The 250939-nt window shown below is 38.9% G+C and overlaps 12 protein-coding genes across 31 annotated transcripts; 6 read left to right on the top strand and 6 right to left on the bottom strand.

The window, feature by feature from the left end:
* Positions 1-17058: 17058 nt before the first annotated feature.
* Positions 17059-20347, top strand: LOC130914898 (transmembrane protein 158). Its single transcript, XM_057834479.1, has one exon. The coding sequence runs from the start codon at positions 17250-17252 to the stop codon at positions 17949-17951; it is 702 nt and encodes a 233-aa protein (XP_057690462.1). The 5' UTR covers positions 17059-17249; the 3' UTR covers positions 17952-20347.
* Positions 20348-25350: 5003 nt separating this feature from the next.
* LOC130915156 (CUB domain-containing protein 1-like) lies at positions 25351-46797 on the top strand. Its single transcript, XM_057834965.1, has 9 exons — positions 25351-25585; positions 28588-28794; positions 32046-32408; positions 32475-32843; positions 35593-35790; positions 37422-37790; positions 37870-38217; positions 38300-38387; positions 44692-46797. The coding sequence occupies exons 1-9, from the start codon at positions 25525-25527 to the stop codon at positions 45119-45121; spliced, it is 2433 nt and encodes an 810-aa protein (XP_057690948.1). The 5' UTR covers positions 25351-25524; the 3' UTR covers positions 45122-46797.
* Positions 46798-47717: 920 nt separating this feature from the next.
* On the bottom strand, positions 47718-52625 carry clec3ba (C-type lectin domain family 3, member Ba). Its single transcript, XM_057834966.1, has 3 exons — positions 51975-52625; positions 51805-51900; positions 47718-50336 (listed from the first exon to the last, which is right to left on the bottom strand). Exons 1-3 carry the CDS (start codon positions 52072-52074, stop codon positions 49936-49938), a joined length of 597 nt encoding a protein of 198 aa, XP_057690949.1. The 5' UTR covers positions 52075-52625; the 3' UTR covers positions 47718-49935.
* Positions 52626-55628: 3003 nt separating this feature from the next.
* fez2a (fasciculation and elongation protein zeta 2a) lies at positions 55629-75364 on the bottom strand. 2 transcript variants are annotated; one of them, XM_057835131.1, is made up of 10 exons: positions 74672-75364; positions 71702-71810; positions 71432-71551; positions 71162-71294; positions 68998-69260; positions 68779-68859; positions 67213-67288; positions 67070-67135; positions 65219-65244; positions 55629-56922 (listed from the first exon to the last, which is right to left on the bottom strand). In XM_057835131.1, the coding sequence occupies exons 1-9, from the start codon at positions 74983-74985 to the stop codon at positions 65234-65236; spliced, it is 1173 nt and encodes a 390-aa protein (XP_057691114.1). In that variant the 5' UTR covers positions 74986-75364; the 3' UTR covers positions 55629-56922; positions 65219-65233. The 2 variants fall into 2 exon arrangements, with proteins under 2 accessions (XP_057691114.1, XP_057691113.1); XM_057835130.1 differs by lacking the exon at positions 65219-65244 and having other exon boundaries at positions 55630-56922.
* A 1507-nt stretch (positions 75365-76871) lies between these two features.
* Positions 76872-89915, bottom strand: mrs2 (magnesium transporter MRS2). Its single transcript, XM_057835553.1, has 12 exons — positions 89120-89915; positions 88796-88860; positions 88597-88633; positions 83847-83959; positions 80698-80859; positions 80492-80622; positions 79060-79176; positions 77992-78061; positions 77812-77894; positions 77619-77736; positions 77440-77553; positions 76872-77354 (listed from the first exon to the last, which is right to left on the bottom strand). Exons 1-12 carry the CDS (start codon positions 89412-89414, stop codon positions 77295-77297), a joined length of 1365 nt encoding a protein of 454 aa, XP_057691536.1. The 5' UTR covers positions 89415-89915; the 3' UTR covers positions 76872-77294.
* On the top strand, positions 80442-84340 carry LOC130915478 (integrin beta-1-like). Of its 3 annotated transcripts, XM_057835552.1 has the most exons (7): positions 80449-81257; positions 81578-81835; positions 81946-82150; positions 82486-82615; positions 82688-82994; positions 83064-83342; positions 83423-84305. In XM_057835552.1, exons 2-7 carry the CDS (start codon positions 81579-81581, stop codon positions 83592-83594), a joined length of 1350 nt encoding a protein of 449 aa, XP_057691535.1. In that variant the 5' UTR covers positions 80449-81257; position 81578; the 3' UTR covers positions 83595-84305. The 3 variants fall into 3 exon arrangements, with proteins under 3 accessions (XP_057691533.1, XP_057691535.1, XP_057691534.1); XM_057835550.1 differs by having other exon boundaries at positions 80442-81257; positions 82688-83342; positions 83423-84338; XM_057835551.1 differs by having other exon boundaries at positions 81200-81835; positions 82688-83342; positions 83423-84340.
* LOC130915477 (lipid scramblase CLPTM1L-like) lies at positions 89313-116004 on the top strand. Of its 8 annotated transcripts, none has more exons than XM_057835546.1 (19): positions 89313-89600; positions 89779-89842; positions 90109-90473; positions 90543-90634; positions 93665-93842; positions 95836-95942; positions 96016-96094; positions 96413-96530; positions 96638-96732; positions 99647-99731; positions 99817-99917; positions 99991-100044; positions 100131-100181; positions 100258-100340; positions 102348-102382; positions 102762-102817; positions 102925-102969; positions 103058-103191; positions 103393-104743. In XM_057835546.1, exons 3-19 carry the CDS (start codon positions 90273-90275, stop codon positions 103457-103459), a joined length of 1581 nt encoding a protein of 526 aa, XP_057691529.1. In that variant the 5' UTR covers positions 89313-89600; positions 89779-89842; positions 90109-90272; the 3' UTR covers positions 103460-104743. The 8 variants fall into 8 exon arrangements, 7 of the variants coding, with proteins under 7 accessions (XP_057691529.1, XP_057691525.1, XP_057691528.1 ...); XM_057835542.1 differs by having other exon boundaries at positions 95821-95942; XM_057835545.1 differs by having other exon boundaries at positions 89779-90006; positions 95821-95942.
* On the bottom strand, positions 107530-182408 carry LOC130915476 (focal adhesion kinase 1-like). 7 transcript variants are annotated; one of them, XM_057835540.1, is made up of 35 exons: positions 181817-182408; positions 177564-177590; positions 160281-160567; positions 160038-160204; positions 155531-155618; positions 155256-155335; positions 155111-155173; positions 154974-155028; positions 154426-154566; positions 152960-153037; positions 152564-152671; positions 152033-152150; positions 151759-151789; positions 150650-150720; positions 150238-150255; positions 149750-149806; positions 145791-145811; positions 144930-145027; positions 143988-144072; positions 142962-143062; positions 142753-142868; positions 142319-142419; positions 142147-142236; positions 141810-142014; positions 132159-132270; positions 126033-126110; positions 125723-125911; positions 124544-124669; positions 121469-121531; positions 117357-117396; positions 116925-117028; positions 115510-115665; positions 112202-112282; positions 112019-112104; positions 107530-108790 (listed from the first exon to the last, which is right to left on the bottom strand). In XM_057835540.1, the coding sequence occupies exons 3-35, from the start codon at positions 160521-160523 to the stop codon at positions 108664-108666; spliced, it is 3297 nt and encodes a 1098-aa protein (XP_057691523.1). In that variant the 5' UTR covers positions 160524-160567; positions 177564-177590; positions 181817-182408; the 3' UTR covers positions 107530-108663. The 7 variants fall into 7 exon arrangements, with proteins under 7 accessions (XP_057691523.1, XP_057691524.1, XP_057691518.1 ...); XM_057835541.1 differs by lacking the exon at positions 177564-177590; XM_057835535.1 differs by lacking the exons at positions 177564-177590; positions 181817-182408 and adding an exon at positions 171113-175098.
* A 6961-nt stretch (positions 182409-189369) lies between these two features.
* LOC130914282 (zymogen granule membrane protein 16-like) lies at positions 189370-192471 on the bottom strand. The gene is made up of 6 exons (XM_057833317.1): positions 192445-192471; positions 192206-192281; positions 191174-191300; positions 190912-191017; positions 190670-190762; positions 189370-190597 (listed from the first exon to the last, which is right to left on the bottom strand). Exons 2-6 carry the CDS (start codon positions 192255-192257, stop codon positions 190469-190471), a joined length of 507 nt encoding a protein of 168 aa, XP_057689300.1. The 5' UTR covers positions 192258-192281; positions 192445-192471; the 3' UTR covers positions 189370-190468.
* Positions 192472-217728: 25257 nt separating this feature from the next.
* Positions 217729-222586, top strand: LOC130915003 (nuclear receptor coactivator 7). 2 transcript variants are annotated; one of them, XM_057834632.1, is made up of 7 exons: positions 217729-217855; positions 219192-219357; positions 220091-220240; positions 220372-220524; positions 220617-220712; positions 220809-220882; positions 221526-222584. In XM_057834632.1, the coding sequence occupies exons 1-7, from the start codon at positions 217830-217832 to the stop codon at positions 221662-221664; spliced, it is 804 nt and encodes a 267-aa protein (XP_057690615.1). In that variant the 5' UTR covers positions 217729-217829; the 3' UTR covers positions 221665-222584. The 2 variants fall into 2 exon arrangements, with proteins under 2 accessions (XP_057690615.1, XP_057690616.1); XM_057834633.1 differs by lacking the exons at positions 217729-217855; positions 219192-219357 and adding an exon at positions 219580-219783 and having other exon boundaries at positions 221526-222586.
* A 2778-nt stretch (positions 222587-225364) lies between these two features.
* On the top strand, positions 225365-245518 carry trmt11 (tRNA methyltransferase 11 homolog). 3 transcript variants are annotated; one of them, XM_057835418.1, is made up of 16 exons: positions 225365-225543; positions 225895-226012; positions 226583-226652; positions 227143-227269; positions 232789-232854; positions 234787-234860; positions 235034-235115; positions 235205-235297; positions 235620-235754; positions 238309-238465; positions 238651-238731; positions 238845-239009; positions 239232-239304; positions 239387-239521; positions 241548-241668; positions 244877-245518. In XM_057835418.1, exons 1-16 carry the CDS (start codon positions 225394-225396, stop codon positions 245039-245041), a joined length of 1812 nt encoding a protein of 603 aa, XP_057691401.1. In that variant the 5' UTR covers positions 225365-225393; the 3' UTR covers positions 245042-245518. The 3 variants fall into 3 exon arrangements, with proteins under 3 accessions (XP_057691401.1, XP_057691403.1, XP_057691402.1); XM_057835419.1 differs by lacking the exons at positions 225365-225543; positions 225895-226012; positions 226583-226652; positions 227143-227269 and adding an exon at positions 231273-231424; XM_057835420.1 differs by lacking the exons at positions 232789-232854; positions 234787-234860; positions 235034-235115; ... (7 more) ...; positions 241548-241668; positions 244877-245518 and adding an exon at positions 227587-229608 and having other exon boundaries at positions 225367-225543.
* On the bottom strand, positions 228670-231808 carry si:dkey-29b11.3 (actin-binding Rho-activating protein-like). The gene is made up of 3 exons (XM_057835421.1): positions 231766-231808; positions 230698-230949; positions 228670-230521 (listed from the first exon to the last, which is right to left on the bottom strand). The coding sequence occupies exon 3, from the start codon at positions 230483-230485 to the stop codon at positions 230003-230005; it is 483 nt and encodes a 160-aa protein (XP_057691404.1). The 5' UTR covers positions 230486-230521; positions 230698-230949; positions 231766-231808; the 3' UTR covers positions 228670-230002.
* Positions 245519-250939: the final 5421 nt, after the last annotated feature.

Genomic DNA, 250939 nt, shown 5'->3' with positions numbered 1-250939 from the left:
AACAAGTACTGCTTAAAATGCAATTTTTCACTTTTTATATGTTTTAACATCCCACTCATCATATTTTAAATAATCCACATTCAGAACAAAAAAACCTGCAGTTTCTGAATAAATGTACTTCTCTGGAGACCAAATCTCCATATCTAAAAATAAAACAATGATAATAAAGAGAATGATTGAAAATAGTTTTAACGATCCCAAAAAAGTACCTCTAAAATGCAATTTTTCTTTTTTTTTTTTTTTCCTTTTTTTCCTTTTTTTTTTTTTTTACTTCCTAACCGTCAAATTTGAACTAATTCACATACAAAACATTGAAACATGCTGCTTGCCAGTAGAATTACTTGCCTTGAGACCAAATCTAAAAAAAATTAAATGTATTTAAAAAAAAAAAAAGAAAAGTGATTTCATCATCATCGGCAGTCACTCATGGTCGAGTAAGACTGTCCTCCTTCTTGGTCCATGTGGGTCTTCAGGTGGGCATAGAGGCCAATTCTGGACCAAAACATTCTGCTGTAGTGTGGGCAGTGGAAAGTAGTTGTGGTGAGATTGGGTTGGTCCTGTTTTGAGGTCGCTCTCTCCTTCCTGAGTCTGCGTTTGTCTTGTTCAGCACCGTGGAGGTCAGCGTTATACTGTGCAGCACCCTCACGGACGATGTTTCTCCAGGATGACCTGTTGACTGCCATGTCTTCCCAGCCTTTTAAGTCAATGTTGCAGTTCTTTAGGTTCATTTTTGTGGTGTCCTTAAACCTCTTCTTCTGCCTCCAGGAGCCCGCTTCCCTTCAGCAAGTTGTGAGAAGAGGACTTGTTTTGGGAGATGAGAGTCAGGCATTCGGACAACATGGCCAGTCCAGCTCAGCAGGTTTTGGGCAATAATGGCAGTGATGGTGGAAATATTTGCTTGCTCCAAGACACTGATGTTGGTGCATCTGTCCACCCAGCTGATCTTAAGGATTTTCTTAAGGCATCTTTGATGGTGTGCCTCAAGTGCCTTTAAATGCCCTGCTGTACGCGGTCTAGGTCTCTGATCCATATAAGAGAGCTGGGAGCACCACTGCTTTGTAGACCAGGATTTTTCTTTGTTGCCTGAATATCGCGGTTCTCAAAGACTCTCCTCCTTAGCCTTGAGAAAGCCCCACTGGCACTACTGAGGCAACGGTGTATTTCATCGTGGATGATAGCTTTTGACGAGAGAAGGCTGCCAAGGTATGGGAAGTGGTCCACATTTTCAAGTCGGATGTTGTCAATGGAGATGTTTGGGGGCATGGCAACTGTACTGCAGTTTGGTAGTGGTAGGTGGAGCAGACCAAGCTGCTTGTATGCTTTAACAAAGGCAGACAGGATGCACTAAAGGTCCTCTCCTGAGAGGGCTACAAGGGCATTGTCATCTGCATTCTGCAGCTCTGTGATTCATATGGTGGTGGTTTTCCCTTTGGCTCCAAATCGGTTGATGTTGAGAAGCTGACCGTCGGTTCTGTACATGATTTTGACTCCCTGGGGCAGAAGTTGACCGTCGGTTCTGTACATGATTTTGACTCCCTGGGGCAGGTGATGGTTTAAAAGATGGAGGATAACAGCAACATACTGTAGATGGAGACTAGTGTTGGGGTGATTACACATCCCTGTTTGACTCCTGCATCAACCCTGAAGGGTTCTGTTTCGTCTCCACTGCCACTGAGTACTGTAGCCATAGGCGGATCTACTATTCAGGCAAAGTAGACCCTTAGGCCCCCAACCAGTAGGGGGCCCCCAACCAGCTGCCCTTGCCCCAACGAGCAACGGCTTGGGCCACCGGAGCCAGCAGCACCCCCATCTATTCGTCATGTATAATTATGTCAGCATACCAAACAAACAAATAACAAAACAAAAAAGAAAGCCATTTGAATGCTGCATTTATATTACCCCCCCCCCCACACACACACACACACACACACACGCACTACATTGGACTGTTCCACGACGACGGACTGAGTATCAGTCGATTAGCTTCATTCAGCGCCATTTAGCATGGCGTAGCTCCGCTTAGCTTTTGGTTAGTTTCACTTAGCTCTCCCGCAGTTTTCACACCACTAAGCTCGCTATTTTTACAGCTCACTTGCTACTTTGCACGTCTGCTATCGTTTATTTTGAACACATGAGCGAACGTGCTCTCCATGAGAGCCATAGTGCAGTGAGGGAGAAGTTGAGAACAGGCCTCTAATGCAGATATGGCCAAAGTCCGGCCCGGGGGCCAAATGCGGCCCTTGGTCAAATTTCATCCGGCCCCCAGCCTCTGTCATAAAATCAATAACGTCTGGCCCACACACACACTTAATAAATTGGTCAGCAGTACTGCTACCAGCATATGAAGTATCTTACTAAATGCTGCAACTCATTTACCCACTAAAAGGCAGCAGCACTCTAAGCAACATTACCCCATGTGACTCTTTACTCCCAATTTTCTAAAATGGCGACAATCAACAAAAAAAAAGTTGACTGCGATGGCCGACGCTTCAAGGATAGGTGGAAATTGGACTATTTCTTCACTAAAATACGCAACAACTGTGTCTGCCTCATTTGCAAAGAGACAGTCACTATTTTTAAAGAGTTCAATTTGAGGCGATATTACCAAACAAAACACACTGACATGTACGACAAGATTACAGGGAAGATACGTATCGAGAAATTGAAGCAACTTCAAGCTAGTTTAATTTTACAGCACCAGTATTTCACAAGAGTCCGAGAGTCGAAAGAGAACGCCACAAAGGCTAGTTGCGAGATTGTTGAAATTATTAATAAAAAAAAAAATTAATAAAGCAAATGTGACATAAGGAATGGCTCGCTAAAATTTGCTTAAATATATTGTTCTACGTAAAGAACGTAGGCTGACGTCGGCTCCCCACATTTTTACCACACCAAATCTGGCCCCCTTTGCAAAAAGTTTGGACACCCCTGCTAATGCCTCTTTAAACTTTCTTCATCTTCTTCACGCCGAACATAAAATACACGACAGCACACCCTGTGGCGAAACAATGTAGTACAGTTCAATCAGTCATACAATAACACTCAACAGCTGGTAAACAGCAAAAGCACGTCATGTTCGTCATATAAATAATGATTTCTGGAGTTAATCCCACATACTTCAGAATTAATATTATAATATGTTGAGTAAATACTACATAATACAGATTCTACACTAAGAATAGCTTTCAAATGACACTCTTTATGACAAATATGATTGGCAATGAATAATTATTATAATTATTATACTACTTTTATATATAGTAGTATACTATAATAATATTGCTGGAATTTTTATAAGAATTGTTTTTAATAATGTTGGAAAGGCAAAGTCAGTGTACTGAATCTGTTTACGTTCCGTTCTTTTGCACTAGTAAATGCTATCAGCATTTAACCTCATTATTTATTTGTGATCAATTACATGTACTTCAATAAATAATTTAAGTGTTCCAAAATAGTTTTGTGAATTAATAAGCGTCAACAAAAATTTCATTGCTAAATTAGTACAAAAAAGAAAATTATTACATTAGTCGATTAATCGTAAAACTAGTCAGCTGACTAATCAGGAGAAAATTTGTTGTTTAGAACAGCCCTAGTGTACCAGAACATATTTCCTCCACACCCTTCTTACCTTTTTAACCCCTGACCCATGAAGAGGGCCCCTGGATATGTTCGCCTTAGGCCCCAAAATTGCCAAGTCCGCCACTCACTGTAGCCAACATATTGTCATGCAGCAGTCTCGGTACCCTTGTGTATTTTTCTGGGCAGCCAATCTTTGCTAGCACCAGCCAAAGGACCTGACGATTCACCGAGTCAAAGGTTTTGGTGAGGTCTATAAAGGCCAAGTATAACGGTAGATTTTTTTCTCCCGACACTTTTGCTGCAGTTGGCGAGCAATGACGATCATGTCCGTAGTGCCTCTGTTTGGGCGAATACCACTCTGGGACTCGGGAAGAATGCTCTCTGACAGGAGGTCGAGTCTATTGACCAGGACCCGAGTAAGGGCTTTCCCAATGGTGGACAGGAGAGAAATGCAACGGTAATTCCTGCGGTCTGCCTTATCTCCATTTTTAAAGATGGGGATAATCAAGGCATCACAAAGCTGTGCAGGGATTTCCTCTTCTTTTTATATTTTCAGGAGCAAAGCATGGATGTGCTTCAGATGATCAGGACCGCCACTTTTCAGGACTTCTGCTGGGATACCATCAGGTCCAGCAGCCTTGTTTTTTTCTCATCTTCCTGACATAAAAGGTGTCCTATAGTTCATTCAGGCTTGGTGGTTCTCCCATGCTGTCCTTTATGGGCTGTTGAGGGAGTTGGTCACGAGCCTCCAATTTAGGAGTGGTGTCCCTGTTTAAGAGGTCCTTGTAGTGGTCTTTCCACCTGTTGGCAGTTGCCTCCCTGTCCTTCAGAAGCAGTAGCCAATCTTTAGAGCGAAGGGGGGTTAGGCAGCGGTGACTCTTGTGGCATCAAAGAAACATCAAAGAAACCTCTTGTGTCTCCAGAGTCGGCAAGCCGCTGGATCTCCAGAGCCTTTTGTGTCCACCACTGGTTCTTCAGTTTCCTAACGAGTGTTTGTACAGCTGCCTTATTTTGGCATGTGTTGCACTTTTAACCTTACAGTGGATGTTATTTTGCCATGTGATAAAAGTTTGCCGTCTGATGTTGATAAGCTGTTGGATCTCACTGTCATTCTCGTCAAACCAGTTTTGATGTCGCCGCTTTTTGTGACCGAGGATGCTTTTGCAGGTGTCCATGATGGCAGTGGAAAGTATACGCCAATGTTTTTCAGCATCGTCTGGGTACTGTTTGGGCAAGGTTGCCCTGAGATTATCCTGCAGCTGTTGTTGGTATTTGATGTCATCCAACAGCTAAACTGTTAAACTTTGGCCGGCTCTGTCCTTTCTGCAACCTTCATTTCTGCATTAAGCGGATAGACATGATGGAGCAAATGAGGCGGTGGTCAGTCCGGCAGTCTTCTGCGCTGGTCATTGCTGGTGTTAAGGACATCACGGCGGTCTTTAGAGTGGACTATGATGTAGTCAATGAGATGCCACAGTTTGGAGTGGGGATGCATCCATGATTTTTTTAAAACTTGGTTTTCTGACGAAATAGTGTACTAATGACCAGGTTGTGTGCTCTGAGCACTTGGTTAGCAGTAGTATGCAGTTGGAGTTTGTGTTTCCAACAGCTTCTCTACCCAGCCTGCCGCTCCGTAGGTGGTGGTTTCGTCCCACACTGGCGTTAAAGTCAGATAGTAGTTTGTCCAGGGCTGCATAAAAGGCCTCCTTTGCTTCATCTGTGCATCAAGCATTGGGGCATAGGCACTAATGACGGTGGCCATCTGACTGCTGGCAAGTATCAGACGAATGGTCATTAGGTGCTCGTTGATTCCCACAGTGAGTTCTTGAAGGTGGTTGGTGAGGCAGTTCCTAATAGCAAAACCCACGCCATGGATTTGTGGCTCATTTGCAAGCTTTCCCTTCCAAAAGAAAATATACCCACCTTTTTTCCTCCTTCAGCTGCCCTGCATCAGCCAGTCGGATCTCGGAGAGTGCTGCGATATCGACCCGGAACTTCCTTAGCTCTCTGGAGATGATGGCAGTTCGCTTTTCAGGTCAATCGCTGGCTTGGTTGTCTGTGAGGGTTCTCATATTCCAGGTTCCAAAATGTAATTTTTGTATGTTTCTGACCACGTGGTGGTGATCCCTCTGGATGCGGTATTCCAAACAGGATTTTGTGAGGCAGGCTATGTTTGAGGTTCCTTTTCTAACCCCTTCGCCTACTTGGGTGAGCAGAGTCGATCCTGAATAGGGCCATTCAGTCATGGATGCAGCTGCTGGGAAGCTCTTTCTGCCTCAGTCCAAGAGCTTGACGACTGTATCAAACATCCATCGCCTGTGTGCCAGGTCGTGGCTAAGAACTCCCAGACTTCACTGTCCTGTCCCCGTTACCACTTCCTGATCGCCACAGGGCTTTGTCTTTTCCAGGATGTAAAATGGATCAGTTTCCTTTCGGGAGGACGGCTGCGCGTGACGTCTATTTATCGTAGGGAGACTTATGCGCCTGCAGCCAACAACCGGTCCTTGGCAGAGAGGGATCTAGGTCCAGTGGCAAGGACTCCATTACGACTGGAGACCACTCTCTGTTGCAGCCTTCATCCGCCTTCAGTGATGTTGTGACACATAGTGTCATCCTCCGCCACACCCACCGTTAAGGTCTTTGGATCACTCTTAGTCTGGGACCTTCCCCTCAATCTTACCAACCATGGGTGAACCTACCAGGAGCCAAAAAGGCCCCTGACGGCATTGCTCTAGGGATCATTGGAACACGCAAGGTTTTCCACCGTGACAAGGTGGCAATCCACGGAGTACAAATTTACAGAATTACTTGCCTTGAGACCAAAATCTAAAAAAAAAAAAATGTTTAAAAGAAAACTAAGAGAAAAGTGATTTAAAATCATTTAACAATGACAAGTATGTACTCCTTAAAATGTTATTTCCTCTTGTTTCACACCCACCCAATGGCCAAATTGAACATTAACATTAAACTGGTAAAATTACATTTGAATTTCATTTTATTTTATTATTTGCTTCATTGCTGTCTCCTGTGGGAACATTCATTTTAATAAAAATACTAAATCAATTATTTATCAGTCGGGGAATGTGTGTCCCACAACATTTACGCAGCTCTGTCGTTACCATTTTTTTAACATGGTAAAAGAAAAAAAAACATGAATCACGCTGAACTTGAAATCATTAGTTTTCCAAAAGAGTTCATAGAGCAATGACATGTCCTCGCTTATAATATTTTTGAAATATTTTAATAACATGCTATTGTTGGCCTTGATTGAAGGTCTTATTCTTTGCTTCTTTTACTTATTTAGTTTGCCCTCTTGGACAGCATTGACATCTAGCAAAACAGACACTTCTACTCCTGAGTTTATATGAGTTTACATTTATGCGTATTTGCTGTGCTTCTGTCACCCAGAAGAGCAACCTGTATAAATTATAAAAGTATTGTAAATGGTGTAGTTACATTTGGGGAGGGGGGGCTGTATCTGCCAATGCTTTTCTTGCCAATTTGTGTTTGAATGACCTTGGTAAATGAGGTTATAGCTACAATCTGATATATTCATAAAATACGAATGAAATGGCTCATTTACAGCCGCCATTGGGAAGTACTGTCTCTGGAGGGTTTCCTTGTGAGTGGAACGTTTCTTTGATGCCGGTGTGGAGCGACTGCTTCCTGAGAGAGCACCTCGACTTGTGCTGCTCCTTAAGGCAATCTTTGAACTAAAATGCAGAAGAAGGTAGCGAAGAGTCCGAACTGATGCGAGGGAATGCGAAGCGTATTGGTGGTCTGATATCTGGAATCTCTATAAACATGAGGTATCACTATAGAGCAGACGTCGTCAATCATATACAGTAAGTGGGAACCCGGTAAATCTCAATCTTCCCCCTTTTTTAGTATCTGACTGATTGGTGGCTGAGTGGTTAGCATGGTGCCTAAAGGATTCAATCGCGAACTTCAACCTTCCTTTATGGAGTTAGCATTTTCTTCCTATGCCTACATGGACTTTTTTTTTTACGGTTCCTGGTTTCTTCCCATATCACAAAAACATGCAGGCTAGGCTGAGTGAACATTCCAAATTGTCCATAGATGTGAATGTTAGCAGGATTATTAGTGCAATAACTATTACTATTATTATTTTGTCTCTTTGTGCCCCCGCAATGAGCTCGCAACTATTTCTGGGTACAAAACACTTCTGTCCATAGCAGTACAGAAGATGAGTGAATGATTGAGAACAGGACCAGCTGTTGAATTATGCTTATCATTTAATCCATCAAACATCCTGAAACGGAAATGCTGGAATAATTTGTATCGTATGATGACATACATTCTAGTCAGAAGCACATAATGCCAGTGGCAGTCTACTAAGTAATGCATAGGACCATGGAGGATTATGTTTTTGGCTTACTAACTCAGTTTTATAAGCCGACGGGATCAATTAACATCAAGCAAAAGAGGAAGACATTATGAAAATCATCTCTTTAATGGTCTTTAATATTGTGAGAATATTTAAGCTACACCCTCACAGATTCCATTTACGCATCACACATATATTTGCCTAATGCATTAGCGTAAGTATTCTCTCACCCATTTACATCTCCAAGCGACTGTTTGGCAACACCTACTCAATCAAATAAAACCTGTATAATACGAGCATATTTTGGTTAGCTACAAAATATGAGAACCTTCATTCAAAATATCATTCGTATACAAACAACGTACGACTCGGTTACTGCAAATGTTATGGCCAGTGAATGTGGAGACTCCAGTTACTGTGACCTTCTGGTGTCTAGTGGAAGAGAACTTGATTGATTGCTGTTATGTCTGTTTAACCTATAAAAAAGTTTTCAGATGGGAAACATAGAAAATGTTAAAAAAAAAAAAAAAAGCTGATTTTTACTGGCACGTATGATGCTGCAAATCTGTTTTGCAACAGCTCATTAAAAACAAAAACTAAGCATGGAATTACTTCTGAGAAAAGTATCATCCTCTTTCAATGGTCGATCCATGTCTCAGCGGTACACTTACTTCCATTTTTCCTCTAATGAGAAGCCCAAAAATAGCTGGTTATAATTCTACAAAATTAAAAGTCTTTCCATCGAATCCTTTTTTTAGGCTGTACTCAAGCTGAGCATTTGCGAATTGCTGTGTTGCCTCTGGGTCTCAGCAGATTGTTGGTTGTTTTTTAAACAAATCTCTTTTGAAAGGACCCAATCATCCTACTCTACCCACATCCGCCTCCCTGTTCCCACCATGACAAAAACTGGTAATCATCCTGGCGGTTCTCTCTGCCTGTTCCTGGGGACGATTACGTTTCACAAGCAGAGAACCACAAGACAAATGACCACACAGAGCTGCTGGAGCAGCAATGCGTTATGTTGAAAAGTGATCAGTGAATGCATTTGAGGGAGGGGGCTTGCCTTTACCTGTACAAGGTGACCTTCCAAGGACTACAGTGCACTTCCCATTCTATGAGAGATGCAATCTCACACCATTTCAGCTCCCTAAGAACAGCAAGAAGCAGCCTGACTGTCACTCTCGAAGCGGAATAAGTGCGATGTTATTTCTCGGGTGAGACATTCTGTTCACATAGAGGAGAGACACATAGCCAGATACATGGTATATCAGTTAGAAGGTCTTGAAGGCTCAGCAGTATCAATCACTCTGGTCTCACGTGCTTTGCTACAAAAAACAATTGAAGTATCGTCGCTTGCCAATGCAAGAGTAGCTCTTAGCCAATACCACCAAGTAAGTAGACATGTGCCGACGACCGGTGTCAAGGTATACAGTGGTAGGAAAATGTCAAGGTTTCAAAACCACAAAAATTTTCAGTCATACCACCCCTAAGGTATTAGTCTATTTTTTATGTTACAAAAATGCAGGGAGAAATCCGTCACTTGCAGCAGCAAGGCTCAAACCTTCCCCACAGGTTGTTGCTCAGTGTCAGTAGTCAGCTGTGCTCCACGATGGCTGGAGGAGGTGAAACTCCTGAACTTTTCACCACCCAACAAACAAAACGAAATCACTGTTATGGGAATACTTCGGCTACAGAAAAGTTGCAGACGGCCGCGGCTTAAAGGAGGAGGCCCAAACGACATGTAAAACATATTTGCGGAGGGTGGCTGCCGAGGAGGCAATACCTCCAATATGATTTTGCATTTATACAAAATTAAAGGTTAGTAAATACTGTCATGAACGCTTCCCACAAGCTATGAGAGTTAACTCCAACGTGTTTAGTGTGTCTTGCGGTGGTAAACGTGGTGTGCTTTTTTCTCTATGACAACTGTCTGTGTTGAGAGAGTGTGTGTATTTTGTAAACATGATACGTGTCATACACACCTGCTTTTTATGGAAAATAATTCAATATTTTTGTTCTGATGGTAAAAATGTTGAGCTGTGGCTGTGGGTTTATGCTTACCTTAAGGACCGCATTTATTTAAATTTTATTTAGAATATTTCAGTTATCTTTTTTTTTCTTTCTTTTTTTATTTTTTATTATTTTAACTTAATATTATACTTATGTTCCAATTTGCTAACATGTTTTGAAAAATAAAAATCCTATAGTTGAATTTTTCTTTTATCCCAGACAATAGTTATAGCTTGTTTTAATTACCTGACATGTTTCAGCGAACACTTCCGCCTTCATCAGAGAGTCACTGGTGTTGGTGTGACACGTCTTTATCAGCTGATGGATGAAGGCGTGACTCACCTTTCAGATTGACAGGCGAGTCACGCCCTCTGCTGCCAATTTACTGCTCCAGGATGCTGGTCCAGGTAGTATGTAGAGAGCATGTAAGCCGCCTTGTCCCTGTTGATGGTCCTCGGGCCCTGCTTGCAGATCTCATTGGCCTCCCTGATCCAGCACTGATATTCGTTTTCTTCAGTGCAGATGACTCTGGCCTTTTCCCATTTCAAATTGTAGTTTTCTCTTTTGCAGTGATCGGCGATGGCTGACTTGTGATGTTCCTGTTGTGCCAGTGCAGATGACTCTGGCCTTTTCCCAGTCCAAATTGTAGTTTTCTCTTTTGCAGTGATCGGCGATGGCTGACTTGTGATGTTCCTGTTGTGCTTGTTCTTTCATTTTCCTTGTATGTCTTATTGTTGTCTTCTTATCACACGCCTTCTTGTGTTCCGTTTTTCTTGTAATAAAGCTCCTCCTTGTCTGATGATGACGAAAGTGTTCGCCAAAACATATCAGGTAATTAAAACAACCTATAACTATTGTCAGGGATAAAAGAAAAATTCAACTAATCTATAAGTGTACACAAAATGAACTCAATACAACAAATAAAAATTCTGTTCAATGGATTTTTTTTTCTTTTCTAAGTAACACATTTTGGAAATGTAATTGCAATACCGTGATACCTTAAAACTGTGATATTTTGGCTGCAGGTTATCATATCATCAGAATCTCATATTAGCACATGCCTACCACCAAATTGTCCTTTCTTTTGATCTATTAACTAATATTATTTAGAATAATGTAGATTTATGAAGCAGTAGCAAATAGGAATGAAACAGTTAATCTGTGATTATCCAGATCAATATATTGATTTGATAACTCAAACATGTCCAAAGAGCGGCCCGGGGGCCAAATGCGGCCCGTGGTCAAATTTCATCCGGCCCCCAGCCTCTTTCATAAGATCAATAATGTCTGGCCTGCACACAGATTTAATAAATTGGTCAGCAGTACTGCTTACACATTAAATGCTTCTCCTCATTTACCCACTAAAAGGCAGCAGCCCTCTAAGCAACATTACCCTGTGTGACCATTGACTTCCAATTTTCTAAAATGGCAACAATCAACAACAAAAAACAAAATTGACTGCGACGGCAGGCGCTTCAAGGATAGGTGGAAATTGGACTATTTCTTCACTAAAATACGCAACAACTGTGTCTGCCTCATTTGCAAAGAGACAGTCGCTGTTTTTAAAGAGTTCAATGTGAGGCGATATTACCAAACAAGACACACTGACTTGCATGACAAGATTACAGGTAAGATACGCAGCGAGAAATTGAAGCAACTTGAAGCTAGTTTAATTTCACAGCAGCAGTATTTCGCAAGATCCCGAGAGTCGAAAGAGAACGCCACAAAGGCTAGTTGCGAGATTGTCGAAATTATTAATTAAAATAAATAAATAAATAAATAAATAAATGAATAAATAAAGCAAATGTGACACACAGAATGGCTTGCTAAAATTTGCTTAAATATATCGTCTACGTAAAGGACGTCAGCTAAGGTCGGCCCCCCACATTTTTACCACACCAAATCTGGCCCCCTCTGCAAAAAGTTTGGACACCCCTGTATTAACTCATTGGCTGCCATTGATTTTGATAGACAGACCAGAGTCGCTTTAAAAAATGAACCGTTTTTGTATTGAACACACTGTAACTTTGGCATATTACCACTTACAATAGTCAAACTAAGGAAGCAGATCAACTTTTGACTGGTGTAACGTCATAAATGTTATCTCATAAATTAAGCACAATTGAATCCAAATCAATCAAAACACAAAAATGATTAATGTTGTCATCATTTCGATATGCCGTTTCGTTAAAAAGTATGGTTTTCATTAAAATGTCTGAAATGTTTCAGCAACAATCTTGTCCAACAAATCATAATTGCTTTATTTTTTGTTATATGTCTTTAAGTGAAACGCAACTGATTTTGTTGAATATGTACAAAATGTTGTATTACATTTATCGGAGGCCTTTGTATCGAATCAAATCGAGACTTTGTAATCGGCAAATATTGTATCATCATGAAACTGGTGATTTTCTCATAAATTCACAGTTTCTGTCATTTCTACCACAAATTTCTATGACACCATTGTTTAAAACCTGGCCTTAAACGGTGACAGTGAATTATAGGACTGTCCTCCTCCATTGAACATGCCATATTGTTTCTCATCAGTGGACTCCCCTGTTCTTGCACCTCCTGGGAGAGCGCCGTTTTGTTGCCGTGGTGATGAGTCCTGGCCGTGATTGGTGGTATGACAGGCCCAATAAAAACAAATCGGGGTTTCACTACACTCTCATGTGAGAGTAAAGGAGGATGCAAAGGGCCTAATTCTTGGCTTCTAATTAAGTCAGAGTCTATGTTTCAGACTAATGGTGTCTGATCCAGCACAGATTGGTTGTCGGCCAGCCACATGCCACAAATGCTTCCTCATTTTGGCTTCCTGTGGAAAGAGCCACACTTTGAGTCGATGAATCTTTTATGCATTCTCCTTTGGCACACTAGACTTTATCTTAGTCCCATTTGAATTTTTGTCACCAAACCAATTTACATTTTTATAGCATAATTAATGAACAAGAAAGCCATTTGCATTTTTCTCGGTTCACAATGGGATATCTGAGACAGAGGGACCTGTGTTTAGAAAGAGTGAAATGTCTGTGTGTGCAAAACCATAACTAAACAATTGTCTGCAAGCAGAAAAGGTTGACTCTCCGATACAATGTGCTGTCATAATTAAAACATAGCAAAAAGACAAGTGCTTTCAAGTGCAAATTAGGACCAAAGTGTCCTTCACCTCAGATGACCATCACATCAAATACACAAAGCCAGGACGTCCACAGCAAAGTATACCATTGAAAAAGCTTAGAGGTAAACCGTTCCATCACGTGATGTTTGTTGGCTTCATCAGCTGCCAAGAAAACAGCGCATCAGAGAATAATCAATCTCTTTGTTATTCTTGCATGACAATCCAGTTCTCCCAATAGCTCTTTGTCTTTTGTGAAACATTTGACATAATTATGAACATAATTCTGTCATTATTACTCCCCCACTCCCCGGCTTTTCCACCGAGGTAATGTGTAAGAACAATTAGTGTATTGTATGAGAGATGTGTTGTCCTTTTTTGTGTGAGAAATGTTAATAACACACAACAAACATTAAAGACTTAACTGGTTGTTTGCCTTTAAAACAAAGACAACAGTTCACTGGTTGGCAGTTAGTTGGTTTGTGCAACAAATAGTCAGTATAGTAGTTTCAAAATATTGCACATCAACAAAATATTACAGCACTCTAGATTTGCACAATCAAATGAGATGTACTGTAAGATGCGGAGTTCTTTTAATGTTTTTACAAAGATAACCCTCGCTTAGATGAACATTGTAAGTGAATTAATAATTTACTTTGCTTTTAGATTAGACTGCAGTGATATAGGAATGTAACATATCAAAAACAGTTCATTAATATTTTGCCCTTTTAAATTGAATGACCAACCTTCATATATAGAAGAGAAGGGTTGCCAGATTTGCCACATAGTAGGGTTGCCTTCTAAGGGTAAATGCAGTAAATGCCAAAAACTACTGTTCTGCAGATACTTTGTAGCAGTTACATAAGAGGAAAAATGTAAAAAAAAAAAAAAAAACTGTCAACAGGAACAGATGTGACAGCATTAGAAATAAAGTTCAACATCAATGGTGGAACTGAAATATAAAACTGTTTAACTGTTTTGACTTTCATTTTCCTCACACAGTTGTTTGCACAATGGTAAACAACATTATGGGATTGTCCTTTATATCCAACCAGTTTCCATGTACGCAACCTGCGAGATGCTCTAAACATGATTTTTAAGTATTCCACAATCTTTGTTCCCCACATGTTGTCATGTGTAATGTTGAAACTGGAAAGTATACATTACCGTTCCAGTTAAGATGTGCACATAATTATCAAAATAAAATGATAAACATTTGGCTGTTTTTTGGTCTGTCAACATCAGAGGAGTAATATGTATACAACACATTGTAGATATACGGTGGTATGAAAAAGTATCTGAACCTTTTGGAATTTCTCACATTTCTGCATAAAAACACCATCAAAGGTGAGCTGATCTTTGTCCAAATCACACTGATGAAAAAACAGTGTCTGCTTTAACTAAAACAACCCAAACATTTATAGATTTTCATATTTTAATGAGGATAGTATGGAAATTATGACAGAAGGGGGAAAAATAAGTAAATGAACCATCACATTTAATATTTGGTGACCCCTTTCCCAGCAATAACTTCAACCAGACGCTTCTTGTAGCTGCAGATCAGTCCGGCACTTCGATCAGGACTAATCTTGGCTCATTCTTCTCTACAAAACTGCTGTAGTTCAGTCAGATTCCTGGGATGTCTGGCATGAATCGCTGTCTTTGGATCATGCCATAAACGCTCAATGGGGTTCAAGTCTGGACTTTGACTTGGCCTCTCCAGAATGTGTATTTTGTTCTTCTGAAACCATTCTGAAGTTGATTTACTTCTGTGTTTTGGATCATTGTCTTGTTGCGGCATCTATCCTCTTTTTAACTTCAACTGTCTGACAGACGGGCTCAGGTTTTCCCGCAAAACATTCTGATAAACCTTTGAATTCATTCTTCCATGAGCAAAACAGCCCCAAATCATGATGCTCCTTCTACAATGCTTCACGGTGGGGATGAGGTATTGATATTGCTGAGCCGTTCAATTTTTCCTCAACACATGACGTTGTGTGTTACTCCCAAACAATTCAACTTTGGTTTCATCAGCCCACAAAATATTTTGCAGAGTGTCCAAGTGCCTTTTCGCAAACATTAAACAAGCAACGATGTTTTTTTTTCAAACAGCAGTTGCTTTCTCCGTGGAGTCCTCCCATGAACGCCATTCTTGGCCATTGTTTTACGTATAGTTGATAAGATATTGGACTGTGCCAGTGATTTCTGTAAGTCTTTAGCAGACACTATAGGGTTCTTTTTTACCTCTCTGACTATTCTGCGCTGAACTATTGGTGTCATCTTTGGTGGATAAACAACAGTGCCAAACTCTCTCCATTTGTAGACAACTTCTCTGACTGTCGATTGATGAACATCCAGACTTTTACGGATGGTTTTGTATCCTTTTCCAACTTTATACAAATCAACAATCCTTGATCGCAGGTCTTCAGATAGCTCTCTTGACCGAGCCAAGATGCACATCAGATATTGCTTCTCAACAAGACAATTCTTATAGGTGTGTGTTTTATAGTGGGCAGGGCAGCTTTAAACCCCTCATCAATGACTGGGCACATACCTGACTTAAATTGTTTGGTAAAAATTTGTTTCAACTGCTCTTTAAGGCAGAGGGTTCACTGACTTATTTCCCCCCCTTATGTCATTGTTTGCATGCTATCCTCATTTAAATATGAAAACCTATAAATGTTTGGGTGGTTTCAGTTAAAGCAGACACTGTTTTTTCATCTGTGTGGTTTTGACAAAGATCAGATCACATTTGATGGTTTTTTTTCCCCGAAATGTGAGAAATTCCAAAAGGTTCAGATATTTCTTTCATATCTATCTATCTGTCTGTCTGTCTGTCTGTCTGTCTGTCTGTCTGTCTGTCTGTCTGTCTGTCTGTGTGTGTGTGTGTGTGTGTGTGTGTGTGTGTGTGTGTGTGTGTGTGTGTGTGTATATATATATATATATATATATATGTTTCCATTTATTCACCTGAATATGTATCTGTTCACATCGTTGCACATAATAATTCTTTGTTCTCATAACTGTGTTTATACTGTGATGACATTTTAGGGTTTTTGGAGACTTCTTTTACCATCTTGCGGTCTGCTCTCGGGGTGAACTTGCTTGGACGGCCAGACCGGGGCATGTTGGCAGTTGTTTTGAATGTCCTCCACTTGTAGACTATTTTCCGGACAGTGGAATGGCTGATTTTATATTCTTTTGAGATCTTTTGAAATCTTTTACCAGACTCATGAGTGTCTACAATCTTCTTTCTGAAGGCCTCAGACAGCTCCTTTGATCTCACCATGGTGTTTTCTATTACGTCAACAGTCAGGGGCACACCAAACTAAATATGAGGTTTAAATAATGCAAGCCTCCTTCAAAACACTGGGTAATGATTTTCTAATCATGTGCACCTGATGTGTTACCTCTGTGTGTGATTTTAGCCATTTTAAGTGGGATTGAATGTAGGGGTGCCCTAATTTATTCCTCAACAGAAATTGCATTTATTTAAAATTACATTTTACAGAAAGTTATAAAAATAAAAAATTCCCTGTTTTTGTTTAATTCTATTACTTAAAGCTCTCAATATTGTTCAAATTGATATTAAATATCCATATGACCAAATATGTTAGAAAAGACAGGCTTCCATAGGGTATCCTATTTTTGCACATGACTGTAAATACATTAAGTGACTATTGCTTTCTTTTTGTTCCTGAAATGTGTGTCGTCAAGTGTGTGTGTGTCCTGAATAAAAGAGAATAAAAGAACCTGTACAAAGGGGGTGGGGGGGGTTCTTCAAGATGTACTTGCAAAAGAAAAAATTTGTTGTGCGTAATAACACCTTCGTTACATAATGACATTAATTCTGACCACTGTTCAATATAGAAATGAAAGTTCTGCTACAGAACAGGGGGGAAATGTTAGAAAAGAAACATTTTGTATGCTTCCTGTCCATTTTTGTTTTATTTCGCTGAATGGCAGCTGAGCAGAAAATATGTGAAAGGAGCACACGGTGCCACATAGGCGCGAACAGGACACAGTTGGATGAGGAGACTATCCAAAGGGAGGGTGCGCGCATGTGACAGGCATTGGACGTTCCCATTCGCAGAAGTCGGGCAGCGAGGAGAATCTCTCCATCCGGATCGGCGTGGTTAAAAATCGCCAGCGGTTCTGCCCACGCACCATGCGAGTTGGAGAGACGCGCCCCGGGCCATGCTGAACAAGTGTCCGACCCTGCTGTTGGCTCTGATCGCGGTGGCCGGACTTGTCAAGCGATGCCGGGGCTGGAGCGACGAAGACATGCTGTTGCCGCCCGTCAACTCCTCCAACAGCTTCTTGGCCGAAATGGGGCTGGACGTGCGTCTGTCCAAGAGGTCGGCAGAAGAGAACGAAGCTTCCCCGGACGCGTCGTCCCTGCAGACGCCGTCCCAGTGCAACGTGAGCGTCCAAAGACTCCTGCCAGCCTCGTTGGTGGCTCGCTGGGACAGCAGCTTCGGCTTCCAATGCGACGTGCTCATATACACTACCAACAACCACGGACGGGCTTTTTTCTCCGCCTCATTCAACCGGGCCATCTCGCCCGTCATCATCGAGCACCTGGGGACCACCGGGGGTCAGCAGGATTTGAGGCTGTGCGTGGGCTGTGGGATGTCCCGCTACAGGAGACTCAGTCCCGGCAGGGCGAGAGGGCAACAGAACGCCGAGCAGGTCACCTTCTGCTGCGTGGATTTCAGCCTCGACGAGCTGAAGGGTGACAAAAGTTGGAGGCTGAACAGAAAGCCCATCGAATCAACACTTGTGGCTTGTTTCATGACTCTGGTCATCATCGTATGGAGTGTTGCTGCTCTCATATGGCCGGTTCCTATAATTGCAGGCTACCTGCCTAACGGAATGGAGCAGAGAAGACCCAGATGACTGACCTAATCGATGACGAGCTCGTACTGCCTATACCTATTAATTATTGTAGCCATTATACTCTTTGCCATTGGGAATGGACGACTGTTTACTGAAATTGGGGTCACTCGAAACTAAAGGCGTAGGTTTGCATTGAGACAGTAGGGACATAACACTACCAACTTTTCAGGGTGCTCAAATTGTCCCCACCAACTTTTAAGCAACCTCATTTGCATTATATAAAGAGGTCAGTTATATAGGTAATTTATATTGTCTACCCCAGGGGTGTCCAAACTTTTTGCAAAGGGGGCCAGATTTGGTGTGGTAAAAATGTCGGGGGCCAGCCAACCTTGGCTGACGTCCTTTACGTAGAACAATATATTTAAGCAAATTTTAGCAAGCCAAGTACATGTCAGCATGTCTTGTTTGGTAATATCGCCTCACATTGAACTCTTTAAAAACAGCTACTGTCTCTTTGCAAATGAGGCAGACACAGCTGTTGCGCATTTTAGTGAAGAAATAATCAAATTTCCACCTATCCTTGAAGCATCAGCCGTCGCAGTCAACATTTTTTTGTTGTTGATTGCCGCCATTTTAGAAAATTGGAAGTAAAAGTCACATGGGTAATGTTGCTTAGAGTGCTGCTGCCTTTTAGTGGGTAAATGAGGAGCAGCATTTAGTGTGTAAGCTACTTCATATGCTGGTAGCAGTACTGCTCAAATTTATTACGTCTGTCTGCGGGCCAGACGTTACTGATTTCATGACAGAGGCTGGGGGCCGGATGAAATTCGACCACGGGCCGCATTTGGCCCCCGGGCCGAACTTTGGGCATGTCTGGTCTACCCATATGCTGTAATGATAGAATAGACCCTACCATTATTAGGTGAATTATTTTCATTATGTTCAGACTTACATTTATCCCATTTCACTTGATGAATGTACTGGTTCCTTTTCCCTCCTTCAAACAAACGTTTGACTGGCTGATGACTTGAAGTCCTCCGTCCCACCACAAAGACACATACACAAACTCACACATCCCGACAAATTCATGTCGACAACATGCCGCCTCCTCCGCCCCCTTCCGAGAAGAAGGATATTAGAAGGGTTTTTTTTTTCGGCCAGCAGCAACAACTGTAAGTCATGTAAAAAGTAGGGCTGTCAAAAGATTAAAAAATTTAATCGAGTTATTACAGCTTAAAAATTATTTAATCGTAATTAATCGCAATTCAAACCATCTATAAAGTATGCCATATTTTTCTGTAAATTATTGTTGCAATGGAAAGATAAGATACAAGACGGATATATACATTCAACATATGGTACATAAGTACTGTATTTGTTTATTATAACAATAAATCAACAAGATGGCTTTAACATTATTCACATTCTGTTAAAGCAATCCATGGATAAAAAGACTTGTAGTTCTTAAAAGATAAATGTTTGTACAAGTTATAGAAATTTTATATTAAAACCTCTCTTAATGCTTCCGTTTTAATAAAATTTGTAAAATTTTCAATCAAAAAATAAACTACTAGCTCGCCATTGTTGACATCAATAATTACACAATGCTCATGGTGCTGAAACCCATAAAATCAGTCGCACCCAAGCGCCAGCAGAGGGTGACAAAACACCAAAAAACACAAGTAACAAGTGAACATTACACCGTGCTGTCATTTTAATCTGCATGTGTGTTAAATGCGTCAAATATTTTAACGTGGTTAATTTAAAAAATTAATTACCGCCCGTTAACGCGATAATTTTGACAGTCCTAGTAAAAAGACATTAATGTTGTGGCAGTGGGGGAAACACCACTAATTTTGCTACTGAAAGTCCAACCTGCATTAGATTTAGCATAACATTAAACTTGCTAACCTGCAAAACTACTCCAGTCAGGCCAGCCTCCACAAGGAACAACAAAGTCAAGCTAGCTGTCTCTTATTTGGATCATTGTTTGCATTATGTGCATTACGGTAATATCGTCCCTACCAATGTTGAGACCAAACCTACGCCCTAGCTTGAAACCTCAATTCTCTACTGGGACCAATGTGTTTTTGTAAACTTGTAAGCCCATATAGCCTAGAATGTGTCACCGTAAAATGTGCACAATTTTCTCTTTAAACCGTCTTTGTAGTTTTGAACGTTTTTAGAATGTTTGCCTTATTCCCCGTGTAGAACTTTTGCACTGCAAATTTACCTATATAACCTACATGTACGCCATTTCTGGCAAAGGACTTGTTTAAGATGGTTTCAGTGTTTATAATGCTAGATTTGTAATATCGAGCTCAATATACAGTATGTGCTTTATTTGTATCAGTCAAACTATAAACAGTATATACATGACAATAAAATATTATATGGCATATTTAGAGCAATATATTGTTTATTCCGTTAAATAAACAAATATTTTGGCTTCCTGATTGTGCCTGAACAAATCTTGATGAAAATATAAATGACAAATTATGTGTGAAATCATATCATATATGGTATCATCATAAAATAGTTTTCTGTATATGTTAGTCCTTAGTCACTGATCTTGGTTTAGGATTTTAATTCCAAACTTGGACCAAAATACAATCAAGTCCGAATTAATACAATTGTTGCTTGTAATAATATTTGTCATTACATCCTATATTGTTTTGTTTTGCTTAATCCTTTAAATGTCACAAGAAAACAACACCAACTGATGACTCCTAGCAATGTGCTGGTGTTGTTTTGCCAAGTTAACACTGTTTTTGACCCTAAAGTTCAGCAGGCCAAAACAAGCCTCAACAGCCTCTAGTTTTTCTCTACAGACATATCAAATTTCATCAATATAAAATAAGTATTGGCTCCAGCATCCCGCGACCCACGTGAGGATAAGCGGCACGAAAAATGAATGAATGATTGAATAAAATAAGTGCCAATGTTTGGACATTGTCTGACTTGACAGCGATGGATGTCTAATCTATTTGAACTGGCAGTGATTGACAACTCCTCCTATAGTTCAAATGGAATGGACATCTATCAACATCAATGGCAGTGAATGACTGATCACCTCTTTAGAGCAGAGGTTGCGCTAGACTTTTTCGTTGTCTGTCATTTTGACTGACAGGGTCATAAAAATCCGGTCATAATCTATTTTTACCCGTCACTTATATTTTTAAAATGATGATAATGACATTGTGGTGACCCTTTGTTTGGCATAATTCACCTTCCGTACTTGTGTTTCCATTTGGCCGAGCGCGTTACCGGCTACGACAGTCACGTGACAGAGACACTTAAGGCTCAAACACACCAGCAACGTGAACGTCGCGTCAACGATCCCGCCGCGATAATGCACCAGTGACGCTCGGCGTCAATTTCCGTAGGACGTGTTTCACGAGCAGCGCGTCTGTGGAGCGGCTCGATCGGTTCACGCGAGGATTGCAAGATTGCGCGAGAATAGCGGGTATTTAAATGTAATAAAACAACAACACTTTGCCTATCAGACCCCGGCCAGCTTTCTTTTTGAAACAAGAAAAAAGAAGGCATGTGCTAATGCAAAAAGCAATCCCAATGACAAAGATTTTAACATTTTTTTTCTTATGAACATTTTTCTAAGCTTTATTGATGTTTTTTCTCAAGTTAAAGTACCACGCAGGAATTAATTTAATTGTGTAGCAGGATTTGTGCATTATTCGTATTAATTGCAGGTGTTTTAGCTCATTTCAGTTTATTTTATTTATATATTGAGTTACGATTGCATATTATTTTGAAAATCGACCGGATCCACCGTATTTTTACACGAGTGACTTCCGGCCTGCCCGAGCCTACCTAGTAGTATTGACGCAGGGGGGGCCGCGTCTCGCGTCAAAAAACAAACTGCTGTTCTTTTCGCGTGCGTCGCGTTTAGCGCTTCTGGGACGCGTCTAACACGTGGACGCACTGCGACTGGTGTGCATTGACTGATTGACTTTAACGGCCGCGTTTCGAAGCATAATAGCGGCGAGATCGTTGACGCGACGTTCACGTTGCTGGTGTGTTTGAGCCTTTTAGAGCCGCGCGCGGTCCCCTCACAATCCACTCGCTCTCGCTATATGATTGGCCGAAGAGTCGAAATGCTCTCCCGTGAAATGCCTGTTTAAAAATGTTCCCGTTGTTACTTCTTGCATTCGCTTATAAGCGCCCATTTAAAAAGGAAAAGCGATGGATGATACTACACACAGAGCGTATTATTAACAAATGTTAAAGTTGTATAATCATATAGCGAGAATAAGGAACGTCCCTGACAAGCGCAGGCCCCCGCGAGTGGATAGTGAGGGAAATTAATATTCTGTCCGAACAAGCTTAACAGAGAATCCACACCGTGCCATCACACATCAAGCAGACGAATATGTAACTTTTTCTCCGCAGTGACAAAAACAGCTGACTGTGGCCCCGGTATTAGGTAGCCTACCATATGTAGCATATGGAACAATGAAATTAACAGTTCACCTGCTGTGGCCTGAACGTAGTCTCACACTTTCCTCCTGATGCGGATGGGCTTGAATTGCGTGCCCGCTTGTGCAGTCCCTGTTTTTTCACCTCTTTTATCAACACCATCGTCGTTTTGGGGCTTTTTGAAGAAACTTCGGACACTCAGTTGCCTTGACATTTTTCAGAGTAAGGCCAACGACGTCATGCATCAAGAGAGACAATAGCTAATTAATATGCTCACTCGCAACCCTGTGGTCTGGGGTGTGAATTGCAACCGGTCAAAATGACGGATGGACTTCAGTTTTTTCCGTCACCGTTTTAAAAAATCGGTCAACGACGGAAAATATTCGGTTAACGCGACCCCTGCTTTAGAGCATCATCCCCTGGTTTCTTCGTATTCTGCGATACCAGTGGTGACATTTTAGCGCTGTATCAGATTGATTTACATGTGTGGATTTATAACGTGGGGAAAAAAGGTCCAGCAGGACGTATGCCTACATGGAATACTGCAGTAAATTCAGAAAAGTAGATAAAAGATATACCCATCTGTGGTTATATTTAGTAGGATTACGTTGTTGTATGTCATTAACTTGAAAAATGAATTTAGGTGAATACCTTGGGTATTTTTCCAGCCATAAAAGAAACTATAGTGATCCCTCGCTACTTCACGCTTCAAACTCCGCGCCCTCAGTCCATCGCGGATTTATTTCAATTAAAAAATAAATACAGTACTTTATTTGAAAATGTTATATGATCAAGTTATATGCATATATATATACAGTATGTACAAATCATCGTTTTCGTTTATGCATATATGAACTGACTGTGCCATGGGAGGAACGCATGGACGAGGCAAATTAGAGGTAGCGTACCAAGTACCAGGTGCTGGCGAAAGAGAGCAGGAGGGAAGGCTGGAAGACAATCTGTGAGCCTCTGGAGGTGGGCTGCCGGGTATTTGCAGGGCGGTCACTCTGCAGAGTGTTCGCCCGGCTAGGACTTGTCGGGAAGGCAAAGCGGAAGGCTGTCAGAGCCGCAACTGAAGCCGCAGAGAAAGCCACAAGATGGCTTTAGATTAAGAGGGCAGAGCTGTGGGCAAACGCTGCTAGGACACAGGCCGGGGATTGATCACACCGGTCGGGTCACCTAGGCTGAGGGGGTCTGATGTTTAGAGACCCGAAACCCCTGATGACGCTAGGAAACATCACTGATGATGTGTCCCAGTGCATCTGCAAGATGTATCTTTCACCATTTATATCATAAATATTACATTTGCAGTTCTTAACAAACCATTTATGGAACAATATATATGTAGGGTTTTTTTTGTTTGTTTTTGTTTCGTTTGTTTTTAGTTTTTTTAATTATACTTCGGGGAAAAAGGGAAAAGAACATGTCGTGTTTGTATCTCTTTCTAATGCTGTTAAATCTGAATAAATTCATTGAACACACCCCCCCCAAAAAAAAAATTAAAAAAAATATATATATATATATATATATATATATATATATATATATATATATATATATATATATATATATATATATATATATATATATACAAGTATATATGGCGGAAAACACTCAGGTGACTTAAAGTTCCGCTCCGAGACCCCCAATTTGGTCAAATTTCTAAATTGTCCGAAAAGCATGTGTGATACATCATTGGAAAGCTTAAAATCTTAATGTTCTTGGGGGGGAAAATTTTGAGGCGAGAGCATGCGAGAGCAGAATTACAGACGCCATGACTATAACAAGATATTATCGCGTACTTACCTTGTTTCGATCCAAAAACTCCATGTAGCATGTATCACCGAGTGTCAAGACACAGCTGTGAATGGCCACAGCTGGATTTTTAGGGCATTTTATGGGTGAAACATGGTAATATAATATATAAGGGTCGCGACGCAGAAATCGCAGACATCATAGAGTGGTCGAGATTTTCTTTTTTATATACTTACCCTTTTAGACGTCTTTTTTCAAATTTTCTTTGTTCGGTTCGATTAGTTATCATCTAAAATATTGGGGAAAATACAACAGCAACGAAAAAAATACAATCAAGCAATAGTTATAAGGTAGATATCCGTGACTTTTTTACAGATGCTTTTTTTTCATTGTGACGTAATTTGTTTAAAAGTTCAAAATATGCCAGTGAATAATTTTTTTTAAGTTTTTTTTTTTTTTTTTTCAAACGAAATATTAGATAACAATTAATGATTGTAAGCTGAAATGACAGACATTTCGAATAATAAATACGATTACGTACCTTCTTTTTATGGCTAGGTTGAAACAAAAGCGGTTGCGCGACATCTGTAAAACGGGGGTTTCCAGGGTAAAACGGACTAATTAAAAATAATTCAGGGACTTAATGCGCCATGAATCTGCTGCCATAGCAGGTTCATAGACATAGACATATGTAGTAATATGTAGTAATATGTAATAATAGGTAATAATATGTAATATTATAATATAATATGTAATAATATGTAATAATATGTAATAATATAATATAATATAATATAATATAATATAATATAATATAATATAATATAATATAATATAATATAATATAATATAATATAATATAATATAATATAATGTTCCATCAAACACAACAGTTCTTTTGGCTTAAAATACAGCAGTTTATTTTAAAGAGGGATGCAAGAGCAGAAACTGCTTTTTCAGCCTTGTCTGTCTTTTCCGCCGTATACATTATTTTAATGTAAATAAGCTCCGCGGATTTTTGATTTTCGCGGTGGGGATCCCCCTTTAAACGCGAAAAACGAGGGTTCACTGTACGTATTCGATTTCAAAATTTCTCAATTGAATTGGTTTATGACCAATTTCTTCCACATTGACAGTGTTGAATACATTTGTATTTTAAGTTAATTAAGACGTCCTACTTTTATCAGTCTTTTTCCCCAAACACATCTGCACTTCCAAATTAGCACGTCGGGCAAGAAGCAATCCCTCCCTCGTTTACCTGTAGTTTACCACGCCCGGCGTACTCACGTACACTTCCAGGAAGTGGATCTGATCAACGAAATGAAGTTGCCCAACACTTCTTTCCCTAACGACGACAGTACGAGTTAGTTCACCATGCTCAAAGGTCCAGTGATTTCAATCGGGAACAAAGTCGTACTGTACATGTGAATTGTTCGGCAGCATGCCGCTTTACAGACTAACATGGTGTTTATTACTTTGCTGTTTCGTCTTCGCCACATCAGGTAAGTCTAGAGCCTAAAATATTAACCGATAAAACGCGCATCGGGAAAGTACTTTTGGTTGGTAACTACATCAGCATTTGTTTTTTACGGCTATACAATGTTACCTGCTTTAAGAACAATTGCTGTGACTTTAGGGAGTGTACTGGTTGTTTCTACAAACCGAAAGAAACTAAGCAGGACCATGAATTAAAATGAGTCTCATTATGAAATGTTATTGTTGGTATTGGCGTGGCCTTTTTTTTAACATCTGCCAAGGAAAACTGGGTTTCTGGGGCCTACAGTATTTTATAGAGAATTACCAACTGTCTTATTTAGTTTTTGATTAATGATAATGATGATGGGTGGGTTTATTTATTTAGGATGGGTTTATAAAGTTGGAAAAGCAACGCATGATCTCACCCAAATATGATCTCCACGGGCACCGAATAGGGGTGAAAAGTGATAGTGATTCTAAGGGCCCATGCCCTGATGGGGCCCACAAAGAAAATTAGAACATTAAGTATCGTTTCCAAATTTAAATATTAATCATTATATTTTTAATAGGAATAAATCGAAAGGTTTCGTTTTCTTGTTTTGTTTTTGGCAAAAAGTAAACACCCAGAGAGCATATGTATTGCCACTCCTCAAACCCCGTATTTTCATTAAATGGTTTGGTCTGCCCTTCCCTAGATCAGACCGGGAGCAGCGGTGCGCATTTACACCAGTCAATGACTCGGAGCGCGCGGTGTTGCAGAAATGTTTTCAAAACAATAATTGTGTTATCAAAAGAGGAAAGAAAAGAAAGCAAAACAGGAGAGGGGTAGAAAAGGCCAACAGGATGTAACAAAGTACTTCACAAAGGAAGGTTGGTGTCTTGTGTCAGTGTAGTGCTGAAAATTAACCTGTTATCTTAGCCCACTCCAGCCCCATCTGGAACCTCGCGATGTCTATTATAAAGCTCCGAAGCGAGGTCCCACCTCACTCCGTAAGAAATATGGGATTTTCCCGGCCTCAATGAGCGACATACACCTATTCAAAAACATGAATTCCAAATAATAACTGCATTTTTTGGTATCCTACAGATGTTGAAAGTTGGTGTGGAAATTTTCTTTTTAAAAATCAGCTTGAATCCAGTTTGTAAAGAATTTATTGAATTTCGTTTGTCATCAATTTAATTTAGTTTGTTAACAAGGGACCTCGCTTTGGAGCTGTAGCCTATAGTGGAGATCGCGAGTTTCCAGATGGGGCTAAGCCTACTCCGTAATGGAATACTGTACATGTTTGCTAGCTAGTGTTTGCTCCACTTTTAGCTTACATTTAATCAGTACAGCAGGCAAACCCTTTGCACGCTCTTCATACTAAAACAGTTGTATACTGTATACTGTAATGTATACTGTAGTATAGTTAAGTTAAAACAAAACATTTATTCTAAGTCATTCATTATGGTATTTGCTTTGAGAATATTTCTAATAAAAATATATTTAGATTGTAAAAGATGGCCTTCAGTACATTTCTTATAGATGATATCAGTCAATTCATTATTGCTCTATACGTTGTATGTTTACATAAATATATTTTCATCTTAAATTAATGCAGAAAATGCACAAATTAGTGTGTAAAGATTCACCAGAGTGCAGGCAATTATGTTGTTGATACTCTAAATGTGTGTGTGTGTCCCCGCACTGGTGGTGGGGCCCAAAGTGATATCTTTTCATGGGGCCAAAAATCCCTGGCAGCGCCCCTGATGATCTCTAATGAATAATGATAAAACTTCAAAACATAAGCATGAATATTTAACAATCGCATATCTGACCGGTTGGAATCAAATTAAAGTGTGTGAAATAGACATGTGCCGATTACCGGTTTCAAGGTATACCGTGGTATGAAAATATCAAGGTTTCAAAACCGCAATTTTTTTTCCTCATACCATCCCTATGGTATTAGCTATTTTTTATATCGCAACAATACAGGGAGAAATCCCTCGCTTGCAGCTGCAAGGCTCAAACCCCCCCACCACTGGTTCATTGTCAGTGAGTCAGCTGTGCTACACGATGGCTGGAGGAGGTGAAACTCCTGAACTTTTTTCCCCCATCGAAGAAAACGAAATCGCTGGTATGGGAATACTTCGGCTACAGAAAAGATACAAATGGCTGCGGCTTAGAGGAGGAGGGCCAACTGACATGTAAAACATGTTTGCGGAGGCTGGCTGCCGAGGAGGCAATACCTCCAATATGATTTCGCATTTGTACAAAATTAAAGGTTAGTAAACACTGTCATGAACGTTTCCCACCAGCTACAATAGTTAACTCCAGTGTTTAGTGTGTCTACCAGTGGCAAAACGGGGTGTTTTTTTTCTCTCTGGTAACTGTCTGCGTTGAAAAAGAAAGTGTGTGTATAATGTAAACATGATACGAGTCATACACACGCGCTTTTTATGGTAAATAATTCAATTATTTTTGTTCTGATGGTAATAATGTTGAGCTGTGGCTGTGGGCTTAGGCTCACCTAAAGGACTGCATTTATTAAAATCTAAAATAACATCATTGGTATAGGTGATTACTAAGAAATAAGGTGCCGATTCTGTGCAATGTGCACTTTTCAAGATATAGTTTTAAACCGCTGGGCGCCCTACCCAAGATGGCCATCAGCTTCACACGCTGCCATTAAAAAGGAGTGCCTTTCGCCTTTCCCAAGATGATGATAGATCTGTTGCATCCAATCATCCTTCTGCTGTTAATTTAAATTATTAATTATAATTTATATTATTATATAATGATATTACTAGTAGACGTCCAATCCATTTGAAGTTGGAGGGATGGCACCCTCCCGCCTCAAATGAATTGGACGTTTACTACTGATAAACTAATTGTTAGGAGGGTGCATCTTGGCCAGAGGTAGAACCATGACTGAAAAGCTTTCCAATTTGAATGGAATGTTTTACAAAGTATTGTAAATGAGATAGAAAGTCAAAGAATACAGTCGGATGAAATGGTATTGAGATGCAAACCTTCATTTATTTCCAGGCTTCCAGACGCTGAGACTGACGCCAGACCGAGGCACCGTTGTCAACATCAGCAATACGGCCAAAGGGTCATTATGCAAAGTGTGCTCCGGGGCGGGGCGCAAGTGTGACAACTCACTATTGTTAAAAAGCGGCACCTCTGTATCAGTGGAGTTCAATTGCCCCCAACCTGAACGTGTATTCATGGTGGAGATCACACGAAACATAGGTAACATTTACAATATAACAATGTGGTGTGAGTGTTCTCTTATAAAGAAACTAAACGTTAGACTACCGTTGTCACGATATTCGAATTTTCAACTCGATATTGATACAAAAAACAACAACTCAATACCATTTTTAATACGACATAAATTTTAAAAAAATTAAATGTTTTTTTATTTTTTTTTTTAAATAATGAAAATGCAAAAATATCCTCCATTACCATTACTACTACGAGTACTAATAACAAATTTCTAGTGACCTGTGTTAGTGCAAAAACAAATTTCAATGAATAAAACAAATTTCAACATATAAAACAATTAGGGATAATACTGCAACACACTCAAATGTTGGCTGGATGTTTAAAAAAAAAAAAAAAAAAAAGAAAAAAAAAGAAAAAAAACAACAACAGTAGTTCCTTTTTTGTATCTGTGTTGAAACTACATGACAATAAATAAACTACCAATTAATTAAGGCACGATGGCCAGATGAGCTGAGTACTTGGACTGCAGCTATCGATTATTTTAGTAATCGATTAATCCATTAACTAGTTAGTTCGAATATTTGAGTAATCGGATTAGGAACATTTAATGTGTTGGAGAATACATTTTCAGAGATGTAAAACAACGGCTTGCTTAGATTGCACTTTGAAAAGAGCATTAAATGCGATTACAAAATAAAATTCCCACCCCAAGTGTTCCTTCAACCTATGCAGAATTGCACTTTCATTTAAAAATAAAAAAGAAATACCTTAGCTTAGCCTCAAACGATATTAAAAAAAAATCAATAAACGAGGATCCAAGTACTACAATTGGCTAACTTGCATCGCAAAAGTCCGCTCGGTGAAATGCTATAAAATGCTAACATTTTTTTTTTTTTTACAATTCTCTTCGTTCAAACACATATTCTCACAAAATGCTAAATATACTTCTAAACTAAATAATGAATGCAAAAACAAACATATTATCTAAAACAAAAACATACCGTAGGTTTGCCTTAACAGGGAGCAGCTGGATTCCGCCATGTTAAATGAGTTATGTCATATTCACTGTTGCCACTAGAGGGCAGTGTATCCATCCAAATCAATACAACTAAATGCAAACATTTTCAAAACCATCACAACGCCACTCCAATTAAAGGAATCCTCAAAGCAGCAAAACTTGCTTTGAAGCTTTTCTCTAATCGAATTACTTACTATTAATAGATTAACCCTATAATGCAGCGCTACAGAGTATCAATATTTTGCAATCAAATATCGTATCCGGATACCTGTCAATCTCTATAGACCCTACCCACCGACGTCATAAAACCACGTGCTCGCTGTATGGTTCCGCCCACTTGTCCGTCATTTTGTCTCTGTATTAGCATTGGTTTCAATTGATCGAGGAATTTAAAATGCATTTCATGGAAGACCCGGTGCTTTCTGATGCCGTAAACTCACTGGATGTGTTGCATAAAAGGCGTTATGTGGAAAAGCTTCGTTCTATACAGTCGCCAGATCCATATTTGATGCCCAAATCGATGTTTTTCGACCCACTGTCTTCGCCCTGTCTGCCTGACATCTGCTACGCTGATATTTACAATTATCTTGTCCACACAAAATCAGCCTATTCTCACGAAAATTTGAAAAACACTTTAAGAGCTTGGAGGCTTATAAATACTTCGTTGCTGGCTGGGTGAAACATGTCCTCGTCCACGAAAATTCGGCAGGAATCTATCTTGTGCTTGGAAAGGTGAGTTACGAAATTTTCAATTCAAAATCTTTTGTTATTGCTAACATCCACTGTCAAGTCTAATGTATTTCATGTCGTTTGTCAATGGAGTTAAGGCTTTTAATGTTTATATGGTTTAGCGATAGCACTCTCACTACATACATACGTGTATGTTGTCGGCGATTAGCCTAGCAATGATCTTAATTGTGGTTATTTGTCAGCCCCGTAGACGAGGCCAGTTTCTTTCACTTGGTACCAGCTAAATATTATTCAAAAAATAACGATGGTGGAAGAAAGGGAAGTCACAAACATCTTGAATTTGAAACTATGTCGTACTACATCGTATGTTGTCGGCGATTAGCCTCGCAATGATCTTAATTGTGGTTATTTGTCAGCCCCGTAGACGAGGCCAGTTTCTTTCACTTGGTACCAGCTAAATATTATTCAAAAAATAACGATGGTGGAAGAAAGGGAAGTCACAAACATCTTGAATTTGAAACTATGTCGTACTACGTCGTATGTTGTCGGCGATTAGCCTCGCAATGATCTTAATTGTGGTTATTTGTCAGCCCAAAACCCTCTAAGTATATGTTAAATGCATCTTACCGGATATAAAATGACTACTACATAGTCTGTGGTGATTTTTTGGTGCCCAGTTTTCACGTCGAATTGCAGCCGTCCATTTTGCTCTCCTCTTTGGATCCCTCGGAATACGGTAAAACTTCAAGTCTCTCCTTCCATCTTCTCTGTTAGTGCAACCAACAGCCACACACGCCTTCACCATTTTGAATATTAATGTTAAGGAGCAGAAAAACACGCCGTAAATAGGAGAAATGTACGTAGCCGTAACAGGTTAACACTATGTTTTGACGGACAAGTGGGCGGTACCATTCAGGAGAGTGGAGTTGTGACGTCACGTGGGTAGGGTCTATACCAGGGTTCAGCAAATCTGGACCTCGATGCTATCTATCCTGTCGTGTTTTCCACGTCTCTCTCCCCTAACACACCTGAATCAAATGATTATGTCATCAGCAACCTCTCCAGAAGCCTGATAATGATCCTTATTTGATTCAGGTGTGTTGAAGGAGGGAGACATGGAAAACACGACAGGAAAAGTGGCTCCGAGGTCCGGATTTAGTGAACCCTGCTCTATACTTTTCAATACTTTTGATAGCCTTTGTTAGACAATGGAGTACTCAGTTGTTGTTGTTTTAATCTGGCCCACTAAAAATTCACATTTTTGAGAGTAATGTAACATTTGTTGCATTAACTCGCTAGCTGCTGTTGACCGCGACAGACGTAAAATCCAATTGAGCAGGGACCTCCTTAGTTTAAATGGATTGGACACCTGAATGAATTATTCTATTTGTGAAAGAAACACATTTTTCACATTTTACATACACCTTGCTACAATTTAAGACCATATCCATTTTAGAACAATTTTAAAATCCTGTAAAAACCCTTGAGCAAAGTTGACAAATTTTGTCCATCCCTTAGCTAGCTTTGCTTCTCACTATTCTATATATATATATATATCTCTATTTAGAATGCACCACTAAGTCATGCAATGATGACATCAGTCATGGTGGTTCGAACTTGGATCCATGGTTGGAGTTTCACCGCAGGTTCACCTGGAACCTAAGATCTTCAGGACCAAAGTCGGTCCAAATAGACTTCACCAAGATGAGCTTGAGACAGATTCCTCCATCTGAAAACTGTCCAGATAAGCATACCTACACCTTCAAGGTCTTTCAGGCAACAGGGACTGTGGCCATTGGCACATATTGTAAGACAGGCCCAATAAGCAGCGCACAGATTCTAAGACAGGGCAGCTTCTCTCTGGATGTCCCACCAGAACTAGAGGTCCGAAGAGACCAATTTGCCGTGTCTGTAGGAGAGGAAATCAAATGTAAGTTAACTTCTTCATAAATTAGTCTTAGACTTATCTTGAGTCTAAATGTTTTCTTTTTTCCAGCTCTCGCCAAAATCACAGTATCTTTGCCACAATCAACATCTTCCTTGGCGTTGTTGTCTCCTAACTTCCCTGAGAGTTTTCCCGACGATGACGTAATGGAATGGTACTTCGAGATCTCGAATAAACAACGGGCAGCAATTGAATTCCTTGACCTCACAGAGCCACGGTGTTTGAAGAAGGAAACTGCGGCCGAGTATCACAGCAAAGGCAGGCGGGCGCTGGTAATGGCCTTGGCGGACACCCAGCCAGTCCAGAATCAAGGAGACTTTTCTCTGATTCTGAGGAACTGTGAAATGGACAGAAGACGAGCTGGTTCTCCTGGACTGTCCCTGAAACTTAAGGTGTCAACTTCAAGGGTGAACGCACCAGGTATGTAAACAGCATTAACCATTTTAAATTACATTTCACATTTAACAACCAATAAACACCGACATACAGTGAAGAAAATAAGTATTTGAACAGCCTGCTATTTTGCAAGTTCTCCCACTAAGAAATCACGGAGGGGTCTGAAATTTTCATTGTAGGTGCATGTCCACTGTGAGAGAGGTAATCTAAAAAGAAAAATCCGGAAATCACAATGCATGATTTTTTTTACTATTTGTGTGATACAGCTTCAAAAATGTGTTTGAACACCTGCCATTAGCTAGAATTCTGACACTGAAAGACCTGTTAGTCCACCTATTAAAAGTCCACCTCCACTCCATGTATTATCTTGAATCAGATGCACTTGTTTGAGGTCGATAGTAGCACAAAGACACCTGTACACCCCACACAATCAGTAACACTCAAACTTCTAACATGGTCAAGACCAAAGAGTTGTCCAAAGACACGAAAGACAAAATTGTTCCCCTCCACAAGACTGGAAATGGCTACAGAGCAATTGCCATGCATCTAGGTGAAAAAAAGATCCACTGTTGGAGCAATCATTAGAAAATGGAAGACGCTAAACATGACGGTCAATTTCAACAGGAGTGGAGCCCATCCATCCATCCATCCATTATCTTCCGCTTATTCCGGGGTCGGGTCGCGGGGGCAGCAGCTTCAGCAGGGAAGCCCAAACTTCCCTCTCCCCAGCCACTTCAGCCAGCTCCTCCGGCGGGATTCCAAGACGTTCCCAGGCCAGCCGAGAAACATAGTCTCTCCAGCGTGTCCTGGGTCGACCCCGGGGCCTCCCGCCAGTGGGACATGCCCGGAACACCTCTCCAGGGAGGCGTCCAGGAGGCATCCGAACCAGATGCCCGAGCCACCTCAACTGGCTCCTCTCAACGCGGAGGAGTAGCGGCTCGACACCAAGCCCCTCCCGGATGACCGAGCTTCTCACCCGATCTCTAAGGGAGAGCCCGGACACCCTGCGGAGGGAACTCATTTCGGCCGCTTGTATCCGGGATCTTGTTCTTTCGGTCACGACCCACAGCTCGTGACCATAGGTGAGGGTAGGAACGTAGATCGACCTGTAAATCGAGAGCTTCGCCTTTTGGCTCAGGAGTGGAGCCCTATGTAAGATATCACCTCGTAGGGTCTCAATGATCCTAAGAAAGGTGAGGAATCAGCCCAGAACTTCATGACATGAGTTGGTCAATGAATTGAAAAGCGCTGGGACCACCGTTTTCAAGGTTACTGTTGGTAATACACTAACACGTCATGGTTTGAAATCATTCATGGCACGGAAGGTTCCCCTGCTTAAACCAGTACATGTCAAGGCCAGTCTTAAGTTTGCCTATGACCATTTGGATGATGCAGAGGAGTCATGGGAGCAGGTTTTGTGGTAAGATGAGAGTAAAATAGAACTTTTTTTGTCATAATTCCACTAACCGTGTTTGGAGAAAGAAGAATGATGAGTACTATCTCAAGAATACCATCCCTACTGTGAAGCATGGGGGTGGTATCATCATTGGGGGTGTTTTTCTGAGCATGGGACAGGACGAGTGCACTGTATTAAAGAGAGGATGTCTGGGGCCCTGTATTGTGAGATTTTGGAGAACAACCTCCTTCCTTCAGTCAGAGCATTGAAGATGCGTAGTACCTGATTCTTCCAACATGACAATGACCCAACACACACAGGAAAAACCAAGGTGTGGCTCCGTAAGAAGCATAACAAGTTTCTAGCATGGCCTAGCTGCTCCCCAGACCTAAACCTAATAGAACATCTTTGGAGGGAGCTCAAACCCCTTGTTTCTCAGCGACAGCCGAGAAGCCCCCCTGCAGTTTGTGCAAACCTGGTGACAAACTACAGAAAATGTTTGACCTCTGTAATTGCAAACAACGGCTACTGTACCAAATATTAACATTCGTTTTCTCAGGTGTTGAAATATTTATTTGCAGCTGTATCGCACAAGTTAACTTTAAAAATTATACATTGTGGATTTTTCTTTTTAGATTATCTCTCACAGTAGACGTGCACCTACGAGGAAAATTTCAGACTCCTCCATGATTTCTAGGAGGGAGAACTTGCAAAATAACAGGGTGTTCAAATACTTATTTTCTTCATTGTACGTATGTTCTTCTAGACAAATTAAGATGAAATTCAAGTACTGTTTTATTCATTTACAAGGCAATCCTAAACTAATAACCGTGTGAAAGTCCATTTTTTCCTGGCAGTAACAAGCATAACAAGAATAATGAAATTATTAGTCATTCTAATTAGGTGCAATAGAGTTTCCTGCTATTGCTCAAGTTAAACAGGAGTTCTACAGAGTAATTATTTCACATTGTGTACACATTGGCTGCTTTACTATATCAAACGATCAATACGGTAAATTATAACATTTTTTTTAAAACAAGAGGAGCCTTTTTAGTTTTACTACAACTTTAATAAACAGTTTGGAAGAGTGATTGATACGTGACATGTTGCAACAGGTAGAGGTAGTTCGGTACATGATTTGCACTACTTTTTTTTTTTAAAACCGTCTTTTTATGTCAACTAACAGTTTAAAAAAAAATTGTATGACGTAGAATGTGTGATTCGTAGAGCCCCAGGTTTGCAGGTTGGGAAGCTCTGATGTTGCTTCACCCTTTAGTCATACGTGACAGCAATTTGGCCGGAAACTCAAATTTTCTTTCTGCTTTCGAAATAAGTGTGGGGAGAAAGAGACCTAAACTTTTGAACTCTTACCTGCAGTGTTGTGTAACGTGGACTTGAGGAAAATCAAGGGATTTTCTCTTCATGTGGAGAGGGTGAAGTCAGCTTCTGAATGCGAGATGAAGATGAATTCTGTGACAGTGGAGAAGATCACGGTCCCATCCGGAACAGTTTCTCAGCTGTCTTTCCAGGACTGTCTTCCTCTGCACATCAACGCCACAACTAGTGGAGTCATTGGTAAAACCACGTTTGACTCACGCCTGCTTTAGTTGAATGGCTTTTATTCATGGCCATCATTCATTTTCTGGTTCCAGTATAGTCAATGTTTTTTCCCTTTTGAATTTTTATCTTCGGAGCTGCAGAATCTAGATATTTTTCCCTTTAAGCTTTTATTTACAGTTTATCTGGAAAGTATTCACAGTGCTTCTTTTTTTCTCTAGTGTTTTTTTCCCCTTATAATCCTACATTAAACAACCTAAAAATACCTTTACATAAATATTCACAGCTTTCTTAAATTACATGTTTTTTTTTAAAATGCTGTTCTGATTGGTGTGACTAGAATCTTGAGGGGAAAAAAAGTTTTTCTTTTCCAGGTTTGGAATAAAGCGTGATCGGCATGTTCGTTTTTTAAAGATTACCGGATAAAAGTAGCACTAATTACGTTTTGTCTATGCGAGGGCGGGTCTATAATGTCCCACTTCGGCTTTACTTCCGCTTTACGATGCGACGTCACGGTCTAAAAATAGCCTGCGTGCGGTACGCCATTACACATGGTGCTTAAACCCATAAAATCAGTCGCACCAAAGCGTCAGCAGAGGGAGACAAAAAAACACAAGTAACAGGTGGACATGACACTGGGCTGTCATTTTAATCTGTTTGAGCGGGGCATGTGCATTAATTGCGTCAAATATTTTAACGTGATTAATTTAAAAAAATAATTACCGCCCGTTAATGCGATAATTTTGACAGCCCTAGTCGAATGATATGCTGCTAGTCTCTAAGCCACTGTGGCACAGCCTTATCACAACAAAGAGCTTTTCACTTTGAAACTTTTGGGAATAAATGCTTAAATCCGTAAATTCTTTATAGATATGGATGTAAAACAGTCTCGATTCTTGGTTAAAAGCAAAAAAAAAAAAAAAAAAAAAAAAAAGGGCAGTTAGTATTTATTTTACGTAAATATTGCAAACTATGCTGCTAGTCAGTAAGCAAATTAGCGGCCGCCATATGTAAACAAAGAACTTTTTGGGAATAAATGCTTAAATCCCAGAGTTCTTTATAGATATGGACGTAAAACAGTCTCGATTCTTGGTTAAAAGCAAAAAAAAATTATGAAAATTTATGATGCCAATGCCGTCGCGGTTAATTTCTCCCAATGATTTTTTTCACAAAGTTTCAAAATGCATGCATGGTACCAAAATTATAATAATTTCCTTGAATCCTCGAACAAATCACTCCTTAGACAATCTTTCCTGTTTGTATGCGGTACAGCTTTCGTACTTTTTCGACCTAAATCCGGCGTTGGATCGCTGCATGTGTTGAATAATTGCGACCGACTGAAGCGGTCCCCTGCTTGAAGGCATGGCGCAGTGTCTGGCGAATGTGATGCCTCAATATCCTTATGAAGTCTATGACTACTCTTAGAAGTACATTTTTCTCAAAAATTACTCAAGTAAATGAAACTGAGTACATGTCACGCGTTACTACCCACCTCTGAGTACATACTATACAGTACATATGCACAGAATGTGTGAAGGGTAAAGCATTCTGAATACCTTCTTCCTTATAGTGAATTCAGAAATCTAATGTGTGCCCTCTTTATTATAAAATCCTTCATTTAAGTAAGTATAATTGACATTTTTACCCAGGTTGCAATCAACTTAAAGACTGCCCAAAGTACCCAGTGCCTCTCGTGGTGCCTTCCCTGCCAAGCTGCTTTCCGTTTCCTCTGAGTGCCGTGACATGGACGCTCCGTCCCCCTCCACATGGCACCGTGGAGTTGAGCTCTTCAGTCGGACCTCTTAAGCAGTCCCTGCCGGGTCAACCGTGCAACGACAGCATCATTGCCCTGACGGAGGATGACGGCACTACCCTAGGTCGATTCTGTCCGGAGGGGGCCATTCAAAAGATGCAAATCCACACCAACGTATCGGTCACCGTGACCAGAGTGGGGGGGCAAGCACTGAGAGCTTCTGTCAAGCCTGTGTTGACTGCTAGCTTGAAAGGAGAGATAGCGGGTAACAAACAGACAGTTTGAGTTTATTTTAAGGAAGGTTTAAAAACCGTATTGATCTTACTGTCTTCCCTTCAACACAGAAAGGTACATATTCACAGTATCCCCCAAAAGAGACAAGCCCCTCTTTTTGGCGACCCCCGGGTGGCCAGTGGGGATGGAATCGTACGCTACCGTCTCCTGGATCGTTTCTCTCCCTTCAAAGATGGAGGCTCACTTGAAGTTCGTCAACCTCAGCCAGCCCAAGTGCGCCAACCGCCACACCAACATCCGGGTGCAGAGGTTCAACAGTCCAGAGGAGGACTACAGTCGCAGGGAAGACGAGGCGGCGGATGAAATCAGCGTCTCTGAAAACTTTTACCTTAACATGTCCAACTGCATGCCTGAAAGGGGAGACTTCAAGGTCATCACGGAGATAACAGTCCAGAAAAGTACCTATCTGACCCTTCTATTAAGAGAATGATTTTGTTTACACATTGATAACATTAAAGTCTAATGTTTTGTCTCATTCAGACCAGCTGTTGATTATCATAGTGAGCGTGGTCGCTGCCCTGGTGGTCCTTTTTATCGCCGTGCTGTTGGTGGTGTGTTTTGTAATTAAGTAAGTGCTCTCCATTTATTTTCTGACCATTCTTAAGTGGGCTGCCAGCCTGCCACAAACAAATATATTGATAGTTGATTAATCACTGATTATTTTTGCGACAAGTTGATTTATCAGTTCTAAATCACCTTTGTATTGTTATGGCCTTAATATTTTAGTTATAAATAGTTTGGAACAACAACAAAAAAAACTACACTGACGAAAATTGGATTATTTGAATACTGAATAGTACGCATACAGAAGTCTCACTATCTTATTATATTTATTATCTCTTACAGTTATCAAATAAAATGTAAACAGATACTTAGAATATTTAGTTTTTTTTCCCGCTTTTTTAAAAACTGTTTTCTTTATAAATTAATAGAAAAGAGAATGTTTTCATTTTTTTATTGAATAAAAATGCATTTAAAACATTTTTTAAATGAATACTGAAAATATTTTCTCAACCATTGATTATTGGAATCAGTCTGTTTGAGGTGTACATCCTTGTCAAAATGAGTCAAAGATTTGATACTAGAAGAAAATACAGTGATCCCTCGCTATTTCGCGCTTCAAACTTTGCGTCCTCAGTCCATCAAATTTTTTTTTTTCAATTAAAAAAAAAAAAAGAAAAATACAGATGAGCTGTCCCAATCTGATCACATAGTCTCATTCTCCCACCTGCTCCTTTTCTTGGTCAGGCAGTGCACTGGAGTTGCTTGTAACGTCCCAAATCAAAAGCTCGCTAAGGACATAAAACGAACCACGAGTTCATAAGTGGATGCAATTTATTTACACAACTCCAATTCACAGTGAATACAAAATATGGAAGCTTGCTTTCAGGGTAAGCCCAGGCCAAAACAACAAAGAAAATGAATCTACTCTTAAACCCCCACCCGCTAATTAAACCCTAATCATTTAAAGAAAAAAAAAAAAAGAACAAAAAGAAACAGGAGAAAACGGGTTGAACAAAAATGTCAGCTTACCCCTACTGCTTCGGTGCTCTTATTTACTGTGGTGAACAAAAACGATCCAATAATGGCAAAACACAAAAGACCTCACCGTAAAAACGGGAGGTTAACGAAAAGCGATCGAAAACGAAAGCGAATGGATGGCGAGCAAACAGCTAGCAAGGAGGTACGCGACGCAAGTGCTGTCAAATACGACCTCGTCCGTCCATTGACAGCGGCTGACTTTTGAAGCTTGGCGCCCTTCCTTCGTGGCCAATCAGCGGCACCAAAATCGTCTGCCCGTCCGGCGTCGATCAGCTTACGTCACAAATGGGAGGGGAAACAGCCAGGTGGCGGACGCGAGGATCAGCTGAGTGTTGATGTCTCAAGAAAAAAAATGAAACGGCCAGGGCCTCAGTCCATCATGTTTTTTTTTCAATTGAAATAAATACAGATGAGCTGTCCCGATCCGATCACGTAGTCTCTCCCTGCTCCTTTTCTTGGTCAGGCAGTGCACTGGAGTTGCTTATTAAAGTTAGCGATGATTGACAGACCTTAAGGTTTGATCTTGCCAGAGATACCGGGAAGCCAAAACTTCAAAGCGCCGAATGCGTCAGTCATCGTTTAACTTGTTGAACAGTTGCTGTGGCAACTCAATTTTTGTAAGTGAGCAGCTTGAGCGGATTTGAGTGGACTCACTCAATAAAGCATTTAATAAAGACAAGCATTTTTCTACTTTATTCTTGTTTGAAATAATTCAGTGGGACATTAACATGTTTAGAACTTATCATAATGACAGTAATACATTTGATTTGCTAAAAAATCATTTAATAAAAATATAAACATAAGTTTTTTTTAAATGTATATATATATATATATATATATATATATATATATATATATATACAGTGCCTTGCAAAAGTATTCGGCCCCCTTGAATCTTGCAACCTTTCGCCACATTTCAGGCTTCAAACACAAAGATATGAAATTTAATTTTTTTGTCAAGAATCAACAACAAGTGGGACACAATCGTGAAGTGGAACAACATTTATTGGATAATTTAAACTTTTTTAACAAATAAAAAACTGAAAAGTGGGGCGTGCAATATTATTCGGCCCCTTTACTTTCAGTGCAGCAAACTCACTCCAGAAGTTCAGTGAGGATCTCTGAATGAATCAATGTTGTCCTAAATGACCGATGATGATAAATAGAATCCACCATTCCACAATGGAATGGTTCAAAAATAAACGTATCCAGGTGTTAGAATGGCCAAGTCAAAGTCCAGACCTGAATCCAATCGAGAATCTGTGGAAAGAGCTGAAGACTGCTGTTCACAAACACTCTCCATCCAACCTCACTGAGCTCGAGCTGTTTTGCAAGGAAGAATGGGCAAGAATGTCAGTCTCTCGATGTGCAAAACTGATAGAAACATACCCCAAGCGACTTGCAGCTGTAATTGGAGCAAAAGGTGGCGCTACAAAGTATTAACGCAAGGGGGCCGAATAATATTGCACGCCCCACTTTTCAGTTTTTTATTTGTTAAAAAAGTTTAAATTATCCAATAAATTTTGTTCCACTTCACGATTGTGTCCCACTTGTTGTTGATTCTTGACAAAAAAATTAAAATTTTATATCTTTATGTTTGAAGCCTGAAATGTGGCGAAAGGTTGCAAGGTTCAAGGGGGCCGAATACTTTTGCAAGGCACTGTATATTAGGGCTGTCAAACGATTAAAATTTTTAATTGAGTTAATTACAGCTTAAAAATTAATTAATTGTAATTAATCACAATTAATCGCAATTCAAACCATCTCTAAAATATGCCATATTTTTCTGTAAATTATTGTTGTAATGGAAAGATAAGACACACGATGGATATATACATACAACATAATGGGTTTTCCCATTGGCAGTGTATCAAATACTTGTTCTCCCCACTGTTTGTTTGTTGTGAAGGAGCTGCCAATAAACGGCGCGGCCCAAAGAACGCCTGTGTCCACTCGCCTTTACTGTATAACATATATCTGTACCAGGGGTCGCGTTAACCGAATATTTTCCGTCGTTGACCGGTTTTTTAAAACGGTGACGGAAAAAACTGAAGTCCATCCGTCATTTTGACAGGTTGCAATTCACACCCCAGACCACAGGGTGGCAAGTGAGCATATTAATTAGCTATTGTCTCTCTTGATGCATGACGTCGTTGGCCTTACTCAGAAAATGTCAAGGCAGCTGAGTGTTTGCCTGGCATGGCCAGACTGTTCTCCCTGTATTTTTCAAACACTGAGAGAAAAGTCTGGGACACAGAGTGGGTACAAAATCAATCGACAAATCAGATTTGTTTATTTGCGTGACGTGTTCTTCACGAGCAACGTCACTCTTGCGCGCCGAAAGTCGTCTCTACAACAACACGGATGGTGGGAGAGCCGAGAATATGTTCCAATCCGCGGTAAATTCAGTTTTAAATGAGCTAAAACACATCGACACGAGACATTGACAACAGTCTGTCTCGCGCTCGCCATGTTGAATAAACTCCGTTCTCCTCGTATGTTTACTTCCGCGCGCAAGTCCCTCGTCCTGCCCTCGTCGCTTTGCTAACGGCACGTCTGCCCGTCGCTGATTGGTGCACTCCGCTGTCTGTTTGCCTCTTGTTAAGCTTGTTCGGACAGAATATTAATTAAAAATGAATGAAAACTAAATACTATTGAATATGTCATTATTATCATTTTAAAAATGTAAGTGACGGGTAAAAATAGATTATGACCGGATTTTTATGACACTGTCAGTCAAAATGACAGACAACGAAAAAGTCTAGCGCAACCTCTGATCTGTACATATCTTACCCAAAATACAACAAGAGACACATAATTGCCACTAAAAGAAAGAAAACTCACCGAAATATGTGTGGAGCACAAATAGCAATTTGCATTGCATTGTGAATACAGCATAAACGTCTCACAACTACTAATTCTCCCACGTTTATAAGAAATAACATGAGTATGGAACGGCGCTGCCCCCAAGCGGCCGGTGGCATTCTCTTCACTCTTAATGTCCATAAACGGCCTCATTGTAATCTGTTTGAGGCAATATGCGAGATGGTCATTCACCCAAGCGCCAGCAGAGGGCGGCAAAACTCCATAACAACAAGTGAGCGTTTCACTGTACTGTCATTTAAATCTGTCTGAGCGGGACATCTGCGTTAATTGCGTCAAATATTTTAACGTGATTAATTAAAAAAATTAATTAACGCCCGTTAACGCGATAATTTTGACAGCCCTAATATATATATATATATATATATGTATATATATATATATATATATATATATATATATATATACATACACAGGGGTGCACATATTATTTTTGCCCAGGTTCTCAGAGGAGGACCTGGAGATGTGACTTGGTCCTCATTGAGCTTGAGAGCCGACCCGCCTGTTGTGATAAAATTATGACAAGCTTTACTTAGAGCCAATTACCTTTAATTAATTATATAAACAATTAACGCTTGATTAAACTTAAACTGGCACAACAAAATTGCCATTATTTCGAAGTGAAATGTAAAGAAATAAACATAAAAGCACAAATTCAAAATAAAGGGCATTCATATGCGGCTCCCACATCAACTCCAAGCCTTTGTAAAAGTAGGATGTCCTCCTCATAAGAGCTCATTGAACGTGCATGTTTAGCTTTGTGAAAAGCGAGCAAAAAAACGTTTGTCAGTGCATGGCGCTGTTCTTCAATAACTTTTTTCCGCCACTTGTCCAAAGGGCAAGTGGGGTCTTGTCTGACATCGATAGTTTGCTTAATTGCCACATGCTCTGTTATTTTCATGCTTTTCGAAGTTTGGATGGCTAAAATACTTTGACCCTACATAAAATGCGCTGCTCTTATTAACGACATTGGGATTCTCACGGGAAAAGTTGCACCACATTTCCGTGCGAGCATCATTTGCTTCTAGCCATGGTACCTCCTGCAGCCACTTTTCAGCAAAAGTCCTTTTTTACGGTAGCTCTGGTGACGTCTCTGTCGTCTGTCTGTCTTTTGACGTGGGCTGGGGAACACGGAAATAATTACAGTCAGTGGGGCCTGCCTCTTTGACATTTTGAGAAGTGATTTTCTCGTGTCTACCGCAAATACAGTGGTCAGCCATCGGTACGCAAAAGCATATGGAAGCCATTGAGGGCCAGCGCGTTTGTCTACGTACAGTCCGCATGCGTGCATGCGGACCACTTATGTGCACCCCTGTATATATATATATATATATATATATTAGGGCTGTTAAACGATTAAAATTTTTAATCGAGTTAATTACAGCTTAAAAATTAATTAATCGTAATTAATCGCAATTCTAACCATTTAGAAAATATGCCATATTTTTCTGTAAATTATATATATATTCTGTAAAATAAATTGTTGGAATGGAAAGATAATACACAAGATGGATATATACATTCAACATACGGTACACAAGGACTGTAGTGGGCATTTCACTCTACTGTCATTTAAATCTGTCTATGCTGTCCTCACTCCGAAGCGTCTACTTTTTCCAAAGCTAGACAGCTAGTGAACGACGCCATAATAATCAGACTTCTTTCTTTTTCATCTGATTTATTAATAAAATGGCCTCAAAACATTGTCCTCTTTAGACCGTCGTAAAACTACAAAAAAAAAGTACACAAGCATTGCATTAGCAACAACGTTAGCTGAGCACGCTATACAGGTTCACAAAACATAAACAAAAAGCGTCTCATACAAAAAATATAACATTTCCCTTACTAACATAATATGTGCATTATTTACAACAACCATACTTACGGACAAATCTTGTCCAAGGATCATATAAGCACAACATTACAACGTAGGCGTCAGCCCGAGACGTCCTGCAGCCATATTGAACTGGCAAGACAACAATAAACCATGTCGCAAAGCGACCACAAAAGTTCGCTGTTAGACAGCACAAAAAGCCTTGCTGTAAAACTTACCAAAAGGCAGAATACTGTCTGAGCGTGACATGTGCGTTAATTGTGTCAAATATTTTAACGTAATTAATTTAAAAAATTAATTACCGCGCGTTAACGCGACAATTTTGACAGCCCTAATATATATATATATATATTTTTTTTTTAAATTAAACACGTCTTATATGTATCTCTTTCCAATGCTAAATCTAAAAAAAAATACATTGACACACACACAAAAACTACTTTGTGGTTTTTCACTTATTGCAGCGGGTTATGGTCCCCATTAACCAAGAAAAACGAGGGATCACTGTACTCTATACTGGAAAATAATTGCTACCCAAATTATACCTGAACTGACTTTTAAAACAGAAGAATTTTGAGTCCTTGTCTTGCTCTAATCGTCTGCTACAAAACAGGAAGAAGAAAAAGAAGCTTGAGCATGAGGTGTCCGTCTACAATCCCAATGGCACCAGTTTCCAGCCGGGGCACAATGTCTTCCCGAAATCACGCGAAGACAACGAGTCCCATGTGTACGCCTCCATTGAGGACTCGCTTGTCTACACGCACCTGCTGAGAAAAGGGGCCGAGATGGGCATCTACACGGAATCGGACACATACCAGTCCTTTATGGGCCACACGGACACTCAAGTGTCAAAAGATGCCGGCGACGTTGAAACGGGAGTTTATCAAGAGTATCCAGTGTCATCTCAGGCGCCCCCGCTTCCAAACAGGCCCCCGAGCCACAGCCACACACTCGTGGACAATGTGATCTACCAGACCCAGCCTCCCTTGGACGAGCAGTCGGCAAAGATGGGGCCGAGGCTGGAGCCGGAGGGAGGCAACTGATTAGCAGTGGGATTTACACTTGACTTTGGAGATCTTCATTTCGGGTAGCTGTGCGACTAACAAGCTCAGCCTCATGAGACAGTGATTTTGCTGCACGTGGTGTTGCACCCAATTCACAAACTAGACGTGTTCACACTTGCCTGGTTGCTGCTGCCTGCTTTGTTACAGGAGTGGCAGAGCTTCTCTTGTGAAATCAGAACTGAAACTTACTACTTTTAAGAAATGGAACAAGTGTTTCTAAAAAAAAAAAGGGCCAGCTTTCATGTTATTTAAATGTCTTTTAGCAATTTTTAATAATGGTAATAAAGTGTGAAAAGATGCTTCCTTTGTTGTCCATGTGCATTAAAACTTGGACCCAACTTTTGAAACTTCCCATACATACAGTATGAGAAGAATCAGTGAAGTAAATATTCCAAAATATATATTTCATGTCACTAGAAATATAAAATCTATGTGTCAATATTTCTATGCTGCCTATCAACATTCAGCACAGCTACTGTAGGAGCTCAACATGCATTGCTATAACAATATATTTTTTTTTAACTTTGTTTTTGCATCATTTTTGGGCTTTTGATTTTTTTAATGATAGATTTATCTGTATTTAAAATGGTTTTATCTGATTTCTCGAATCTGATGAAGCTGGGGGTCAGACTGCCAAGGCCCCTGCCTTTGGCTGTCGCCGAACTCCCTAGACACTTGACCCGTTTGGCCCCTCCCACAGGTGGTGAGCCCATTGGAAGGGGGCCCCACATTGCCTTTTTGGGGTGTGGGCGGCCGGCCCCCATGGATACAGGCCCGGCCACCATACACTTGCCTTCGAGCCCCACCTCCTGGCCTGGCTCTAGATGGGGGCCCTGGTAACCCGCATCCGGGCAAGGGAAAACTAAATCCGTCTCATCTTGGGGTCTTGTTCACGAGTTAGGGTAGGAGGGAGCTGGAGATCAACAGACAGATAGGTGCAGCGTCTGCAGTGATGTGGACTCTGTGTCGGTCCATTGTGTTGACGAGGGAGCTAAGCCGAAAGGCGAAGCTCTCGATTTACCAGTTGATCTACATTCCTACCCTCACCTATGGTCACGAGCTGTGATCAAAAGAACAACATCCCGGATAAAAGCAGACGAAATTAGTTTTCTCCACATGGTGTTCGGGCTCTCCCTTAGAGATAGGGTGAGAAGCTCGGTCATCTGGGAGGGACTCCGCGTTGAGAGGAGCCATCTGAGGTGGCTCGGGCATCTGGTTCGGATGCCTCCTAGACACTTCCCTGGAGAGGTATTCCGGGCATGTCCCACTGGCAGGAGAACCCGGGGTCGACCCAGGACACGCTGGAGAGACTGTATCTTTAATGAAACAAAAAAACGACTCCGCAGGGCAACATCCAAAAAAACGTAAACAAAAGAGCAAACTGAAAGAATACAAAATTATCGAGAGAAGTCAAAAAACTGTGTGGCTCTCTTGCTTCTTAGCGCACAGCTCCTTCCGTATATATCATCAAATGTAACGGTACAAGTTTGTTTTTATGAAATCAAATAAATAACTATGAAAATGAATATTCAACTCAACCATTATTTAGACTCCTACAGCACTGGTCCACAAAAAATTATTGGATTGATTCAAACCCTTTTTCTTTTGTAATTCTGGGCTGATTAATCCAAATCTGCCTTTTTTTTGTGTGTGTAAAATCTTGCAAATCGATATTATTTAGTCCAACGCAAATTATTTTTAACAAAGTGGATCTATGCAGGCACTTAAATAGCCCAAAAGCATTGCGACAACACATAGCAAAATAATACTAGTACATGTTATGCAATGTTTTGGCAAATGCAGACACAGGAGCCCCAGCAATAGGGCTAATGTGACATGTGCTGAACTGTACTGCTGCCAAATTGTTTCAATATTTAAAAAACAGTCAACTGTGACAAACTAATGTCAGATAAATGTACATACCTAACTAAAGGACTGAAATATTAAAATTAATTGGGTGAAAATATATAAAGAATCCGTATAAAAACAACTAATGTGAGAATATAAAAAATGCTGATTGCATGAAAACCAAAGCACCCAGAAAAAAATAATGGCAGATTTGCAGTCAGCAACCAAAAATTGCATAGAATCAGTGGAGGAAAAACACAAATGCAACAGAAAAAGAAATTCGTTAATCCAGTGTAATAATAGATTTAATAACTGATGAGCTGTTGATTAAATGTTGCACCTCTAGTCATTTCCATATTAAAAATATTGATTTGAATTTAAATTTAAGTTCACTAATTTGTGAAAATATTTAAATAAACACTGCTATAGTGACGGTCTTTGAATCCAAAAAGAAAAGTTGAAAGTCATAATAAAAAACCCCTCTTCTGAGTGAAGAAACTATTATGAGATCATTTTATTTGGAGGGTGGAAGCATTTGCGCAATACCCCTTCGCACGTCTTCTGCTCAGATGGCTCAGAATCTTGACTCTGTGATGTATCACAGCAAATGTCGCCCCCAGCAGAGTTTAAGTGAAGGTCTTCGCTCAAACCTGACCTCAACTTCCCCTGCTTACCTGCTCTACAGGAATATTTTGTTTGAAACTTCCGTCTACGAGGTAGTCTGTAGAGGAATGTGAACAAGAGTAAATATGATCTGACCTCTTACTGATTTCTCTTCTTCTTTTTCTTATATCCCTTCCTCCTTGAATGTTTAACCTCTGAGCTGACAGACCTTGGCCAAAAGTTGGGTTAAAATCATGAATAAGAGCTTGTTGACCTCATACTCATCTTTCAGGAGATGACTCACTCTGCTCTGGAGAGCAAACGCTTTATTTGTTCTGCTCAGTTTTGCACAGAAATGCCATGGAGGAGCATTTGCAGGAAAATACTGTAAATGTGTTTAGGCTGGTTATAGAAAAAAATTCAGGGTCCATACATTACATTATATATACATACAGTGGTATGAAAAAGTATCTGAACCTTTTGGAATTTCTCACATTTCAGCATAAAATCATCATCAAATGTGATTTGATCTTGGTCAAAATCACACAGATGACAAAACTGTCTGTTTAAACTAAAACCACCCAAACATTTATAGGTTTTCATATTTTAATGAGGATAGTATGCAAACTATGACAGAAGGGGGGGGGGGGGGGGGGATAAGTAAGTGAACCATCACATTTAATATTTTCTGGCCCTTCCTTTGGCAGCAATAACTTCAACCAGACACTTCCTGCAGCTGCAAATCAGTCTAATCGTATGACTAATCTTGGCCCATTCTTCTGTACAAAACTGCTGTAGTTCAAGCAGATTCCTGGGATGTCTGGCATGAATCGCTGTGTTTAGGTCATGCCCCAGCATCTCAATGGGGTTCAAGTCTGAACTTTGACTTGGCCACTCCAGAACGTGTATTTTGTTCTTCTGAAACCGCTCTGAAGTTGATTTACTTCTGTGTTTTGGATCATTGTCTTGTTGCAACATCCGTCCTCTTTTTAACTTCAACTGTCTGACAGCCGGCCTCAGGTTTTCCCGCAAAACATACTGATAAACTTTTGAATTCATTCTTCCATTAATGATTGCAAGTTGTCCAGGCCCTGAGGTAGCAAACAGCCCCAAATCACAGCAGTGGCTTCCTCCATGGAGTCCTTCCATGAATACCATTCTTGGCCATAGTTTTACATGTAGTTTAGACCCTTCTAGTGAGTGAATGAGTTTGTTTAACCCTTTAATGCCAGCAATATGAACCAATTATCAGACAATCCCAACATTTGAAAAATAAGGTCCTAATGAAACCTTTTCTTTTTTCAAATTTGTAAAACGAAAAGTCAAAATGAATATGTGTAATAAGCGCTCAGATATCTATAACCTTGCTAAATCCTGTTTTTTTTTTTCTCATGGAACCTGCAGATGCATGTGTTGACTTGCATCCATCTTTTTTTTCAAAAAGAAATGTCAAAATTCTGAATTAGTCTCAAAATCATGAAATTTTAGGTGTATCAAATGTGATACATTTGGCAATATAGGGTTAAATCATAAGAGATATTGGACTGTGCCAGTGATTTCTGTAAGTCTTTAGCAGACACTGTAGGGTTCTTTTTTATCTGAGTATTATGCGCTGAACTCTTGGCGTCATCTTTGGTGGACGGCCACTCTTTGCGAGAGAAGCAACAGTGCCAAACTCTCTCCATTTGTAGACAACTTCTCTGACTTTTGATTGATGAACATCCAGACTTTTAGAGATGGTTTTGTATCCTTTCCCAGCTTTATACAAATCAACAATCCTTGATCACAGGTCTTCAGACAGTTCTTTTGACCGAGCCATGATTCACATCAGACAATGCTTCTCATCAAGACAATACTTACCAGTCGTATACTTTATAGTGGTTAGGGCAGCTTTAAACCACTCATCATTGATTGGGCACACACATGACTTAAATAGTTTGGTAAAAATTGGTTTCAATTGCTCTTTAAATCTCCTTAGGCAGAAGGTTCACTTACTCATATTTCCCTTCTGTCATTGTTTGCATGCTATCTTCATTAAAATATGAAAACCTTGGGTGGTTTTATTTAAAGCGCTGTATTTACATCTGTGTGGTTTTGACAAGGATCAGATCACATTTGGTGATTTTTTGCAGAAATGTGAGAAATTCCAAAAGGTTCAGATACTTTTTCATACCACTGTATATATACTATATATAATTATTTATTCATACATACATTATTCCTTGTCAACAAATCACGAAAGGAGGCAACATTGTTTTTCTGCTTGCTGATAAAATGTTACTGAAAAACAAACCTGGTACAGTAATGGTCTACATGGCAACATCCTGGAAGTAATTTTAAAGTCAGACGATGTTAAACTCACACACAGAAGCCTTTTCAGCCCGACAGCTTTCGTCAAACCATTTCCCGTTGGCTGTCATAGACAAGACACCACAGTTCTGGATACGCCCGCCGTCCGGCTGTGTGGTGATCTCTGTCTCCCAGTTCTTGAAGCGTAAATTGGACCCCGACTGGTCCAACCACAGGCCTTCGGTCACCATGTCGTTGACGCCCAGCCAGATGGGCTCCTCTGGGCCGATGCTCTGCCGCACGTAAATGAACAACTGGTCGTTTTCATCCCCTGACACAGGCGTGCTCAGGCTTCCCCCCTTGGCCACGCAGTCGTCACTGGCTGCGTGGAAATTCTTCTTGACCGGATCGGCGAGGAAACACTTGCCCAGGACCTTCGTTCCACGCAGACACACTGACGTTGGATTACGGATTGACAGAAAAGATTAGACTGTGCATGATGTATTATGCTTTGAATTTAGAAGTATTCATTCCTATTGACAAACAAAGATTAGAACTGGTATGTTTTGGATTAACAGATGCTCCTATTTATATTATGTTGAGAAGAAAAGGACAAGCAATTGGCTGAAAGCAATCAATCGAGGAACAGTAAAAGAAGACGGTTCCGTGGACCAGGCACATTTATGTTTGCAGCCGACATTTTATTACTGGTGAGTAAACTTTAATTGTTTTTTTTGCCCCAATTAGCTGCTAGGATTCAATAGACTCGGCAGTGGTTGTTATTATTACCGTAACCGACAATTCGCAAAGTGTTATTTTTCTTTTGCCGTGAACTGCTCTGATCGGTCAATCGGTATATTATTGCCCTGGTGGGAATTGGTTATTTTGCCGTGACGTGTTCATGGCTAAATAACGCTTGGAGGCGAATTACTGGTTACGGCAGAAATAATCACTCCGTAAATATTACCAGTTTTCTTAGTTCCACACAGTACATATTCCACGTAATTGATCAAGGTCAACTTACTGGGTGACTTTATGAGGTAGTTGTAGATGTTTCCGACTCCACTGCAGGCAATTCCTTTGGATTGTTTATGCAGCTATCAGCTGCGACTTTGTATGGGCAGATTTGCAGGCCAATACACGCTAATTTTAAGTTGTATCGCCTCCTCGCGTTTGTCGGTAGTGACTCCGGATAATAATAAGTCATGTTTAAGATGTTTTTATGAAAAAAAGACGCAAAGCACAGCTGAAATATATGAATTTCAGACGTTTGTCTACGGATGTTTACCTGTGCGTGCCCCCATCTCAAAATGGCGACACATTGCTATGCGAGATGACGTCATCGTGAAATCACGCCGACTGCGAGAATAAGTAGATAGATAAAAGAAATAAATAAATAAATAAACACCCCAAAAACTAAAGCAGCCTCAATGGGACACAAGCCAGTGTCCTACTTGTGCCGGTCCCAAGCCCGGAGAAATGCAGAGGGTAAAAAAAAAACTGCATTGGGGGTGCCCCCTCAAGATTTCTTAGTGCCCACTCTGGTGGGTAAACCTAGATCCGGGCCTGAGTTTCCCCCTTTTTAATAATAATAAAAGAAAGAATATTTGCTATTAAGAGGCTCAAAAAAGAGGAATTAGACCATGTTGGGGACAACATTGCCGCTAAACGATTTGCCAACTATCAGAAGAGTTGCCAATTAGTTAATTTAGCTTGGCAGCCCTAGTTGGCAGACATAATGGCCTTTCGAATGAGACCCTTACTAAAGTATATGATGTGCATCACAACAAAAATGAGTTGGACACCCCTGCTTTACAGTAGATTATGGCCTGTAACTTTCCACAGATCAGCAGTCATACAGTATGTAGCCTATAATAATACTTTGTGCATAGAGTCAGTTAGTAATTCTGAAACAAACTTACTTGATTGCAGAGATTGTTGCTCTTTCAACAAGTTCAAGTCATAAACAATGTCTTCAATTTGTTTCTTTAGTTCCTCAATTGCAGCATTTGTTGATTCTGCCATAATGTAAAAAAACATTGACCAACAGTTAGCATCACACCCCAAGGTCAAATGTTAAGACTGACCTTACCTTTCTTTGTGCTTCTCTTCTTTTCTGATGTCTGCTGGCATGTGCATTGGCTAAGCAGCAGAAGGCACAACACCAGGCAAATACTTTGCATTCGTTTCATGATAACACTTTGGAAATGTATAACTCCTACGGCTTAGCGTGTCTGTTTGACCCACACTGTTGGGCGTTCTGCGTTTTGACCAAGACCCCTTATATCACCGCACAAATGTTTTGCAGATGTTCGACAGACTTTTGTGTTGTTTTTTTCAAGCACGAGTGGAGGCGGACACAGAATTGTGCTAGTTTTGGCAGTACTAAGACAAGGCCATTTGGTTTCGAAATTTCGTCAGCCTGCTCACAATGCGGTCCCTCGGGCTAATTTCTTTTTAGAGCTATAAAATACTAGTCAACCGGTGGGGGAGCACCACTTAGTTGTGGAATATTCGTCCCCCAACCTAGAGGTTCCCACACCCTGGTGTCTATGTCGAAGTGTCCTTGAGCAAGATAATTTACCACATTGTGCCTGATAGTGTATCATTAGTAGGTGAATTAGGAAATGCGTCTCAAAGTGATTTGAGTGCCCTGAAGGTAGAAAAGTGCTAAAATGTAAGCCCACTCTACCAAACGGCAAAATTTATAGATTCTTGTATGAAATGTAAAAGACTGATACTTTTATATGTGCTGTTTTCAAACAATATTTGATGTGTGGAATCACAGGTCCAAGCTTTTTGTTTATTTTCAGAGCCAATCACCATTTCATTCAAATTTCATGATTGCTTCGCCCAGGGGTGCCCAAGTATGGTCCTCGAGACCCCATATTCAGCTTGTTTTCCATGTCTCCCTCCTTGAACACACCTCAATCAAATGATCAGCTCATCAGCAAGCTCTGCAGGACCCTGATAATGATCCTGATTATTTGAGTCAGGTGTGTTGGAGGAGGGAGAAATGGAAAACAAGCTGGATAGGGGCTCTCGAGGACTGGACTTGAGCACCCCTGGCTTAGCCTATCACAATCTTTGGACTAGGCTTAATTTTGGGATGAATTCAAACATTGTTTCAATTAAATACTGTATCTTATAAAACTCTTTCCTCACCCTCGCCCCCATCTGCCCTGGTAGGGTGAGTGGCTGTTCATCCCAAGCGCGGGTCCTCTACCAGAGGCCTGGGAGCTTGAGTATCTTTGCTGTTCCTAGGACTGCGCTCTTCTGGATGGAGATGTTCTTCCAGGTATCTGCTAGAGTCACTTCTCCAGTCCGGGGGACACGGCCCCCAGTGCTCCTATGACCACGGGAACCACTGTTGCTTTCACATTCCATGGTCTCTCCAGCTCTTCCTTGAGCCCTCGGTATTTCTCTAATTTCTCGTGTTCCTTTTTCCTGATATTGCCATCGTTGGGATCATGACGTCCAGTTGGTTGGCCACAACCATCTTAACAGTCTGCAAGTCTGTACCTAGAAGTTCCACAGGATCTTAGCCCTCTCATTTTCCACCATCTTGTGAGGTGTTCCTCATAACAATCTAGGGGTCTCCAGTCCATACTCTGCATATATGTTTCTGTACACTATACCAGCTACTTGGTTATGGCGTTCCGTGTTTTCTTATTCTGCCAGTATCTTGCACCCTGCTGTAATGTGCTGGACTGTTTCCTGCCTGCTGTGGTATATCTGGGCCTCTATTATTGTGGTCAAGGCCTGCTCCTGTGCTTTCATGATGAGTGCCTCTGGGCCGTCTTTCAGTCCAGTCCTCTCTAACCATCGGTAGGACTTCCTCACCAACCCTCGGCCTCCCTCTTTGCGCTTAGCGTATAGCCTCTGGATACTATCTATATATGGTGGAAAACACTCAGGTGACGAAGTTCCGCTCTGGCCAAATTTCAAAATTGTCCTGTATGCATGTGTGATACATCATTGGAAAGCTTAAAATCTCAATTTTCTAGGGGGGAGAAAATTTTTGAACAGGAGGGCATTAAAAAAAAACAACAACAAACAAACAAAAAAAATTAACCCCTAACTCGAGGTGAGAGCATGAGAGCATAATTAAAGACGCCATGATTTTAACGAGATATTATCGCATGCTTACGTTGTTTAGATCCAAAAACTCCATGTAGCATGTACCAGCGAGTGTCAAGACAAAGTTGTGAATGGCCACAGCCAGATTTTGGGGTGATTTTATGGGTGAAACATGGTGTAAAGCGCTTTGAGCGCCTTGAAAGGTGGAAAAGCGCTATTTAAGTATAACACCATTTACCATTTAATATAACAAGGGTCGCGATGCAGAAATCGCAGACATCAAGGAGTGGTAAAGATTTTCTTTTTCATATATTTACCCTTTTAAACTTTTTTTTTTTTGGATCGATTATTTATCATCTAAATATCGAGAAAAATGCGACAGTAACAAAAAAATGCAATTACGCGATAGTTATGAGGTAGAAATCCATTACTTATTTACAGACACTATTTATTTCATTGTGACATAATTTGTTTAAAAGTTTAAAATTTGCGAGTGAATAATTTTTATGTCATTTTTTAAAACTAAATATTAGACATAAATTAATGATTCCAAGCTAAAAATGACAGACATTAAAAAAAAAGAAAAAAAAGAAAAATTAGTTTCTTTTTATGGCTGGGTTGAAACAAAAGCAGTTGCACGGTGTCTGTTAACAAGGGTCTTCAGGGTAAAATGGACAAATTAAAAATAGTTCGGGGGCTTAATACGCCATGAAACTGCTATGGCAGCATATAGACACATTGTTCTATCAAACACAACAGTTCTTTTGGCCTAAAATACAGAAGTTTATTTTAAAGAGGGGTGCAAGAGCAGAAACTGCTTTTTCAGCCTTGTCTGTGTTTTCCGCCATATACTGTATATATCTGTAGAAATATTATATCTTCAGTGTGAAGCTACAGTATATGTCTATATACATTTTAGTTTAAAATGTAAACCATTCAGCCATTACCTTTTCCACAATGCTGTACGATTTCTAATGCAAGAGCGACATACAGTGGGGCAAATAAGTATTTAGTCAACCACTAATTGTGCAAGTTCTCCCACTTGAAAATATTAGAGAGGCCTGTAATTGTCAACATGGGTAAACCTCAACCATGAGAGACAGAATGTGGGGGGGGGACCCCAGAAAATCTGTAATTGTCAACATGGGTAAACCTCAACCATGAGAGACAGAATGTGGGGAAAAAACAGAAAATCACATTGTTTGATTTTTAAGGAATTTATTTGCAAATCATGGTGGAAAATAGGTATTTGCCAACAGGGTACATAACAAAGTATTGAGATGAACTTTTGGTATTGGCCAAATACTTATTTTCCACAATGATTTGAAAATAATTCTTTAAAAATCAAACAATGTGATTTTCTGTCCCCCCCCACACATCCTGTCTTTCATGGTTGAGGTTTACCCATGTTGACAATTACAGGCATCTCTAATCTTTTCAAGTAGGAGAACTTGCACAATTGGTGGTTGACTAAATACTTATTTGCCCTACTGTATTGTTCTATCAAACACAGAAGTTCTTTCGGGCTAAAATAGAGCAGTTTATTTTAAAGCGGGGTGTAAGAGCGGAAAATGCTTTTTCAGCCTTGTCTGTGTTTTCCATCACATATACTGTATATCTGTATATACATATTATATCCTCAGTGTGAAGCTACTGTATACGTCTATATACTTTTTATTTTGAGATGTATACCATTCAGCCATTACCTTTTGCACAATGCTGTACGATTTCTAATGCAAAAGCGACATCAAATATAACACCTTCACAGAGTTACTGGTGTTCAGTGGTCAGTAGCTGTAATTTGCCTTGCATTGATAGCAGTTAAATAGTTCCATTATCTCGAATAGTTGCAAGACAGTAAAAAATATGCCCAAAAGACGAGCTTACTGCTCCCAGGGAGAATCAAAATTTAAAATGTTTAGAAAATTTTTTATCAATAAATTTGACTTTATAAATTGATGTGAAGCCAATTTCATTCTTTTCCAGACCTAAATAATTATTCAATTTGTGAAAAAACTAAACTTTCTTTTACCACACTCACACAAATTCACAAAGACAAAACAATGTGCTCTTATAAATATATTTAAAATGGAACATTTGTCAAATAAATGAGCAATGAAGCAAATACCACATAGTCTAGTAACAAAACATTCATTGAAAATACATCCTTTACCTTTATGTACAAAAGTTAAAAAGGCAGCATGTACACAATACATCCATAATGAGAAGTCCAGCAGTGTTTACTGCTTGGTGCACAGCAGGCACATTTGACACTCACGCGTCTGGTACAGTACACTGAAGTCGTGACAGTTCTTGAGTCAACAGTATTCCTTATCACTCAAATGCATAGTCAGTCAATTAAGTTAATTTAAGTCAGTGCAAACTTTCACAGTGGCTGTAATCTCTAGTCAAATGAATACTGATTGATAACACTTTTTAAATATATGAAGCTTGGCTAAATTAGTTATAATGTGTTATGATCCCTGATGTTTTGCTGCTGATGCATGAACATCTTTCACCTATTTCTTGCAGTCTCAGTGCTGTTTAATAGGTAGCAGCAGCTGTGTCTCTAATACGACTTGACCTCTGTGTAGATTAGCCCGGAAGCCCCGTTGTGCTTTGTGCACATATGATCATTGCTCAGCAGGTCGTAAGCACTTTGGATTAATGCAAAGCCCTTTGCATCGCACAAACAGAGCAGCTACCAAGCTGGCATTGCGACTCGGGCAGATTTCTTTGACAGAAAATGAATCGAAGAAGTTAAAAATCCAAACTTATACAGTCAGAAAATTACAAGAAACACAAGTGAACAAATTACATGACAAATCTTAAAGAAACAACATGCAGAAATGAAGCAATCAATTAATAAATGTGCTTTAGGTTTGGGGAAAAACAAATCTTCATATGAATCCTCTCCAAAGTGTCAAGCTCAATTCCTCACAGCTACGTTGGGCAAAGCACTGAAACAACACATACATAAACATTACAAAAGAGAAATGTGTTAGAGGCTGCAGATCAGTGATGGTTATAATCACCAAATGGGAAATAAAGCCACGGGGAAAAATAGGACGAAGATTTGAACTCAACCAATTACAATACACATTCATCAACCACAACATTAAGAACATACATATCTGATATCAGGGGCGGACTGGTAATCTGTGGGTTCTGGAGGATCACAGAACGGCCGGTGCCCTGGACGGCCGGCGGCCGCCATTCATTATACATCACTGTTTTTATCCCCTCTAGCCTCTCATTATCTACAGTTCGCATCCAATCCGACAGGTGGCAGCAATGCGCTAGGCTGTTCATCGCCAGTCTGATAGAAGAACGAAGAAAACACAAAGTACCCTTCATTGGTTCTTTGTGGAAGCAAACTAGCGATGAGCATTAATGCACAATATGGATGGTGGTGGCAAAAAAAAGGGTGGCGCGGAGAAGGTTAGGGAGAAAAAAAATTAAAGAAACAGGAGAGCAAAGCATTAAAATGTCTTAAGTTGAGAAATATTTTCGCAAGCAGCAGTCTGGCTGCAACGGCCACGTCGGGTAACAGCAGCCTAGCCCCCGGCAATGGTGAGAGGGGTAGCGGGAGCCGCTCTGACGTGCAGCCGGTGCAGGGAGAGAGAAAACAAGAGGAAGGGTGTAATGATAAGCTGGTGGAAGTTCCCCAGACAAGCGCAGGGCAAGTAAAAAGGGATGAAGAGGGTCACTTGCTCGGTATACTGGCAATTGTTATCCACCAGGTAGCTACATTTTAAATGACAATCAAAGGGTTAGTGCCAGCTAGTCCTTTTGCAATCGTGTCAAGTTACAGTATGCTAGTCCTCCTATCACTCTCCTAAAGAAAAATATTTTAGCTGTAAAACAATGTATGCACACGCAGCAGCAATATTAATTCATAAGAAATATAACAAAATATTAATAAAATGAATGGTTTTACTTTTAAAGTTTAGTAAGATAAATTGATATATTTTTTTAATCATGTATATATCGTTTTGTTTTCTGGTTAATACTTTCCAATGAAGGTTATGTATCCAGGATTTGTCTTGAAATGTTTATTGGTATTTTCATTGAAATTTATTATTTGTATGGCAAGATTAATTATGGCAGGGGTCTCCAAACCGGTCCTCAAGGGCCGCTGTGGGGCCTGGTTTTTGTTTCAACCGATCGAGTACCGATAGTTTAACCAATGAAGTTTCTGCTAAAACAAGAAGCACCTGACTGCACTTGTAAAACACCAGATTGGTGCATAGGTGTTGTCTTGTTTTGTTGGAATGAAATCCTGCGGCCCTATGTGGAATAGTTTAGAGACCACTGAATTAAGGCATTAACAATGAAATCATTTTATAGACATAGATATATAGAGATATATTATAATAAATTAGATACATAAAACTTGCTTTGAAAAATAAATTCTTTCATTTGTTTTTTCAGGTTGATCATAGAGCTAGTACAGAAAATGAACCCAACTCCAGTTCAGCCTTGCAGTACTTTGAGTGCCCCAAGTCAGACAGTCACAGTCTAGACACATTTTCTTCATTTTCTCTCAAAGTGCACGAAATTGATACATTTTACAGTAAAATGTAAAAAAAAAAAAAAAAAAAAAAGTCTTCCCGGGGGTGGGGTGGGTGTGTGGGGGGGGAATGCCCCCCATACCCCCGGACCCCTAGGGGGTCTGTGTTTCCCTTCGTATAGCGATTCTTGTGGGCTGGGCTGAGTCAAAGTCCAGGGCTGCTTTTTAGTCCCAGTCCGCCCCTGTCTGATATTAGAGCTAACAAGAGTATTCAGTATATGGCAGAAAACACTCAGGTGACTTGAAGTTCCGCTACACCCGCAATTTGGCCAGATTTCAAAATTGTCCGATATGTACGTGTGATACATCATTGGAAAGCTTAAAAACTCAATTTAAAAAATTTTAAACAGGAGGGCATTTAAAAAAAAAAAGTTAAACAGCAAAATCCTAACTGGAGGCGAGAGCAGAATTAAAGACACCAGGATTTTAACGAGATATTATCGCGTACATACCATGTTTTGATCCAAAAACTCCATGTAGCATTTATCACCGAGTGTCAAGACACAGATGTGAATGGCCACAGCTGGATTTTTGGGGGATTTTATGGGTAAAACATGGTAATATAACAAGGGTCTCGATGCAGAAATCGCAGACATCAAGGAGCGGTCGAGATTTTCTTTTTCATATATTTACTAAGGCTGTCAAACAATTAGAATTTTTAATCGAGTTCATTACAGCTTAAAAATTAATTAATCGTAATTAATCCCAATTCAAACCATCTATAAAATATGCCATATTTTTCTGTAAATTATTGTTGGAATGGAAAGATAAGACACAAGATGGATATATATATTCAACATGCAGTACATAAGGACTGTATTTGTTTATTATAACAAATCAACAAGATGGCATTAATATTATTAACATTCTGTTAAAGCGATCCATGGATAGAAAGACTTGTAGTTCTTAAAAGATAAATGTTAGTACAAGTTATAGAAATGTTATATTAAAACCCCTGTTAATGTTTTTGTTTTAATAAAATTTGTAAAATTTTCAATCAAAATATAAACTAGTAGCCCGCCATTGTTGATGTCAATAATTACTGACACAATGCTCATGGGTGCTGAAGCCTATAAAATCAGTCGCATCCAAGCGCCAGCAGAGGGCAGCAAAACTCGACAAAAAACAATTAACAAGTGGGCATTTCACTGTACTGTCATTTAAATCTGTCTGAGCAGCGCATGTTCGTTAATTGCGTCAAATATTTTAACGTGATGCATTACCACCCGTTAACGCGATAATTTTGACAGCCCTAATATTTACCCTTTTAAACTTTTTTTCCCCAATTTTTCTTTTTTGGATCGATTATTTATCATCTAACATATCGGAGAAAAGGCGACAGTAATAAAAAAATACAATTAAGCGATAGTTATCAGGTAGATATCCGTGTCTTTTTTACAGACGCCATTTTTTTCATTGTGACATAATTTGTTTAAAAGTTTGAAATATGTGAGTGAATAATTTTTTTAAGTCGTTTTTTTTTTTAAACAAAAAATGAGACATCAATTAATGATTCTAAAATAAAAACGACAGACATTTTTAACAATAAATACAATTAATTACCTTTGTTTTATGGCTGGGTTGAAACAAATGTGGTTGCGCAACGTCTGTAAATGGGAGTTTCCAGGGTAAAACGGACAAATTAAAAATAGTTCGGGGGCTTAATGCGCCATGTATCTGCTATTGCAGCTTATAGACATATTGTTCAATCAAACACAACAGTTGGCTACCACAGACTGCTGTCCTCTCATTTGACACCGCCTGTCGGCTTTTCTCCTTTTCAAAGATTGTTGCTGATATTGCCTATTGGAACTTTTATCCTAGCCTCCGCTTTTCTCTCTACCCGCGATAAAAAAAAGAACGTGGACTCAAACACCACCGCAACTGCCAAACCGCTAGAGCTAGCTAGCCAGGAGCTGGGCTAACTAGCTCTTAAACAACGTAAAAATGGCTCCACTGACCTCGCCTGGCTGTGATAGTTGCCATCGACTCAGCCAAAAGATTACAGAGTTGGAGGGAAGAATCTCCTTGCTCCACCTTCTGAGGGAAGACGAGCAACTTCTTGATTCGATGGTCGTCGCTCTAGGCCCCGCAAAAAATTCATCGCCCACTGCAGAACTCGACTCAACTGTTCCAATCACCTCACCGAAAAGTCCGTCCACTGCAGCAGCTGCTCACTGGTCCCACCTTGGCGCAAAGCCAAAAACACTGGCCAGCTTCACTCCTGCTTCCGGATACAGGCGAAACGAATCGGAACATACTCACCATAAAAATACACCTCCACCTCGTCATAAAAGTACTCCGCTACCCACCGCAATCACACTATATAATAGATTCTCGATTCTCGACGAGGATAACGGCGCTGCGTTTCAAAATGGCTGCCCGCCCCCTACGTCAAAGCCGAAGCTACCCACTCATCCTCCCTCCCAGAAACACCTGAGAACACCTCCGCTTCGCCTCTCTACAACAACCCCCTGCCTACAGTCGACGGCAGGGAAGCCTATCCACGTCACGGAACCCCCCCCCACCACCATCACGTCTTCTCCTCACAACGCCAACTCAGCCGCCTCCAAAATGACCCACGTGCAATCTCCCCCTCGTCCCCTTTTCACCCCGAACACCTTAATAGTGGGAGATTCAATAATCCGAAATGTACGGTTTTACAATTCAATCACAAAATGTTATCCTGGCGCCACAGTCCCTGAACTACTAAATAAACTCCCGCCACTGTTATGCTCTCTCCCATCCACTGTCAACAGGATTGTTGTTCACATTGGCTCAAATGATACTTCCCACAAAAATTCAGAAATGACAAAACAACACTTTTTAGCCCTTTTTGACTATTTAACTAACTGTGGGAAACTCGTTTTTATCTCTGGCCCGATTCCTACCATGTCACGTGGTGTAGAGCGCTTCAGCAGAATTCTCAGTCTTCACACCTGGCTCCAGTCAACCTGTATCAGCCGCAATATTAACTTCATAGATAACTTCAATCTCTTCTGGAACCGCACTTCCCTCTTCAATCGGGATCGTATCCACCCAAATAGGATGGGATCGGAAATGCTCACAGGAAATCTCCATTACGCTATCCAAACATCCACACGTGTTCTCACAGCATGACTGTTAAACTCCTGCGACCCCTCCCATCACATAAATCCGACGACATCACAGTACCGGTTTCCGTCCATCAGCGCCCCTGTTTGGCCCCCTCTGTCGCTACAATCTCTACCTGTAAATCAAATTAAAACCGTCATCACCCACAGGCGGCGCCATGTAGTCAAATCAAGACAGATCAATTCAGCCAACCTCTGTCCAATTCCCATATCACCACTACCCCTTATAAAACAAAACATCCTGAAATTGGCGTTATTGAACTCCCGATCATTCAATAACAAAACAATGATTCTCAATGAATTCATAACAGATAGGAACCTAGACTTCCTCTGCCTTACTGAAACATGGCAAAAACCGTTAGAATATCTTTCTCTGAATCAAATCACTCCCACTGGATTCACATACTTGGACAAACCCCGCTCTGTTGGCCGAGGTGGAGGCATTGCTGTCATATACCGGAAGACTATCAAGACAACTGCCATCTCTATTCCATCCGTCCCCTCATTTGAACACCTGATCTTCAAACTCTCCGGCCCTAGTCCCCTGGTTGCTGCCACCATTTACCGTCCCCCCAAACCACACCCCTCCTTTATCTCTGACCTTACTGATCTACTAACCCAGTTGTTTGCCATTTCTCCCTCAATTCTTCTCCTTGGTGATTTTAATCTGCACATTGGCAGCACTAACAATAAACTGGCCACTGAATTTCTTGATCTACTACAATGCCTGAATTTCACTCAGCATATTAATTTCCCCACACACAGTCATGGTCACATACTCGATTTAGTCTGCTCCACTAATCTTAATATCCAGCACTTAAACAGCTATAACCTTCACATCTCTGATCACCTAGCTATCACTATGGACATAGACACTCCTATTCCCATTACCAAACAAAACCGCACGATAATTTTCAGGAATCTTAAATCCATCTCTCCCACAGCTTTAACAGCCTCACTCACCAACTATCTATCCACCTCGCCCCCCCCGTCAACTAATGACCCCACTATCCTGGTAAAATATTATGACACCATACTCTCTTCCTGCTTAAATCAGCTTGCCCCCCTTAAAACAAAAACAGTCTCCTTTACTCACTCTGCCCCTTGGTATACACCCACTCTCCGCCTGATGAAGACCAGGAAAAGACAACTCGAAAGACTCCATAAGAAAACCGGCTTAACAGTTCATCTACTAGCATACAAAGACCACTTACTGCAATACAAAGAAGCAATCAACACTGCCCGAACCACCCACTACGCCAACATTATTCGTTCTGCCTCCAACAATTCTAAGGCTCTCTTTTCCACCATCAACTCATTGCTCAAACCGCATGACAACACCTCTACTTCATTCACTCCTGAAAAGTGTTTATTATTTCTCTCATCTTTCCAAACAAAAATAGACAACATTTACAGTAACCTAAACACCTCCAGGATCCAGTCTACTGCTCCACCTTCCCCTCCATCTTTTTTACCATCTGCCTCTACGCCCACAACTATCCAGGAACTCACTGAGCTTTCTCCAATAACATCCACTCAACTTACAACCGTTATGTCTGGAATGAAAACTGCCACCTGCACCCTAGATCCCATTCCCTCTGTTCTAATGAAAGACTGTCTTCCCGTCATCTCCTCACTTATTACTGATATCATTAACACCTCCCTACGCTCTGGCTCTGTCCCCAAACTTCTCAAACTGGCTGCCATCACGCCGATCATAAAGAAAACTGGTTTAGACCCCGACATCCCGACCAACTACCGGCCCATTTCAAATCTGCCTTTTCTATCAAAAATACTGGAAAGGGCAGTTGCGTCACAACTCCGAACCCACCTTACCGACAATAAGCTATTTGAACTTTTCCAATCTGGCTTCCGCTCACAACATAGCACCGAAACAGCACTTCTCAAAGTAACCAACGACATCCTCCTCTCCTCGGACTCCGGACAACTCACCATCCTCATCCTCCTGGACCTCACTGCTGCTTTTGACACAATCAACCACACCATCCTGCTCTCCCGACTAGAATCACTACATATCACTGGCACTGCACTTTCCTGGTTCCACTCCTACCTCACTGGCCGACAACAATTCATCAGCATTAACAACTGCACGTCCCCTGCTGCTTCCCTACCACAAGGTGTCCCCCAAGGTTCCGTTCTTGGCCCCCTCCTCTTCATTCTTTACATCCTCCCCCTTGGTCAGATCATCCGCAAATTTGGACTGCAATTTCACTGCTACGCCGATGACATCCAAATATACATCTCCACTAAAACCATCTCACACAGCACTAAAACTACACTCCACAACTGCTTCAGCGAAATCAAATCCTGGATGCAACTTAACTACCTTCAACTCAACAGCAACAAATCTGACATAATCATCATAGACCCTACAGCTCACATCAAAAACAGTCAATTCTCCCTTACCATCGACAACTGCACCCTCCCTATCTCAACACACTCCCGCAACTTAGGTATCATCTTCGACAATAAACTAAGATTCGATCAGCACATCAACCACATCACCAGAACCGCCTTCTTCCACCTTAAGAACATAGCCCGCCTCCGCCCCTCCCTCACCTACTCTGCTGCAGAAACCCTCATACATGCATTCGTCACCTCCAGACTCGATTATTGTAACAGCATTCTTTTCGGATCTCCAGCCAAACTCCTCAATAAACTACAATATATCCAGAACTCCGCTGCACGCCTTCTCACCCGTACCCCCTACAGGAATCACATTACCCCCGTCCTTCACAAACTGCACTGGCTTCCCATCTCACACAGGATAAATTTCAAAATCATCCTTCTCACATACAAAGCACTCAATAACTTGGCTCCTCCTTACCTCACGGACCTTCTCTGTCCCCACACCCCCTCCCGTCACCTCCGTTCATCTAATGGAAACATTCTCGCACTGCCCCCACAAATAACACACCGTACTTGGGGGGACAGAGCCTTCTCCATTGCTGCCCCCTCACTTTGGAACGCACTCCCTAAAACCATCCGCACCTGTTCTGATCTTCCCACATTCAAAAAATTGTTAAAAACTCACCTTTTTAAACTAGCTTTTAATGTGTAATTCTTTCCTCTATTGTTTTGTACTGCTCACGTTGTGTGAGTTTTATTTATTTTTTTCCCTCAACTGTAAAGCGCCTTTGAGCACCGGTAAAAGCGCTCTATAAATAAAATGTATTATTTCTTTTGGCTTAAAATAGAGCAGATTATTTTGAAGAGGGGTGCAAGAGCAGAAACTTGTCTGTGTTTTCCACCATATATTGTTAAATCAGTACTGAGCCTAAGTTGAAAATGCTACAATTGAGCTCTTATTGTAAAATGTAGGTAATGTTGTGGCATGTGTGTTTATGCACACTTATTTTTTGCCGTAGGTTGTAAAAAAAACTAGACACCCAATCATTAAATGACAAATAAAGTGCACAGGTACAGTTTGGTTAGTGAAGCCAGGGGTGACAACTGGGGTCAAAGTGCACCACAGTTACAGTGTTGAAAGGGTGGCACAGAGAGTAACAACACCACAATAGTGCAGGTCACATTAAGAATGCCACAAACCTCCCCGGCTGTCGCTCACACCAAAGCTAGCAAATGAAAGGCAGTGTTAGAACATAATTTAGAGTAGTTCACAAAGGTTGGGGAAAAGTAGAGACAGTGTAACCCAACAGGACACATTCCATAAAAAAGGAATGTTTGTAAACCTGAATAGATATCCCAGCTACACCGCTGGCTAAAAGTATTGCCACCCCTGCAATTCTGTCAGATAATGCTCAATTTCTCCCAGAAAATGAGATGCAATTACATCATATGCTTTGGTAGTAAGATATCTTCATTTATTTTGCTTGCAATGAAAAAACACAAAAGAGAATGGGGGGGGGGGGGGGGGTTGGGGGGGGATCATTATCATTTTACACAAACTCCAAAAATGGGCCAGACAAAAGTATTTGCACCCTTTGAAAAATCATGTTATGCTTCTCCAATTTGAGTAATTAACAGTACCTGTTACTTACCTGTGGCACATAACAGGTGGTGACAATAAGTAAATCACATTTGCAGCCAGTTAAAATGGATTAAAGTTGACTCAACCTATGTCCTGTGTCCTTGTGTGTACCACATTGAGCATGTAGAAAAAAAAAGACCAAAGAACTGTCTGAGGACTTGAGAAGAAAAATTGTGAGGAAGCATGGGCAATCTCAAGGCTATAAGTACATTTCCAAAGACGTGAATGTTCCTGTTTACCGTGCACATTGTCATCAATAGGGGTAAAGCCCATAGCACTGTGGCTAACCTCCCTAGATGTGGATGGAAAAGAAAAATTGACGAGAGATTTCAATAAAAGATTGTATGGATGGTGGATAAAGAACCTCGACTAACATACTAACTGGTTCAAGCTGTCCTGCAGTCCGAGGGTACAACAGTGTCAACCCGTACTATCCGTTGGCGTCTGAATGAAAAGGGACTCTACGGTAGGATACCCAGAAAGACCCGACTTCTGACCTATAGACATAAAAAAGCCCGGCTGGAGTTTGCCAAAACTTACCTGAGAAAGCCGAAAACATTTTAGTTCTCTGGTCAGATGAGACAAAAGTAGAGCTTTTTGGGAAAAGGCATCAACATAGAGTTTGCAGGGAAAAAAATAAGGCCTTTAAAGAAAAGAACACGGTCCCCAAAGTCAAACACGGCGGAGGTTCCCTGATGTTTTGGGGTTGCTTTGCTGCCTCTGGCACTGGACTGCTACACCCTGTGCATGGCATTATATAGCCTGAAGACTACCAACAAATTTTGCAGCATTATGTGAGAAAGCTTGGTCTCCCTTAGAGGTCAGCGGTTTTCCAGCAGGACAATGACCCAAAACACACTTCAAAAAGAACTACAAAATGGTTTGAGAGAAAGCACTGGAGACTTCTAAAGTGGCCAGCAATGAGTCCAGACCTGAATCCCATAGAACACCTATGGAGAGATCTGAAAATGGCAGTTTGGAGAAGGCACGCTTCAAATCTCAGAGACCTGGAGCAGTTGGCCAAAGAAGAATGGTCTTAAATTCCAACAGAGCATTGTAAGAAACTCACTGATGGATATCGGCAGCGGTTGTTCAGTTATTTTGTCTAAAAGTTGTGTTACTAAGTATTAAGCTGAGGGTGCCAATAGTTTTGTTCGGCCCAGTTCTGAAGTTTTGTGTATAATGATAATGATTTAATTTTTTTCCCATTCCCTTTTGTGTTTTTTCATTGCAAGCTAAATAAATGAAGATATTATTACCAAAGCATTTTTAATTGCAATCGTTTTCAGGGAGAAATTGTGCATTGTCTAAAAGAATCGCAGTTGTGCCAATACTTTTGGCCAGCAGTGTAAATGAGTACTTCCTGCCAAATTTGTACGTATAATTAATCAACTTGTTGAAGTGCCTACCTTTGAGAATGTAATCTGTTAGGAGTGCTGGGACCTTGTCGCTGTCGTCTCTCATCGCATGCAAGACTGAAATGTAGCAGATCAATCACTTATTGATGATACTGTGGAGTCAAACGTAATGATGCAGAAGTAAAGAAATGTACTTTTGATCAGGATCTGGAGGTCCTCAATGGAAGGAGGGATTCCTTTTTTCTCATAGGGTATGATGGTGGTCAAATACTTTCATGACATGAGAAATGAAAATAATAAATTATTACTGAGTTCATTCGGAACCTCATCAAATCAAGACTCATACAACATAGACTGTTTATTGCTTGGTCTAAAACTACACTCACTAAAATATAGTATGTACAGTGGGGCAAATAAGTATTTAGTCAATCACTAATTGTGCAAGTTCACCCACTTGAAAATATTGAGAGGCCTGTAATTGTCATCATGGGTAAACCTCAACCATGAGAGACAGAATGTGGAGAAAAAAAACAGAAAATCACATTGTTTGATTTTTAAATAATTTATTTGCAAATCATAATGGAAAATAAGTATTTGGTGAATACCAATCTCAATACTTTGTCATGTACCCTTTGTTGCCAATAACGGAACCGCCAACAACTTTACACTCCGCAAAAAGCAGTTTTCGTCATTGCTTGTGGCGTCACTAATAGATTTAGTTTTTCATTTTTTCGCCTGCAAATGCTATTAACCAGCGATTTTTCATGTTTGAAGTGTCACCTTTTAACTGCAAGTTTGCGTTTTAGAGAAGACTGACAATGTTTTATAGCAGTCAGCAAGTATGTTGTCTTTTTTCCCCATTAGTCTCAATGTAGCAACGCTAATGTTTACAGTGTTTAATACAGATGTGTTTCCTTATTTTGTATGTGTGAACTGTAATTCTAGGGCGTGTTGATGACCAATAAACATCTGCACAACAACTGGAGTCTCATATGTCATCTACACGCACGCACAAATGTATGCACGCACGCACGCGGTGATAAAACGTAGCCGTGAAAATGAATGCCCTCATGTTTATTTACCTTGCGATAAATGGACTCATTGCATATCGCGACAGGCTTAGCAACTTCAATAAAACATGTCGTCAGTTAGTTAGTTAGATGGACTTACGACCCCCCCCCCCCCCGAAAAAAAATCTACGCAATTCACGTAGGTCACCCTTTTTGACTTCAAAACGATGAATTTCGCCGAAAGGTGAGTGATTTTCATGCTTGTAAGTATCATTGCGCAACACAGAAACCCAGTTTGCTCCTGGTGCTGCGCCACCAGTAAAAGATGAGTATTTAGTGTAAAAGTGCTTTGAGTGCCTTCGAAAGGCGCATTACAAGTGTAACTCCATTTACCATCTAACACCAATGCTCAGGCTACAGTATCGCAGGGAGACAAAAACGTTCATTCGCCCTTCTCAATCAAAATAGATTGGATGTCCAGCGCTGTCAATCGCAGCCAATAAATGAACCCCTAGTATATAGTATTACTCACAAAAGGTTCGGAATAATATGCTTTCGTGCGTTATTTCAATATGAATGATAACATTTATATATATGCGATAATTTTTTAGGCTTCAAGTGTGTTAAGTCATTCATTGATCAAACCTGTTGTGAAGTCTGATATCCAATCGGCAAATTGTGCAAAAAGTGATAAACTGGACATGTGCAATTAAATTAAATTCAATACAAGAATAAAGAATAGAAATGAACCTGTCTTTCACTGCATCCAGTCCCGAATGTTTGTCGAAAACCGTTTTGGATCACAGAGGAGAGCCCCTCCATGCTGAAACGCTGAGGATTAAGAACAGCAGAAAAATATAAGAGGCAGAAGAAAAAAGAAAAAAAGAGAACTAAAGGAATGTACACACTTTGTTGACATGTCAAAAAAACAGCAATAATCAGCAGGTTGCTCTCAAAGGAAAAACTCACAGATCCAAGTGACTTCTCCGCTTGGCTCTGCGACATCGCCGCTGCTTTAAGCTTTTTTTTCTTCTTTAGTGCCTCGCGGTGCTCCTTCTGTCGGTTTTGCACATCGATGAGCGCCGAGATGAACGTGTTCTTCACCTCCTTCTCAAAGCCCAGCTCATCCCTGAGAGCTAGGTGCTGCACCAGCTCTTCTGAGAGCCGCTTGACAGCGCCATCTGCCTCCTCTAGATGCTCGTTCAGCTCCACCACGTTTAATTTGTGCAATCCTGTATACACAAAATACTCACTTTTTATTGTGACGCAGTTAGTAACATATACATTCAATTATAATTAACCCCAAATAAATAAAATTAGTGCAACGTAACTGAATGAATAGTTGGTTTTATTTTGTTAAAAAAAAAAAAAAAAAAAAAAATATATATATATATATATATATATATATATATATATATATATATATATATATATATATATATATATAATAATTATCCTCTCAGTTTTATTTTCATTCACCAGGGAATTAGAAAAAAACAATACATTCCATACCCTTAATAATAACAATAATAATAATAATAATACATTTTATTTCTAGCGCGCTTTTCAAGCCACACAAAGACGCTTCACAAGACAGATGAAATCACAATACCAACAAAACAATCATAAAAAGATTAATAGCACAATAAAAAGACGTAAATATAAAACAGCGCTAGGGATAATGGTGGTTAAGAAAGGGTGAAAAGGTGTGTTTTGAGTCTGGATTTGAAGAGTGAAAAGGTAGATATACTGCGAAAATCAGGGGGTAGGAAGTTCCAGAGCTGAGGGGCACAGTGACTAAAAGCTCTGGAGCCAAAGGTGGAGAGGCGGACACGGGGGACAGAAAGGTGGAGGATAGTGGAAGAGCGAAGTGGACAGGGTGGATCTTTTAAACCGAGTACAAAACAAAGGTAGGGAGGGGCCAAGCCATGTAGTGCGTTGAAAGTAATGATGAGGATCTTGTAATTGATTCTTTGTTTGACTGGAAGCCAGTGAAGTTGACAGAGGATGGGGGTGATGTGGTGTGTGGCGGGGGTCCGAGTGATGAGGCGTGCTGCTAAGTTCTGGAGGAGCTGCAGTTTTTGGAAGGAATTGTTTGGGAGACCAAAAAGCAGTGAGTTAATGTAATCGAGCCGGGAGGTTATTACACTACAGACCAGGGTGGAAGAAGTATGGCGGGTGAGGGAAGGGAGGAGATGAGAAATATTGCGAAGGTGGAAGTAGGTGGATCTGGCGATGCCGATGATATTTGAGCAGAAGGAGAGCGTGCTGACGAGAATGACACCCAGACTCTTAACCTGAGTAGAAAGAGAGATCGGTACATTGTTGATGGTAATACAGAACTTACGGATGGAACTGAGGGGAAGAATGGAAATGATAAAGAGGAGCGGCCCCAGGACAGAACCCTGGGGCACGCCAGTGGAGACAGGGAGGGAATTGGATTCATGGGGGCCAAATTTGACGAATTCTGTGCGGTCGGACAGGTAGGAAGTGAACCAGGAAAGGGGTGTGTGGGTGATACCAAGGGAGGAGAGTCGGTCGAAAAGGATTGTGTGGGAAATGGTGTCGAAGGCGGCAGTGAGATTGAGGAGGACAAGGATTGATAATAGACTATAGTAGCATTCTATGAGGAGGTTGTTTTTAATTACTAAAAACAGAACATTGTTTTAACATTATTAGAATTTAGGGTGAACACATTTTCTTAAAGATGAACAGATTTGCAGTTGTTCTCAGTTCAATTGAAAATCAATTAGTTGTCAATCGATTAATTGTTGCATCTCATCAATATGTACCGTTTCATGAGATGGATAGACAAAATACGGAAAGGAAAATTAAAATACATTTTCATTCATTCATTTTAGGAAAAAACTGCCAAATTACATCACCGTTCTGGACTGTTGTTGAATTTATCGGTGGGCAAGATTAAAAACTAAGCGACAACTGGAATCAATCTTCTTGATAGTAGAAGAGTCTACCTACAATATATCTTTGGTGGGTGTGTCATCTGTGAGAAGCCATGAGCGGTTTGTTATTTGGATTAAAGGTAAAATGTCTTCAACACTCAAAAATTGCCCCAATTGAGTCTTTGCAGAATACCAAGACCTCGATGAATCAGAAACATATCCACACTCACGTTCTTCGTAGCTGGGACTTCTTGTGGGACGCTGAACATCCACAGAGAGCATGGACAGGTCAGCCTGTGAAGGATTGTGCTGTGCTTCAAAGTCAGACGAGTCCTGCATCATCTCCTCAATCTCTTCAATCACCTACACACCCCGTAACCACACACATCAGGCCTGCAATTAACCCAGTAGGATTCACCTCTAAATCCTTCCATGGCTTGCTTTAAACTGCTGCATCATCTACATTTAAAATAAAATAAAAACTCTAAAGCGTCACTCACCTGCTCAGCTGTGAAGAGCGGTTCCTCGCCGAGACATGAGACGATGATGGAGTGCATGTCCAGCTGTTCCCGCAGCTCCTCGACTTCAGACACATCCGCAGCGACCTCCTTCGACTGACTCTAAGTAGATGCCACAACAGGGGAGGCGGGATTAAAACATCACCGGCTCAAAGGATGTCTGAGATTTTTCAGATGAATGGAAGATTTAGCGGGTAGTAAAAGTGGGACACTCAGGGAGGGAGGGAGATATGGAGGGGTGGAATCACTAACCATGTTCTCTTCCGGGTTGAATGCAGGCCTGAGTAGGGAGCGTGCTCTTGAATGCTTCCAATCCATCTCCGTCATCTGCCCATTGCTTTTGGTTAAAGCATTCCAGATCCTGTGGGCACATGAGGGAAAATTCAGACACTTCTGCAAGCTCCTGATTATTAAAGGTTTTTATCAGTATGTTAATATGGAACCCTAAATGGGCACTTTATTAGAAATGATGTTTTATTCAAATTTTCAATTGTAATAAGGGTCCCTTAAAAATTTCACGAACATGTTAAGTCGAAAACTAAATTGTCCACAGCGGTTGATGAATGTGAATGGTTGGTTTGTCCCACAATAATTGATTGGCGACAAAGGCGTAGGCTTGCATAGGGACAGTAGGGACAAAACACTACCAACTTATCAGGATGCTCAAATTGTCCCCACCAACTTTTGGGCAACCTTATATTCATTATAAAATGAGTTGTTATGTAGGTAATTTAAATTGTCTTCCCATATGTTGTGAGGATAGAATAGACCCTACCATTATTAAGTGAATTATTTTCATTATGTTCAGATTTACATTGACCCCTTTTCACTTGCTGAATATGCCAGTCCTCTTTTTCCCCTCAAAAGCATGTTTGATTGGCTGATGATTTGACCCACCCCCTAAATACAATAATTAAGTTACTATGATTTGTGTTCAAATATTGCCATTTAAATTTGCAAATACAATCCAGACATTTATTATTTAAGTTTTGATAATGTTTCTTTTGTAGTTTTTGAAAACGAAGGTTTGAACTGAATGGTGTATCAACTGAACCAATACATATGCACTGCAAAAAACACCTCCTTAAAACTGAGGGGGAAAAAATACAACAACTTAAATTCCTTTGTTTTCAGTGTGAATCTACTAAAAATAAGTTAAAATTACCTTCCAGTGCTTCAAGTAAATTTTACTCAGTTTTCTTGAAATAAGAAAAATAGCTAGCTGGAAATAACATTAACTGACGTATTTTAAGCAAAAAGTTTGTGTATTTAATGTAAAAAAAAAAATGCTTGTCAGAAATGTTCTTAATTCAAGAATAGCTATTCTTCAAAACATTATTTGAAATCATTTTTTTTCTAGATTTAGGTGAAAAATGACCAACTTTTAAAAATAGGGTCTTAATAAGAACATAAAATATTTGCTTAAAGTGGAATATTCTGACGCATTTATCTGTTAACTGGCTTTTAACACTCAAAACAAGATGGAGAAAATTATTCGACTAGATTTAAGAAAAATGATCACATTATGACGTTATAAATTTGCAGTGTAAAGTTAGTATAAATCAATAGATTTATTTGGCATTAATCATTCAGCCTATCAATTAATTAAGTTCATATTGGTGAGAAAAGTAGCCCTGACCCCCGTTCACCCAATCTGTTTGGTCTTATTAATGTCCCGTCCCCAGCAAAACCTGAACATGCAGGTTATGCTGTTATATCGTCCCTACCAATATCGAGACCAAACTTATGCCCTTGATTGGCGACTATGGTGTAGCCTATCCTATATCCATAGGCGGAGTTTGACATTTGGGGCAGGGGGGGCACAGCACGTTGATGACCCCAAAACGCAGTGTCAGCAATGAAATTAACTTACAAGAATATTTATAATAATATGTTGAAAATGAGCGTTTTTTGTTTCCCATCATTCGTGAGGGGAATTCTAAAACAGGCTGCTTAGGACAGCTATACTTTTCGTCAAAATCAACATCCATTGAATATGGTACGCCCGCCAGTGTCATGCCAAAGTAGTTACCCCATTCAAAAATTGCATCCCTTGGGCAGAGCCATATGGAGGTAGATTTGTCTTCATTATTCGATCCAAAAAAAAAAAAGTTTGCTTCAATCAAAGAAAAAAAAAATGTCTTCAATCAAAACATATATTTCCAATAAAAAAGTCACTTCAATCAAAAAACGTGTTTGAATGCAAAAATAAATTTGAAACTCCAAAAAACGCATTTGAAAGCTATTTTTCTTGGATTTTTTTTTTTTTTTGATTGAAGTCATTCTCTTTTTTTGGTTGAAGTAATGTTTAGCGTTTGGGCCACATTTTGGCTAATCAAAAAATAAGTTGCTTCAAAAAAAAAAAAAAAAAAAAAAAAAAAAAAAAAATCAAAAGAAAAATCACTTAAATCAAAAAAAGAAAAATTCCAGTTTTTGAATGCGAAAAAATATTTGAGACTCAAATATTTGCACTTGAACATTTAATTTTTCATGAAAAAAAGTTTTGATTTTAGCAATCCTTTTTGTGTGATATTTATATCTAAATCGTTCAATCCCCTCCAAAAGTTGCTTCAATCAAAAAAAATATTTCAAACGTAAAAAAAAAAAAAAAAATTGAAAAATAAAATTGCCCTCCCCTATTTTTTTTTTTTAATAATATGCAAAGCAAATGACCATCTAAGGAGCTCCTCACACGATCTGTTTGAAAAACAATTTTGACCCATCATCAAAATATCTTTTTTTGTTCATTTCATTCATTTTTGTTGTTTTATTGATTTACAACTTTTATGTATATAGGAAAGTCAATTACAAGCAATGACACTTTTCGACCACCGGGGGGTGACCCCCTTAAACTCCGTTTATGCTTATATCCTCTCCTCCAGCCATCAGCTTTACATCTATGTTCAATGTTAAATTTCTTTTTGTGTGCACCAATACTATTAAAAATGACTCATATGTTTTGCAGTAAATATAAGATTAAAAACAAAATAAGACTGCTTAGGACGGCTCCGACATACGAACTATTATGGCTTGACGATTGTATAGTCATCGCCGCAAATCGCCTAAAAATATAAATACCGGGATGTTACAGATATTTAAATACCACTCCAAAGCAAAGACATCTCTTATCGCATGAAACATGCTATGCACTTAGAAATGATGCCAGATGACATAGTACAGGCCAACAACAACAGCGACCACAAAAACAACAACACTACTCACTCATCCGTCTGTAGTAGCGTGTCCTCGGTGATCATCGTTAGAGCTTCGCTGTTGGCCGCCGTGGGACTCCATACCCCAAAGCACAAAGACAAAGTCCTTTCGAAATCTCCCATCAGGTTCTCGGCGGGCGCTGGAGCGACGGTTCTTCTGGGTAGATCCCGAGGTACCCCATCATCTTCATCATCATCGTCATCCCCACCGTCGAGAACGTTTAGGAGAAGCTTCTCTGCGGCGGCGGGCACGGCTCCTTTCAGCGACCGATCTGCACACGTATTAGGCCAGCCGTCGTCCAATGGAGCGGTGGGCGCCGCCATCGCCCACCGAGGGCAGCCTACCCGCCCTGCCTGGATGGAGATGGATGTAGGGGGCTGACAAGCCGACGCATACCCCTTCCTCTTCTTCTTCACAATCTAGTGATGCGGCTTGACAGCCTTCCTGCAGCGGTGGCTCAGGCTGGACGTTGCCGACTAGTGGCTGCTTCAAACCACTCATTTGAACTATTTCAGGGGTAGTGTCACTAGCGATTCAAACGTTGACAATGATGACCTTGTAACCCTTTATAGAGCCAGTGACTAATAACGATCATTAAAATATCTTTAAATTCATAATATTTTTTCATATAGTTACAAATAAATGTTTAAATTAATACAATGCTATAAAGCGAACTCAAAGTAATTTTTCCATTGTATTTCACAGATTGCATGCCATTGAGGGCAACATTATGAAAGTAGTTTTGTCTTCATTATTCGAAAAAAAAAAAAAAGTTGCTTCAATAATATATATATATATATATATATATAAAGTCACTTCAATCAAAAACAAACAAAAAAGCATTTAAAAAGTTTTGCTTGATTTTTAAATTTTTTTTTTTATTGAAACTTTTTTGATTGAAGTAATGTTTTGCGTTTGGGCCATATTTTGGCTAGGACATTTGTGTCTTTATCATTCAATTAAAAATAAGATGCTTCAAAAAAAATATTTTCAAAAGAAAAATCACTTCAATCAAAAAAACACATTTTTTTTCAATCATTGAAAAAAGTGAATGGGAAAAAATATTTGAGACTTATAAATTTGCATTAGAACATTACATTTTCATTGAAATTGTTTTCTTTGAAGGAATCCTTTTGTGTTTGGGCATTTTATGGGTAGGAAATTTGTGTCTAAAGTTTATAAATGTTCAAGTGAACGATCAATCCAAAAATACTTGAAAAATTAATACATTTTATTCTGAGATATTTTGTGTATTGAGTCTCAAATTCCTGTACAGGTAATACTAATAAACATTCAAGAGATTGAGTAAATCCCTTACGAAAAGTCACAAGTAATTGAAAACCCCACAAAAGATTCATTATATCCCATGTTGCCACAAGAAGGAAACAAAACTCCACATGAAATACTTTGTCCACTTCAACATTTTTTTTAAACCACCATTAAGTCATAACATGGCCCAAAGCACTTCTTGGATTTGCTTTGGCCTAAGCACCAAAACAGCATATCCCGTGACCATTAGGGAGGAAAGGTGGAAAGGAAATAGGTGGTCAGTCCAGCACAGGGTACATACATCTGAACCATTAACAACAGAGTGAAAGTTTAGTTTCAATTTAATCTAAAATGTTTTTATTGCAGAAAGAACTTGCCGCAGGGTAGATTTTCTATTAACTCATTCACCAAGAAACATCATTTCACAAGCAATCCCCTTCTTTCAAGCATCACAGAATACAGTGTATTCGCATCTTTCATCATAAAAAAAAGTTTTCTCTTCTTCATTCTTTCGTTATGAGCAGTTGGACATCATAAACCACATTTTTATACTGCCTGTCTTTGATCGTGAAAGACTGAAATTAGAATTTTCATCTAATTTAAACTCATAAAATAGAAACTATAAAAAATGCCTTTGGCTATACATAGCTGTATAGATCAATATATATCTGCCAAACTTAGTTCATATCATTTAGGACATTTGGGGAAAAAAAACTAGAAAAAAGGCTGTACCAACCAATATTGCTAATACTGTTTTGGAATTCAACTTTAAAAATGTGTTACTATAAACGATAAGTGGCAGGGAGCATTAGAATTTCTTCATATTTAGCGATAATATTAATTATATCCAGAGTAAACACTTGACGAATGATTTTCAATGGATATATATATATATATATATATATATATATATATATATATATATATATATATATATGTATATATATATATATAAACTGGAGACAAATGATTAAAATGTGCTTAGTATCTTAAATAGCTGAGCAAAAAAAAAACCATTTTTCCTATGTCAAAAACAACACACATATGACATACAGTATACAGTACACGATTAAGATGCATTTTAGGATCATATAAAATTTGGAAATGGCACACGACATCATACAGACACACAATTTCCATTTCTAGGTGATATCACACTGAACTGGCGTTTGCACCAATGGACCAATAGATGTGAAGTATCCCACTTTGAAGACACACCGCATGCTCAAAAAAATAAAACCAAAAAAAAAAAAAAAACAAGTTCAACAGGATCCTGATGGGCAAAGACTCACTTGTGTCTTCTTTATAAAAAATGTGAGGTCAGTCTAGCAGGCTGCGCAGGGGTTGTATAAAGTTGGGAGCATCATCTCACTCCAGCCTTTATGTCTGATACTTTCAGATTTCTCTTCCAAACCGGAGAAATCTAACAAAACAAAAATGGAATCAATTCTACCAAGTGTTTGTGAGCCAAACCATACGTATGGGTGAAACGTGCGCAAGAATATTACTGGTGGTAGTAATGCTGGCTCTAGGTGTCGTCCCAAAAATGAAAGCAGTCGCCTCCAAATCAAGCCGCTTCCAAGGAACATGAATCCTGTAACTAGCCAAAAAACACGAGGGTCCTGGAAATACACAAGAACATGTCAATATATATATATATTTTTTTTGCTAGACCTGGCAATCTCACCTCTTCAAAAGACGATTCCAAATTCATCCCGAAAGCCACCCCGATCAGACCGAATAAGGAGAGTGAGAAGGTACCCATGGTCAGTTGCAGGTTCAAACGCATCATCACATTTCGATGGCTAGAACAGACAACAATTGCCTTTTGTGTCATTTGGACCAGATTCTGTTGCAGATACTTTAAAAGTAATACAAACCTGTCCAGATTGATAAAGATGACACTCTCTGAATCATCTATCAGGCCTTTCAGCTCCCTGGCTTTGTTTCCCAACTCTTCAGCCTAAATGGACCAATATAACGAAACAGACAAACGTGTAAATTCGTATCTGTTAAGCTATGACTTTAACTTTATGGTTGCTTCAGATAAACACTATTACCTGCATGTAGTAATTATCCAATAAAAGTTCCATCTCCTCCGCATGGTCAATCCCTAAACTGCTCTCTTCACTAAAAAGACAAACATTTACTGTAAAGAAAAAATCTTATGTAAGAATAAAAAAGAACAGGAATTCAACAACATAATGTAATATGCACAAGTTGGGCAGGAAATCATTCATATCCCTGATAAAATTTAGAAAAGATTATCTGTTGTATCATTCTAAACCAGGGGTGTCCAAACTTTTTGCAAAGGGGGCCAGATTTGGTGTGGCAAAAATTTGGGGGGCCGACCTTGGCCGACGTCCTTTATGTCGAACAATATATTTAAGCAAATTTTAGCAATCCATTGTGTGTCACATTTGCTTTATTATTTTTTTTAATTAATAATTTCAACAATCTCGCAACTAACTTTTGTGGCGTTCTCTTTCGACTCTCGGGCTCTTGCGAAATACTGCCACTGTGAAATTAAACTAGCTTCAAGTTGCTTCAATTTCTCGCTACGGATCTTCCCTGTAATCTTGTCGTACATGTCAGCGTATCTTGTTTGGTAATATCGCCTCACATTGAACTCTTTAAAAACGGCAACTGTCTTTTTGTAAATGAGGCAGACAGTTGTTGCGTATTTTAGTGAAGAAACAGTCCAATTTCCACCTATCCTTGAAGCGTCGGCCGTCGCAGTCAACGTTCTTTTTTTTTTTTGTTGATTGTCGCCATTTTAAAAAATTTGGAGTAATGGCTACAAGGGGTAATGTTGCTTAAAGTGCTGCTGCCTTTTCGTGGGTAAATGAGGAGCAGCATTTAGTGTGTAAGATATTTCATATGCTGGTAGCAGTACTGCTGACCAATTTTATTAAGTCTGTGTGTGGGCCAGACTTTATTGATTTTGTGACAGATGCTGGGGGCCGGATGAAATTTGTCCACGGGCCGCATTTGGCCCCCGGGCCGGACTTTGGACATGTCTGTTCTAAACAATACAATTTCTGCATAATAGCATGACAGGAAAAAAGAAAAATTCTGTGGAATGTACCCTACTAATTAACAAGTATACATGCACTGGAAGAACTCACAAAACTCTTGGGTCTGTCCACTTTGTGAGACAAAGCTCTTCAATGATTTCGTCCTCATCCAAAATTTTCAGCAGCGAATCCTTAAAAACTTTAATGTCCGTTTCCAACTCTGATAAACTGTTATGATTTTGAGAGGAAAAAAAAAAAATCATTAGATCTACTGTAATTTGTGAAAAACACAGTGGGGCAAATAAGTATTTAGTCAACCACCAATTGTGCAAGTTCTCCTACTTGAAAAGATTAGAGAGGCCTGTAATTGTCAACATAGGTACATAATCTCCCTCAATCTGGGGCTCCATGCAAGATCTCACCCCGTGGCATCAAAATGATAACAAGAACGGTGAGCAAAAATCCCAGAACCGCACGGGGGGACCTAGTGAATGACCTACAGAGAGCTGGGACCATAGTAACAAACGCTACTATCAGTAACACAATGCGCCACCAGGGACTCAAATCCTGCACTGCCAGACGTGTCCCCCTGCTGAAGAAAATACAAGTCCAGGCCCGTCCGCAGTTCGCTAGAGAGCATTTGGATGATCCAGAAGAGGACTGGGAGAATGTTTTATGGTCAGATGAAACCAAAATAGAACTTTTTGGTAGAAACATAGGTTCTCGTGTTTGGAGGAGAAAGAATACTGAATTGCATCCGAAGAACACCATACCCACTGTGAAGCATGTGGGTGAGAACTTCATGTTTTGGGGCTGTTTTTCTGCAAAGGGACAAGGACGACTGATCTGTGTAAAGGAAAGAATGAATGGGTCCATATATCGAGAGATTTTGAGTGAAAATCTCTTTCCATCAGCAAGGGCATTGAAGATGAGACGTGGCTGGGTCTTTCAGCATGACAATGATCCCAAACACACAGCCAGGGCAACAAAGGAGTGGTTTCGTAAGAAGCATGTCAAGGTCCTGGAATGGCCTAGCCAGTCTCCAGATCTCAACACCATAGAAAATCTGTGGAGGGAGTTGAAAGTCCGTGTTGCCCAACGACAGCCCCAAAACATCACTGCTCTAATACCAGCAACAGTGTGTGAAAAGCTTGTGAAGAGTTACAGAAAACGTTTGGCCTCCGTTATTGCCAACAAAGAGTACATAACAAAGTATTGAGATGAACTTTTGGTATTGACCAAATACTTATTTTCCACCATGATTTGCAAATAAATTCTTTAAAAATCAAACAATGTGATTTTCTGTTGTTTTTTTTTCACATTCTGTCTCTCATAATTGAGGTTTACCCATGTTGACAATTACAGGCCTCTTTAATATTTCAAGTGGGAGAACTTGCACAATTAGTGGTTGACTAAATACTTATTTGCCCCACTGTAGGTGACATTTAATTTATATTAATTTCAAAACTCTTTTGCTAAAAAAAAAAAAATAAGACAAATAACAACCACACTCTTTCAAATCTGCTCATATTAGTTTGGTTACCTCTTACTGTTCTGCAACAGTATGTGTAGTTTACTTCTATCGGCAGACAGGATTTTGGGATCCACAAGTGATTCCAAAATATCCAATATTACTGGTTCAACTTCGTTCAGTCGAGTTTGAAGATTGTTTACCTGTTAAAAGCACGCTTTAGCCCTATGTTGCCATAAAGTTCAAATATGGTTTGAAAAATAATTGATTAGCCTTACCCTGTGCTGCAAAATGGCCTCAAGAGCCCTGAACTCAAAAGGCAAGGAGTGAGTCTGTGAAGCCAGCTGCGGGGCGAGCTCTAGAACTAGCCAGCGCTCCAATCCCAGACCACGGAAATCCAACACCATAAGGCAATGGGGAGTCACAATGGCTTTCAGTGACTGTGGAGGTGCAAACCATGGGCACAGTGAGAGCTCATGCTTTCTAAAATTGCCAAAGACAGCACCTGCTTTCAAATATTTTGCTTTCAATTTTTTTTTTTACACCTGTAATCACAGAGTCTAAGGTCCAATAGTCTGATCTGATCAGTAAATATTTGAAGCGAGCGGTAAATCGATAAAATGGGCTGCAACTTAACAAAGCTAACCTCTAAGATTGATAATTCTTCCCTAAAGTCACAATGTGCTCCAACATTTACATGCAATACATGACCAGCTGTACCGCAGGAGGGTCAAAAAGTACTTGAATGCTAAGCTTATTATTATTATAAGTGTTGCTAATTGAAGAGGCAGACGCTCCTAAGCAACCAAGAGCCAAGAAAAAAACAATCAGGAAACAAGTAAGTTACCCGTACTCATGGTCTATTTAGAAAAAGCAATTCTAAAATCCATTCAAAATAGTCACAGAGAATTTAACAATTTACAGCGGAGGTTGTCATTTGTCAATAATAAAGACTAAATCTTAACCATTTATCCTAGGGCAATCTTTTTTTCCTGTGAAGAAGAATACAAAAGTATTACCACAAATTTTAAATAAGGAATAATCAAACCTATGACCAACACACAAAGAAACATTTCCACTAGATGATGAATATTTAATCCAGTATAATTTATGTAAAGTATATTTATTTTTGCTACGACTCTATTTTTTTGTCTTTAGTATGGCTATCAAGGTGGGTTGTCTCTTCCTGTTGCTGTTGCCTCTCCTGTCGCTAAGCTGGGCTGACGAAATAACGTGTCTGAAGACCGTGTCCAGCTGCAGCCAGTGTATGCTGTCGGGTCCACAGTGTGTGTGGTGCACTGCCCCTAATTTTAAACGTCGCTGTAACACCTTAAGTGGGCTACAGAAGGCAGGCTGTGATGCAAGTCACATGTATAACCCTCAAGGCAGTGTTCATGTCACCAGGAATGACAGCAGGTAAAACAGTATTACTTTGTGGTCCATTTAACTTTGCAGGCCACAGAGGCTGCAGGAAAAAAATGTTGACATTGAAATTTCAACATGATATCTCCAATGAACTTTTACAGCAATGAACCTACAACAGGGACTCTATTCCTGCAGCCCCAGCAGGTCACCCTCCATTTGAGGCCTGGAGTAAGCCAGTCCTTCCCCCTTTACATCACCGTGGCGAGAAATCAGCGTACTCCACAGCTGAATATGGACACGAGTCTCATGCCGGCTGAAGTCAACATCACATTCAGCAACATTCGACATGGGAACATGATAGTGGAGGTTAGGATAATTAAGACGAGGGGCAGTGCTTGTAACTGTAGCATTAGTAGCTCATGAAAAATGTGTGCTTCTATCCTTTCAGTTTAAACCTAATCAGGGATTGCCATGACAAATGACGTCCCTATTCACCTTCTGCTTTACCTCCAGTAACTCTTCTCTCATTTCATCCACAATTCTACTCTTAACTGTCCATTTACCATCATCAATTCCCCCCGACCTTAACCATCCAGCTTCATTGCTACCTAACCAAACCATACAAAATGGCTTTCTCTCTGTTGATCTGGTTCCTCTTAGTCAGAAAAAGTCTAATAATGATGGTATCCCTTTTCACACAGGTGAATGTGGAGGCTTCCAATTGTCACAAAACTAGTGACAACTCAACTCAGGACAGCACAGGACCCTCGTTTGTCCACATAACACCAAGAGGCTTTTTACAAAGTCTTAAGTTGGAGATCATTTTAGATTGTGAGTAGGAGATATTTTCTGGAGAGAGATAAAAAATGTCAAGTTAAGGCACATTCAAATAATATTGTCTAGGCGAGTGCGACTGCAAAGGAAACCGCGAGGAAAACAGTCCAAGTTGTGACGGCCATGGAGATCTTGTGTGCGGCTCTTGCGAATGCTACCAACCTTACAGTGGACAACACTGCCAGATCAATGTAGGGTCAAACTTTAACAGGGATGATAAAACCTGTCGCCAGGGACCAAATGCTCCATTATGCAGCAATAGGGGGACGTGTGTTGATGGCGAATGCCTATGTCACAGTCAAGAAAACCCAAATGAACGATACCGCGGAATGTTCTGTGAGTGCAGCAATTTTGATTGCCCCTTTCACAACAACAGGTATTACACCACAATATGTCCTTACGGCTGTAAATCTGAATCTTTAAATACATTTCATTTTCTCTTCAGGATATGTGGTGGACACGGCAGTTGTGAGTGTGGACAATGCATTTGTGACAATGACTGGACCGGTGAGGATTGCAGCTGCACCTTGGACACAACCTCATGCATGGCATCAAACCAGCAGCTATGTAACAATCAAGGGTTGTGTCAGTGTGGGAGTTGTCGTTGTGATCCGCCTTACGCGGGCCCGACCTGTGAGAGTTGTCCCACTTGTTTGGGCCCTTGTCAGACTCATGCAGAATGTGTGGACTGCCGGGTGTTTGGGACTGGACCGAAAAAAGACAGGTTAGTTTGACTAGGTTAGAATTATCACAGGTCATTTTTTTAAATGTTCATTCTAACTGAGTGTATCATCTGGTTATTAGGTGTCAGGATGAGTGCAACTACCTCATTGTGACAAAAGTGGGGAGCAAAACGTATATTGACGCACCCTGTAAAATGAAAAGCCGTGAGGACTCTTGTTACTTCTATTTCAGCATCTCCCAAGACCGCGAAGGGATACACTGCACTGCGGCAGCTATGAAAGAATGTCCATAGGGGAAAAGATCCAAGAGGCTCAAAAATCATCTAGATCGATTTTGGCCTTCTCAAACATTGTACAATGAATCCTTTGTTTCATAATCCCATGTTAGATTTCATTTACCAATGTGATGTATATTAGTCTAAATACTAAACGTGCTTTTACAGGATGTTTTAGCATTATACAATAAAAATTGCAATAATTAGAAATGTCATGTTAAATGAGATTGCTATGTTTTGCTTTGCTGAGAACATCAACAATTGGCATACCTCCATTCGTAGAATAATGCAGTTGTTTCTGGTACTGAGGCTGGTACTGTGTTGAAAGCGTAGATCCCTGGCCTGAAGACTTAGCTCTTGGCAAAGCTCAGTTTTCTTTTTCTCTAAGACAAAACACCGAATGGAGTCAGTGAACTGTAACAGTTATGATTTATAACATAAGTGTTTATTATTTCATGCTTATGGTACTTCTAAAATGAGAGGGAGACCAAATAAAACTACAGCCTTTGGCAATACACTGAACCGCTTTCAGGTTGATGTTGTAAATACGAAACTTCTTTCTTTAACACTTATTGTTACATATGGGGTGCAATTTATGCTTTTGATTAGGTATGGTACTTACTAAAGACGCACGATAATATTGGTTACCGATAATTATTGGTCGATAATGGTCAATTATGACGTCACACCGATAATCCAGATTTTAAAAAAATCATCCGATAACGCATTCTAGAGCTGAAACCAATACTCGAGCAACTCGAGTAACTCTAGTAACTCGAGTTTAAAAACGGATCCGAGTAATTTTATTCACCTTGAGGAATCGTTTAATTTTGCCAGCTCTAAGCATCACGTTTGCCCGGACTACTTTTCACGCGTGACAACGCTGACGTCACGTGCGTAGAGGAAGAAGCAATACCGTGATCAAAATACCTTACTGCAGCCGACAGCCATTACAAACTGCGCCGACGTTGCTAAAAACTATGCCCGCATGCTGCTATGGTGATAGCAGGTAGCGTCTGATGCGTGTCATAGATATCACATGTACGGAGAACGAGATGCGAAATGACCGACTCGGCGGCGTTAATAAAACAGCCGCCATCTTAAAGCAGTACACTTCTCAGCACTCATAGATAAGATTAACGTTGCTGCCACTCACTTATTGTTACATATGGGGTGCAATTTATGCTTTTGATTAGGTATGGTACTTACTAAAGACGCACGATAATATTGGTTACCGATAATTATTGGTCGATAATGGTCAATTATGACGTCACACCGATAATCCAGATTTTAAAAAAATCATTCGATAACGCATTCTAGAGCTGAAACCAATACTCGAGCAACTCGAGTAACTCTAGTAACTCGAGTTTAAAAACGGATCCGAGTAATTTTATTCACCTTGAGGAATCGTTTAATTTTGCCAGCTCTAAGCATCACGTTTGCCCAGACTACTTTTCACGCGTGACAACGCTGACGTCACGTGCGTAGAGGAAGAAGCAATACCGTGATCAAAATACCTTACTGCAGCCGACAGCCATTACAAACTGCGCCGACGTTGCTAAAAACTACGCCCGCATGCTGCTACGGTGGTAGCAGGTAGCGTCTGATGCGTGTCATAGATATCACATGTACCGAGAACGAGATGCGAAATGACCGACTCGGTGGCGTTAATACAACAGCCGCCATCTTAAAGCAGTACACTTCTCAGCACTCATAGATAAGATTAACGTTGCTGTCACTCGCTCACGTAACGTTATCCCTGCGGAGGGCTAGGTTTCTATTCATTATGACCACGGTCGATGCGTGGCTAACTCTTACATACAGACTTTATTTAATCTGTGAAAACAGCGCTGTAGAGTGATTACTGGTGTTAAATAAAAACTTAATAATGCTAACTGTCAATTTTAGCTCAGTAGTCACTGCTGGATAAAACACCAGGTAGTACTGGTGCCTAATATGCTCCAATACAGCACAGCATTTATTTTGAACACTGCAAAAACTCAAAATCCTATCAGGACTTACAGTTTAGACTAACTTAAAACTTAACTAGAACTTATAGCTTGACACAAGTGGAAATCAATTAAAACACGTGGGAAAACACCTAACTTTTAAGTGATGTGTGTTATCAAGTGTAATGACATTTTTAGGTAAGAAATTTTTTATAAGATCTAAAAGTTTTTTGAGTGAAAGCAGTGAATTAGTCTTTTTTTTTTAAAGTCACATTTGAGATGCAATTGTTGGCTGTTTTCAACAATGTACATCGAATATAAAGACATTGATTGATAGAGGTGTGCATCGGTACTGCCCTCACGATTCGATTCGATTACGATTCGGAGGGCCACGATTCGATTCAATTCGATTCAGAGGGTCACGATTCGATTCGGTTCGATTCGGCAATGCATCGCGATGCCTTAAAGCCTGGGATGCATTAAAATTCTAAAGCAAAGCATATTTTTCGTGAATCATGAGGCAACACAAGCGGTCAGACACTAAACAACTATTTATTGGCTCTTGTGTCACTCCTGGTTGAAGTCAAATGAAAATACTTTTAGATATATATTTAAAAAAAAACAAAACAAAACAGATCACAGCATTTAATTGGTGCTTTGAATGAGACCAGGGCTTTCTCTTTTTTTTTTTTACACACAGTAGCAGCCTTTCACACAGTGCAACATCTGAACTCCTGCGCAAAATCAGTAATAACAGTCACTGTATTTTAGTCGCAACAACCCATCGATAAAAATATTCAAGTAAATATTAAAGAAAGCGACAAAGAAAATATTGTAGTGCAGCAGCATCTTTATCGCAATATCCATCCAGGGATCAGTTCAGTTGCAAACAAAACATTCAACTAAATTGCAATGTAGAACAAAAGTAAAATGTTGGCCTAGCCCACTATATATGTGCAATCAACTTAGAAATGCAATCAGTAACTACCACATAACAATAAAAAATAATGAATTAAAATGAAGTGCAGCAGCATTTTAGCAGCCATAACAATCTGTTTCAACATGAGGAAATATCTTTTTTTTTTTGCAATTGAGAGAGCAGAGAGATAGTAGAGGTTAGATGGGGCCTAAAAAATCCAGCCCGACCCGACACGGCCCGCTAGTATTGAAGCCCCACCCGGCTTGGAGTGATGCGAAAAAAAAACAAAAACGCAGCAGCAGCAATTTATTTTCATTTCTTCGAAATGGCAGAAAAAAATGCATATTTCTTAATGTTTAAATAATCTACATATTTTTGTGATCATTATAGAAGCATTTGCACAACGAAATAATGCAAGGAAAGTTTAACATTAAAAAAAAAAAAAAAAAAAAAAACATGCGATTTTGCAGACACACAGAGGAAAAGATTCAAAAGGATCACATTTGTGTTGCCTTTGTGTGCATAAAAAAGTGTCTTTCGTAACGAATTCTCAGTTGGCAGAAAAAAAACGCAAGTTTTCTTAATGTTTAAATAGTCTACATATTTTTGCAATCATTATAAAATCATTCACACAACGAAATAACGCTGGGAAAGTTTAATATATATATAGTTTAATATATATATATATATATATATGAAAAAAAAAAAACGAGTTTGCAGACACACAGAGGAGAGGATTCAAAAGGATCACATTTGTGTTGCCTTTGTGTGCATAAAAAAGTGTCTTTCGTTACGAATTCTCAGTTGGCAGAAAAAAAAACGCAAGTTTTCTTAATGTTTAAATAGTCAACATATTTTTGTGATTATAAAATCATTTACACAACGAAATAACGCTGGGAAAGTTTAATATATATATATATATATATATATATATATATATATATATATATATATATATGAAAAAAAAAAAAAAACGAGTTTGCAGACACACAGAGGAGAGGATTCAAAAGGATCACATTTGTGTTGCCTTTGTGTGCATAAAAAAGTGTCTTTCGTTACGAATTCTCAGTTGGCAGAAAAAAAACGCAAGTTTTCTTAATGTTTAAATAGTCTACATATTTTTGTGATCATTAAAAAATCATTTACACAACGAAATAACGCTGGGAAAGTTTAATAATAAAAAAAAAAAACGAAAAAAAAAAAACGAGTTTGCAGACACACAGAGAGGAGAGGATTCAAAAGGATCACATTTGTGTTGCCTTTGTGTGCATAAATAAAAGTGTCTTTCGTAACGAATCGCAAGCGCCACAGCGGAGGAGAAGAAGAAAAAGCGGGCGGCGCCACTGCTTCATGTGAGTGCACAAGCAAATGCACAATACAGAGAGCCTGCTCTCGGTTTTATCCCATTTTTAAAAAAATATAATTTATTAGTCCGGCGCGGGGCGGCCCGACCCGACCCGACCCGAACGTGAATGCTTAACATTTTGGGCCCGAACCTGAACTCGGGCACAAGATCTAACCTCTAAGAGATAGGACATAACATAACAATGGCTGAAGCGGAGAAAGAGGGAGCAAGAAAGATTCTTGATGCACCTAAGACATTGAAAGCTGACATCTGGAGACATTTTGGCTTCTATGAGGTTGGTGGGAAACTTGACCAGAGTAATGCAGTGTGTAAAAAATGAAACATGACAATAATAATACAAATGGGGAAACCAAATCCATTGCATCACCGGAATTGCGCAGGGAAGATTTTTGAACGTACTTATATATTTTAAAATGCACTGAATCGATTCGGCTTGTTGCCCGCATCGAATCGAATCGTCCATGCCCCGCATCGGGATGCATCGCCGCATCGATTATTGTTGACACCATTATTGATTGACTGAAAATGGTTCAATATTAATTAATTTACATTGTTTAGATGTTGGAATTTACTACCTGTTCACTTTTGATGACGAAAAAGTAGCAATAAATTCTCTTTTTGCACAGTAACATTTGCTCTTGTGTATCATTTAAAATTGTATATACCGGTACATCTTTTAACAGAATGATCGGCTTGACATTATCGGTTATCGGCTGAAAGCAGGAGCAAATTGTTGTTTATTGGTACCGGTTGAAAAAAATATTATCATGCATCACTAGTACTTACCGAATGATGTGACATTTCCCTCTTGGTCAAATCTCATCTGTAACACAATATAAAAAATAACGTTGTATGCAAATGGTGGCAAATCAAGTGTCAAAATATCGCAAAATACTGTTTCAATTGAATTTATCATAAAAGATATGATACTGTACAATTCCTAAAACTTTCTTCTGTATACAGTCGACCTTACAGTTCAGCTCACCACAGCAAAAGGTGATGGCACAGTAGAAAGAGGAACTTCGGTCATTCTGTAGCGTACAAAGGTCACTGTAAAAAGAAAACAAAATTGCAGAAAATATTTGAAAAATTATCACATTGCAAAGTATTACAAATAATATTTGTGTGCTAGCTAAAGTCAGCAGGTTCAATGGTGATGGACTGGTAACATTCTGATTGCGAATAATAGTTCTATTGTTATTGCTCTGCAACAGTTGTCACTTTACTTTTGCATTTAAGAAAAATAAGCAAATTTGTGAGGGATGCAGAAAAAGGAAAATTGAACAGTTTTCACATTCTTATTCCTTACCAGGCCTGGGTGAGTTTCGCAGCAGGTTCCTATTTCTTTCAAAGCAAATTGGACCTCTTCTTGAATCAAGCAGAAAATGACTACAAAGTGCTTCGAGAGCACCTTGACTGTTAAGCAGTGGTGGCAATGTGTATCTTGTGCAATAAAGCATGGCACGAACAACGAAAGGACTGAGGGGTTGTTTCCCCTTCACACAAGATAAAGCAGCAACTGAGCTTAACAGGCGTTTCGAATACCAGTATCCTCTGTTTGGCAGATAAATCATTGTACGGCTCATACAACCACCCAGCAGCATTCTTGCGTTTTTTTATTTTATTTCAAATGTTTTTATCTCCAAAGCATTATCATACTAAAGACCATGCAAAACAAGGAATGGTAACAGTAGAGAGGGTAGGGTGCTTTAAAAGGCACATGGTTGGCGTTTTGAACCTCGAGTAGGAGGAAACGAGCCCGTGTCGACAGGGTATGACAAAGGAATGAGGTAATCTATTTTTTTGCTACCGTACTTCAACTACTGCATGAATTATATTGCCTTCTATATGTGACCGTCATCCTGTTATTCGTGTTATGCTAGTTAGCATAGCGGCTAACCAGTCACACGCTGTACTATATATCGAATTATCATGTTTAAATATGACTGACAATAGGCTCACACACAGAGAAAATAAGAGAGCGATACGTCGCTAACCACAGAACGAGTCACGGATACAGCATGAAATCAAGGTAAAGTACTAATAAAGTTCTCACTGTTAGCCGGATGAAAACAAAATACGTCCTACCCATAAGGCAACGCGAATACGACAAAGATCTTCTAAAAATGTAGTTCACTCTGAACGTGTTTTTAGGTGTCATTGAAACAGGGATCATAATGTTTACTTTTCAATAATGTAATTTCGAATTTTCTTCTACTTTATTTATGTATTTGGATTTTTAAATAAATAGTAACTTGTACATCAATGCCCTTGCATGATAATGTGGTAACGTTGCAGACGCAGACGCAGACGCGGAGCGTCAATCAGCATCAGGAGGAGGAAGATGCTGCGGCGGACTGAAGGCGTGCCGAAAAGGGACCAGATCCGACCTTAATCCGCCTCAATTCCAACCCAAATCCCATTTCAGTCATTTGTTCGCTTTTGGTTATTGACCCAGCATCATGTTCCCATCGTGCTGCTCCAAGACTTTGGATAGCAGCGGGAAGAGGAGCTCCATGGCCAAGCTTCTCCTGGGGGTGTTTATAGTGTACATGGCCCACACTGCTTGGCTGCTCTACCGATTCCTCAATACCAAACCCTGCGATGAGGAACAAGGGATGGGTTGCATCGCTTCATACCTATCGGCCAGACCCAGACTGCAGGTAGCTCTTGGTGCTGAACCCCAAATCTACAGACAAATAACTTGTCTTGTCTATTTGTTGTCCGCTCAGCTGAGCGTGTTCACCTGCCTCGTTCCAGACAACAGTCAGCTCCACCTGGCACTAAGAATGGATCCATTTGACCCTCACTCTACATTTGAAAGGTGGGTTTAGCATTCACCATATGCACAAATACTTGGGTATACTGTACTCTATCCTTACAGTTAATATATATAGGAGATATACAATTAAAAACATTTAAATAGGTCTTACATTTTCTATAAAATATACTGGTTATCAAAAAATAAGATTAACCAAAATGTATCCCAAAGCATGCTCGCATTCTCTAATGGAAAAGCAAACTGTAAGCAGTGGTCCCCAAACTACGGCCCACCTCCACATTTGGTCCGGCCCCCTGAACAATCCCACCCCCAATAGAGTTATTTATTTCCTGGCTTTTTTCTGTGAAGAACCCAGACAGAGTTATTTGGTTATTATCTATTTAATTAAATAATGTTATTATTATTTATTATTATATGATATGATATTATATTATGTTATTATTATTTTTATTTTATTTACTTTTGTTCCGTGAAGAATCCAGAAAGGGTTATTTAATTGTGGCTTTCTGAAAAACAATACATTTTTACATTTAGGCCCTGCTGCACTCATTTTTATATTGTGTTATTATTATTTTTATTTTATTTACTTTTGTTCCGTGAAGAATCCAGAAAGGGTTATTTAATTGTGGCTTTCTGAAAAACAATACATTTTTACATTTAGGCCCTGCTGCACTCATTTTTACTCTTTTTCTGTTACAAACTGACCCGGCCCCTCATCAGAGAAGGGAAAGGTCATGTGGACCTCACAGCAAAAAGTTTGGGGACCCCTGCTGTAGAGTGTAGAAGAATTGTATGTGCCAGCGCATTTCAAAACAAAACACTGTACTTGAATACTTCTTTCATGGAATAAGAGTTGAACAGAATCATTCATCAATCTGCAGGGGCCACAATGTTGGGTCTTATTATCCTCGGTTGTTGATCAAAATCAATGCCACTGTCAAGCAACAAAAAGTTTGACATGCATTTGTCTGGCATTCTGCATATAGCTGAAGCAATGCTTGACAATGAGTTGTAACATAAAATAAGTACATACTACAGTGGTATGAAAAAGTATCTGAACGTTTTGGAATTTCTCACATTTCTGCATAAAATCACCATCGATTGTAATCTAATCTTTGTCAAAACCCACACAGATGTAAAAGCAGTTTCTGCTTCAACTAAAACCAACCAAACATACTTGACAATGAGTTGTGACATAAAATAAGAACATACTATTGTGGAATGAAAAAGTATCTGAACCTTTTGGAATTTCTCACATTTCTGCATAAAATCACCATAGATTATGATCGAATCTTTGTAAAAACCACACAGATGTAAAAACAGTTTCTGCTTTAACTAAAACCACCCAAACATTTATACGCTTTCAAATTTTAATGAGGATAGCATGCAAACAATGACAGAAGGGGGAAAATAAGTATGTGAACCCTCTGCCTAAGGAGACTTAAAGAGCAATTGAAGCCAATTTTTACCACACAATTTAAGTCAGGTGTGTGCCCAATCACTGATGAGTGGTTTAAAGCTGCCCTGCCCACTACTAAACACACACCTGGTAAGAATTGTCTTGATGAGAAGCATTGTCTGATGTCCATCATGGCTCGGTCAAAAGGGCTGTCTGAAGACACTCAGAGAAGATGTCTTCCAATGGAGACAGTTTGGCACTGTTGCTTCTCTCCCAAAGAGTGGCCGTCCACCAAAGATGACACCAAGAGTTCAGCGCAGAATACTCAGAGTGGTAAAAAATAACCCTAGAGTGTCTGCTAAAGACTTACAGAAATCACTGGCACAGTCTAATATCTTTGTGCAACACCAACTATATGTAAAACTATGGCCAAGAATTCTGTTCATGGGAGGACTCCACGGAGGAAGCCACTGCTGTCTAAAAAAAAAAAAAAACATCGTTGCACTTGGATGCACTTGGAGACTCCACAGAAGTTTTGGCAAAATATTTTGTGGACTGATGAAACCAAAGTTGAATGTTTGGGAGTAACACACAACGTAATGTGTGGAAGAAAAATGGAACAGCTCACCAACATGAACAGCTCATACCAACCGTGAAGTGTGGTGGAGGGAGCATCATGATCTGGGGCTGTTTGTTACCTCAGGGCCTGGACAACTTGCAATCATTAATGGCAGAATAAATTGAAAAGTTTATAAGGACGTTTTGCAGGAAAACCTAAGCCCATCTGTCAGACAGTTGGAGCAAAAAAAGAGGATGGTGCAACAAGACAACGATCCAAAACACAGAAGTAAGTCAACTTCAGGATGGTTTCATAAGAATAAAATACACGTTCTGGAGTGGTCAAGTCAAAGTCCAGACTTGAACCCCATTGAGATTTTGTGGCATGACCTAAAGACAGCGATTCATGCCAGACATCTATAGGAATCTGACTGAACTACAGCAGTTTTGTGGAAGAATTTTTGAAGAATGGGCCAAGATTAGTCCTGATCGATGTGCCAGACTGATCTGCAGCTACAGGAAGCGTCTGGTTGAAGTTTTTGCTGCCAAAGCGGGGGCCACAAAATATTAAATGTGATGGTTCACGTACTTATTTTTCCCTCTTCTGTCATTGTTTTTATACTATCCTCATTAAAATGTGAAAACCTATTACTGTTTGGATGGTTTCAGTTAAAGCAGGCACTGTTTTTTCATCTGTGTGATTTTGACAAAGATCAGATGACATTTGATGGTAATTTTATGCAGAAATGTGAGAAATTCCAAAAGGTTGATACTTTTTCATACCGCTGTATATAGGTGGTAGGAATAGAACTGCCTTCATACCTGTATCCTTTGCTAATTGCTCCTCATCAATTCTTTTCCTTCATATTCCTGTGACTGATGATTTTCATTTTCCGCTCCATGTTTACAACCACACTGAGCATCTCTCCTAAATGGTCCAACGTAACACAGAGGCGCTAATTCCAATACAAACACTATCGAAATGTAATGCTTATAACAAAATTGAAAACAATTCCATGTAACATTTGTTAACTTTTTGTATTGTGTAAATGTCAATTCAGAGAAGCTTCTGAAGAAAACATTATTTACTTTGTTGTGTTCTTCTGTACGTGCAGGCAGGTGAACATTCCACTGCCAGAAGAGACTCGAGCCAATGGCAGTTTGTATGCAATGGTTTACGTTCACAAGGCTGGCCTTTCCCCTTTGGAGGATAGCAGAGAAGTGCACCACGCAGCTCTGCTTACCACCCACATCACCCCTGCAAATGCAGAGGGCCACAGAGACACACAGAAGGTACATTAACTCTCATTAAATGATTCATTTTCTTAAGACAAAATTTTAGAACAATGATTGAAACAAGGAATTCCCGTTACTATAAAAATGTGATTAATTAGGATGATTCAAATGTTTCGTAATGGTGGATTATGGCATGTACTTGCTGTATATTACTCACATTAATGTTGTACAGGGTTTGTGTACGCTGGATAGTTCAACCTCTATGTATGATTTACAGAGAAAGAGGATTATGGAAAATAAATAAATAAATAAATAAATGAATTAAAAGCAGAAAAAAGCGCTAGGTAAAAACTTCGACTTATTTAAAGCAACACTGTGTAACTTTTCAGTTTTGGTCGATTTTAGCGACGGCTGTGGACAAAACTGGTAGTGTTTTACCTTAAGGAAGAATGCTTTTCCCATGAGGACCAGCACACACCCGCACAGTGTCGTAAAATCACCAATCAAAAATCAATCTCCCGGTCGCCTACAGATGGATTAAACAAACTTTCTGTTTCCAGCGGTTGTATGAAGGATGAATAGTATTAATATTATTAATAGTATTAATTATTATCAATATTAATAATTAATTAAGTATTATTAATAGTATTAATAGTATTAAGTATTATCCAGTTGTGGCTAGACATTAGCATATGACAGTTAGCATTCGTGTGTTGTCTTTTGTTGCTATGCCATATTTGCAGAATTTGCGCAAAAGCTTTCACATCAACTTCTGTCTTTATCATGAATGGGGAAAGGGGGGAAGTGACGTATGCCGCAAAGCAGTCAGCACATTTGTAGTTTTTTTTTTGTGTGGCAGGGTTCCTGTCACCCTCCTTAAAGTAAATTAATGCCAGTGAAAGCAATACAGACCCTCTCAAGATATAAAAAAGGTTTTATTCAACTAGTTGTCAGTGAACATATTATTACAAATGTTATGAAAATATTTTATAACGGTTGAAAAGTTACCTAGTGTTCTTTTAATGGAAGTATTTTTAATTATTGTACTGAATCACATTTTAAATAAATACAAATGTTTTTCACAATATGCACTTGGTTTATGAAAAGATGTCATACTTAAAGGGATAGACAACACCTTGATCACGTGAATCTTGTTTATCGTTAATAAAGTGAAAAGACAGTTTTAGACAATTTTTTCGATGTTTAATAATAGAGAAAAACTTAAATAAAAGCCTATATTTCCTGGAAGTAGAGAAAATAGCAATTGTCAGACATTTTTAGTAGCCAGTACTAATTTAGCCAATCAAATGTGAGTATCTCAGATTGTCCTGCCTAATCGTCACACATTGGCTAAACACTGCCATACATGGCTATAGGGGAAACAAGCTTCAATGGAGCCAGGAAACTATGTGGGCTTCTTCTGAGTCTCAGATGGAGAAAGAAAAAAACACAATGAGATTGAACAGATACTATTAAGTGTCTGTGCCCCATTCCTCAGCAACTTTCTTAGTGTATCGGTGATAATGTACTGTATGTGCATGGTGTGACTAATGTCACGTACGTCACACAATGGCTGCACTTGTAAGCGGTGTCAATTTTTATGTTTAAAGGTTATTTTCTTAGAGCGATTAATTAACCAAGTACATTAAAGGAGAATAGTGATGCATTGAAATATGAGTGACCCAATTTCGGAGTTTTTCGAGTTACATGGTGTAATTCGGCAAATTCTTTGCTCTCGTAAACGCTAATTTGTGATTCGAGTGCAGTCAACGCAATCCACAATAAGCAGAAAGTTGGAAACTAGTGAACAAGTCATCAAAAAGAGGTTTCAATCTGTTTAACATTCCACCCAGTTAAATTTTAATGTATAGCTGAACATTAAATAATTATACATGTACCACACTTTACAACAGGTGGAAATCCTCATAACCCTTTGATCAAAAGGGGTCAACAGTTTAAGCTGAAGTGCTTCTAGAATTGAAAAGAACAACTAAAAATCATTTGTGCTTTCTGTGCGTGTGCATGACTTTGTGAGGGCTCCAAATTACAGCATCCAGTATCCCACTGGAGACCCCACCTGTCAGTCACGATGATGTCAGAGGACTTCAGCTTCACCAAAGGAGGACTGCCCAGTGACATGCATCGCTACGTTAGAATGTAATTAACATAATAAAATTTAATAATCATACCCCCCAAAAATCCATCCGTTTAACTTAACATTCCCTGTCAGCTCACAGGAAGGAAGACGGATCCTCTACCTTCCTCTATTGCTGATTGACGAGCTCAGCTTCAGAGTTAAAGATCTCATGGTAAGAAAATTGCATACCAAACACAACTAATTCGATTTTGGGGTAGAATTTCAGGATGAACCTAAAGTTATGCATTACCTGCATTTTATAACAATGAGCTGAATGGCAAAATTATTAAATGCTGTGTGTCTTTTGAAATTTCCAAGAAGGGCAACTTTTTCACCTTTTTGTCACTGTTGATTTAGTGTATGTGGTGCAGTGCATTTACTGCTCTAGGGTTGTTATTGTTGTTGTTAGTTTGTTCACCTTTCAGACTCGACTAGTCATTACATTTTTTTGTCAGTGTTAAAACAAAAAAGAACACATTTCCTTCCTCAGGAGATCAACAGAAGCACTATCCAGCTTCCCCTCACTGTGTCGTATGAGGGCATTTCTCTGAGAAGATTTCGATTCTGGGTCCATCTCCAGGATGTGGTTTACTCCCTGCGGCAATTTGGTGAGGATGAACGAAGGAAATGTTTAACAAAAATACATTGCAATTAGGGTTTAAAGGATAAATCGAAAACCCAAATCAGTCTAAAGATTATCTTCTCGTTCGTGCAGGTTTTTCAGAAGAATACATTGATGAGATTAAAGGGACCCTGCTGGGCTCTAATCTGTACCTCCTAGTTCTAACTGCCCTCATCACAGCTTTGCAAGTAAGAATGCGGGGACTCAGATGAACGTTTATTGACGATTCTAAATTGTTCACACGACACTAAATGGTTATTTGTCTATACAAGTATTTCTCAATTATTTTCTTTTACGCCCCCCCCCCCCCCCCCCCCCAGGAAGAAGTAAGTGTTTTGCGCCCCCCAACTTTCTGCCGCCAATGTAAATAGTATCATTTGTCTATAATACCATATTAGCACACCTCTGCATAACATTGTTTCACTGTTAACATTAAAGGAAAAAATATAGATCAATTAACAATGAAGTATAACTTTATTAACATTGTTTTTGTTTATACCAGAAAAGACTTAAAGTACAGTATAATGAAAAAGTATCTGAACCTTACAGAATTTCTCACATTTCTGCATAAAATCACCATCAAATGTAATCTGATCTTTGTCAAAATCACACCGATGAAAAAACAATGTCTGCTTTATCTAAAACCACCCAGACATTTATAGGTTTTCATATTTTAATGACGCTGGTATGCAAACAATGACAGAAGGGGCAAAAATAAGTAAGTGAACCATCACATTTAATATTTCGTGGACCCACCTTTGGCAGCAATAACGTGAACAGAAGCTTCCTGTAGCTGCCGATCAGTCTGGCACATTGATCAGGACTAAACTTGGCCCATTCTTCTCTACAAAAGTGCTGTAGTTCAGTTCAGTCAGATTCCTGGGATGTCTGGCATGGATTACTGTCTTTAGGTCATGCCACAGCATCCCAATGGGGTTCAAGTCTGGACTTTGACTTGGCCACTCTAGAACGTATATTATTTTCTTCTGAAACCATCCTGAAGTTGATTTACTTCTGTGTTTTGGATCATTGTCTTGTTGCAGCATCCATCCTCTTTTTAGGGTTCAACTGTCTGACAGACGGCCTCAGGTTTTCCTCCAAAACATCCTGATAAACTTTTGAATTCATTTTTCCATTTATGATTGCAAGTTGCCCAGGCCCTGAGGCAGCAAAACAGCCCCAAATCATGATGCTCTCTCCACCATGCTTCACGATGGGGTTGAGGTGTTGATGTGGGTGAGCTGTTCCATTTTTCCTCCATACATGACGTTGTGTGTTACTCCTAAACAATTCAACTTTGGTTTCATCAGTCCATAAAATATTTTGTTTATTTATAATGTTTATTTATAATATTTATTTCTGTGGAGTGTCCAAGTGCCTTTTTGCGAACATTAAACAAACAACAATGTCTTTTTATAGCCAGCAGTGTCTCCCTCTGTGGAGTCCTCCCGTGAAACACCATTCTTAGCCATAGTTTTACATGTATTGATTTGTGCACAGAGATATTTGGACCGTACCAGTGATTTCTGTAAGTCTTTAGCAGACACTCTAGGGTTCTTTTTTTTTTTTTTTTTTTTTTTTTTTTAAATGAGTATTCTGCGCCGAACTCTTGGCGTCATCTTTGGTGGACGGCCACTCCTTGGGAGAGAAGCAATAGTGCCAAACTCTCTTCATTTGTAGACGACTTCTCTGACTGTCGATTGATGAACATCCAGACTTTTAGAGATGGTTTTGTATCCTTTCCTAGCTTTATACAAATCAACAATCCCTAATCGCAGGTCTTCAGACAGCATTTTTGACCGAGCCATGATGCACATCAGACAATGCTTCTCATCAAGACAATTCTTACCAGGTGTGCGTTTTATAGTGGGAAGGGCAGCTTTAAACTACTCATCAGTGATTGGGCACACACCTGACTGATTTTTTTGTAAAGATTGGTTTCAATTGCTCTTTAAGTGTCCTTAGGCAGAGGGTTCATGTAGTTATTTTCCCCCCTTCTGTCATTGTTTCTATGCTATCCTCATTAAAATATGAAACCCTATAAATATTTGGATGGTTTTAGTTGAAGCAGACACTGTTTTTACATCGATGTGATTTTGACAAAGATCAGATCACATTTGATGGTGATTTAATGCAGAAATGTGAGAAATTCCAAAAGGTTCACATACTTTTTTCATACTACTCTACATCAATTTGCCTGAATTAATAAAAACATACTCAAGGCACATTTTTGACTATTTGATACTGAAAAATAAAATTTAATAAAATCAATAAATGACAATACATTCAAAAAGATTAGCAACATTAGCTCAGAGAACAATATGCCAAACAAAATTTAATAAAACAAAAACGAGTGTCATTGGACTTAGGGACAGTTTTTATTTTTGCTGCACTTGTATCGTCCAGCATGTCCGAGACAATGTCTAATGCTGCAGGGAGTATCAGCTCCACTGCTATGGTATGTTTTTTTTTTTTTTTGCATTGAGCAACTTGGTATGCCACCTTGTTTGATGCTAACAGTGCTCGCTAGTTTACTGATGTAACACCAAGCGGACCGATTGTTGGCAATATTCGGCACGTTTTCGCTCAAAAAAAATTCAAGCGGCTTATCAATGTGATTGGGGTCTAATTTCTTTAAGCGATGTCTTCATTGGTTTCGCTTCATGCTGTCCACTGCCAACATTTTTGGACACAGTAAACATCACGGTCTTTTCTCGTCACCCAATGTATTAAAAGTGAAGCCAAACACTACGTTCGCATTTCCTCTTCTTGGCTTTTGGGAGACTTATATAGCCTGCTCTTTGCTGTGTGTTCTTGTTTATTGCAAAAATACTGTGCACACTCTGAAAATGAGAGCACCACTGCCACCCACGGAGTGGATGTGCAATTACACGTTATTTTAGTACAGCAAAAAAGAAAGTTCCGCGAGGTCACATGCACCCCTGGGGGGGGGCGCCCCACTATTTGAGAAGTACTGGTCTATACATACCAGGCGACATTCATGGTGTACACTAATGCGTACACTAATGACAACAAGTACTATAGACCATACACACTCGATATATGATTTAAAAAATAGTGACTGTCCTTTAACATGTACAGCTCATCTGTGAATTTCTGGCTCTCAAAAATGACATCAGCTCTTGGAGGAAAAAGAAGAGCATGGCCGGGATTTCCAGGAAATCTAGTAAGTGGCTTTCTTATGTAAATAAAACTATTGCATTCTTTACAGTGAGGTTTCAAAGCACTAAATTTTGTCACTTTCAAAACAGTTTTATGGCGAAGTTTTGGCACTCTGCTGATTTTCCTGCACCTGCTGGAGGAGACCAGTCTGCTGGTGCTACTTCCTGTTGGGCTGGCAGCTTGTGTGGAGGTATATCTTGTCAGAAACAACACGAAACACCAAATTGAAATGGAATTGGACACCTGGCTTTCTGTCTCATCAGGTGTGGAAGGTGTTTAAAGTATTTCGTATAAACATGCACTGGGGACGACTCTGGGTGAGTACTGAATAAAAAACACATTTCACGTCAGCATATGTGAAAATTGTATAGACTGAATTAATATTTGGTCTCTTTAAATGAAGGTAAACAAGCTGGATGAAGAAGAGCGCCGCACAGTGGAGTTTGACAAACAGGTGCTTCTGCTTGATGTTGTGATGATATCATGTAACTCTTTTTCTTTTTCATTTCATGTGTGGTGATTCTCTCTAGGCGTCCAGATACTTGTCCTACTTGATCTATCCCCTGTGCATCAGTGGAGCTATTTTCTCACTGGCCTACTTGCGGCAGAAAAGGTGAGCTTTTTAGTTGTTTTAATTTTTCTTCTGGCACATTTGAATTCAGAGCACAATCTTACCAGTGCAATATTGTATCTGACGTCCACAAGCCACTTGAGTTCTTATAGCTCTCTTGTGCATTTCAATGATTTAAACACACACAACATGAATTACTTTAGTAATTATCCAATGAGTGAGCAAATACACTTTAAAAAGGAAGTTACAAAATACACTTATAGTCAATAAATTTTGTTGACTAATGAAATTATGTCACATTGATTTCTAATGTATTTTCATTAATAATTACTATTCATTCATTTTTCTGAGACGCTTATCCTCACGAGGGATGCTTGAGCCAATCCCAGCTAACTATGGACAGTAGGCGGGGTACACCCTGAATCGTTTGCCAGCCAATCACAGGGCACAAGGAGACTAACAAGCTTTCGTGCACACACTCATACCTAGGGACAATCTATACTGTTGGACCAGTCCTCCATTCATGTTTTTGGGATGTGGGGTACCGCAGAGAAAACCCACGCAGGCACAGGAAGAACATGCAAACTCCACACAGGAAGGCCAGAGCCCCGGAATTGAACCCTTAATCTCAGAATTGTGAGGCGGACGTTCTAACCGCCCTGCCACCATCCTGCCGTTAAAAATTACCAGAGGTGGGTAGTAACGCGTTACATGTACTCAGTTACATTTACTTGAGTAAATTTTTGAGAAAAATGTACTTCCATGAGTAGTTTTGCTAAGCCATACTTTTTACTTGAGTAGATTTGTGAAGAAAAAACACTACGCTTACTCCGCTACTTTGGGCTACACAGGTCATTACATTTTTCCTCTTTATTCTTCATATTAGATTTATTATTTTTTTGCCAGAGATGCCAAGAGTAGCTCTACCAATTTCCAACTGCTACCAACTGCCCACAACATGACTCTCTCTGGCTTTATCTGGCACCGATGGACCATGGAAAACCGGAGATGTGATCCTTTTAATTTCATAATAGTAATTATGAAGGAACCATTCACTATTCAAACAAGGAACTATTTTCTCCACTAGAGGGCACTCATGCTCTTTGGACGAGTAATGCTTCATTTCTGTCATCTTTTTTCTCTCGGCGGAATTCAGTGATTTTTTGGGGGGGGGGTTTCCTTGGCTTAATGTGGTTATGTAATAGGTTATTGTACAGTATAATTGTAACAACAGTTCATAGATATAACTTTGCTGAGAAAAAAATCCCCACCAAAATATTAAAAAAAAAATAATAATAATAAAATATTAAACAAATTTGTAAGCAGTTACTCACAATCCTACTCATTACTTTAGTATTTCTTTCACCAAACACTTTTTTTTTTTTACTTGTACTTAAGTATGAGTTGAGATGACTAATTTTACTTGAGTAATATTATTTTGAAGTAACCCTACTCTTACTTGAGTACAATTTCTGGCTGCTCTACCCACCTCTGATAATTACCCACATTCACAGCTACTCTTACTTGAGTACAATTTCTGGCTGTGCTACCCACCTCTAATAATTACCCACATTCATAACTAAAAATGTGACATTTTTAAAAAGTTCTCTGTTTGTTAATTTGAGTTCTTGTTATAAATTATATACTACAGTATACATTTATAAATATTAGAATGTTATTTTTGTTGTATATACATATATATACATATATATACATATACATACATATATATATACATATACATACATATATATATACATATACATACATATATATATACATATACATACATATATATATACATATACATACATATATATATACATATACATACATATATATATACATATACATACATATATATATATATATATATATATATATATATATATATATATACACACTAGTGTATAATACATATATACTAGTATATATACACACAGTATATCAAGCAGGCCTTGAGAACAAAAGTGTGTTGGGTGGTGTGTGTGCGTGTGTGTACATACAAGATTTTGTCCATGATCAGATGAATGTGTTCCTTTTTGACAGTTACTTCTCTTGGATGGTCAACAGCCTGGTAACAGGTCAGGTCATTTACATTTTCTCATGTTATGTGTGCTAATTTGTGCTAAATCTCCTTCTGCTGTCAATTGTGTGACGCCTCTGCAAGGAGCACAGAAAACCCATATCACGCCTATGCATGAATTGTAAATATGCTTATACTCTTACTTTTCAATAAAAGTGGTACTGTATGTTGAAGTGGTAGAACTACATCTGATTTCAGTTTTTTTTTTTATATTGTGGATAGTTAATACATTTTGCAAATAAATCTAATTAAAATGGTTGAACAACTTTGAATGGAATCATCGACATGTAACAACAGCTACAATGGTGACAGGAAATGCATATTTCAGTTGTGGTTTTTTTTTGGAGTTCATATAAGTAATTTGTCTTATTTCACAGGAGTTTACGCATTTGGTTTCCTGTCTATGGTTCCTCAGTTATTTATCAACCACAAGGTGAGTCCTATTAAAACCTTATAAAGTTTGTTCCCTAACATTTTAAAACTGGAATGCTGTCCTCTTCCATTGTAAGTTAATTTCACAGTATGTGGCTTTCTTCTCAGTTGAGGTCTGTGAGCCACCTACAGGGGGCAGTGTTAATGTATAGAGTAAGTTCTTCCAAATTTAAAAACATTTGTATTCCTCGTATCTGTATTTTTTTAAAACCCATTTTATCGTTTTTTACTTTTATACCAGGGAGTGAACACCCTCGTGACAGACCTGTGCTCTTGCGTCGCTATCCTCTCCTCCTCTGAGGCCTTTTTGTCTTCTCTCCAACTCTCCTGTTTCAGAGATGAGCTCTTTTTCCTCATCTACCTCTACCAGAGAAGGTTAATTACATTTGGTAGTGCTGTATTTTTTTTTTTAACCATGTCAGACTGAGTCCTTTGAAAACTACTGTAAATGGCCTTATTGATGCTAACCGTGCTTCTAATCTGTGGCTGATAGGATGATATTTAACTCCATCTCTGTCTGAATGTTGACGAAAATAACAGCACAGACCTTTATTATCTTGTTTTTTTTTACATCAGGCGTTTCGCTACAAAAGCCAAAAAATCAGAGTGTGGATCTCACAGCAAGAAAGTCAAGACTCAGTGAGTAGGCTGGAAAGCAACCAATCACAAGCAAGACGGTGGAGTCAAGCAGCAGCTACTGATCTTTCGCTCATTCAACGCATCTTTTCAAACATCTCATCAGAAATGCACCTGTAATGTGTAATTGATTTGCTATGCTCCATATGCTGCAGTTAATGCTAATTGACACTTACTGCTCATCATGTTCATTTGATGCACATTTCTATTGCAAATGTAAATAGGCTGAAGGCAAACAGCTGAATATGAAGAAAGTTATGCAAGTATAATCATTTTTAATTTGGAAAGAGGAGTTGCATAGGTGTGTGCTGTCTTTGACTTTTCTCGCAGATTGACTGTATAAATTTACACTTGAAGATTAAACAATGTTATGAGTCCCCTGGCTGAGAGGGTGTCATTATGCAATGCAAAAGAGTTGGCACTTGACAAGAGAAAAGAAAATAACATGTCAGGCAGGCACACAGCACAAGGTGTGCGTCTATTAAAAACTTTGTTCCAGAAAGGAAGTTGCTTTCTTTGGATGATATGACAGACAAAAGAATAACACAAGGCTAGTATCAGTGAATCAGAAAATTTCACAAGTGAAAAACTGCAAGTAGTGCCCCCAACCTAAAAACCTTTGTGTGTGTGTGTGCAATGTATTTATTCAGATTTATCATTGGAAAGAGATACATATGCTCTTGCACCCCTCTTTAAAATATATGTATATGTATTTTAAGCCAAAAGAACTGTTGTGTTTGATAGAACAATATGTGTATATGCTGCCATAGCAGATTCATGGTGCACTAAGCCTCCGAACTATTTTTAATCTTTCCGTTTTACCCTGAAAACCCCCGTTTACAGATGTCGCGCAACCGCTTTTGTTTCAACCTAGCCATAAAAAGAAGGTAAGTAGTTAATTATTCAAAATGTCATTTTTAGCTTAAAATCATTAATTGATGTCTAGTATTCAGATTAAAAAAAAAAAAAAAAAAAAAAGACAAAAAATTATTCACTCGCATATTGTAAACTTGTAAACAAATTACGTTACAATGAAAAATTTGCCGTCTGTAAAAAAAAAAAAAACGTCACGGATATCTACCTCATAACTATCGCCGAATTGTATTTTTTTTGTTACTGTCACATTTCCCCCGATATGTTAGATGATAAATAATCGATCCAAACAAAATAAAAAATTGAAAAATAATGTTTAAAAGGGTACCTGTATGAAAAAGAAAATCTAACCACTCCTTGTTGTCTGATTTCTGCATCGCGACCCTTGTTATATGACCATGTTTCACCCATAAAATATTTTTTTAAAAATCCGGCTGTGGCCATTCACAGCTGTGTCTTGACACTCGGTGATACATGCTACATGGAGTTTTTGGATCGAAACATGGTATGTACGAGATAATATCTCGTTAAAATCGTGGCGTCTTAAATTCTGCTCTCGCCTCAAGTTAGGATTTTGCTGTTAAAAAATTTTTTTTTTCTTTTTTTAAATACCCTCCTGTTCAAAATTTTTCTTTCCCCAGAAAATTGAGTTTTTGAGCTTTCCAATGATGTATCACAAGTGCATATTGGACAATTTTGAAATTTGGCCAAATTGGGGTTCTCAAGGCGCACCTTCAAGTCACCTGAGTGTTTTCCGCCATATAGACCCTACTCACCAACGTCACAGAATGACGTTTCGCTGTATCCGGCCGCCATATTGTCCGTCAGTGTTTATCCGAATTCTCAATGGTTTCAATTTGTCGTGCAATTCATGGAAGCCCCGGCGCTTTCAGACGCTGTAAACTCATTGGATGCTTTGCATAAAAGGCGTTATGTGGAAAAGCTTCCGTCTATCCATTCGCCAGATCCATATTAAATGCCTAAATCGATATTTTTCGACCCGCTGTCTTCGCCCTCTCTGCCTGACATCTGCTACCCTGATATCTACAACTATCTTGTCCACACAAAATCAGCCTATTCTCACGAAAGTTTGAAAAGCTTTAAGAGCAGCATTCTAAGCAACATTACCCCGTGTGACCCTTTACTTCCAATTTTCTAAAATGGCGACAATCAATAAAAAAAAAGTTGACTGCGATGGCCGACGCTTCAAGGATAGGTGGATATTGGACTATTTCTTCAATAAAACACGCAACAACTGTGTCTGCCTCATTTGCTGTTTTCAAAGAGTTCGATGTGACGCAATATTACCAAACAAGACACGCTGACATGTACGACAACATTACAGGGAAGATACGCAGCGAGAAATTATAGCAACTTGAAGCTAGTTTAATTTCACAGCAGCAGTATTTCGCAAGAGCCCGAGTGTCGAAAGAGAACGCCACAAAGATGAGATTGTTGAAATTATGAATTAAAAAAATTATAAAGCAAATGTGACACACAGAAGGGCTTGCTGAAGTTTGTTTAAATATATTACTCTATGTAAATCAGCCAAGGTAGCCCCCCGCATTTTTACCACACCAAATCTGGCCCCCTTTGCAAAAGGTTTGGACACACCTGTTTAACTTCTTTCACTTGGTACCAGCTAAATATTATTAAAAAAAATAATGATGGTGGAAGAAATAAGCATCTTGAATTTGAAACTGTATGTTGTCGGCGATTAGCCTCGCAATGATCTTAATTGTGGTTGTCAGCCCAAAACCCTCTAAATATATATTAAATGCATCTTACCAGATATAAAATGACTACTACATAATCTGTAGTGATCGTTTGGTGCCCAGTTTTCTCGTCGAATTGCAGCAGTCCATCTCGCTCTCCTCTCCGGGTCTCTCGGAATATGGTAGAACTTCAAGTCTCTCCGTCTATCTTCTCTGTTATTGCAACCAACTGCCACACACGCCTTAACCATTTTGATTATTAATGTTAACGAGCAGAAAAACACGCCATAATAGGAGGAATTTACGTAGCGGTAATGCGTCAACCCGACGAGCTGACGGACAATATGGCGCGGAGGCGTGGTTGTGACGTCATGTGAGTGGGGTCTATATAAGCGGCTCACTTACACACGAGTTGCCACAGCAACTGTTTAAAAAGTTAAACAATGACTGACACATGCAGCATAAAGCTTCGGCTTTCCAGCGTCTCTGGCAAGATCAAACCTTAACGTTTGTCAATCATTGTTAACTTTAATAAGCAATTCCAGTGCACTGCCTGACCAAGGAAAGTGGCAGAGCGAGAGTGAGGGACTGAGTAATCGGACCGGGACAGCTCCATAAAATATTGCATTTATTTATTTTTTTAATTGGAAAAAGTTCCGCAATGGACTGAGGGCGTGGCGTTTGAAGCAGCGTGGGATTAATGTACTATGTTTCGAGAGCCTCTGTTGAGAAAGAAAAAAACGCCTTGAGTGCGACTGGATGTGATAGGGCGCGCTCGGGTGGTGGTGGGGGGGGGGGGGGGGGGGTTGTCCCGGTGCCAGGAGTGGCGATGGGGCAGCGTAGGGTCGGTCACCAACGGGCTTACACTCACAAGGGATTCACACGATTACTGGGTTCCAGATTACAGAGCTTTCAACCACTTAGCTTATAGACTCCCCCACCCCCGTCTCCCTCTTGCCCTGGTCAACGGGCCCCCCATGTTGTCAACCAGAAATACATCTAGCTGACGATAGCACCAACATGTTAGTAGTTAGTGTAGATGTTCGATGTATTTCTTGTTGTTGTGTTTCTTTTCTTTATTCTCGTGTTTTTGTCTGTTCCCCCATTACCCCTTCCTGTTCGCTGCTTTTTCTTAATAAATGAGGTATGTTGATGATCACAATGGGAGTATGCCATACTCTCAATGTGAAACATTAAAACTGTTCAGACCAACCTGGCACTTAGACTTCCATTCTCCGTGTCAAACAGCTGAACAGGACAGGTTTAAAAAAAAAAGAGAGGAAAAAAAAAAACTTAATGAAGACTGTCCTAATTCCACTTCTGCATAATTTTTATTTCATTGTTTTTCCTGCTATTTAACAAGAAGGCCATTTAAGACCAGAAGACAAAATAAAAACCAGTGTCAACTAGTACGACTTCTGTACAATTAACCAGTGACGCACACCGGTACACTTTAAAATATAACAACATGAGCAGATTTACACAACAGTAAAGAGATAAAATAGTTTATTTTACATTTGTAACCCTACTTCACCCACAGGTTGATTGGCTGGCTAGACGTGATAATCAAACCTGGGTCAAACTACTCGATTCATTTTGGTGCTGTGCAAATATGCTCTCCTCCATACTATTTGTCACGACACGCGTGAACTTTTGTGTTCATTTTGTGAGTTTGCAAGATGACGTTCCAGTTATGTGGCTCAGCACGTCAGGCCGGGGATCTTCTGCAGGTTGCACGAAGGTTGCCCTGGTCAAGTTCATTTGCATTCGTGGTGACTCTGTGACACTGATACGCCGATATGATGGTGAGGGAGAAGGTGAAAGCGTGACAGAGCCGAGACGTTGTTGGAAAACAAATGTCGGGTACTCCTTTGCGGGCCTTCCTCACCCACCTTCATCATTATCCTCCACTGTGATGCTGGGATGGAACTGTGTAGATATGTTTATGAAGAAGACTGCGAGTCAAAAACGAAGCAAATAGACATTATAACCCACAGAAGCAGTCAATGAAGAGCAAACTCAGTGAGATCTGAGGTAGCGTCTTTGAAGTCTTTTATACTGCTCAGACTGGAGCTGAATGAGGAAGACAACAGGAAGTGAGTCAGTGAGAAGCAAAGAAGGAAAGAAAATGAAGTTTTTTCCCCGTTAGTGTCTTGTATCATGTCTTTCGTGTTGTGATGCTATAAATAAAAAAAGGGTGAAATAGGGGAAGAAGAACAAAATACTTTGTTTTTCACATGACGAGAAAAAAACTGTTGCCATGCTGGAATCTCATCCTTGTGATATGATGAAGATCAAGAAGAGGCTCTGATGGCTTGGCTTACTCCAACAACCGGATCTGGATTGGACCCAACAACATTGATAGCGCTGGGCTCATGGTGTTCTACTTGAAAACCACCATTCCTCGTTCTACCAGTTTAGTCCGCAAAGAGCAATGTTGACAAATCCCTGATTCAGGAATTGTTTTTGCTCAGTTCTTTAAAAATATCTCACAGTGGTGCAGAGTTAAATAAGGGATCAGCTCCGTGGTTACATTAAGGGGCCGTGCCCCACTAGTCACTTGTTGGATGGAAAGTTCCAACAACTCTCACTGATCAGGAAGTATAAGGATCCGGATGTGGGACTAGTGTGGGCGGGACTGGGCCATCATCTTGAGCCGGGATTGATCGATGACATCCAGCAGATTTTTGGCATCCACAGCGAGTGCGTGAGCTGCGGTTAGCATCTGCTTCTTGTAATCTTGCTGAAGACTGAATAGAATACATCGTAAAATATATATGAGTTATCACAGGAAGGAAAGGACATAAAACACCATCTCATCTTGAAAGAAAACTAGTCATGCCAGTACATTACTTTGAAGTCACTCTACTAATTTAATTTAATTTATTCAAATGTACTTCAACTTATATAAGGACAAGTGAAGTCATAATTTTCAGAGAATCATTTTGTTGCTCTACTATTTTTTTTAGAGAAAGTTGCAGTAATATTTAGCAAAAAATGTCAATCTGTGAGGATAAAATTGTAATATTTTCCTGTATACTGCTAATTTAAGACGGTGATTATTAACACAAAAGATTTTCAGTAAGCGGCAGAACAATTAAATACTCTTCCACTAGATGGCAGAAGGTACAAATAACTGGTGTGCCAATCATTATTTAAAGCAGGTGCACATTTATGGTACCATTTGTGTTTGGTATAATGCCTATTATTGGGATATACAGTGGGGCAAATAAGTATTTAGTCAACCTCTAATTGTGCAAGTTCTCCCACTTGAAAATATTAAGGAGGCCTGTAATTGTCAACATGGGTAAACCTCAACCATAAGAGACAGAATGTGGAAAACCCCCCAGAAAATCACATTGTTTGATTTTTAAAGAATTTATTTGCAAATCATGGTGGGAAATAAGTATTTGGTCACTACCAAAAGTTCATCTCAATACTTTGTTATGTACCCTTTGTTGGCAATATTGGAGGCCAAACGTTTTCTGTAACTCTTCACAAGTTTTTCACACATTGTTGCTGGTATTTTGGACCATTCCTCCATGCAGATCTCCTCTAGAGCAGTGATGTTTTGGGGCTGTCGTTGGGCAACACGGACTTTCAACTCCCTTCACAGATTTTCTATAGGGTTGAGATCTGGAGACTGGCTAGGCCACTCCAGGACCTTGAAATGCTTCTTAAGAAGCCACTCCTTTGTTGCACTGGCTGTGTGTTTGGAATAATTGTCATGTTGAAAGACCCAGCAACGTCTCATCTTCAATGCCCTTGCTGATGGAAGGAGATTTTCACTCAAAATCTGTCGATACATGGCCCCATTCATTCTTTCCTTTACACAGCTCAGTCGTCCTGGTCCCTTTGCAGAAAAACAGCCCCAAAGCATGATGTTTCCACCCCCATGCTTCACAGTGGGTTTGGTGTTCTTCGGATGCAATTCAGTATTCTTTCTCCTCCAAACACGAGAACCTGTGTTTCTACCAAAAAGTTGTATTTTGGATTCATCTGACCATAACACATTCTCCCAGTCCTCTTCTGGATCATCCAAATGCTCTCTAGCGAAACGCAGACGGGCCTGGACATGTACTGGCTTCAGCAGGGGGACACGTCTGGCTGTGCAGGATTTGAGTCCCTGGTGGCGCATTGTGTTACTGATAGTAGCCTTTGTTACTGTGGTCCCAGCTCTCTGTGGGTCATTCACTAGGTCCCCCCGTGTGGTTCTGGGATTTTTGCCTACCGTTCTTGTTATCATTTTGACGCCACGGGGTGAGATCTTGCATGGAGCCCCAGATCGAGGGAGATTATCAGTGGTCTTGTATGTCTTCCATTTTCTAATAATTGCTCCCACGGTTGATTTCTTTACACCAGTACTTCTCAAATGGTGGGGCGCGCCCCCCCAGGGGGGCGCAGAGCGATGCCAGGGGGGGCGCGAGTGACCTCGGGGAACATGCTTTTTTTTTTTTTTTTTTGCCGTACTAGAATAAAGTGTACTTGCACATCCACTCCGTGGGTGGCAGTGGCGCTCTCATTTTCAAAGTGCGTGCAGTATTTTTGAAGTAAGCAAGAGCACACGGAAGAGACTCATGCAGAGCTGGACTCACGCAGCGACCCACTGTCTTTCTCACGTGTCCGGCTGAGAAGTGCCGTTTTCGGCTTGGGATCGTCACGACCAACGCCCTCACCTACGGTTCTCCCTCGGCCGCCGAGAATGCGCTTTTTTCGGGCCGTTTGCCTTTGACTTTTAATATAGTGGGAAATGAGGAAAGACCACTGTTTACTGAGTCTAAAAATGATTATAGCGGAGAAGCCAAATCAGTTAAGACGCCACTTAAAGACATTAGACCTCAATCTCATTGACAAGCCGCTTGATTGTTTTTCAGCGAAAATGTGCCGAATATTGCCAATTGTCACAATCGTCCCGCTTTGTCAGTGTTATATCAGTAAACCAGTGAGCACTGTGGTGAATCAGCGAAAATAAAAACTTTCCTTCTGTCCAGAGACCTTTTTCCCCCCTTCTATTTTGTTTTTTTTTCGGTCAAATTTTTTGGCATGTTGTCCTGAAGAGGAAATGTTTCTAATCAATTTGAATTTGTTATTATTTACTGATTTTATTACATTTTATTTTTCAGTTTCAAATGGTCAAAAATGTACCTTGAGTGTATTTTTACAGTTTGGATGTGACTTTTTTTTTTTTTTTTTTTTTTTTTAACTTCAGGCAAATTGATGCGCATTAAGTCTTTTCTGTTACAAGCAACACAATGTTAAAAAAGTTATACTTTATTATAAGTTGATCTATGTTACTTTTTTTCTTTAATAGAAAAAAAAGGACACAATGTTAGGCTGAGGCGTACTTATAATAGTAATATAGACGAATGATACTATTTACAGTGGCGGCAGAGAGTTGGGGGGGGGGGCGCGAAACATTTACGTCTTCCTTGGGGGGGCGTAACAGAAAATAATTGAGAAGCACTGCTTTACACTAAGCGTTTTACCTATTGCAGATTCAGACTTCCCAGCCTGGTGCAGGTCTACAACTTTGTCTCTGATGTCCTTCAACATCTCTTTGGTCTTGGCCGTAGTGGAGTTTGGAGTGTGACTGACTGAGATTGTGGACAGGTTTTTTTTTATACCGATAATGAGTTAAAACAGGTGCCATTAATTCAGGTGACGAGTGGAGCCTCGTTAGAAGAAGCTAGACCTCTTTGACAGCCAGAAATCTTGCTTGTTTGTAGGTGACCAAATATTTATTTTCCACTGTAATTTGGAAATAAATTCTTTAAAAATCAAACAATGTGATTTTATGTTTTTTTCCACATTCTGTCTCTCATGGTTGCGGTTTACCCATGTTGACAATTACAGGCCTCTCTAATCTTTTCAAGTAGGAGAACTTGCACAATTGGTGGTTGACTAAATACTTATTTGCCCCACTGTAAATGAAAAGTTAGAAATTATTCCATATCATGCACTGTGATGTGATGATCTACCTGGTCATCACATACTGCTGGGCTAACTTCATTTTCCCAATCAGCTCTGCCAAGTCAGAGTTTAAGAGCTTCTGTGCCATCTCGATCTGCAAAAGAAGGATTTATTGTACAATGGTGATATAATACTGAATGTATACAGACATTGTAGTTGTACATGTAAGTGTGAAGAGAGCATGTTGTTACCTCTCTGTGTGTGCTGGCTGGCAATTGAGGTAGGGTCTCATCTACGGTGGCCAACAACGTCCTCAATGCAAGGCCCACATCCTCAAAACAAGACACCACAATATTTTTTCACTGTGAGCCTCAAAATGCAGGTGTTTACCTCCGATGATGTCAATAGTATCCAAAGAACAGTAATTCTTATTTATCAGTGACTTTGACATGACACAGAGAGTGCGATTCAAGGTTTAGGCAGGCATAAATCTGAAGATCTCAGCAAAAATCTGAGAGAAATTCCGAGGTACCAACGTAGGAGAAAGGAGAGCTTTTACACTTGTGAAAACAGCAACATTAAAAAAAAAAATATTACGGTAATATCATTTAAATTCATTTGAAAATACCAACTTTGGCAATTTTCTGCCAAATTGTTTGATCTGATTTTTCAAGCAGTGATTGTCAATTATTATTATTATTATTATTTTAACACCAAACACCACCTCAAAAAATACTTGGCTCTCCAAGTACTACTGTAATAGCCAATAATAAAATTCATTAATGCAGAAGGTTGAAATGCTCAGAGACAATGAACGAACATAATTCTAACACTACAAATATAGCACATATTTTATTTACCTAATATTATTGTAAGCCACAGTAACAGTTTCAATAATAAAACTGTTTAAATAGAGTAAATACCTGTATCAAAACAAGTATTCGTTTAAACTGTATCAAACATATGTGAAATAGAAATTGCTCCAAAAGAAATATTTGAAAAGAAACCAATTTAAAAGAATGTGCTTTTATTTTAAACATTAAACAGGATTATAATGGATTAAAAATCTTCAGGCTGTTTGAACATGTAATTCAGTGATTCTTTCATACACCACTAGGTGGCACTCGTACCACAGTTTGAGAACCGGTCACAAGTAGGAGTCATACAAAATGTGTAATATTAATGTTAGTAATCACACAAATGTTGATAACACATATTAAAAACAACTGGTACTCAGATGTCCTCTTTGTAAGCAACAACGCAATGTTCTCTAATGACAATAACTTCGCTATTACCATCAACAATCTACCGATCTCTCCCTCTACTCAGGTTAAGAGTCTGGGTGTCATCCTCGACGGCACGCTCTCCTTCCGCTCCCATATCAACGACATCAACAGATCAGCCAACTTCCACCTTCGCAATATTTGTCACCTCCTCCCTTCTAACACCCGCCATACCGCTTCCACTGTTGTCTGTAGTCTAGTCACTTCCCGGCTCGATTACTGTAACTCACTGCTCTTTGGTCTCCCAAATAAGTCCCTCCAGAAACTGCAGCTCCTCCAAAACTCAGCAGCACGCCTCATCACTCGGACCCCCACCACACATCACCCCCATCCTCCGTCAACTTCACTGGCTTCCAGTCAATCAAGGATCAACTACCAGATCTCTATCATTACCTTTAAAGCACTCCATGGCCTGGGCCCTTCCTACCTATGCAATCTCCTCTGTATTAACCATCCCCCCGTTCACTTCGCTCCTCCTCTATCCTCCACCTTTTCGGTCCCCGTGTCAGTCTCCCCACCTTCGGTTTCAGAGCTTTTAATTACTGTGTCCCCCCCAGCTCTGGAACTCCCTCTTGGGCTCACACAAAAATACACATGGTCCCAGGCTTCAACTGAGACAGTATGCTTTGGTCAGGTGAGACAAAGATTGAGCTTTTTGGCAACAAACACTCTAAGTGGGTCTGGCGTGCCACAAAAGATGCGCATGCTGAAAAGAACCTCATACACCACAGTGAAGTATGGGGTTGGGTCAGTGATGCTGTGGGGCTGTTTCGCTTCCAAAGGCCCTGTGAACCTTGTTAGGGTGCATGGCATCATGAATGCTTTGAAATACCAGGACATTTTAAATCAAAATCTGTTGCCCTCTGCCCGAAAGCTGAAGATGGGTCGTCACTGGGTCTTTCAGCAAGACAATGACCCTGAACATATGGCCAAATATACACAGAAATGGTTCACCAGACACAAAATCAAGCTCCTCCCATGGCCATCTCAGTCCCCAGACCTTGGTTTGTTGGCAAAAGGGGGTTGTACAAAGTATTAACACCAGGGGTGCTAATAATTGTGACACACATTATTTGATGTCAAATAATTTTTTCTTTATGTGGGATTTTTTCCTCACTGAATGAATGCACTTGTATTGAAGGTTGGATTTTTCTCTTTTTTTCCATTAAGGTTCCATAATATTTTAATTAAAAAAAAAAATTATTAGAAGCTAAAAAACACATCTTTTTCAGGGGTGCCAATAATTATGGAGGGCACTGTATATATCTACCCTCTCACTTTTCAAATCCAGGGGCAGTTTACATGGCGACTCTGCGACACAAAGACGCAATGACTGAGTAGCGGAATGGCTTCGCGTGCATATGGTGTTGGCGAAGACGATAGGCGAAGACGAAAAATTCTGAATCCTGCCTCCAAAGTGGAAGAATTCGATTGCGGAGGATTAAGGGGGGCTTGCTCTGCATGCATATCAAAGGCTCCTGCTGCGCGACACCGCGCCGATAACGTCAGCACTCGTACACGTCACATTGGGCGTGCGCAGCGATGCTACTAAACGTTAAAATCAGCAAATATGGCGGAATGTAGGCTTTAATTTAATATCTTAATAATATTTTTAAATTAAATATGTTGAATGTTTCGTTTTTGTGCCTTTTTGAACAAAAGAAAAATGCCATTGCTTCGAGTGGGCTGGCATATTTTTTTCCGGGCTGAGGAGCTTGGTGGGGTCAAAGTGCATCATTCGCTGTCGCCTTGTGAATCTGCACTGCCCCCTAGGGCTTAGCATGAATACTACAACGTTTTCATGAGGAATTGCGACATTGTTCGAATGGAGACAGTCCCATATAAATGCAAATTTGAAATTTTTCGTGTTCTCGGAGAGTCACCATGTAAATGGCCCCCCAGACTCAAAACACACCTGTTTACTCTTTCTTACCCACCATGATCCTTATCTCGGTTTTATCTTGACCTCTTAAATTTTTATTTACTTTTATCCTGTTTTTAATGTAATTTTATGATTGTTTTGTTATTGTTGTTGAACTATTGTGTTCCCATCTTTCTTGTGAAGCATCTGCGTGTCTTGAAAAGCGCTATAGAAATAAAATGTATTATTATTATTGTGACTACCAAAATCGCAACATTTTCTATACGTTCTACAACACTTTGACACCTATTGACAATAGAGCACACAATCTGGAACATATACTAATATTTTAATGCATGCTATTTGAGATCTTGGTAGATCAGGATATGAAACCAACATAATTTATCTCTCTTACCTTGACCATTGGAACATACTCCTCTGGAGGAGCTGGCTGAATCTTGCTCGACATCTCGATCACAGCTTTAACCAATCCGGTCACGTTCTCGTATACCTTGTCGTTAGAACGGTCCAGATTGGCGGTGGGTGGAGGGCTGATTTCTTGGGGTTGTAGCTGAGCCAAGTCAAATACAAACATTAATGAGTGTCCAACATGTGAGTAAATACATTCACAACTAAGACAAACATGGAGACAATACGGATGAGGTATGAAATATGAATGTTTTATGAATCGTAACCTAACGAGAAAAAACTAAAACCGTGAACTCGGGGTATGCAGATCTGAGCCAAGACTGTAAAGTCCTGAAAATGATCATCATACTTGTTAGATGAAAAATTTACTACACTAACGAATGTAAACAGTGTATTTTCTGTTCTTTGACCTATTTGCCAAGTTTCTTTGGAACCAAATTAAATTGAAGCATGTATGAAAGTGGACTAAATTGTGGACTTGATTGTCAAACAATGACACTCTGCTATTCACTCCTGTCTACAATTCCCATTCCCCACATTTTTATGCAGTGATCTTTTTAAGGGCCACTAGATGGCCCTATCATACATAGAATGTACAGTATATTACTGTAAATACTTTTCTAAAGCAGGTTAACACATCATTTATTACATTTTGTAACAGACCTCTTATATCATGTTGTTGATTATATATTTTTTGTTTCTTTCTATGTGCCTTTTTAATTTCAGCATTAGACTCAACTTGCGAAAAAAGTCAGATTAATACAATACTGTAGTTATAAATAGTTTCTAAAAAAAAAAAATAAAAAAAAAAACATGCAATTAAAAGATCAACATTAGAGCACGGAAGAAAATTAGGTAAGCAAAAAACATTTCCTCATATTACAAGTTATATACATATATTTTAAAACACAAAGCTGCACTATTACATATTCATCAAGCCAAGCAAGTTAATATAGTAAGTAGTTAGTAAAATTCTCATTGGCTGTATAACAGATGTGTTTGCTTAGGGGGAAATGGTTCAGCATTAATATTGTAATAAAAGGGAAGAGCGAGAGAGAAAATAAGAATTGATTATACAGTCGTATGAAATGAACATGCGGTGAACACGGAGACTGACAGACAAGGCAGACAAACAGTGTGCTGCTCACCCGCCAGGGCTGGGGGTAGGGGGGTCAACAGTAAGGCAGAGCAGAGGAGGAGGAAGGACAGCGGCAGCAGGCAAACCAAAAAAAGACAAGTTATTATTGGGAAAGCAATAAAACATGCATTGTTTCAGACAAATTAGGTAATGGTTTTGCTGCTTTAGTTTCATGGTAACGTTCAACTGATAAATACATTGTGTACTGCACATTAATATGCTTTAAATCAGGCTTTTTGCATTGTGCAAACGTTCTTTCATACCTTCACTCCATCATTGTAGCTGTCTGCAGCGTTCAGACCAGCCAGACTGCACCCTTGGCTCTGGGCGCCAGGTCGCGGTGGTTTCTTTGGAGGGGCCACAAGCTCTACAGGAAACATCTTTTTAGTTCTAGAATGCAAGCTACATACCTTGTATGAGTTATTTATGCTCTAAAATCTCACAGGAGTCAACAACAGGATGTAAAAACAAAAGTTTAAGATGGGGGGGTACAGCTCATTGACAGAAAAACATAACTTTGAAACGTTGCAAAGTGCAAGATATGCTGTCTGCTGGATGGAGACCATTCTATATCTGTATCAAGCATGCTAAAGCGCTGCTATGCACTTAAATGCACACTTCAGAGGTTTGAATGGAAAGAGGAAAAAACTGTGGTTACGGGACTGTAATTTAAAGGTTACAGGCCTGTCTATTACCTGCTTTGCCAACAGGCTGGTAGATGTGTTGGTTTCCCGTCTGCACAAACAAACACATCAACAATACTTTGGGTTAGTAAGTATAAGCACATAAGTAGAAGGCTGAGAGGAAACTAAATAACTTTACAGGCGAGACTGAGAGTCTAAGAAAAGCAGCGAATGCAATTTAATGTTCAAATGACACATCCGCCTCTGTTTTGTCATTTGCAGTTATGTGCATGTGTGGTCTATCACCATGTTACATGTGCATAAAAAGGTTCTGTGAGGCCACACACATAAAAAAAACAAAAAAACAACAGGCAATGAACTTTGAAGCATTCCTTGACTAATTGTTGGTTGCTGACATAATTAATGCAATTTCTTCTTGTCATGATACCAGTCAAGTTAAGCTTTTAATTTGCAGGTGAACTATTTGGCTTCTCTGTATGAGAAAACAGAAGCAATGGTTGAGAAGTCTTTGTGCAACAGGAGACTTGTGGGTTCTCAACCACAGACACCCCAAAATATTTGACTACACTAACACACACCCCCACATATAGAAGGGAGATTTTTCCCACCACAAACCACATTCTATGGGAGGAGGAGGTCAGGCAGTGTAATGAATTACATAGACAGAAATATCTCTGTTGCCAAGGGCAACATTAGGCTGCAAGGCCAACGTTTTTGGGGCACAGAAAATTCCTCTCACTGGTATGCTTTGTCAACATTGATGTAGTGCTGCAACGATTAATCGATTAACTCGAGTAATTTGACTAGAAAAAAAGCTTCGAATCAAATTTTGCTGCTTCGAGTATTCATTTGATTAGTGTTTTAATGATTTCCAAAGTGTTTGTATTTAGTTTTATTGGTTTGGGTGGATACATTGCCCTCTAGTGGCAACAGTGAATATAACATAACTCATTTAACATGGCAGCATTCATCTGCTCCCTGTTAAGACCAATGTAAGGTAAGATTTTGTTTGAGCTAATGTTTTTTTATTTTTTTTTATTTATACATTTGTTATTTAATTTATGGGTATATTTCGCCATATTTTTGTATGAATGTGTTTGAACGATTTGTTAAGGGCATTGTTAAAAAACAAACAAAAAAAAAAACCCTAGCATTTTATAGCGTTTAAGCTAGCAGACTTTTGCTATGGAAGTTTGCCAATTGTTCTTTTGTTGTACTTAGATCCTCATTAATTTTTTAAACCGTTTGAGGCTAAGCTCAGATATTTTATTTTTAAATGAAAATGCAATTCTACAGTTTGAAGAAACACTCAAATTTTATTTTGTAATCGCATGTAATGGTCTTTTGATAGTGCAATCTTAGCAAGCGTTTGTTTTACATCTCCTGAAATTTATTCTGCAACGCATTAAATGTCCCTAATCCGATTACTTGATTAGTCGAACCGTCGACTTCATAATGTCATTATGAAGTCTATGATTCGAACCAACTAGTTTGTAGATCAATCGACTACTAAAATAATCGATAGCTGCAGCCCTACATTGATGTATGAAATTATCTTTTAAATGCAGAAAATGCAGGGGAAATGTATACATATAAAATAATTGCTCTTTTGTCATATAAAATCAAATCAAATTTATTTAGTACTGTACAACAAAGACAAACATGGTTCATGATAACTAAAAGGCAGGAAAGTATTATACAAAGACATTAAGGGAAAAAAAAAAAAAAAAACGTGCATCACGATAAAAGTCAAAACAGCAAATAAAACAATAAGACTGTTAAAATCCGAAAACATTCAAAACCCCTAAGAAATAAAACCAGGCTACTCTAGTCTGAGGAAAAGGCGAGATTTAAAAGGCCTAGATTCGTAATGGTGCGGATTTCGGGGGAAAAGCTATTCCACAACCCGGAGGCAGCAACCGCAAAAGATCAGTCTCACCATTGTTTAAGTTTCGACCTCAGAACTTGCAAAAGAAGCTGGCCGGTAGAACGAAGAGCATTGCCAGAGTTACAGAGGGTTAAAATTTACAATAAATAAGAAGACCATAGACCATAGTTGGTCTGAATCAACTTCAACAGTGCTCAAATTGCATCAATACGTTTGAACCATTGCAATTCCACATTTGAAAAACACAGACTAGTTGTCTCACACATTTACCCCTTGTAGGGCAGTCATTTAACTCACTGGCTGCCACTGACAGCGCTGGACTGCCAGCTTCTCCCAAAGTGGATTACTCATCTAGTGCCGTCAATGGCAGGTAATACTAAATTGATTTAAATACTACGAAAAAACAAAAATCAACTTAACATTGTTAGTGGGAGCCATAATGAGAGTAGAATTCTGTTTTTATTCACTGCAATTTATCAATTTAGTTTTTATTAACATTTTTATTAATCTACAACTGTATATACAGTATTCATAAAAATAAAACTAATATAAAAAGTACGATAAAAATGAATGATAAAAAAATTCAAATAACGGCGTACTTTTCATACAATAAAATGCTTCCGCGCCTCCCCAGACCCCACCACACACGCTTTTAATCCTGCGGTTTTTATTCCAGTGCGTCTTATTTACGGATTTCTACAGACTAAATAAACTGCATGTCTTTTGGAGTAAATATCCCATAATGCAATGTAAACACCCGCGTCCTATAGTCCAGTTTGGTTTGTTGTCCAAAAACAGTGAAATGCCCTCCAAAGGGTTAAACATGCAGAATTCTCAAGTACAGTGATAAACACTAGAAAACGGGAATGTTTCTAATAAAAATGAGCCTTGTGCTCAAAAAACTATGTGACCATAAATCCAATGAACCCCAGTGGGATATAACAATTTACACAAGGCTTCGGGTGCGAAAAGAATGTTACTTATTAAAATCAGTTCGTCCTTCATCACACCTGAACTTGGCACCGTTTAATAGTGACCTCACAACCAAGGAAGCATGTTAATTCCAGGCCTGAACATGGACTCACTTGAAGCTACCCATGTGGGATTTTCCTGTGACGCCATACTTTGTACTCAGAATAGTTTACTGTGTTTTTCTGTATTTAATTACAGGTGGCCAGATTTAGGTAGAACCCTGTAAACTCCACATGAACAAAGTGCAGTGGCACGCAGAGGCAGAGAGAAGCACAAAAATGACTGTTTTGTGTTCGTGCAATGCTTTTCTATTAATAACCAGCTGTGATGTGGGAATCCACTGACCCCTCATTGCTGACCTTGCACAAATGGGTTACTTCCTGCTCTAGGATTACAACCCTCCGCTGTAATCAAAACAAACACGTGCTGCCACCAATTTGCAGTGAGACCAACCAAAGCATAGACTCATACATCTCTGACATCTTTGTGTTTTTACCAGTGATTTCCCACCACTCTCCTGCAGCACCAGTGTGCCATGAGAGATGGTCAGGTGTGCTGTGAAAAATTATCCAATTTCATTTGGTATGAAAATTATCATTCACCATAGATGTATCTTCGTTTATATATATTATCTCTGCCAGCACTAAACTATAGTAGTGCGCAGAGCACACTGCAAAAAAACCCCCCATTGATTCTTAGGAGAACAATCCTGAATTCGCAGAGAGCAATTCTTGATTCCGCTGCTTGAAAGTTGTTTGTCCGCGGACATTAAAAATAACAACCCTTAATGACCGTCAAGCAAATGAATGAAAGATGTAAAAATTCCCTTAAGAAATTATTTGCAACATCAAATCACTGTGAAATATTGCGGTTCGAAATGAATAAATATCATTATTTTCGTTGTCACTGTTGGGCAGATTTATTTGCATTATTTCTAAATGTTGCAGCCATTGGCATTCATGTTTTCTTTTCTCTCATAGTTCAGCGCTAACAAATAAATCAATGAACGAATTGAGATGGAATTGTCCTTTTTACAATGAATACAGTATACAGTGCACATTTGTAACGTTAGTTGATAGTATGACCTGATTTTTTAAATTTTTATGTTGTTTTTGTTAACGTGGAATAATTTACCCGAGCTATATACAAGTTGGGAAACATTGCTTTTAACTAAAACCATAAATAATAATATTTATACCTAAGTTTAGTAATGACTAATACTCACAGTTTTGAACATGTTTCTTTTACAACACTGCTGCTATCACTCCATTGTCGGTGACAGCAAAAAACGGGAGTGACTTACTGGTGGCTGGAGTACTCCATCATCTCGGTCCAGACTCCCCCGAGAACTTCTGGTTTCTGGTTTCTAAGTAAGCACATAAAAATGACAACAATTACAACAACAACAACAACAAAAATCAACACGACAGGGAACAAGAAAAAACATTGTGGCAATCATGTTGAAATATACAGTAGTCACTGTTGAGTACAATGTGATCAGATAAATGAGAGCGCCCATAAAACCTGAAGTTTAAGCAATGTATAACTGCATGGCAAACAATTAGCATGATACCACTTACAAAACTCATGCACAAACCTTGTAATAGAACAGAGCACACACTGTGACAATCTAACTGCATAACACACAAATATTTAATCAATTTTAGCACAAATTTTCAAATTAAATTTAAATTCAACAAAAAACACCCAAATTATAAGTACACATACAATCCCATACCCTCTGCCTACCAGCTGTCCAAGGCAGGACTTGAAGACCAGCATAGCAATGGAATTCATGTGTTTTCTATGGTTATGAGTCTGCTTCTTCTTGCCAGCAGGTTAATGTGGTGAAGAATGCATCCAAACTTTAAGCACACTTTTATATGAGAAGGGCAAACTAAGTTTGAAAGGAAAGGAGGGATGGAGCATGCTGCCAATGAGCGGTCACGTCGACCACTTTCTCCCCCAAAGCCCATCTTTCTCCTCCTCCTCCTCTTTCTCCTAACCCCTCCTTGAAGGTACACTGCATTTTAAAACCAGACTGCAAACTACACAAACTTTTTCAGTGAACATGTGTGTCATCGCTTAGTGGTTGTGTGTGTGTGTTGACTGAGCTGTCAGATTCTCTAAGACTATCATTAGCTTGGAATTCACACAGGCCCCACCTGCCTGCAAACAAATGCACATACATACACAAACATGCCCGGTTATAGAAATGTGCATTGAAAACTTTCCTCGTATTGTATATTTTTCTTGCTTCATTGTATTTTCTGTGTAAGTACTTTTTAGACTTGATTAGCTCAGGCAGTCCCGCATGGCTTGTTTATTTATTTATTTAATTCACTATAAGAAGAGGCCTGGGCACATATTGATTCCAAAATGTTGAGGGTAACCATGAGGAGAAAAAGAAGCAAGTGTGAAATTTGACATTCTCTTTTTGCTCATGGGTTTCACCATAAAATCCAAAATTAAAGTGTTTGGAAGTGAACACAAGAATTTAGTTTTCAATTGAGTTGCTATGATGCACAAACTAATTTCTGAAAAATTCTGATCTAAAAACAGAGAAGGGCCAGGAAATTGTTAGACAACTCAGTAACAGAATTGCTAATGAAATATTGTAATACTGTATATCTGAAGGCGATAAAGGCCTAAACTATTACCGCTAATACACATTTGCTAAATATTACAATCCAAAGTACTGTAATTGCTTCATAATCATTTTACAGTGCTTTTTAGATGTGATCGTGTTCTTGGTAAGTTCAACTAAATAATGACTGCAGGAGCTAAAACAACAACAACAACAACAACAACAACAGCAGTAACACATCATAGAACACTTTTAAATGAAAGCAAGAGTTATTCAGGTAACAATAACACATATCAAGGTCACACTCAAATGGGGGGTCATGCACACATCATTAACATGCCATTTTGAGATTAGGTTAACATAAACATTACTCTTATGCGATTAGGTGAATAGAAATATACATATTTTGTCCATCATCTTTTTCTTTTTTTCTTTAAAAAAAAAGCGTATTTACTTCATCTGTCCCAACTAGTCAACATAGTCGACGTGATTGATGACGTAAATGCATCGACGAGCACAACATCCCGTCGAGGGTTAATGAAGGGTTAAAAAATATATATACGTGGAAAGTTGAGAATGTCGGATGCTCGGTATGCAAGCAGGGAAAGCGGCGCAAAGCAAAAAAAGCGCACCATGGTGGCCAAAACATTGACTTATTTCAACGTAACAAGGGGGGTACACTGTTGTGTCCTGTCTCTTCAATGCCAAGCTTCGCTGCACGTTGGCCGTGAATGAACACCTAAAGCGTGGTCACCCAGTTGTAATTTTGGAAGACGACAGGAGACAACAAGCCGGCAGATCGTAAGTCCATCTAACTAACTAAAGAGATGTTTTATTGATGTTGCTAAGCCTGTCGCGATATGCAATATGTCCATTTATCGCACAATAAATAAAAATGAGGGCGGTAATTTTCATGGCTGCGTATTATCGCCGAGTGCGTGCGTGTATATATTTTTACGTGCTTGTTGATGGCATATAAGACTCCAGTTCCTTTCGCAGATGTTTATTGGTCATCAACACGCCTTAGAATTAAAGTCCAGACATACAAAAAATAAGGAAACACATCTATATTAAACACTGTAAATGTTAGCATTGATATATTGAGGCTAATGGTGAAAAAAGACAACCTACTTTAGCCTGCTGCTTTTTTTTGCAGAGTGTAAAGCCTCCTGTTAGCTGTTTAGAAAATGTACTTCTGGTGAACATTTCAAAATAAAAGCACATCATGTTCGTCATACAAATAACAATTTCTGGAGTTAATCCCACATACTTCAGAATTCAGATTCTACGCTAAGAACAGCTTTAAAATGACACCCTTTATGAAAAATCTGATTGGCAATGAATAATTATTATAATTATAATAATACTATTATATATAGTAGTACACAATAAATATTTATGCTTCTTTTTTTTTTTTTTAACAATTGTTTTGAACCATGTTGGAAAGGCGAGGTCAGTGTTCTGAATCTGTTTACATTCCATTCTTTTGCACTAGTTAATGCTATCAGCATTTGACCTCATCGTTTATTTGTGATTTATATTTCTTATTTACATGTTTATTTGTACGTTAATAAAGAATTTAAGTGTTCCAAAATGTTTTTGTGAATTAATAAGCATCAACAAAAAATTCATTGCTAAATTAGTAAAAAATAAAAATAAATAAATATTATTAGTCGACTAATCGTAAAAATAGTCGGCTGACTAATCGGGAGAAAGTTAGTCATTTGGGACAGCCCTAGTACATACAAATGAGTTCTGTTCATTTGGGCCACTGTGTGTACTGCGTATTACCAGCAGCCTTTCCTCCTGCTCCAGCCACCTTTGATCCTCCACCATCTGCTGCTGCTGTATCATCAGCTGTTCCTCCATTAACAGGCACTGCTGGCCTACACACTGCTGCATGTCTATTTCCCTGTCCTACACACAAACCAGACACATACGCACCAAGACGCCAAAGACATGCAAAAGACAAACAAAATAAAAGATGGCAAACAACATCCAACATGCAACATAAGGACACATGGATGAAGACAACCATGCACACATACACAAACAAAAATAGCGAACTGATGAAAAACAGCAGCAACACAGTGGGCATAACAATGAAAAAAAAAAATGGATGTGTATGGTTTGTGATTTTGAACTCAACACTTAACATCCATGAATGATATTGGGATTTTGGCTCAAATTTTTAGATAAACCTAGAATGCTCTAAAACAGTTACAGGTGAACTTAACCCTTTCATGCGCGAAATATACCTAAATCAGGGGTAGCCAACGTCGGTCCTCGAGGGCATCTATCCAGCTTGTTGTCCATGTCTCCTTCCTCCAACACACGTGACTCAAATAATCAGGATCGTTATCAGGCTCCTGAAGAGCTTACTGATGAGCTGATCATTTGAATCAGGTGTTTTAAAGGAGGGAGACATGGAAAACAAGCTGGATTATTTGGTTCAGGTGTTTTAAAGGAGGGAGACATGGAAAACAAGCTGGATATGGGCCCCCGAGGACCGGAGTTGGCTACCCCTGACCTAAATACTAAAGTGTTTTCATACAATAAAGTGTAGGCATGATCAGAAATAACAACCTAGCTGGCCACTGTTCACGAAAGGGTCAATATGAACTTCTTGAACCTTTTAAATGCACATGTACAGCTACTGACTATTTAAAATAATAATTTTCTTTAAATACCGGTAAATTTAAATCTAGTAAATTTATTGGAAAATAAAATACTTTTTTGTTGTTGATTTTTGTTGTTAAACTATGTCGGAGAACAGAAAACTATTAAAACGACTACAATAGAGAAAGTTGGACATAGGCAGTCAAAGGCTTTTCTGGGTAGTGTATCTCTCTCTGCTTTCAATTATAGACTTGGATCATATACCGTATACGTATTGTACTTGTGAGGAGTAACTTGCTGTGTCAAACTTTAATTAAAAGTCAAAAGCTGAAAGTCAAATTGGTCTCTTACCTCAATACCCGAACTCCAATGTGCCATGTCCTGTCCATGTGGCTGAGGAAGGTGCTGTACATGTGAGTGTGCATGGACATGGTGCCGCGGATGCGTGTGTGCATGATGCGTCTCCAACATTGTGGCCTGTGGGGGGTAAAGGGCACTCGGCACTGACGGGAGCGTGTGGGGGCCAGGGTAACCTGCCATCTGACAAGGAGGAAAGACAGGGATACGCAATTAATTCATCCAACTCACTCACTGCTGCAGAATTTAATAAGCAAATCACATTCTCTGCATAGTAACTTGAGGATGAAGCGTTTTTACATACCTGGTAGTGTCCAGGGTGCTGAGCACTAGGGTAATAGCCTTCACTGGAGCGTGGACTGGGGTAACCGGGTCTACTAGGCTATAGTCAGAGAAAGAGGACACGTTATGTTGTGAAAAGGCATGTTGATCTATTTTTCTTTTTAAACTGAAATCATTGTTAGAGGCCAGAATACTGCGCCATTCACACAATCAAAAACAGCTACAATTTTGTCTCGCGATAAACTGCCATACAAACAAGAACGAACCAAAGGCTGAAATTACTGCAAGCTGTTAGTTTTAATGGCAAGCATAGCAACAAGACTTCTAGTTAGATGCTTTATAATGTTATATCGGCTCACAGTGAGTGCAGGAAGACATAGCGGCATCAGCTGTTAAAACTGTAAACCACCTCCCAAAACGTTTCAAGTCTTTTAACACACGATTTTCTTTTTGCCGAGTACACCATCTACTGGTGGATCATAGTAGAAGCTGTAAACTAGGTTAAAATATGCAGTGTGTTTTGGAAGGCAACCTATACGTTGTATTTAAAAAAATATATATATATATTATGTAACTAATAACTTAATAAATAATCTTGTTGGTACATTGACACCATAAAAGGCTAACAGTTTTGGATATATGAAAGTGTTCAAATTCTCTCCCTGCCCTCATATATCTTTAAAAAGAAAAGAAAACAAATGGGTTGAGTAGTGGAACTGAAGATTTGTGACACAGTTGATTGCCTGCACACAGACACATTGATCATCATAAAGTTGAAAGCGCAGTGCTGACATATTGAAACACTGCTGCCACAATCACATCACAAGATAAACCCAGTCTAGAGTGGGGGTTGTAAAAATGTTAAAATGCATTTAGACGTGATGTAATTTCTAGCAGACAGCCAAAGTTAATGTGATATTATTCTTCAATGTTCTTTTGCTGGAGCACTTCAGCAACATTAGATGTACTAAAACGTGGTTTAAAATAGTCGAACTAATACAAATTTTACTTTATTTCATTTTGTTCACCATACTCAAAATACAATTAAACAAAGGCAGTGAATCTGAAAGTACAAAAGAATGTTTGACTCAAGTTAGACTCCTCCATCGAGCACAAGAACTATCCATAATTGTGTTAACATATGGTCTCATAGGTTAACAGTGTCATACTGAACATAGTTGCATTTACAGTATATAGACCACGTGGAATACAGATTCGGACAGACATTCTGAGCAAGCTAAACTTAGAGCGTGATAATCTGAGGACACATCAGCACAAAGCCTGACACCGACATAAACAAACAACTGTTTTGAGATGAAACACCATGAAGGTCAATCAGCTACAAGCTGGCAGGCTGAGCACAATAATGCTAAATGTACATCATGCTCTTCTTGCCAAGAAACTTTCGAAGTCAATCCAGTGAAAAGTGAATAATTTAAGATTTGGATGACGTTAGGGTTAAACTGAGGTCGTTGCAACAATGATCATTGGCCCACTACGTGATGGTATAATCCAGAATATGAAATACAATGTCAAATGAAAGGAAGTACTATAGTAATTGTTTTGCATCAAAGTTGGCTCAATCCTAAACAATTTGTACAACAAAAATATTTAAAAGATATTTCCCTTGTTCTAACAGATTTGTGTCGATTGTCTCAGGAGTACTTAATACGCAAATTTGATAACATTGTTTTAGTATGATGTCGAGGGCCTAGCAAATTAGTCTGTCGGAGAATTGAAATTCTTTTCAAAATAATCATAATCAGCTGGATTTTTGCCAATTGAAAATCAATATTTGTGCATTCCATGGAGTGCTAACTACATTTACTCCAGGAATAATAATTTATTTTTTTCTTTCTTTTCTTTCTAATACATATTTTAATTAGGAGAATGCAGCTGGACAAAAATGGTTTTGGGGACAAACAGAATGAACAGAAGTGATACATAAAGCATAAGCATTTTTTTTAGAGGCTATAATATGATTGGTCTAGTTCTCGTGTGGATTTGCACAACGACCACCTAAATTTACAACAACGCACAATAATACATACGTTCTGCAGAAGCTCCTATGCATGACACTGCTTGTCCAGGAAAATGTTGTGCTGCTCTACTACTACCATTAGCAACGTGAGGATGGAGACCAGAATATAACATGAGCTTAAATAAAATCCAACATATAACAATAACTCGCTATTTTCAGTATTCATAATTCATCTTATCATGTAAACACTGTTAATAAAATGAGTTGCGCTAACTGGAATTATCAAGTTTTGGTGCATAACTTACAATTCTTAGTAAGCAGAACTTCAAATGTCAAATTGTGCTAACCTAAAATGCAAGTTGTGATATCTTGAAGTGCTAAGTTGTGCTTAACTGAAATGTTAATTAGTATTTACTTAAATGTTATGGGAATTCAACCATAGCCTCACTTATTATACCTTCAAAAGAGTGCTCTGGCAAGCACTAAGTCAGACAGACTGTGTAGCTCACTTGAATATGCATTGCGCCGTCAATCAGGAGACCTAGGATCAGGGGTCGCGTTAACCGAATATTTTCCGTCGTTGACCGATTTTTTAAAACGGTGACGGAAAAAACTGAAGTTCATCCGTCATTTTGACCGGTTGCAATTCACACCCCAGACCACAGGGTGGCGAGTGAGCTTATTAATTAGCTATTGTCTCTCTTGATGCATGACGTCGTTGGCCTTACTCTGAAAAATGTCAAGGCAACTGAGTGTCCGAAGTTTCTTCAAAAAGCCCCAAAATGACGATGGTGTTGATAAAAGAGGTGAAAAAACAGGGACTGCACAAGCGGGCACACAATTCAAGTCCATGCGCACCAGGAGGAAGGTGTAAGACTCCCTTCGGGCCACAGCAGGTGAACTGTTAATTTCATTGTTCCATATGTAACCTCATCTGCTTGATGTGTGATGATGGCACGGTGTGGATTCTCTGTTAAGCTTGTTCGGACAGAATATTAATTTAAAATGAATGAAAACTAAATACTATTGAATATGTTGAAGCGGTACAGAGTCTTGTTAGCTGTAGGCGCACTATCCTAGACCCCTCACTATCCACTCGCGGGGGCCTGCGCTTGTCAGTGACGTTCCTTATTCTCACTATATGATTATACAACTTTAACATTTGTTAATAATACGCTCTGTGTGTAGTATCATCCATCGCTTTTCCTTTTTAAATGGGCACTTATAAGCGAACGCAAGAAGTAACAACGGGAACATTTTTAAACATGCATTTCACGGGAGAGCATTTCGACTCTTCGGCCAATCATATAGCGAGAGCGAGTGGATAGAGAGGGGACCGCGCGCGGCTCTTAAGTGTCTCTGTCACGTGACTGTCGTAGCCGGTAAACGCGCTCGGCCAAATGGACACACAAGTACGGAAGGTGAATTATGCCAAACAAAGGGTCTCCACAATGTCATTATCATCATTTAAAAAATTTAAGTGACGGGTAAAAATAGATTATGACCGGATTTTTATGACCCTGTCAGTCAAAATGACAGACAACGAGAAAGTCTAGCGCAACCTCTGCCTAGGATGTATGTAATATGTAATGAAAGTAAAAATTTAAGTTCTCCTTATTTACCCTAAGTTTTGCTTACTTAAAATTTTAACTTCTGCTATCTTCCCGCAAGTTCTGCTTACTTAAATATTGAGTTCTGCTTACTTAAGTTGTACTGATTTGACTTTTTTTTGTTTTTGTGTATAACTTGGATTAGTAAGCTTTCCATTAATTGTTAAGACACTTTAGATGTCCTTTCCACAAGCAATTACAGTGGTACCAATACTTATGAACGTCTCTACATAAACATTTTTTTCAGGTTACGACACGCTTGAACGGGAAAATATTGCCTCTTGTTATGAAAAAAATTTCAGGATGCTTAAGGCAAAAATACAGTATTTACTTCTACTCACAGCTCCCAGAGTTTACTGAATGTAACATACCTAATGCTGCCCTGCCATTGGCTTTTGCCTAGCATTTTCCTGGCATCCAATTGGCTAAGAGGGCCCTCTACTGTATGTATAGGTCATCCCAGCATCCTCTTCATTCACCCGTAGGACCATGAGGTGTTCCGACAGCTTTACGTCAGTGTATTGACTGTTATTGTTTGTTTTTTACATTATGCACAACATTCATTTTATGATTATTGTGCAATAATCTAATTGTAACATGTATTTGTTACATGTTTTGATGCATTTTTATGCTTTATAAAAGATTTATGTCTGAATTTTGGGAGTCTTGGAACAGATTAGGGCATTCATATGAAAATGCGTACCTACTTAACGAATGTTCAAAAGGAGCTTAAGTGCAAGTGCTCCTCCTCCTTAATTTTTGACGAAACTACTTCCAGAACCAATTAATTTCATAAGTAGAGGTACCACTGTAGTTGTTAAATGCATGTTATTATAAAACTGCATCACCTGCCTGTAATTGTCGGTGAAGGGTTCGCGTGCAGGAGGTAAGACAAGATGCGTGGGTAGTTAAGGGAGGGCCTGGCCTTTGGTTGGGTGGATGATTGGTAAACAGAGTATAATCAAAGGGCATTGAGATTAGTTTGTCAAATTGTTGAGTAGGGAGCTGGGGTGGCATGGACCTCCCACATTGGGGCTGGAGTTTTGAGGCATGTTGGAAGTGAACTTTAGGATTAGTTGGGCAGTTGGGCAACAGATCAGTTTTATGTTCGGAGTCTGTTTTAAGATTGTCGTTCTGGAGGGTGAAGGCCCAAGGATCTGATGAGATGCATCTCTGATTTTTAGGACTGGAAAGCAAAGGAAGTGGAGTTGAGTGACCTACCAAGGAATGTGATCTGTTTGCTTTAGAAAGGGATGAACAGGGCAGGTGGTTGTCAGTAGAGGGATGTGTTTTGTGGGCGCAGCTGCCATTGGGCAGGCTTTCTGAATTTTTAGGTTGTGGGCAAATGCCTGCATAAGTCAGCATAGGAAAGCGGGATACTTGGTAGTTTTGGGAAAAACAGCAACTGTTATACGTTTTGATGTGAGAAAGAGATGATTCAGAAGGAAAAGTGGAACACTTATGAGAAAATTCATGTGATGACATAGGAGGAGGTATGTGAGAGGAGTAGCAGGTAGATGAGGCAGGAGGATTTCCAAAGCAGAGAGACAGCTGTGAGGCAAAGTGCTGGTTTTGGTGGCAATGGTGAGGAGAGGAAGCAGAAAGATAATCCAGACTCAAGGTGGGCTGCAGGAAAGGACGATGACTGGGCTGTAAACAATAGAAAGAAAAAAGGTAGAGGAGAAAAAAAAAAAAAAAAGCCTATAAAATAACAAAGATTTTAGAGAGGAACACACAAGGGAGGGACAATTTTAGAAAATCATAATGTTTATATACTCTTGGATAGGTTCATTCAAAGAACTATGTAGGTAACTGTAGCGTTCCCTAATGACAAAATATGCATTATAATGCCTTACAAACATCTCAATGTCATGTTGTTTTTTATGACATTGTATGGCTTCTTATTTCAAGCTATGAGTACGAGTTAGCAGATGTTAACAGCAGGGGAATGACGGCTGTAAGCAGGGATAAAGTAACCAGCAGCTGAGCAACAAGTTGGCATGGGTTTGTGGAAGGTGGGGTTAGGGTTTCTGACTCATGATTTGCAAGTGGTAATGTCACATTTTCCAGTTACAGTACTTATGAAAATTGCAGTGTTAAGGCAGCGGTTTAATAGCAATCTCCTCAGTGGTTCTTGGAGTTGTGAATTGTGCGGCAGCATTATGATGAACAGCATGATTAATACCGGGAAATCGGGTAAAAGCTAAATAAATTGTTCTTCAATCTGAACATTGAAATGGAAACTTACTTAAGTGAATATGGTAGACTCAAAATCAGAAAAAAAAAGAAGCAATTACCGTAATTTTCGGACTATAAGCCTCAACTTTTTTCGCCAACTTTGACGCTTGCTGCTTACAGTCCAGTGTGGTTTGTTCATTTATTAATTTTTACAGGCTAATAAGATGCATGTCTTTTTGTGTAAATATCGCACATGGCTTACAGCTTATATTCCAGTGCAGTTTATTTTTGAACAAATACAGCTTTCTTGTAAAATTCTGTGGGTGCAGCTTCTAGTCAGGTGTGGCTTATAGTTCAAGAATTACGGTAGTTATTTCACCTTTGGTGGCGCTTCATCAGACCCTCCGGAGTCCCAAGAGACAGTGACCTGCCTCCTCATCTCCATCCTATTCCTCTCTTTCTGTTGGGCCTTTTCCTCTTCTAGTATGGTACTGCAAAAAGATAAGAAAGACAAGATAAGACAAAAGAAGTGTTTCTCTTGCATGACACTAACTGCTGCACTCAGGCAGCTGAACCACCCCCCTTTTCTCTGAAGAATAACAGTACAGTATTGCAATTTAGAAGAAAGCTGTATGGCGTAACTAAAATCAAAACCGCACCTGAATTTAACAGAAGCAATGCATTTGGAAATTGGAATACATATATTACCATATTTTTCAGACTCTACGTCGCACCTGAGTGTGAGTCGCACCAGCCAAAAAATGTGCAATGAAAAGGAAAGAAACATATATAAATTGCAACGGAGTATAAGTCGCATTTTTGGTGGGAAATATATTTGATAGAATCCAGCACCAAGAACTGACATGTCATCTTCAAAAGCAATTTAAAATAGAATAGAGAACAACAGGCCGAATAGGTGTATGGTATGCTAGCATTACATGACGCTAGAAGTTAGATTGGGCCTAAAAAATCCAGCCAGACCCGACCGGCCCGAGCCCGATCAATTAACTTGATTTGCTTGCCCGAGCCCGAAAAAAGACGAAATTTTATGTTTTATTTGTAGGCACGAGCCCGAAAAAAAAAAAAGAAATTTTATGTTTGATTTGTGAGGACTCAGAAGGAGGAAATGCGGGGATGCGATGCGTGGTTGCGTTTTGTGTGATCACATTTGTGACGATGCCGGTGCATATATGCATAATGATAACAAATGAAAGCCTGTCTTTTGTAACAAATTCTCCCAAGTTTTCTCAATGTTTAAATAGTCTACATATTTTTATGATCATTATAAATGCATTTACACAACGAAATACCGCTGAAAAGTTTGTTAAATATATTTCTCGTATGAGACCAAAGCGCCACATTCGTTTACATTCAGCAAAGCCGACACAGGTTTCCGTATAGCAACTTCAACAATCAATTTGAATCCTTTCCATATCCCACTCCTACCGCAGTTGTTTGCTTTTCAATTCCCCTGTCTTTAGTTTGTTTTTCACTCCTGTAGCTGCTCCATATCGAAAAGCAAATACCAGGATGCTCGCGGAGGGTGGGGAAGATTGAAAAGAGAGCGGGGCCACTGGATTCACGTGCGCAGGCATGCACAGCACCTTCTCTGTTTTATCCAAATTATTTATTTTATTTAACATCCATACATTGTTTTAGTTTAAATATATGAATATATATTTATTTTAGGGCTGTCAAAATTATCGCGTTAACGGGCGTTAATTAATTTTTTAAATTAATCACGTTAAAATATTTGACGCAATTAACGCACTAGGCCCGCTCAGACAGATTTAAATGTCAGTACAGTGAAAGGCCAACTTGTTAATTGTGTTTTATGGAGTTTTTCCGCCCTCTGTTGGCGCTTGGGTGTGACTTGCATATGTTATGTGGCGTAATGTCGCCCTCTGCTGGCGATTCAGTGCAGCTGATTATTTGGGTTTCGGCGCGCTTTTCTGACGTGATTGTATGTCGACGCGAACTTACACTAATAGACAGTGCTCTTCAGACCAGCTAACGTCCGCATCCAGTATTCAGTGGCAGTTCTCATAGCCCCATCACATTGTTTGTGTCTAATACATGCATCGCTTGTGAGTTATATTCCTCCTTTGTTTATATTCATGAGCATTAGATAGTTATTGATGATGTGTATTTGAATTTGTTCACATATATGGTGAAATGCAGTTACATTGTTAGACGCTTGTGAGCTAATTGGCTAGTACTACTGCTCAAATGGACACGTGTGTGTACATTTTATGTTATTTTGTGATTTATGCAAGTTATTGACACATTGCCTTGTTATTTTCAGTTTTACAAAAATACAACAAACGTGCTCCTGTCAAAAAGAGATAACTTCAGTAAAGCCCATGCAACTTTGCCACACCGTCTAATTTCTTTTTGGAACTTATGTTCGCTATCTGTCAATTTGTGTACTCACACACATTGAGGACAGAATAGGGCTACTAGTTTATTTTTTGATTGAAAATTTTACAAATTTTATAAAAACGAAAACATTAAGAGGCGTTTTAATATAACATTTCTATCACTTGTACTAATATTCATCTTTTAAGAACTACAAGTTTTTCTATCCATGGATCACTTTAACAGAATGTTCATAATGTTAATGCAATCTTGTTGATTTATTGTTATAATAAAAAAATACAGTCCTTATGTACCGTATGTTGAATGTATATATCCATCTTGTCTTATCTTTCCATTCCAACAATAATTTACAGAAAAATATGGCATATTTTATAGATGGTTTGAATTGTGATTAATTGCGATTAATTACGATTAATTAATTTTTAAGCTGTAATTAACTCGATTAAAAATTTTAATCGTTTGACAGCCCTAATTTCTTTTTAAAAAACGTAAGTGAGAAAGACGTCGGCCCGACCCGACCGTAAATAATCACACATAAGTCACTCCGGAGTATAAGACACACCCTCTGCCAAACAATGAAAAAAACTGCAACTTATAGTCCGAAAAATATGGTACATACGCTACATAAAGCAATAAAAATGGGCTTATAAATGTTTAGAAGAATTTTGTTACAATGTGCAAACCGCCATAATAATTAGTACCTTAAGAGTAAAGTTAAATCAGCACAAGGAAATCACTCTACTCCAGCTTTAGAAATATTAACAGTGCATTTTCTTGCCACATCAGCTTATACTGACCTAGTAAAAAACTTCAGAAAGATTCCCAAAAGAAATGAAGACTTGATGGTTCACAAAACAGCTGTCAGGCAATTCTGCACACGCTCTACTCTAATGCCTTCAACAAGACTAACTACTATTTTGAGACACATCATCGTTACCCCCTGTTCTGCTGTCTCAACCATGTGTGTTCATGTGTGTCCCCACACCTGTCCAAGTTTGTCTCTTTGTAAGCCATGTCCTTTATTACCATTTGAATGCACATTTGTGCGAGTGTCAGATGGGGCGTTCCCACTTAACTTTATGGCTTAAATAGGCATTCAATTAATCAAAATGCAAATGCACCATTGATTGGCAAGACTGAAAAAAAAAGTGGAATCAAATGTACCATGACCATTTTTAAAATGTTGATTTTACATATGTCTGGAATGCTATTAATCTAATCAAGCTTTAAACTAAATATTAAATTCATTGTACTGTACTGAAATCCACCTTTAAGTTTTTTTTTTAATTCCAAATTAAATTGAGAGGGTTTTCATTATGAAATTGGTCTTTAAAAAGGATGGATTGACCATGGTTTAAGCATTCAATTATGGTGTGACAATTTTTTTTCTAATAAAAGGCAATTTTTAAGTTTACTATAAAGAGAAATATTGTATTGTATTTCATGGGGTCAGGATACTGGAGTATGGGAATTTTGGGTGGCATTGTAGATGACTGATTAGCACGATGCCTCGCAGTCCTGAGACTAAAGGGTTCAATCCTTGGGCTCCACCTGTGTGGAGTATGCATGTTGTTTGTGTGCCTGCGTGAGTTTCTTTGGATAGTCTAGTTTCCTCCTACATCACCAAAACATATGGGGTAGATTGATTTAACAATCTACATTGACTGCTGATATCAAAGTGTCCATGAATGGTTGTCTCTTTGTGCCCTATGATTAGGTGGCAACCAACATTGAGTGTACCCAGCCTCCTGCCCATAATTACCGTAATTTTCACACTATAAGGCGCACCTGATTATAAGCCGCCACCCATCAAATGTGACATGAAAACGACATTTGTTAATTGGTAAGCCGCACTGGACTATAAGCCGCAGCTGTCCTTACTGTATTATTTGATATTTACACAAAATATATTAACCGTTAACGCTTTATTTGACAGCGGCATCATCTGACTGTCATAAGACCTAATGAACTAACATGAAGCTTTGAACCAATTGGCTGCAAAGCTTTATTGCTTCAAGAAGCTTCACTGCTCCCTTGGGGGTGACAGTCTACCTCTTCTGCAACCTGCTATCAACACTTTTGTCTTCCAACATGCCTCCTAGCATGCATTGCAGCGCTATAGAATTAAATCAAAATCAAAATTCATGTTCTGTGCTAATTATTTATTCAGTTACTGTTCCATTTATTTCAGTAATTGCTATTTGGTAACACTTTATTTGACAAAGGTGCCATAAGACTGTCATTAAACCATCATACCTATGACATGAAACTGTCACGAGCATTAATGAATGCTTATTACAGATGTCATTTCGTGTTATCCGGCAAATTATATCACTTTTGACTTGATGTAAAAGATCCAAACTGGACATAAATGGCGTTAGTAACAACATGCTGGATAAGACTAAATGACATCTGTCATAAGCACTCAGTAATGCCAATGATAGTGTCATGTCATAGATATGACCATCTTATGAAGCCACTGTCAAATAAAATGTTACCCAATACCATAACAAGCAATTTTTGAAACAACTGTAACAGTAACTGAATAAATAATAAGCACAGAATATGAATTTTGATTTATTTACATCTGTAGCGCTGCAATGCATGCTAGGAGGCATGTGTTGCCTATGAACCCAAATAAATCAACAAAAAAATCGCACTGGACTATAAGCTGCAGGATTCAAAATTAAGAAAAAAAAGTAGCGGCTTATAGTCCGAAAATTACGGTAGCTGGGACAGGCTACAGCACCCTCGCAACCTTTGGAAGTCCAAGCAAGATGGAAAATGAACTTAAATTTTTGGAATGACCCTGTACTTTACCATGGCCTTAAATTGACCTGGATAAACAGGACTGTACATTTGGAGGAAAGCAAAAAAGGTTTTACGATTTAACAGTCTCACCTTTTGAATTATTTCTCAGTCCAAACCACGGTTATTTACATTGAATAAAAATGCCACATTAACCATGCTTACATTCCAAGAGTAAATTATTTATCATTTTAGAGAACATTACCACTCTATCGCCACCAACACCACACCACCATCTGAGACAACACGGTCTGTTTATTTATGTGGCCCCAGAACACAGCTGAATCTTGGATTTTGTCGGAATCACTCAGCTATATTCCAACACTGTTTTCACCAAAGAACTGTCCAATGAACTGTCCAATGTAAACCCTATAAGCAGCCAATTTGGAATAATGTACTTGTATAGCAGTAATTTACTCAAATATTGAACTGAATATAAAATTATCACGCAATGCAGAATAGATGACTGACATGCCAACTTGGTAGGTAGAGTAGGGTAGGTAGTTTCACAATTAGTTTTCATTTGAGCAAAAATATTTTAGTCAGAATCCACAAATTGATCACAAAAATGTTTTTTTTTTTTTTTTTTTTTAAATCTTTTACTCGTGTTTAAATATAAAAGGGAAATCCCTGCTACAGTTCAGATGCTCGTAATGCTTAATCAAATCCTACACTCAATGCCTTATCTTATTATACAAAGTATAGTCAAATTAAGTAGAAGAGGGACAAATATGCATTACTTTTAAGCAAATATCTGAACAATAGGTTTTTTGGTTCTTTCGGTAAAGGGGACCACATCTCCGATTATACAACCCAAATTCCATAGTGCTAAACATAAATAAAAACACAATGCAATAATTTGCAAATCATGTTCAACTTATACTTTAATTGAATACACTAAAAAGACAAAGTTGATCAGTTTCAACACTTACTTGTTGTTTTAGCAAATAATCATTAACTTTTAATTTTATGGCTACAACATGTTCCAAAAGAGCTGGGAAAGGTAGCGAAAAAAAATCAGAGAAAGCTGAGGGATGTTCACACCTGTTTAAAACATCCCATAGGTAAACAGGCTAATTGGCAACAGGTGGGTGTCATGATTGGGTATAATAGGAGATTCCTTGAATTGCTCAGTCATTCAAAAGCAAGGATGGGGGTGCTATTTGTGAACAAGTGTGTGAGGAGTTAGTCAAAGTTATTGCAAGGAATTTAGGAATTTCACCATCTTCATTCATTGATTTTCCGAACCGCTAATGCTTACGAGGGTCACAGGGGTGCTGGAACCAATTCCAGCTAATTATGGGCAGCAGGCGGGGTACACCCTGAATCGACTGCCAGCCAATTGCAGGGAACATGGAGACTAACAACCATTTGCGCACACACTCATACCTAGGGACGGTTTAGAGCAGGGGTGGGCAATTAATTCCACAAAGGGCCGCAGTGGGTGCGGGTTTTTGTTCATACCCATCATGAGGACAGCCTTTCACCAATCTGGTTTCTTACAAGTGCAATCAGTTGATTGCAGTCAGGTGCTCCTTGTTTCCACTGAAACCTCATTGGTAATACTGTGTGTGCTGAATCAGTTGGAACAAAGACCAGGACCCACTGCGGCCCTCGAGGACCGGTTTGCCCACCCCTGGTTTAGAGTGTTAAGTCAGCCTACCATGCATGATTTTGGGATCTGGGAAACCGGAGTACCTGGAGAAAACCCAGGCACGGACAGAACATGCAAACTCCACACAGGGAGGCCGGACCCTTGAACTCTTGATTACAGAACTGTGAGGCAGACGTGCTAACCACTCTACCATGCCGCCGAACTTCATCATCTCCAGTCCATAATATAATCTAAATTTTCGGAGAATCTGGATGAATCACCTCATATAAGCAGCAATAACGAAAACCAACAGTGAATTCCCGTTACCATCGATCCCTTAGACGGCACTGCTCCAAAAACAAACATCAAGGTGTCAAGAATATCAACCACATGGGCTCAGGCACACTTCAGAAAACCAATGTCAGTAAATACAGTTTATTCAAAAGCCATTTATCAACAACACCCAGAAACGCCAGGTAAACAGAGCTCTCGGCCCGAGCTCATCTAATATGGACTAACGCAAAGTGGAAAACTGTTCGGTGGTCTGACGAGTTCATTCACATTTCATTTTACGTTTCAAAGTGTTTTTGGAAATTGTGGACAATATGTCAAAGAGGAAAAGTATCATTATATCTACTGCTTTGGACACAAAGTTCAAAAGCCAGCATCTGTGATGCTATGGGGCTGTCTTAGTGCCAATGGCATGGGTAACCTACACTTCTGTGAAGGCACCATTAATGCTGAAAGGTATATACAGGCTTTGGAGAAACATATGTTGCTATTCATGCAAAGTCTTTTTCATGGACGCCCCTGCTTAGTTGAGCAAGACAATGCCAAACCACATTCTGCATGTGTTACATCAATATGGCTTCACAGAAAACTACTGCCTGCAGTCAAGACCTGTCTCCCATTGAAAATGTGTGGCGCATTATTAAGCGTAAAATACGACAATGGAGACCCTGGACGTTGAACAATTGAAGCTGTACATGAAGCTAGAATGGGAAAGGATTCCAATGCAAAGCTTCAACACGTAGTGTCCTTAGTTCCGTTTATTGAATGTTGTTAAAAAAAAAGTTGATGTAACACAGCGGAAAACATGACCCTTTCCAAGTTTTTTTGGAATCTCTTGCAAGTTGCAGCGATAAAATTCTAAGTTTATGATTATTTGCTAAATGCAATAAGGTTTATCAGTTTAAACATTAAATATCTTGTGTGTGTCTTGTATTCAATTAATTGCTAGTTGAACATGATTTGCAAATCATTGTATTCTGTTTGTATCTATGTTTAACACAACACCCCAACTTTTTTGAAACTGGGGCTGTAAACTGAATCAAAATTCGACAATGTGCGAAGTAGAAAAAAACTACCCATGCAGCATACTTAACTAAATACAGTAGCTAATGTTGGAGCTGAACAAACTCGGAAAATAATTAACACTGAATTCGAGTTTGTCAATCTTTGAAAGGCAGACAAAGAAGCCAAGACTTTACCTCAGAGCAGGACAATATAATCGCAGCACGCAACATCAACATTCACAGCCAATAAAATCCTCTAATGAGGTACACGTGGGGACCAAACAGAAAAAATGCAACAATTCCAGCATCACTACCAAGGCATAATTAATCTCTTCTGGCAGAATGACTGTAAAATGCTATAATGCAGTAGTAAAAAGATCATGCGTCTCACTGTACAAGAAAAAGAAGTCTTTCACGATTGGAGAAGAGCTCTGCTCAAGACCCGCTTACTCCTTTCTTTCTCGCACTCATTCTCTCTCACTTTTCTGTGTTTCTGTTTTTGTTGGCAAGCTGTAGACCCTGGCAGCTGCCCACTGTGTAAACACACACACATGCGCGCACACACACACACACGGTCCTCTGTCTAGGAAAACTGTAATGGAAGCTGAGGACAGCATATTTGGCAGACAAGACCTATAATTGATAATATGATATAAATTCTTTCCAGACCAAGAGAGAACCTAACCCGCCACGACCTTTAAAAGCACAATTTTCCTTGTTAATGCAGCCAATAACTTGCACAAGAATAAATGACACCCCCATCCTCAAACAATAATAACTCCATCAATTAGAAGGATTGAACATTTGGCCTTTTTTGCACTGTTTTCAGGCCATTAGCACAAGCTATCAAAGGCATGCGGTCCTTGTGCAAGACTAATGGGACTAACTTGACTTCAATAAAGTTTGGCAAAAATGAACGCAAATAACGAAAACTGTAAGATCACGATGACACAGTATTTAGCCACAACTTGGAGGAAATAGGTGTAGTAAAATAAGAAAAAACATCAACGGCTGAAACAGGACGTATTACGTTGAATCTCTATGTGTGAGTCATGCTGGTTTGGATAAACTCATAAAACCACAGCAGTCAAATATGCATGCAAAATTCCCTACTTTAGTGTTTAGAAGTAAGACAGAAAATATATGGACACATGAAGGCTGTACTGCTTTTTTAAATCCTCATGAAATGTGCAAAAACTAATATTGATGACAAGGTAGAAACACTTTGTTCCTCAAATATGGCCTCGTCTGTCACCAATAGCATCATGAATAAATGTAAAAAAAATAAAATAAAATAAAATAACACAAAAAATCTGATTATCTATAGAAAAAAATACCAGATTTTGAATACACACGAGTTTTAATTACAGTTCAATACTCAACGTGACTACACTGACCTACAGCGACACCTGCTGTTTAAAAGATGTAACAACAGTTAAGTATTTCTCAGGTAAATGCAAAAAATTAAGTGAGCGTAGCAATACTGCCATTCTAAGATTTTAAATACCTGTGGTAATTTGCAGTTTGCCCTTATTAGGGGCCGGCACAACAACTCTAGCATGATTTGTTTGGCACCGCTTTTGAGCGAGATACCCTTGCTGACACAGCCCACAGTTTTATTCATTTATTTTAATCCAGATTTTGGCAATGGCTAAGCACTAGCCATTGCCAGAACCCCAATGTATGCATTGTAGTGCACTACATTATAGTGCACCATTGCATTGTGAGAAATTATGGCATTGATACCTTCCCCAATATCATGTCACATTTACTTTATTGTCTTAATATAGTCTCTAGGTAAGCCAGCAAATAACTTCGGCCAGACAGAGGATAATGATGATATTTGAAGCCATGTAAAGGAGGAATTGACAATACTTAACAATATCAAGATATTTACTGCATTACTTCAAACAGTCATCTGCACACAACAAAACAATGCATATTGAATAAATACCTGAGCTGGGTTTTCAGTTCATTGAAACGTGGTCTCTTGCTAGGGTCATACGACCAACACTTTGTCATTAAGCTGTACAGGGTAGGGGGGCACTGAGGGGGCATGGCTAGACGTTCGCCATTCTCTATTCTCCCAATGACATCGTTGTTTTTTACACCTTGGAAAGGCTTGATGCCATACATCAGAATTTCCCACATACAGACACCTGCACAAAGTCAAAAAGGAACAATGAAATAAATACAGAATTAGCACAAGGAAATGGTGAATACCATCAACCATTATTCAAATTTAAATCATTTTCACTTAGAGTACACATAGTACGAAATGCAGGACTTACCAAACATCCACACATCACTGGCTGTAGTAAATCTTCTAAAGTTGATTGACTCTGGAGCCATCCATTTAATGGGCAGCTTACCCTTTGATGCTGTGAAGTGAGAGGAACCACTTAACCTAAATACTGTATGTTGGCAGCCAAGGAGGGGAAAAAATGAAGGTGCCACTCTAACCTTTGTAGTAAGAACTGTCTTCCATGTACCTTGATAGACCAAAGTCACCCAGCTTTACACAGTCAACAGTCGATACCAGGACGTTCCGTGCAGCTATATCCCTGAATAGAAAAAGCATAGAGCTGGCCTAAAGTCTCAAGTATGTAGCAATAATACTTTAAAGTCATAATCCTACTTGGTTTCAGAAATTTTATCTTTAGTTATACTGTTGCAAAGCAGGCCGGAAGCAATGTAATTAGATGTGTGAAACAACCCACAGTCATAAAAATAATAGTTCGATGGAAATGCACAAGTTAGTTGACATACTATAAATGTATAGGAGTTTCATTGAGTGTCATTCAAGGTGCAACAACTTTACTTCTATTTTTCCATCCCAGCAATAAAGTCATGATCATCCAAATGAACAAAAATCATTGCAGATAAAGTCGACACACCTGTGCACAAAGCGTTTGCTCTCCAGGTAGGCCAATGCTGTGCTGAGCTGGTGGGAGTACAGGATAAGAGTGGCCAGGTCTAGACTGTACTTTCTCACTTGCAGGAAAGAACGTAACTGCCAAAGTCACAAAAGCGTTAGAGAATAGCGCACTAGACCAGTAGAGACCAGTTCTCTCTACCATCTTACTATACGTAACAGTGATCTTACCTCTCCCAGTGTGCATAGCTCCATGATTATCCAGACTGGATTTTCTGTAATGACGCCCATCAGCTTCACAATGTGAGGGTGGTCAAACTGACGCATTGTTACTAGATGAAGTGACATGGTTGCATTAGTATCCTCCAAGCTTCTAAATACAGTGGTACCTCGACATACGATTGCTTTGACACACAATCTTTTTGACATCCGGAGTAAAATTTGACTCGCCATTTGTTTGTACATCTGACGAATTGCTCGAGATACAAAGATCTATGACAGATGTTTTCCCGCAAGACGGACGCATCGTGGATTTTCTTGTGAGAGAAATCAACATGGGTTCCAACAATGTTAGTGCAGGTGGTGAAAAAAAGGGAAAAAGTTATGCTTATCATTGAAATGAAAATGATAGAAAAATATGAGCGTGGGATGCGCATCCGTGAACTGGCTTGACAATACGGCCGTAAAATGTCCACTCTTGACGGTCCTCCTCCGACCTCCTTTCGCCAATTTTTATATGTTAAGGTGACAATTATTATTGTGGTAACATCGCCAAATAAATTGCCAGCTTCGTCAGGTTTCTAATCATTTTTTCCATCAACTTGTGAAACGCCTACTGTCTCCCGCAGCTGAACAAAATAAAGTGAAAGTAAGAAGTGCCATCTCACTCAGACTCAGTCTGTCAAGTCAGCCACACAATGCGTTCAGGTAGACCACGAAAACACATTCGCCCCATTAGAACCCGATTCGTTACATTATTACAGGTATTATTATTATTATTCCAATTTTTATTTATATTTTTTTTTGCTATGTGTAATAGCAATTTTTAATAGTACCAGCAGTATTTATTAAGGATTTAGTGTAGGTTTTCGGGCTGTGGAACGAATTAATGGAATTATAATGTATTCTTATGGGAAAATCCTACACGACATACAACCATTTCGACTTACAAACAAGGTCCTGGAACGAATTAACTTCGTATGTAGAGGTACCACTGTATAAACATTTTCCCTGTCTTTACCACATATAAGCGCTTACGTGCTTCTTGGAGAAATTTTTCTCTGACACTGTCGGACGTTGAATTCTTACACGTCTTTACTGCCACAGACAATGCTGGGTTTTCCTGAATCATAGAGATTTAGATAGATAGAGATAATGAGAACATTAGTAAAAATTATACTAAACACTGCTCTAGGCAACCAAACACTTTCATAATTAAAATACTGGCTCATTTTATTGTCATGGTGGTCTAAAGGCTTCAAATTAATTGCCGGTGATACGATTCCTTAAAATAAAAATCACATTTATGGTACCTTCATTATGGTTTTCGGAATGCGATTGACTTGTTAATTGAATGAGAAAATACGGTGACGAAAAGGGACTGTTATATTTACTGCCATATGCATACAATTTGAAGCTAAAGAAAAGAGGCTCTAAGCTCAGTGAGAGTACTGCTAATGCTCATTAGAATTGTTTAGGGATTTGGATTTATTCTCAAATTACACCATTTACACTAACTGTAGCCATGGGACTATTCAATGTAGCGAGTATCTAAATAAAGAGATTTGGATTTAAGCTTCTTAAAGTCACCATGCGCCTAAAGCTTTTGAACATGATGTCACCATGCCCTTCTGTTCTCTATGTCGTTATTCAAACAAAAGTGGTTTGGCACCAAGCACTATTGTAGGCTAGATACCTCTTAGGTTATGTTGAGACTTTGTGCTTCACGGTTCAATGTAACTTTATTTGTATACGTGGGTAGATTTGTTTTGGAGGCAGAGTGATGCAAAATCCTACCACTCTGCCTGCAAAAGAAATATAACCACGGGTACAAATAAAATAACCTTGAAGCACTTTTGTAGGCTTGATTGTCTGATTTGTTTGATTTGTGTGATCCGTTTTGATCACATCCAGTATCTCTTCCAACAACATTGCTCATTGTGTAGATTGGAGCATAGAGACAATAAACAGTATGCTTACTGGGCTGATGTAAACTCCTTGGTGGACGTCTCCAAACTGACCTTCACCTATGCAGCGGCCAAGTTCTATACGATCCCGTTGAATTTCATAATCCTGTGCTGAATATACAATATACACATAAACACAGGCACAAACAGACATGAGGTAAAGACAATTAGGCGCCAACATATATTACAATACCCACACACATTTACTAAGCTTGTCAGAGTGCAACACGAACCGTTTCCATTTGCATGTGATTATGAGAGCACATTATTCGCATTGTATGCAGGGTTAAATTAGTTTTGCATTGCAGCATCAGGTGTATATTATTTGCTGGTAAATGTAACACTGGATTAAGTATTGAAGAATGAATGTGTCCATCTACTCTGGCAAGCTTGTTAGCAATCTGCATGCAACAACAGCATCAGCAATTCAAGCCGAGCATGCCTTATAGCAAAGTTTAAATTTATGAGTAAGAGCATGATGTTACTATTTTTTCTTAATTCTAAATGCTTTACCCAGGGGGAATACTCACGCTGACTTTATAAATATAAAAGTTGTAATTGATGCATAGATATTTCATTTGTTTCTCGGGAAATCATTGAAAGATTATCTTCAAGAAACCGTAAAAATGTTTATTCATTCTTTTATTTGTTGTTGCTGTTTTTTTAATTCATGTCAGACAATTCAGACCAATGTGGCCCCCAAGTAACAATAAAAATGTAAACACAAAGAAAGGGGGTTGGGTTTGGACATAATACAACACGTTCAGATTTTAATATAAAATTGCAGGCAGACATTAAACGAGGATCACAACAACCACCAAATCAAAAATACCACCACAATATAACTAGTCATATGGTATGTTCAAATCATTACCTTGATCTAGTCCATAGTATTCTGGGGAAATTGATTTTTGATAGGAGACAAAACAACTAGCTGTGAGTACATTGACAACCATACTTGGAATATTTCAGTGATTTTTGATTTGACAGAGATTAAGTTTATAGAAAGCTGCAGGAATTGCTTACAGAATGTACATTTTGCGCAGAAAGAAAAAGTCTTCACGATGTCAGACTTGGCTAATTCAATTATTTTGGTTAGTTAATAGTGACATACAACACATTAATATGACCTAACCTACACTGTGTAAGACGTAAAGGAAATTGTGCTAAATCAGATTTTGAGTAAGCACAACTCAAATTGTCAAATTTTCTTTAGTAAGTTATTTTGAGTATTTGTAACTCATCATATGAAGCTAACCCCGTTAACTTTATGAAATGAATTGTGCTCATTTGAATTATCAAGTTAGATGGCAAAAACTACATTTCTGAGTAAGCAGAACTTGAAAGAAATGTAAGTTGCGCTTCCATGAAATGTGAAGTTGTGTTGTCTTTGTAGTTCACTTGACTATGCATTGGGTTGTCATTCAGGAGATCAAGGATCAAATCCTGTTTGGATTAGCCTCATATATACAGTACATACAGTGGGCAAATAAGTATTTAGTCAAACACTAATTGTGCAAGTTCTCCCACTTGAAAATATTAGAGAGGCATACAGTGGGCAAATAAGTATTTAGTCAAACACTAATTGTGCAAGTTCTCCCACTTGAAAATATTAGAGAGGCCTGTAATTGTAAACATGGGTAAACCTTAGGCATGAGACAGAATGTGGAAAAATAACCCAGAAAATCACGTTGTTTGATTTTTAAAGAATATATTTGCAAATCATGGTGGAAAATAAGTACTTGGTCAATACCAAAAGTTAATCTCAGTACTTTGTTATGTACCCTATGTTGGCAATAACGGAGGCCAAACGTTTTCTGTAACTCTTCACAAGCTTTTCACACACTGTTGCTGGTATCTTGGCCCATTCCTCCATGCAGATCTCCTCTAGAGCAGTGATGTTTTGGGGATGTCTTTGGGCAACACGGACTTTCAACTCCCTCCACAGATTTTCAATGGGGTTGAGATCTGAAGACTGGCTAGGCCAGTCCAGGACCTTGAAATTCTTCTTACGAAGCCACTCCTTTGTTGCCCAGGCTGTGTGTTTGGGATCATTGTCAGGCTGAAAGACACAGCCACGTCTCATCTTCAATGCCCTTGCTGATGGAAGGAGATTTTCACTCAAAATCTCTCGATACATGGCCCCATTCATTCTTTCCTTTACACAGATCAGTCGTCCTGGTCCCTTTGCAGAAAAACAGCCCCAAAGCTTGATGTTTCATCCCCCATGCTTCACAGTGGGTATGGTGTTCTTCCGATGCAATTCCGTATTCTTTCTCCTCCAAACACGAGAACCTATGTTTGTACCAAAAAGTTCTATTTTGGTTTCATCTGACCACTAACACATTCTCCCAGTCCTCTTCTGGATCATCCAAATGCTCTCTAGCGAACCGCAGACGGGCCTGGGAGTAGAGCAGGGCGGTAAACCGAAAACTTACCGTTACCGAAATTCTTCACGATGACCGACGTAATTTTGACCATGTCGGTAAATTCGGTAATTTAATAAAAGAAGAAAAATATAGTCTTTTCATCCCGCTTTTACTCTGTTGTTCGGCTATGTTCATTCCCCTTTAAGAAAACAGACAGTGTGCTTACGTTTGGAGTCACATGGTTTTCAGGAAGCCAATCAAACAGAAGCCCAGTAGGCTAACGCTAGCTGCTAACGCTAGCTGCTAACGCTAGCGGCTAACGCTACAAGTAAACGGGATGAAGTCGCGCTTAAGTTAGCTTCGCCAAACTTTCACCCGACATTAAGTAAACTCTTGACGGGTTCCAGATAGGGATGGAAAAACCGAGGCTTTCTGAAACAATGAACCACTTTTAAGACAATTTTCCTAAATTGAATCACTGTTTGACACACTGCAAGAGCTCCATCTACTGGATAAACAGTGCACGTTTCTTTTTAAAAGTAAAGTTGACAAATTGCCTCAGCATTACATACACTATCTTCAATAGAATTAAGTGGATGTCATCTATTTCAACCAGGAGATCGTGTCGTCATTAAGTGTGATTTACACAATTAAAGTTGACCTCTTTAAGCCTGTGTCATTGCTTTTGTCTGTGAAGATGTGTTCAAAGCAGTATTTGTAATACACGACAGTGCTAGTCTTGTAAGTGCCTCGTCCTAGATGACGGGGAGTAACTATGTATTGTTTATTTTTTGTAAAAATTACAGTACAGTAAGCACAGTGCTTGGGAACAGGAATATTATTTATTGAATACTGTAAGGATTTCCAAAATCATAAGATGTAAATAATTGAGCCGAATAAAAGAAAGGAAAGGTTTGTGAAACATTTTATTTTTTAATTAAGTATAATTTCTGGGGGGCGGGTAGATGTGTCGTATTTGTATCCATTCTAAATATCTAAACGTATGCCACTATCTAGTGCATAACAATGCGGAATGAATTTAATGAAATTCAAGTGATGATATTTTTCAAGTCATACAAGCCGTTATAAATGCTCACACAAGAATTCTTATTGTTTTCCAAGATTTTTTTTAATACTTAATGTTTAGACTGCATGTGCAATTGTTAAATTGAAAGCTGGTAAATAAATTTAACGAGAAACTGTTAATTTGTATTCCATGCACTGATTCAAATTTTCAAATTATATAACAGTTTGCTTGGGCTAATTTATCGTCATTTATCGTTATCGAGGTAAATCTGCTCAATTTATCGTGATACGTACTTAAGGCCATATCGCCCAGCCCTACCTGGGAGTGTACTTTTTTCAGCAGGGGGACACGTCTGGCAGCGCAGGATTTGAGTCCCTGGCGGCGCATTGTGTTACGGATAGTAGCCTTTGTTACTGTGGTCCCAGCTCTCTGTAGGTCATTCACTAGGTCCCCCCGTGTGGTTCTGGGATTTTTGCTCACCGTTCCTGTTATCATTTTGACGCCACGGGGTGAGATCGTGCATGGAGCCCCAGATCGAGGGAGATTATCAGTGGTCTTGTATGTGTTCCATTTTCTAATAATTGCTCCTAAAGTTGATTTCTTTACACCAAGCGAAGAGTGAAGAGTTACAGAAAACGTTTGGCCTCCGTAATTGCCAACAAAGGGTACATAACAAAGTATTGAGATGAACTTTTGGTATTGACCAAACACTTATTTTCCACCATGATTTGCAAATAAATTCTTTAAAAATCAAACAGTGTGATTTTCTGTTTTTTTTTCTACATTCTGTCTCTAGTGGTTGAGGTTTACCCATGTTGATAATTACAGGCCTCTCTAATCTTTTCAAGTAGGAGAACTTGCACAATTGGTGGTTGACTAAATACTCATTTGCCCCACTGTAGTTGAATTCACGTCCAGTTTACATTTAGGGTTTTCTCAATTCCATGTTCTGCTTACTTAAATTTCCAAATGGTTGAATTTTTGACAGAGCAATATTTTTGTGTTTTTTCCATTGTTAGATGGTCAGTTTAACTTGAGAAATATTCTTCCTTGAACTAGTGACATCCAAACAATCCAAAAATATGTAGGTCTATAAATATACAGACACCATGAGTTTTAGGCACTTCCCCTTTTCTGGACAAGATTACTTAATCCGACAGAGGTAGGTTTCATCCAACTTTTCCTTATTGATTTAAAGATAAGGATAAGGTTTTTTTTCACTTGGGAGGCCAACCAAAAGAGATAAAAAGCTAATATCAATCATAAATACATATCTGGCTGCAATACACTCACAGTCAAATGTTTTGAGACACCTTTTCACCATACTGAATGGTGAAGTATCCCAAAACGTTTGACCACTGTTGCACTATACTTTCCATATCTTAATTGAAGAATAGCCATATATCACACAGTCAAAATAATTAATGGCCTACTTACTTGAAGGCATTGTATAGGTGTCTTCCTCATCTATGATCTCAGCATAGTCATCTGTTTCTGAAGAGGCAAAAAGGAAAAATTGATGATGCAAAAGTGTTCCTAAAATAAAAGATATCACCATAAATTACCAATTAAGTACACATTTTCTCAAATCCATTATGAATGAGATTTTTTTTGGAAACGATTGGACAGGATTACCTGTCCAAAAGAATGCCACCATATCCAACTCGGAGCACATGCGCAACAATTACCATCAAATTAATGTGCATGCAAGTGAAGGGGACAGAAAAGAATGATGTGCGGTGCTGAAAGGCAGACACAAAGAGGAAAAGGGAGGGAGGAATGGAAACACTTGTTCTTTCCAGAATGTGTCATAAAAACAGGTTGCGTCATGGAGAAAACGGCATCAGTTACAGATGCACAGATAGTCTTAAATCTCAAAGAGATAGATTAAAATTAACAAGAATGTAAAAGAAATCATGTTTTACCATCGCCACTATTGTGCCCTGTTGAGGCCGCATGCACAGAGAAATTCATGAAAAGAAGACAGGAGAGAATTTATAAGATTAGTATACATGAATGGTGACACCCAGTATCTTATATTGCATTAATTCCATCCTTGTGGTCTTTTGCACAATATGGTATGTGACTGGGTGTTAGTCAGAGGTTAAGAAACTGAGAAAAAAAACCTTAGGAAGTTAAAGCTGAGTGGCAGTGACTAAAGCTCTCCATGCAAGCATATGGTGAGAGAGAGAGACTCTTCACTGCACACACAGTGGAGGCTTTATAGAGGAACTCGAGGGCACACACGCGTCTCCACAAAGCCTTCAGTCACTCAGCAGTCATTCAGAGCATTAAACTTTGCAAAGGTTTACAGCGATAGAAAAAGGTGTCCTATACCTGACACACAAACAGCTCGGGTTCGTACTCCGTCCATCCGTTTTTCCATCCGCCTCTCATGATTTGATACTCTACAACGGGCAAAATAAAAGTTCAAATTCATGGAATTTTGGATATACAGTGGTACCTCGACATACGATCGCTTCGACACACGATCTTTTCAACATCCGATATAAAATTTGACTAGCCATTTGTTTCTACATCCGACGAAAAGCTCAAAATACAATGATTTTCGACAGCGACGCAGTTTCTTTGTTTTGCCGGAAGATGGACACACGGCTGATTTTCTTGTGAGAGAAATCAACACTGGATCCAAAAAGGTTAGTGCTGTTTGAGAAAAAACGAAAAGGTGACGCTTACCATTGAAATGAAGATGTAAATGATAGCAAAATATAAGCATAGTGTGTACATCCATGAATTGGTCGACAATAGGGCCGTGGAATGTCGATCTCGGCCGGCGGTCCTCCTACGTTTGCCAGTCTTTATAAATTAAGGTGACAATTCTTATTGTGGTAACATCGCCAAAGAAATCGCCAGCTTCGTCAGGTTTGTAATAATTTATTCCATCAATTTGTGCAACACTGACGCCAGCATCAAAACAGGAAAATAGATATCGGTAAAATAGAACCGCGCTGTCTTGCTCACTGTCACATCAGCCCCGCGGTGCATTTAGGTACAGCAAAAAAAGTCCGCCACATTAGAACCCAATTCGTTACATTGTTACATGTATTATTATTACTATTATTATATTTTTATTATTCTGATTTTTATTCATAATCTATTTGTTTTGCTCTTTGTAATTACTATTTGCAATAGTAACAGCAGAATTTATCAAGGATTAAGTGTAGGTTTTTGGGTTGTGGAACGAATTAATGGAATTCTAATGTATTCTTATGGGAAAATCCTGTTCGACATTCGACCATTTTGACTTACAAACAAGGTCCTGGAACCAATTAACTTCGTATGTAGAGGTACCACTGTAGTTTTTGGATTTTTCCTGTGAATATTAGAATCAAATGATATTTTTTAATTGCTAATTTGTTATAAATTGCAGCCATATTTTGCACAGCAGCTTAAATGAACTCTTATACAGTTGGTTCCATACTTACTTTGGGATGGATGGTAGCGCTCTGTCACCCTCTGCAAGAAAAAAACAGTCACAGTTCCAAGTGCTAGAAAGTTATTTTTAGAAAAATCCAAACACAGAAAGGGTATTCAAAGTGGCAAGCTTTCCCAGTCAAAAGTAAATTATTTACTTAGCTGACTGCATTGTTGTATTACAGTATATTGATACGATTCAAACATGTACACACACATTCTTAATTTATCTGAACACAAGACAACTGCTGCAGTGGCAATAATGGAAGAGGGAGTGTGCCCTACCCTTATGGACTCTGATGATGAAGGAGTGACTCGTTGAGGAGAAGAGTCGACAGTAACCATCAATCAAGTCAGCCATATTTTCTGCTGTTGTCAGCGATGCTGTAGTGACTGTGAGAGGCTGCACATACCGACATAAGAAACAAACAATCTGACAAGCAGTGCATTAAATAATATATTATTTTGCAAGAGTATAAATCCAGACATAATTTTTTTTCTCCCGTGTGGAAAAAAAGATTCTGATGTAATACGGAAATGTTTTTCCACTCGCACATTGTTCTGCAGCACGCCCACCATTGACAAACACATTCTGACATTGCCTACATCTTTACAGTCACTATGAGTTAAATTGAAAAATAAGGATTCACAGGCATGTGATGGTGCTGACACGCATAGGTTACACAACAATTCTGATGACTTTATCGCCATTCTACTAAAACACATAAATCCATTATTTGACTATTTCATCATGACAACATGAATTACAGTATTGTGTGTGTGTTTGTGTGTACATGTAGGAAAATATATTGTCACCTCTGGAGCTCCTGCTACGTTGAGCAGCAACATCCCTTTCCTGTCCTTTTCCTCTAAAGGTGAATACTGGATGGACTGAACCTGGTTGAAGTTAGCTAAGTGGGTAGGCTGGAGACATGAACATAAATCAAAATTAATTATCATTAAGTATATTATGAAACATCAAAATAGAAAAAAAAATGTTAACTGTACATTTAAGAGACATCAGTAGGGGGCAGTTTAATAAACTAAGGCACTAAAACCAAGAGTGATAAATTTACACTGACCTTGAATTTTACAACATAGCGATAAAGCACATAACACAAATTAAATATGCTATATATAACTTCGAACTATGGTATAACTTCATATTGACTCCCAATCGAGAGTCATGTCAAAGCTGTTGATAATTCTTACCGTTGAGCCCTTGTCTGTGAGGTAGCTGATTCCTTCCTCTGGTCCGATTGCTAACTCGACTGATATTACCCAGCTAGACTGAAAAGACAGAAGAAAAAAAGCACACTATAACCTTTCTACATTTTCTTTTTCCATCCATTCTCTATATTATATCACCCCTAACTAATCTGTTGCCTGAAGATACTGGCGCAGCAGGACAAAAAGCGAAAAACATTTAAGATAATAATACAGTGGTACCTCTACATACGAAGTTAATTAATTCCAGGGCCCTGTTTGTAAATCGAAATGGTCGTATGTCGAGTAGGATTTTCCCATAAGAATACATTATAATCCCATTAATTCGCTCCACAACCTGAAAACATAAACTAAATCCTTAATAAATGCTACTGATACTGTTGCAAATAAAAATTACACAGAGCAAAACAAATAAATTATGAATAACAAATCGGAATAATAATACAATGATAGTAATAATAATAATACCTGTAATTATGTAACGAATGGGGTTCTGATGTGGCGGATGTGTTTTGAGTGGTGTACCTGAACGCACCGCGTGGCTGACTTGACAGAGTAAGGGAGGGAGGAGAAGAACTTTTAACTTTCACTTTATTCAGCTGGGGCGTACAATAGGCATGTTGTGTTGCACAAGTTCTGAAATAAATGATTAAAAACCTGACGAAGCTAGGTTTTTTTTGGCAATGTTACCACAATAATTATTGTCATCTTAACTTATAAAGAATCGTGAACGGAGGTCGGAGGAGGACTGTCGAGATTCTAGACATTCTACTGCTATATTGTCAAGTCAGTTCATGGACACGCCCACCATGCTCATATTTTTGTATCATTTCCAGCTTCATTTCAATGGTAAGCTTCACCTTTTTTTTTTTTTTCGCCACCTGCAATAACATTCCTGGAATCCATGTTCAAGAAAATCCGCTGTGCGTCAGTCTTACGGGAAAACAAAGTAACTGCGGCACTGTCATAAATTGTCGTATTTTGAGAATGTCGTCGGATGTAGAAACAAATGGCGAGTCAAATTTTACACCGGATGTCGAAAAGATCATGTGTCGAGGTACCACTGTAATTAAAAAAAAATGTTCTGATTTGTTTGACACTGTCAACAATATATTTTTAAATTTGGCTTTACTGATCAGACATCCATTATATTATTCTTGGCCCTGTTTAAGAAGACTTACTTTTTATCAAATCACTGTAAAGTTATAGTTGAACAGTTATATTGTTGAATTAACACCTCTCTCCCAGCTTCATGAGAAGTAGGACGAATGGAAATAGTTTACCCTGACCTTGTTTGGTTCTAGTAAGTCATTAACATGATATCATTCCAACTGAGAGCTACATAAATTCCAGGATTCCACCAGAATGACAAGATACAGCTGGGAAAACTGTGAATGACCTTCACAACTCCTTTCAACAGTGAACATGTATAAAATGAATGTTTGCCCTACCCCTAATGCACATTTGAAGCACTCCTTGTCGAAGTGATAGATGGGAGAGATGATTTCAAAAAACTTGTGGATGCTCTGCTCATCGTTGAGGTTGGCAAACTGCTTAAAGGTCTGCTGGATATGCTTACGAAGAGTCTTCGCCTGAAAAAAAATAACTATCAGAAACTGGTCCCTTGAAATACGGTAGACTGCTGCAGAGTAACACCGTATCCAAATTTCACCGCTTCATTTTTTTCAATGCACATATCTCTTCTCAGAACTGCAGGAGAGCTGGAACCTTTCCCTGATGACATAAGACGAAAGACTGATGACACCCTGGAATGGTCTTCAGTCAATCTGAACCGCTGCTAAGAGCACGTACTTGAGATGAGTGAACATCTCCACGCAGGCTGTCTTTGTGCGACTGAGAATGTGTTCAGTTTTATTCTAGATAATCAAGTATCCAAACATCAAATATCCATTGTGTCGACATTTATTCAAACAAACAGAAGGTGAAATGGCTTCAACGAAGGACATTTCTGCTGTTGAAACCATTGTGTTGATTTTACCTTCAGAGAGTCTAGCAAGCTTTTGGGGAAGAACCTTCTCAAACCAACATCTTTCCTAAAACAAACAACAGCAGCAAAAGAATTGAAAATGATTAAATATTCTTGCAAATCCGACAATGTAATCAAATGAATTTTACTCTAGAAGTTCATAGTTGGACTTCTTGTCAAGGGCATTTCCTGGCATATCTCTGAAGAACCGCCTGTATAGTTGAGAGATGATGGTGGTTAGAATCAACAGGAACCAAGTAAAAAATAACATTTGTGTGAATACTGTTGTCTCACCTTATTTCGAGACAGCCTAGTTTTAAAGCAACTTCTTGATCCACTTGATCGGCGATATGTTGCATGTAGTCACTCTTTACCTGATGAAATCGAGTGTGACAGCACAGCTTTCAAATTTGACACGTCTGTATTAAAGGTAATGATTTAAGACAGGAGGAAAAGTGTTGTAACAAAGGCTTTGTTGGCCTCAGACCCAATTCACTGAAGTATTTAAAATACTGTATTTTAGTTTAACTAATATCTGCTTCCTCTTACTGTATATTGTGCTGCCATACCTGATGATAGAGATAGTTGAGCGAGGGTTTGTCTTCTGAGAAATGACTGAGGTAACCTTTAGGGAAATAGCGCATCCGCAGGTCATACCTGAAAATTGAAAGAGAAAGTTAATGACTGTAAAGAATTTACAGACTTTTACAAGGAGAATGACTCACTGCAACATCATGACTCAGACAATGGCCTTCCTTGTGTAACATATTGTCTTTTATTTACAGAAGAGATACTCTATTTTACAGCACCATTGTGCAAACTCTTTATGTAGAAAAGCCACTCTTAACTAAAATGGTATGTGCTATCCTAAACTGCAGACAGAACACATTAAAAAATATATCTAATATATATTTTACAAGGGTTATTAAATTGAATTCAACAAATTAATGCTTGATTTAAAGAACAAGACAAGATTTTGATCAAGTGCATCACAGGTGAAAATAATCTTGTTTAATAATTTGAAGAAAAACTGATTTTTTTCTGCTGTATAAAAATGGAGAAAAATGTCAACAAAAGCCAGCATTTCCAGAAAGTAATTGCTGTTTTTTTTTTTTTTTTTTTTTTTTAAAGTCAGAACTGTTTTAGCTAATCAAATGTGAGTATAGAGAGATAGTCTGCCATTGCTCGTAATGTCACTTGTACTCACAATTCCCTAGGCTCTTGCATTGGTGATGTTGTGTTTTGTGTCAGATGTGGATGTGCATTAAAAAGTGTCTGTGTTCATTATTAGCCCCATAGACTCCTCGCTCAAATTATCTTGAGTTAGAAACACATTCGGACACATTGAGGCTAGCAGTCCGTAAGTTTAACTTTAGTGCAAAGGAGAATGGAAATAAATAACGTTAATTTCGTCACAAAATGGCTCCAGCCTGAGCGGTGTCATTTTCTGTTTTAACATTTTCTCATTGAGTATCCTAATCTCAAAGCAATGAATTAATTTTAGTATATTTAAGAACATCCAGAAGAAGAGAATGTGGTTTAAAATTTTATGACAGTGTAATGATGTTTAAATCTATTAGGCATAATGCAACTCTCGTATAAGAAGCTCAACTGGCAGTGTTGATTATAACCTACAGTAGTACTGCAATAGTACTGCAACTGATACAAAGCAGCAACTACAATGGAGGGAATTGGGTCAGGAGAGTTGTGAGTAGGGATGCTACAAGCATACAAACTGATGAGAGAGAAAAAAAATCAAGGCTGAGAACAAAATGAATAAAAAAACCTTGTTCAATAATGAATGTAGCAAAAGGTGGCAAGAGGATAAAGATAAAATAGACATGTATAAAAACAGAGCCAGAGAAAAACAATAATGTGTGACGGAAAAAAGGATGAGGAGTAAGATCAAAGTAGAAAATGTTAAGCGCGGCTACATGAGACGGATGGGGAAAAATAAGCGAAGGGAGATAGAGAGGAGTGTGATAGAGTCAGTCTATCCCTTGGGCTGCTACTGCTGCCTCCGTTCTAACAATAGCTCAGCAGCAGTAGCTCCTTTGGGCTTGCAACTCTGCCACCCTCTGAGGCACGACTCCTCTGCTTCATGTTAGCAAAGTGAGCAACTTCTTCATTGAAAATTCATTCCAACAATGACTGCAACACATTCAGTGAAAAATAATGTCGAATGTATGTGTTGGTTTAAAAGTAGGCATGGCATGACATTTTTCCACCCCTGAAAGAACTTTACATTAGCAGAAACACATTAGGTCACTTGCTGAAAACACAACGGATTTAAAACCAACAAAAAAAAGTACAGTAAAGTGTTTTGGCATTTCAGACAGTGTGACGAAGCTAATAATCCCCTTAGTATCTACATAGTACAAACAGAGAAGCGAAGAGAAAAAATACCTAGAGGGTGTATATGACAATCAACTCAACTCCCAAGGCCAAACTATACACAATATTAGGTCCACGTTAACAATACGAGCATTTCTTAATACTTTTAAGAAAACGAAAATTACAACAATTTTTACTTTTTTTTTTTTTTTTTTTTTTTTTTTGACAGCCCCAAAACAATCCTTGAGAGTTTTTAAATGTTGTGCACACACACAACTACAGACGTTGTACATGCTCAACATAGGGTACAGTAAGTACTAGAGTTGGCCGACATTGATAATATCGGCTGATAAAAGCATTTTAAAATTATATCAAATAATATCGACATTGGTTTTTCATTTTTGGTTTTGGGCCTTTACGGATGTTGCCTTCAAAGTGAATATAGAAGCCTTCTGCCTTTACACAAGGGCTGGTCACAGCTTAGCATAGGAATGATGCTTATTGATATAGTGGTGCAATCAATAAAGACACTTTTTCCATTAATTCATTTGAAGTTGTTCTGTTTTTTTTTTTTCCCACAGATTTTTTATTTGGAAAACCTTGAAGTTGTTACATTTATCATTATTAAAGCATCCAGTGGGTCATCATAATACACTCAGCCATAATATGTTAAGTCCACGACCGCATATATTGGTATTGGTTTGATATCGGTATCAGATTTTTAGAATAGGAAGAATGCTATATTTAAAACGCAAGGCTGCATGACGTCACCATCATAAACTGGAGGTGGGTCAACATAGAAGCGCCCTCGAATACGACCCATGTTAGTACTGCTTGTTCTGCCGGTAATCTTTCAAAAAAGAACAAGTCGAGTAAACACTGCTGCTATGGAACTTGTAGAAACAAATCTAGACATTACCACATATGAAGGATGTTTTCTTCATACGTTTCCCCAAGCCAAAAAAATGGAAAAAAAGGAAAAAATGTAAACAATGGATCAACTTGTGCGGACATCCAAAAGACCAGTTTAAGGCCAGCAAGGTGAAGCGGTTCACCTCCATATGCAGTAAACATTTTGTTGGGGGCAATGGTCCAACAGAGGACGGAGGGGTAAGCCATTTTGATATTTTTACTTATTTTTTTAGCGTGGCGTTTTGCTGTGCTGCTTCTGTCTGACAATGAATGACCTGAAAAAAATTAAAATGATATCTGACTGCCACTGTTGTTACCTTTACTGTTGTAAAGAAACAACTTTAGTAAGGGGGAAGTGTAAATAAATTAATTAAATTAAGATGTATTATTAATGAAAAAATTAAAAGTGTCTGTTGGCTGTCACTGAGTAGCTATCGCAACACAAAAATACCAATATAAGGTACCCCCAAGAACGGTCAGAGACATAAGACAACCAGAGGCTGTAATACAAAAGAAAGAGAGGGCATATGGTGGTAAAGGATAGATTGTTGAAATAGGAGAACGTCATTGTCAGTGGCGTAAGGCACTGCACACAAGAAAAAAGTGTTGATTAAAAAAAGCTACCTCTGGGTCAGGATCGGCTCTTATTCCTGTCTTTTTGAGCCCTCGACACTCAAGCCATCTCTTTAACTGAACATTTGTATGTCCTTCCACATCTTTACTAGTGAATTTGGCACCAGGAACATCATTTTCGGACGGAATTGGTAGGTATAGCTCCGTAAACATCTCGTTCGTACACTATTTACATGCATTTAGCATTAGGGACAAACACGAGCTTGACCCGCCTAGCAACAGTTGCTAACGCCATGAATATTAATGAGCAAAAGTGACGTGTTGCGTGCTGTATGCCATTGGACAATATCTGAATATCAGTTAAAAAGTAATTATCTCTAGTTAGTAATTAACTCTAGTAAATACCCAACATAAGGGTAAAGACTGAAAATGTAGATTATTTTTGTGACATAAATGTATTTAAAATTTTCTAGTTCGTCTATCAGTGGAAATAAAAACAGAGGAGCAATAGGAAAAGTAGGAATTTGTCATTTTAATGGGTTGCAAAGCAGTGTGGGGACGTGTAGTGTGATCCTGATCTACCAGTCGATCACAATACTAGTGTGGGTGGATCGCGTCATCCCAAAAAAAAAAAAAAAAGGCCAAAATAAGGCTTGATTATGTTTTATTGTCCAATATTGCTGCTGAGCTTTGTAGCCCTTCACCCCATAAAAAACAAAAAGTATTCAAAAAAATAAAACATAAAAAAAGGCCGAAAAAAGGCTGGGGACCTTAAGAGTTAATAATGTTTTGTTGTGCAATATTGCTGTTGACCTTTGTAGTCGCGAATAAAGTTTAATTGAATTGAGTTAAAAAAAAAAAAAAAAAAAAAAAAAAAGACATCAGGCCGACCACCCATCCCATCACTTGATTGATACACAGGACAGCCAGTCAAATGACGTCTGATTTATTTTTAATCCACACTAAGGTAACTGCATGCTGAACCAACCAATCTAAGTGTAGCAAAGCTAACAAGCTAGTAGCTAGCAACGTACATTGCTACTGAGTACTGAGCTATCAATCCCCCCTCCCCCTTAAAAATAAAAAGAGGTTGTCTCCTTGAAAAGTAAAATTTGGAGGAAAAAAATGTGAGCACCCCTGGTGTAGGGCATATTTGGGCTTTAAACTATTAATATTATGCCCATTAGTCATACATTTTTTCTCTTTGTGGTGAAAATCGTGAGGTTCACTGTTTAGAAGAATTAATTGAAATTGTACCTCCACTCCTCCTGTGGATGCTGTTTCTCATATTTCTCCCTGACATGACAAACTCCCAAGTCAGGATGTAACCAATGTCGTGCGTCTGTGTGCAGATGGGTTAAACGCAGGCCAAGTGAAGTGACGCAGCGCAATTTGTGGATTTCGGCTATCTTCTGAATGACTCCCTGTTGAAACATACAAGAAAAACGTGAGGCCCAGATTGAGATGATGACCGACTAAAAATTCCAAATTATAACTTACCCTGACATCAGTAGCATCTCCATGTCTGATATTACTTGCCCAGGTGCTTGGTTCACTATTTGTCTCAAAGTAATGGAAGATCTTCAGAACCCTGTCCATAGAACCTGGAGTCCGCTCAAGACCACCAGCAGATCCGCTGGTACCGACACCAGTACCACCGGAAACCCCAGAGCGGGATTTCACTCCACACCCAGTTGTTGTGGAGTGATTGAGGTTGGGCTCCAAGTAGGAAGACGTTGCCATGCCTGACTCAGATGTTCTGACTCGGGCTAGCTGGCCGTCATACTCTACAGAAAAACAAGAAGAAAGGTGAAAATAACTTCATCTGACGAAATTTTATTAATATATAAACATCTGGACATTGAGTATGAATTGGTTATTTCAGGCATAAAGTATATTCTCTCACCCTGCATCACATATGCGATTTTAGATAAAGATACACAATAATATCGGCTGCCGATAATTATCGGCCGATAATGGCAATTATGACGTCACACAGATAATACAGATAATAAAAAAATCAACCGATAATGCAATCCGATAATTATATACTTGATTTAGCCTCCAAATGTGCGCAACCAAGCAGTTTTCTCCACTTCTTCACTGCCGCCTGCTCAACCCCTCCCCTCTCTGAAGCCCCTGTGGGAGGAGGGGTTTAGGAGTACAGCGTCATAGAGGAGGCGGTGTTACACATCAGTGTTGAGGCGCTCTCACTAGCGTGCGTTGCTTTTCCCGTGTGTGAAATGAAATAAAAGACGTTCTCGCCATCTACAAAACAGTTCCTCAAGGCCTAAAGAAAGCGTCCTCTTTGAACACCACGAGCACTAACCCAGCAGCCATTTAAAACTGCATCACAATGATTTTTGGAACGAATATGCTGCTGCTAGCACGAATGCTAAAGCTATTGTTAACAAATAAACTATAAAGGAAGCTACGGGGCTTGTGACGATACAGAGACGCTGCGGTCCTCCCGGAGTCGGGGTGTTTGGGAATGCAGCCCAAAGCGAGTGGTAAACTCCCATCTATGGCTAAACACCTGACGAGATCGATAGTTGACAAGTAGCTGTCTTCCGACGGAGCCCGCCGGTCCGGCAGGCCGCCGCCTCGCCCTAGGCGGGTAGAGCACGAGAGCAGAGCCATGCACCGAATGCGCCGCAGCGAGCCGGCCGGGGCGGGCGGATATACGGTACGAACTTTGCTGCCGCCGCCACTCCGGTTCAAGACAGAGGCCTGGCGCGGGTGCTAATTTGGCAGCCGGGCGGACTGAAGGGCACAGGCGGGAGGAAATTCCCGAAATGACCCGATAGCCAAACCCCTGGATGAAAAAATAATGCAGTTTATACGACCACGATTCTTCGTGAAAGACATGTCGATCACATCAGTTTTACCACGGACATTTACACAGGTGATGTCAACAAACCATGTTTATCATGACGGCACAGTGGTTAGTTGATAATTGTAACATGCACCAAACGACACAAAGAAGTCATCCAGTCAGTAATGCATTCAGTACGCTTTAAATTTATGACGTCTTAATCAGATCATTCTTCTTAAATCTAGTCAAATAATTTTCCCCATCTTGTTTGAGTGTTGAAGACTAGTTGAATGCACCAGATTATTCCACTTACTTGAACTAAATATTGCAATTTGTTCTTATTAAGCCCAAACATCTAAAAAAAAAAAAAAAAAAAGGTCATTTTTCACCTAAATCAAGAAAAAATTGCTTTCAAATAATGTTTTGAACCATACATATTCTTGAATAAAGAACATTTCTGACATTTATGACAGGATTATGTATAATAATTTATTGCTTAAAATAAGGCTGTTAATCTTATTTTCAGCTGGCCATTTTTCTTCAAGAAATCTGAGTGAAATATCCTTGAAGTGCTGGCAGTTAATTTAACTTATTTCCAATAGATTTACACTGAAAACAAGGGACTTTAACTAGTCTTAAGGAGCTGTGTTTTTGCTGTGTAGTAATGTCATACTTTAGGAATGGCATGCTTTTAAAGACATTTTTGTGTAACTTATGTATTTACTCTGTAAGTAATTGTTGCCAAAAGTTTACCATTACACAATGTCAGACAATCTGTCTTTATTTAGATGTTGGAATTTACTACTACTACTACTACTACTTGTTCACATTTGATGTTGGAAAAAAAAAGAGCAATATTATTTTTGCACAGCAATATTTTCTCTTGTGTATACTTCAAAATTTTACATAAATCTTTAATAAAATTATCGGCTTGACATTATCGGTTATCGGTTGGAACGAGGAGGAAATTATCGGTTATCGGTATCGGCTGAAAAATGCATTATCGTGCATCACTAATTTTAGAAATTAGAAAAGGACATACCACGCAACCCAAACATTAAATTGGTGAATTATTTAAGCCTTAAAATATGTTGAAAGTAACTGCGTGACACAATCCATTACTGAAATATCAGTGCGATTGCGCTGTGCAGTCAATCAAAGAATACTCCTGATCATATTTACATTTTGCGTCTACTCCTTTCACTTTATGTTCAATTAAAATACAGAGCAAAACAGGTTACTGCAGAATGTAGAATAACAATAAAAACAGATAATGGGGGAGTTAAGAATGTAAAGGTAATCAAATTCACTAATTCGAGATATGAAGAATGTTGAATTACTAGGAATGATTGTCCACACCTTACTGTAATGTAACTTCAGGTGGATGTTGAGGGTGATGCTTCATATAATCAATTGTAATGAGATTGAAGCCCTGACAATTTGCCAAAGGCAAATATCCTGATTCATTAAAGGCATAGTACCATAAACGCGTTTGGACAAGCACTCAAACACATAGAACACACACTACGCGACTACATGTTTGTGTGTATATTACATAAGCTATGAGATGGCAAGTCAGAAAATGAGTCAACAGCAACCCTTAAAAAACACTGACACAAGGTCCTTTTAGAGAGACCTAATAGACCCACAGTTCCACATAAATCAGGTGATTTTAAGTAAATGAATTCTGAACCACGAGGAAACGTTGAGGTCCAAAACTCAGACAGAGTGGATGTGTTTCGTGAGTAAAGGACACACTGTGCTCTTCCAAAGCATTTCCTCCATGCACACCTGCGAGACAGCAAAGGTGGCACGTTAAATCTGGCTTTGACAGCCCGATGGGCTTGAAGGACATGATAGAAATGTCGAGGACAATCTGGCGCTCAATGACCTTTCCAAACCTTTTCATGGTAACTGAAGCAGAAAAAGTAGTGTTGTGTTTAACAAAAGCAAATTGTGTAATTCTCTGGAAGGAAGATTCACACACTATCAACTTCCACAAATTATGTGTTATTGCGGGTATTATTTAAAAAATATATATTTTGTTCTAAATTTAAACCTTGCATACTTTATATCCTTTCCTCTTTCACATTGCATTTTGTGAATGTTTAAACTGGCATTAGTTATCATCACTGAAGTTGAACAATACAATGAATTTTGAGCATCCTCAGGCAACAGTAGAACTGCGACCTAAGCAGACATGTTAAACTTGTAAACTCTGTATGTAATCCATTATTTTAGTTTTTCACAGTACCTGATTAAAAAAAAAAAAAGATCTGTATTAAGTCCTACTAGTTTATTTTGATGGGAAAAAATCTATTCTCAGAGGAGAACTTAATAACATTAAATAGCAAATCAAAATGACATACTCCACATTTCCAAATCTACCTATTTTCTGCTAGTCAAACTTGTGTCGATTTAGTTAGTAATTTAGCAGTAAAATCCGGTTTGGATGGCCATTATTTCTTTCTAACATAATGAAAAGCAATTGACTTTACAGGTTTAGGAACCTTTACCATGTGAGTCTATTACAAACAGTAGCACAACAAATGTTATTTAAGAGAGTTATTTAAACAGTCAGTCTTTTTCATATATCAGACATTTGTAAAAATAACTGGCAAAATTAGAGTGGAATCTCTCAAATCCAACAACATAATGCAAAAGAAAGGTCGATTTTAGAGATGTCCCCTATCCGATCACGTGACTGGAAATCGGTCCATTTTTCAGAGGATCGGAATCTTGAGAAAAGGATTCATTAAAAAAAAATATATACAGTGCCTTGCGAAAGTATTCGGCCCCCTTGAATCTTGCAACCTTTCGCCATATTTCAGGCTTCAAACATAAAGATATGAAATTTAATTTTTTTGTCAAGAATCGACAACAAGTGGGACACAATCGTGAAGTGGAACAACATTTGTTGGATAATTTAAACTTTTTTAACAAATAAAAAACTGAAAAGTGAGGCGTGCAATATTATTCGGCCCCTTTACTTTCAGTGCAGCAAACTCACTCCAGAAGTTCAGTGAGGATCTCTGAATGATCCAATGTTGTCCTAAATGACCGATGATGATAAATAGAATCCACCTGTGTGTAATCAAGTCTCCGTATAAATGCACCTGCTCTGTGATAGTCTCAGGGTTCCGTTTAAAGTGCAGAGAGCATTATGAAAACCAAGGAACACACCAGGCAGGTCCGAGATACTGTTGTGGAGAAGTTTAAAGCCGGATTTGGATACAAAAAGATTTCCCAAGCTTTAAACATCTCAAGGAGCAATGTGCAAGCCATCATATTGAAATGGAAGGAGCATCAGACCACTGCAAATCTACCAAGACCCGGCCGTCCTTCCAAAATTTCTTCTCAAACAAGGAGAAAACTGATCAGAGATGCAGCCAAGAGGCCCATGATCACTCTGGATGAACTGCAGAGATCTACAGCTGAGGTGGGAGAGTCTGTCCATAGGACAACAATCAGTCGTACACTGCACAAATCTGGCCTTTATGGAAGAAGGGCAAGAAGAAAGCCATTTCTCAAAGATATCTATAAAAAGTCTCGTTTAAAGTTTGCCACAAGCCACCTGGGAGACACACCAAACATGTGGAAGTAGGTGCTCTGGTCAGCTGAAACCAAAATTGAACTTTTTGGCCACAATGCAAAACGATATGTTTGGCGTAAAAGCAACACAGCTCATCACCCTGAACACACCATCCCCACTGTCAAACATGGTGGTGGCAGCATCATGGTTTGGGCCTGCTTTTCTTCAGCAGGGACAGGGAAGATGGTTAAAATTGACGGGAAGATGGATGCAGCCAAATACAGGAACATTCTGGAAGAAAACCTGTTGGTATCTGCACAAGACCCGAGACTGGGACGGAGATTTATCTTCCAACAGGACAATGATCCAAAACATAAAGCCAAATCTACAATGGAATGGTTCAAAAATAAACGTATCCAGGTGTTAGAATTGCCAAGTCAAAGTCCAGACCTGAATCCAATCGAGAATCTGTGGAAAGAGCTGAAGACTGCTGTTCACAAACACTCTCCATCCAACCTCACCGAGCTCGAGCTGTTTTGCAAGGAAGAATGGGCAAGAATGTCAGTCTCTCGATGTGCAAAACTGATAGAAACATACCCCAAGCGACTTGCAGCTGTAATTGGAGTAAAAGGTGGCGCTACAAAGTATTAACGCAAGGGGGCCGAATAATATTGCACGCCCCACTTTTCAGTTTTTTATTTGTTAAAAAAGTTTAAATTATCCAATAAATTTTGTTCCACTTCACGATTGTGTCCCACTTGTTGTTGACTCTTGACAAAAAATTAAAATTTTATATCTTTATGTTTGAAGCCTGAAATGTGGCGAAAGGTTGCAAGGTTCAAGGGGGCCGAATACTTTTGCAAGGCATTGTATAAACATTTTTTGGAACACACAGGGTGTTCCAAAATGTTTGACCCCATTTCGGGCCAATAATTTTGACAAGTTTCGTTGGAATGACCTAAAATTTTCACAGCTTGTGTAGAAACGTTTCAAGTTTTTGTGTGTAACGTTTGGCATTTCTATGTTTTCAGGTTAAGAAATTCCGTTCATTTCAGAAGAAAAGGCATTTTGCGTGTATGCTGGGACTCAGTCACCGAAGACAGTGCAGCGTGCCTTCTTCACAAATTTTGCAAAGAAGGCACCAACTAAACAACAAATCTGAGAATTACAGCTGCACTGGAAACTCTTACCGAAGACATACTACAACGAGTTTGGCACGAGCTCGAATACCGACTTGACGAGTCACAGGCGGTGCTCATATTGAACATTTATGAAAATCTGTCATAAAACCAACAAATATTTGTACTTTTCTTTGTAAATTTAACCAATAAAACGTATGACCTTCAACATAAAGTGTATTTAGTTTCATTAATATCCATCAAGTAGTTTCTGAGATATAGGCATTTAGAATGGGGTTAACTGTTTTGAACAACCTGTATATATGCACAGTGGTATGAAAAGGTATCTGACCCTTTTGGAATTTCTCACATTTCTGCATAAAATTACCATCAAATGTGATCTGATCTTTGTCAAAATCACACAAATGAAAATACAGTGTCTACTTTAACTAAAACCACCCGGACATAAATAGGATTTCATATTTCAATGAGGAAAGCATGCAAACAATGACAGAATGGGGAAAATAAATAAGTGAACCTTATGCCTAGGGAGACTTAAAGAGCAATTGAAACCAATTTTTAACAAACATTTTAAGTCAGGTGTGTTCCCATCACTGATGAGTGGTTTAAAGCTACCCTTTCCACTATAAAACACACCTAGTAAGAAATGTCTTGATGAGAAGCATTGTCTGATGTGCATCATCGCTCGGTCAAGATAGCTGTCTGAAGACCTGCGATCAAGGATTGTTGATTTGTATAAAGCTAGGAAAGAACACAAAACCATCTCTTAAAGTCTGGATGTTCATAAATCGACAGCCAGAGAAGTTGTCTACAAATGGAGAGAGTTTGGCACTGGTGCTTCTCTCCCAAGGAGTGGTCGTCCGCAAAAGATGACACCAGGATTTCAGCACAGAATACTCAGAGAGGTAAAAAAGAATCCTAGAGTGTCTGCTAAAAGCTTACAGAAATCACTGGCACAGTCCAATATCTCTGTGCACACATCAACGATATGTAAAACTATGGCCAAGAATGGTGTTCATGGGTGGACTCCACGGAGAAAGCCACTGCTGTCTAAAAAACATTGTTGCTCATTTAATGTTCGCAAAAAGGCACTTAGACACTCCACAGACGTTATGACAAAATATTTTGTGGACTGATGAAACCAAAGTTTAATTGTTTGGGAGTAACGCACAACGTCATGTGTGGAGGAAAAATGGAACAGCTCACCAACAGCAACACCTCAATCCCACCAGGAAGCATGGTGTAGGGAGCATCATAATTGGGGGTTGTTTTGCTATCTCAGGGCCTGGACAGCTTGCAATCATTAATGGAAGAATGAATTCAAAGGTTTATCAAGATGTTTTGCAGGAAAACCTGAGGCCATCTGTCAAACAGTTGAAGCTAAAAAGAGGATGGATGCTGCAACAAGACAATGATCCAAATCACAGAAGTAAATCAACTTCAGAATTGTTACAAAAGAACAAAATACACGTTCCGGAGTGGCCAAGTCAAAGTCCAGACTTGAACCCCATTGAGATGCTCTGGCATGACCTATATACAGCGACTGATGCCAGACATCCCAGGAATCTGACTGAACTACAGCAGTTTTGTAGAGAAAATGAGCCAAGATTAGTCCTGATCGATGTACCAGACTGATCTGCAGCTACAGGAAGTTATTGCTGCTAAAGGGGGGGGGGGGGGGCAAATATTAAATGTGATGGTTCACTTACTTATTTTTCGCCCTTCTGTCATTGTTTGCATTCTATCCTCGTTAAAATATGAAAACCTATAAATGTTTGGGTGGTTTTAGTTAAAGCATCCACTGTCTTTTCATCTGTGTGAGTTTGACAAAGATCAGATTTAAAGTTGATTTTATGCAGAAATGTGGGAAATTCCAAAAGGTTCAGATACTTTTTCATACTACTGTATATATATCAAATATATAAATATTTCATACTCCGCAACACTCTCGGAAAAAGCGGAAGAGGAAGTACTGTAAACAGTACAGTACTGTAAAATGTTTGTGACTTTCGTTCAATATTTAAAAAAAAAAAAAAAAAAAAGGGGGGGGGGGGGGTTTCGGTATCGGCAGAGTCTCAAAATCAGGAGACTCTGAATCGAGTGCAAAAATCCGTAGTTGATGTCCTCCATTTTTCTTGCGATAATAGACACAAGTATTTCATATCCATGGTCAAAGAAGAGGCAAGTTAAGGCCCCACTGCAATTGAAATTTATTGTAAATCAGTTAAAGCTTTGCTGGTTATTATTTTAAAGTTAGAAAGTAGACATACAGTAGCTAATCATACTTATTGTACATTTTATTAAAATCCTGCTAGTATCCTGGTGGTGGTGCTGGTAGTCCCCGGGTTACAAACGAGTTCCTTTCCTACGCTGGCGACGTAACCCTAATTTCCCTAAGTCGGAATTAACCCTTTAAAAATTCAAAATAACTATCCAAGAACTTCAAAAGTATTGTATTTTGTTTCATGGTGGAGGATACACTGCCCTATGGTGGCAGCTTTTGGTCTGGCTGGACTGTTGTTCAATATTCTTCCACACAGGAGCACTCAGATGTCTCACATGGATAAAGGATACCGGTAGTTGCGCTCTGGTTTGGCCCACATAAGGCTGTACATTGTTTCAGCTAGTATATGTTTGTGTATGCATTTAAAATTAAGTTTAGAGCTACAGTTTTTGGAGTTATGTATGAGTGATTTGCTTTGAGAATTGTAAATACGTAAGAATTCGTAGCACGTAAGATAGCTGACTTTGTGGGGCAAATTAGGCTAATTTAATCTACTAAATTTAAATAGTGATCAGACTAGATGGACGTTTGAACACCAGTCGTTTTGTGTCGAGTGTTATATTGTGAAAATGCATGTCTTTTGAACAGATGCGTACATATGTGTGTTACAGCTTTACAAATTGTCAAAAGAGAAGGAAGTAAAAAGCTTCAAAAAGCACAACTGCTTTGTTTGCTGTCTGTCTAGCTGAACAACTTCATGTTTAGTGAGGACAAAATAAGTCATGCTAATGAAGTAAAAAAAGATGGTACTGTGAGGTACAATTAGGTACTGCTTGTGCAGCAAAAAAAAAAAAAAAAAAAAAAAACAGAAACTGGAGACAAAATGGCGAAGGAGACTCAGTCGATGTAAAGTTGAAACCATGTAAATCGAGTACGTTGTAACCCGGGGACTACCTGTATTGGCTAGTCATTGTAGCAAATCTTGTTACATCATCAATAAGGGGGTAATGGATAAGCAGCCATCAAAAGAAGTATTGTTGTGTTTTACTTTTGTGCCACTCTACAGAGCAGTCAACTCTCAAGTTAAATCCCTGCATAGTAGTATAGGCTGACTGTATTTATAAGATTTATGGGTTTTGACTAAGCAGCACTAAAATGACAAAAAAAGCATTGAGCTTTGGACATATTTTGTCACTTGCAGAGACTGGGAGCTAAGAACTCAGACCTTACGATGCGTACCTTGATTGGACCAGAAGAATTGCAAAATCAGCTGTACGGCACTATAGTATGGATCTCAACTTCTGTTAAGTTTGTCAAATCTATACGCTTCCCTCACATGTAGGCAGAGGAAATTAAGGCAGTCAGGAGGGCAGGCAGACAACTGCCAGTGCAACTGCCCCCTTTTCTCTGTGGGGTTCCACTGACTGACAGTAAACCCGGTAAACCTTAGAGGGCTAAAGATTTCAGATTTGGCCTATAACTGCAGCAGCGAGACGGTTTCTCTTATCTAATTTCAATCTGGGTTACTAGCACAATCCTGGGGGAGCCTCTTCTTGGCCATGATGTATTTTCTTAACCATCCATGTTACTTTTCTGCAGTTGTTCATACCTCTATTTTATCTTCATCTTTCTCTCCTAATCCTGCATCCTGTCTTCTCCCTTTTACATCTCACATACAGTACTTGCCCTTTTAACAGCAGCCCCCTCAATGCCTTGAGAAAGCTTCACTTGCCACTCACCTTTTAGTTCCTTCCTTTACATCTAAATTTAATCCTCCAGTTGTATTAAACCACCTCGCTTCCTCCTTTCTACTGCTCATCTTTCTCTTCCGTCCTCCTAAGGCAACTCGGTTCTTCGTGCTAGGGATGATTGTCTCTGTCCATAAAAGATAAATAATCATATATGTTTGAATATAATCTACCGGTAGTACTACTATGCATAACAAAAACGCTAATGTCTGTGCCAGCCTTACAACAACAATAAAAGTCCAATATACCACACAAACTACAAACATTTAATTGCCCAACTATCATGTATAAGACTAGTTATAGCTCATTCCAGGAGTCTCTAACAAGCAGTAAGAGTGTGTGGGCCATTTGGCGACCGGCTGCACAAAGAAACTAAACAGAAAATACTTATTTTATCATCACAGTCTAAAAGGTTTACTTTCAAAATCAGTTTGTTCTGCAGCACAAATAAAACTACTCATCTTAGTCAAGTGATACAACATAAAAAGTATGTTGCTACAGTTGGTATTTTACGCAAGGGCGGTGACCAAAACAAAATGGAGTAACTTGAAGTAACACACACGACAGCTTTAACTTTTTCCCATAACTCATTGAAAAGCAAAAAACACCTGGCTCCCACTAATTATAATAAATATATTCAGCATAGTGGTGAGATGCATTTTTAACAATTTAATTTAATAGTTTATAGTACAATATGACAATTTTGAGCAGTCAACATGAAATGAATTAGCACACTTTACAGCTGTTAAATAACGTGATGCTCTGTGCCGTTTGAGGTCCTAAACTACATTCAATTCAACGTAATAGCTTAGGTTACAAACTTTACTTTCACTTTTTGTGAACCATATTTCTGTGAATAAACTTTGGTACATACTTGGTAAAGCATGCTGTGCATAAACGCACGACCCTTTGCTCCAGCAGAGTGGGATGCAGCCGTTTTTATCCATTTGTTGTGTAGGAAGCGCTGTTCCAATCCTGGCCATAAAACCCAAATGAAATTTCTAGGCAATGAAATCAGCATAAAGTCTTAGGCACAGTGGTGTCCTAAGCCTGGGCAACTACTGAATGAACAATCTTTTAAGATTTATATAATTTCATCCATGGGAGGGAAAAAAAGGAATCCAAAAAGTATAGTCATTGCTGCCTATACTCCCTCTTTAGAAGTAAAATATCCTGAAGAATTAGAGCACTTCAGAGGTGCAACAGGATTTATGACAAAATTGTGAAATATTGTGTACAATGTCAGAATGGCGAAGCACGTAAATAGTCAGTGCATTGATCCAGCACCATCAAAAAAAAAAAGAACAAAAAAGAAGGTATTATTCTCATGTGCTCTGCGTTCAAGACACTACATGAAAAGTAGAGTAACAATAATGGGTCGCACAGTAGCTGGTGCAACCCATTATTGCCTTTAACCTGGAAAACTAACTGATATAAAATGATCCTTGTGTTTAAAAAAAAAAAAAAAAAAAAAAACCCTAACTTCAAGAAGACAAAGCTCAAACCGACTTCCTTCACGAGGTCTTCTGTCCACCTTGGGCTATTCAGCACAAATTTAGATTCCACTCATCGTCCAGCTGCTGTTCATCCACATAATCCATCCTTGATGTAAATTCAAATGAGTGCAGGTTCCTAGTAGTCATAAATAACATGTTGCAGGATCAAGGCATCCATGTTACAATCCACTGATAGCCTTCTTCAGGATTCATAATAGTTAGCTGGTTTTGTGTTGCCATTCCACTGTGTTATCGAAAGGAGACAGTTGCGGGACAAAGCAAAGAGAACTGGCATTGAAAAAAGGGTGAAAGTAGGGCAAAGACGGATAATGAAAAGTCGAGCACAATGAGGTACAGGTAGACAGCAGTGGCTGAATTTAGGATGAGCAGGAAACAAAACGGGCACGGAAAGCGGAAAGCAAAATACTGAAATGAGTGGGGTAAGGGGTGGTCGCAGGACAAACGATGTCAGAGATGAGATCAGCTTTACATCATGCAAAGCGGCCAGGTAAATGAGGTTAAGCAGGTGTATTATGTCACGGAACTTCAACTTGATGGACACCAGACGTAAGAAGTGAAGAAAAAATAAGGTGAGAGCAACCAAAGTAGAACAAAAGAGTATCCATGTAAATGTAACGGAAGTGTATTGAGATCCATTTCCAAATCAAGCGTTGTTTTGCAGCATTAGAAATCCCAACATCGCCTCACACACTGCCGCAGCTGATCACAAGCGCAGAATGCATGCAGTGCAGTGCTTCAGCTTGAGTGCGGAACAGTGTGCACGCGTATGTGCGTGTGTGAGAAAAAGGGTTTATGTATGCAAATGCGTGAGCGTGCGACTGCAGATAAATATGTAGGTGACCGCACGGGGGAATTTTATGGGAGTCCAACCAAGTATGTGTTGACAAGATACCCAAAGGGAACATGCGAGGTTCGAAGATGCTGTTATGTCTTCAGTGAAGGTTGCACAATTAAACGGTGGTAACGGGCAAAGATGTGTGTGTGCAGGTTTGTGTGGTGTTATCAGGGGTTGGTGTTAAGCCACCACTAGAGTAATGAGAAAATCAGATGGTAAAATGTAAATAGTCTCACACTAACTTGCATACAAGGACATCTCATGTAACTGATGTAACTCACTGATCCATTTAGGCAGGCCTGAATATTAGCAGCGAAAACATTCAAACATACAGTATGTTCATAGAGTACCGTATTTTTCGGACTGCAAGTCGCACCTGATTATAAGTTGCACCAGCCATAAATGCCCAACGAAGAGGAAAAAAACATATATAAGTCGCACCGGAGTATAAGTCGCATTTTGGGGGGAAATTTACTTGATAAAATCCAACACATAGAACAGATATGTCATCTTGAAAGGCAATTCAAAGTAAAAATAAAATAGAGAACAACATGCTGAATAAATGTTCAGTAAGATAATGTTACATGATGCATGAACAACGAAATGCGAACGTGGCCGGTATGTTAACGTTACATACCTAGTTATTCAGATAACTGTAGCATAAAGAACATACTAAAATGTTTACCAAACCATCAGTGCAACTCCAAAACACCAAAATAACATGGGAAATGATATAATAATGTGTTAATAATTTCACACATAAGTCGCTCTAGAGTATAAATCGCACCCACAGCCAAACTATGAAAAAAAATGCGACTTATAGTCCGAAAAATACGGTACGTTACCCTCTGACCATATTTAGTTTTACACAATGTGTCTTTATATGGATGAACCGGGTTGGGTTTCATTCATCTGACAATTAGATAACTGTGATCTTATTCTTATTACAGGCTGAAGGCTTGTCAAGTTGCCACTCATGTTGTTGTTGCTGTGCACACGATCACTTTATGTATTCCGATGTTATACGTGGACGGATCACAATGACATTTAGTGGGAATATTCTAGGCATGGATTTATACGCATTAATTTTTTCTCAGAGGCCAATTTTTTTCAAATGTATTTTTGTCTCTGAGCTGATTAATTATATTAACTAATTGTGAAATTAACATGGCGAATCGTTCTATTCCGCTCTTATTTGTGGACGAATCAAATGAAATTTGTTACATGTATTCTAGGCATGGTACACAAATTGATCCTCGGAGCCCGATTTGCTATTTATATATATTATTTCAAAATTTTGTCACAGGGCCAATTAATTTATTGTGGATTTATTGTTGCTGGTAGGTTATTGTTGCCTGCAGTAGTTAGCCACTGTGCACTCTTTGGGTGTGATCACATGGGAACTGGTCATAGCCGTCAGCAAGTAGTAGTACATTAGTGCTTGTTTTGCCATTGTACAGTACATGCTCTTGTCTGTATGCAGTTCGCTTTGATCTTTTCCGCATTTGAACCAGTTCATGCTTGTGCTCTCTTGTACTTACGTATTTCAGATGTACATCCAAGATTTAATTGCCATTTCATGGCTAACTTGCCATCCACCCCAGCGGCAACATGGGAAAACAATCATCTGGCTAACAAGGGCCTATTGTCTAGTTTCCAACTAGAGTAAATCACCTTTTTTTTTTCCTTTTTCTTTTTTTTACAGAGAAATGCAGAAATGTACTTAATTAGCTGGTAACATTAAGTCTAAATTGAGGCCAAATTATTTCTGACAAAACGTTTAATCAGCATTGACATAAATTACACTGGTTGTTTTGCCGGATAATGCAATTACTATGAATGTTTGAACATCACAAGCAAAATTATTGTGTCTCTTTAATAGTATGCAGTACTGATAAATTTTAAACATACTTTTCAAGAGCTTCTGGGAAACATGCAGCCTAACCCTAACCCACAAGGTGATATACAGTATATCATTTAAAAATGTTAAAAGAGAATTAATTCCTTCAGAGAAATAAATTGCATTATGTCCTGCCTTATCCCCTTGACACCTTTGAGTTTGACCTAGTTTGCTGCCACCTTTTCCTCCTTCCTTCTCCTTATAGGAGAGGGTGCGAACTGGCAATGATCGGAGTGAAGCTGATTTGATAAAGATTCTGTATCACCTCACAGAAACAAATTCTGAGTGGTTCCCTTCCTCAGAGGAGTTTATGTGAAGGATTCTGCATCATCAATTAAGATAAGTCCTAAGGACGGATGATGTCAACAACGTAGTACTGGTAGCTTGCTAGCAAAGGACCCAGCTTGTTTGCTGTTCTGTGGGTCCACATAACAGAGATATTTGAGGAACGGTTAACTGTTTACGATACACAGTTGCAGTGTGTGAGCCACAGGCACCTATTTGATTGACAAATGAAGGTATAGCAAGGCTTTTTCCCTCTTGCACATTCAGCAGAAATTCCTGCAGCCTCAGAGAGCTCAAACAATGGTTGTATTTTTCACAATTTTGGTGCAGTATTTTTTAAACTTGCAGATCTCATCCCAATTTTTCAGACTTATTTAAAACAGTCTTCTCTGTGTTCCAAATCATAAGATTCCTCCCCCCGATTTTACAGGACCTTCGACAGCTATACAAATAAACCTGACTAAACAAGGAATTTGGATCATCACATAATCTAAGTGCTAAAGCTCATTTGCAAATCATGGCAGTGGGGTAAATTATTTTCACACCCTAATTGTGTCCAAGATTTTTTTAATAGTGATTAAATGCTACATTTATAATGTATAATATTCTCAAGGTTAAACATGTCACAGTCATTGTGTTACAGAGCAGCAAAAGTGCTTCATCTTATCAGGTTGCAAGCCACAACCATGATGTCAGCTCAGGGACACATTTCCCTCTTAAAGGTACTAAGGTAGCATCTCACTAAGGTACTTGTTGCTTTATGTTCGTGCTCAAACGCCATGCACGAGCTAAACACAGGCTGCATTTATGCTCAAGGCCAGAGGTGCCAGTCGCGAGTAATAAAGTGACAACAAAAGTAAGGACAAGTCTATTATTTCTGCTATAGACAGAAAACTTTCGTTTTTCATCAAAAAAGTGCATAACACAAAAGATCAAAGGTGTGTCTTATTGTCTAAGTGTGCCCTGCCCTACTACATCAATTAATCAACTAGGTAGCACTGAATGTCTACACACAGACTTAGGTATGGGCTTTGCCAAAAGACTACATTTATGCTGTGAGGTATAGTCTGTCTACATTGTAAATAGCCTTTTTTGTCAATACTGTAAATTGTCGATTCAACCAGGTAACCAAAAAATGCAATTCACTCCTTAGCAAGATGACTCGGAGGCTGTAATTTGCTAAAAAGCACGGACGAGCTATAAGAATTGTGGGATAGACTGATTAGACAAAAATTCCTAAAGGTAGGGGATTTAGGTCACGGCTTCGACCAGCACGGGTTCTTCTGGGGAGGACTCATACTGATGATGCAGCAAAATCATCTCAACCATCTATGTAACATAGTGTATGCCAATTCAAACAAAGGGCAGCACAGTGCATACTCCCCTTTTGCCTCTTCTTAAAAATGAGCACCTGACACTAAAAACTCAGCTCTTAATTGCTATCATTCATCTTTGTCAAACCTAACTGTTTTAAGAGCTAAAATAAGTCTATATGCGCTTTATTATACCTTCATAGGGGGATGCATGTCCGGTTCCTATTATACAACTTCCTACTGTAATAGGGTTACTAAGCAACAGCCAAGAAAATCTTAGAAGCCATAAAGTCTCCAGCTTTACCTCCAAACCTAAATCCATGCCAGGATACAATACACAAGAAAACGGCTCTCATAAGGAGTAGCAGTTCCTCCAGAGAAATGGTATATGGAGAGGACTTATGTAGCATTTTTATCTACATCATTACAGTCCCAAAAGCATCTTGCAGGCTCACATTTATCTATTTGTGGTTATACCAAAAGAAAAAAGCCAAAACAACGCAAAGTGAGTTGAAATGTGAAAATTAGGTATTTGGACACTGGTTCATTATCCGCTGCAGATTATTTACTGTACTACAGAATATGAAATTCCAACGAAAATTTGTAATTATGACTAAGAAATTCTTTAAGCCATTTCTTACTATATCAATATGCACATAACATAGATAAAACCAATAGTAATCACTTAGTAACTCACAGTGACTCAGAAATGGTTTGATAGCAATAGTTAAAAAAATTAATGAAATGTTGCTGACTTTAATGGTAAGGTCTTTATAATATACTTCCACATGGATCTCCCTATGTAAAATAAGCATAACATTATTCAATTTCCTATAACACAGAATCTATACCCTTTGCAACTATTAAACATAATAAGGCAATATGGTACACCACCAGGTATGATGCTCTCAGAGCACTTGCATTTGTAGATGTGGAGGCCCTCTGTAATTGCTTCAGCCCTCCTTGTTCCCGCATTTTCGTTCAAAATAGTCCAAAGCCTTGTTTTTAAATGCAGTGTGCTTGGTATCCAAGTGCCAAAGTAGTTTTGAATTCTTCATTGCCTCATTGGAGAGCCGATTGCTACGTGTTATGATGCAGAGAAGGTTGATGCGTGGGAATTACCCATCGCGATAAATCCATATTTTAACTAGGTCTCCTGGTAACGTCTGTTATATGCAGCTTTCTTTTTCTTAGCCATAGGGTCTTCTTTTGTCTTCGCACTGGGCCTTTTTCCTTTGCAAAATATGTTTAAAAAGACGTCTGGTTTTTACTCGTTTTGCTAGCTTGTGGGTTTAATACAGTATTAACACTAATGTACTTTACGCGCGTGAGTTAGAAAAGTCATGATGTGTGAAGGCACAGGACAATGCTGCATTGGTGAAAATCCAATCATTTTTCAGAATTAAGTATTTCTCAAATTCAGATTCAGAATTCAGAAATTTTGGTTATTTATTCTTGCACACATTTGTACTCACCAGCATAGTGGGATATTCCAGAAATATCTGAAAGACAAAAGGATTAAAGAAAAATGACTATTTGGAATGTGTTAAGCCACTGCAATCCAATTAGATGGCTGAGTATAATTGTTTTATGTAATTCTGCATCCATATTTTACAAGACATGAAGCAGGAACACAAAAGGGTTCAACAATATCTTTTCCAATGGTTGAACAAACACATGATTTGTTAGTAGGGTTAAGAGTCCGACACACAATTATTTTGATAGATACAATATCACAAAAGTGAGTGCACCGCTCGCATTTCTGCAGATATTTAAGTATATCTTTTCATGGGACAACACTGACAAAATGACACTCTAACACAATGAAAAGTAGTCTGTGTGCAGCTTATATAATAGAGTTAATTTATTTTCCCCACAAAATAACTCAAAATATAGCCATTAATATCTAAAACCCTGGCAACAAAAGTAAGTACACCGCATGGGAACTACGTACATCCCTAAATGTCCAAATTGAGTACTGCTTGTCGTTTTCACTCCAAAATGTCATGTGACCCGTTACAGGAGTGCTACAGGAGTGGGCGGTCATTCCCACCACTATGCCTGACTGTAGGCATGACACGCTTATCTTTGTACTCCTAATCCTGGTCGCCGCCACACATGCTTGAGACCATCGGAACCAAACAAATTAATTTTCGTCTCATCAGACCATAGGACATGGTTCCAGTAATCCATGTGCTTTTTTGACATGCCTTCAGCAAACTGTTTGCGGGCTTTCTTGTGTACCGTCTTCAGAAGAGGCTTCCTCCTGGGGTGCCAGCCATGCACACCAATTTAATGTATAGTATGGCATATGGTCTGAGCACTAACAGGCTGACCCCCCACCTCTTCAATCTCTCCGGCAATGCTGACAGCACTCCTGTAACGAGTCACATGACATTTTGGAGGGAAAATGACAAGCAGTACTCAATTTGGACATTTAGGGATGTACGTAGTTCCCAAGCGGTGTACTCACTTTTGTTGCCAGGGTGTCTATATTTTTAGTTATTTTGAGGGGAAAATAAATTAACTCTATTACATAAGCTGCACACAGACTACTTTTCATTGTGTCAAAGTGTCATTTTGTCAGTGTTGTCCCATGAAAAGATATACGTAAATATTTGCAGAAATGAGAGCGGTGTACTCACTTTTGTTATACACTGTAGATTGATGATTGATAAAGATTGTGATATCAAATTTAGGCCATATGCCCAGGATTAGTGTGAAGTATTGGGAAGGTTTTACGAGTCCCAGTATTCTTACATCCATACTAACAAGGATGCCAGGAAAATAATTTTGTAATGCCATTTTGTCCAGACATTCAACACATATGGGGTAACAGTGGCGCACGGGGTTAAGCGGGTTGTCCACTGATCGGGCGTTTGATTCCAGCTCCCACCTGTGTTCATTGTCGTTGTATCCTTTAACAAGACACTTTATCCTAATTGCCTGTGTAAAAGTAGTGTGGGAACGAGTGGTTGATAGTGGTCAGAATGGCCGATGGCGCAAAACGTCTGCCTCGCTTCTGTCAGACTGCCCCAAGGCAGCTGTTGCTACAATAGTAGCTTAACGCCATTGAGTGCAGCTCAAAAGAATAATGCAATTTTAAGCGTCTTTGAATGTCAAAAAAAAAACGCTATTTAATCCAATGCATTCTTATTATTATTATTATTATTATTATTATTATTATTATTATACTTTTGAATGCCTTTCAAGGGGCATAAGCTAAATTTGACTTAAGACTTTAGTAATCCGTTAGTCATGAATGTAGTAAATGCATAGTGAACACTTTGCAGGTGAAGACACAAACAATACTTCAGTGCTGTGTTTTTCCACGACTATTTTTGAAGAGCAGCGTTTTCAGTGTTTGAATGTAAAACACAACACAACCCTTTTGTAAAAACTCCACTTTGAGATCCGCTCACAAAAGTCTCCAAATCGCTAATGTCCTAGCGTGTGAACATGCACCTCAAGCCGCATTAATAAAAAAACACCACATTAGCTTAAAGCCCTCAAAGAAAAAAACAATTTCATAGTGCCCATTATATATTTAAATTTCCTGTATTTTCTCAACTTTCTGAGCTGATGAACAGCACCAACATGGAAGTGTACATGCCACACCAGACACAGGCACCACAACACATCTACCGGTAATTAACTACAGGAATCAGAGTTGCTGTGTGAACCCATTTGTAGACACAGCGATGCCCTTTTATCCTTAATGTGATTCTGTGTGAAAGACAAGGATGAATAAATTTCAAAACTATTCTGTAGTCTTACGGAAGCATTTAGAAAAGCACAGTTAAAGGCCACAATATCTCATCATCTCATTTGTTTTTAGGAAATGCAAAGCCTGCATGAAAATACACCCGGTATTACAGATAAACACGCAAAACAATATTGCAGGAAAGGTGGGGAAAACAGTCAATGGCTGAGAAATCTTAAGGCAAATATTCAAAGCAACACATTTCATTCCCCTTCATCTATCTGTTTGTCAAAGAAACGAACCAGCTTTATCCAAGAAAAGACAGAGTAGGTTGACACCATATCAGAAACGTGTGTGTCCTTGTTTGCGCTGCACACACAGGCTGTGTGCGAGTTTTCCACATGCAACTGCTTGTATGGTGGCAAGCAACGCAAATTCCTTTTCAGACCTTAGCCAGTCATACTTTCTTTACCTGCCTTTAACCGAGCACCCACACACCAGCCCCCAAGAAAGTGGCCTTACCGAACCATGTTGCCGCCTACATACCTCTATTGGAGCAGCCTAAAAAATCCCAGAAGTGCATGTTGATAGCCTTTAGGCAGATTACACCTCTGCTCCAAGATTGTATGTATTCCCCTTCACCTCCCCTCTCTACTTCCTAGTTATGCTGCATGTCGTCATATAGGAGAGGGAGAACACCCGCCCCTGATTGTTTCCAATTCATACACCTTTGGGAGTCATAACAGATACCTCCCTCCTGTCTATTAGTTTCCCTTCCCATGTACCACCACTACCCCCTTGCTTCCACTTTCATCCATGAGTCCCTGTGCCTCGTCTTTACTTCCTCCTGTCAGAAACCAGACAGGTGTGACGATCGATCCAACATTGTCAGTGTTGCTTCCTTCATCGCTGCCTCGTTGGATTAGTGGCAGAAATGTGAGAAGTGACGTGTGAGGACACGTGCAGAAAGCTCAAAGGTAGTAGAGGCTTCATCATTGTATTACACTAATGCACAGGCATTGTTAGGCAAATTACAATGTAAATAGAATGTGTAAGCAACCTTTTTGCAGAGAAACCGAGACACATGATATTGGACTACAAACAGTGTCTGTGAAGGTGTGAATCCTAGCACTAACAAGACAAACAGTCTGACCACTGGAATGAATTAACACTGAAAAAGATAGTGAGGGCAATTTCATGATGATTCATCCTAAAACAATAAAAGCAGACACGGCCTGGAGTAGTGTTAAGTGAGTCCAACAAACCGTAAGCCTTGCTTGTAAAGCCTTACTTATGAACATGTGATCATAATGAATAAATGGTAATAGTTATTATCCAAACTTGGGAGTTTCATAAGGGGATCGACAGGCTTAATGAGAAAGTGTACTGTATACAGAGGTGTAACAGAGGCACCAAAAGGACAATGTGACAAATTACATCATAGGTTATTCATATCCACTTTTGATACACGAAACAGTTTGAATTGGTCATTTGCTGCAGTGGAATAAAATATGTTAATATGAGAGCAGCAGTATTAGAGAAGCAGTAGTGTCCGATGTTTTTGACTAGCCATGGATCCAAACACTTGAAGATGGTTAACTGAGACCTATCATGCTCCTTTTGTTTCCTATCAATGCAAGATTGCAACAATACATCACAAAGTGGGCAGCTCATTAAGAACACAACACACGTTTTAGAATTTTCTGATTTATGACATGAATCATTCTCAGTGTTCACCTTTGCACCCAAGTTACCAGAGAAGCCCAGAGGGGTGGTTTCGGCCACTGCACCACTCTCTCTTGTCTGCAAGGAATACAAATGACTGCACCGTGTCAAATATGACTACGCTATCTGGCTACGGAATGCATAGTATTTCTGCTATATTTCCATTCGAAATGTCAGTAATTACAAGCCCCGTGCAGCATCCAGCCCATTGTCTGACTGTTAGCCCTTTAATGCTAAGCTAGCCCAGCTAACGGTGAGCTATTCCCACCCATTCCGCTCCCAAGACAGATCAATACTCACCCGCTTAAGACTCCTGGTGCCAGGCCGCACCTACTTCCAGTTACCGGTCACCTTTTCCAATCAGTAAAATTGCCTTTTACATAAATAGTCCAGGTGGTATTAAATCTGACTTTTGGAGACTGAGTCTGTCCGCTGCTGTTGGCTTTCTTGCTGAGTCCACAACAGCGACGTGCCCGGCTGTTGGTGTCACTGACGCCAGTCGCGAGAACCCGTGAGGTGCCGCGCCGCCGCTCTACTGTCTGGTGCGCCGGTCTTTTCCATCATGGCTGCAGTTGTCATAAGGATTGGGGGCCCTGAGACGGCCACATCACTGCCAAGGGTCTATAAACTCTCTTAAAACCTCGGTAACATGGATTACAATTCCAATTCCATGCTTTGTTTACATTCTTTCACCTAAAATGAACAGCATCTCATATTCACAATTCTGAGGTCAACCAAGTACTATGGCAGGGAAGCAAGGAGTGAAAACAAGGCATTTTAGATTACTTGCCTTTACAGTAAAAGAATGGTGGAGCCTAATTTCCAACCCGAAATGAGGATTTTCCATTGCCAAACATGCAGCATCCATCCATCCATCCATCCATCCATCCATCCATCCATCCATCCATCCATCCATCCATCCATCCATCCATCCATCCATCCATCCATCCATCCATCCATCCATTCATCATCCATCCATCCATCCATCCATCCATCCATCCATCCATCCATCCATCCATCCATCCATCCATCCATCCATCCATCCATCCATCCATCCATCCTCTAGTCTAAATCACTTATACAGGGAACTATGGTATGGAGGACCAGGAGTGCAAAAATTAAATAAATAAATAATTAAACATGTCATTAAAATGCTCTTATATCTATATTTATTTATTTCATTATTTATTTATTTATTTATTTCGATTTCTATGTATTTTTTTTCAAATTATATTCATTTATTTCAATTTTTATTTATACATTTCACTTTTAATTTAGCTATTTAAATTTATATTTATTTATTTAAATTTATATTTATTTATTTTAACATTTATTTCCCTTTTTATTTATTTATTTCAACATTTATTTATTTATTCCAACATACATTTATTTATTTCAATTTGTATTTAATTATTTATTTTAACATTTATTTATTTATTCTAACATATATTTATTTATTTCAATTTGTATTTATTTATTTCAATTTGTTTTTATTTATTTATTTATTTATTTGTTTGTTTATTTGTTTATTAATTTATTTCAACATTTATCTATTTCATTCTTGCACTCTATGTAGGACCAGGAGTGCAAAAATTAAATGAATAAATGAATACATATTTAAAAGTGTCATTAAAATGCTTCTATTTCAATATTTATTTATTTATTCCAATTTTTATTTATTTATTTCAACATTTCGTTCCACTTTTATTTATTTATTTATTTCAAATTTTATTTATTTATTTATATAAACTTTTATTCATTTATTTCATTATTTATTTCAACATTTATTTATTTCACTTTTTATTCATTTCATTCTTGCACTCTTTTTCCCCATGTGTATGGAGGACGAGGAGTGCAAAAATTAAATAAATGAATACACAGTTAAATAGATAATTAAAAATGTCATTAGAAAATTTCTATTTCAATATTTATTTATTTCATTTTTTTATTTGTTTGTTTCAATTTTTTTTTATTTACTTCAATTTTTATCTATAGTGGATGCTGTGGACAAGTGGTTCTTAATCTTGCGAAACCCCTCATGTTTCACAAGTGCATTCAATGAACGATTTGTTGATTGTGAAAGCATTTTTTTCCAAATTCAAAACAAGTCTTTTTTTTATTATTATTATTAGTGCAAAAATGATCGACGACACGTTTGTAGACTAAATGTATGTTCATGGATATGGATATTGAAATGAAGAAAAAAAAAAAAAAAGAATTGCACATGTATGTAATACAACAGTGTAAAACAAAACTTCACTTCATAGGATTTTGACTTGTTGCTTTTCACCTTGGAAAAGGTTGGTCCCATATAACTTTCACCCAAAGTCTGCTCCTTTTCTTTGTTTTTATGTCAGTCGTTCTCGTTCTGTTGTATCAGCCCTGCATCTCACACTGTGCGACCTGTTTTGGTGGCGTAACATGCGATGCCAGTGTGTTTTTGTGCCAGCGCGGACAGGCTGCACTCGTTTTGAAATTCGTTAGACCAGTCTACTGTCGTGTCAAAAAGCCCACTATGTCTGCCTTACTTCCTCATTGTGTGAGTTAACCTTCCACTGACCCAACCAGTTACATTTCTCATCAGGTAGAGGAATGGCTGTTAATGGAAATTGAATAATGCCAGTGGAACAAGTCAGTAGTATTCACTTCCATAACGAGCTAGTGTAACTTAAGTGTTCACCAAACCCCTTAAGCTTTGTCTACGCTATCCATCATCATTTGACTTTTGTGGACACTTTCCATGTCAATCTTGAAATTGCGATGTCATCACACCCTGCAAACTAAATTTTTCAGAATGAAAGTGCACTCAATCCCCTGCCTTGTAAATTTATGCATCATAATGCATTTGTTAGGCAGTGTGTTACAGTGGCATGTAGCTCAACATTCCCATTTGAAAAGACATTTTATTAAACATGCAACTTTACATTCTTGTTTGTAACTGCACATGAAATTGCCTAAGAAACAATATTATGATATGCTCCAGACAAATTTGTCTCCTTGCCCTCTCAATGTGCTTACATTAAAGACGTTGGAGCAACATAGTGCTACCTTTTTGAAACCACCAAATGTCAGTGTGTTAACAAATGTACATCATATTTTACTTATTTATAATTACATCATAATGTATAACTCGCCCATCAAATCTAAGTCTTACAAATAATATCATGACTAAACAAAACTTGATGCGGTTAAGTAAATTTATGATGTAAAAGGGGGGGGAGCAGCGCAACTTGTAAATTGTGCCATTCATTTTCAGTCCAGATAAAGATATTTTGACTTAGACAGACCTCATCTATTTAACAGAACATATTTACAGTAGCTAAAACAGCAATTTTCTCATTGTGATCGGCATATGCTATACGACAACTATAGTTTAGAAGCAGGGCCAGCCTATACGCAGACTATGCTGCTGTTTAGGGCCCATGACCACTAGGGGGCCCCCAATCTGGCAATTGTTTTATTTATATTCTATTTTGTTTACTACAGTTTGCTTTATTTGACTTTTGTGAGTTTTGATACTTGATTACAAGCTTAAAAAATAAAAGTTCTTAACTTCTTTCTGTCCTCTTTTAGAAAAAGGTTTGGCGCTATCTACTGTAAGTACTGACAATCATTTGGGGTGAGAAGTTTGAAGTATGCAGTGCAACAAAATCTGATTAATATACAAAATATGGACGTATGGGTTGGATTGCATGTATGGGTTTCACAGTGCACTGTGACAAAATGGTGGGCCAAAAATACGGGCGCCTTTGCATTATTTTGCTTAGGGCCCCCAAATGGTCTGGGCCGGCCCTGTTTAGAAGCCAAGCTATGTTTTTTTTTTACTTTCCCCAAACCCTTGATCCATACTACAGTTTATACGACCCTATACTACTCTGAACTATCAGTCCATGAAGGGAACTCACACACATGAGGATTCTCAATGCAGTCATGATCGATTTAGATTGTTTCGTTTTGTTTCATGTTGTGTATTGTTTTCCAGTCTCCCTGTAGTGTCTTATCTACGGATTTGGGTTTCATTTGCACCTGATATTGTCAGCTCATTTCCTTGTATGAACTACAGTAATTGTTTTCACCCAGATTCTCGCATCTTTTCCGGATGCATCTTTTTGTCTAATTAGTCAGTTTGCAATTGTCCAGCAACCAGTTCAGGGCGTTTGTATCCCACCTCCTGCCCATAGTTAGCAGGGATAGACTCCAGAACCCCCCGTGCCCCTCATGAGGGTAAGCAAAACATGAAATGAATGAATGTTTGTTTCAGTCCTTGTAAATTCCTTGTAACTATTACAGTGGTATTGCTGCCTTGTCACCTTGTGTCACCGTGTGTGATCCCGTGTTTCTTTGTTAAACATTCAACCTCATTTTGGTAGTATTCACCCTCCGGGCCTCTTTGCCGAGCGCATTTGTATAGTGCATGCTTGTGGGTGTGTGCAGGTGTAAGTGTGTGTAGGTGTGTGTTTTGAATTAATAAATTGGTTTTGATATTACAAACACTGAAACTAGTCTGTATGAAATATTCCTTTAAATTCCTTTCTTAGAAATTTAAGAGTTAAAAAATCTCACAAACCGAGTTGCAATTTTGTTCCAGGCTAAAACATGACCTTGGAGGGCCTCTACTGGCAGAGTTTGGAATAACACCCTACTGCCATTTCCATAGGATAAAATGGACTATCAGAATTTGCAATACAGCTCAACATCCCTAGCCCCCCAAACACCTCCACTGCAGGTCGAATTTTTTCAGTTTTGTAAGGAAGAATGACAAAAAGTGAAGCCAGGTAAGAACAATAATGGTTAAAATATCTAAATAAAATACTGAATGGTACCAGGGCCAGAGCGGGACTCATTTTCAGCCCGGGAATTTTATGCCTCAGACTGGCTTAGTTTATATCATTTAAACTAGGGATTTCCTTGTCGCATATTTTGCACCCAAGTCCGAGTCATTTGATTTTGAGAATCTGCCTATAAAAAGTCCCGATCCGATACCGAAAAAAGAAAAAAAAATGTCGGAAAACACAGACGAGGCTGAAAAAGCAGTATCTGCTCTTGCACCCCTCTTTAAAACTGCGGTATTTTATGCCAAAACAACAGTTGTGTTTGATAGAACAATATGTCTATATGCTGCCATCACAGTTCCATGGCGTATTAAGCCCCCAAACTATTTTAATTTGTCCGTTTTACCCTGGAAACCCCCGTATACAGACACCGCTCAACCGCTTTTGTTTCAGCCCAGCCATAAAAGAAAGGATGGTAAGTATTTATATTTATAGTTCAAAATGTCTATCATTTTTAGCTTAGAATCATTAATTTATATCTTATATTTACTTTAAAAAAAAAAAAGAAAGATGACTTTATGAAATTATTCACTCGCATAACTTAAACTTTTAAATAAATTACGTCACAATGAAAAAAATAGTATCTGTAAATAGGTCACACATATCTACCTCATAACTTTTGCTTAATTGTATATTTTTTTTTTTGCTGTCGCATTTCCCACGATATTTCAGATGAGAATAATGGATCCAAACAAAGAAAAATTGAGAAAAAAAAAATGTTTAAAATATTTGAAAAAGAAAATCTCGACCACCCATTGATGTCTGCGATTTCTGCATTGCTGCCCTTGTTATATTACCGTATTTCACCCATAAAATCCCCACAAAGTCTGGGTGTGGCCATTCACAGCTGTGTCTTGACACCCGGTGAGACATGCTACACAAACTTTTTGGTTCGAAATAAGGTACGTATGCGATAATATCTCGTTAAAATCATGGTGTCTTTAATTATACTTTCTCATGCTCTCTTTTCTCTCTTTTCAACTCCTTTATCATCCTGACAACAGTCTATTTCAGAATTAGCTGCCACCTCATGGAAAGCCAAAAAAAGGGGCAGTTTTGTTGTGTCTTCTCTTTCCTTCATTCCCAGAGGACTATCTCTGACTGAGAGAGGTTGATGCTTATTGTTGTCAAACCTGTACAGCTACATTCCTTGTGATGTTTACTATTGATGAGCTTTGACAAAACCAAGTAAATGTGATGATTAACTGATTTAATTACATAGTGAACTATCTTAAAAACAATTTCTCGTTAATATACATAGTGTTAATCTTAATTAAAAAAAAAAAAAAAAAAAAAATCTGGTCATGCCACAACAATATCACGACAAAAATGCAAAAAGGACAAAAAGCCATTTTTAGTTTAATCAGAAGCAGAAAGAAAATGTCACTTTAAAAGTGAATAACATCTGGAACATTTGTTTCTGTAGAAACATTTCATCGAAAATGTAAACGAATCAAACAATTTTCAAGCCTGTCATAGTGTTAAACCTTAACAGTAATCACAATACATATTTACTGATAGTTTAATTAAATTGTAATATAACACATTTATTTCAGCTCATTTGATAAAAGTACCGTCATTTTAGGACTATAAAGCACGATAGATTATAAATCGCACCATCAATGAACAAGTTTATCTTTTATACATAAGGCACACCTGATTTAAGATGCATTAGTGCATCAATGTACTGTATTTGTCAATTGTTCTTTACTTGTTAATGTTGTAAGAATTTTTTTTTTAATGTATTGATTGCGCTGGTCTAGAAGCAAAATCAGGGTCTCCCCGTCGCCTGCGGATAGATTAAACGACATTTCTGTTTCCAGCGGCTGTGTGAAGGATGAATAGCAATAAGGTAATGAATCCAGCTGTGGCTAAGCAATAGCAAATGATGGTTAGCAACCTTGTGGCTTACTGTGGCTAACCCCACCAACCCAAACTCATCAGCGTTGACGAGTTCGGTTGCGGGGGGGGCACGAGAGCAAGTGAAAGCCAGGCCAATGATTATTCTTGAGTAACCTGGTAGCCTAACTTTTTTTCCTCCTCAGACAAAACTTTTTGTCCCTTTTGTCGCTCTGCCATCTTTGCGGAGCTCACGCGAAAGCGTTCGCATCGACTTCCGTCTTCGTAATGCATGGGAATAGGGGAAGTGAAGTATGCTGTAGAGCAGTCAGCACATTTGCAGTTTTTTTTGTGTTGCAGGGTTCCTGCCACCCTCCTCAAAGTTAATTATTGCTGGTGAAAGCGATACAGACCCCCTCAAAATATAAAAGACATGTCATTTAACTTGTTTTCAGTCGACATATAATCACAAATGTTATGAAAATATTTTATAAAGGTTGAAAAGTTACCTAGTGTTGCTTTAAATGTCTTAAATTTTAAATCTGGATAATCAAGGTCTTAAATTGTCTTGATCCAATCGAAATTTTCAGTAGGTATTAAATTTCCATACGGTGCGTTTAATGCCAGGGAAATAACTGTAGTTTGCCGTAAAACTTTTTATGGTGTGTATTTGTTTTATTAATAGCCGTGCACTAAATACGAGAGTTTGGAATAGACGGTACATTGTCCGCAACTTTGGTGCACGGCAGTGACTTGAGTTGTCGCCATGACGCCATTTCTTGGTTATTCGTGGTTGTAGAGGTGTGCGGCAATATAAAGAGAAGTGCTCACTGGCTGCCACAGACGGCGCTAGTGTCCAATCCGTTTAAAGTGGGAGGGAAGGCAGTGCTGCCATCCTCCCACTTCAAACAGCATAAGAGTGATAAACTCATTCCAATTCACAGCTGAAAGATGCAAAGAGCTTGTTTTCTTGTTTATTAGTTGTTTTGTAGAATATTCTAGAATGATTTTCCTGACCCATGTATCGATCGTTGTTCTATCACCATATGGTAACATAGTCGTTATCGTGAGCCTTTTATTGCAAATCGTATTGTGAGGTACCTAGAGGTTCCCACCCCTTGTGCAAAGTCTGCACAAATGCTTTTTAATTAGGGACAATGGGGGTCAAAGCCGTCGAGTCAAGAAAAAAAACCCACCAGTGGTCTGTGGCAGAAGCTCTGTGTTTACAGTGCATTAAAATGAGTTTTTTCTTTATCAGAAATTGTTGCAACATGTTTTGGTTTTAAATTATATTTTTGAGGACTTAAAAATGTCTTAAAACGCAATTGAATTTGACTTTTAAAGGGGTGCAACAACCCTGACTGTGGTACCTCGATAAAAGTAGTGAGACTTTACTAAAATCGGGTCACCAATAAAGTTAAATAAGGTCAAAAGTGTCAATTGGCTATGGTTTTTGAGATACAGTATCTGGCTGAAATGTTAAAATCCAAGCAATTTAGGTGAAAATGGATATTAATTGAAAAGGAAATTGTTATTTCTACGTAAACATATATACCTAAAAAAGTTTGAAGTTCACCACTTCAAACGTTCAATCCGTTTGAAGTGGGAGGGATGGCAGCGAATGAACTTCATTCTCAAATATAATCATGTAGGCAAGAGCTTTGACATAATATGCTATTTTCACTTGCATAAATCCTTTTTTGAAAGTGGACAAAATGCATCCATGTTGCCACATTTCCTTAGCGGTGGCACTGACTGATGTATCCATCTTATGTCAGATGTAGTAACTTGTAAAACTGATATCATATACTGAATTTACAACAATGTATCTTAGTAATCAAACTTTAACATTAAATTAATACCGTACATTAAATGAATACTTTAGCCAACCAACCCAGAATTATTTTCCAACCCATGTCACCACAGCAAGTACGATTTAGCCATTTTTTTTCATTGAAGAAGATCATTTCCAAATTTTTGTTGAGCATTAGTATTTAATGTTTTATTTATGGGTTTGATAAATGATTAATGGCTGTCTTGAGCACTTTACCGGAGCAGTATAATATACTTATGCTCGCACGAAATCGTTTTTGAGGTCTTTCATCACAACAAGAATTCAGAGGTGGACTAGTTTATGAAGCTCATTGATAATTTAGGAGAGAAATTAAGGATTTTAAATGTACACTTTTAGTCCGAAAAATACGGTAAGAAGTAAACATACCGGTATGCTGTTTATAGCCTGATTAACAGGTCCACACGTCAGTGTTCATTCCTTAACAAGTTAGTAAGTTGCATTCAGTTTTGGGACTCCCCAGTGAGCTCCCAGTGAAGTAATCCCAGCCCCATTGAAGCGGCCACTGAGGAATCGGAGTTCAGCATCCGGGTGCACTGGGTAAAAGTTAAAAGAGATCTACAAAAAAGCATACAATTTGATTACAGGAGTGTTTTGATTAATTCAATGGTGTATTTTGAAAATCCCTACCTGTACTGGCTGGCCAGCAATCAAAAAACGCCCTTTGTTTGTCACAAAGATAATCTGATAGATGTAGTTGAAGGAAGAGTATTTTCCAGACACCTGAAACATGATAGTCAATATGAGCATTTAAAAAACATGGATGCCGAACAATTATGTAGATGTAGTGCACTTTGAAGTTTTAACCAGGACAAAACCAGGACATTACTATCAAACTAATCCTTGGAATTGGTTCAAATTGAATCCCAGACCTGAACAATTGCTTCATCATTGCGTAGGTACATTTCCTGTGGCTCTTGATGGAGAATTGACCGTCCAACTACATTGCTCCACGTATAATCGTATCGCAGCTGAATTCTGCAACAAAACACAAATGGATCAATCATAATCATAACATTTAAACACAATTGGGGATATATATTGTATAGTATACTGTATATGGTATGATAATGAGAATATTTTACTGTATAGGAACTGAATAACTTGAAAACAACTAAAAGAGTGAAGACTGACCCAACGATGTAAGAGCCAAATAGCTCCCAAACCCGAATTGCTGTAACTCGGCCTGCTCCTTTTGTCACGTATTGGGTCCCAGAACCACCTCCGACTGCAGGGGAGAAGGAGTAGTGGTCCTGGAAAGCTGCATGGTGACATAATTTAGGTATTAAATTGGTGTGGGAACCTCTTGGTACCATGATACGATATGATTTGCGATGCAAAGCTCACGATAACGATGATCTGACGATACAACGATTATCGATACATTGGTCATGAAATCATTCTTGAATATTCTACAAACAACTAATAAACAGAAAAACAAGCTTCTGCTGTGAATTGGAATGAGTTTATCATTTGTAGACGTCCAATCCATTTGAACTGGGAGGGTGGCAGCGAATGAATGAATGTTCATTCGCTGCCATCCCTCCCACTTCAAACGGATTGAACGTCTATGGCCGGAGTGGCAGCCAATGCCAGGCAATGAGGTAATTTTGGGCCATATAAGGTCATTTACCTGTTCATTTTCAGTTACTTCCTGTTTATTTTGGGTTATGTAATGGGTCTCTTCCTGTTTATTTTGAGTTACAGAACAGGAAATTACCTGGGAATCACCCAAATGAATAGGCAGTGACCCGAACTCAACAGAAAATGACCTGTAAATGCCCTAAAATGAAGAGCAAGTGACTGTGAATGCGCTGGTTTCGAATGAATGAACGTTCCCAGTCTAAATGGATTGGGCTTCAAGCACCGTCAATGCAGCCTTAGAGTTAACTAAGACACTATTATGGTGGAAAATTTTGGTAGCAACTTGTTGGTTCATTTTAATTTATTTATTTTTAGACATTGACACCTTTTCAAAACGATATCTTGATTCTTGGCAGGATCATATCGATAACCTTTTGGGATACAAAGTATCACGATATATCACCATTTCGATATTTTGTCACACCCCTAGTATTAAACTACTGCTGCTTCTCAACTCAATTTCACAAGCATAAGCAAATATGTATACGTCTCAACATTCGCTCAAAGAAAAGTTGTTCTTACGTTGTGCCAGGCAAGTTGCGCAGAGAATTGTAAGAAACAGGTACAAATACATATTGGTGGTTGCAGTGGGTCAGCACTGAAAAAGTCATTAAAAATCACCTTTAATTACATGAGTACACAATATTCAACAGATAATCGAGTAGTTTGATGTAACTGTGAGACTTCATGATAATATTTAGATGTCATTATATATACTGTAAATATGTGTAGGCCTATAACAAAAAAAGCTTCAAGCTTACCTCCTTCTTGTGTGAAGTAAAAATGTGTGCAATTCATATGACATAGCAAACACCCTTATAAAGCAGCAGCTCCCTCCCACTTGTCAATCACAAACATACAGGCAGACAGCCAAGAGCCTATTCCTTTTCAGTATATTCCATCTAGGTAGCCTCTGACAGTTAAATGGGAGTATACTGAAGTGTAATTGTTGTTGGAGAAGTCTGTTGTCTTCTAAAAATATCATCAAAATACAGAACTTGTTTGTATCCAATCAACTATAATGAAAGTTAAAATTTTTTCGTTGTTGTCGTAAATTATGTTGAAATAAATTAACTTGCCCTTAAAGCATGATTTTCACAAAATGTAAATTTTCTAAGTATAATAAATTACAGGTTCATTTAGCACTTTACGACTGTGAGCGAGGATTGTTGGCAAGCAGTCAACAGTTCAGCCTTTTGCCCAATATCAACTACAATAGGCTCCAGCTCGCTTCCACCCTGAAAACGTAAAAATGGTAGGTGAACAAAGAAACAAATGTATGAACAAGCAAATGACCGGGTATATAAATAGCTGTGTTGATCATTCAAATTAAGAGCAGTAATTCTGAGAATGATCACAATGAATGATTACTGTACTCTCACATCCTGGAAATTTGTGACGTCATAGAAAACTGAATGACAGATGAGGAAATTTAACTCAGGCTTTGTTTTTTTTTTGTATCTGGTTTTACTGGACTAACCATCTTGGCATGCGTTCAATGTTCACACTTCCACACACCCAAGGAGAATTATTGAACTACAGTAAACTTCCTGCTTACATTCTAGACAACAATCTAAAAGTTGTTACCTGGGTGAGGCTATTGGGGGGAAAAAAAATACAGTGAAAATGTAATAATACTTTCTAGCTGTACCATAATGTTTAGAAGTAAGGATTTATCATCTTCACTTTATAGTATAATAAAACCGTAGTATCCTAATCATTATATGCTACCCCTTCTTGCAAGGATGCATTAAATGCTATTAAAAACTAAAGACATGCTTACATCAAATTACAAGGAATTTACAGAATTGATCATCTACAGCAGGCATGTCCAAAGTCCGGCCCGGGGGCCAAATGTGGTCCGTGGTCAAATTTCATCCGGCCCCCAGCCACTGTCATAAAATCAATAAATTCTGGCCCACACTCAAAATTAATAAATTGGTCAGCAGTACTGCTACCAGCATATGAAGTAGCTTACACACTAAATGCTGCTCCTCATTTACCCACTAAAAGGCAGCAGCACTCTAAGCAACATTACCCCGTGTGACCCTTTACTTCCAATTTTCTAAAATGGCGACAATCAACAAAAAAAGTTGACTGCGACAGCCGATGCTTCAAGGATAGGTGGTAATTGGACTATTCCTTCACTAAAATACGCGACTGTGTTTGCCTCATTTGCAAAGAGACAGTAGAAGGGGGTAAACATCTGTTCACTACATTTCTCACAGTTTAATTAATGTTAACAGCAGAAAATACAAACAAAAGTGGAGGACACTTCTCTCTAAGCAGCTTCCTACTTGAGTTTTGCAGGTTAGCAAATTCTCACATTTTAATGTTATGCAAACTCTGATGCAGGTTGTAGCAAAATTTCAGTAGCAAAATAATGGTGTGTTCCCCACCTCCATAACATTGACGTCTTTTTACATTACTTACAGTGGCTGCTGCTGGCTGAAAAAAAACTTCTAATATCCCTCCTCTTTGAAGGGGGCTGATGAGGCGGCATGTCGGCGATATGTTGTATTTTCATTGGGTCAGTAATGTGTGTGTGTGTGTGGGAGGGGGTCATCAGCCAATCAAACGTGAGTTTGAGGGGGAAAAATGGACTAGCACATTAAGCAAGTGAAAAAGGGGTAAATATGAGTCTGAACATAATGAAAATATTTCACTTAATAATGGTAGGGTCAATCGTATCCTTACAGCATATGGGAAGGCAATCTAAATTACCTATATAACTCATTTCATTATAAAATGCATATAAGGTTGCTTAAAAGTTGGTGGGGACAATTTGAGCATCCTGAAAAGTTGGTAGTGTTATGTCCCTACCGTCCCTATGCAAACCCACGCCCTTGACTGAATGTCTGTGTCCTTCTATCCTTCAGGAGACATTAAGAGTGCATTGCATTAAAAACCTGCATCATATGTACAGTAAAGACTATTACCACATTGACTCAGGAATACTGCGAAAATGCAATTTGAAACTATACCAGAGGGCCTGCATTGACAACACTAAGCTTTTCTGGGCCCGAGCTCACTTGTGATGGACTTCATAAAAGTCGAAAAGTGTGCATCGGTACTTTTTTCAAATCAAATTAACGTTCCTGCCTGAAAATTTCAACACAAACATGAACATAGTATGTAGCACAGGTAGGTTGCCCTATTTTATTTAACTGCACTTTTAGTGGGTGCAAGTAACGTAAGGCTGTTAACAACATTAGGTTTTAGATTGCAAAGGACTATCGTTGGGCAGCCTGACACGGCAAGAAAACTATAAATTTTCGCAGAGAGGAGGGTCCACCAATAGAAACATGTTCTTTTTGAGAGCATCGCCTTTGTGATGTCAGAAGCCGCCTCAAATAGAAAAATCTGGCAATGATATTTCATGAAATTTTGGGTGACATATTCACAAGTAACATCATAGGTACAATCGGGGAAACTCCCAAGCTTTAAGATGCTCAAAAAGGGGCTTTCAAAATTTTCCCTACCCAAGCTAAATCATAGAATATCTTGAAGTAGTTTGAGTGAAACTGTAGCTCAGGAATACAATTTTACTGCCATTCCCACCAAAACTAGTAGAGACCTTCTGCTACTAATCCCACTGCTTCATAAAATGAGCAAAGTCGTGGCTCTTATGTGCTACTGTAAAAATTACATCTCTAAGAGGTACATCATTTTTTTTTACTCCCTGAAAAATGCTCCTATGTCAGCACTTCCGAATTTGGTCATGCTGGTTGGCATTTTGCTGCCTTTTTTCCACGTTGCGGCAGGACCCTTTGGAACTAGACTACGTATAAAAAGGGCTTGACAATAAGGATCGTAAGGATCAGTCCTTTTTTTGGTTTCAATCATATTTTTTGTCATATGATTAACAATATGAAATAATTACATTTTGTCTTCGTTCTCAGTGTGAGTTTAGCAGCAACATTGTTTCTACACTTCTGTCAACTGTAACCGTTGATTTTCCAGTTGTGCGAATGTGAGTCTCACTTGGTTTTGACAGTTTTTAAGCATACTTTGCAGCAATTTTTTGTTGCTCACTGTCTGATGTTGCAACCCTGGAGTAATTAGAGTGGGTACTTTATGTCTTACAAAAACTGGCTTACAACACTGCAAGAGGAGTATGCATGTAAACCAGACATGTCCAAAGTCCGGCCCGGGGGCCAAATGCGGCCCGTGGTCAAATTTCATCCGGCCCCCAGCCTCTGTCATAAAATCAATAACGTGGGGCCCACTCAAAGACTTAATAAATTGGTCAGCAGTACTGCTACCAGAATATGAAGTAGCTTACACACTAAATGCTGCTTCTCATTTACCCACTAAAAGGCAGCAGCACTCTAAGCAACATTACCCCTTGTGATCCTTTACTTTCAATTTTCTAAAATGGCGATAATAAAAAAAATAAAAATAAAAAAAATTGACTGCGACGGCCGACGCTTCAAGGATAGGTGGAAATTGGACTATTTCTTCAATAAAATACGCAACAACTGTGTCTGCCTCATTTGCAAAGAGACAGTCGCTGTTTTTAAAGAGTTCAATGTGAGGCAATATTACCAAACAAGACAGGCTGACATGTACGACAAGATTACAGGGAAGATACACAGTGAGAAATGTAAGCAACTTGAAGCTAGTATAATTTCACAGCAGCAGTATTTTGCAAGAGCCCGAGAGTCGAAAGAGAACGCCACAAAGGGTAGTTGCAAGAATGTTGAAATTATTAATTAAAAAATAAATAAATAAATAAAGCAAATGTGACACACAGAATGGCTTGCTAATATTTGCCTAAATGTATTGTTCTACGTAAAGGACGTCAGCCAAGGTCGGCCCCCCACATTTTTATCACACCAAATCTGGCCCCCTTTGCAAAAAGTTTGGACACCCCTGATGTAAACAATATTGTATCCTGTAGTATGTTGCAACGTACACTAGGGTGACCATATTTTGATTTTCAAATAGAGGACAATCTCTTTGGCCTCGAGATACCAAAATTTTACTCCATGTTCATTCAAAGATGCCCTATCACTTTAATATATTTAAAAGAGTGCCTCCTCCGTCTGGACTGGAAAATTCAGTTTTATTTTTTACCTTTTTTCTTTGACTGATTTTTTTTTATTATTGAATAATAAAGACAGAAATCTACCTCCATATAATCAGTCAGCAACGTCATCATTACACAGACGTTGTTCAAAAACTAATAGCTAAATAGTTTATAAAAATAACGCAGACCAATGGAAGTTTAGTCCAGTCAATACACACACGCAGTTGGCTGTGTAACAACTAAACATTTTTAGTAGTTATGATTAACACAATTTTCGTTGATAAATTGTTATTCCCACTCAATTATTATCCTCATTCAATGTTATAGATTGCACGCAAACAATAACCGAAATAAACTGAAGAACAATTCAACCAGCATGTTTCCAAACACAGCAGTTCAAAACTTCATTTTCCATAATGCCTCGCACGGCTGAGCTCACTGACAATTACCCTATTAGCGAGCACCTGTAGCCGAGGCAAAAATCAAACCATAGACTTCATAATGATCAGGTCAGGTTCGACTTTTACTGCGCCACGCCTTGAAGTAGGGGGCCATCCCACAATCTGCCTCAGTTATTCGCAGTCGGTCGCAGCCACACATGCAGCGATCCAACGCCGGATTTAGGTAGAAAAAGTACGAAAGCTGTACCGCATACAAACAAGAACGATCGTCTCAGGCGTGATTTGTTCAAGGATTCAAGGTAATTATTTTATTTTTTCCTTTCTTCACAAGAATTTTCAACGTAAAAAGCTCTTTGTTGTAAGGCTGATGCCACATTGACTAACAGACTAGCACCGTACTTCGAAATATTTACATAAAATAAATGCTGACTGCACGTTTTTTTTTTTTTTTGCTTTTAACCAAGAATTGAGACTGTTTTACGTCCATATCCATAAAGAATTCAGGGATTCAAGCATTTATTCACTGGAATTTTCACCGGAAAAGCTCTGTTTACATATGGCGGCCGCCACATTGACAAAAAGACTAGCATCGTAGTTCGACATATTTACGTAAAATATGTGCTAACTGCAGGGTTTTTTATTTATTTTTTTGCTTTTAACCAAGAATCGAGACTGTTTTACGTCCATATATATATATACAGTATATATATAGAATTCAGGGATTGAAGCATTTATTCACAAGAATTTTCACCGGAAAAGCTCTATTTACATATGGCGGCCGCAACATTGACTGACAGACTAGCATCGTACTTTGACATATTTATGTATAATATATGCTATATGCTAACTCCACGTTTTTTTTTGCTCTTAACCAAGAATCGAGACTGTTTTACGTCCATATATACATAGAATTCAGGGATTTAAGCATTTATTCACAAGAATTTTCACCGGAAAAGCTCTGTTTACATATGGCGGCCGCCACATTAAATAACAGACTAGCATCGTACTTCGACATATTTATGTAAAATAAAAGCTAACTGCACGTTTTTTTTTTGTTGCTTTTAACCAAGAATCGACACTGTTTTGTGTCCATATATTTAACAAATTCAGGGATTTAATCATCTATTCACAATAATTTTCAACAAAAAAAGCTCTTTGTCTGTGATTGCACTCGGTCAGCTTTGATGGTCACGCAAACAATGCAGCCTCCCTATTAATCGGCCCCCGGGCCCCTTGTCCCGTCAATATCCTTATGGAGTCTATGAATCAAATATTGCTATAAAAGTTTACAATCATCGGCAGCGCAATGACGCGACACCAAACAGGATTTTACAGATCACACCAGTACAAAGCTCCGACAGAAGTCAACAGTTCTCGAAAGGTAAACTTAGCAAGTGTACACACCGATAGCCTGTGAGCTCCTGGTGTGATAAAGGTTTGTTTGGGAATGATGCCATGACAAAAGCCAGTCTGTGACTGCGCACGCCTGCGCAAATTGGTATCCGAATTAGAATAAATATATTTTTGACTTAATTACTCTGTTGGGTACATGAGCATTTGATTATATACCTATTGATCTTAATAAAAGTCTTAACAGCTGGGCAGGCTCTCTGGGAACACGTCACAGGCAGCACAGTACCGTAGTATTCTGTGCAAATCGTCAGTCATTTTCAACACACGCTAATTGGTCCCGTGATAAATTTATGACAACATTTTCATGGATTTAAAAAACCCTGCCGGACACCACGGACAGGATGCGAAAAGTGGGCATGTCCAGGCAAAAAAGGACATTTGGTCACCCTAATGTACATAGCAGTGGCGTGCAAACTTGTTCCACCAGATATTTTGAATACCACTATTTTTAAACTGTAAAATGCTATAAAATGTTTTCTAAATAAATTGTTTTCGAGAGAGAGAGAGAGAGAGAGAGAGAGAGAGAGAGAGAGAGAGAGAGCGAGAGAGAGAGAGAGAGAGAGAGAGAGAGAGAGAGAGAGAGAGAGAGAGAGAGAGAGTGTGAGAGACACTCCTCATTTAATCGTGGGACAACCAGTTATTGTTATAAAAGTAAGATTATTCAAATGCCATTTATGAGAAAGCAATCAAACGCAATCATAACAATAATTAAGGCAAATATAAACATTAATATTAGGGATAATTGCTTTTGTGCCCTTCAAGTTGTATTTAACATGTACTTTACATGGATCATTACCTGAAGAAAACCCATTGAATGAATGAATGAATGAATGAATGAATGAATGAATGAATGAATTTATTGTCATTGTCATCATCATCAAAAAATCATTGACAGTTTCAGAGTGTGGAATTTTACCCGAAGGAAAGACGAAGCAAGAGAAGATACAAACTCCACATATCAACACTTACACGTGGGCAAAAGCAATCCATGCCTTTTATACTCAACATTTCCAATGTCACGGAATGGGGACTAACGACATGTTTGTCATCAAGGAAGTCAGGCGAGTGAATAGTACACAAGTAATTTATCATAGCTCAACCTGTATTGTTTTCCCCCTTAAGGAGTAGTTGGAGTAGTTGTTTATGCACTTGAATTCCTGTAGCTTGCACATTAAATTTATGATGGAAATTCACATATGTAATGTCCATTTATTGTGGTTTTCATTCGTTAAACCAATGTGTAAACAGAAAATATGAATGTTACCCACAAGCCGACTCTAGATGTCAGTGTTTTGTCATTTTAAAACAGAAAATAAATAAATAAACAAATAAATAAATAATTAAAAATCTGACACTCCTGCACCATTCTCCTTTAGCGGGGAAACGGGGAAAATAAAATTCAAGAACAAAACCCTAATACATACAGCTGGTCGTATCAATTCCTTTAAAAGAATAATCCTTGTGAAAAGGTGGGCCAAAGCAGAAAACTGCTTCGATGTATTTTTTAATGCTGTTACTGCAACATTTTTCATCATGTACAAGTCCAAATGTTTGGTACTCTTAAAAGTTTGAGAAGATGAGAAGTGACAGGTTTCTTCTGTCAAGTGACATATTGGCGAGATAATAACGCAAAAAGACATTGTACAGTACGATATGCTTGCTCATCTGCCTTTTGATCACAAGGTGTCAGTGTAAGGAGAAATTCGTGAGTTTTTTTTCCCCCATCCTGATTTCATTCGCCAAGAAATAGAATGCTCTTCACGGCTAAATTAGTCAGTTTACATTATTGTCTCTTCCATTGATAACTACCCGGTATGTTCTTAAACAGTGGAAACTATATTTGAACTATGAAATTGGAATGTTAAAATATCAAATACCGGAGGAATGTAGAAAAAAGATATACAAATACATTTCAATCATTTGGTAATTTAACACACCATTCTGGTTTATTGTTGTGGATCTAACTTACCAAAAACAACAACAAAACAATTATCACTCAGATGTCTTTGTTCAAGACTAGGAGAAATCTGACACCGCATTTTCACAAGTTATATAAGCGCTATCCCACAAAAGGAAGAAAAAGTGATACTGCTTCATTGCATGAAAATGCTTTTATACCTTAGTTGAGCTTTAGATCATTTAAATCTTATTATGGAAAAGCAGAAATGGAAAAGGAGTGATGCCAATAAATTAATCTGTCATAGAATTGATCCTGATGAGGATAGTGGGGGTGCTGGATGGTATCCCAGCTGACTATGAGCAGTATACAATACTTTTCTTAACCACATTCAAGCACAGATTCTGTAAATAAATCCTTTTGGGTATATTTATTATCATTATTATCTTTGTCAAGACATATTTCTTATAGAACTTTTTTATTACAACTTATTAAATTGTATATCTTGTCATAATGTTGTGACAGGTCAATATATGTGAAAGCAGAAGCAGAGCTTACCAGGACAAATAAGTAAAGCATAAATCCGTATCAAACAGGATATAACTGTAACAGAACTTCTCTTCCTCTCTTTTCTAAAAGTTGCTTTTCAGCAAGTTGGTTGGCAAAGGCTTTGAATGTTAGTGTGAATGGTTGTATGCAGTGTTGTTAATCTTACTTTTAAAAAAGTAATTAATTACAGTAACAAATTATTTCTCCCAAAAAGTAATTGAGTTAGTAACTCAGTTACCTGAATGTAAGAGTAATTACCGGTAGTTACTTGGCAAAGTAACTGGTGTTACTTTTTTTTGTCCTATTTAAAAACAAAAACAAAAACAAAAACAAAAACATAGATCACACTTGTGAAGTTTAAAGGGTTTTTGGCACAATTGGCCCTAGCCCAAATCTTTACCCTAAGCTTAACTAGACACAGAGATATTGCAGATATTGCGATAACTAGATAGTAACCTTTGCTATGTTTGGAAGTCGTTTAATGTTGTGAATCAACTGTTAAAGTTGTTAAAATTGTTCCCGTTATTGCATTAGTTCCCTTTTGTCTACTTCCGACCTGTAAAAGTTTTAAAACGGTTTCATCATTTAAAGATGAATCAAGTCAAGATTTTGCCGATTTCGGAATATTTTAGATAAAAAAAAAAAAAAAACAGGTTCGCTAGGAAGGTTCTCTACAACAGAGCCTTATTGAAACGTCTGCTGCTTTAAGATATCGTCTGTTTACCAGCGCCGGTGAGTCTATCATTTCGCATCTACTTCTCTATACATGTGATATCTATCGCAGCATAATGTGGGCTAGTTTGTAGACTATCGGCTACAGTCAGTTATTATTGGAGCACCTATCATCGCGTTTGCAACGGCGTCACAACACCCTTTTTTTCCCTCCCCACTCCTGCTCTGCTTCACCGTAAGTCCGTCTCTACCAACGTAGTAATGCACACCTTTACATTCTCAGTAACGCTAAGGCCGTTGCAAAGATTAGAAAAGTAATCAGTTAGATTACTCACTACAGAAAAATTGACGCCGTTAGTAACGCTGTTATATTCTAACGCCGTTATTAACGACACTGGTTGTATGTCAAGTGTGGCAACCGGTTCAAGTTGTACACTTCTATCTCCCCAAGTATGATATGATCAGCTCCAGTTTATCAACCCAAGACTCTCTTGAGGATAAGCGGCACTAGTTGGTATACTAAAGCTCAATTACTTGACTTGACTGTACAGCATATTCTAAAATGCCATCCATCCATCCATGCAGCAGTTTTCTCCTGCTTATCTGAGGTTGGGTCGCGGGGACAGCACCTTCAGCAGGGAATTCCAGACTTCTCTCTCCCGAGCCACATCATCTAGTTCATCTTGGGGGATCCCAAGGCATTACCAGGCGAGCCGGGTGACATATTCTCCCCAGCGTGTCCTGTGTCGGCCCCGTGGCCTCCCAGTGGGACATGCCCAGAACACTTAACCAGGGAGGCACCCCAAAGGCATCCTAGTCAAATACCCGAGCCATCTCATTCGGCTCCACTCAATGCAGAGGAGCATCAGCTCTACTCCAAGCCCCTCCTGGATGACCAAGCTTCTCACCTTATCTCTAAGGGAGAGACGGACACCCTACGGAGGAAACTCATTTCGGCTGCTTGTACCCGTGATCTTGTTTTTTCGGTCACGACCCACAGCTCGTGACCATAGGTGAGGGTAGGAACGTAGATCAACCGGCAACTCCCTTTTCACCACGACGAACCGATGCAGAGTCCGCATCACTACTTATGTGGCACCGATCCGCCTGTTAATCTCCCGTTCAATTTTGTTCGTCACTCGTGAACAAGACCCCAAGATACTTGAACTCCTCCACTTCGGGAAGGTAGTCATCCCTGACCCAGAAAGGGCATTCCACCTTTTCCCGACTGAGGACCACGGTCTCAGATTTGGAGGTGCTGATTCTCATCCCGACGGCTTCACACTTGGCTGCGAACCATTCCAGTGAGAGCTGAAGGTCACAGCTTGATGAAACCAACAAAACTACATCATCTGCAAAAAGCAGGGATGCAATACTGAGGCCACCAAACTGGACCCCCTCAACGCCTCGGCTGCGCCTAGATATTCTGTCCATTAACGATATGAACAGAACCGGTGACATAGGGCCGCCTTGGTGGAGTCCAACCTTCACTGGAAACGGATCAGACTTACAACCAGCTACGCTGACCAAACTCTGACACCGGTCATACAGGGACCAGACCCCCGTATCAGAGATTCTGATGCCCCATACTTCCGGAGCACCACTCCCCGGGGGACATAGTTGAATCTCTGGTTGGGCGAACTTCCATGACATCCCGAGAACCATGCTGAGGGTATAGAGCTGATCCACTGTTCCGTAGCTAGGACGAAAACCACACTTCTCCACCTGAATCTGAGATTCCCGATAGATAGTTTATCTAAACTTAACTAGACACAGACTCCCTTCCCAGGGAGGCTGAGGAGTGTGACCCCTATTTCAAGATGGCTGTTCAAATAGAAAAAAAGGTTTCTGGGGCAGAATAGACGAGACATGACTATTGAGTAAATTAAAATTATGTAACATGAACTACATTACTGGTAGTAAAGGCCCCTTGCAATATCCTTTGCGTCGCTTTTATGTAGCACACCAAAGCAAATTAAGTGGGTTTACTTCATGTTTTTTCCTAATTTGGTTAATTCCTTTCATTTTAACAGGAAGCAGAGCCTGCATATGCTGAACAATGCAGCAACACCACCAAAATCAATGTTTGGAAATGAGCCCACACTAGACATTGTGGGTGGACGGGATAGCACAATGTGGGCTCAAACCCCACATGCCAAATGGAAAAGAGTTAAAAGTGGAGAAAGATAAGAACATTCAACATTGATGGGAATTATCGCAGAAAGTTTAAATGAAAATTTAAAATTACAGAGTGAAGCTGAAGGTGATGCCTGATAGACAAATGAGGGTAACAATTCAGAACGAGGCTGTTTATTGGCACGTCAGAAACACACACTTCTGTAAATGTTTAATGGTTTAACACATACCTAACTTTTATGGGTGTGGAATGACAGAATAAAATCTTAAAGTATGCCAGCCTACGTCAGCGTGGTGGAATCATATGCAAACTGCAAATGGGTCATGGCCTACCAAAGATTTAAACACCCACACACCCCACACACACACTTCCACACAAGAAACTCACTTCTTGAAAAAATAAACATTTTAGGTTTTGTAATCCCCGTTAAGAATACAGACAGGGCAATGTGACAAATTACATAACAGATTAATTGTTCTAAAAATAGGCAAAAAAATTAAAGTGCTTATTCAGGCTGTTCACTTGACTAGTACAATTTCAGCAGATTTTTTGGAAAATAATTATAGTCCTTTAGTTGCACTGCTACTGCAAAGTTATAGTTGACCCTGCAAATGTTCTAGATTCCACATAAAGGCCAATATAGGTTTATAGATATGTATATGAAGGTTACAAAGTTTCTTTCTGTTAATATCCTCTAACCCAGGGGTCAGCGACCCGCAGCTGTAATGCCACATGTGGCTCTTTAGTGGAATTAGCGCTGCCCCAATAGCTCCTTGGAGCTTTTTCAAAAATGTTAGAAAATGGAAATGAGGGAGGGAAATATATTTTTTGTTTTAATATGGTTTCCTTAAGAGGAGAAACATGACTCATACATTCTTCTACTTCATTAATATTGTAATGAAGTTAAAGTTGAGGCGGCAACGTACAACATCTGTAGTCACACGGTGTGTCATTCCCTATAGGATGCACTGCAGGGAAAATAAACATTTAATCATGAAGGCTCATTATGTATTTGGAGCCAACTTACTCATTTTAATAGTAGGCTAATATAGCTAATACAGATACATAAAGCATTCGCTGCTTCCATTATAAGGCTTCCAATTTTTGCCGCTTTAGACATATAAGACAGATATAATTTGTTTTGGTTCAATATGGCTCTTTCAACATTTTGGGTTGCTGACCCCTGCTCTAACCTAATAGGACTAAGCTTGACGGACTCTTTACGCTTTATTAGCTTGCATACGAAAACAAGTCTGTCTTTTGTTTGTAGCATGAAAAACCTAAACAATTTCCACTTATTATATTTTCTCTTCTTCTTAAATACCCTTGGTAAGAACCACCTTTTCATCTTTTGCCACAAGCATTTCCCTGACGCAAATGATGTGCTAGAAAGGAAGTGAGACTACCTACTAGCTTAAATTTTTTTTAAAAACTGAATACAACTGTGCTGTATACGACTCAAGTGGTCACTGGCACAAATGTTTCATAAGATTGTCATTACATAACATTCATTAAAGTCCAGTGCCACCATGAAGTGAAAAGTAAGCAGTTTATTTAAGACAGGATAGCCTTGCGAGGCAAAGGATAGTAGACCATACTATCTGTTACAATAAAGTTCTTACTAAGAAGAATTATCACAGTCCCATCCTGTTTTTTTACCCCCCCAAATTCCTCTTGCATAATCCTGTAGAGCTTGCCAACTAGGACAGCCTTCCTGGCCGACTTCAGCTTTACCGCAGATGGTAGCATTTTTTCTCTCTGTCTTCTGCTTTAACAGTGTGCAATTTCAGACCGGCATGCACTCTCTGTACATGCAAGAATACAGTTATCCAGTGAGTTTTTCGTGAAAATCACAACCCCCCCCCCCCCCCCCCACAATGAGCTTCCACTGTGGTCATTTTACTTCAACCTTTAAACTGACATTTGTGATCTAAAGAACGTGTGCAGGACATTTAACTGGCTATTCCTGCATTATCAAATGTGAATGCAAAAGCCACATTGATATTTCTACCATTAATTAATTATAATGCTCATTTACCCTCGATGTTAGAAGTATCACAATTTTGTACAGTATGTTGCCTTAGAATGTCATTTTTCATCATTTATTTAAATAGTTACAGTTAAGCATGAGCATATGTGCAATCTTATGCATTTCTGTTTTTAAAAATTGCTTTAATGTTTATTCGATCTAAGGATGCTACATACTGTATCTTCCCACCAAAAGATATGTGGTATTCCCTTCCTTGAAATTCCTTCTGTTGTCAATATGAAACAAGTAAAAACCTGTTTTAAACGATTGCACAACCTTACACTGCTGGCCAAAAGCATTGGCACCCCTGCAAATCTGTCAGATAATGCTAAATTTCTCCCAGAAAATGATTGCAATTACAAATGCTGTGGTAGTAATATCTTCATTTATTTTGTTTGCAATGAAAAAACACAAAAGAGAATAGAATTTTTTTTTTAATCATTATCATTTTACACAAAACTAAAAAAAAAAATGGGCCGAACAAAAGTATTGGCACCTTTTGAAAAATCATGTGATGCTTCTCTAATTTGTGTAATTATCAGCACATGTTACTTACCCGTGGCACGTAACAGGTGGTGGCGATAACTAAATCACACTTGCAGCCAGTTAAAATGGATTAAAACTGACTCAACCTCTGTCCTGTGTCCTTGTGTGTAACACATTGAGCATGGAGAAAAGAAAGAAGACCAAAGAACTGTGAGAGGACTTGAGAAACAAAATTGTTCGGAAGCATGGGCAATTTCAAGGCTGCAAGTCATTCATCAAAGACCTAAATGTTCCTGTGTCTACCGTGCACAGTGTCATCAATAAGTGTAAAGTCCATGGCACTGTGGCCATCCTCCCTAGATTTAGAAGAAAAGAAAAATTGACGAGAGATTTCAATGAAAGATTGTGCGGATGGTGGCTAAAGAACCTCAACAAACATCTAAACAAGTTCAAGCTGTCCTGCAGTCCGAAGGTACAACAGTGTCAACCCGTGCTATCCGTCGGCGTCTGAATTAAAAAGGGACTCTATGGTAGGATGCCCAGGAAGACCCCACTTCTGACCCAGAGACATAAAAAAGCCAGGCTGGAGTTTGCCAAAACTTAGCTGAGAAAGCCAAAAAAGTTTTGGAAGAATGTTGTCTGGTCAGATGAGACAAAAGTAAAGCTTTTTGGGAAAAGGCAAAAACGAGGCCTTCAAGAAAAGAATGCAGTCCCCACAGTCAAACATGGCAGAGGTTCCCTGATGTTTTGGGGTTGCTTTGCTTCCTCTGGCACTGGACTACTTGACCGTGTGCATGGCATTATGAAGTCTAAAGATGGAAAATTCTAAAGTGGCCAGCAATGAGTCCAGACCTGAATCCCATAGAACACCTGTGGAGTTAATTGAAAATGGCAGTTAGGAGAGGGCACCCTTGAAATCTCAGAGACCTGGAGCAATTGGCCAAAGAACAATGGTCTAAAATTCCAGCAGAACATTGTAAGATACTCATTGATGGATACCGGAAGCGGTTGCTTGCAGTTATTTTGTCTAAAGGTTGTGCTACCAAGTATTAGGCTAAGGGTGCCAATAAGTTTGGCCGGCCCATTTTTGGAATTTTGAGGTAAATGATAGTGATTTAAATATTTTTTTCATTCTCTTTTGTGTTTTTTCATTGCAAGCAAAATAAATGAAGATATTACTACCAAAGCATTTGTAATTGCAATCATTTTCTGGTAGAAAATTAAGCACTATCTGACAGAATTGTAGGGGTGCCAATACTTTTGGCCAGTAGTGTATATGGCAGCAAGTCAAGTCAGATTCAGTCCAATAAAACTTTGACAAATATAATACAATATATCAATAGAACAAATTTACCATAACGAAGCTATTTTATTTGACCTATACCCCTTGTTCTGCCAAAATCTTCTACATCGGCGAAACGTCTACATTAGTCGAATTTGACACCCAAAGTACTACCGTGCGCTCTAAACTTGTTTTGTTTAGATGCATACAGGCATAACATACTAAAAATACGCCTGAAGGAAATACTTAAATGTAGTTATATCAAATAAGGATGGTTTAAATTTGCTACGTGACTAATGTGGTCAACTGCTTCAAAGCTAACACACAAAAAAAAAAAAAATGGTTAAAAGTATTAGAGGGTAATACATGCAAAAAGTATCTTTGAGGCAGTAAAAAGGTTCTAAAAACCTAAATAAAAACAAAAATAGTGAGTTCTCGCCGCTTCTAACCGATGTGCGCATGCGTGCGGATGCTTGCGCAAGCGCCCTGAGCATTGTGTAGGACGTTTCGCCGCGTAGTAAGGAATGGCCGAACACCCCTCCCTAATATTAGCACAAAATCAAATTAAGTTGGAAGCTGACGTAAAACATAAATAAAAACAGAATGCAGTGATTTCAGAAATGTCAACCTATATTCAATTGAACACACCTCAAAGATGAGATATTTATTGTTCAACATTGAAAATGATTGTGTAGTATTTTTTTGTTGCCTATATCACGTTCCCAGAAAGTCGGGACATTGGCAAGAAAAAAACAAAATGTACAATTCCATGCTCCATAGTACCAATAAAAGATTCAATATTTCGTTGGCTTCTCTTGGCCTGAGCTCATCTAAGACTTAATGTTGCAAAGTGGAAAAGTGTCCTGGATGTTGGTGCCTGACAATTTCACTTTTCAAATCCAGTTTGGAAAGCATGGACATTGTTTCCTCCAGGCTGCAGAGAATAAACAATATTATGATTGTCTCAAAATCCCAAATCAGTGGATATTTGCAAAAAACAAAGAGTTTTATCATTTTGAGTATATTCCATATCTCGTCTTTACAGTGTAATCAAGTGAGTATACTTAAGTCAATATTATATATATATATACACAGTGCCTTGCAAAAGTATTCGGCCCCCTTGAACCTTGCAACCTTTCGCCACATTTCAGGCTTCAAACATAAAGATATAAAACTTTAATTTTTTGTCAAGAATCAACAACAAGTGGGACACAATCGTGAAGTGGAACAAAATTTATTGGATAATTTTAACTTTTTTAACAAATAAAAAACTGAAAAGTGGGGCGTGCAATATTATTCGGCCCCCTTGCGTTAATACTCTGTAGCGCCACCTTTTGCTCCAATTACAGCTGCAAGTCGCTTGGGGTATGTTTCTATCAGTTTTGCACATCGAGAGTCTGACATTCTTGCCCATTCTTCCTTGCAAAACAGCTCGAGCTCAGTGAGGTTGGATGGAGAGTGTTTGTGAACAGCAGTCTTCAGCTCTTTCCACAGATTCTTGATTGGATTCAGGTCTGGACTTTGACTTGGCCATTCTAACACCTGGATACGTTTATTTTTTAACCATTCCATTGTAGATTTGACTTTATGTTTTGGATCATTGTCCTGTTGGAAGATCAATCTCCGTCCCAGTCTCAGGTCTTGTGCAGATACCAACAGGTTTTCTTCCAGAATGTTCCTGTATTTGGCTGCATCCATCTTCCCGTCAATTTTAACCATCTTCCCTGTCCCTGCTGAAAAAAGCAGGCCCAAACCATGATGCTGCCACCACCATGTTTGACAGTGGGGATGGTGTGTTCAGGGTGATGAGCTGTGTTGCTTTTACGCCAAACATATCGTTTTGCATTGTGGCCAAAAAGTTCGATTTTGGTTTCATCTGACCAGAGCACCTTCTTCCACATGTTTGGTGTGTCTCCCAGGAGGCTTGTGGCAAACTTTAAACGAGACTTTTTATGGATATCTTTGAGAAATGGCTTTCTTCTTGCCACTCTTCCATATAGGCCAGATTTGTGCAGTGTACGACTGATTGTTGTCCTATGGACAGACTCTCCCACCTCAGCTGTAGATCTCTGCAGTTCATCCAGAGTGATCATGGGCCTCTTGGCTGCATCTCTGATCAGTTTTCTCCTTGTTTGAGAAGAAAGTTTGGAAGGACGGCCGGGTCTTGGTAGATTTACAGTGGTCTGATGCTCCTTCCATTTCAATATGATTGCTTGCACAGTGCTCCTTGAGATGTTTAAAGCTTGGGAAATCTTTTTGTATCCAAATCCGGCTTTAAACTTCTCCACAACAGTATCTCGGACCTGCCTGGTGTGTTCCTTGGTTTTCATAATGCTCTCTGCACTTTAAACAGAACCCTGAGACTATCACAGAGCAGGTGCGTTTATACGGAGACTTGATTACACACAGGTAGATTCTATTTATCATCATCGGTCATTTAGGACAACATTGGATCATTCAGAGATCCTCACTGAACTTCTGGAGTGAGTTTGCTGCACTGAAAGTAAAGTGGCCGAATAATATTGCACGCCCCACTTTTCAGTTTTTTATTTGTTTAAAAAGTTTAAATTATCCAATAAATGTTGTTCCACTTCACGATTGTGTCCCACTTGTTGTTGATTCTTGACAAAAAAATTACATTTCATATCTTTATGTTTGAAGCCTGAAATGTGGCGAAAGGTTGCAAGATTCAAGGGGGCCGAATACTTTTGCAAGGCACTGTATATATATATATATATATAAATACAGGCAGCTAAAATGGATTTACAAAATATTGTATTCTGTTTTCATGCGCGTTTTAGCATCGCAACATCGCCGCTTCATTGGAATTTTGGTTGGTAACTTATCTTCAGATTGATCTATACTGGCACCAGTAGCACACTGATTGAGTCGTTAGCACTTCTACCTTACAGTTCTGAGATCAAGGGTTCAATCCTGGGCTCTTGCCTTCCTGTGTGGAGTTTCCATGTTCTCTCCGTGCCTGCGTGTTTTTCATACAGGTAATCCGGTTGTTTATCGCCTTGCTCCCTGTGATTAGCGGGAAACCAATTTAGTGTGCACACCTTCTACTGCCCATAGTTAGCTGGTAAAGGCTCCACCACTCCCGTGAACCTCATGGGGATAAGCAGCATGTATGATGAATGAAAATAATGGAAGGTAACTTACTTTTTCTGTCATTGTTCCAAAAGTATGTGCATGGAACACTGAACTGCATGCACAAATCAATGGAGAGTAATGTTTTTTTTTTTTTTTTTAAATTACAGGCTTCAAAAATCTACTTTTTGCAAGGGCAAATAAAATAAAAATTAAAACTATATGTGTGTGTATACACATGTGTGCACGTGCAAATGCTCACATTTATCGACAATCGCACGTAACTTCGGTATTACATGCACTGGGTGTGTGTGTATGTGTTTGTGTCATTACTTTTGGCCTAGTAGTGACTACTCACATGCATGATTTGTTCCTAGAGAGGGACACATGTTGTATTCTTGATTTTGTACTTTTTTTGTGTTCATGTTGTCTGACTACGTGCGAGTTGGCAAAGAGCTAAGAGGACACCATGGTCCTGCAAAGACTGCTCCTTAAGGCTGCTGCCAATGTCATTTGGTTACAATGTCCTTATGTTTTTCCCAGAGATCAAAACTGTGACTATTTTTGCTGAACTCATTTTTTTGAACACATTCAATTTTATGAATAACAGTCACTCACTCTAATGGAACTTTTGTTATGCTCAAATACATTTTGCAAAATACAAACAAAGAGATATGTAAGTTGGGTTGTAGTTGGGTTTTTGACATCGAAGCACTCTTAGGCCATTAAAAAAAAGGGTAACTGTTACACGAAAAAAATGCAAGAAATAAATCTGTGAAACCTTTTGGTATTACATGGAAGTATGCACAGTTTATTTATCGTTATGGTTCATGGAGCGGAGGGGATCCCAAAGCAGACATGGTTAAAGGCAGGTTGTGATGAGCAAAAATCGTTGATTTGCTGTGAGGCAGGGTAAGGTGTGAGCTGACAGGTGACAAAGCCCAAGGTTGAGGGCAGGTTGACAGCAGCAGGCGAAGGCCGAATATAGACTCACTGGCAGCTTTGCTTGTGGTACAAGAATGTGCAAAAGGTGGATGAATCTCAGGAATGTCTCAAGCTTAAAGATCCTGGAATCATAATAAGGGAAGGTGACAAACAAGGGGAGATACAACAGATGACGAAACTAGACAAGTTGATCGGGCAATGAGGTGGAGTGTCCACTAGCTTTTAAAGGTGATTGCTGGCACCTGTGGCCTCTCTACCTGTCTGGTATCCATTCTGTAATCAGATAAAAAAAATGCAGAACTGCCCATGTTGGGCCAGGTCTCAAGAGGGGGAAGAGGCCCTGACAATTTATGAAATTTTATCACAAAGAAAATAGTCTGGTGAAGTAATACTGAATTTATTCAGTAATTGTGAGCAAAAAATCTTGAGCATATTGGCCCGAATAATCAGACTAAAAATTGTCATTTGGCATTTTGGACACCTACCTGGACTCAAAGTGATCACCTTAACTGAGTTTGTACATTAGTCTTCTACCAGAATTTATCAAAACTAAAATAGTAGTGAATTCTTGAGAAAAGATTTGAATGAAAAACCTTCTGTGATATAAAACCAATTTCAAATAGAAAAGCATTAAGAACAGCAGTAATTTCATAGGCTGCTCCTCAGCCACATGTTTAAGCCATACCCTTGATTGCTCTTACTCAATTGATCCTGTTACCGCTACTGTCACACAACAGGACTGCTGCCTGAGGAGGAGTAGTGTTACTGACGTCACACATTGATTCAGCTCTTCTACGACCCTAATGTCAGATGGAAAATGGACTTATGATGCCTCTTATGACACTTGCTGTTCTATACGAGACATGAGTTGCAACAATCAATTCCAGAGGATAGCAATGGACCATCGACCAGTTTTTATAATCTGGGATGTAGAGAGTGACGCAGAGTTTAGCGATATTCCTGACTTGATGAAAGGAAATCTTGGAGACTTATTTACCTTCAAAGGTCAGTTGCAGGTCAAATCAAAATCCAGGGTTTGTTTGTGACTGATGGCTATAGAGCGAGATACTAGATAAAGAGGAGAACTAGATCTGGTAGGTACCAACCAGCATTAGCCACTTTTGCACTGTAGGAATTATCTGCAGTTCCTAGAACTTTGGGGGGATGATGACATAATTTTGCGTGTTCGCACATGTAGGAATTAGGGACCACAAACTCGAGTTCCGAGAACCATTTTAGTTCCCTCTCTTATATAGGGACTTTCAGTGGGGCCTTAAGAATTCTTACGCCCCTTCCATACTTGTGCGTCTCAAGGAGCCGCCATATTAAAAAAAAAACAAAAAAACTACGCTATACTAAATCTGTGTGCTCTTCCAGACTCGTCGTTAGACGCTGGAGTTGCTCGCTGATGGAAACTATTCCTTTCAAACATGCAAGGGTTTTAGGGTCTGTCCGTTTGTCCGTCCATCCATCCATCATCTATCGCTTAACCCGGGGTCAGGTCGCGGGGGCAGCAGCTTTCGCAGAACCATCCGGCGGGATCCCAAGGCATTCCTAGGCCAGCAGAGGGACATAGTCTCTTCAGCGTGTCCTGGGTCGTCCCCGGGGCCTCTTGCCGGTGGAACATGCCCGGAACACCTCTCCAGGGAGGCGTCCAGGAGGCATCCGAACCAGATGCCCGAGCCACTTCAACTTGCTCCTTTCAAAGCGGGGGAGTAGCGGCTCGAAACCGAGTCCCTTCCAGATGACTGAGCTTTTCAAGGCAAGGCAAGGCAATTTTTTTTTAATATAGCACAATTCAACACAAGGCAATTCAAAGTGCTTTACATCACATGGAGATCATAAAAATCACATTAAAATCAATAGGACGTAAAAACAAAGACAATCGAAATAGGAAATAAAATTATACGTAAAAATCACATTTAATCATGAATAGAATTAAAAAAAAATAATAATAATAATTCCAAAAAATAAAGGAAAAAAAAAATGCACAAGAGGAATAGAAAGCAAATAGATTGAAATATATAGACAGTTATGGATATGCAGTGCACCCTAGCTACTGTAGCTGGGGGTCGGACCACAAAGGCCCTCGCCTTTGGCTGCCGCCCAACTCTCTACGCATCCGACCACTTTGCCCCCCCCCTCCATTTATTTTTTTGTCATCATAAGAGGTCATTTTGAGCCATTGTTTGTCTGGCCCCTCATCTAGGACCTGGGTGACCCCGCCAGGGGCTTAAAGCCCAAGACAACATAGCTCCCAGGATCAGTGGGACACACAAACTCCTCCACCACGATAAGGTGATGACTCAAGGAGAGGGATCCTCAGGTGTTCCTACAGTCCGAAAGCAGCTATTGACTCGTTTTAGTTGTTTTTCTCTCTTTTTTTTTTTTTTTTTTTTTGCTTTGTTTATTGTGAAGCACCGTTGTGTGATAAAAGGAAAGACAAGAATATACAATGAAAGGCCGAGTATAAAGTCATGAAAGACCATCGAATCGCAAATTTCTTTCGACCCTGATTATGGAGAAAATACTGGACTGTCTCAGGAAATTAGGATACACAATATTCTAATTTTTTGAGACAGTCTCAAAAAATTAGAATTTTGTATATTCTAATTTTCTGAGACAGTCCAGTAATGTTTAATGATAGACTCGAATTTGGTGTAAAGATGCTAAAAAAGAGGCACAGAATTTATATACTTACTTTACTTGTTAAATCTGCTGTTGTCTATCTTTTGTCTCCATCTGAGACACAGACGAAACCCGCCTCACATCTTGGGTCTTCTTACATCATCTAACCGTTTCACCAAAAAGCCCTTTGTCCTCAATCTCTTGTTCGCACAAATGAAAACTAGCACTTTGGCAAATTGACACTCTTTGTGTTCTTTCAAGCAAAAACCATGCATAAAATGACTATTTAAGAGATGACTGACATACAAGTTATTTCTGTATAACAACACATGGCACAATGGATATTAATGACATCACAAGTAATGGTGGAAAATCAGGAATACTAACATTTCATTGGCTTAAACAGTGCCGGCATTTAGAAATGTCTGCCACCACTTATAATGACCACTTCCAAGAAATTTTGGCTTTTATCCATGTTTTCTCCCACTGTTATTACTATCAGCAAAATACAATTCTGTTTTTTCAATTTATTAAACATGAATATTTCAAAACATGAATACGGTATGCACAAAGTAAAGGTTTTCTTTTTCTCTCCCGTTTAAGAAAACAATGCAAGCACTTTGTGTTTCAATGATTCTAGTTCAAATAGTCACATTAATTCCTGTGAAGGAAAAACATTGAGTATTAGTTGATTAAGGAACCCACAAGGAAAATGACCAAAATGTAAACAGCCTCATTAGAAAACTAGCCATTTAGCTATGGTTAACAGTCAATTGTTGGGAAAGAGGTTTCTTTGAACTTTTGTACACTAGTATTTACTTGAACAGTCGATAGAACGTGAACAGATACCCATATCTCTCAAAGTCCCATCCCTTTTTTGTCCCCCACCCCCAAAATCCTGAACCTTACATAAGGGTAAAAAAAAAAAAAGTCTTTCTGAGCTTCGGTTTACTGCAACTCATAGCTCTACCCCCTCTTTTTCGCCAGCTATATATCATTTGCAACAGGCACATTTTTTCCCCAAGCTTCCTTTGCCTCAAAGTATACAGAAAGTAGGACAAACAGACCAAAGAGACTGCAAGAGAAAAACCCCCAATGAGAAACAGATGTGTTCACGCTTTTTATAGATGAGTATAGATTACATTGTATATGTCATTTTTTTTCTTTAAATGGAATCCAGAGCATTCATTAATGATTAGAGTATGCTCATTCTTTTGACACTGTATAATACATGATTACTTTGCAAGATTTCTTTTGGATTTAGGACTTATCTTTTTGATACAGTGGTATGAAAAAGTATCTGAACCTTTTGGAATTTTTCACATTTCTTGATGAAATCACCATCAAATGTGATCTGATCTTTGTCATAACCATACAGATGAAAAAAAAACAGTGTCTACTTTAACTAATACCACCTAAACATTATAGGTTTTCATATTTTAATGAGAATAGTATGCAAACAATGACAGAAGGGAGAAAATTAAGTAAGTGAACCATCACATTTAATATTTTGTGCCCCCCCTCCTTTGGTAGCAATAACTTTAACCAGAAACTTCCTGTAGATGCAGATCAGTCTGCACATCGATCAGGACAAATCTTGGCCCATTGTTCTCTACAAAACTGCTGTAGTTCAGTCAGATTCCTGGGATGTCTGACATCAATCGCTGTCTTAAGGTCATGCCACAGCATCTCAAGTCTGGACTTGGCCACTATAGAACATGCATTTTGTTCTTCTGAAACTATTCTGAAGTTGATTTACTTCTGTGTTTTGGATCATTGTCTTGTTTCAGCATCCACCCTCCCCCCCCCCCTTTTCTTTCTTTTTCTTTTCTTTTTTTTTTTCTCAGCTTTTAGCCTGCTTCACAGTGGGGATGAGGTGTTGATGTTGGTGAGCAGTTCCATGTTTCCTCCACCCATGACATTGTGTTACTCCCAAACAATTAAACTTTGGTTTCACCAGTCCACAAAATATTTTGCCAAAACTTCTTTGGAGTGTCCAAATGCCTTTTTGCAAACATTGAACAAGCAACAATGTTTTTTTTTAGACAGCAGTGGCTTCCTCCGTGGAGTCCTCCCATGAGCACCATTCTTGGCCATATAGTTGAGGTGTGCACAGAGATATTGGACTGTGCCAGTGATTTCTGTAAGTCTTTAGCAGACACTCTAGGGTTCTTTTTTTTTACGTCTCTGGGTATTCTGCGCTGAACTCTTGGCGTCATCTTTGGTGGACGACCACTTCTTGGGAAAGAAGGAGCAGTGCCAAACTCTCTCCATTTGTAGACATCTTCTCATACTGTCGGATGATAAACATCCAGACTTTTAGAGATGGTTTTGTATCCTTTCCCAGCAAATCAACAATCCTTGATCGCAGGTCTCTTTTGATGGAGCCATGATGCGCATCAGACAATGCTGCTCATCAAGACATTTCTTACTAGGTGTGTGTTTTATAGTGGGCAAGGCAGCTTTAAACCACTCATCAGTGATTGGGCACACAACTGACTTAAAAAATGTTTGGTAAAAATTTAAATTGCTCTTTAAGTCTCCTTAGGCAGAGGGTTCACTTTCTTATTTTTCACCCTTCTCCCATTATTTGCATACTATCCTCATTAAAAAAATAAAAACCTATAAATGTTTGGGTGGTCTTAGTTAAAGAAGACACTGTATTTTCATCTGTGTGATTTTGACAAAGATCAGATCACATTTGATGGTGATTTTATGCAGAAAGGTGAGAAATTCCTAAAGGTACTTTTTCATACCAATGTAAGATTACTGTGAAACCACCAAATGAATTTATTAAAAGTGTTTGTGAACATACATGAGTCTGTGAGAAGAAACTAAGAAAGAGAAAGGGAAATGAAAAGACGAACTGACAAGTGTTCAGTCAATCAAATCAATATTGCCTCATTCTGTTGTGGCTATAATGTAATGAGTTTAATGTCTTGTGAGGGAGGCTGGAGAGGACCAACTTTAAGACCCTCTACGAATAAAAAATTACGCAAGATCCAGAGGAGTTGGAGATACATGAGAAGAAAAAAAATGTCTAAAAATTAGGAACAAATGTTGGAGAAGTGAGAGCTTTTTTTTTTTACTGCAGTTCCGAGGGGTTTGCTTGTGGCCTCTTTAACACTAGTTTACTGTATGTTAGCCTTAATGCATGTATGTTTCGACTGTTACATGTAAATGAATAAATACAATCTGAAGTGGTATATTTTTTCTATACCCACTACACTGTTGCTTTGCAATGTCACTCTGTCCCTGAGCCACAAACTTGACACATTAACTCAATGAACTCCTAAGGACAGGGACAGGGAGCACGTCGCGTTAATCACTAACATATGTTTCCAGCCCCCTTTGTGAAATACTAGTGCAAAAACGCAAACTTGCCAAATACTGCTAGCTTTCAGAGGGAAAGGGAGGGTTTATGGTCAGAGGGGTTTAACTCAGCACTGGCCCAGCAGTATAAAATAGAAGCTCCCTCACAGGCACATTGTGGACATGCTGCTCCAGCATTGAGCCTCCAAACCCCATCTCTTTTCTTCTCCTCTTTCCACATCACCACCACCTCTACTTTGCCAGTCAACAATGGGAGTTGCCTACAGTGTTGGAGAGTAAGTGAAGAGACGCTGGAGACATATTTGATGGAATGTGAATACATCGGGGATTTTTTTTTCTTTTCTTTTTGTTTTTTTGATTTTTTACTAGGGAGAAGTTGCATTGAAAATTGTTTTATGTAATGATGGTTGCATGCATACATTTCAAACAAAGAGTATTTTTTTCCCGATTGCACAAGTGAAGTAGAACTCCTGCAAAACGTTGCTTAGTTAATTCAAAAGGTTATGATTAATACTCAAGGCATTTGAAGTTGTCAACCAATTGTTCTGCGATATGCATGCCTCAACAGATACAGTATTTCGGTAGCAAGTTAATTTCGCACTCATCGCTGCTTGCTCAGATTGAACTGTAATCACTGTAGTTTAATCATTTTTTAACACACTTGTGATAAAAGATGTAATTTAACCTAAACATTATTGAAGTGGTGGTTTTAATGATAACAATGAACAATGCAAATGAACTGTTACAATGGGTTTGGGGGGAATCACGCAATGGCCACACCATTGGGCACCCCTTTACTAGCTAATAGGATCCAATGCAACACCTGGATCCAAAGTTTGATCTTTTTAAAGATAATGCTTTCGGCATAGATGTATTAAATATAAATGATGAATGCTTGCAATTTTTCGAGTTTGCACCGGTGTAGAGATGTTATTTCTGATTTTTCAAATAAATTATTAGAGTTGTTCGTTAATGACTTTTTAACTGATAACTGATATCCCAATATTGTCCAACTACAAAAGTCTGATACCAATATCAAACCTATACAGATATATGCGGATGTGGAAATAACATATTATGGCTATGGAACTTGTCAATCATTTATTGTTCATTCATTTAATTTTTGCACAATGAATGCAAATGGTCTGCTCACATAGCATCTTAGTTTGGTGACATCTAATGGTCAATAAGCATAAATGCTGTGCTAAGCGCTGACCGGCCCTTGTACAGAGGCAGAATGCTTCTACTCTCACTTTGAAAGCAACATGCATCTTGGCAATAAACCGATAATGAAAAACCAATGTCGATATTATCCGATATTATTTTAAAATGCTTTTATTTGTGTAATATCGGGTAGCCGATAATATCGGGGAACTCTATCAATTATGTTAATAAGCTACATTACATGAGAAATGCAATATACTGTATTAACACTATCATCCTTTAGTGCCATATTATGATACCACATCCTATGTAGTAACATTGTGTACTTGAAGTGGATGGAAAATATATGCCTTAACTAGTGTGACCTTTTCTTTCTCTAAGAACATTATGTGTGTGCTTGTGCTTGTTTAAGAAGTAATAAAGCTCATTGTACTTCTGTCTTTATAGGGTTGACCACCTCTATACCTTCTTTGTACAATGGTCGCCAGATATGTGCACAAACAGCAACAATAAGAACAGCAAACCCCACTTTCAGAATCATTGTCATGTACCAAAGAAGAATAAGGGGACTTCAAACAAGCAGCTAACCAATCCTGCAGCAACAAATTGGGGGGTAAGGCTTTTTACTTGCATATTACATATTGTAATGACTGTTGTGCCCAGCAAGAGCACCTTTAGGCGCTATGGGGGCTTGGCATTGTTCCCAGCGGTTACAACTCCCACTCACTCTTTATATGGACATCCTTTCTCTGACTACTTCCCGTCATAGATAAACGGCACACCCCCTTCCTGATTTACCAGAAAAAGAAACCATACAGTGTAGCAGTGCTAACCAATGATGTGTACTAGTTTGAGCTCCATCCTTTCATCTCACTAATTTTTCTGAAAGAGAAAGTTAGTGAGAGGGGAGCAGTGGATGCATGCAGTTGGATAAATTGTGGCATATTAGAAGGACATTTGACAAAGAGCTATGAAGCCATTACCTGACAATGTCAAGGTGGTATATTTTGCCAGTGACCTTATGGAGCCCTATGTTCAGGTACAGGACTTTAATTATGTTATGTGTTATATATTATTGTGCTTTGGTTAAGGAGGAGAATGAGATGGCTTACAGAGTTCGTATGACTGAGTTTACCATGCATACATTTAATTTGGAATGATCTGTTACATCTTAATTTTAGTTTTTTGTTTTGTTTTGTTTTGTTATAGCTAGGATGTGTGTAGCATATAAGGTAGATCAAAGAGCACCCCCTCGCCCCATATAAATAAATAAATAAATAAAGACAGTGTTTTTAAAGAGAGAACCATTGACTTTTAATGATTTTCTGCCTTTTAATCTGTTGCAGATTCTCACCGGAAAAGACCCAAAGCGCCGTTTAAGTCTATGCAGCTCCGACTCAGAAACAGAAGAACATGAGTACCGGGGGAACGCAAAAGACGTTCTCCCTGTTTTAAGTGACTATAGCGAGATCCTTGATGACAGGCACCTGATAAGTGTAAGTATTAGCTTTCACATACATCAGAATGAAGCAATAAGCATTTATCAACACAATTAAGAGTATAAAATCTGATAACCATTTGAACTGCAAGGATGGGTGACATGATTGACACCGTTTCCTCCTCATAGCTTGCATCTCACATGCCAGAAAGAACACAAGGCTATCGATGGCAACTGGTCTACAGCACTGCTGTCCATGGGAGCAGCTTAAAGACACTCTACAGAAACATGGTGGGTCTGGACAGTCCTGTGTTGCTGGTTGTTAAAGACATGCAAAAAAAGGTTTGTAATAGGGCAGTGCTCTTACGATATGATGAATACACAGCACCGGCTGTAAGCACTTCACAACTTGCTATCTGTCCATTATTCTTCAGGTTTTTGGAGCCTTTTCATCTGATCCGTTTCGAGTTAGCAAATACTGCTACGGCACAGGGGAAACTTTTCTATTCACCTTTAACCCTGACTTCCAGGTACAAACTCCATGATTAGTCTTATCACACCAAGATGTAAATAACTGACACGTACAAATGTCCCATTAAGTATATGTTAATTTGCCATTTATTCAGGCTTATAAGTGGACTGGGGAGAATTCTTACTTTGTAAGCGGAAACTTGGAGTCTCTTCATCTTGGAGGGGGCGGGTAGGTTTGCGTTACCTGTTATTTATGTGAAATTATTTTTATTGTATATACCGTATTTTTCGGACTATAAGTTGCACCTGAGTATAAGTCGCACCAGCCCAAAAATGCGCAATGAAGAGGAAAAAAAAATAAATATATGTCGCACCGGAGTATAAGTCACAATTTTGGGGGAAATTTACTTGATAAAATCCAACACATAGAAAACATATGTCATCTTGAAAGGCAATTTAAAATAAAAATTTAATAGAAAACAACATGCGAAATAAGTGTACAGTATGATAATGTTACATGATGCATGAACAACGAAATGCGAACGTGGCAGGTATGTTAACGTAACATAACTATTAAGAGTTATTCAGATAACTATAGCATAAAGAACATGCTAACAAGTTTACCGAACCATCAGTGTCACTCCAAAACACCAAAATAACATGTGAAATGATATAATAATGTGTTAATATTTTCACACACAAGTAGCTCCAGAGTATAAGTCGCACCCCCAGCCAAACTATAAAAAAACTGCGACCTATAGTCTGAAAAATCCGGTAATTAAATTATGTGAATTTTTTGCATGACTTTTGTGAGATAATCAAAATATGAGTTCCATGTTATTTAACTGCATCATGTTCATTTTCATTTACAGGGGAGAATTTGGGCTATGGATTGATGCAGATTTGTACCGAGGGTCGAGTTTTTCATGCCCCACATTCCACAATGCTCCACTCTCTACACAGAAAGACTTCATCATACAAGAGCTTGAGGTCTGGACAGTACGAAACTGAACAAGAACACCTGAGAGAAAAAAAAAGAGGAACCATTTAAAAGATGAGTGTGGGTGCTTTCCACCACAGCTGCGTCTCGCTAAATGAATGTGGCTGGCACCAATATGCAGGGTTGTTATACTGCCTCTCAGGCTGGTGTATCAGGTTTGAGCTTATTGCTACCAAAAACACAAGGGGTTGCATAAAATACTGTGATCCTGGGCATTGTTACCCAAAACTAGTGCCTGCCATCAGAAGCCTACACTAAGCGTTTTAAGCCTTCCATGCTCTCCTGTTTTTTGGAGAGTGTTAACAATCAAAGTTCCTAAACCTATTGGGTAAGAATCTTTGTGAAAACAAAGCACCTTTAGGATGAAAAAAAAATTAATGTACTGTATGTATGTGTGTTAATTGTTCAAACTTTGTTTACACTAGGCAGATGTGGTCCCACTGTTTCATACATGGATTTATATCACCCTTCTAAGGGATATCATACATGGTACAACCACTGTAATGATGATGTGCCTCAGAGTGATTTGTTTTCTGCTCCACACTGAGTATCATTAAAGTATCAGTACCAATTTGTATTTCAGAAATACAGTTGCTGGTAAGGGCCTCTAAGGTCAGATTAAATAAAAGTTCTCAATTTAACAAATACAACATATGATCTGTTATGTGTGCCATTTGAAATGAAAATGTGCTCATGTATTGACAGAACTGTAGTTTTCAGTTTTTACTGTGACTTCTCTGTTGGTAAAATACTGACAAACCTTTGTGTATTCTTTTTCTTTACACATTCTAGCAATTAAGAAAAAAGCCAGAAAGGGAGATCATTTTTCATTCTTTTCTATATTTTCCGGTGGTGCTGGCACTGCCAGTTTTTTTCTTGTTTGGAACTTCTAACATGTCTTTACTGCTGAATAAAATAGTATATTATTTGGAAACAGTTTTTTTTTTTTGTATATATCTTAACTGAACTGGTACTGCCATGTAACACATGCACCACAGGTAATACAAATCCTAGAATGCATCACCGTTATCACCTTGGTGGTTTGAATCAGTCTAAGAAGTGTAGTTTTGGGGGGATAGCAGTCCTTCAGTAAAGTTTGTCCATCAAGGCTGTTCATTATCTTTATACTACTGATAATGATGAGAAAAAAATTGGGACCAGAGCAGTAATGAAAATAGTTGGGTTTCCATCCTATCCTATCAACATTTTTAAGTATGGTAAATTAAGTAAAAATGTGTGATAGAAATGTAAATTCAGGCCGATTTCCATGTGTTTTTTTTAAAATGCTTTTTTTGTGTAAAGCTAGATAAAGAGATGACATCATTATTCGTTAGGGAACAACTGCCAACAAAACAAGTATCAACCTGCTTGTGCAAAAAGTCTGGTGACAATTTTTTCTACATTCAAGAAACATCCTAACGAACGGACGTCAAAGAAGTAGTTTAATTATACAGTTTGTATGCTTTAATCATCTTAATATACATAACATCTACATAATACAGTATCTACATATGATGTATTGGTGTGTATATGTTGTATATAGGGAGAAGGGGAAGAACGCTTCTGACCTAAGGCACCAAATTACTCATGCACAGCTCTGCTGCAGGGTGTACGAAAGCACACTTTTGACAAAGTGCACATACAGAACAGTCAATCAGCATTTTATCACAGCTGGGAAATTTGTGAATGCTTAAAATCAAATTGACAAAATTAGCAAAGTTACTCTGTTTTTTTAACAAATAGTCTAATTTTGCTCCCTCTATTAAAGACTAGCAGTATGGCCCGGCATTGCCATGCATACTACTTGTGCTGGGTTGTTGGGGCCAAGGTTAGTTAAATCGATACACAAGAAACCTCGAAATCAGAATTTTTTTCCTTCAGGTATGCTGGATGGATTTATCAAAAAGTATGGCCTGGAGTTGCTCGAGTTTTTGTAATGTGAATGCAATACATCCGAATGGCAGATAAAACATACTTTCCTTAAAGATACAGCTGGTATGTCGAAAGAGTAAAAGTACACCTTCAAGGGGTTAATGTGCAATCGCTTTTCCAACACTGTGTGCAGTTTTATGGGGAGCAACATGGAGAAGAATGAGAGGCAGTTTTTATGTGTCACACTTGGTTCACTTGTGCCCCATAGAAAACATGACCACAAGAGAGTGCATTTAAATTTGTACATGAAATCCCAAAGTTTGAAAATCAACTGCACCATTGCAATTGCAAGAGATGCGTCTTTTGCCCAAAAACATGGCCCTAATTTTCGGATTATCAATTTATTTTCTCCACTAAATAGAGGCCAACAGAGATCAAACCCAACATTCCCAGACACATAAAGCACAACTGTGTATATATATATATATATATATATATATATATATATATATATACAGTACATACATGTGGCGGAAAACACAGACAAGACTGAAAAAGCAGTTTCCGCTCTTGCACTCCTCTTTAAAGGAAACTGCTGTATTTTAAGCCAAAACAACTGTTGTGTTTGATAGAACAATATGTCTATACGCTGCCATAGCAGATTCATGGCGCATGAAGCCCCCGAACTATTTTTTAATTTGTCCGTTTTACCCTGGAAACCCCTGTTTGCAGACGTCGTACAAGCGCTTTTGTTTCAACCCAGCCATAAAACGAAGGTAATTAATTATATTTATTATTCAAAATGTCTGTCATTTTTAGCTTAGAATCATTAATTGATGTCTAATATTTTGTTTAAAAAAAAAAAAACGACTTTAAAAAATGATTCACTCGCATATTTTAAACTTTTAAACAAATTACGTCACAATGAAAAAAATGGTGTCTGTAAAAAAGTCACAGATATCTACCTCATAACTATCGCTTGATTGTATTTTTTCTGTTGCTGTCGCATTTTCTCTGATATGTTAGATGATAAAAAAGCGATCCAAACAAAGACAAAAAAACAAAAATGTTCAAAAGGGTAAATATATGAAAAAGAAAATCTCGACCACTCTTGATGTCTGTGATTTCTGCAACGCGACCTTTGTTATATTACCATGTTTCACTGATAAAATCTTCCAAAAAAATCAGACTGTGGCCATTCACAGCTGTGTCTTGACACTCAGTGATACATGTTACATGGAGTTTTTGGATCGAAACAAGTACGCGATAATTTCTCGTTAAAGTCATGGCGTCTGTATTTCTGCTCTCGCTCGCTCTCACCTCCAGATAGGGTTTTGCTGTTTTTTTTTTTTTTTTTTTTTAAATGCCTGCCTGTGTAAACATTTTCTTCCCCCAGAAAATATAGATTTTAAGCTTTCCAATGAGGTATCACACATGCATATCGGACAATTTTGAAATTTGGCCAAATTGGGGGTCTGAGTGTTTTCCGCCATATATACCATCAATTGCATGCATTTTATTGGTACAAATAAAAAAAGGTTCAGACTGAGACTTATAGAAACCAAACATCTTGCCAATATTTGTATATCATCAACTGCATGCATTTTATTGGTACAAACAAAAAAAGGTTTGGACTGAGACTTATAGAAACCAAACATCTTGCCAATATTTGAAGTAGGACTATAATTCTATGTCTTGAAACTATCACTTTTACAGTACATCTGGTTTTGGCTGTAGTTGTTGACTGCCTACTTTAAAAGCTTGTACTTACCCCCCTCTGGCGGTGGCATTGCATAATTCTAGTGCCTCCAAATAAACAATCTCTGGGCTATGTTCGATGACTCTGGGATTGATTATGTTCATCTTCAATGATTCTGACAATGGAGGGAGCAAATGTTGCTGTGACACAACCTGGGCAGAGCATATCTAAAACTACCGATTTAGCTGAAGGATATGACAAAAAATGTATTTTTTGTAGAATTGTCAACCATGAAATGGAAACGGAGCTACTCCATTGTGTAAGATTTTTATTTTTTAATATACGGTTATGTATAAAATCATAGACCTTTATAGAACGTAGTAGCATACTGTGTTCGCTAACTAAACTTGTATTTTGATGCTGTTCGAGTCACTCGCCACAAACGGCACATTATCAGATTACTTATTAATTCAATCGTTTATCACAAACAATGCACGTATTCTTCTTATATTCGTTATGGGGTTTGATACATGATCAGTTTAACATGCTAACCATATCCCTTTTTCAGTTTTTTTGTTTTGTTCGTACTTCGTACAACAAGGAAAGTAGTCTTATCTTTGTGGTTAAAATGCACATTGCTGTATCCAAAGCGCTCCATTATTTTCTACAGGACGAGGAAATTTCATGTTTCAGAGACATCAAGCCTGGAGCTCCTCACCATTATCTTGTTGTCCCAACTAAACATGTTGGGAACTGCAAGTCACTCGGCAAAGAACACGTTCCTTTAGGTAAAGTAACATTTCGCATTCATTTATTATAACATTAATGCACGTTACAGTAAAATTACAAGTGCATCAAGTATCTACATAGTGGATATAAAAAGTCTACATACCTTAGATAAAATACCTTGTTCGCTACACTTAAAAACATACGAGACGAGTGTTTTGGTACTGGTCTTGCTGGTACAGAAATTAGTATATGCTGGATTTCTTGGCAGGGAATCCATTATCTCCAAATGCAGTTTGAAGAAACCCTGAAATATACTGTAAATAAGATATAATAACTACACCCCTTTTTTTTTTTTTTTTTTTTTTTTAAAATGCGTTTTGTAGCAAAAGCTGAGTTTTGTGCCAACACTGATTGGTGTTTGGAGCGGTTCATAATTCCTTTTACCTTGATTAGAGCAGGGAAAATACTAAAGAAAAAAGTCCTAAAGCATTAAAGTTTTGTTGATTGTTTTTTTATATCTACTTTACCCAGCTTTACCAGCCTTTGTTTATATTGCATCTATGGAAAATCTTGGTCATTTAATGTTCAAAAAAAGTTTCAAATGGCAAGTTGTTTCTTGTGCGATGCAGTAAAACGCATGGTGGAGACGGGGAAGGAAATCCTGCATAAGAACAATGTGACGGATCTTAATGATGTCAGGTGAGCGAAATTTAAGCACACAAAAACCTCTTGTCCTAACTTGATGACATTTCAAAGCTTTTTTTGTTTAATGTCGAAACTCGATGTACGAGCACGCACATAAAGCAATGACCTTTTGGCCCATATATTCAGCATCAGAAACGTAAAAACAGCAAATGTTAATGTTGACTGTTAGTAGCAAGGGGGTTAGAAAGGTGTTTTTGACCAGCAGAGACTAGGCAGAGGCTCAGCGAAACAGCACTGCTGCCATGGCGACGTGTGTGGGTGTGCACAGGCCACTGTTTGCCCAGAGTGTTTGACCCGAACCCTCTCTGTTGAAGGGAAGAACAAGGGCTTTTTTGGGGCAGTCTCTGTTAAAATTTCAGGGCTCTGTGTACTCATCAGGGCATTGGTGGAGCATATATGGAGGAGAAAATTATTTTAAATTGATACAAAAAATTGTATAATACTATTAATTTATTAGACATTCCTTTTTTTCTTTTCTCTGCAGGTTTGGGTTCCATTGGCCCCCATTCTGTTCAGTCACACATCTACACCTTCATGTTCTGGCACCTGCCAGCCAGATGGGCTTCATGTCTCGCCTGTTCTACAGACTCAATTCTTTCTGGTTCATTACAGTAAGCTATCCATTCTGCAATTATATTACTTATGAGAATATAACATGAGTAAGATTTTATCAGTACAGCCAACCAGCTGTCGACAAAAGCACCCTGACTGTAATAAGAGATAGATTTATGGTCGGATGCGTAGGTTGCTAAATATTTATCTAATAGATAATGATTCTCTAGCCCCGCTTTAATCTTAGTAATTTTCTCTCTGACACAACACCTGTGTATATACTATCTCATATATTATTCTCCTGGAGTATAGGGGCCAAGCAGGAAAAAAAATACCAATACCAACTGAGAATTTATTTCATTTGAATATCTTTCAGGTGGAACAACTAATAGAGCTTCTCAACGCTAAAGAAGAAACCAGCTGATTACCTTCCTCGGAGATTTTAGTTCTATTTCATCCTGGCTGAATGCCAGAGGGCTGTTTTGAAAGCACTGAATGTTTCTTTGGTGCGTTCACAGATTGAGTATGCATACCTATTAGTTCTCGCATCATCGCAGTTTCAGTGACATTCTCTATTTTCAAGTTTCATGCCAGTGGATACAGCTCCCATGGGGAATTTTGTAATGTTGGGCTACAGTTGTACATCTAAGACAATGGGGGTGCGTGGCTCAGGCTGATCCCTCCTGTTGGGGTCGAGAACCCGCCGGACTCTTTCTTTTATTAACTGAGTCACTCGAAGCGCTGAGGTGCGTCTAACACTTGAATCGCCCCATCCTCGCAAATAGTGTGAATGCTGAACGTCAGCTTGCCTCAGAAATGGATTGTCTACTGACTGGGATGAGGTCCCTTCTGAGTAAATATCAACTTGCTACCTCTGCAGTTGGTGCTGGGGTGTCTTCACCGCAATATCTATACTTGATTTGGAAGTTGATGTCACCTCGTTGGTGGCTTCGGGTTTGAAGGGGTGGGCGCATGGTTGTCTGTTCGGACAACTGAGATCCACCTAGGTGTTGCAGGTGTCCGAGCATCATCTGAGGTTGGCTGCCTCTAGTCTGGCCATTTGGCTGCCTGGGCAGCTTAACAAACTTGTAGATGCCCTCTCCCGCCATCGTCTTCCGATGGGGTGGGGCACCTCCTTTATGCTTTTCCACCACTCCCATTTATTTGGCTGATGCTTCAGAGGGTTGTTTGGGAGGGCACTCGCTGTTGCTGATGGCCTCCTTCTGGCTGGCCACCCTGTGGTTTTTGTTCCGTACTGCGCAGCCTGTGTTTCGGCGAGCCACGCGCCATTTCTTAATATCGGCTATGACTGGTACTTGCGAACTCACAAACCCGGGCTTGGCAACTACAGAATCATGGGAGTATGCTGGCCGTTTCTCAATACCAAGTACAGCAAGTTTAACAAGTGCTTTCAGCATCGCCCTCTGGGTGTAATTCAGGATTTATAGAACCGTAGAATATTTAAAAGTTATGTTTGGATCCATGTGCCTATTTATAATCACCAATCAGTACTAAAATTTTGGCAAATAATTACTTTCGATATACAACCTTTTTAATTCTTTGCAACATAAAGTAGGGCATTTGATGTGTGGATTTTAGACCTGGTTTTAAATCAAGTAGAGCTGTTTTGTGAAATTAAAATTATCAATGAAATTATTTAATAGCACAGTTCTGTTAATCAGTAGGATCATTAATCCTAGATCACATAAGCATGACACACAAATACAATGACTTCTACAGCTTTGTGCCATCCTTACTGAGGTGTATTTTTCAACATTTGAAACGAGTTGGAGCATCATGTAACATCTGCATAAAGTATTTACGAGGCTCCTTTATGTGGAAACGAGTAAATGATCCTGACACTTCAAAGTTAAGTGCAGTTTGTCTTCATCTTGTAAAATACTTGTGTGAAATTTGCTTGTGCATTTCGGTCTGTAACCTGTGATTTGTGATGAGATGATCAGTTGCATTTAACAGAATACTTCCTTTGAAAAGTAAACTGATCAATTTTGCAGGAATTACAAGATGGGGTTTATATGAATAAATTGGTGTGATGTGTACATTAACAAGATTTGCAAGAACATTATTTTTTCTGTGAACAGCAATTGACCAAATTTGTTGACTGTATAGTATTGTGTGCCAGAAAAGGTTAATTCTGCATGACAATGGAATGTAGAGGCAAGAAACCATACTCTGTTCTGTATCAATGTATGCACTTTAAGAAGGATTAATTTATTGCGATTAAAGATTAAACAATCATTTTACTGGTCGTTACTTTTACTAGTCGGTCTCACAAAGAGATTGCATTTTACATTTCTTTATTATTCAAGCATACATGGCTCAATTACTGAACATGTTAATCCAATAATTGGTGGGGAAAAAAACTGCTACTATATTAATAACACTAATGCTTTACACATTAGAAAATACTAATGTTCATCAAAATATAAATTGTAGCACCTTGTTTTTTTTTTTTTTTTTTAATTTTACTTTTTTTTTTTTTTTTTACAGTAATGAATGTGAACCATCATATGGCACTGTTTCATGTGTGACACATTGAGAACACTGCTGGCAAATGCGAATATATGCTGTTATTTGTTAATAAGCCTATATATATATATTTGCTATAAATTATACAGTATATACTGTATAAATTATATAGGAATCATAAATACAGCTGTTTTGTATAATAATCCCCCATTTGTATTTTAAATCACATGAGACCAAAACATTAACACTCCAAAACTAATGGCAGTATGTGAGATGCCTTTTGTTATGGAGGGAAGAAGAAGTCACTGCAATAGAGTAATCACAACATGATCATCTTTCCCTTGCCACAGCATCTCCCCCTCAAAATCAACTAGCTTCTGCTTCCGGGCTCTGAGTAAAATCCCCACCAGTTTGTTGGAGATAGTCACGTAATGCTCAAACAGCTTGCCAAATTCTACCGAGATATCTCCCCCATTCCCTTGTTTGTCTCCGTGCACCCCAATGTCTTTTATCACATCACACAACTCCTGAACCTCTCTGCTGATGTGTGTGTGAGCATCCTTCCCACGTTGTGCCGTCAGCGAACCCTGCAGGGGCCTCCCGTAGTCATCGTGACCCCTCTGAGGGACCACTGCCATGGGCCTGGTGTCGTGACTGAAGGGGTTGTGTTTCTGGTGCTCCTTGTGATTATCAGACCACTTCTGCCAGTTGTCCTTCAGGCCTTTGACAGACACTATGGATTCTTGGTCATCCATTAGCTGACCAGGAGATGTGTTTTCATCCATGATGTTGTGGCTCAGTGTGTTCGTTTCCACTAATAGCTTTGAAAAAGAGAAGTAAAACTTTAGTTCAAGAAAACTGTAATGAAAGTCAAATATACAAGACAGTATTATTAATGACATTAAAAAAAAACAACGTAGACAAAGGTTCACCTTTGCAAAACTAACCCTTTTATGGAATGGTATGCAAAATAGTAAACAAATGTGATAATACTTACATTTTAAGCTGTACTCGTCCCGTGCATTACAAATTCACCTAAGCCAAAGTGCATAGTGCCCATTGGTATTAAAAACAGCTCCTGCAAACAATACAGCAACATTGCTGACAGTAGCAAATGTAAAGATACTTTCCTGTGCCATAGCAAAACCGGTGTGATCATGATGGACCTTTCTTCAACCAATGAGCTCTTTCAGATGAACTATCTAGCCAATCGCAACGCAGAGGAGGCTGGGCAGAAAAGGTCCATGCCCTGTTGTTGGTAAAGCAGATTATAAATTACAACCCAGAATGAACAAATTGATTTTGACACGCAAGTAAAGGATAGCGTTGGTTACTTTGGGTCATAAATTATAATCACATGATAATGAACATGGCTTGGGTGTGGGGTGGGAGCGTCGGCATTAGAAAACACGTTAACTTGTGTTTATTTAAAGTAATCCCAATCCTACACTTGTTTGAATACACAACTAATAGGTTTCCATTTGATGTATTCTATTAGTACACATTAAAATAACATAAACATTAACATAAAACCACATAAAGCACTGGAAATCGCGCTTTAACGGAGCAGAGAAATGTCCTTTCAGTGGGTCATTTTTAGCCTTAATCTTGTTTCTAGTCGGATGTATTTTGAATTGACAACAAACATGGCAGCCCCCGGTCGTCGAGCATGTCTTCAATATTTATTACATCTTGCTCAAGATAACTTGGACTTCAGGTTACCGGTAAATGTGGATGAATTTGCATAAACTCTATCCATCTTTTTTTTTTTTTTTTTTGTAGGGAAGAATACACATTAATTTATAGCTTAGCATGGCCACAGTGGAAAACGTTTGTGTTGAATTATCCGCTAATGCAGTATCTTATTTGTAACCGTACAATAAATGATCTTAACTCATTGGCTGCCAAAGACGGCGATAGACGTCCGACCTTTTTAAATTGGGAGGGACTGGCAGCCCCTCCCTGTCAAATGCATTGGACGTCTCTCACCGTCAAATGGATGATGAGGGCAGTATTTATCAAAACGGCTCTTAAATTTTGAAATAAATTCAGAATGAGATTTTACCTGCGACATCAAGGATTTTGTTGAGATAGGGATGGATATATGACAAATGAGGTGGAAAGTCAATGAACAAAACACACCTATATAGGCTACATGTCACACAAACAGCCACACACCCTTACACGTGATGTGTATTTTTGTGTTCTTGTAATATTTTTAACCATTGTCATGGACCATAGGAAAAATTGTCTTTACTTATGGAGATTTATCAATAACTGATATATAGGTGCTTCACCGTGCATGGTCTCACACACACCACAGATGTGAATTATTTTTTGGTTAAATTTTATTCTCTAACTTCCACTGAAAACGGTTTTATAATCAATATTTGAGTCATTGGCACAAAGTATTGTCCGATTTATTATTAGTTGTGGGGCCATAATCTTCCCTTCATTTAATTTCATGTTAAACTCCGACTAGAAAAATAACTCCTGCTAGTGCCTACATCTTCTGGCACCAAACAAACTGGCAGTATTTAAACTGGTTTATGGAGAGCACATGGGTAAAAAAGCTTATATAAGTGTGGTATACTTACTCGGGTGCTGCAGAGAAATACTCGGGCTGCATGAAAAGTTTATCTGAAAAGTCCCTCCTCTCCAATGGCATGCAGCCTACCCCATTGGTTCAGGTCTGACAGAAATATAATGGACAAAAAAAATCATAAAATGTGTTTAAGACAACAAAGACTTATTGAGTGACTATTAAATGAGAGGAATTACCATAACTGTCATGTCCTTTTCGTACTAGTGGAATCCGGCTTCATTTCCGCGAATAGCAGTCTTCTACTGTAACTCAAACTCTACCTAACAATTGTGTCCTCTTAAAGCCGAATCTAGTGACTGAATAGTGCAAAATATTTATGTGTTGTACAAAAACGTCTTAGTTCTATTGGTTTTTTAATTAATGTCTTATTTTTATAAAGATTTGCTTTCATGGTTCATCTTCTCTTACTGATTTTACAACACAAATACTTCGAAAAAGGTGCGCTATTGTTATTAAATATTTATTCATTATTTATTTCTTCAGGAAATCAAGGCTCTACTGGCTCTCAGAGGAAAACCATTCAATCCTGGGGATAATTTTACAGAAAAGGTATCTGTGGAAAATGGTTATCAGAGATGGGTGATACCACATGAGATTCTGTTTAACACTGATTGTTTTTCTTGTAATAAAATCAATGGCAATATTAAGTACTAATAAACTTTTATTACACCCATCCATTCATCCAATCTTCCTACTGATTATCCTCACAAGGATTGCGGTTGTACTGGTTGTAGGTACAGTGTATCATAAAAGTGAATACACCCCTCGCATTTCTGCCGATATTTAAGTATATCTTTTGCCGGGACAACACTGACAAAATGACACTTTGGCACAATGAAAAATCGTCTGTGTGCAGCTTTTATAATAGAGTTAATTTATTCCCCCCCCAAATAAGTCAAAATATAGCCATTAATATCTAAACCCCTGGCAACAAAAGTGAGTACACCGCTTGGGAACTACGTACATCCCTAAATGTCATGTGGCTCGTTACAGGAGTTTTGTCAGCATTGCTGCAGAGATTGAAGAGGTGGGGGGTCAGCCTGTTAGTGCTCAGACCATATGCCCCACTCTACATCAAATTGGTGTGCATGGCTGTCACCCCAGGAGGAAGCTTCTTCTGAAGACGGTACACAAGAAAGCCCGCAAACAGTTTGCTGAAGACATGTCAACAAAGCACGCGGATTACTGGAACCATGTCCTATAGTTTGATGAGACGGGCGGGCTTTCTTGTGTACCCTCTTCAGAAGAGGCTTCCTCCTGGGGTGACAGCCATGCACGCACACTGATTTGATGTAAAGTGCGGCGAATGGTCTGAGCACTAACAGGCTGACCCCCCACTTCTTAATCTCTGCAGCAATGCTGACAGCACTCCTGTAACGAGTTACATGACATTTTGGAGGGAAAATGACAAGCAGTACTCGATTTGGACATTTAGGAAAGTACAGTATGTAGCTTCTATGCGGTGTACTCACTTTTGTCGCCAGGGGTTTAGATATTAATGGCTATATTTTGAGTTAATTTGAGGGGAAAATAAATGAACTCTATTATATAAGCTGCACACAGACTACTTTTCATTGTTTCAAAGTCATTTTGTCAGTGTTGTCCCATGAAAAGATATACTTGAATACCTGAAGAAATGCGAGGGGTGTACTCACTTTGGTGATACACTGTACACTTAAGGCAAATCCCATGTGGAATATAGTTGTGTTTATAAAATACCAAATTAAGTAAGAACTCCCGCCCCATTTAGCTGGGACAGGTCCCAGCACCCACGCAACCAGATAGACAGTACGAATAATGACTGAATGAAAAAAATAAAATATGAACAAAAGAAATGTGAATCTAGACAAACAGTACGGAATAATTAATTAAATGAAATACGAACAAAAAAAAAATCATCTGTGATTTATTCAGAAACTGGAACTGTATTTTCGCCAAAGAAAATACCAGGTCTGTAAGAATTAGTCAACAATTATTTTCTCATCTTTAATTCTCTGAGCCAGAAAATTCCAACTTCAGTTTATATTGTGAGAAATACAAAGTATAAATAACTAAATGGTTTATAAGATAAGTAGGTGACAGGACATAAGTACCTGGACGGAGCTTTTATTAAGAAAGAACACATTTCAAGAATATTCAATCAGATCTTTTGTTTTACAATAAATATTCACTTGCATCGTTAAAAGATGACATTAGTCCATCTGCCCCTCCTTCTGCCCATCCAACTCTCAACCCACTTTCTATAGGACTTGTCCTTATTTGGGTTGCAGTTGAGCTAAAGCCAGGCACAGCTGACATTTGTTTTTTTGCATCAGTAGGCTGTCTATTGAGCTACAGTTCAAGGTGTGTTCTGTGTTTCTGTCATAGTGAACCGATATAGGCTCAATGCCCCCGAAGAGGATTATGTAATGTTATTATGAAAAAAAGAAAAAAATATTTGAAGTGAAATACAGATTTAACATTATTTGAACTCTTTTCAAGTGTCCTTTCTGGTGCCTGGATGATTTGACAGAGGACGACATCTACTCTGTCATGGCCCGATCTGTTTGTGCAAAGTAAGAATTTTCTTGCTTGCCATCATAACAAAAGTCTTCATGATGCTACATCAATTGAGCTGGATACAATGTTTTCATGTAACACCATTTTTGATCTATTTTTGCTATTCTGATGTATAATTTATGTTGATGTATAATTTATGTTGATATGTTTTTTTTAAATGTACCTGAAGGTCTGCGTTTGAGTTATGGGGCCACGGACGAAACCACAATGACCTCAGGATATCCTTACTGAACTACCCAGTAGAGAACATGGTTGGTGGGACAAAGTTTTTCTGTGCAACGGCAAATGAGCTTCATGGTTTAACTAACTAAAAGCTTCATTTTCTGCTTTCTGATTGCAGTTGCCATTCTTGCACAAAAACTCAACATACAGAATAAATGTTTACACCTTCAACAAAACCCTGGAATTCAAAGAAAGAATTAATCGAATTGATGTAAGTGTCTCAACTACAAATGAAAATTTGAATGAAATACTTTGGATTTCAGTCAACTTGTGCATTCATTCACCCAACCCTTCATTTTCTTCCCGGCATACACTAGTGGTGGTGGTGGTGGTGGTGTTATACTTAAACTTATATAGCGCTTTTCCACCTTTCAAGGTACAATCAGATGCCATACAATACAAGATTAAAAACAGTATAAATAGATAAAATTCATGTAAAACGTTTTTTTTTTTTTACAGACCTCCTGTATGGATCTCATTAGAGGTGTTGGCGTGTATAATTTTTTCCAATATATTGTGTATTCTCTCTACAGGCAATGGATTACCTTCCATTTAATGGTGTTGTAAATCTTAAGAAACCTCAGCACATCTTCTGCTTGTTGGAAGATTACGGCACTGACCCAAACAACATCCCACAGCATCCAGATCATGTATACTTTGGCCGATGGGTAAGAACCTTGAGGGATTTGACCGTTAATGACCTCTATTTTAACAAACATCCAGAGTAATAACATTGATTTGAATGAGAGCTTGAATTCAGGCTAATGATTAGGGGTGTGACAAAATATCGAAATGGTGATACATCGTGATACTTTCTATCTCAAAAGGTTATCGATATGCTCCTGTCAAGAATCAAGATATCATTTTAAAAAGGTGTCAATGTCAAAAAAAAAAAATAAATAAAAAGGAACCAACAAGTTGCTACAAAAGTCTTCCACCATAATAGTGTCTCAGTTACCTCTAAGGGTGCATTGACGGTGCACGACGCCCAATCCATTTAGACTGGGAACATTCGTTCATTACAAACCAGAGCGTTCAGTCATTCTGTCCGATTTTCAGGGCATTTACAGGTCACTTGCGGTTAATTTTAGGGCATTTACAGGTCATTTCCTGTTGAGTTTGAGTCACTGCCTATTCATTTTGGTGATTCCCAGGTCACTTCCTGTTCTGTAACTCAAAACAAGCAGGAAGTGACCCATAAAATACCCCAAATCAACAGGAGGTAACTGAACATCAACAGGTACCTAACCTTAACTAACCTTAAATGGCCCAAAATTACCTCATTGCCTGGCATTGGCTGCCACTGACGGCCATAGACGTGCAATCTGTTTGAAGTGGGAGGGATGGCAGCGAATGAACGAATGTTCATTCTAGGGCTGCAGCTATCGATTATTTTAGTTGTCGATTAATCGATGAACTAGTTAGTTTGAATAATCGAGTAATCGGATAAGGAAAATGAAACATTAAAATACCTGAGCTGAGCCTCAAAATGGTATAAAAGAAAGGATCTATGTACAACAAAAGAACAACTGGCTAACTTAAATAGCAAAAGACCGCTAGCCTAAATGCTATAAAATGCTAACCTTTTTTTTTTTTTTTTTTTTTTAAACAATGCTCTTAACCAGACATGTCCAAAGTCCGGCCCGGGGGCCAAATGCGGCCCTTGGTCAAATTTCATCCGGCCCCCAGCCTCTGTCATAAAATCAATAACGTCTGGCCCGCACACACACTTAATAAATTGGTCAGCAGTACTGCTACCAGCATATGAAGTACCTTACACACTAAATGCTGCTCCTCATTTACCCACTAAAAGGCAGCAGCACTCTAAGCAACATTACGCCATGTGACTCTTTACTCCCAGTTTTCTATAATGGCGACAATCAACAAAAAAAAAGGTGACTGCAACGGCCGACGCTTCAAGGATAGGTGGAAATTGGACTATTTCTTCACTAAAATATGCAACAACTGTGTCTGCCTCATTTGCAAAGAGACAGTCACTGTTTTTAAAGAGTTCAATTTGAGGCGATATTACCAAACAAGACACATTGACATGTACGACAAGATTACTTGGAAGATACGTATCAAGAAATTGAAGCAACTTGAAGCTAGTTTTATTTTACAGCAGCAGTATTTCACAAGAGCCCGAGAGTCGAAAGAGAACGCCACAAAGACTAGTTGTGAGACTGTTGAAATTATTAATTAAAAAAAAATAATAAAGCAAATTTGACACAAGGAATGGCTTGCTAAAATTTGCTTAAATACAGTGGGGAGAACAAGTATTTGATACACTGCCAATGGGTTTTCCCATTGACTGTGTATCAAATACTTGTTCTCCCCACTGTATGTTGTTCTACGTAAAGAACGTCAGCCAAGGTCGGCCCCCCGCATTTTTACCACACCAAATCTGGCCGCCTTTGCAAAAAGTTTGGACACCTCTTAACAAATGAGAGCTCAGACAAATATGCCCACAAAAACAGCTAAATATGCGTATGAACTAAATTATGAATGCATAAAATACATCAGCTCAAACAAAAACTTAGCTTACGTTGGTCTTAACAGGGAGCAGTTGGATTCAGCCATGTGAAATGAGGCAGACCAGAGGGCAGTGTATCCACCCTAATCAATAAAACTCAATGCAAACACTTTCAAAATAAACCATTACAACGCCACTTTAATTAAACGAATACTCGAATCAATAAAATTTAATTCGAATATTTTTTTCTAATCGAATACTTGAGTTAATCGATTAATCGTTGCGGCACTAGTTCATTCGCTGCCACCCTCCCAGTTCAAATGGATTGGACGTCTACTAGTGATAAACTCATTCCAATTCACAGCAGAAGCTTGTTCTTCAGTTTATTAGTTGTTTGTAGAATATCCTAGAATGATTTTCAGTCCAATGAATCGATAATCGTTGTATCGCAATATCGTCAGATCATCGTTATCGCGAGCTTTGTATCGCAAATCGTATGATATCGTGAGGTATCAAGAGGTTCCCCACTCCTACTAATGATACACATTTGTAAAAAGTAAAACAACATGTTTGCCATTGCTATGGCAAATGTGGATACGGTGTAATCTTTAAGAAAAGTTGATAATTAGCGCAAACATTTTTGACACCAATTTTAAATTGCACTGTCCTAGGAATAGGATCAGTCGTCGCTTTGAAATTTGTGAAAGCCAATTTTTTTTGTGTGTTTTAATGCTTAATCTTTTACACAGATAGCCGATGGTCAGCGTGAACTGATTCGTTCTCACAGTGTTAAGAACAGACATTTCATTGGAAACACCAGTATGGATGCAGGTCTCTCCTTCATCATGGCCAACCATGCCAAGGTCAAACAGCACGATCTTGTCTTTGACCCGTTTGTTGGCACTGGTAAGTTAGTTAGCTACTGTATTTCCCTATTGTACATGCAGTGATGAACACATACAGTAGAATGTTTATAACCATTAACGTGAACCAAAATGTCTGTAATATTAGAGTTTAGATTAATGGAATGATATTCAGATATTTGGGTTTTAGGGTTTTCACATAAATGGTGCTCTTTTGATGTGTTAAAGGAAGCCTGTTGGTTGCTTGCTCTCATTTTGGAGCCTATGTGTGTGGATCGGATATTGATTACAACACTATCCATGGCAAAGGTATCATTTTTTCATAATCATATAATCTGAGTACTCATCATGCTAAATTTTAATTAACAGGCATATACTGGCATTAACACAAGATACCAAGAGTCATTTGCTTTTTTTCCCAGGTAGGTCAAGCCGCAAAGATCAGAAATGGCGTGGACCTGATGAGAACATCCGAGCCAATTTGCGACAGTACGGAACAGAGAAGACGTATGTAGATGTGATGGTGTCTGATGCATCCAAGCCTGTGTGGAGGAAGGCCGCTCTCTTTGACGCCATCATTACCGATCGTATGTTCATTTTTTGTAGGAGCAGGGCTGTCATTTTTCCTAACTTGTCATTTGGAGCTACATTCATTCAACATGTCCTTAAAAAAATGATGTACTAATATACTAATTAGGATTTTAATTGTAACCACAGTATAATCAATATTTCTTTTATTTTAAGTGGTTCTATACAACAGTTTATGTTCCTGAAAATGTTTGTGTCACTTGTTTTTCATGTGTGCTTAGCTCCATATGGTATACGTGAGTCCACCAGAAGAACAGGTTCCCAGAAAGAAACTACAAAACCTGTAGATGGCGTGTATGTTTACTTAATACTTTACACTCTGAATTGGTAAAAAGACACATTGCAAGGAAAATGCCAAATATTTTGTGTATTCCAGGTACGCTGAATCACATGTTCCCGTATCGCAGTCCTACCAACTGAGTGAAATATTTGCTGACATGCTTAACTTCTCGGCACATCGCCTAGTCATGGGAGGGAGGCTGGTGTACTGGCTGCCTGTTTATAGGCCAGAGTAAGTAAACATATCTGTCATTATTGGATGAAAAGTTTGACTTTCCCAGTGATTTATTCTGTTCTACTGCATTTCACTACTTCTGTTTAGGTCCTTGTGAGGTTATGCAATTAGCTACCAACAGGGGGCGTCCTAGCACCAAAAACAACAGAACACATTTGTTCAACACTGTTTTTGTGTCGTATAAACTACAGAAACTAGGGAAATTCTGCTGCGTTTCAACAGTTTGAACATCTGTCTCACTTGGTGCCGCTGACCAGAATCACACATTCCTGTTGCCTTGCAGAACACCCTCAAGCACTATTCATTCCCACTTCAAGAAAACACTAAAACACTGTCCTGTATGTACAGTACATACTCACCAGTGTAAATGACAGTATTTACTGGGAATGGTATACAGGTGTGTCCCTTCATGTCAAAAAAAAAAAAAAAAAGCTGACAAAGGTAAGCTCTAATTTACCCTCGACAACCATACGACATTTCGTATGACGTGAAACAAAAGTCTTTATTGTTGAAAGTTCAATGTCAGACGACATAGTGCTGACTGCATATGCAGGTGTTAATTGGTACATTTGAGGAACACAACAAACAGCAACAGCAGACGATAATAAAAGAATAGCCTGCAGGGAAATGGGGATTAGATAATCTTGCATTCTCTGGGTTTTCCTGCAAGTTTGTCAGCAAATACACAAATGTTATTGACTTTTTAAACATGCTTGGTTCCTGCTTTTATGTATGTGTGGTTGCATTCCCACAATTGGCATGGATGTGTGTGGCCTCCTCTACTAGCTCACGCGTACACGTGTGTCATCATGTTCACGTATTTGTCTTTTCCTACTCATCTACTAGTGCTTGACTCCATGTCTGTCAGAGTCCTGCCAAAATAAACCTCTGAGGCCAGGCATGTCAGATGTATGTCAACTGTCTGTCTGTGTGGCGTATAGTCTGACCCCTGTGTGCTTTCGTACATGTCTGTGTGGAAGCCCGAATGTTGTCTGTCTCTTGGGTCTAATCTGAAGCTCTACATGGCAGCTGTCAAGTTTCTGTTCCCCCTCAAATTTGTATACATATCTGCAGCCATGACTGGATCATTCGAAAAATGGCAATTATATGCGTCTGTCTGCCTTCTGTGTGCTGTTTCATATGTTCAATTGTGGGCACATGTTAGAATGAGAGTGAGTTTGAGATTTTCAGTTGGCACAAAATCGTCAGCAAACTCTCACAGTGTAGAAATGATAAAGAGAGATAAAAAAATAATGGAAGTACACAAGTATTTAACAGAGCGAATGAAGTCAAAAGCTGTGTGTTGTTTGTGTGTTCTCCCTGTGCATGCATGGCTTCTTCTACATTTTAAAAACAATCATGGTAGGTTTATTGAAGGCTAAATTGTCCATTGTTGTGAATGATAGTGTAATGGTCTTTTTTCTATACATTATATGCATCTATTCCAGTGTGTACCCCACTTTGCAAAGGCCGTGATGGGCTCCACCTCTGGCCCTAATGAGTGAAAGTGTGAAAAAAATTGATGGATGGCGACGAAAATAACAACATGTATTCAGCTGTTTAGGTGAAATCGTCCTTCACAAACGACCCATCGTTCTACCGAGTGACTTCTGATAGACAGGGGAGAATTGTGGGGCGCCTACATCACCTCTAGTTACCGAGACAACTAAACATTGGCAGACTGTTTTGCACCATACGTTGTCATGACAATGGGGAAAACAAGTAGTCATTAGCAAACCACACCTGTGACTGAAGGGTTTGCTACCATGTTGATTAGACTTCTATCATTAATATGCGCACACACACTTGAACCTTGGGTCAAAGTTGTTCTAAACTATTATGGTAACTGAATTCAATTTTTTTTTTTGTGAAAGGGGATTTGATAAATGGCAAATATACAGTAATTAATGTTGTTATTGTGGTGTTATTATAAAAATGAATGTTCTTACTAATCATTCATTGTCATTTGGATTCGCTTTGGCTCAAAATTTAGAGCTTAATTGATGCTTTTGTACATTTGCAGATACTGTGAGGAGATGGTTCCTCACCATCCATGTCTGCGGCTCATTAGCAACTGTGAACAGATTCTATCGAGCCATACATCTCGTCGCTTGATCACTATGGAAAAGGCTAAAGAACCAGAGGTGTGTGTAAATATTTTGGGTGGTTGAGATCAGTCAGTAGGTTAATCAATTATATATAAAGTCTACGTCATGTCTCCTAACAGTCTGAGCATATGCGTAAAAGCATTTCCACACAACATGTGTGTTTCTTGTATACAGAACATTTTTCATGGATGCACTGTTAAAAAAATATTTTTTTGGTCAAGAAAATATGAAGAATATTGTCAGGGATACTGTTTCTGGTGTGACTGGAGTTCACCTTATAATTGAATTCGGATTACAATTAAAGTCAGGACATCTTTAGAAAAAGCTGGTCTTTATTATGTCTTGAGGTTTCCTAATTACAAGTGACAGTAACTCATCTGCATCGTAAAAACATTTGTTTACTACAGAAAGTGCGAGCATGCACAGCAACAAAGATATAATTCATGTAAAATGAGAGCATGTGTCCAACTGCTTATCCTCCCCCTTATATTGGTTTGCATAAACCCTTTTTTTTGGTTTTTATTTTTATAAATAAATGTAACCGCATGAGTATGTGTCATGTACATGTATCTATGTACATGTGCAATGGAAGCCATGGTGTCATTTTCAACTGAAGTTTCGCCATCTGGCAATGTTCAGCTTATTTCTTCCATACTGGAAACCTAAATGGCTTAGTCACACTTCATCCGAAAAGCAATCCATCTCTCTTATCTGATATTCCTCTCACCCCAAAACCTCAAATGTAGCAGAGTACAATTGCTGCAAAACAAATGCATCTATTATCATTGAAGGTTCTAGTCTTTTTTAAAAGGTGTATAGGGCGGGAGTCCATTAAATAAATCTAATTAATTAATTACAAAGCCACAGATTTATGTTGATTAATCACATTTTAATCACATAGTAATATTTGTAGCCAAATTATATTATTTTTTGAAAATTTGATAGGATTTTAATGGATGATCGAAGCAAATAATACACTATAGAAAATAGCAATAAATTGCATTTCAATACAAAACAGTAGAAAAAACATTATCTAGGCAAACACTCAAAAGATCTTAAGTTGAGTGCCATTTTGACTTTTAAGTGGTCCAAAAAAGACAAAAATATATCCTAAAGTGTACATCTTTCTTATATCTCTTATATATAAGAGGCTAAAAACTCCCAAGTAAAATGATTTTGTCCTTTAGGTGGTCCCTGAACCTTTTTTCACCATGGATTGATTTAATGTGAAGACATATTTTCACATACCTTTTCAACAAGCCAAATATGAAATGTTTAATTTAATTTTGGCAACCGATTCAGGGTGTACCCTGCCTACGTAGTAAGCTGGGATAGGCTCCAGCACCTCCGGGACCCTCGTGAGGATAAGCGGCATGAAAAATGAATGAATCAATGAATGTATTTTTCTATGTCTGTAGCCATCTGCCAAGCTAATATGTGCATTAGATTTTCTTTTTGCCTCTTTACATCTACTTTAGTTAAGTAATCGTACTTAACTTGTGAATTAAGTCCCACCACTAGTGTATATGTGTATATATCGGTTTGCATGTTTTTATGCTCACAGTTTTTGGTTGGTCAACTCTGGGAGTAGATTAACAGGGAATATACTATCTGTATTGGCAGTCATGCTACAGCGGCATGAAAAAGTACCTGAACCTTTTGGAATTTCTCACATTTCTGCATAAAATCACCATCAAATGTGATCTGATCTTTGTCAAACTCACACAGCTGAAAATACAGTGTCTGCTTTAACTAACACCACCCAAACATATTTCATATTTCAATGGTGATAGCATGCAAACAATGACAGAAGGGGGAAAATAAGTAATTGAACCCTCATTCCTAAGGAGATTTAAAAAGCAGTTGAAACCAATCACGGATGAGTGGTTTAAAACTGCCCCGCCCACTATAAAACACACACTAACTATAAGAAATGTCTTGATGAGAAGCATTGTCTGATGTGCATCATGGCTCGGTCAAAAGAGCTGTCTGAAGACCTGCGATCAATGATTGTTGATTGTATAAAGCTGGGATAGGATACAAAACCATCTCTAAAAGTGTGGATGTTCATCAATCAACAGTCAGACAGGTTGTCTACAAATTGAGAGAGTTTGGCACTGTTGCTTCTCTCCCAAGGAGTGGCCATCCACCAAAGGCGCCAAGAGTTCAGCGCAGAATACTCAGTGAAGTAAAAAAGAACCCTAGAGTGTCTGCTAAAGCCTTACAGAAATCACTGGAACAGCCCAATTTCTCTGTGCAAATACTCATCAACTATATGTAAAACTATGGCTAAGAATGGTGTTCATGGGAGGACTCCACGGAGGAAGCCACTGCTGTCTAAAAAAAAAACATTGTTGCTCGTTTAATATTCGCAAAAAGGCACTTAGACACTTCACAGAGGTTTTGGCAAAATATTTTGTGGACTGATGAAACCATAGTTGAATTGTTTGGGAATAACACAATGTCATGTGTGGAGGAAAAATGGAACAACCCACCAACATCAACGCCTCATCCCCACCGTGAAGCATGGTGGAGGGAGCATCATGATTTGGGGCTGTTTTGCTGCCTCAGGGTATGGACAACTTGCAATCATTAATGGAAGAATGAATTCAAAAGTTCATCAGGATGTTTTGCAGGAAAACCTGAGGCCGTCTATTAGACAGTTGAAGCTAAATAGAGGATGGATGCTGCAACAAGACAATGATCCAAAACACAGAAGTAAATCAACTTCAGAATGGTTTCAGAAGAACAAAATACACGTTCTGGAGTGGCCAAGTCGAAGTCCAGACTTGAGATGCTGTGGCACGACTTAAAGACAGCGATTTATGCCAGACATCCCAGGAATCTTACTGAAATACAGCAATTTTGTAGAGAGGAATGGGCTAAGAGTAGTCCTGATCGATGTGCCAGACTGATCTGCAACTGCAGGAAGCGTTTGGTTGAAGTTATTGCTGCCAAAGGGAGGGGTGCCACAAAATATTAAATGTGATGGTTCACTTACTTATTTTTCCCCCTTCTCTCATTGTTTGCATACTATCCTAATACTGCTAAAATATGAAAACCTCTAAATGTTTGGGTGGTTTTAGTTAAAGCAGACACTGTTTTTTCATCTGTGTTATTTTGACAAAGATCAGATCACATTTGATAGTGATTTTATGCAGAAATGTGAGAAATTCCAAAAGGTTTAGATACTATTTCATACCACTGTATACATCTCCTGTAATCTTTGTCTGTTTCTCCAAAGGGGCTGGACAGTCTGTCTCATCTCTCAGACCCTCGCTTCAGCGCCTACCATGGACACAACACCTTCAGAGAAAAGTACTTCAGCGGGCTTAACAAAAGGCTTAGTAGCAAAGAGAACAACTCTTATGCCAATGGAGATTCAATCACACAACCTGAGCAAGGCTGATAGTATTATAATGACAGTTGCTAGGCTCCAAAAGAAATCGGACACCTGCCAAAATCAGACACCTGCCAATTCATTAAATTCTGTCAAATAACCAAAAGAACAGCTACAGTATAAAAAGATTAGTCTTCAAAGATCAGGTTGAGCGGCATGGAAGGTGAATAAATGAATCGTTCTCACTTTGGATTGTCACTATCAGAGAAGACAGGTTAATGTGATGTGTTATTATAACAAGAAGTGCTTAACCACACAATAAACATATTTTTAACTGAATAGTGTCCACTAGACATAACCAATAGAGTGTATCAATGGTGACTTGGTAAAGGCAGTCTTTTTGTAGTGTGGAGTTTAATAGATTATGCAGTCTCAATTATCTACTACCACTATTGAGTATCCTTAGCTGGCCAAAATCTACACGTTAATTCCTGTTTTCTACCACATATTATGACTTCCTGTACTTTTTGTTTCACATTTTACAAATAAAAGCTTTTAAAAATTGTGTTTTGGTATCTTGTCCCTACACATATATGTGTGCACCACCTTAATTTTCAAAATTAGTATCTGAGAGATGTTGTGGTAAGGGATTATTTTACACACTAGCAAGATTTTTAATCATCTATTAATCACTGAGGATTTAGGTAAATGGTTTCTAGGTCAGGGTCAACAACAGCAATGAAAAAGGTAAGGCATAAAATTTACTAGTCTTTCTCAAAAATTAGCATATTGTGATAAAGTTCATTATTTTCTGTAAATGTACTGATAAACAGATTTTCATATATTTTAGATTCATTACATACAACTGAAATATTTCAACCCTTTTATTGTTTTAATATTGATGATTTTGGCAAAAAATGTCAAGAAAAAACAAAACTCCCCAACTCAAAAAATTAGCATATTTCATCCGACGAATATAAAAAAGTGTTTTTTAATACCAAAAAAGTCAACCTTCAATTAATTATCCTTTTGCAGAAATGACTGCTTCAATGCGGCGTGGCATGGAGGCAATCAGCCTGTGGCACTGCTGAGGTGTTATGGAGGCCCAGGATGCTTCGATAGTGGCCTTAAGCTCATCCACAGTGTTGGGTCTGGTGTCTCTAAACTTCCTCTTCACAATATCCCACAGATTCTCTATGGGGTTCAGGTCAGGAGAGTTGGCAGGCCAATTGAGCACAGTAATACCATGGTCAGTAAACCATTTACCAGTGGTTTTGGCACTGTGAGCAGGTGCCAGATCGTGCCCAAAAATGAAATCTTCATCTCCGTAAGTTTTTCAGCAGTTGGAAGCATGAAGTGCTCCAAAATCTGATAGCTAGCTGCATTGACCCTGCCCTTGATAAAACACAGTAGACCAACACCAGCAGCTGACATGGCACCCCAGACCATCACTGAGCGTGGGTACTTGACACCGGACTTCATCATTTTGGCATTTCCTTCTCCCCAGTCTTCCTCCAAACTCTGGCACCTTGATTTCCGAATGACATGCAAAATTTGCTTTCATCTGAAAAAAGTACTTTGGCCCACTGAGCAACAGTCCAGTGCTGATTCTCTGTAGCTCAGGTCAGGTGCTTCTGCCGCTGTTTCAGGTTCAAATTTGGTTTGACCTGGGGAATGCGGCATCTGTAGCCCATTTCAAGCACACGCACGCCTGTGCATGGTGGCTCTGGGTATTTCTACTCCAGACTCAGTCCACTGTGTCTGCAGGTCCCCCAAGGTCTGGAATCGGCCCTCCACAATCTTTGTCAGGGTGCGGTCACCTCCTCTGGTTGTGCGCGTTTCCTGCCACACTTTTTCCTTCCCACAGACTTCCCACTGAGGTGCCTTGATACAGCACTCTGGGAACAGCCTATTCACTCAGAAATTTCTTTCTGTGTTTTAGCCTTTTGCTTGAGGGTGTCGATGGTGGCCTTCTGGACAGCAGTCAGTTCGGCAGTCTTGCCTATGATTGCGGTTTTGAGTAATTAACATGGCTGCGAGTTTTTAAAAGCCTCAGGAATCTTTCGCAGGGGTTTTGAGTTAATTTGTTAATTCAGATGATTGGGTTAGTAGCTTCTTTAGAGTACCTTTTCATGATATGCTAATTGTTTGAGACAGGGATTTTTGTTTTGTCTTGACTTTTTTGCCAGAATCATTAATATTAAAACAATAAAAGGCTTGAACTACTTCAGTTGTGTGTAATGAATCTAAAATATATGAAAGTCTAATGTTTATCAGTACATTACAGAAAGTAATGTACTGATAAACTTTATCACATTATGCTATTTTTTTTTAGAAGGACCAGTATATTACACAGGTTTGGATGTATTTTGAATTTCTTTAAAGAAACAATATTTAGAATTGCGACATACAGTGCAAGGTATAATGTGGGAATGTTCATTTTCTGCAATATTCCAACTAAGACAAAAATACTTGAAATCATTTAAGACAGTATTTTTTTTTTTTTTTAAGACAAAAACCTTATTGGAGACGGACCATACAAATAGCAAAATGACTCTATACTTGTCCCTATAGTTAGTGGACATCTTTTGTTTTTTGCCAAACACAGTTTGCATTGCGTATGGGTTTGGCTTAATACTCATGACCCTCGAATTATCAGGTGGGCCGTGTTCTTATTTTCTTCAAAGAAATTGAGGTCTTGACACCTTCACATCGGACCGGGCTCGCATCATTTGTGGTGCATGTTGTTTATTGCTCCAAACGTGATCTTTTGTTTGCACATATTTATCAGGACCACACAATTGGAGTCTTCACACTTATCACTTACTTGTCTTTTTAAATATATACAGTCCCATGGTTTCCATTTGGAAAACCAAGCATGTTAAGTTCAAAAGCTGCTGGGATTTCGCTTTGAAAGTGGTGTTCGTGTTTGTTTGCGGTGGGTGCCGCAAGACAGTGACAAAACCCAACAATCTCCATAATTAGAGACTAGAGACTATAATTAGGAGGGAGTTTGGTGGAGGGGATTCCTATCTTCAGTCATAATTCCAACCAGACATTGTGGCTGAGTATTTGGTAAGTTTCAACAACTGATATAGAATTTCAGCCATCAGGTGACCTTCTATCTCACATTGCCCAATTAAACCTCTCAAAACTCTCCTCTCTTGCTTTTTCTAAGAAAAAGGAATTGATGAGTTTTGGTCACTGTTTTGGAACCGTGACTTTTGATTAATCTCCCGTCCGTGTGAAAGTCTACATGACTGTTGACCCAGGGAGGGACTCCAGATGACATTAGATTAGTAAAGGCAGGAGTTTGTCAGTTTGTCAGCGTAAAAATTAGTGTTGTTACTTAATGTTTTTTTGGCACCCGATTCAATACCCGGGAGTATCAAGTTAGAGCAACACTTGGTAACTTTTCAGTTTTGGTCGAGTTTAGCAACACCTGTGGACAAAAGCGGTAGTGTTTTGCCTGAAGGAAAACTGCGTTTCCCATGAGGACCAACTCTGCGTTTCCCATGAGGACCAGTGTACACACGCATAGTGTTGTAAAATCATGATGGTTGCCTGCTGATGGATTAAATACCATTTCTGTTTCCAGCAGCTGTGTGAAGGATGAAAAGTAATAAGGTAATGAATCAAGTTGTGGCTAAACAAAAGCATATGACAGTTAGCAACCGTGTGATTTAGTATGGCTAACACACCCCACGCTCACGAGTTCGGTTGGAGGGGGGGCAACACACCAGAGAGTGAAAGCCAGGTCAATGTTTATTCTGTATATCCTGGTGGCCTCCCTTTCTTTTTCCTCCTCAAACATTTTTTTTTTTTGGTCACTGTTGCACTGCCATCTTTGCAGAATTCGCGTGATAGCATTAGCATCGACTTCCGTCAATATAATAATATGAATGGGGAAAGGGGGAAGTTACCAGTGTTGACACGTTACTGTAATCTGATTACTGTCTTTCAGTAACGAGCAATCTAACGCTTTCATTTTTCCAAGCCAGTAATCTGATTAAAGTTAGTTTTCTCAGTGCCTGTGCGTTACTATTTTGTTGTTGCCTCATATTGTATGTAGAATGAAAAATACTGTAGTCATGTACGAAGATCATTTAAATAAAAAATACTGCTCTTGAATTTGGGAGTGACATCACATCTCACGTTTTCTCATCGAAAAAAAAAAAGGTCAAGTGTATTATCATGCTGTGTGCGCACTGCGCGCCGTCTGCCACGGCGGTCAAGAACATAGCCTGGCTACCTATCAGGATGCTAACAGTAAAGGAGCCGGAGATATACAACAAACGGCTGCATTTGCTCTCTGCAGATACAGCCATTACTTCGCATATTCGTCCAGTAAAGATGACAAAAATATCTCCATGCGTCACAAACTCTGCGCTGGCTCAGAAAGACTGTCGATCGCTAAAAACTCGACATCCAATTCAACAAGGACGCACTTGGAATTACAGCCCAACGTGGAAAAACTCTAAACAAAGCCGACACGTAACGAGGCAGCCAGCACTTCTATAGTTTGTAACCAGCCTTTATAATATGTGTAATTATGTACATTTTATAGTTAGAGTTTGTAATCATAGGCGGAGTTTTACATTTGTGAGACTGGGGGAAAAGCATGTTGAAGACTCTGAAACTAAAGTCAAAAGTTTGGACACACTTCATAATTTTTGCGTTTATATACAGTGCCCTTCATAATTATTGGCACCCCTGAAAAAGATGTGTTTTTTAGCTTCTAATATTTTTTTTTAATTCAAATAATATGGGACCTTAATGGAAAAAAAGAGAAAAATCCAACCTTCAATACAAGTGCATTCATTCAGTGGGGAAAAAAAATCCCACATAAAGAAAAAATTATTAGCACCCCTGGTGTTAATACTTTGTACAACCCCCTTTTGCCAACAAAACAAGGTCTGGGGACTGAGATGGCCATGGGAGGAGCTTGATTTTGTGTCTGGTGAACCAATTCTGCGTAGATTTGGCCATATGTTTAGGGTCATTGTCTTGCTGAAAGACCCAGTGGCGACCCATCTTCAGCTTTCGGGCAGAGGGCAACAGATTTTGATTTAAAATGTCCTGGTATTTCAAAGCATTCATGATGCCATGCACCCTAACAAGGTTCCCAGGGCCTTTGGAAGTGAAACAGCCCCACAGCATCACTGACCCACCCCCATATTTCACAGTGGGTATGAGGTGCTTTTCAGCATGCGCATCTTTTGTGGCACATTTTTAACATTTTGGATCTGCATGAATCAGTTGTTAAATGGCTGGAGCAGAGTAACAAAAAGCATGATGTGGACAAACTGAATGCTTGAAATCTTTTTTAATCTGTCTGGATGACCCTGATGACAAATATGGAGGGGGCCATCTTTCCTTCTCAGTGGAGAACCAGTTAATCGAGGATACCTGCGAATTGCTACTTGAACCTCAGTAAAAGTCCAGATGTCATATGGCCATCATGACGATAGAAGTTCAATAACTTTCCCATCTGTCCTTGCAGCGACGAGTGACAACATTTGGACTGGACCCAACAACCTGGTCGGTCACAAAGCACTTGAATGGTCAGTCCTGAAGAACTTGACTTTGGTGGGCACTGCGCAGCAAGGTCGCCCCAGATGCGTGTGAAACAGAGTGTTTGGAAGAACACCATCTTTCACTTAAATCCATCTGATTTGTTTTTCAGCCTGGCAGATAGCTAGCAGGCCATGTCCAGCACACAAGTCAATAGCTTTGTGTTCAAGAAGCCCAAAGTGCTTCCACTTACTCTATGACTGATGGGAGTGTCACTAATGGATGCCGAGCTAATACGGCCACTAGCTCAGCGCGGATTTTTTTCTTGTACCTACAGTAATTGTGTTTGTCTTTCATTCTGGCTAGGTAAGATTTTGGATCGTACGATAGTGATTCTGGAATTATTTCTCAAATGGATTTTAATTGACTTCTTTAATCTTTATGTAATTTCAA

This window comes from Corythoichthys intestinalis, chromosome 4 (assembly GCF_030265065.1).
Source record: "Corythoichthys intestinalis isolate RoL2023-P3 chromosome 4, ASM3026506v1, whole genome shotgun sequence".
Lineage (NCBI taxonomy): Eukaryota > Metazoa > Chordata > Actinopteri > Syngnathiformes > Syngnathidae > Corythoichthys > Corythoichthys intestinalis.
This window is presented reverse-complemented; position numbering and strand designations above follow the sequence as displayed.

Coding starts and splice junctions, on each gene's coding strand:
- LOC130914898 (XM_057834479.1), top strand. CDS start 17,250: ATGCTGAACAAGTGTCCGACCCTGCTGTTGGCTCTGATCGCGGTGGCC.
- LOC130915156 (XM_057834965.1), top strand. CDS start 25,525: ATGCCGCTTTACAGACTAACATGGTGTTTATTACTTTGCTGTTTCGTC. Junction 32,844..35,592: donor TTCAAGGGTGAACGCACCAG/GTATGTAAACAG, acceptor TCTTACCTGCAG/TGTTGTGTAACGTGGACTTG. Junction 38,218..38,299: donor GGAGATAACAGTCCAGAAAA/GTACCTATCTGA, acceptor TGTCTCATTCAG/ACCAGCTGTTGATTATCATA.
- clec3ba (XM_057834966.1), bottom strand. CDS start 52,074: ATGAAACGAATGCAAAGTATTTGCCTGGTGTTGTGCCTTCTGCTGCTT. Junction 51,901..51,974: donor GAAGAGAAGCACAAAGAAAG/GTAAGGTCAGTC, acceptor ACATTATGGCAG/AATCAACAAATGCTGCAATT. Junction 50,337..51,804: donor GCAACAATCTCTGCAATCAA/GTAAGTTTGTTT, acceptor ATCCAACGTCAG/TGTGTCTGCGTGGAACGAAG.
- fez2a (XM_057835130.1), bottom strand. CDS start 74,985: ATGGCGGCGCCCACCGCTCCATTGGACGACGGCTGGCCTAATACGTGT. Junction 71,552..71,701: donor TCAACCCGGAAGAGAACATG/GTTAGTGATTCC, acceptor GCATCTACTTAG/AGTCAGTCGAAGGAGGTCGC. Junction 71,295..71,431: donor CGCTCTTCACAGCTGAGCAG/GTGAGTGACGCT, acceptor CGGGGTGTGTAG/GTGATTGAAGAGATTGAGGA.
- LOC130915478 (XM_057835551.1), top strand. CDS start 81,579: ATGGCTATCAAGGTGGGTTGTCTCTTCCTGTTGCTGTTGCCTCTCCTG. Junction 82,151..82,485: donor ATGGGAACATGATAGTGGAG/GTTAGGATAATT, acceptor CTTTTCACACAG/GTGAATGTGGAGGCTTCCAA. Junction 82,616..82,687: donor GTTGGAGATCATTTTAGATT/GTGAGTAGGAGA, acceptor AATATTGTCTAG/GCGAGTGCGACTGCAAAGGA.
- mrs2 (XM_057835553.1), bottom strand. CDS start 89,414: ATGCTGCTGGGTGGTTGTATGAGCCGTACAATGATTTATCTGCCAAAC. Junction 88,861..89,119: donor GCGAAACTCACCCAGGCCTG/GTAAGGAATAAG, acceptor TTCTTTTTACAG/TGACCTTTGTACGCTACAGA. Junction 78,062..79,059: donor TGGACAGACCCAAGAGTTTT/GTGAGTTCTTCC, acceptor TTGTCTTTTTAG/TGAAGAGAGCAGTTTAGGGA.
- LOC130915477 (XM_057835543.1), top strand. CDS start 90,273: ATGTTCCCATCGTGCTGCTCCAAGACTTTGGATAGCAGCGGGAAGAGG. Junction 99,918..99,990: donor GGCTGGCAGCTTGTGTGGAG/GTATATCTTGTC, acceptor CTGTCTCATCAG/GTGTGGAAGGTGTTTAAAGT. Junction 103,192..103,392: donor ATCTACCTCTACCAGAGAAG/GTTAATTACATT, acceptor TTTTTACATCAG/GCGTTTCGCTACAAAAGCCA.
- LOC130915476 (XM_057835535.1), bottom strand. CDS start 171,221: ATGGCCAGGATTGGAACAGCGCTTCCTACACAACAAATGGATAAAAAC. Junction 152,672..152,959: donor TCACAGACAAGGGCTCAACG/GTAAGAATTATC, acceptor TCATGTCTCCAG/CCTACCCACTTAGCTAACTT. Junction 145,028..145,790: donor ATACTATGGACTAGATCAAG/GTAATGATTTGA, acceptor TTGTATATTCAG/CACAGGATTATGAAATTCAA.
- LOC130914282 (XM_057833317.1), bottom strand. CDS start 192,257: ATGTATTTGTACCTGTTTCTTACAATTCTCTGCGCAACTTGCCTGGCA. Junction 191,301..192,205: donor CGCAACTTGCCTGGCACAAC/GTAAGAACAACT, acceptor GTCACCATGCAG/CTTTCCAGGACCACTACTCC. Junction 190,763..190,911: donor ATGATGAAGCAATTGTTCAG/GTCTGGGATTCA, acceptor ATCATGTTTCAG/GTGTCTGGAAAATACTCTTC.
- LOC130915003 (XM_057834632.1), top strand. CDS start 217,830: ATGGGAGTTGCCTACAGTGTTGGAGA. Junction 220,713..220,808: donor CCTTTAACCCTGACTTCCAG/GTACAAACTCCA, acceptor CCATTTATTCAG/GCTTATAAGTGGACTGGGGA. Junction 220,883..221,525: donor CTTCATCTTGGAGGGGGCGG/GTAGGTTTGCGT, acceptor TTTCATTTACAG/GGGAGAATTTGGGCTATGGA.
- trmt11 (XM_057835418.1), top strand. CDS start 225,394: ATGATTCTGACAATGGAGGGAGCAAATGTTGCTGTGACACAACCTGGG. Junction 235,298..235,619: donor AAAGAATTAATCGAATTGAT/GTAAGTGTCTCA, acceptor TTCTCTCTACAG/GCAATGGATTACCTTCCATT. Junction 235,755..238,308: donor ATGTATACTTTGGCCGATGG/GTAAGAACCTTG, acceptor TCTTTTACACAG/ATAGCCGATGGTCAGCGTGA.
- si:dkey-29b11.3 (XM_057835421.1), bottom strand. CDS start 230,485: ATGGATGAAAACACATCTCCTGGTCAGCTAATGGATGACCAAGAATCC.